Raw genomic sequence first — 288,358 nt, forward strand, 5'->3', positions numbered from 1 at the left:
CTTCTCAAGCTCTTCGTTCATCCACCTCCAACTCCCTCAGGGTCAGTCGCTTCTCCAAGCAACGAGTTGGTGGTAGATCTCTTTCTTCGGCTGGGGCCTCCCTCTGGAACAGCCTCCCTGAACCTTGAGGAGAACCATCTACGGTTCCGGAAGCACCTCAAGACCTTTCTCTGTGCTTCTGCTTTCTCTCCTCCTCTCGTCTGCTGAACTCCTGACTGAAACTGCACTGGTCGCCTGGTTACCCTCTGATCTCGGGCTCAGGTCCCCTCCCCCGCCAGCTGCACACCTGTACTGCCTCCTGGGCAAGTCCTGCATTTAGGGGCTGTTTCTGTATCCCTACAGTCCCCACCAGCTCTTGACACTTGATGTCTGCATGTACCCCTGCACTTGCCACTAGCTGGCCGCACTTTTACCTACTGTTTTTATTTATTCTATTTTTTTTAATCCTGTGATCCTATGTATTGCACTGCCCGCTCCCCCTACCGCCCTTTCCCCCCCTCCCCTGCACTTGCGCAATCTCACTTTCACCTGGCCTAGTAAGATCATTGTCTCTGTTCCCCCTCCTTGCCTCGTCCCGCTTTGAAACACTTGTGTATGGGCGCGTTATAAATGCCATATCATACCACTTCCCCCAGATAGCCGTCTCCTCACATGTGATCCTTACCCCTGATACCACCCACAGGGTTAGGATCAGGTAGTGGCTGCCTTTCCCTGGCAACTGAAACTGCACTGGTCACCTGACTACCCACTGTTCTGAGGCCCGGTCCCCTCCCCGCCTGTTGCATACCTGCACTGCCCGCTTGGCAACCCTGCCCTCTGGGGCTGTTTCTGTATCCCTACAGTTCCCTACCAGTACTTTACACCTGATGTCTGTACTTACCTTTGCACCTGCCAGCTGGCCGCTCTTCTTATTTATTGTTCTTATTTATTGTTTTTATTTATTTACTGTTATCCTATGTACTGCACTTCCCCTACCCCTTGCACTTTTCCCCTTCCCCCTCCCCTGCACTTGCACAATCTCAATGTCACCTGGCCTAGTAAGATCGCTGTCTCGGTCTTCCCTCTGTTCCCCTTCCCTTGCCTCGTTACGCCTTGAAACACTTAGGCTCGTCATAAATGCCATATCATATGGGAGGAGACTTTAGGCCGGGCCTGGTGATGACTCCACAGGATTCATCACACAGTGCTTAGAATGCCACACGAATTGCTTATAAGTTTTGACTTGTGTGACGGATATGGTCGAAATTCTAAAGATAACTAGGTAAGCCTGGGCTGATCTCCCCCAACCTGCCTGTTGCCAGCAGTGTTGGACCACAAACAGAAATTATGTTTTGGAATTAAGGACACCATTGTCCCTCTCCTTGTTTGTCGACTACAACCCAAAACAGTGCTCCAAAAAGTACCCTTTAATCAATAATTGCCTGCCAGCCTAGAGCTGCTGAAAAACAAGTATGGCTCTCACTAGGAACTCTTAAAATGACCACAAACGTCCCAAAGATGGCCGCTCTTCTTGTAGTTACGTGACGCGACGTGATGACATCATTGTGCAGGAGCGTAATGATGTCACACGCCGCCCCGCCCCATACTAACAGAGACCATACCACTGCTAGACCAGTGACTTGGGACATATCTTTCCTTCAATATGTTATCATTATGTACAAAGCAAACATGAGTATCTTCTTATATGGGAATACTATAATGCATATGTACAGCCAACATGGAAATGTATGGGCACAGGCAGCATTCAAATATTTGTCATACTGGTATATATTGTGAGAAAAACACCATGAAAATGCATTGGGAAATGCTCCTGTGCACTATTTGTGACTTGCATGTACTGGATCTGTTCATGACCTTGCCCTACAAACCGACTGTTTGGCGTTTTACCACATTTTTCACAGAAAGTCTGCCCTATAAGGCATCATTTTAACCCTCACACCCTACTTGGTTGCTTTCGGGTCCCTCGCTACGGTTTCCATGCATATTTCTGGCAAATATAGACACCCCTTCAATTGCTGCACAAGACTAAAACATGCCTAGAGTTATTTGTTTTTCCTGTGCAGGGACGGCATGAACTAGTAGTGCGGGCTGGGCTGCTCCCATTGGTGGAACCACCCTGTCGGATTTGCATAGGACTGCCCTTTCCTAAAATGGCATAGACGAGATTACAAAGCACAGAATAAAAGATGCTCAGAGCGATGTCAGCGGTTATGCTTGGTTCAAAGTTTTCTATATACTCCACGATTTAAGAGTCTAGGAAATATACACTGAAACATATTTCTTACGAACATAAAGCAAGTGTTTCAAGCGGGTATAGATTTTAATAATGCATTTGAACTCGACCTAAGGCTGGACTATGTTCACCTACTCCTGTTCACACCCTTCACACCAACGACATCAGTAGATCAGGCCACGTTTCAGATTTGTCACATACATGACCAGCAATGCACGACAACTAACAGCCCTACCATAGAGTGTATCCTGCCAGGAACAAAGGTCAGGGCCTAGCCCCATTTACCTTTTCATTTCCAAGCAAGCTGGGAACATGTAGATCAGTTGATATAGGAACTATTATATGGGGGCCTCATTCCAAGTATGGCGGTCCAGCAAGAAGGGTGCCGGTAGCAACGTACTAGCACCCTTACCAGACCGCTGTACTACGAGATTGCCAGTAGGGGCCATGACGGGACTTCAGGCCCCTTCTGGCATGTCCCTCAGTAAAGCACGTGCACCATTAGCAACAGTGCTAGTGCTCCAGTGTCCCCATTCCTATGGAGTCCTACAGGCCTCCATGGGAATGGGGATTTACTGTTCCGCCGCCACTTGTGATATCCTGGTGGCACTGGGATATCAGGCAGGGGAACCAGTGTTACAGGGCTGGCAGCAACCTGCCGGTAGCACCAGCAGAAGACCACCAACCTTGTAATGAGGCCCCCTATCAGTTGAGACATACCAGGAAGAGTGCAGTAGAGAAAGAACTTGAAGATCAGAAGAAAGTTCAGATGTTTTCCACCTACGCTCAACACGACGAAGAGATGAGCGTAGTAGTCAAAGTTCAGCAGAAAGCCAAGGTTGAGGTGGCTTACAAGATGGATTGAGGAGCGAGATGATCAAGAGTAATCAAGAGAGCAGTATTAAAAGGCAGACAACACAGAATCAACAGAATTAAGCGCCAGATCAGAGAGAGAATGGAACATTTGCAGAGAAATGATGAATGAAGTGGGAAGCGTCAAAATGAAGAATGTCACAATGTAGAAAAGTAGATGAGTGATCAGAGGACGAAGGAACAGAGGAAAGAAATTAAAAATGTATGAAAAAATTATCTGAAAAAGGAAAGGGAAAGGAGAAGAGAGTAGAGTGTGGGAAGCAAAAATAAGATTGAGTAAGGAGCCACAGAAGTGGGAGGGAAGAGAAGGATATTGTAGGAGATACAAATCCAGAAGTGGTAGATGGGTAGATGAGAGATAAAGCTGGAAATCCCCATGAAGGAAGAAAGGGCCATGCAGCGGGAGAGGAGAGTAGAAAAGGACATCAAGGTCATCACAGAAAGAAGTGAGCGGACCGGGATGACGATAGATAATTAGGAACGCTAAAGCAGTGAAATGACAATAATAAAATTCAAAGGAAGAGAGAATAAGTGAAGGGATAAAAGGGAGAGCAAGACAGAAGGATAGAGGATAGGGAAGAGCAGTGCCCCCGTTCCCAAAGGACTGGGGGCAGGGGGTGTTATGGAGCAGAGAAGGAAGTGGTAAGAGCTGCAGCAATAACAGTAACTGAGGGAGAGATCCAGGTTTCCGTAAGACAGGGAAACCGAAGATTGAGGTGGAAACAAGTATCGAAAATTAGATGAGATTTATTGCATAGTGAACGAGAATTCAAGAGACCGACAGAATAAGAAGTTTGGTTGAGAGAGCAAGAGATATTTATGAGGTTGTGTGGATTGTGAGCTCGGTTATGAAAAGAAGGAAGTTGAGTGACGTTCCGTGGTATGTGTAGGAATGTTAAAAGACATATGAAACAAGTAGAGAATAATAACTGAGGAAAAGAACATACAAAAAAAGGAGCATAAGTATAGCTGCAAGATGTTGGCACAAATCCGATTGGCCCTTTTGTGAATAAGGCTGCAGCTAGAAGGAACAGATTTAAACAGCATGACAGTGCCTGGAGAAGGGGGCGGGAAGGCCCACCAGGAACCAGCATGGCCAAAGAGGAATAAGAAAGAAAGAGTACGTGCTCTTAAATAACCTAGGACGACCAGGGTAGGATGCCATAGGGGTATGAAACAAATAGAGAGAAGCAGGGTCCCATGATAGATCACGTGACCCTTCTGCATAGCTTGGTGGGTGGGGCGATGAGGCAGCCGGGGCCCGCAGCAGTGATCCGGACGGGATTCCGTTCAGGTCCAGGAGGCTCAAGCCTGTGGTGGAGCAGAGGCAGCAGCCAGTCCGGGGAGTGAGAGTATTGAGTTAGGGGCAGTGTCTGGGGACTTCCTGATGACGGGTTAAATAAGAGATCACATGACAACACATGACAACATGGGTTGCACGACAACAGGGCCAGGGCCCACAGCGGTGATACGGCCTTGGGACCATTGTAACAAATACGGATAACCTCATAGATACCATGTAGCAAAAATCCTGTTGTGGAATCTTGAAATCTACGCAAAGGCTCATAATAGATGCTTAATGGTATGAAAAGTGTAGCGGAATTGAACACCATTTAACAATCCCAGTGCACTTCTAATGACCTTGGGGAATCCCCATGGGCGGATCCGAATGATTTTTCATATTTGCAGTTTCGCTCTGTCATGGGCACTTTGTTCAATGTCCTCACCAGCAAGGATGGATCATCATGCATGCTTTGATGCTTAAGCTATAATTTCATTTTATGAGCCTTTGCTTCCAAGATCTTCCCAGCCCCATTAGATAGGACACGATGCAGGAATTTCCCTGATGAAGGATGTACACATCATAAATTAATTGCAGTCACATTTATGCCTGTTGATAGGACATGAATATCGGATTACTCAATTATTAATTTTGCAACATAAGTATATGCACAAAGCATGCCTGAGGTTTTCAGGAGGGGTCACCCAGCATATGACAAGAGCTACCAGATTACTGTGATTTACCTACTCTCGGGGCCGAAGGAGGTTACTGGTGTGAACCAAACCATAATCAACAATTAACACTCGTGGCGTGGGGAGCAGCCAATCAAGCACTGATCTCAGCCCACGTTCCACAGAACCCGCATGCTGCCCCCCTACTCTGGCCCGCCATCTTCTACCCACCCTCCTTTCCTTTATATTTTTTTATATTCTCAACCACCCCTCCTCAGTCCAACTTACCTGATAGAGGCATCGCAGAGACCCGCTGGCACGGCGTCTCTCCGTCTCCCTTTGCCGGCCACAACAGAAATGGATCTCTGTGGCAGCCATCTTGGAACAGTCATTTCCGTGAGGCATCTCGTTCATTCATAGAAAAGACCCTGCTATCGGCAACCCGAGTTACTGCTTTGGTAAACCTGGGCACTAATGGCGTTAGTAACCCGTTTCACGGGCTACACCGGGGTTAAAGTCCCAGTGCCCTCGTTAAATGCCCTGGCTTCGCTCAGGCCTTTAAATCGGCTGCAGGGCCGTTACCCCCGGTGTAGCCCATGGAAAGGGTCATTAACACCATATTGGTTTAATTTAAAGCAAGATCTAGATAACAGGTAACAGTGGTGCCCACTCTCCATGTTAGTGCACTTCTAGTCTGCACAGAAGTCCTTTCACCTTCATGGTACTCAGATCTTGCGCTCTCAGACATCTACAGGGAAGTGATCAGGGTTTTTCCATGTGACACGCTATCTTGAGGGTTGCATTAGGGGCCTTGGTCTATTCATAAAACAATGGGAAACCTATACAAGAAATGTTGCTTAGAAAACTTACATTTATTTAACAGATGCACAATTTAATATTAGCACAATCAACATTTACATTTCCCCCCAAATAAATTTCCATTTTGGCACCATGATGGGAATTAGCAGCATTGGAAAAGTAGCAGATCAAGGAAGGGATTGCCTACTTCCATTGTTGGATTGTTTGCGGGGGGAGTACTGTATTGCCAGCCATGGCCCACCATGCTTATTCTTTCACCCCCCATGATGCTTTTAGTGAGAAAGTAGGCAGAGTGGTTGCTCATGGTCAACTTGAAGAGTTCATCGTTGTGTTGTAGGTGATGGATGGTGGCACGGCACTTAGAGCTCCCGAGCCGTTCGCCTCAGTAGGAGCCCATCGGGCAGGTGGGCTAATTCTCTAATACCACAGGGTCAGAGCATACACTAACTGATGCCAACAGGGAGGCAAAGTGCTGCATGAGATATGCCAATTACCGCCTCACGCTTTTGTCAGGTTCCCTGCATCTCATTTGGGCAATCCAAGGACCCGTCGGGGCTCATAATTCCAAAATGGGGTTTCAAACTGGTACACAGCAGAGTGTGGGAGTTCGCATAGGGTAGTGCCGAGGGAGGCGGAGGCGGCCCAGCCCCAATGCATAGGATGCACAAGCACACGGATGATTATAAGCAGGGAACAACATTAAGAGTAGATCGGACCAGTATGACGCTGTGTGATGACAACTGATTCATACATGCCAACAGTCTCCATTCCATTCAGGAGACACTAGTCCAGTTGTTTTTAACTTTGAATTCTGGGATTTTCGGCCTGGATTTGGCCATTATATTTTTTAACCTGAAAATAATGTGTTTTCAGATCCACAGAACTATTTCACATGCTGCATACATTTATGAATACATCAACAAGTGTTTTCAGATCCACAGAACTATTTCACATGCTGCATACATTTATGAATACATCAACAAGTGTTTTCAGATCCACAGAACTATTTCACATGCTGCATACATTTATGAATACATCAACAAGTGTTTTCAGATCCACAGAACTATTTCACATGCTGCATACATTTATGAATACATCAAGTCATCCATTATGTTTCGTCCTCATCCTTTAACCCTACAGTACAGATGTTTTCACTTACTAAAACTGATCATTTGAATAAAACGTATAACTCATTTCATTATCCTTTAAAACTTATCATTGCATTAACATTTAAAAGTACAGTACTCATTACTCCACTAAATAAGAAACATTTCGATAAAACCAATCATTTCATTTCATATTAATTCACCCAATTTAACACCCGCCATTGTCCATACATTATATAGTGCATTCATTGGTGACGCATTATTAGAATTAAGCAATCATTCCAGAATGCCCCCTCACTTAGAGTGTTGCTATTATGAACACATTAGGCAAGCAGTTTCAGATATAGGTGTTCCAGAGTCTCACAAGAGGTCAATATGTGCTGTGAAGTCAGACTTTAGACAAAGGCGATAAGTACGCAACTTCCGGGGTATAAGCAATTTAGGGCCCAAAGTGGTAAATGCAGGGAGGTGGTACCGCGTCGACAACAAATCAAATCTACGAAGCAAGCTAGAAGGACATTTCTGCAGGTTGGGCTGCAGAGTCAAATATTTATACCTCAAGGGGCAATGACCCGGATATCTTTTGAGGGATTCAATAGGCGCATAATTAGCGACCCAGTGCCAAGCGTTTATTCTTTTCTCAAACTCATTCTGCATTTGGTAAAAGTCAAATGACCAATCTAGGGTCCAATCAAGCGCTTTAAACAAATCGAGAGTTCACATTACCCAGGAATGTAGCCTGTTGCCCTTGAGCTTCTTCCGCATCAGAGGACTCGGTCCCCTCAACTACTGGCACTTGGGGGTCCTTCCATGGTTTGATGAGCCGTATGCCCCTTATCCTACGAACTAATGAGGAGAGTGAGTGTAGCCCAAACTCAAGGCGCACCAACTCAACCGGAAAAAGACCTGGGTAGGTTCTATATACATCTCCAAAATCTACCCTCGATTACTTTTAAGCATCCCAGGTCAGTCATAAAGAGTGTTTCCAACCCATATACTATGGCCGGCGAAACTTATAATCTTTGTTTATATAAAAGTGAGATACCCGCATAGCTATACCCCACCGGGTTATTGACACATTTTTATATTAGTGGAGTCTGGAGGATAGCCTTACGTTTCCTCTCTGCCATAAATTCCACATGCTTTCCATTATCTAATTCCAAATCAAGATATCTATAGCAGGAATGCAATTTGATCTTGCCCTCAGCGATCATCATGGGAGTTGTCTTACAGCCCTTCCCATACCACATAAGCTTTGTTTTTTCAGTGTTAAGGACCAAGCCATGTTGCCCAGCATATCTGCACAGCTCGCCGACTGTCCCACGTAAGTATGGTCAAGCAAAACAATGGCATCCGCATAGGACAGCCAGCGAACGTGTTCACCCATCAACATCGGTGTGCAAACATTCACTTTACTCAGACAGTCAGGCAGATCTGAAATGTATAAGCTAAACAATAGGAGGCTAGGACATAGCACCAACTTTAACGCAAAATTAGTGGGGTCCGGGTCGCTGCTGGTCACTCCAGCGTCCAACTGGCCACAAACGTGTGGATTCATGCAGCTGTTTAATCGCCTCCAGCAAACAGGCAGGGCTGCCAAAGCTAATCAGCTTTTGTCACATGATTAATCGTGTAAAATGCTGCCCATATGTCGACATATAGCACGTAAAGAGTGGGCATACCCTCAGCTATGAACTTTCCAATCATCGTGTCCAAGAAAAGCAAGTCGTGTGTCGTAGGTGATCCCTCCCCTAAATCCCATCTGGAAGGTTCCCAGCAGCTGCCTAGACTCAACCCAGTCCTGCAGAACCCTGAGGAGTAATGTGGCAAACAATTTGCCAGTAGAGTTCAACATGGACAGGAGACAATAGTTGGCCGGCAGGCTCCTGCTACCATTCTTAAAGACGGGAATTCAGATAGATCGTCACTGTGATTGTGGAATAAGACCAGAATAACACACCTTCCTGAATAAGATATCACAAGGATCTGGGCCCATAATTCCCGGTTCTGTTTTAAAACAACATTAGCTAACCCATTAGGGCCAGGCGATTTAGAAGGTTTTAACTTCTGTAGCAGAATTTCAACATCTACTTCGTCAAAAGTTAATTCAAAAGGTATATATGGGCGTTCTAACTGTTCATCAGGAACCGCTTTTTCTGCAAACAAAGTTTTTGTGATGTATATAATCCAGACTGAGGCAGAAATCGGGTTAATAATAAGTTGTTTCAAAGGACCTCAATAGGCACCCAGTGCTTCCCATATGAGTTTTGTCTTTCCTTTTAAGTATTTTAACACATTCCGCCACTGCATCTTATTCAGAGAGAATTTGTGCCTTCTTAACCAGTTGGTAAACCTGTTTTTGGCTGAGCTAATCTTCAAATGGCACTCCCAAATAGCCGCAGTTCCTTTCTTAATAAGTCTGATCTTAAGTCGCAATGCAGGTTTGGCTCGTACAATATCTTTATAGTACCTTTTTTATATTACTATTGTTAACCGGGAATGCAGACAGTTGGGTGACCATGGCAGATGATTCGTTCAACATAGAGATCCATTGTTCAGTGGCATCAGCAGGCATATTCTTAATATCCGCCAAATAATGATCCACTTTATTTTCCTTGTGACAACCCATCCTGTCTAGATTACATTCCCTCCCACTGATCTGATTACCTCCCCCATTAACTATTCTTCCAGCCCTAAATGTTACCTTATTGCTGAATGCAGGCATAGAGATCTGTAGTACCACCTTCGAATGATTGCTTTTTTCATTTGGCAGTATAATAAAACCTCTAAGGGGAATTAAATCACACAAGAAATATACATAGTTGATAGTGGCTTGACTGGGCCCATGGTGCCAAGTCAAAAACCCCGGGACATCTCCCATAGTACACCCGTACATCATCGCCATGTCACAATCCCTGAGGAAACTGTACCAGCGCTGCCGGGCCCTATTCATCATGGACTGTACCAAGATGCTGTTCGCCTGAATCCAATCAGTAGCTTCTAGCACCGCTGTATCTCTACAATATGCGTTCAAGTCCCCTGCCAATATTATAAAGTCTGACTCGGTCAACTACCAAGACATTATTACTCAGCGATAGTGGCAAAAATTCCACCAGTTAAGTTGCACCCCGGCGGGTCATAAACATTCAACAAAAGTAACCTTTTTTGCTGATCATGCAGGTCTGAACGGAGTACAACAGTAAGTAGCCTTTTTTCCAGAATAGGTAGGTTTATTACCTCTGATGATAAACCTTGTTATACCGCAGTTACCAACCCACCAAAGGGGTACCCATACAATCCACGTTGGCCCAATTTTTGATAAACTACATAACCCTCCACAACCAATTATGAGGACATCCACTTCGCCTGGAACACAGCCAACGATCTCAACAGGCCCAAGGAACCTGTCTGATCAAGTAAGTGGCTAGGGCCTCGAGTGTTCCATGTAATTAAACTAATGCAGTCCAGCTTTCCTTGGCATGGGGCAGAAATGTGGCCAACTTGTTTCAGCCATATTGATCTTCAAAGGGTTTACAAGGACTTGCAACTCTCGCAGATTTATTCAGGGCTCACATTTTGTTGATGACGCTTTTCGACTTTGCGTTGAGTTAATCACAGTGAGTGTCGTTATCCACTCTAAATCCCAGTTTAAGGAAATGTTTTGCATGCGCTGTTATTAAATCAGCGATGACCACTGAGATACAATGCACCCGAGTGGTGTTTCTGTAGGCACCTTCAATTATTTCTACAACATCCAAATCATCAGTGCTTAATACTCACAAAGGAGGGTTTCGCTGCAGAATATTGAGGAACACGGACATATTTATTAATGATCCTTCCTATTAGAGTATATACTAGCTATAGCTATAATTTTAGCGTCAGTATGAACCCCAGAATTTGCTTGCGATTCTGGACGTAGGTAAGTGATCTGTGTTCTTATTAGTCCTTCCGACCACTTTGAGATTTGGTTCCGGTGTAGAGCACCTTTCCTTGACAGTCTCTCTACTAGAGTCCAGTTCAGAAATTGATTCCTCGAAATCTAATTCAGACATCTTTCGGGTGACTTTTTTCTTTGCACACAATATTATAATTTGTGGGCCAAGGAACTTTATTCCCAGAGTGAAGGGTTTCTCAGTTTGTTTCTGGTGCAGTTTTAACTGCCGTCACTGCTTGCGGCTAAGAGCTGCCTCTGATTTCCCGGTGCAATCCAAGTCAGACGTCGAGGTCCTGGAGGCTTTTACCTGAGCAGCAACCTTCGTCTCTGGTCTATCTGCAACAGGATCAGAGACGGTTTGCTCTGTCCCAACACCGTAAGGCGTTCAGGTGAATTAGTACACCTTCCTATCGACCGCCGAGCTTCGATTCCCCTGCAGTGAAACACCAAGCTGGCAGTATTCAACCTAGACCCTAATATAAGAGAAACTGCTGTCGGCTGTACTTCCACTTGCTCTTCATTAGTGATTGGAGTAATCGGGTCCATAAGCAGGGGGTGCAGCTATCTCGGTCTGAAGTGAGTAGCACAAGTCAAGGAGAGAGTTATTACTGTGGATTGTATTGAGTCATGGCGATTAATGCCCTCTCCTAATACTTCCCCTCCTGAGACTGGTTTGCCTTTTTAGAGAGAAAAGACCTTGGCCGTGTGGCCAACGGTGCAGGCTGCACACCCTTATTCCACTAAACAGTGGTATAGTTCAAAAATAGTAGCAATGAGAGTATTCTTGAATTGATTCCTTTTTCAAAGAGTTTTAATTAATCACGCTTCATTAGCATGGTACGCCAATTTTCAAATCAAATTTTCGTGGTAGAATTAATCACATATGCGGCCAATGCATTTCGGGACAAAACCCTTCTTCAGGGCCTGTGATTACACCTTTTCATACAATATTTGGTCTCAACTATCATTGCATAGTCAACATTATACCACTAAATCGAACAAAAATATCATCAGTAACAAATCATTAATAAGACGTTAACATATCAACATATTAAATGCATATGTTGTCAAAATCATATGAGCCAAATAGAGCACAGTAGCAATCATAGATTACCCAATTTTCATTTAGGTGGTGTGAATTTCATGAATCATGTCGAGGTTGGAAAATGTCAAAATCAGAAAAAATAATAAAGAAAACAAAAACAATAAAAACACATAATCGTGATATTAACCAACTTGACTGTAACATCATCTTACTTTTAACAAGTATACTAAGCCAGTGCCACTAACCTTAAAAAAAAGTGAATGCTCGAAAATCTTGCTCTTCCACCCGCGGTTAAGCCCGTTGGAAGATTACCTGATCAGCAGTGGCCTCTGTAACAAGATCGTCCACGTGTGTGTAAGTAAATTCAAACTATATAATCATTCAAGTCCACTCCATGTCATAATGTGTAAATACAGACTTACAAATGCAGTAGCTCCGCTAAGTTCTGCTAGACCCTAACGGTCTGACTGTATGCCTTTCACTTTCGCCTGCGGTCTTGCCCGTGGGAGAATAACACATGCGCCTGCGGTCTCTGTAGAGAGATCGAACGTGTGTAAACAAACATAAATCACTCGTAAGGTGAATCCCTCCGTGTTTGCATATGATGTCCACTTACATGCAGGGGAAGAAGAATTAACAGTTCTCTGGTGAAGACGAACGCTGTCGCGCGCGTGCACAGCAGTGTCTGTGGGAAAGTGTTGTGGCAGCAACCAGTTGCCTAGGCAACTGTTGCTTTGTATACGGCGGCCATATTCGAATGGATCGACTGAATGGCTTTACTCAAGCTCGTTAGGCAGCCATTTTGGAATGCTTATATGCTTATGTAGAAGCTCATTACAATCTGTATAAAGGCACCTTGTAACGCTAATGTTTATGTGCATAATTACCACTTACTGTTGATTATACAGAAATTAAATAAAATGAGCTTAAACAAAAAATCAAAATAACAAGATTAAAAAAAAAATGTAATCAAGATAATTATAAAATAACATACGTAATCAGAAAACATTGCTAGAATGATTCATAGAAAACAGCTAAGATCTAGCTCCTCGTTCATTCCTTCTGGAGCAATAGACCCCATCCTTTCTATCCATTGTGCCCCTTTCTGGGCCTTCAATTTCTTCATGTTGCTGTTTTGGCCCTTGGTTGGTATAACTTCCAAAACTGCAAATTTAAGCTGGGCGACAGTGTGTCCACTATCATGAAAATGTCTTCCTACTGATGATGTTCTATACATGATTTATGCTCATTGTTGCGAACCCGTACCCTGCGTGCGGTTTCTTTCACATAATACTGGGCAGAAGGACACTTGACGGCATATATAACATTCTCTGACAAACATGTCGCATGACATTTCAACTTGATCTGCTCTCCTGTTCGAGGATGGGATATAAATGGTCCTTTTATTATATTGTTGCAATTCCCACAGCTCATGCACTGGTATGTGCCCGGATGCTTATCAGGTGTTCTCGGTTTGTCTCTTTGCTTGCCATGCGTGTCAACTAGCAAGTTCCTTAAGTTATTGCTTTTTTGATAAGCAAAAACAGGAGGGTTAGCAAATAGTTCTTTGGTTCTATTATCATTCTGTAACACACTCCATCTTTTCAGAATGCTATCCTTAATTTGTCCGCTCTGTGTAGAGAACTTCGTGAAAGGGTTTGCCCTTTTCCCTGCCTAAAAATACAAGCTTATTTTACCAGTTTCAAGTAGAGGTTTGGTCGTTTCCATATTTCTCAGATTGCCGTCAGTGCCATCAGAAAGCAACTCGCCAGTATCATTATGTGGAGCATCATTACAGGCTTTCCTTTTGTTTTTTTTGTTGCATAGGTTATAGGTAGTCATGTTCCCCTTGTGTTTATTTGCCATTATTAACTGATGAATGACACAGTATCAACAACCAGACCACAATGTTGCTCCACAAGACTACACTAATACGAGGTTAATCATTTTTTAGCTTGCAATCAAAGGAAATGTCCAAACAGGTATCCATTGATAACAGTAAAACAATTACAGAGAATACAATAACAGCGAATAGAAAACAGAGAAAAAAAACATCGACAATGTTTACAAATATATATGGCAGTGGGATAAGGGGCTAAAACGGTTGGGGAGGGGGTTGGGATGGGGATAAACGCATAGGAAATTGGAAGGTTTTGGGGATCCCCCCCAAATAGAATTTTTTTTTTTTAAATTAAAAAACAAATAAATAAAAAAGTTAAAAAATCGATTTCTTTCTGTGTTCTATTCACTGTTCTTGTCATTCATGGTTTTCTAATATGCAAAATCACATACATAGATCCGTCCAAACATCGTACCTTAGAGTAAAATCGCCTTCCTCAGCCCTCACTCCAACAAACCGCTGCAGTACTTTTGTGAGAGAACTTGCTGTGAGCGCACGCGCGCAGTAACGCGCAGTTGGAGATTAAGTAGTCACCACACCCGGGAGGGAGAAGCCGTCAGTCCAGGTGCAGCCAGGAATTAGGTGCAAATAAATATGCAGGAAGGCAGCATGGCCTGCCAAACCGTTGCAGTACTTGTGTGAGTACTTGCTGTGAGTGTGCTATTTTGCCATTATTAACCCTGGGCTACAAATTCTCAGAATGGCAGCAATCGACTACCGGCTTTCAAAATGGAATGGATAATGTTGGCAGGCATGATGATTGAAAAGCACCCCCTCTTTCGTCAGCATCTATCTAGAAGGGTGTGTGATTTGTTGTGACTTGTGGTGTGGCATAGGTGTAGCATTGAACGCAAGTGTTAGGCCTCCCCCTGTATCTCCAGCCGATTCTGGGTCCCCTTCCTCTTCAGATGACCAGCTAAAGGAATGTCAAGAGAGAATACACCAGGAGGGTGAAACCCAGATAGGGCCTCCTCGGAGCCCAGACGCAGGGGCCTCTGTCAAGAGTGCGCGCAGGAAAAGGACCGCCTTCAGCAAGGGCCAGAGCGAATTCCTGAAGGCCATGTTCTACTTGGACCCTTACCCGGACTTCCAAAAGAGGAGCCAGCTGGCGGAGATCGCAGACATCCATGAAGCTAGAGTCCAGGTGAGACTGGGTTTCTAAAATTGTTGACGGGTCTGAAAACTCCCCACTGCCCTTTCAACACCAATTTCACAGGGAGGGGGAATAGGGATGGGAAGTCCATGGAGAAATTGGAAAGCCTTGTGTCTTTGAAAGGCCGATACGGGTGGCACAGTGTCATTAAGATGCTATGCTTGGCAGACATCTCAGTGACCAGACCACAGCCTTGCTTGCCTTTCTTACAGTGCAGTCCACCTCTGAGATTCCACACATAAAGATGGCATCTGGCTTGTGTATTCATGGTCCAGCAATGAGGATACTTTCAGTTCCTCCGAGTCACGTTTGGTAGGTTAGTGCCCATCTTCCCTTTGCTACAGGTTTATGACCTGTTCAGAACTTCTACTTGCACAGAGCACTTTGCTCAGTGATTATAGTCTATGTTTAATTGCGTAAACCACACAGGCTAGTAAATTAATTTCTGCTAAGTGTCTCACCCACACTTCTTTTGCCCCCCTCAAGGTTTGGTTCCAAAACCGAAGGGCCAGATGTTTGCCCAGAGGCCTCCAGAGATGCCCGGCGGATGCATTCAGGTACCCTCCAGAGGGAAACCCAGCCGCCATTCACCCTGAAAGCAAGATGCCACACCTGTGGGGGGTCCGCAGCTCATGCCATGGAGGGAGCCGTCAGATGTGGGCGAAGGAGAGCGGGATAAAGCAGGAGAGCCTCCAGTGGGACATGCAGCCCATAGACTCATGCACAGTGCTCAGGCAACAGTGTCGCACCATAGCTGGGCACTGGCAAAACCATACTGTTTCACCAAAGGCTCTTTGGCCAATGTTCCCTGCCACCAATTCAGCAGTGGGCCCATGTACTCTATTTATACCAGATCCTATCGAAGACCACTCAAAATGGACAGAAGGGTCACCCACATCTCAAACTTTCCAGGCTTCAAAGAGAGGCCAGGAACAACCTCAGGACCTCCAATTCCTGATGTGCAGTGCAACCCATAAACCACCACACCACCAAAAGTAACATGACTACATCCACCAGCAAGCATTTGGGTTGTAGCTGAAACTTAGATTTAACTACACATACACCTTTTAAAGAATGGGTCCCGGCTGGTTCCACCAGTTACACAGCATACCTATCTAATGCTTCTCTGAATCTTTCATGCTGAACTTCTTGCAGGTGTGAGGCACATAGAAACAGTTTGCCAAAGAGGTTTAACGTGCCTATATGGAGTTAACATGTTTTTTAAAATGCATATTTCATATGTTTATTTAATTCTTTACTTTCTTGTGCTGCGTTCTATTTATTTTAATTAGATTTTTGTAAATAAGTAGTTTAAGATGTTCTTTTAATAATGCTCGTCACTTGGCTTTCTCTGGTAAACCAAAGTCCGGTCCGGTCCTAAGTATTGACACATCAGTCTGTCTTCTGTTTCTGCTCAGAGAGATGCAAATGACTATTATCCTGAAATAAATCGCAAAAAACACATTTAATCAGCTACGTCTGTGTCTTTCTTTTGTTTTTGTGGGAGGTTTCAATGTAACCTTCACAGTGCTATGTTTTAGAAAAATTCCACGTCTTGCCCTGGTTTCCTTTTTTGTTGTTGCAATGACGCCCAAAAACCTTTATCGCTAAACCCTTCTTGCATCCTATCCTGACATGCTATTTTATTTGTTTTCACATTTGCAATGTGCTACATGCCACGAGCGGTCACAGCTGCGGCTGGATGGCATAAAAATAACCATTCAGAGGAAGAAGAGTTTGTCTTGGAGAAGCCAGGTCTCCGAACTTTTTTGAACTTGAGGCGAGAAGGTTCATGAGGTAGCACTCCACCGTCTGGCAAAGAGGCGGGAGAAGGCTTTTACTCCCTACATCATTCATTTACATTTTTGGGAAGTAGAAGCATTGGGTGAGCAGATGCCCTGCATTGTCGATTATTTCGTAAGCGGCGCTTTTGATTGAGCAATAAAGTTACGTAGGAACATGGAAATGTTTTGTTCCACACAGCTACCGTATGGTATTGGACCTGGACTTATGTCGCATTTAATCATTAGCCTGGCAAGACTATAGAAACTGCAGTGTGTGGCGGGAGGAGGAACACCCACCTGCTATTCTGAGATCTCTCAGTCATGCTCTACCATCTCTCACCGTCTCGAGACACCAAACGTACCCCCTGGCCCTAAGTCCTCTCAGTGCCCCGCCATCCCTTGCATCAAGGTCTTGCGCATCTCGCCACCAAGCTACTGTTCCATATTGTAAGACGTTAGAGAACTGGGGCACTGCAACCACCACTTAAAATCACCACATGCTTCTAAATCCTTGCCATCTAGCCATCGGTGAACAAGCCATCATCATGGGTAGTGGAGCAGAGTAAAACCGATGTTCTCTAGAATAGCCAGCTGTCGGCAAAGCGTTCCAAAAGTCAGTAAATGGATGACATACACCACTAAAGACTAACCAGAATAAATGTGTAGGTTTTCATAAAGGTTGCTACCTGACGAAGTTTGGGCGAGGCATTATCAGAGGTCCTTCCATGCTGTGAGAATTACCAGGAAAGTGGGCATGGCTACACGTGCTGCGGGATGACAGCTCAATCCAGAGCTCCCGCTCCACTATCACTATTACTACCAAAGGGGCACTAAAAACATACTTTTTCTACAAAATAATTCTCACTCACCTGTTATGTTTGCTACTGGACGACGTTGTGAGTCTTTTTCGCGATCTAGTCTTCAACCTTTGCCACACATCCAGGAGGCCCGATGCAGCAGTATCAAGCTAGGAATGCCTTGCACTTCCCGTCAGCAACGTCAGGTCGCGTCGGAAGGTTGATGTGGCCCGTATTTTCATCGAGGTACAGCGTTCTTCTACAACACGGGAAGCCGAATACAAAACGCTGACTCCTTTCACCATTCTTTGAATTCGAGAACTCATTTACGCCAAATGGCTGTGGAGCTGTTTCTTCTGGTGCATTAACAACAGCTTATCTGCTACAAACCCGGGTGTGAAGGTACTTAGAACCTATTGTGTAGGCTGCTATTGGTTTCATTTTAAGGAAATATTTTCATAAAAATTGGCATTAATTGAAGAAGCAACCTTGAATATCTGTTCAGCATCTGCTTTAAAGCTGGTTATCGACAATATACAGGAGTTACTATCTCACAACCAGTTACTTGAACAAATAAGTAATTCATGAGAATTCCAACAGCATGCACATTTTAAAGAGGCGGTTATCTTGCTATCAAAGTTCCACCAATAGCGTCCTCAATAAGCTTTACGAATAATAAGAAGTAACTTTAACACTTAAATACAACTGGAGACAAAGGGACTTAGACAGTCCTGGTGCGATATTAAGACTCCTCTGTGGCCCTAACACATCTCCCAAGATGTCCTCACAAAAAAGTAAAACAAAAGGCTTGGCTAACATAGAACATCAGGCGCCACCTTAAAAATGCCAAAAGTGTCTCCCCTCCTCCTAATCAAACCACATTGGAATCAAACATAGCGACTATTCTAATGGAAATAAGAGCACTCAAGCCCTTTATGGAGACCACTAAAACCAAGCTCCAACAACTAGACGAAAGATGGACAAGCTTTGAGAACAGAATTGAAGAAGTAGAGAGAAGGGTTGGTGTGGCTGAAGACGTTGCCATGAACGTAGTTCACATGGAACAATCCATACCTAACCTTCAGAAACAAAATGAAGACTTGGAAAATAGAAATCGCAGAAATAATCGGCACGTCTTTGGCATTCCAGAAGGAGCAGAAGGGGATGATGTGGCTCTTTTTCTTAAGAAAACCCTTCCAAACATTTTTAATATACAGTCGCCCATTGCTCTTAATATTCAAAGGGCACAAAGAATTGGACCTAAAAGGGCTGAGTCATATAAGAAAATTGCACCAAGAACAATTGTTTTCCTGCTTCTTGAATACACTCAGCTCCAGCTGATTCTGCAGAAAGCTAAAGGAATGGAGCATTTGATATGGTTGGCCACAGGACTTTTATCCCACAAGATGTGTCCAAAATCACAGCTCAATGGAGGAAAGACCTACTCTCATACTGTCCTGTGCTCAAGCAATTAAATGCCAGATAAGGTTTGATCCACCCTTGTACTTTCAAAGTCACCATTAAGGTAAGACATCTTCATTCAAGGACCCAGCCGATTTAAAGAACTACATAAGACTGAAAAAGATGGAAGTGATGGATACAGGCAATGCCAGTCATACTTGATTCTCCTTCCTTCCTCACCGGTTTCTGCCTCATGATTCACTACAAAAGTAACTTCCTTGGAATAATCATCCCTCTCGAACTGTCAACCTAAGGACTTTCTGGGGCTGACTTTTTCCCTGGTTTTTGCTTGCTCTTTCGCCCTATATGGGATGCGCATACACCCTCTTACAGCACAGCATTGCGACTCTGATCTTTGAGCCTTTTCTTTTTGCTCTATTTCATTTTCTCATTTGTTGTCTTAAACACCATCAAGCTATAATATTCTACCTGATAACACCCTACTGTCAGGTGATGCAATGTTGGACTTTTTATTCTTTTTTTCCTTTTTGTTTTTTACACCCATTCTTTATATTTTATAACAACTTTTGACATTCTACTTATGTTCTAGAATTTGTAAATCTCTGGATAAGCGCAAACACTTTGACTATGGACAGATTTTAAATGTTTATCCTTTATTAACATTACTATTATTACTCTTCCCTAGATTATGACCTTGAGATGTAGGACATGGAATGCTAAATGTCTAAATAACCCAATTAAGAGACAAAGGGTACTTGCTCACATCAATAGATTCAAACCAACTATTGGCTCATTGCAGGAGACACATGTATCCTTACAGGAATCCCTGAAACTGAAGAGATTTTGGGTAGGCGAGGTGATAGACAGTCAGGCAGACGGTAAACATAATGGAGTGGCTATCCTAATCAGGAAAGGTACCAGATCCTACATAAAGACACAGATAAGCGTGGTGATGGGTTTTAGATAATTTATCAATTAACTTTCAAGTTTTTTCAATTCTAAATATTTATGGGCCCCCTAACCCTGATCCCAAGTTTTGGAGCGAAATGTAGCAGATGATCCTGCAAGCAGATCTCCCGAATTAGATAATCTGTGGAGACTTTAATAATGGTATTGACCCCTTCCTAGATAGAAAATCCCCATGTCAATTCATATGCAGTAAATCAGATACTGAATTTACAAAATGTTTAGCAGAAATTGGTGTTGTTGACTCTTGGTGGTTTGCTCATCCAACTGATCTAGACTTTACCTTTCACTCCTTTCCACATAACTCACTATCACGTATTGATTGTATTTGTGTTTCCAAATCCTTAGCATGTGCAATAATTGATTCCACTATTGAATGCTCACTTATATCAGATCACTCTCCTGTAATTACTTATATAGAATTGGGATGTGTTAACAATCACATAAGCAGATGGATATTCAACTACTCACTACTTCAGTATGGCAACTTCCAGAAATCCTTTCTCGAATTTCACCACTTCTTCATTCATATTAATAAAGATGAGGACACCTCTACCAGCACCAACAATTGGGAAGCCTATAAACTAGCCCTAAGGGGACATATCATTTCATACATAGCCGATATAAAGAGGCCAGGAAAGACTTAGACGCCTTATATAGCACACTGCGAGCTCTGGAGAGAAGGTACAATGCAGTAGCAAATTCTAACTCTCTGTTTCTCTATTAAGAAAACATACACCCAACAGGTATATGGTGTGCTTCTGAAATTCAAATCCAAAATATATCAGTCATCCAATAAAGCAGGCAAAGCTCCAGGCTCATATCTAAAAGTTAAAAAACAAAGAGCCAGGATATCTGCTATCAAAAAAGAGTTAGGCAAAACAGTAACCTCTGATGCAGATATCCTGGGTGTCGCTACAAAATCTTATGAAAATCTATACTCTTCTGATCATACGGACACTAACTTTAACTTCAATGACTTTTCCTATCGCTTGAAACATAACCATATTGTGTTAATATTAATTTAATTAACCTTAATGGTCCAATTCATATTAACAAAATCAACAGGGCTATTACATATCTTAAAAAAGGTAAGGCCCAAGGACATGATGGGTTTTCCATGGATTTCTTTGCACATTTTTCTTCTACCCTCTTTCCTAACCTTGAATCACTCTACAACTTCTTATGTAAAGTTTATAAATCACTAGCCTCCTTTACAGAGGCTCTGTTGATCCTATTTCCCAAACAAAATAATGAACTACCCAAGAATTATAGGCCAATCTCATTAACTAATTCAGACTCTAAGATCTTTGCAAAGATTTTAGCCAATAGAATAGAATCCTTTATGTATAAATTAATTATCCAGATCATGTAGGATTTGTCATAGGCAGAATTATTTCAGCGAATTCCAGACTTTTCATGAACCTCTTGTATGGCAATTGTACTTGATACAGAAAAAGCCTTTGACCGCATTGAATGGGACTTTTTATTTCAACCCCTAAATGGCATGGCATTGGGGATGGCTGTATTAAAATAGTTAAACTACAATTTGTATTAACAATCCATTTTCTCCAGTCAAGGATGCCCCCTATCACCTATTTTATTTGTACTTGCTCTTGAACCACTCTTGGAATTGATACGTACAAATAGAGATATTGTTGGGATTGCATGTAGGAGATCGGAATTCAAATTAGCTGCTTATGCGGATGACATACTGATCTTCCTTGACATCCGACCACAACACTTCCACACTTAGTAGACACGATTGATCTTTTCTCTCGATTTTCAGGTTATAGTTTGAACAAGGACAAATCAGAAATGCTTCCGCTTAACGTCTACTGTATTAAAGAAGATCTCACCCCCTTTGGCCTCAGCTAGAATCCTGTTTCTATTGATTACCTTGGTATCTCACTTGCCTCCTCTCTGCCTCAAATGGCTTAAATCAACCTACAAAAATTACAATCAAAACTAAATGAATTCGTAACTACATGGTCTCATTTATACCTGTCCTGGTATGGTAGATTAGAGGCCATTAAAATGATGTTTACACCTGTGATTCTGTATTATTTACAAATGCTTCACTTTCCTTTGTCATCCTCCTTTTTCAAGTCTATCGACAAGATACTTATAGATTTCCTATAGGGTTCTAAGAAAAATAAAAGAATTGCTGCTAGCAAATTGAGATATCCTTATGTAAACAGTGGTGTTAATTTCCCTAATTTCAAAAATTATCATAGAGCCTGTGTTCTCAAACAAGCCAAAAACTAGTTCTCCGATAATGACGACATTAAACCACCCACTTGGCAAACTATTGAAAGATTTCACCATTTGATATTAAAGATACAATATATCTTTTCATTGGATCCAAGTTGGGCTTTTCCAAAATGATAGGTCTTACTTTCCCATTTTTATAGGATTTTCTATTTCATCATATTAATAAACCAGCTGGTACCTTCTCCCCCGTTATCTGACGTAATAATCATATAACCATAAATAAGAGGCCTATCTTCTGTAAAGTATGGATTAACAAAGGAATTACATTCATTGATCAAATAATTGCAGAAGGCGATATCCTTTCTGCACAAGATTTTAAAAATAAATTCTCATTAACAGTATTGCCTCTTAGTCAATACCTTAATTTAATTAATGCATGCCTGGATGCCAGTAATAGGAGTGACTCCCAGCAATTACTTGTTGCTACTCCGAGAATTTGTATCATAGATTCCCCTGATGAAATCAAAGCATCCAATATCTACAAAGTCACAAGTTCTGTAAGAACTTCTAATAATTTATGATAATCTGAATTGCAATGGGAAGAAGACTGTGGAATACATTTTGGCGATAAATTGTGGTCAAAGATTTGGATCAAAACTAAATATATATATCTACTTCAGCGAATTTAACCCAAACCCTTTACTTCTTTATGCATAGAGTATTTATCTCTCCCAGGAAGTTATTCCTATCTAAATTGGAAGATAATGTTCGATGTTGGTCAGGACACCTAGCTTCTGGAACCTTTAGCCGTATATTTGTGGACTGTTTTGGAACCATGTTTGCGCTTCCCTTCAACAGATCTTTAAGATCTCTATTCCCTTGAACTTGACCAATATCCTACTGTGGAGTCTGGCCCTTAATGATGGCAAGATTAGGTCATCTCTGGTTATATGTGACTTGTTTATACTTCTGGCAATACGCTTAACTACCTCAAATTGGAAAGCCTTCACCAAAATCTCTTTAAAAGGTTAGTGGAACAATATATGTGATGCTCATAGATTGGAGAAATGTATGGCTAATTCACCCTCACTTTCTCTCAGACATGATAGAAGATGGCATCAAAAGCTCAACTTAGTTGACTGATATATTGTTAGTCCTGTTTATGACTGTATTGATATTTCCCTTTATACTGTGACTAATCTGATTGTTGTTGAGTAAAGTTTCATTTTTGGTTTTCTTTCTCCCCCTTTTTTACCTTCTCTATTACCCCCTTTCGCTTTATTAATCAGTTCTGAGTAACTCGCTTAAACTTATATGCAAATGAATTTCATACTGTTTATATCCTAGTTAGTATATTGCAAGATATCTTCAAAGTTAACGAATTTCATGCTGTATTTGTTCTTATTTATTACACTATAAAATGTATTTTAATGAGCTCAAAGCCTTGTTATATAACCGTTAGCTCATATAGACTCAGACTGTAACTGTGTACTCTGGTACTAAATAAAATAAAAATCCTTTAAATCCTTAAACTTACCAGGAAAGATACACTTACATTTAGGTGAAACAAAAGAACGCCAGGACTGCAACCACGTTTTCTGAGAAATCTTGCTGAAAGTGACGCATTTGTGACTCTACACATTTTTCTTTTTCCCAATGTTGGGTTTCTACTCTGGCTCGCTCATCCAAGGGTTTTCATTGGGATAAGTGGACTCAAAAGAATTCTCACAGTCTCCAAGTCTATCGCTGGGGATTTTCGTATGTTTCAGTGGGAATTTGGGGCTCCGCAGATACTAAATAAAGCATCAGAGCAGCAGAGCATAATGGCCTACTCAGCAATATGGCGCAATATATGTTCCTAAACAAAAGTAAACCCAGCTATTAGAGCTACATTCTGCAACACGTTTTCTAAACACACAGATTATTTAGTTTTCTCTTGTCTCTATACAAGAATCAGCGACAGAAAAGCGCTAGTTGGTGTTAGGAGCGGGCTGCACAGCACAGAATCTGCCCAGCACCGAGGCCTCTCGCATAGCAGCCAGACTCAGCTTGCCAGCTTCTGAGGTGGCTCCACCACCTTGGTTGAAATCTGCTCACAGGTCTCCTTTGGGCCGCATAGTTACCTCACGCTGGCATCCTCATCATTCACTGCATCCCAAGGAGGTATGTGCCCCTTGAATAGACTGCCCCCATAGTTCGGAGGTGCTGGTCTGCACCCATGCCTCTATTTTGTGTTCCCTAAATGCCCTGTCCTTAGTATTATTCTCTCCCCTCATTCATGTCTAAAGGAAGACACAATAAGCTTTCCAACACCACAGCGAACAGCTTCAAAATAACAAAAATGAAGCAAACATGACCACCCTCAGGAACCCAAATAGGCTCTCTCGGTCTTTGCCCTCTTTCATAGGAATATATAGCCAGCACAATCAACAATCAATGGTGAGGGGTCATGGAAGTTGTAGTCCAAAACATTTGGAGAGCCAATGGTTCCAGACCTCTGGTTTAGGGTATGTCAACTCACGTTCTTCATAAGCAACAGCTACCTTCGGTGTTGTCTCTTAGTATATTATTGAGGTCTTCTTATGCTGATTAAAGTCAATACGCGCAGGAAGGGATGTCTATTAAGATTTTAAGACAGGTAGTTTCACACTGGATCCAAGTTATAGGCACTGTGAGTAATGTCACACATGGTGTTCTATGTCACCATACACTCCGTAGGAGTTAGATGGAATTGTGGGTGATATCTCTTTGGATACCTAGTGCCTGCAAACCTTGCTGTGGGAAGGAAGGGTTTTATGCATACATTCGATGATTACTGAGGGGGGCATCCTTTAAAAATAGTGTTTATTACAGGTATATCATTTGGGATAGTAGGGAATAGTTGCTATGGGGAACATGTAACAATGCCGACAGCCGAGGTGCAACATTGGGGTGGGCTGCAAAGAGTGGTCATCGGGAGGGCAATTGGGGAGGAGGGTTTGGAAGTGAGGGTATATCGTGCAGGGTGTGAAGAAGATGTTCCTTTAAGAGGAAGGTGGCCTGTTTTATTGTGAACGGCGTGTCGGTAGGGATAAGACTTGTAGCTCAATCCCATCGACGTCAACGTCTGATGGTGTACCACATTTTCCTATTCAAATGGTTGCAAGTTATAGGTTCTGTGAGGGAGGTCTCTGATGGTGAAGGAGATGTCCTTTCACACTGTCTATAAGTTCTAGGCACGGCACTGTGGGTAATAGCTTTGATTGCATGAATGTGTTTTCCTCTCACACTGTTTGCAAGTTACTAGGCATATGCTTGATATCTCTAATGGTGTAAAAGGCGTCCTCTCACACTGGCTACAAGTTATAGGTTCTGTGAGTACTGGCTGTGATGGTGCACAAGATGTCCTTTCACACTGGCTGCAAGTTGGTGACTCTGCGGGCAACTTCTCAGATGGCACAGTGCACACAATGTCCTTGTACGCTGGTTGTGTGCTGCACACATTTCAGTGATTGGATGGAGAAGGGAAATAGATCTCTCTCTATTCACCAGATGCGCTTTTCCCATGAGTCGAGAGGTAGATTGTGAAATAGAGGGGTCTTCGTTAAGCAGTGCCTTTCCACCTCTATCAGGACCGTACCGCTCTACGACACGCACACCACCACCTCCTCCCAGTCCTCATCACTCAGTAACCGCAGGTTCACATTCTTATAATTGGCCAAGTCTGCCATACGGTATGTCTTAATGGCTTCATAGATCTTCCTGATCACTGGGGTTACGGGCTGGAACCCACCCTTCTCAGCCAGCCAACAAAAGTATTCCCACTGCAGGGTGTCCAACTTCAAGAAATATTTTGGTTTCTGGCCGGTGGCCAGGTGGCACCGATACTCTTTGTCCGCTTGCACTGCCATGGCTGACTGAGAGGGTAATCGGCACGTGCCTGCCAGCACCGCCAGGCAATAACGCACTTGGCAGTAAAAGAGGATAAATGGGCAAACTGTGGTGCAGAGACCAATGAAGAAGAGGCTGGGGGTGCCAGGGAGGATGAGGTGTTTGTAGAGAGGGGGAAGTGATGCCTCACCTGCCTGCAGCCCTATGTCCTGCCACAGGAACGGAAAGCGGTAGTTGTACCCTGTGCAGAAGATGAATGCATCGGCTGGTTGTGTGGAGCCATCTTGGAAGGTGATGCTTTTCGGGGAAAATCGCAGTACGCTGGGTGCTTGGAAGACGTTGGCTGGCAGTGGACCCATCAAGGAGGCACTGCGGTGGCTCAGGATCACTAGCTTGGCCACAGAGCAGATCTCTAGGGCGATGTCAATGCCCGAAGGGCCAGACCCCAGAACCACGACGGTTTTGTCAGCAAAAGGCTCTGGGTGGCGGTAAGCATGACTGTGAAGGAGCAGACCTGCGAAGAGAGACACATAGAACAAGTCAGAACATGGGGCATGAGAATGTGGGGTAGATCGCAAGAATTCTTACACTGAAGCCAACCCTCCAACCCCCCACTCACCAACAAGGGCAGCCTTACAGTGGCATGAAACAAATATCCCCTTATAAAGGGATGCAGGGGGGTGCCTAATGTTCCCACCATCTAGAGACATGCACGGACCATGGGCCTATCTGGGGGTCATTGCACAGTGGGGGTCCAGCTGTACTGCAGGGATGGCTGTTGCCACCCAACTACCACAAACAACTACACACAAATGATAAACATAGGTGTACACCAACCACAGGAAACGTTGTAGAACAATTAATCTGACTGGCCAGAAGATATCAAGGGGCGGGGGCCCTCAATAAACAAGATGAAGAGCATCTTTGCCCTTAGGCTGCAAGGCCTAAACAACGCAATGAGAATCATGCATAACAATTAGCCCGGAGCGCTAAAAATGTTGTGGTCTCAACAATAAAATAAAAGCATTGCAAATATGTGTTCTCAACAATTAAATAAAACCTGCCAGGACCAGGGTAATTAAGTGCAGTTGCTATCTCTAGAAAATATGTCGGACTATCAAAATAGATTTTCAGAATTTCGATCAGGGGCCCAGGATTAGCCCCTTTCCTTTGTGCTATCACGTTGGGTGGTTTAATATGGGAGGGGACTTTTCCAGCCTACAACAGTTCTGCCAAATACCCGGTATGAAGTGCACAGGGCCACACACAAAAAAGGTCCAGGGCGCACACGGACAAGAAACTGAGTACACACAGTCGTACATGTAAAGGGGGTGGGGCACGGCTCGAGAAAGGAGTGTATCTTTGTACAAAGTCCCCGCTCAGGCAACAATTGAAAATTGGGTTAAAAATTCTGGTTCTCTACAAAAAAAGAGAGTTGCAAAAAGACAGCTTACCAAATAAAAGGGACACAAAAATAGATTAGGGAAGGCTAAACCACTCCCAGGACGGGGCACTGGATTTTCCTTTATATGTGTACACATTGATCCGATTACCAGGTAACCAACCTCAGAAGAGCCAGGCATAGAACACTCTGACAACCTTACATAGGATCTGAGCTTTATATTTTGGTACACAGAAAGCAATTAAGAAAGGGATAAGCAAAAATAAAAGATGATGGACTGGCCCAGCGGTGTCTGCCATTTCGTGCAGTTTTGGCATGGCAGCTCAGATCCAGAGCGCTTTCTTCCCTGCACACGTGTGGTTATCTCCTCTCTGCTCGCATTTCAGCATGAAGCATAAGCGTTCAGATGTGTGGCTTTTGGTATCTGGCGGATGGTTCCTGTTGGACCCATGACAGAGCAATGGGAAAAGGTATTCGCTAGTGCACGCCATGCAAACCACTGGTTCTGGAGTCTATTTTCCCAAAGGTGTTCTTGCTGATGCCAGAGGACTGGTGTCAGAGACAGAGGGAGCAGCCTTGTTCTCCCCAACCATGAAGTATATCCCCCCAATTGTACTGGGCTCCTTCCACTGCATTAGAAACTATGTCCCTGAATCAAGGAAGAGTTGGAGAAGTTCTGCGTGATCGCCCTTATGCTGCCTTCAGGTGTTGCATCATATAGCAAGTAGCTCCCGCTGGCATCTAAAGTCCCCCAGTCTTCCTCCATGAACAACAAATGGATGCACTCTTAAACACAACTCTTCCCCTTCTAATTGCCCCATGCCTGGATTTCTGCCTCTCCCACCTCTATGCTCTTTGTTATTTCTTTATCCATTAGACCGATGCACAGCGTTGATGTTTGGTTCTGCCTTCCCTGAAGTCTCATGGGGAAAATCATGTGGTCAATCTCAGACTATCCCCAGATTATCTTCTGGCGGCCACTTTCCTAACCGGGAGGAAAGGACCCAGGGGAACCTTGGTCAGTTCCTTCCTTGGGGAAGGAAATCTTAGGCTTGACTACGGACGGATCTCATCAATCCTCCAAACCCCCCGAGGTCCATCCTTAGGACCACCGTTTTGGAAAGTTCCAGCAGTACTGCAGCATCAATGAGTATTGTTGTTCCCACAATACTCTGGATCAAGGCGCCCTTAACATAGGATTCTTGGTCCACATGCATAAAGGTAATCTGGATATGCTGTGGCAATACCGAGAAATAATGACCCTTTCATTTATTAGGCGTGTACAAGAACCCGCTTTTGGTTGGGTACATTCCTAGATGTACTAGGGAACAATTCCAGACTAATGGGCAAATCTTTTTACTAAAGTGTCAAGAGTGGGATAACTTAAAGGGAAGCTCTATCGGGGATGCCTGTACCTCAGGGAGATCCAATAGTTCAACACAAAAGTCTTTAATCTATTTTTATGAGTCATTGTCCCTCCCGGGAGTCATTTTTCTGATATGATGTGATAGGTTATTTATAACGCGCTTAATACCCAGAGATTTCAAAGCGCAGACCTGGGGATCGAACCTGTGTTGCTCCGTGTCGTCCTGCTTCCAAGGCGAGCACGTTGCCCCTGAACTATCCTGCAGAGAAAACCAAAAATTTCCTACAATGGCCAACAGAAAATTCCAAATCTGATCTTTATATGTCCTTTAGCCTCCAGGCTGACCCCAAACTCAAGAGCTCTTCTATTTTGGTCAACAAAAGTGTTCATAACCTATTCCTTCAAAGTCCACCCCTATTCTAAAAACAAAAGCATATCTTAAGGTTTGGCGAGAGTACCCTCCTGGGATTTTACTCGCAGTTCTGCCATGAATTATGAAGGCAGTCCCGGCCTGTGGTACTTTTTTTCGTGTGTTTATTGGCATTTGGTCAGTCAAACAACACAAATGAACTCCCCTCCCCCCCAACCGCCTGCTCTCAGCCTTCCTGGAATTCTCTCCTCCCCCCGCCCAGGAACTGTACCCCCAGCACTCAATTGGTAATCGCCTATCGATAGAGCAGAAGACCACAATGGAGCAATCAATGTCCAAAATCTTCAGATTGTGGGGGCACATGTGATAGCGATAATCACTGTGGAGATACATTAGTGACATGCACCAATCTACCCTAAACTTCGAGTAGTCTCCCAGAATGTTGTAGGTTACCGACTCCATCGCCAAAATGTTCCAGATCTTAGATTGCCAGTCATGGTCGGTGGGGCCTCCCTGCTAAAATCGCTGCCAACTCTAGGACCATACAAGCTTCGAATTACGCCCTGCTTTGCGGCACCGATTACCTATCCCAGCGTCCTAGTATGCAAGTTTCCATCCCCAGGGGCAGGTAAGTGTTCAGTATTTTATTAATTGAGTCATGGGCCTGTTCCCAGAAAGGTTGTAGCACCGGACACGAGCACCAGATGTGGGCCCAGTCCCCCCTCCTCTTACAGGCCCTCTAGCATACTGCCGATACATCCGGGTACAACGTCTGGAGTCTTACCGGGGTGTAATGCCACTGGAGAAGGACCTTATACCATACTTCCTTCATATGAATAGAGCTGGCTAATCTGGGCATGTTGCCCCATAGAGGTTCCCACTTCGCTAGGGCTATTGTCTGGCACAACCTTTCCTCCCATTTACCCATATAAGGCCAGATAAGGCCAGATATCTTTCCCCGGGCCTTCGGAGATAATTTTGTAAAGTGCCAAGATCGGGTGGCTATCCCCAGATTGGGTTGTGATGCATTTTTCGAAAATGGTCAGTTGTCTGCTGGTTGCTAACTTATTGACTGGGTGCAAGGCTCAATGGGGCAGCTGGTAATAGTGGAGTCTTTTCCCTTCTTTCAAGCCAATGCATTGTTTGCACTTTTCGAAGTACTTGATCTCCTGCTCATGCATCAATTCCCAGAGCCAGAGGCACCCTGCATCTCTCCACCAACTAAAGGCTGCCCCCTCGACCCCTTGGGTAAACTGTGGGTGGCCAAACAGGGGAGTGAACGGGCCGGATAGATGAAATCCCCATGTGTCACACCAAGGCATCCCAACCCTTCCCCAGCAGTGCAGTGATCAGAGACGCCTGAGGGGCACCAACAATTGGGCAAACCATGTGGACCCACTGTTTCCTGTCATCCCCACCCCCGAAAACAACTGCTTGATCACTCTCAGGTGGGCGGCTTGGAAGTATTGCTAGAAATGCGGGACCGCCAATCTTCCCCTGCTTCTCTGAGCCATTAATAGGTGCAGTGCCAACGTCTGCTTTTTGTTCTTCCAAAGGAATTCAGAGTGGAGTTTATTCAGCACACAAAACAAACTCAGAGGAAGGGAAAACGGAAAGGCCTGACAAAAATGTAGGAACCGTGTGAGGGTCACCATCCCAACTGAGGCCATCCGGCTCATCCAGGAGATGTGAAGGAGATTCCAATTTCCGAGATCCGTATTTAAGCAGCAGGGCAATCAGGGGTAGCTCACTCTGTATAGTGGCTCTAACAAGTTCATGATATCAACCCCCATATATTTCATTTCCTCATTTGCCCAGTGAAATGGAGAACACCCCCATGCCTCTTCCAGCATGTCCCGAGTCATGCATGTTAATTTTCAAACTGGACACCCTGCCAAATGTTTCGATCTGGCCGGGTCTGATAGGGCCAGCAGCATATCATCTGCGAAGGTCATGATCTTATTGTCCTCCCCCAAACTGGATACCATTCACGGACGATGCCTCCTTCAGTCGTTTCAGAGTCGTAGGCTTGTCCAGCTGCCAGCACTTGCTGTGGAAACTCTCCATCCACTGCGGGGTAGTCGTTGTGCGTGCCAGAGTCTCCTCCTTTGCTTTAGGCATGGATCCCAGAGGGGTTAATGCCCTCCTTCATCCACCGCCACACAGTCCTTGCATTTGTCTGTTGTCCCACTGTGGCCGGACTGACTCCTTTCCCTTCTACCTGCACCCCTGAAGGCTGGCAGGTGCCCAGCAAGCGGCTTTGGGCACAGCTCCCCATTGCTTGTGGTATTGCCCCACACTTTGTGTTATTAAGGCCCTGGTAGGGAGGTCCCAGCTCTCTCACTGCCAGCCTTGGGGTCCCTCTGCTGCCCCCTCAAATTCAGTCCACCACAGCCCCCTCTGTAGTGAGGCGCCGTCACTCTCAGGCCTACACCAATGTCCCAGTTGGTGATAAAATCCCCCCACAACTTATCTGCTTTGTCTGGAAATAATGGAGGTGGCTGCAATCCACCACCGACTGTCCTGAGTCCTGGGCTGCACCAGCGGCTGGGAGCCCTCTTCCTCTTTTAAGGAAGGTAACGCAGGCCTGCATACACCAGCAGCTGCTCGCCCGCGGGAGCTGCGACGTGTCAGCCGGAGCCTCAAGGTCTGGACCATTTGCACCTCCGTTGGTGCACCCTGTCAAATTCACAGGGGGTCACTCACATCCTGCCCCCCCACTCAGCCCTCTGCTGCTCCGGGACGGTCTTTCTCCACTCTATTATCCCCTCCTCATCGTGGGTCCACTATATGTCGGCATCCGCTGACAGGCGCGCAATACTGACAGGAGGGGCTTTTCCAGGCACTCCGGGCTCAGTGCCTCTCACAGTGCTCCTCAGCCACCACACCGCTGGGCGATGCGCTGCTGGTTGAGGGAGTGAGGGGGAGGGGTTGGATTCCGCCCCGGCGAACGTCATACCACGGGCCGAAGCTCTGCACAGCCGGCATCTGCACAAGGTCGCTGCTTCACTCAGCCGGCTGCCCGGGATGGGAGGGGGAGGCAGAGGGGTTACCTCAGCTGAGCCGCGGCCTGTCCCTGTCACCTTATTTGTGCACCTGCGACTGACCAACACCTGTGGGGCTGCGTTCAACAGGAGAGGGTGGGGGGGGGATCAATCCTGCTTTTTGAAAAGGTCATAGCTCTCAACTCACACGCTTTTGGCGGGTGTCACCCGCCTTGTAAACAGCTGACTCACCTGCCAAGCCTCCTGCACGCCCATTTGTTTCAATGAGCCTCTCACCCGCCAAAAATTAAATCGGGTGTTTTCACCCGCTTTGCGACACAAATGGTTGAGAGCTATGAAAGGTTCATTGAGAGGGTCAGGGCGCGCTGTGATCAGCACGTCCTCACCCTACTGATGGCCATCTTGAATCTGCTTTTGGTACTTTTAATAAATCAATCTTCTCTGGTCCCTCGACAACTATGGCTCTCAGATTTCACTCATGTTTCTCCCAGACTTTGGATTCTTTCAGGTTTCTCTCAGGTCTCTGTCAAGTCCTTCTCGGGTCTTTCCATCCCCTGAGTTTCTCTCAGGTCTATCTCAGGTCTCTCCATGACATGGGATTATCTTGGGTGTCTCTCAGATTTCTCTCGGGTCTTTCCACAATCTGGATTCTCCACAATCTTGGTATCTCTCACGTTTCCATCACGCTTCTGGATGACCTTGGTTGCTCCAAAACTACTCGTTGGTACAACCTTAGTTTCTCTCACATTTCCCTCAGGTCTCTCCATGAACTAGGTTACTCTCAGACTTTTCACAACACAGCACTCATGACGATAAAGGCTATCCTCCCCTATTCAGGGTCCTTTTCAGGCAGACTATATTCTCACCTTGCTGCCAGTGGTGGGTGCTTCTCTAGATGATTCAGGAAAGTGCCCCATTTTTAAGCCTTCCGTCGGTCTGAAGGTTTGGAAGTCCGATCTTTCCCTATGTCCCGAACAGCACACAGCACCAGATTCGTGGGATGAATCTCTGCCATTGCATTGCCTTGCAAGAGCAACGGCGGTGCAGCTAATAAAATGAGTGCCACCCATTCCCAGGTAATGGTCGCCATGTGTATTCAGGGAGTAGATTAAAGTACACCTGCTTCCTCAAGGTCTTCCTCTCCCAGAGACTGAATCCCTCTGCTTTTATAAACCTCAGCCAGCAAGTTTTCTAAACCGAAGCCGGATTGATTTCTCCATTGTAGGGTTTACTTGACATGCCGTGGTTGATTGACTTTCTATTATTGCTTTGGTTGAATGCAGGACTCATTACCTTCTTTAATGCTCCTCTTGGGTGATAGTCATTCTTGATTAATACTTCAATTTGGATATCGGTCTGCGCAGAGTACTTAAAGCCAGACCAGGCAATCGCTGGCATTTTGGATTGACTAGGGAGAGCAGAAGGACCGCCACAGTGCTTGGCTATCTTTCAACAGGTAAATCCTGTGGCTTCAGTGACCCACAAGCTTACTGGCTCTCACCGTGATGCTACAGCATTGAACGTAGTTTCACTTTGCTTAATTTTCCACAGTGCTTACTGGGAGGAATCTGATGGGTAAACAGAAAGTCAGCACAGACGGTGCTTGCTTTCAGATTTGAAAGAAGCCAATGCAGTGGCAGTTACTAACTGTACCGCCCCATGAAATAGTATTTCCATAGTGTGGCTCTATGTCTTACACATATGGGTACCCTGCCAATCATCATCATCATCATCGTCCTGGTCTGGATCCTCACTGCGCCACAAGTAGCCGGTATCCATGAGCTCCTTAGTGAGTAGATCCAGACAGGCACGTTCAATGTGACTCGCCATCAGTGGAAAGGGGAACCTGATAACAGAAATACCTACTAATATCAGATGGAACTCAGAGTCCACTGACTGGGAAGCTCCCACTTAACACCCTGCCCGCGTCTTAGTGGAGTGGTCCCGATTGGTGTAATCCAGAACAGACAGGTTCTTGGGTGGCTGCTAGTGTTCTTGAGAGAAGAGTTGTAAAGGTGTTTCAATGACCTTTTATGGTATGAAGGGAGAGTGCTGTTTAAATGCTCAAGAACCAAATTAGGTTGACCCATCCCTGGTTCTACTACCCAGTCATTTATTGATGGTACTTGATACAGTGAGGCCGCTTACAAGGGTTATTTTTTAAGATGTGTAATTGTATTTGCAGCAACATATAATCAGAAAACTGTATCATGCACAAGGATTCTCAGTTTGATATTCACATATGTAAGAATACTGCCATGACTCAATATCCGATATGCTGCCTGTAGTTGCGCAACTAGAAGAGTGGCGACACATTTCTCTCATCTGCCTTGGGCATGTTCCACTAATTCCAAAATCGTCTCAAAGTTCCTGAAGATGGCACTTGGGTCTTGGTCTACGATAGGATGACTGGGGGTTTGGTATACGTGAACTGGGTTAATGGCTATGATTTTGACTCCTGGAGTACCTCGTGATAATGCTTCTACAGTGGAGTAACTTTTCTGAAAATGTTGCGGGGGACATGACATCTGAAGAAAAGGTGCACCAGCCAAATGAACGTGGACGAAATGGTGTGCCATGAAAGTTGGGGACGGCAAGCACCCCTGTCCCCCATAAAATTGCACCCATGTGCTTCTCTGCATTCACTTGTTGAGACACACATTCTTTTTCCAGAGGCCTTCTCAAGACATATTGCCTTGCCTTTCACCGACTGAGGGTCCCGGGTGCAGTCAAATGAATCATTTCAACAATTTCCACTGGCTCTAGGACTAGAGAACATTATACTGATTGACTGTCGGGTAATGTAAAGGTGTTTCCCTGGTCCCATTTCCGAATTTGGTGAGTGACAGCTTTACCACTGGTAGGTTGCTTGACTATATCGGATGAAGTGTCATTCTCTGGAGACTAGTTTTCCTTTCAATAACATGGAATATTATGGGGTTTTCGGTCTTCATCGTTTAGATTCCTCTGTGCTAACTCTAACGAAGAGGTAATGAGGCAATCTATATGATGGTACTCAGGGGATGAATTTCGAGAAGGGGAAGGGAGAAGGTTAAAGGATGGGTCACTAGTAGAGGGATCCATATCAACCAGTGCGTTAAGTCCCTTAATGTGGCTTGGATGAATTTATGGGACAGGCTCACCTAGTGGCAAAATCCTAACCCTCTATTGGTAAGCATAGTTTAGCCCTGTTTGGTGAGTCGCCCGTTTTGGTATGGTTATGTGATTGTGAATCACACCTTATGCAATAGGTACTCTCCACCCCACTACTGACACCTTAAGTCATGAACCAGGAGGAACAGAACATAATCTTAGGCAGGATCATAAAAGGTTTACTTTTAGGCAGAGAAAGAAAAGTAGAAAAAAGCAAAACCAAAGTATGATGGGCCAAAACGGTCTCCGTCTTTCAGTCTCCCTAAAGGGTCTCACTGTATAGAAAGTGTATACCCCGCTAAGTTTCTTTCCTGAAGAGTAATGGAAGGGCGTCTATCCAAGCAATGGTTTGTTCCACACAGGTATGCACATTTCTAGTTCTCTGGTATGGTTGGAGGATGGCCTATAAGAAGGGTACGTAATTTAAATGAGATATCAAAGTAGAACAGTAGAAGGAAGATGGGTTGGATTCCAAGATGGCCGTCGAGCAGGGTGGACGTGCGTGAACTGTGCTCCGTCTCCCGGCTTGGGGCCGACACAGCTAAGATTGACAATTAATGCAGCCGTGGTCCCCGGAATAACAGTGTCACTGGTGGAAGTGATCATACGCGAGGAGAAGAAGAGGCGAGCGTACATGCTTGAACAGCCTCTCCCAGGCCTCGTACAATACTGAGACACGGGGCTCACCACATCCGGACACCGTACACAGACGAAGATTGAGGCCAAAGGCGGATCTAAGTGCCCATTGACAGGAGAGAAGCGGAACAGCCGGCGGACGCGAGGAGGAGATCCCCCCCCCACACCCAGAGGGGTGGGCGCCCACCTCGTTAGGCGCTGAGCAGAGAAGTGCCGGGTGACCCAGAGAGAGACGTCAGGACAAGCAGAGCCGAACAGCCTCTGCTAGTTGTGAGCAGCGCCGACTCGTAGAGAACTGAGAAGAGGGGAAGCAGGCGGGGCGAGGCCCAAACCAGCGCAGCGCCCCCCCCGTACAGACTCGGCAGTGCGGATCATCGAAACACTGGAGAACAGTGGAGGCCACAGAGGAGCCGGACCTGGAAGGGGCCTTCCCCAGCAGGCCACGGAGCCCCCTGAGAAGAAAAGGCACCCGGAGAGTACAGCCCTCCCCCCCCACCTCCGGACTACAAAGGCGCGGAGACAGCGGCATACAGACGGAGCACGCACAGGATAGGAGGTGAGGTGGAGCCCAGAGGGAGATCCCTGGGAGGAAAGGGCTACAGCCGCAACAAACAAGACACACAATCCACCTCCCCATAGACTTGGGATATTGACCGTGGGCCTTGAAAGGGCCAAAAAACCACCGCAAAACAAAACACAACACCAAAAATGACACCCCCTCTACCCAGCACACATCTCCTGAGACCCCCAACGAACCCACAGTCAAGATAGACAACAACGTGGGCAAACAGAGGAGGTATAAGGAACATATAGACTATAACCCCAGCTCGAAATACTGATAACACCCCCAGCAAAAGACAACACGTAGAACGCGACCGGGCACACGCGTGGAGTGAAGACAGCACACATGTCAAAGTCTAGGAGCAGGCAATCCCATGCAACAACACCAAAAGGGAAGCAGGACCAGAATCTGGCTCTACTCTGGGGGATGGACACATAAAGCCAATCGAAAGCGCCCGCTCACAAGGACAAAACAAGGCCCCCCAAGCGCAGGAAAAGCAGGAACGGATATGGCCTCTAAGGAAGACATGAGAGACTGGTTTAAAGAATTTCAGGAACAATTTATGGCCTCAATGCACACACAATTCGAGACCATGAAGAGCTAGCTGAAACAAACAGGACAGGAGCTGAAATTAGACCGGGGCAAATTAGAAGAGAGAACCGATATACTGGAGAGAACACTCCAGAACCTTGACGAAGAAACCCAGCAATACGCAGAAACACAAGAGCACTTGGCCAGACTCTCACACAATCTGGAGATACAATGCAAAGACTTAGAAAACAGGTCTTGGAGATCAAACATTTGAATTAAGAACATTGTGGAATCGGTCGGAGATAAAGACCTAAAAACCGCAGTGCAACAAGTGTTCAAAGACATAATCGATGAAGAAGAAGAGTCTGCGATTCTCATAGATAAGAGTCCATAGAGTGGGCCCGCGAAGGGATGGGGAGCGCGGGAACCGCCCAAGAGATGTACTAGTAGCAATGGCCTCATACACACAGAAGGAGCAAATCCTATGAAAGGCTAGGACGCTGGACCAGATAAAAATGAATGGAATGGAGCCAACGTTCAACTATACCAAGACTTGGCCCAATCAACTCTCCAAAGGTGCATAGAAATGGCCCCAATCATAAAAGAACTCACTACAAGACAAATCCGATACAAATGGACCTTCCCATTCAGACTCCTGTTTACGTGAGAGGGTACCCAACAGCGAATAACAAAGTGCGAAAAAGGCCAGAGAATCATGAATCTGCAGGAGGACACGGAAGGGAACGCGTGATCCAGAGACTCTACGAGAAGGTGAAGAACCCCGAAAGGCTGGCAAACTATAGAACCCAAAGGGCAGCGACCCAACAAAAACCAAGAACACAAGAAACCATCATCCCCTTCGAACCAAGGAGGAACCACTCAGAACCACCAAGGTAACCAACAAGAACAAGGCAGAAAAGGTCGGGACCGCTGGCAACCAACAAGGTCGGCCAGAACCGGGAAGAACAGAACCACAGCGAGTATCATAAGTGGGGTTTAGGAGCCCCCACGACCAGATTACCCGAGTGAGAGGGCATGGCGCGAGCGGCAACACGCCCGAGCGATCAGATGGCCCAGAGCCCTCCTCAGGGTTGTTATGGGGGCAGGGGAGAAGTTAAGGGAATTGTTAATGGGGAAGTTGGGACGGGGGGAGGGGTGTCACACCGGAATGCAGAAGGAGTACACCAAAAAGACTCCGGCGGGACATACAAGACTAGAGAATTCGCACAAAAATGGGCCTAAAAATCCTTACTTATAACATACGTGGGCAAAACTCCCCGTCAAAAGGAAAAAGGTGGAATACTATCTACACAAAGAGAGATTCGACATCCTGACACTGCAGGAGACACACATCAAAAAACTAGACAAAGGGAAAACCTGAATGAAATGATACACTCATATCCTCCAAGCAAATGACTCAGAAAAGAAGTGAGGGGTACTAATAGCATTCGCCAACACCCTAAACGTACAAACTTCAAGAAACACTATCGGACACACACGGCAGATACCTGTTTGCGAATGTACGAATCGAAGACCTCCCTTTGACAATTGCAACATTATACGCCCCCAATGTGGGCCAAGATGGATTCGTAAGGGATAGCATAGACAAATTGGAATCCTTTGCGAAGGCAGAGATCGTCCTAACAGGAGACTTCGACTTAGCATGGGACACATGCACAGATAGATCAAACCCAAGACACTCGGGGCAGGGCACACCCTCAAAAGCCCTCCAAAAAGCGATGACAAAATTGGCTCTAGAAGACACATAGAGGAAACTTAGAGGTTCGAATCCAGGGTACACCCACTTCTCGAATGTACACGGTACAAGTGCCAGGATCGATTTAATCTGGATGGCCTCAAGTTTACTGGGGAAGATCCGTGAGGCAGAGGTGAGCGACATCTCCCTATCGGACCATGCCCCCCTGTGAATCAGCCTCCCCACCATACGTAAACAAACACGCCTATGGAGATGGACACTTCCGGGGGAAATCACAGGACTCAGTCACGAGAGAGGCCATCAGAGAGCGAACCGATGAATACTTCAAAGAGAACAATACTCAGGACATATCCAAGTCGACCCTATGGGAGGCATACAAGGCGGTGATACGCGGACACATCATAGCGATCACAGCACAAAAAAACAAATGAATAAACAAGTGGGAGGCGGAACTAGAAGCAAAGAGCACAGAACTGAGACAAGAAATGGCGCACAATAACTCCTCAAAAGTGAAAAGAGCATATAGACACATCCAGGGCCAATCGGAGGCCCTCCGCACTAAGCAAGCCAAAAGACACCTCCTACACCTGAAGTAATGGTACTACATGAAGTCGAATAAAGCAGACAAATTATTAGCCAGACAACTACGGGGCAAATGACAAGCCCAATCAATAACAGACGAGCACGGCCAAAGATGCACTTTAACAACCGAGATGTGGAAGATCTTTCAACAATACTACCAAAAGCTATATGCCACAGAGAATCTAAGAGAAGAAGACCAGACAACATACCTGGAAAACGAGACACTGCAGACTGTGACGCAAGAGGAGAAAGAGACTAGACAAGCCCATCACAGAAGAAGTGGAGGTAGCGATAAGGGAACTACCAAAAAATAAAGCACCGGGTTCGGACGGGTTCACAGCACAATTTTATAAAACATACATAAGAGAACTGACCCCGTGCCTAACAGAATTAGTCAATACCTTCAAAGACCGCACGGACATCACCCCTTCCATGAATGAAGCAAAGATCCTAGTCTTCCACAAAAAAGGGAAAAATCCGGAAACCCCAAGCTCTTACCGCCCCATTGCATTAATAAACCTAGATGCAAAGTTATATACCAAAATCTTGGCCAAAAGACTGTCGAAGGTGCTTCCCAAATGAATCCACCAGGACAAGGCGGGCTTTATCCCCAACAGAATGAGCCATGACAACATCAGACGAATCACACAATTGATAGAAAAGACAGGACATACAAAACAGCAGCCATTCTTCTAGCGCTTGACGCAGAAAAAGCGTTCGACCGAGTGGAATGGTCTGTGCTATTTGGCATTCTAGAGAAAATGGGAATGGGAAAGGAATATATAAAAAAGATACGAGCCAACTACAACAATCCATCAGCTCGGATAGCGATAAATGGGGTACTCACAGACTCATTCAAAATTCAAAGAGGCACCAAACAGGGGTGCCCGCTCTCCCCACTGCTTTACGCTATCTTCCTGGAACAACTTCTGCAGAGGATCAGAGAAACCCCAGAAATACAAGGGATCGACATGGGAGGAATAACACACAAATCAATGGCATATGCGGATGACATGCTGCTGGCTCTGTCGAACCCAAAGGAATCCCTTCCGACTCTGATGAGGGAAATAGAGATCTATGGCTCCATATCTGGACTAAAAATGAACAGACATAAATCAGAAATCTTAACCTTAGCAGGCAACAAGGAAGAAATCCAAAACCTAGCAGCGGAGCTACAATTAAAAACAGCAGAGAAAGGGATCAAATACCTGGGAGTAAACCTCACAAACAAAATTACAAACCTCTATGCAGAAAACCTCCCGTAGCTACTAGAAAAGACCAAAGGAGATCTGGCAAAGTAGAATCCACTCTCAATTTCATGGTGGGGTCGAATGACCGTGATTAAGATGACAGTCCTACCTAGACTGTTGTACACTTTCCAGGCGCTCCCAATCTGAATTCCCCCCAATTCCCCCCTCACAAAGGCAACATCGAGGTATATATGGCAGAAAAAAACTCTGAGACTATCGAACCAGACACTTACAGCGCCAAGAGAATGAGGGGGGTGGCACTTCCACATTTCAGAAGATACTATGAAGCGGCCCAACTGTGGGTCCTCAAAGAATGGATCCCCGACAACTCCCAAAAGATATGGGAGGCGCAAGACAGAGCGGTGGCCAGGAACCAACTTCGCAAACTACTATGGACTAACCCAGAGCATAGGCACCAGAATGCACGCATTAGTGAAGTGATGAGTACTCCACTAGACATATAGAACAAATCAACCCGAAATGAAATTCTGACAATCGACCCAGCCCCCTTTATTCTGATACTAGGCAACCCGGAATTCCAACCAGGCATGGAGAAGGGAGCCTATCAGAAATGGGAGGATGCAGACTGCACAAAAGTCGGAGACATGTTCATTGGGCAACAAATTAGATCATTCACAGAATGCAGAGACCTACTGGGGCTGTCGCAAAAGGACAAATTCAAATACGACCAACTCTGCCATTGGCTTTCCTCCCCATGGATAAAACAAGCAGTAAGCAGAAACCCAACCCCATTTGAAAAATACATATTCACTAACACTGGAACCAATAAATGTGTATCGGCCACATACAGATTTATCAATACACCAACAGAAAATATCAAGTGGCAATATATGAAACGATGGGAGACCACGCTGGAGAAAGCGATAACAAAAGAACAATGGGACTACATATGGTACATTATCCCAAAATGGTCTAAAGCCATCCAGGTGAGGGAAGCATGGATAAAAATCATGATCCAATGGCATTACACCCCCGAAAGACTACATAAAATGTATCCTTCCACCCAAAACAAATGCTGGAGGGGTTGCACCTCTGCAGGGAACTGGAGACACTTTTGGTGGGATTGCCCAAAGCTATTACAATTCTGGTCAATCGTAAAAACCCACATGCAAGCCATGTTCAACGGGACCGAAAACCTGCAAGAAGAGGTATGGATGTGTGGACTGTGGAACCCTAGAGACAAGACAATGACGATTTCCCAAAAAAAGAACTTCATGGGACTCCTAACAGCGGCCTGGCTAGAAATTGCACAAAAATGGAAACAACAATTTCCACCGACCAACCTGGATTGGCTCAGAAGACTATGGTCCCATATCGCCATGGAAAGAATTACGTACAACATCCAGGGAGAAACCCAAAAATGTAGCACTGTCTGGGGAACCGCACTAGAACATGTACAGAGTGACTATATGCTACAATGGTGCCCCCACAAACTCTGTATCTTGGACCTGTTTAAATAAACTAAAACTCTAGAGAACTTGAAGTCGCAACAGAGACAATAACTGCAATCCGGTGGGAGGGGAGGGGTGGAAGGGAGGGGGAAGAGTTTAGGACTGAGGTTCAGTCCCTGTGTTTGACCTGTTCTTTATAAAATTGCAATAAAAACAATTTGAAGAAAACATAAAAGAAGGAAGATGGGTTAAATTCAAGTTTTATTGGGATCTAGTATAAAAATACTGGAGGTGCGAAGTCTAGTTTCAAAATAAACTCCTGGACATACAGTCATGAAAGAGTTCTGCAAGTCACTCAAAGTGACAGTTTTTACAGCGTTCCAGCACACTTCTTTCACAAGTACATTATCCTTATCGTGGTTTGGGGCCTTTATTTCACCTGTATGAGAGGACGAGATGGCCACCTCAACCATTGCTACATTGTGACTCCTCTTGCCCTAGAGGTTTTGCTGCAGATACTGGCAGGTATTTTTTCCCCTAAGACATTTTCTCCCCCATACCTGTGTCTGCAAATGTTAGCAGAGCTTGTTTATTTGAGCTGGTCACCTCGCAACTCCCAGCGGGGTCTAAAGATTTGGAAAGCCAATGTATTTGCCCTGGTGGCCTAGATACACCCACCAGGATCTGGACCACGGCCCTAGCTGGATTAACTCTCACTTCTTCAGGGATATAGCGGGTGGCCCCAGCCACTGTAAACTGTATGAACCTAGGTTCTCAGCCAGGCTTTCCACCTAGCCTGTTCTCGCAACCTGGTTCCTCCTAAGCTCTGGCTCCGTTGGTTTCGCCAACTCCACTTCTCAGTCCATGCCTCTGGTTGGCCCCTTCATCTTGACCAACCTAGGTTCTGCGCTCCTGGCTCTTCTACTTTTTTGTATTCTCTTCCCATGTGGCCCTTCCGGGATAGTCAATACTAGTTCTGCTCTCTTGCTTCTGTGCTCTCCTGCTTCCCTCTCTTTCTAGCACTGGTTCTCCTAGCACCACTTTCTCTCAGAACACTGCTCTATAACCCACCTCGTCAGGAGATTTGTGCTACTTTTGATATTAGTGTCAAAAGAGTGATTGGAAGAATTAAGGTTCTGATTCGTTAGGTCGGTTTCCCTATTAGCAATGTGTAGCGTGATTGGCTCTCGCATAATAGTTGCCCCTTGTCGCCCTACGAGTGGCCATTGTTAGTTGTTCCCTGCAGGTGTTGCTCATTCTTCACTAATCAGGATGGGGGTATTGCTTGTGCCACAAAGTTGCAAATACCCTGCCAGCCAGGTTGGAAATGGGCAGTTTTGACATGGTGACTCGCAGGCTTGAAGCTCCAGCTTCCTCCATTTTCGGGTCTCTCTCTTGGCATGAACCAGACTCATTCCCAGTCTAGGATTCTGCTGCCCGACATATAGTTTCTGAAACTGTGATTGGGCTCCAAGCGATGTGGAGAGTCACTTGTTAACGTGTACAGCTCTGATCCTGGGGTCGATATTCTCTCTTATTTTTCCCTGTTGTTTCCCTGGTGACAGAAGGCTTGGCCCATCCCTAACCATTAAGTATTTTTCCCCATGAATAGCCCTGCAGAGATTTCACTATGTGAGATAATGACTGTGTCCTCAAAGGACTCAAGTAAATTCCGGGTAGCGCTGAGGCCTTCTCTGTACACCATGGCAGATGTTACATACTGGAGCAGGTGGCATCCCGCGGCTCCCAGAGTTCCCCACCCTTCTTCCATGGGCAATGAACCAGTGACTTCAGCACCATGGAAATCATCCTATATAGTGTTGGATCCTTGCGTTCTGCGTCAACCTCGCGGTCCTGATAGACACCTGTGCAGTGCAGGAGACTCCACTCTTAAATGGCCTCCAGATTGGTACAAGGTCTGCCTTTGCATGCTCGAGGGGGTCCTGACACCACACAAATGTGGGGCCTTTCTGCAGTAAGTGTGGGCATTTGTGTTACGCCACTGGTCAATGTTTTGGCGGTCAGTGGGTTTGCGTTTTAGAGACATTTAATGTTCCTACCGATAGTAGTTATTATGTGGCCGTTGCCTGGATCTGCCCAGTATCTGGCAAGACATCAGTGCCTGAAGATGAAGAATTAGGTTATGAGTTTGGCTTCAGCCTAATGAACTGCTGAAGGCTCAGGAGTGCTCTCCCTAGAACGCTGGACACATCAGGAAGGGTGATGAGACAGCTCAACCTGCAGAGACTCTTACAGGCTGAACAACTGCGCTACTCACCTTGGAAGTTCTCAACTCCTGGAATAGGAGGGATGCAGGGGTCGAAATAGTGCCTGGAAGAGGGATAGGAAAGATATAAGAAAAGGCAACATTATATACAAACATTTCACCATGGGGCGATTGCGTAATAACATGCGATTACCCTTCGATAGAAGAACACATGCAGACTGTCATGCACAGGCAGTGGTGGGGCCCACATCATAAGTACTCACCAAAGAGTCCAATGTATTCCTGGCCTCTAATTAACAAGAGTTAAATGGAGAACGAGGACAATGGGGCCCAGCTGGATCCCCTTGAACCAGGTATCCTGGTCCTGTTGGGTCCCCAATGCAACATGAGAAAGGCTTTAGGGTCTTTCTCACAATTCAAACAGGTATGAGAAATCCAATGTGCAGAAAATGCTGCTGCGTGAGTAGACGACAGCGCTCCTCATTTCCATACATGCATGCTGGGGATAGGTGCAACAACTGACCAGTCATTCCTAACAATGAAGATTAGACCAGGGAACTTGCACAACAAGAAGATGCACACACACAAATAAAAGACGGTTAAGTTAAAGTACCCTTTTAATAGTCTAACCAATGTTGGCTACTTGCACTGATCCGGTTGAGGCTGCAGAGCCTTGATTTTAGGTATAATTATACATGTTAATCCATCGTCCCATAGGCAAGGCATGGTGCAAGAGCCGAGGACTGGACCAGCCTGGAGTGCACAACAGCCTTTTTGTCTAGAATAGTGGCTTATTTGGCCTACAAACAGAAAGGAAAAAAATGCAGACGATATATTGAAAATGATAGGCAAGTATTATTATTATTGACGTTATGGAGTAGCATCTTTCCCAATGGATGAAAACATTAAAAGATTTGTCAATTACAGTTTTGTTGACCCCTTTCAAAATCCAATACGGTTTCCACCATACCAAAAAATGAATGCATGAGAAAAATTGATACGGAATGAATTTCAGCTATTTGCACATTTGGGGTTATTCTTTAAAGCAAACTACATGTCACTGTTGGGTGGCTCAGCCCTCAGCCTGCAGAATGCCAAACTGTCAACCCATTGGTGAACACCAGAAATCGGGATAGGAGCAACACATGGAGATAAACTGAAAAGGGGAACCACAGGAAATGGAGGTGGGATCTTGAAGGACTGCACAATCACAACGCCATGAGACAAGCGTGAAGGGGCCAGCCAGTCACACACATTATTGGGCCAATTAAGCTGGTGGATGCAATAGTGAGGGCGTTAGGACAGCATTTCGGAGTGTTGACGTTTTTGCTGTGAAGGAGAAGGAGGTTGGAGGGAGAGATAGGAGGAGATTACAGAGTAGTGTAGCCCGGTGTGTGACCCTTGCTCAAAGCCAGATAGTGAGTATAGGCAAGACCTTGTTGGGAGGTAAAGACCACGAGAAGTGAGGAGACTTTCAGGACTTTCAGCCTGATGGATGCCAATACCCAGACCCTAAGGTGAACCCAGAATCTGTGAAGGTGAACACCCTGCGGCTGTTGCGGGCGCTCGTCTGCAAAGGAGAAACAAGAGGCTGCAGTGAGCTCCTGTCCAGAAGAGCAATCCGTGGCTGGTGTGGAGAATAACTCGAGTCTGAAAAGCCCCCAGGCAGCAGGGGAGAGAATGGTGCAGGTGATCAGGTTGGAGCAGCCCCCAAGGATACTCAAGTTCTGGCTGGTAGTTGTGTGCTGTGTCTATGTCTACGCAGCTCAGCAGGATGAACCCAGACCCAAGGACAACCAAACTGGCAACCTGAGACATCAAGGCAAAAAAAGTCACGTACTGGGGGGATTTAAATAACATGAGACTGAGTGAACTGAAGAAAGCCCAAGGGGTCTGGCAACCTTGGGCTCCTGCCATTTAGGATAGGGAACCAGACTTGGACCATAGGTCCGCACTTTAGTATAGACCTTAGAACTATGCACTTTTGTTAGACCACTATCCTGACACCTCCTCTTTTGTTGTATACATCTCCAATAGGTCCTGTGAAGGTGCAGAGGTAGGAGAAAGAAACAGGACTGGTATGTTTGTTGACATAACGTTTAATCCCAAAGAAAACAAGGGAAAACACCTGCCTAGCTCTATTACTAAGAGGTGTTCCCTGCCGCAAAGCAAATACTAAGGACTCTGTCAGAATGCCCGTAAAAAGTATATAGTCCACTATACAAATCCTATTTCCGTACCCTACCTTGTCAACTAAACTATAAAGAATGTGGGTCTTCTTGATCAAGAAGAGTGAATTAGAGATCCCATCAGGGTTCTAATTTGGGGAAAAACAAAGTTCCAACATGTACTAAAACAAAAGTTTCAAAGGAGTGCAAAACAACCAAAGTTCCACAGTAACAAAGTTGTCTAGTTCAAAAGGAAGGCTAAGTTCCAACTCAAAATGGTGACGCCCAGAGAATGGCTCCCTTCTCTTGGTCTCACTCAGGCTTCTCACTGGGGTTACAAACTCCAGGGGAAATATCTCTCTTCTCCTGGCTTTCTTTAGGCTCCTTACAATGTCAAGAGAGTGCCTTCCTTCTCTTGACTTCTCTCAAGCAGTTCTGAATACCAGAGAGGGTGTTTCCCCATCTTCTCGATTACTTTTCATAACGCGAGGGAGGACGCGTTCCTTCCCCTGGTCTCATCTTCTCCTGCCTTGTTTCACCTTGCTTTTAAACCTTTGGGATACGGGTCTCAAACCTGTAAGGTTCTGTCGTGACAGCGTGGCAAACCTGGTTCACTAGTGTGCCAAATACTTTTACGAGGAATTTGACCGATGATGGTAATATTCATTGCTTTCTTTCTTGGGGGGCTCGCGAAGAGTACTTTGCTTCCCTAGGCGTCCCTTCTTCCCCTGTCTAGCTTGGTCAGGGTACCCGCTTCACCCTTCTGCCCCTGCCAACCGTCACGTCTGGTGGGCAAAGATTACCCCTCCTTCTGACAAAGCCTTTGGTCCACAGCTTCCTCTTCTGCTTCACACTTCCTGAGTCTGTCTTCCCTGTTATACTGGCTCTGGCCAATAGGAAAACATTAGGCTGCCGAATGTGGTTCTTGCAGGTGATCCTCATTCCTCCACACTTCTCCTCGTCACAGTTCTGATCTTTTCACTCCCTTGTGAGTCATTGAGGATTTTCATCGTCACAGTGATGGTAAAGGGATCTTCACTTTGGTCTTGCCTATTCTTCCTCAGCCCAATACTTTTAGAAGGGACTGAGTTCTCATGAAAAGGGACTCCCCCTTGTGAAAAGGGGACGGTATCCACAGATTTGTCACATTCCTGTAGAGCTCCTCCAACCTATGCCCCGAATGTCAAACCCAGGAGTTGAGGTTAACGAATGAGGGTGAAATTGAGGTGCATTAAAAGGGCTGGGGCCAGAACTGCTCTAAAAGTCTGAAAATATGTTTCCTTTCCCACCTGTGCACAGTTTATGAAGCACTGTGAGTGGGCCATCCTTTTCCATTGTTCTGCGCTTTTGTTCCCCCATAGGAATTTGTCCAATCTGTCCAGCAGTTTAAATGAAGCTGTTCAACTCCAAATCTTATGTGTGCTGAGTAACAGTTTGTCTTTCACTGCGAACGCTGTTGCAATCAACCGTGTGCTTGCCTTTGAAATGGGCATACTTTGCTTTTGGATCTGCCCTAGCCCCACTGCCCAATAAAAGACACTGAACAGTCAGTCCACCTCTAATGTAAGAAATAGATCATTAAAAAGGTCAGGGCATGTTGAAAAGAACAAGTTACTCTCTTACCTGGTAACGTTCTTTCGATGGGATGGTCCGACGACGTATTCCATATCTATGACAGTAATCACCACAGCTGTGCTGCTTCGGAAAATCTTTCGGCGTCTGCGTCCTGCGTCGATACACCACCCTCGAGGACCTTCTCCGACGGCCGACGTCACTGGATTTTATAAGTAGGACGCACGACGCCCGTAGCCTCAGTTGTAGTTTTTTCCCAGAAGGTGTGCCACCTGTCTTCTGCCAGTCTGACACACAAAGCCTTGCGGAAACGTAAGCTGCAATCGCATAAGATATTCTGTAGCGGGTAAGGTAGGGAGGGAGCGATATGGAATACGTCGTCGGACCATCCCATCGAAAGAACGTTACCAGGTAAGAGAGTAACTTGTTCTTCGAGGGGATTGGGTCCTCCGACATATTCCATATCTATGACAGACTCCCAAAGCAGTACCAATGCAAGGAGTTGGGAAAATAATTTAGAATGCCCAAACAAATTGCGGAGTAAAGGACCGCCTTGCCAAAGGCCAGATCCTGCCCCCGGATGGAATCGAGGGAATAGTGACGTACAAAAGTATGGACCGAAGCCCAGGTGGCTGCATCACAGATGTTACGAATAGGAAGACCCCTCTGCAGGGCAGTAGAGGCAGCCATACCCCTGGTAGAATGGGCCCTTAAACCGAATGGTGGGTCCTTACCCGCCAAGCGGTAACACTCAGAGATAGCCAAAATAATCCAGCGAGACAAAGTCTGTTTCGTCACACCTTGTCCCAAACGCTTTCCAGCGTAACCAATGAAGAGCTGATCGTCCACTCTGACCCGGGAAATGCGTGAAATATAAAAGCTTAACACTCTCCTAGGATCAAGCCTATGGAGCCTCTCCTCTTGCTTACCAGGATGTGGAGGAGGATAAAATGCTGGAAGAACAACCTTCTGGCCTAAATGAAATTCCGACACCACCTTCGGAAGAAAAGAAGGACGAACTCTAAGGACAACCCTGTCCTTATGAAACACAGTGAAGGGTGGCTTAACTGAAAGTGCCTGTAACTCACTCACTCTGCGAGCGGAAGTGACCGCAACTAAAAATACAGTTTTAAGAGTCAACAGTCTCAAAGGGCATGAAGGCAAAGGCTCAAACGGAGCACCCATCAGAAGCTTGAGAACAAGGTTCAAATCTCAACCGGGCACATGGAAAAGTGACAGAGGGAAGACATTAGTGAGCCCTTTCACAAACTGAGAAATTAAAGGAATTTTAAAATAGGAACACTCTTCAGACGAGCGCTTAAATATGGATAGCGCCGCCAGGTAACCTTTAATGGTACCCACTTGAAGGCCCCTGTGGGCCAAAGAAAGCAAAAAAGACAGAACCATGGGAATTTCACATGCAAAAGGATCCACATTCTTAACCCTGCACCAGTCGTAGAACTTTCTCCAATGGCAACCGTACAGGGACTTTGTTGCGGGCCTTCTGGCTGAAAGCAACACCTCCATCACGTCTTCAGGGAGGTCCCAATCCTTATACCTCAACCTTTCAGAAACCAAGCATGAAGGTTGAGGGACCTGACCTCTGGATGGAGAACCTGACCCCCCTCCCGTGAGAGCAGATCGTCTCAGTAGGGAAGACTACGTGGAGGGCAGATGGACAAGTCGAGAAGGTCCGGGTACCACGTCCTCCGGGCCCACGCCGGAGTAATGAGGATCATCTGGGAACCGAACCTCCGTAACCTCTGCAGTACTTGCGGGATGACGGGGACTGGAGGAAACGCGTACAGCAGTGGGAATGACCACTCCACCACAAACGTGTCTCCTAAGGCTCCTTGTGGAGGAAATTCCCGCGAGCAGAACCTCTCGCACTTCCAGTTGACACTGGAGGCAAAGAGATCCACCTGAGGGGTTCCCCAAAAGGCGAAGATCTCCAGGAGAATCTCCTGAGCCAACTCCCACTCGTGAGAGATCGCGCTCTGCCTGCTCAGAGCGTCCACCGTCTCGTTTTCGTCTCCTGCCAGATGAACTGCCGAAATCAAACCTTCCTGCTGGATTGCCCAGAACCAGAGTTGCATCGCCTCCCTGCACAGAGGAAGTGACCCTGCCCCCCCCTTTTTGTTGAGGTAGTGCATGGCCACTGTGTTGTCCGTCAGGATCAGGACATTCTTTCCTCGCACAGTCGGCAGAAAAGCCTTCAGGGCTAGCCTGACGGCCCTCAGCTCCAACAGATTGATATGGAGTCTGGACTCCGACGGAGACCAACGACCGCTGACTGTCAACTCGTTGGCATGAGCTCCCCATCCCGTGAGGGATGCGTCCGTCATGATCGTCACCTCCAGCCAGGGCAGCCAAAATGGAGCCCCCCTCATCAGATTGCCTTCGTCGGCTCCCCACAGAAGGTCCTGGGCGACCGAAGACGGCACCTAAACAGGGCCCGACATCCTACCGGAGGACTGAGACCACTGGAGCTTGAGTGCCCATTGCAAAGATCTCATCCGCAACCCGGCCTCTGGCACCAGAAGAATGCAGGATGCCATGAGGCCGAGCAGTCTCAAGAACTCGAACGCGGGGAGAGTCTGGGCAAGTTGAAACTTGTGCACCATCTGCTGAATGTGATGAGCCCTCACCTGGGGAGGAAAACACTGCCCCAGGGACGTGTCGAGCACTGCTCCGATGTACTGGAGCCTCTGAGTTGGTGTCAAATGGGACTTCTTTAAGTTGAGGGAGAAGCCCAGCTTGTGGAGCGAGTGGCAGGTGACTGACAGATGATCCAGGACTTGCTCAGGAGAGCGCGCCCTGATCAACCAATCGTCCAGGTAGGGGTAGACATGAATCCCCCCTTTCCTAAGATGCGCTGCCACCACTACCATGAGCTTGGTGAAGACCCTCGGGGCGGAGGTCAATCCGAACGGCAGGACCCGAAACTGAAAGTGCGAGGCACCAACCACGAACCTCAGGTACTTCTTGTGCTTTGGATGGATCGGCACATGAAAATAAGCGTCCTTGAGGTCGAGAGACACCAACCAGTCCTGAAGTTGAAGGGCCTGGAGGACTTAAGAGAGAGTAACCATCTTGAACTTGTCCTTCCTGAGGAGTTTGTTCAAACCGCCCAAGTCCATGATGGGTCTCAATCCCCTGTCTTTCCTGTAAATCAAAAAATAAGGGGAATACCGTCCCTTGTTCCTCTCCGCTACAGGCACCAGTTCTATGGCGCCTTTCTCCAGCAGGGATTGAATTTCCTGTGCAAGGAGCGGATCCGGACTCTTCAAAGAGAGATTCCCCCGTGGAACGTCCTGAGGCCGCTGCCGGAAAGGAAGATAGTAGCCGTGGGTTATGATCTCCAGAACCCACACATCTGAAGTAATGGCGCGCCACTCTGCAAGATGCTGCGCCAGCCTTCCCCCAACCAGCGAACCATGGGACATGGCCTCATGACTGAGCTGAAGCGGCTGCGGCGTTGCCTGAGGGCAAAGAGGCAACAGCCCGAGCGGCCTTGGCACCTCGAGTACCTTGTTTTCCACCTGTGGCACTCCTACGGTGGCCCCTTTGACTGGCAGCTTCTCTCGCTTTACCAAAGGATGAGTAATAACGAAAGGAACCTCCCCTCCATTGCTGTCCCCTAGGACGGAAAGGCGGAGGTTGTCGAACTGCAGCGCACACCGACTTCGCTGCAGCTTTTAAGGTCTGCAACCTCTCAAAGCTCTCGTCAGCCTTGCCGCCAAAAAGATGTTCCCCGTCAAAGGGCATGTTGAGGAACCGGGCCTGCACATCAGGAGCAAACCCTGACTTCCGCAACCACGCAAACCTGCGTATCACGGTGTTCGCCGCCATGGACCGGCTGACGCAATCTGCCATGCCCAAACCCGACTGAACGGCCTCACACATGACATCCTTGCCATCCTGAACCATGGCAAGGAAACCATCCAGTTCGTCCCCTTCGGGAATATGTTCAGCTGCCAAGGAAACAAAGTTCCACAGAGTGTGCGTGAAACGAGACAAGGCTGGCTGGGCGGTATTTTCACGGCAAAGACTTGCCCACTGCTGGGAGACTCTCCGGAGCAGTCCAAGCCGCCGCCACCCTCCTCTGTAGAGCCATATGAAACGGCAGTACCGGGTCAGTTGGTGGACCAATGTCGAGGATATCCGTAAGCTCATCCTGAACAAACTCCCCCAGGGGAGCAGACCATCCTAAGTACTCGGTGACCCTTGACATAAGGCGCCGGTACGAAGAATCGGCGTGAGTGCCAGGCTCAGGCCTACAAAATTCCACCTCCAGAGCGGTGTCCAGCCCACTAGCATCATGCAGGGACTGCCGCAGGTCCTCAAACTGGCTATGGCCCAAAAGAATCTCGTCTGGCACCGTGTCAGGCACCATGCCATCATCAGAGCCCTCATCCACCTCTGAAATAAACTCCAGATGGCGGTAAGAAGGCACAGAACTTGAACCAAAGCCATGCTTGACCTTGGCCAGAGCCTTTCTAGGGGGTTCCACCGAGCCTCGGGGTACCCCCGTCGACACAGCCTCGAAAGGCGTCGAGGGCGTCGAGTGAATCGGCGTTGTGCGTCCTACTTAGAACATCCAGTGACGTCGGCAATCGGAGGAGGTCCTCGAGGGCATCGTATGGACGTCATCGACGCGGGACGCAGAAAGATTTTCCGAAGCAGCACAGCTGTGGTGATTACTGTCATAGATATGGAATACGTCGGAGGACCCAATCCCCTCGAAAGCGGATTTTAAGAGCAGTCTGGAGCAAGGACGGCATCAGTCTATGGGTCTCATTATGAGTTTGGAGGTAGCCAGGGTGCTATTAGCGCCATGGCTGCCTCCAAACCCGTGTCCGGATAGTCGGAATGGGGACTTACCGGGTCATTCCAACCTTGGAGGACCCGGTAAATCCCCATTCTGAAAACCATTCCCCATTCCCATTCGAGCCCCCATAGGGCTCAATAGCGAACCCGTTATTAGCTCCCTGGTCCCTTAGCGGCTCCCGCTAAGGGCGGCTGGTAAAACCAGCCGTCCATAGTGGGACCCGCTAAGGGACCTAGGAATGTAGCGGTAGGGAGTTAACGGCACCGGCATCCTTACCGGTGCCATTAACCCCCTACCGCCGTACTCGTAATGAGGCCGTATGTCTTAAAGCAGGAGGCCGGGTATCCCATACTGATTTAAGACGTAGGTGTGACTACCCAGCATCGGTTGTAGCACCCTCGGTACAATGAACTCAATTCTCACCAGGCTATGAAAAGTTGACTGTTGCAAAACACACGAGAGAGGAGACAAAGGAAAAAACCTGAAGGTTATAATGGCCAACTTGTACTTCACCCAGAAAATTAACTGTGGTGCGTACAGACACAGGGCCTCATCACGACTTCGGCGGTAATGTGGCGGATTATCCGCCGGATGTAAAAAGCGCTAACGCCAAGGCCCCCGGCGGATAATCCACCAGATCACGAGTTATCGTGCACGCGCCCTGGTCCATGGCGGTATCGGGAATAGCGCGAACCTTTAAATCCGGCGCACAATGCTCTACCGCCATATCGCGCTCATAGCGCGCAGGAAACGCGTCACCACCGGAACGGGAAATAAAGCAGCGGCCATCTTGGAAATCACAATCCGTCGGCTATCACAGCCCCTGGAAGCCATCCACGCCATCCAACCCCAAAACATGTCTCAGGAGCGCACTTGGGGCAAGACTGCCCTGGACAGGGTGCGAAAGCCCAAATTCAGTGACCAGGAGCTAACTGTACTGGTCGAGGAGGCCGAGATACACCATGAGGAGCTGCAGCAGCGCAAAACAAGTGGCCAGCGCAGAGCACAAATTTGGTGATCAATCGGCCAAAGGGTCAGTGTTGTGGGGCGCGTGCCCCGGGATGGGGAGGATTGCCGCAAGTGCCTGAACGACTTGCGCGTGCAAGTCCGTGGCATCCTGTCACAGCACCGGAGTGCAAGTAGGGCCACTGGAGGAGGCCCACCACCACCCCCACCCGAACTCACACCTTGGGAGGAGAAAATGACAGCGCTGATAGATGTTGGCACCATCAAGGGCATTGGTGGAGCGGAAGCAGGCACTTGCATCGACCCAACTGCAGGTGAGACCCACCCCTGAATGCATGCAGCTGAAAGTACCACACATGCAGACCCTGAGTGAATGAATGCGAAGAAATGTGTGTGAGGTACTGCATACACCCATAAGTGAGGCCTACATCCATTGAACCGTAGTGCTGCCTAGACGACCCTGCATGTGCAGTGCATGAATGACAGGGGCAGGGGATAGACATCCGTAGCCATAGGACAGCTACTTAGAGTTTGAGTGTGCATGAATTCACCCCCAAAACCCAGAGCACAGTGCACCCCAACCACGCATGCAATCTTGTCACTCCAACATTCCCATGCAGTGCACCTCCATACACACTCACAACAAGCACCACATGGCGACTGAACAGAATGCAAGTTGAATGCGTGATTGATACTGTCCTCAATCACACTTGTTGGCCTGAACTGCATCACACAAATATATGTAGCATTGAACTCAAACCACACCCTATGTACCCCACAGGCACACGTCAATCCCAACGGGACGAAGATGATGGGGAGGAGGCCACACCAACACAGCGCCCACGGCAGCGCGCCTTCACCAGCACTACCACCCCACAAAGAGGCCGTACGGAAGGGAGACGACCCAGGCCAACACCCACTTCACCCCAACGCAGCCCCACCAGACAGCAGCAGCAGCCACATGGCCGCAGGGAGGCCACCGCCAGCTCGCCCCAAGCCACCAGTCACAGCCCCGATGCTGAGGGACAGAGGTCTAGATCTGAGCCCGACGTGGGAGCAACACCTGCACGTGGCCATCATGCCGGAGGACAGCACTCTCCCGGAAGCAGTGAGGCTGAAGGGACGGTCACACGCCAGGGAAGCCCAAGCCCAGGAACACACCATGCACTATGTCGACATGTGCCTGTGCGTCGTGTCTGCACACCACAGCCGGACGTGGACACGCCATCATATGGCAGCCCAGAAGCCCAGTCCAAGCTGGCGCCATGTCGCCATGCAGCCCCCCGCCACCCGACAGCACACAAGTCGCAGGCCAACACAAGACACACCAGGGGTGCCCTTCGTTACTGGGGCAGCAGTGATGGGCCGACTCGACATTATTGAGGCAAAACAGGCCAGGGTGGAATCAATGGCCAAGGTGCAGAGCCGGCACATCAAGGCTGTCAGTGCATCTATACGGCATGGGTGCAAATACATAGCGCGGGACAATGCGCGCACACGCAGAGTCGTTGAACAATGTACCGCTGCCCTGACAGGCTTCGGGCAACGAGTGAGGGAGTTCATGGAGGCAGTCTCAGCACTTACTGAGCAAACAAGAGAGGGAAACAACCTCATGCGACAGCACTTGATACCCGCCCCTTCAGTCCCTTCGACATCGACCACACCCACGGAGGGATCCCTCAAGCCATCTCCTAAGCGCCGGTCCATGCGCCACCTAAGGGCACGCACACCAGAGGGGCCCGGAAAAGGAAAGCGCCCAAGACCATCCTAGTGGTGCATGGCATCGTTGTTGGTGGCCTGATAAGACACATGTGCCTATCTGCACAGTTGGGGGTAGTTCACTGGGGGGAGGGGGGATTGTGTGCTGGGTTTTCACTGGGGGGAGGGGGGATTGTGTGCTGGGTGTTCACTGGGGGGAGGGGGGATTGTGTGCTGGGTGTTCACTGGGGGAGGGGGGTTTGTTGGACGGAAAATAAATCACGTTAGAAAAATCACAATGCATGGACAGTAGTGATTGTTACTAAGGCAATTTAATGTTGAAGTGACATATTTCCAATTTACCCATTACCCATTTCTAAAAGAATCCATCTATCAATCCCTGTCTTGCCAACCTCCCCTCCCTCAGACCAATCCTTTGTGCACGTTCAACACCTTCTGGCACTTCAGCACCCTCACTACCATCCTCCGGTGGCTGCACATGAGCATCAGGGGGCAGTGGCACATTTCTGCGACAGCAGATGTTGTGCAGCATGGCACATGTCAGTACAATTTTGCCAACTTTTTCTGGTGCATACATCATTGCCCCTCCCGTGTGGTCCAGGCACCGGAAGCGTGCCTTCAGCAGTCCAAATGCCCTCTCCACGCAGATCCGTGTATGGGCATATCCACGGTTGTATGCCCGCTCCTCCGCCGTGTGTGGGTGACGCACAGGGGTCATGAGCCACGTGCACTGGGGATATCCAGAATCACATGCAGGGGAGAGAAAGCCGGTATGGGGACAAGGTAAGTCCAGTGGGTGTACAGTGCTCTGTCATCAGTGTGATTTTGCCATATTTGTCATTTGGCATATGACATTGTGGACTGTGCTGTCCTACAGGCACGATTGAATCAATGGGGTACTCTCCACTTGGGACGCCTATGTTTCTGTATGTAACAGTACTCATTCACTTGTCGCAGGTTAAGGGGGCCCTTCCATCTACTTCTGCATGACAGAAGTGGCCGCCTCATGTGTCATTGCAAATCCATTTGGCTACAGTTGCATTTGCTGGTCGTCACTATTCTATACTGTTCTCCATGCATTTCCCTGGCCATTTTGGGGACAGTGTTCGTGGGATGTACATTATCATTACTCAGCCTACTTATGTGTGGTTCATTTGTGGATGTGCCAGCTTATGGTTTGGAATTTCATTACTGTCGGATGGCCAGGGTGGGATTTCCGTACTGTCTCAGTGTTGGGAGCCATGGTGCTACTCACACAGGAGGCTTTATTGTGGTGGGGCTTCCATATGTCACTGTGCCGCATCATGTCTTACATCATGCATGGGTGTGTTCTGCTGTGTTGGACATGTCCAAGGTTTATCGTGCAAGGTGCTTGAATGTGAATGTTGCAGTAATGCTGCTGCCTATTGGGAATAATGGATTCTGTGACAGGCACCATCAGTTGTGGATTCACATGCTTTATGGTATACATTTGTACTCACCCAGTAGCCATGTGTTTTGGCCACGATGCCTTTCCATGTACGCCGGCAGGGTACTGTTGTGCAGGACCATGGAGTCGTGGGTGGATCCTTGGTAGCGGGCACAGCAGTGGCTGAAGTTGAGGTCAGGTCCACATGTCATCTGCACGTTGAGGGAATGGTAATGTTTACGGTTTCTGTAGGCAGCCTCATGTGCCTGGGGTGGTACAAGTGCCACATGTGTGCAGTCCAGGGCTGCTATTACATTCGGGACTTGGGCAATGGCATAGAATTAACCCTTCAGTTGGTGCACCTGTGCCTGTGTGGCTGGCAATGCAATGCCTGTGCCTGTGTGGCTGGCAATGCAATGTGTTCGTTCACATGATTCAACAGTGCATCAAGCACCTGTCCCAGCATGGCACTGAATGTGGACTGGGCCATTCTATGCATCATGGCAACAGTATGTTGGTAGCTGCCAGTCCCAAGAAATTGAAGCACAGACACGAGCTTCACTAGAGGAGGTACTGCCGTGCTAGTGGCTATGCGGCTGCCAATGTCACCCTGGATTGTGTCCAGCAAATGGGTGATGGTTGCCCTGTCCAGCCGATATTCTGTCACCAACTGACCATCAGTCAGGGCCCAGGGTGTTGGCGTGACCATGGGTATGGCTGTCCACCTTGCTGGTGCTGCTCTCCTCCTCCTTCTCCTCCTCATCCCCACTGCCCCCTGCACTCCCAGGGCCCTGGCCTGGTTGGCTGGCCTCTTTAGCTCCAGGCGCAGCAGGTAGAAGTCATCATCAAGGCTCCCGGCTCCAAATGGCAGCATGGTGTTGGGGAGGGTGTGTTGTGCATGGGTGGCTCCTTTGTAGGCCTCTGATTTGCATTGGTTCCACCTGGGCCCTTTTTGCTGTGGCCTGTGTTCTGTTACCTCCAGCTTTTTGCTGGAGGTATTTTCGGCGGATTATCCGCTGCTTTTCACGAGTCCGGCGTAGGCGCTAATAGCGCCTACGCCGGACTCGTGATTGCTGATGTTTTAGCGCGAATGGTTCCTGGCGCTGTTATGGCCGGCGCTTGTACAGCCGGTTGTACTTGCGCCGGCTGTACTTGCGCTGACGGTATTTCGACTCGTGATCCGACGGACCCTTATAATCGGCGCTAATAGCGTTACCGCCGATTTTTAAGCGTTACCGACAAAGTCGTGATGAGGCCCACAGAGGTAACATTACAGAAACCACATGTGATTATAGGACAGAATATGACTTTAGCGGCTGCCCAGAGACAGAATACTGATTCCTAGCCTGGCAACTTCTGCATGCATTTTAAAGCGTCGGCAAACTGGACACCATGATTGTGCGACTGGGTGATAGGGGGGCTTTGCATGTCATTTGATCAATGGGGGCTCACACTTTCTCTGGCTTTACCGCCGGAACCCTTCGGGGCCCACAGTTATTACTCCAGTTCAGCCTGGATTCAGGATATACCGAAGATCCTTTTTTCCTTAATTGATGATCACAGGATCATCAATACAGGGAGAGCATGGCTTCAAACCCAGTTTACTCCCCTCTGGAAAATGTATAGAGACAGGGGAAATGCCTGATGCTCCTGGTTTGGCCATCCAGGACAGTTACACATTGTTGTAAATATCTGCACTTGATTATTTCAGATGAGAGATTGAAGTCTGTCTTTCATCCGGCTCTATCCGGTGTGTAACAGACATGACATGAAATAACCGATGTATCAAGCTGCTGCGCATTATATCATAAGGCGATTTAAATTGCAGATTGTCAGGAAAATGTGTAATGGCCGCAGTTTATGTGTGAATATTCAGTATATAGCAAATCAGGTTTCCACAAAAGTTACTGAAATAGTGCATTTTGTTTAAGGGCAGTATATTCCCGAATGGTTCCCATGAATCCCCCTGATGCAGGAGCAGCGAGACCAGAGCCTGCATTGTGAAGCAGGCACAGCACACTTGGATGAAGGTTGTAGGTAAGTTTAATATAAGAAAACCTGCAGCACAGCCTCCATGAATCAACTCTCTCCAACAACTGACAACCCCGAGGTTCCACATTGCATCACGACCACCCAATGTTCCAATAGAGCGTGCAGCAACTACTACACATCTTCCCCCCAAAAATACTTGAAAGTATCAAAGGAAGAAAATATAATTAACAATGAAGAAACAAAGAAGTAACCGCAACATTTCAAACTCATAAAAGAGGTGGAACTGGAAACCATAAATGCAAACTGGGAAAAGTAAATAACACAAAAAATACATTCCCCCCCCCGAATAGCCCACATGCCCCGAACACCCCACATCTTCCCCACAAATTCCTTGAACATGACACATTTGAAATCATACAAACTAAAAGGTTACATAACATTAATTTCCCACTACCCTTAGTTCACTAAGTCACTAGAAGTTACCCGAAAAAATAAACATCTGGATACCCAAACAGAATCACCTAATATAATCCTTCATCCACACCGGTCCTCTTCTTCTCCTCAACGTACTGCAACTGACACAATTACTGCTAACCCGCAATGCAGCAGATCCCTCTACGCCACTGTTCACCCCAACTCCTACCCCACAATCATCTCCTAACACGATCTCCGACCCCACACGCTTTCCCCCAAGCACAACCACATCGTCCACACCATCCACTGCTACCACTCTATCCAGGTTCCAAATGGACCCATCATCCACCCTAACAGCATTGCCCAAACACTCAAGAACTTTCCTGGGATCAGAAAACTTCGACCTTCCTTTAAGCTGAGCGGGTGACTGCAGGCAACGCTTCCTGTCTGTGGTAAGACCCTCCTTGGGCCTGTTTTACATTTTTGGGGCTGCTTCTTGTGTCCCCTTGCCCCCTACGTGTTTCCTTGTTTGTCTCACTTCCCTCGCACCCACCCGCCTCCCAGCATGCCCACCACCCTGATTTGCTTCCCCCTCCTTCATTACTGACCTTCCCAGGGCAGCCCCTGCCCGGCAGCCCCTCCTCGGCTAAGGGCCCCTAGGCAAAGGGAGGCTCCCATTGAGGCTGCTCCTGGCTGTGTCTGCAGGTGTCCGCAGGGGAAGCCAGTGGCCAGCCATCCACCAGGGTTGACCCGCACGCTACCCTTCCTACCCCTGTCCACCTAGCAGACTCTCAAACTTAGGTGTGTTTTCTCCGGTCTTAAAATTGCATTGTGAAAGTATATGAAATTGCATTTGAATCCTAGGCTTTTTTCCTCCTCTATTAGGGCTCTCAAACTTAGGTGTGTTTTTCTCTGTTCTTAAAATTGCATTGTGAAAGTATTTAAAATTGCATTTGAATCCTAGGCCTTTTTTCCCCTGTACTTGGACTCTCCCTACCTACTCTACGGTGCTCTCTGTCTCTCCGATTTTCTCTAACTGCTTCTCAATCCACTGTCCTGCTCGCCTCACTAAATCTGGTAGGAAGAAGTTTAAAAAGGACATCCTGGTCTCCAACCCAGACCTCCCTATCGCTGACACCTATACCAGTGCCTCCTCCAGGCAAACTTTCACCGACATACTCTTTGTCGTTTCCTCACCAGACCTATGGACCCTACATCTGGTTTCTGTGCACTCTCCTTTCTCTTCCTCCTGGCCTCCTTCCACTCCTCTAAGGTCATCATTAATATTTCAGTGAATGGTACTGTCTTGGTCCAAGGCCCTCAGGCCAACCTTCTCCTCTTCGATAGACGCTTCCCACGTCTCATTAATTTCCTTTCTACTCCTGCTGTCCCCTCTCCCCCCTCCACGGGTTTCTCGCCTCCCCCTTGGCTACCTTGCCCTTTCCTCCTTCCCTTTCTGCCACCCCTCGGACTTCTTCCACACCTATGCAGGGCGTAACTCTGATTTGTACCCTCCCCGGAAGTCTTTCAAGGACGGCAACCTTTTCCATATTGCCACGCTTCGCTCTCGCTCAGCTGTCAAACACTCCTCTGACATCAGTCGCCTTCTGGAGGAACTGGACTTCGATGTCCTCGGTCTCACCGAGACATGGTTCACGGCTAGCTCTGTCACAAGCTTTGACACTCTCCTCCCCGACGGCTACAAGATCCTCTCGACGCCCAGGTCCAACTGAACCAGAGGGGGTGTAGCCCTGATCTCTCCTGAGTGGATTCCTGCCTCTGTCATTTCTACTCAGGCCTACTCCTCTTTCAAATGCCTCGTCTGCAGGCTCTCTCTCTCTCCTAGCCATTCCCTTACTGTGGCTACTATCTACCGGCAACCTGGTTAGATCCCCTCCTTCCTCTCTGAGCGGGTGGACCTCTCCTCTTCCCTCCTGGTCTTGACCACTCAACTCCTCCTTCTTGGAGACTTCAACATCCACCTGGATGCATCCTGTCCTTCCTCTGGACTCTTTCGCGACCTTCGCGACTCTCTCTCACTCTCTATTCTCTCCTCTGGCCCGACTCGCTCTGCAGGGCATACTCTGGATGTTCTGATCTCCTCAGACCTTCCCCTTTCTATCCCTCTCACCACTCCTCTCTCCTGGAGTGATCACGTTCTCCTTTCCTCCCAGCTCACCCTCTCTTCCGTACAGGTCACGCCAACACCATCACTGCCACCCACCTTCTCGGTCACCTGACCCATGAAGCGTGTGTCAGTTGAGGCTTTTGCTGCCACTTTCTCGCCCCCACTCTCCCCCTTTGGCTGACTCACACCCTGACACAGCCCTCTCCATGCTCCACTCTGCTATATCTGATACTCTCAATCTTCTTGCCCCTGTCATGAGGATCTGCCTGAAGCCCAAAGCCAAATGCAACTCCTGGTACGACTCAGACCTTGCCACCTTAAACGCAAGTGCAGGGTGGCTGAGAGGAAATGGCGTGCTTCATGTACATCCGCTGACAAACTGGCCTGCCGCCTGCTCCAAAGGCAATACCGGCTCTGTCCGCACCAAGAAGAGAGCTCACATCCAAGCCTGTGTCTCTGCGACATCTAACAACTCGGCTGAACTCTATAAAATCTGCAAGGAACTGGCCAATCCTGCCATGGTCTCTACCTCTCCTGTCCCTTCCCAGGCCCTCTGCACAGCACTGGTTTCTCATTTCATTTCAAAAACTCAGGACATTCTGTCCTCGCTCTACTCCTCTCCCCTTCCTCCCTCTACTCCCTGCGCTTTCTCCGACCCTTCCTCGGCCACCTCTCCACCCTCCTTCTCTACCTTTCCCCTGTTCTCCCCAGACGAGGTTTCTAGACAAGACTGATCTATGAAAGTCTCGTCAAAACATGTCATCCATGTTCCTCCAAAACTATCAAGGACCAGATTGACTCACTGGCTCCTACCCTGGCCGACTTCTGCAACCACTCCTTCACCACTGGAGTCTTCACTTCCCCCCTGAAGCACTCCCTTGTGCATCCTCTTCTTAAGAAACCCTCTGCCGACCCATCCTGCCTGGCCAACTATCGCCCAATCTCCATCACTCCTTTCCTGGGCAAACTCTACGAAAAAGCTGGCCATCTCCCAGCTCAATCTTCACACTGAATCTGTTGGTTGTCTCCATGATCATCAGACTGGCTTCAGAGCTGCCAGAAGCACGAAAACTGCTCTCCTGAACATCCGTGAAGACCTGCTCTCCAAACTCGATTCCAACACCCCCTGTGTCCACATCTTATTTGATCTCTCTTCTGCCTTTTACATGGTGAACCATGCCATCCTGCTCAATCGTCTCCGTAATAACCTGGGGATCACCGGTCAGGCCCTGGCGTGGCTGACTTATTTCCTCCCTGATCGACCCTCCCAGGTTCAACTTCAGTCCTTCCTATCCTCTATCTCCATCTCTAACTGTTGTGTTCCCCAGGGGTCTAACCTCTCTCCCTGGCTGTTCAACCAATACCTGGCACTTCTTCCCCACCGCATTGACGCTCTCTGCCCAAACTTCCAGTGCTATGCAGATGACACTCAGCTCATTTTCAGGCTACCCTCAGCCACCTCCTTTCCCTCTCTCATCTCTGACTGTCTGTCCAGGAGTGATGTGCCGCCAACGATCTCTGCCTTAATGCCAGAAAGACTGAGATTCTCCTCATCGGCACACCCACACCGTCATTTCCTGTCACTCTCTTGCCAGCCTCTCTTGGCCCTCTTCCTGCTCCCACCTGTGAGGCTAAAAACCTTGGGGTCATCTTCGACTCCACACTCTCCTTCTCTTCTCACATCTCTGATGTCTCTAAGAAGTCACACTACCAGCTGCACCCCCTCAGAGGTATTCTTCCTTTCCTCTCCTTCCCCCAGAAGCTCACTGTCTCCAGAGCTCTGGTTCTCTCTAGGCCGGACTATTGCAACAGCCACTTTCTAAATCTGCCTGCTTCTACTCTCCGTCCTCTGCAACTCATCCAGAACAGGACTGCGAGACTTGTCCTTGGCCTCAAGCCCAGGGATCCTATCTCTCCAGGACTGAAATCTCTGCACTGGCTCCCAGTACCTGCGAGGATTAAGTTCAAAACCCTCTGCATTGTCCACAAGGCCTGCTGGGGCTTAGGGCCTCAATACCTTCAACTCTCTCTTCATAAATATCTTCCTTCTTGAGCTCTTCGCTCATCCGCCTCCAACTCCCTCAGGGTCAGTCGCTTCTCCAAGCAACAATTTGGTGGTAGATCTCTTTCCTCAGCTGGGGCCTCCCTCTGGAACAGCCTCCCTGCCTCCCTGAAACTTGAGGAGAATCATCTCCGGTTCCGGAACCACCTCAAAACCTTTCTCTTTGCTTCTGCTTTTTCTGCTCCTCTCCCCTGCTGACTTCCTGGCTGAAACTGAAACTGCACTGGATACCTGGCCACCTTCTGATCTCAGGCCCAGATCCCCTACCCTGCCAGTCACTCACCTACACTGCCTTCCTGGCAACCCCCGCACTTGGGGACTGTTTTCTGTATCGCTACAGCCCCACTACCAGCACTCGACACCTGATGTCTGCACTTACCCTTGCACTTGCCACCTGCTGGCCTTACTTTTACTTAATGTTATTTATTCTATTATCCCATGTACTGCACTGTCCCTCACTCCCCCCGCACATTCCCCCTTTCCCCTTCCAATGCACTTACGCGATCTGAATGACACCTGGCCTAGTAGGATTGTTGTCGGTCTTCCCTCTGTTTCCCCCTCCCTTGCCTCGTCGCACCTTGAAACACTTGTGTATAGGCCTGTTATAAATGCCATATCATATCATCACTGTATGCACACCCTTCTTCACACACACCTATGACCCGACTGTCACCTCCACGCTTGCCTTAGTCCAGTGAACCAATTTGGCATTGTAGTAACTCTTGTTTCTCCTCTTTCCCCCACCCATCCTTTCCCTCAAACTGAAACTCTACCATTTCCTGGACACTCCCTGCCTCATCACCACCTTTAGTAATTTTGTTCACCCACGCAGGATTAAGACCTGTGTTGGCCTCTCTACCTTTCACAATCCGAAATGGTGACACCTGAGTGACCCCATTGGGAGATACTCTCACATTCCACAAAAACCTCAGAACTGTCTCTTTCACGTCCATCCCATTCCTCACTGCCTGTTTTTTCACTCCCACCACATCCTGTTGGATCTCTCAACCACGCCATTAGAGTGAGGCCTATACAAAGACATGAACTTTCATTTAAAACTCCTTTTCCTGACATACTCTTTTATCTCAGCGAAAGAGAAAGAGTTCCTATTTGGGAACTCGTGTCCCCTGCACACGGTCTATGTTCTGAACAAATCTGAAAAATTAGTTAAATAGGGTATGTATTGCCTAGACAAATCTGCCTGACTAACAACCCCATGTGCTAAACATATAATTTTACACAATGGTTTTTCAAATGGTCTGTAGACATATAGTTATAACATTAATGATTCAAATGACAAATTCACAATTTCACAAGAACATCAAATTTATTCTTGAAATGGCCCAACGCGTTTCGAGTATTCTCACTCTTCATCAGGAGCATGAAGTTTTCCAATATATTCTACAAAAGAAGTCTTAACTTACATTAGATTCATGTTATCTTATGCGTACAAGTTAATTTTGATTTTGATTCATACAATGTAATGGTTCCCGCAACTGTTGGCATTATTCAGTACATTCATATTCAGAGCAGTTTATCAAACCACAGGATTTTATTCAAAATATTTTTAAAGAGTGGCTCGGGATGTATTCCCTAAATGGGGATAGCTATTCTTCAGTTGTGCTGCTCTTCTTATAGTATGGTTTGATGTATACCTTAAAATGGTCACTTAAACTATAGTAATTAAGGAGATAGAACTAACCTTGTGCTGAATTTCTTCAAAACGTGGTTTTCAAAATCCTAATAAAGCGTGAAGAAATATTGTCTCTTCGGAAAATAATTCTTGTAGTCAGGATTTCGCTATGGTTTAGAGATCATACACATTTTCTGCACGCTAATGAGGACACAATTAGCGCATTTGGCGCTACAATGGCACTTGTAACACTATTTTTATTCACTTCTGACCCATCGTACCTTTAGTAAACTATTTTACATACTATTTTAGCAGACTTGCAACTTATACTTTTCTGGACACATCATCCCCCTTCACACAGCTTTCGCCAAACACATCTAACAATGACGTCATCCGCGCATGCGAATGATGACACCATTGGTATTATTCACCCTAATCTAACAATCATTATTATTTCTTTAATTATAATGAAGTGATTTTTCGCGCTCAAAACTAGGACTTCATCATAGTCTACTAGCCTCGAATATTCTTCTGACACTTCAGATAAGACTCTGAGCATCATCCAACAACATGTCTTCTTAATATTGGCACATGCGCGTAATCCGTCCCACTTAATCTGTATCTCATTTATCATGCTATTTTCAAAGTTTAGATATACATTACACATACTAGGGGCCTCATTACACAGTAGGCGGTAAGTGATTACCGGCAGCGGTAAGGGCACCGGTGCCGGTAATCCCTTACCGTCCTACTACGAGGTCCCTTAGCGGGTCCCTCCCCTAACGCCTGGTTTTACCAGGCGTTAGGGGAGGGACCCGCTAAGGGACTCCAGAGCTAATAACGGTACCGCAAATTGCAGAACCGTTATTAGCTCCTTCCCCATTCCCATTGAGCCCTATGGGGGCTCAAATGGGAATGGGGAATGGTTCCCGGAATGGGGACTTACCGGGTCTTCCAAGTTCGGAATGACCTGGTAAGTCCCTATTCCGGGAACACGGACCCGGAATGCGGTAAGGGGGTAGCCATGGCGCTAATAGCGCCATGACTACCGCCTTCCGTGTAATGAGGCCCTGGGTCTTTATACAAAACCCTGAATAGAAAAACTATCCAAATGAATACACCATACTCTTTTTCATTAGTCATCTTCGGTTTGTGACATCATTGGCGCATACGCGCTATGATGTAATTGTTTCCATAAGTATGTAAACAGGAACGAACCACTGAACCAGACCGCAGCAGTCCTCCACAGACTGCTTCGACTGGCAGTTGATTTGAATAAGTTCTGCAAAGAAGACCAACAATGTAAGTGATGCATTTTTCTACTCTTATTAGTACATTAACTAAACTGTATCCTTACACTACTTATCTGGTTTTTCAGATTCTCCGCTTTTGAAGCTAATCAACTACCCTTCTGCATAACCAATCGAGTCGAGGAAGATTTTTGATAATACCACTACTTTTGGAAGTAAGTCCTCCAAGTATATTCTCCTTAACTGCTAACAGCCGACACTACCAGAATAGTTTGATAATAGCACTTGTCTTTATTTCACAGTTATTAATTTCTTGGGTGCCTATCCAAGGTATCAACATATCTCCTATAGTCAAGGTTGGCTCAATGAAAACCCCATATTTGAAAAGTAAGTTTCCTCTAACTTCCTACCATTATCAGTCATCAATTTGACCAGTTCTTTAGTTCCCCCCTTTTTTTAATGATATTCACAGACCACTCCGATGAGAATTTCAGAACCAATATCTGACCACCAGAAGAAAATCTGGCTAGAGTTCTAGATATTTCAGCAATCCACGGATCCTCAAGAGGTTCCATAATCCAGGGATTCTGCGCAAAACAAGATATATTCCTTACTTTGGTAAGATCTATTATTCTGTTACCTTAGTTAACTCACAATGTAACCTACATAATATTGATCAGATACATTTGTATGATCTCTAGACAACAGCGAAATCCTGACCACAAGAATTATTAAGACAATTCTTCTTCAAGCTTTTTTTAGGATTTTGAAAACCACATTTTGAAAAAATTCAGCACAAGGTTAGTTCTATCTCTTTAATTACTATAATTTAAGGGAACACTTTATGGTATACATCAAACTATACTCTAAGAAGAGCAGCACAACTGAAAAATAGCTATCCCCATTTAGGGAATACATCCCAAGCCACTCTTTTAAAATATTTTGAATAAAATCCTGTGGTTTGATAAACTGCTCTGAATGTGAATGTACTGAATAATGAGACCTTCCAAAAGTAAACAGTTGCAGGGACCATTACATTGTATAAATCAAAATCAAAATTAACTTGTATGTATGATAGGACAACATGAATCTAATGTAAGTTAAAACTTCTTTTGTAGAATATATTGGAAAACTCCATGCCCCTGATGGAGAGTTAGAGTACTCAAAACGCGTTGGGCCATTTCAAGAATTAATTTGATGTTCTTGTGAATTTGTCATTTGAATCATTAATGTTATAACTATATGTCTACAGACCATTTGAAAAACCATTTGTGTAAAATTATGTTTACCACATGGGGTTGTTAGTCAGGCAGATTTGTCTATGCAATACATACCCTATTTAACTAATTTTTCTGATTTGTTCAGAACATATACAGTGTGCAGGGGACGCGAGTTCCCTAATAGGAACTCTTTCTCTTTCGCGTATTCTATACAACCTAGATGGCAAGGGTGTTTCTCTCTCCCCCGCACCTAGAATACCTTTTAAGATTCATGAACAACATCTAGCTTAGCAACTCTATATAATAAGAAAACCTACCCCAAAATAGGTGTGCCTAGTGTTTTCCACGTACACATACTCTGTTATCTCCGCACTTTTAAATTTGGTACCATTATCACTCCACATTTCCATAGGGAATCCTTCTCTCCTGAACACTTATTCCTAGAAACTTTATTATCTCACCACTTGAAACTACTGCTGGGTTGGGAGCCTGGAGTGAGTGGATGTGGCCTGGTAAGTTATGTTTATAGGCTGGTTGTGTCGAACTATCAGGCTAATGAGGCTTTAAGATTGGATTGGAATCGGAGAACTGGAGAAGATATTACAGAGGATGATTGGACGTGTATTTGTGAGAATGTGAAGCTGTGTTCTTTGAGTCTTGCAGACAGGTCGCATCAAATAAAGATTTTGAATAGGACATACTGGCCGCCTGAGAGAATGATGAAGAGGGGAATGAGTGACAGCTCGGAATGTTGGGCATGTTTACACGAAGGGGGCACCTTTGAGCATATGTTGTGGGAGTGCTCAAGGGTGAGAGGTCTGTGGTTTGAATTTGACCAGATCTGTGAAAGGATTCTTGAAGAGAAGGTTCATGTGGATTTGAAGACCATAGTGCTGGGTAGTGGGGATTTGTTGGACGACCTGACTACTTCTCAGAATAAATGGATCTTTCGTGGGTCAATGGAGGGGAAGAAGCTAATTTTGAGACATTGGAAAACGTCTACCCCTGTTACTGTTGAGGAATGGATTGCTGAGATGCATTCTTTAGCAGATATGGAGAGAGTGCTGTATCGGAGAGAAAAGAAAGATGCATTATTTAATAAGATCTGGGGCAAATTTCTGTTACTGTATTAGATTTGTTTTATTGCTTGTATTGTGACTCCTGGGGGGGAGGGTGGGTGTCTGATGTATATAGTTAATGTTGATTTGCTGTCATTATTGCATGATGTTTGTATTTTGTCTGTGTTTTTTGTTCATATGTTGTTATGATGTGATCCTTTTTTTTAAAAATAAATATTAAAACAAAATATATATATATATATATCTCACCACTAGAAATAGGTTTCAGCCACTTCACCTCCGGCCATCTTGAAAAATGATCTACCAAAACAATCAAAAACCTATGCTCCTTCCCAAACATTACATACGGACCCAGAATGTCAATGGCCAAACGCTACCGTGCCTCTTCAGGCAACTGCGGCGAGAAGAATTCCTGTTGGTGAGTCTTCATAGACTCATCACAGTTGCGACACATACCACATTCCCTAATCACCCTCTCCACCATCACATCAATTGCTAGCCACAAATACCTCTCCCTCAACTTCCTCTTGGTGCAAGCTGCACCAGAATACCCTTCATGCACTTTGTTGACAAGCTTCTCCCTAAAACACATAGGTACCACCAAAACCCCTCCGCTCAACAACACCTCATGTTCCATAGTCAACTGGTCCCTAATTTCCCAGTACACCTTCAAATCATCCGAAAATTCTTTTTGTATGGCGAACCCTGTTTCGTCCACAGCATTACCCTTCCCAACACAGGGTCCTCTGCCAAACCATCCTTCCACTCCTCTTTCGTAATCACCACATATTCATCCGCAAAAACCTCCTGAAGGAACGCCACCATAAATCCCTCTTCCTCCTGCACAACTTCCAAATTCTCTTTTTCATCCAAAGGCGCACTTGAAAGAAAATCAGCTACCCTGTTCATAACGCCAGGTACATACTCTAACTTTAACTTAAAATCATATTCCTGTACTCTCAAGCACAACCTGGCGATCCTAGCCGTGGCCCTCATCATTCCTTTCACTGAAAGCACCTCCACTAATGGCTTATGGTCCGTTCTCAACAAAAACCTCTTGCCCCACACATGGTTCCTGAAATGTTCAATTTCCCACACACATGCCAGCAACTCTTTCTCTATCACCGAATGTCTACTCTCACTTTCCGTAACAGCTCTAGATGTATGGCAATTTGTCCTTTCCTCTCTCCCAACACCTTGAGAAAGAACCGCTCTTAACCCCTTCACACTTGCTTCCATTGTAATAGTGCACTCAGCCTCAATTTTGAACCCTCCCAGATTCTCTGCATCACACATCTCATTTTTTATAACCTCCAAAGCCCTTTGACACTCCTCCTCCTCCCGAGGAAGGGTGTAGAATTTGTTTATTTATTTATTTATAAATGCAAATAAATAAATAAATAAACAAATTCTACACCCTTCCTCAAAAGTGTGTGTATGGGCTCTGATATGACTTCAAAATTCTTAACAAACTTGTAAAATTCAGCAAGACCAAAAAATTCCCTCACTGCATCCTTATTCTAAGTTACCGGGGCTTCTCTTATCGCTCTGACTGCATTCTCTTTAGGTTGATACCCCTTCCCACTCACTACATGTCCCAGATACTCCACTTCCTCCACCATAAACCGACACTTTACTCAACTCTATTGTCAACCCTCTATCTCTGAGTCTACTTAAAACTTCAAACAAATCTCTCATGTTCCAATGCAGTTCTCCCATATATCAAAATATCATCCTGGTACATTAATGTACCTTCAATCCCCTTAAGTACTCTGCTCATCACCCTCTGATATACTGCTGCAGCGGGCGCTAGTCCAAACAGCATTCTACAGAAACAGAACAAACCAAAAGGTGTGATAAATGTACTTAAACTCTGACACTCCTCCATCAACGGAATCTGGCGATACACTGCCGACAAGTCTGGACTAGTAAACACAGCAGCCTCTCCCACATTGCTCAACATCTCTGTGATCACTTGTCCACAAGAATGTTCTTGTTGGCGTCCCTAGTGTCCACACACACTCTGATCTTTCCATTTTTCTTCTGTGCTACTACAACAGGACTGACCCATTCTGCCACCTCCAGTATTTCAAGTTCCTTGTCCACCTCCTTAATTTGTGAGCAACAGCTTTTGCATCGGACTTCAAAACAATCTTATGAGCAAATCCATGCAACATCCCACTTTGCTGGTGAACACCTCTGGAAAACACTCCTCCTCGGTGGCGGTGTCATGTAGAAACAAAACAGGCTCATCACTCCAGGGGTCCAACCTAATACCCAAAGCTGCTTGGTCCCGGCAACCCAGGACATCCACACATTTTCCTTGCAACATATACATTGACCACAGCCAGCCTTCCTTTGTTCGCCACCACAGTTTAGAACATCCCCTTCATAGTGATCCTGGATCCTTCAAATCCTCCTGGATCCTTGATGTTGCATCTCTTAAGCACTCCACATAACCCTGCTTCCTGCAACTTCTCCCATCTGGTTTCCGATAGCATCGTGTAGGGTGAAAAGCTGTCCACCATTACCTTGACCTGGGAGCTGTCTATCCTGATCTTGTAACTCGGGCACCTCATTTGAGAATAATCCTCTTTATTCTCCTGCACAACCACTACTCGCTCCTCCTCATCCGAGCTTTTCTCTCCATCATCTTCCTGAACACAGTAAACATTTTTCTTCCTCTGTACGTCACCGCAAAATGCCCCATGAGACAACAATTTGTGCACTTTATTAATATCAGGACAAGTTTTTGAGCTGGCAAAATGTCCAAAACAGCAACATTTGAAACGCTTCCACCTATCGGCATCCAAAGGTGTTGGCCATCCCTTCTTCTCTACCTTAGCTTCACTTTCCCATTTGGGTTCTTCTTTTTTCGAATTACCCTTTTTATTTCTCTTGGTAACAACATTCACCTGGCACAGTACTTTTCCCAAATCACATTTCCCCACCTCTGACAAGTCACTCTTCTTCTCCTTTATGGCACGGGAACACAACAAGGTGTTCTCCACATTTTTTGCAATCGCAATAGCTTCTTCAAGAGTGAGATTTCCACATATCCATAGGTGTTCCTGGATAACAGTATTGTTCGTGAGGATAATGATTTGGTCCTTTATCAATTCATCAAAGCCCATCCTTGCCGTGTACTCACATTTACTTACCAACATCCTCAGCGCACTAAAATCCCCTCTACCGATTTGTGCTCCTGCTGCTTCTGAGTGTAAAAGTTAAAGCAATTTATCGCTATATTGGACTTGGGTGCAAAAAATGTGTCTAACTGCAGAAGGGCTTTTTGATATTCATCCATATTACTCCCTCCTTGGGCACCAGTCACAAGTGGTAAATCTTTTACTTCTTCTGCCCTTCCTGCCATAGAAAATGCAACAACAACATTTTCTTCTTGACCAGCGTCATCCCTTCATATTCAATGGCACCCAAGTAATTAATACAATATTCTTTCCACTCATTCCAGGGTATGCTCGGCATACCAGGACATGGTATGAAGGTTTCTGGAGGATGGACAGTCACCAGCATCTCCCCAAAACTGACTCATCCTTCTAAACAACTTCCTTAAATGTCCGTTGGCCCCACCCAGCAGCTGTCAGATAGACAAGGTGACCAACCAGGATCAAGAAACTTGAAGAAAATAAACCCAGATCTACTGGGACAAAGATGATCAATCCGGAGCAATGACGACCTCCGTTTGCTGTTTACTTCAGGTTACCACAGCAACCAACCAAAATGGCCTCCTCACGCTTCACAACACTCGTGGGTCCTATCGTCTAGCCAGTGAGCCCTCGAGCTCCTTGTTCCAGTCACGAATCACTCAGGGGTAAAGCCAACTGTCTTCCGATGTGTACGGCAGGTTGCTACGGCAACCAAAATGGCGGTCCCATGCTTTACGACGCTCATGGGTCCTTTCCTCTAACCCACGAGCACTCCGGCAGCTTGTTCCCCTCTTCCAAGTCCCTGCGAAGACACTGGGAACCAAAGGCCTAACCTCTCTCAGCTGCTGGACACCACTACTGTGCGTTGGCAGAAGTCCACCTTCAGGACACTCTTCACAGTGCCCGCTGCGGGGTTTACAGCACCTGCAAAGACTGGTGCTCATTCCGCAGGCCCTCACTGCATAGCAGGCCCACCAGAACCATCCACTATCCCGTGGCCAAATTAAAGCAGGCACAGCACACTTAGATGAAGGTTGAAGGAAAGTTTAATGGAAGAAACCCTACAGCACAGCCTCCATAAATCAACCCTCTCCACCAACTGACGACCCCAGCGTTCCACATTGCATCACGACCACCCAACGTTCCAAAAGAACGTGTAGCAGCTACTACACTTTGAAAGCAGGCTGGGGGTTATGGAAGCGGATGGCGGAATGTACAGTCATCCTAGACTAACACAGGCCTTTTTGCGCATTTAATAATATCAATATTTCATGTATGGCCTCCACCCAGACAGAGCCAGAATCCCACACTGGATGACTTGCAGCGCTCAACGAATCGTTACAATTTACACTGAAAGGAGGGCATAAAATAATTGCCGTTTTATTTTCTTAAAATAAAAGTATGGCTGCACAGAAAAAAAAGACAACAGTCATTGGGCCTCATTATAAGCTTGCCGGACTGGTAACAACAGTACCGGCAAGCTTACCGGTACCGTTGTTACCGGACCGGCAAACTACGATGTCTGCTTGCGGGTGCCGGTGCATCTGGCCTCCCCATTGAGTCCAATGGGACTCAAATGGGAATGGGGACTATTATTTTCTGGCTCCCAGGAATGGGCAATTACCGGGTCTGCCGGGGCCGTAATGCTCCAGTAATTACCCATTCCCGGGCACCGTGGGAAAAAAATGATTCCGGCGGCAGCCGTGCCGGTTTTACCGGCATGGCTACCGCCGGTCTCATAATGAGGCCCATTATCATGAAAGTTGTACTCCATCACTAAGTGCCCTTTATGCCCTGTAATGTAATGTAACTTCACAATAGACTGTTCCCTGAACAGGGTGGGGGGCAGACTTGCAGAAATTAGGAATGAAGACAGCAGGGCTAAGTGACAATTATGATATGATAGGTTATTTATAACGTGCTTAAGACCCAGAGGTTTCTAAGCGCGGACCAGGAGATCGAACCTGTGGTGCTCCGTGTCGTCTTGCTTTTAAGGCGAGCACGTTGCCCCTGAGCTATCCTCCCGAGACTAATGAGGTGGTGATGCTTGAATAGCATGGCTAGACTGTTATGACATCACAGTTGCTGAGGAAGAGGGAAAACCTTCTAAAAAACATTTTGTTTAAGGGTGGGTGGTTGAAGGCTGTTGCGAGGGCAACATGCTGGTCTTGGAAGCAAGACCACGCAGAGCAAGAGAGGTTTGAATCCCGGATCCCCGCTTAGAAACCGAACTCGGGTATGGTATTAGATGCGTTATAAAAAAATGTAATAAAAAAATGCCTTGAACGTGACCTACACTGTTGTGTAGGCCCTTCTATACATCACACCCAATACCACAAGGTGAGAGGTGGTGGTACGTACACCGATTCCAATTAGTTAACACATGCTTTGCAGCTATTTAGGACTTCTTAACTTTGGAGTACTACTGTTTCACCTTCATTGCTGTGTAATGTAAACTTATTAGCAGCCAATTCTTAAGATATTAGTTATTACCTCTCAAGTCTCTCAGTGGGGAACGCAACGAGGAGGCGACTTTATAGATAAGCAATCCATACCAGCTATATGGACCTCATTAAATATTTGGTGTTATCCCGCCAGTAAATCCGTTGGGATACCCCCAAATGGAATTACTGTTACTGGCACTCGGTCTACCCGAATTACCAGCAAATTCCAAGTGCCAGTAAGGGTAATTAATTCTATTTCCACTCCATGGGGGAATTGCCGGTATTACTGATACCGGTAATACCAGCTGTTTTTTGCCGGTGCGGTGCCTGGCTTATTTTAGATCTTGGCTGGAGGTATGTCAGGCCCCCCAGTATCAAACTTGTACTCTGCCGGTGTGGTAACATGCAAGTAAACAGAATTACTGGCATGTTTTTAATGCTCCGGCAGAGTTGCAATGAGGCCATGTCTTTTCATAAAATTTAATGACATTGTGGTAATTTAATTCGATGAAATTACATTGTGGCTTTTTTAACCCACCGACAACCGACCCTACGCTTCCCTCCTTCCCTTATAGCCCCTTCCCCTAAACATTCCCCTAAACATGCCTATTACAGTCCCACAACGAAATTTCATGAAAGTAAATGACTACGTTGTAATTTAATTCAATCAAAAGACAGCACACGCCATAAGTACAGTAAGGGAAGAGGCGGTAAACAGAATTCTCATGAAAGGCGTGCTCCACCTGTGTGAGAGGACCAGAAAAGCAATAAGAAAGGACCTAGGCGACGAGCCTGCGGTGAGGGTTACACACCCCAACAACCTATGGCTAAATAATAGTCAGTCAAAGTCCATTACACACGAATAATATAATAACATTCACCACACAATTCACATGGAAAGTTCACACAAGAAGTGGCCAATTTAATTAACAAATAGTGACAGATGCCAATGCATGTCGGACCGATCGGGTCCTTCATTAGGGGCTAATGGGCCTCATTCTGAGTCCGGGTGTAACCCTGCTTGTACTACCAGTGGGTTGCCGCCGGACTCTTCATAATTTACTGGCGCCTGACATCCCGGCGTCACCGGCTCATTCCGAGTACGGCCGCCGGGAAGTCAGGCGCCAGTCTATTTGTTAATCCCCATTCCCATTGAGTCCTATGGCAATCTATGGGAGTGGGGACACAGGAGCACCGGCACCATTGCTAACAGTGCCGGGGCTCCCGTCAAAAGCCTGCCTACCATGACCGCTGCAGCCGGCAGAGTCAGACCTGTCGGGCAGAGCAATGTAGAGGAGCAGCTGCATGCCTCTGCAGGAAACCCCGGCCCCTACCTCCTATATGTTGGAAGTCTGAGACTGTGGGCCTCATTACGACCCTGGCGGTACGGAGTGAACGGCGCCGTAAAAGGTTCCGGCGCCGTTCACTCCGTACCGCTGCATTAAAAGTTCCCCTTGTTGTGAAAGCCAGGCGTGCTTACCGGGTCCCGCGAGGGGAAGAGGGAGCAAACAGGCCATCTCGTAATGGCCCGTTGTTTGCTCCCTCTCCCATTCCCATTCAGCCCTATAGGGGCTGAATGGGAATGGGGAAGAACCGTGTCCGGGTCCTTGGAGGGAGGAATTACCGGGCCTTCCGAACTCGGAATGGCCCAGTAACTCCTCATTCCGAGGACCCGGACCCCGACGCGATTTCGGCCAATAGCGGCATGGTTACCACCAAACTCGTAATGAGGGCCTGTGCCATGTTTGACATCAGCAGTTGTGCCAATACCGCAGCAAATCTTTGAAAAAAGGTATCCACTGAGGAAACCCTATCGAATGTATCCCTGAAGAAACGACTATCTGAGGGAGAAACTACCTGAAGGCATATGACAAGGAGCAAAAGAGAGAAGCTTGTGATGTCACAAGAGACAAGCGGGATGCCCTGAGAATACTGGCTGAAGAGAATGGCTAGACCTTACAGAACCTGATGACGAAGTTAAGAAACGAGTAAACTTTCATGTGCGAGAAGAAGATTGCACGTGTGCGAAGTGCTACAGAGAATAAATTGTTCAATAATTGTACAGACGGTGAAACGCAAGTAGACTTAGTCATCATAGAAGCTGGCTAAATGTAGTGAATAGACTGCACGCGAAGCCGCCATTTTATAGAAGCTGGACATCAGTGTAATGAATTTTAGTAAGCCAGAACCCATGGAGAGGAAAGACTGAGAATTGTGTTGCAGCAAGAATAAGCTGAAATCTTGGAAATGCCTGGTGAGGCTGTCTGGCCTGGCATCAAAACAGAATCAGCCAAGGTCGGTTATCTATTCTTGAAAGCAATACACGTTAGAAGGATGAATCATCCCTTATTAAGGGGCAAAGAAAGAACACCAAGAGTGCCAAGTTTTATTCATTTAAGACATTTAAATGCTGCAGAATAGACAAAATCGTAGTCTCCCGTCACGTGAGCCAAGGATGGAAATAGAGTTGAGCTTGGAGTCCTAGAACAACAATAGTGAGAGCCTGTACTCCCATATATTCTCACAGACAACGATACTTTGCAAGGCCAAGTTCAAAGGCGATCTTCATGGCACAAGACATGGGCGATGAGATGTCGGACTAATAAGGGTGAGGAGGTAAAGTGAAGTCCATCTCCTGGCAGCTAGGTCTGAGTTTACGTGCTGCTAAGTGAACCGAATGTTCCAGACATGGCTCGAGCGTGCCAACCAATTGTAGAGGGACGTATAATGAAGGGCCTTATAGTTTGAGAACCAATCATAAACTGTGTACTTAACAGTGTTGAAGATGACATTTTTTAGAGGTAGGCATAAGTGGTCCACCTGACAGTAAGGCAGCCAATCATAACCCTCGTCCTTATGGAATGTATACTTAGATGTTCCCCTTGATCCAATTATAATCGCTTAGAGGTTTTTCTTATTTGCTACGTAGGATGACATCACCACTGACACATTTTTAGTATAAAGTCAATGTTTCATGAGAAAATTTACGAGAGCTGAGTGAATGTCCTTTATGCCCATTGTAACCTCCCTGTTTGAGATAATCCTTGATAAAACAGCAACCTTTGCCATCTTCCTGAGTTGGTTCGATTATTCTGTGAACCCATCCATTGCATGCACGTTACTAAATAACCATAAGTCCAGCGGCACCGGCAGGCAGACTTGTAGTTTGCCGGTCTGGAAACACCCATGTTTCTGGGCAGGCAAACTTATAATGAGGCCCAATGATATCAGGTAATAATGTCCCCATACATAATGTCCCCATACAAAATGTTGCCGGGAAAAGCCGTTGGCGACATCATACATGGTAACATTATGTATGGGGATGGGTTGTGGGGTGTCCCCTGCATGTTCAATGTAATAATGTCTCCGCAAAAAACACTGACTTTTTTTGTCAGGAGACATTTTTGCAGAGACATTATTACATGGTACCGGCCCAATGTGTCAAAACACGTAATAAATCTGATGCTCACGTACAACAACCGAATTTAAAGGAGACCTGTTACCTGCTGCAATTCCAATGTCATTCAAAAGCCGGAACAAGCGAATGGTTAAACCGAAGGCACATCAAACCTACAGTCTATAACCTTGAGTTTGCGCAGAAAACACAGAGAGTGCAGGATACAAAACGTTCTGTCTCTGTTGCCCGATGACCAATTGTCGAAATGTACTAATACATTATTGCGCTGCGCCCACTCACATGCATATATGGAGCAGAAAAGCACATGTTCACAGCAGCGCTTACCCATTGCACACCAGGATAGCATCAAACCTCTGCGTTATCCTTGCACCTTGATCGCCCAGGCAGCGCACAGTAACATCCCACGCAGTGGCACCATCTCCTGCTCCTGCGGGGGGTCTAGGCACAGGTTTCACGTGCTCTACCAGCTGGCGGAACTAGAAGAAAGATAGGCTAGTCAAGGACTGTTCAACGAAAAACAAGAGGCAATAGGTCTTTTCGGTTAAATGCCACACATCGCAGTGTCACCTAGCAGTCATCACTGGAAGTTCACCACCACTTCAGAGCCACTGAGCAATGCGTGAGGCAAAGCAGATAAAATGTGACACTCATGCCACAGCACACACATGTACTTATCCCTCCTTAGCACATACTCTGTGATTACAGGGAATGCTTTGTCAGCAAAAGAAATGACAGCGAAAACATATCGATTTTTTTTGGGGGGGGGCGTCTCCCCAAAACCTGTTTCTCTATGTGCTTAAACCAATTCCAACCCCATTCCCACCCATTTTACCCCATGACCCCAGGTCCCACATCTATTTTGAAAGACTTTTAATGTTTTGTTCTCTGTTTTTGTTTCTCTGTTATAGCATTCTCTGTAATTGTATTCTCTATTATCTCTGGGTGCCATACTTAAAGACCTCACAAACCATGACTGGGCTCGTACAGTGTCACCAGACAGCAATAAGCAAGAGCAGCTCAAGTCAAGGTCCAAGGCAGCTTCCCACAGAGGCAGTATATTTCTCCACCCAAGCAGGTCCACCTCTGCATGGTGTGAAGGTGCTGCAGGAACGCCTAATGCTTGAAGGCCAGAGTGACGTCTCCCTTCCAAATCCTACGGATGGCTCTTTAAGTGCACCCCACTCGCAGAGCATCCAGGGGCCTCCCTAACCAGATCAACCTTTCCCAGCCCAAAGCAGAGGGTGGATGTGCCATGATGCTGGGAGAAACCCACTTAATAGAATAAGGGCCAGAGTAGCAAGCTTACAAACTGGAAAATGATTCAAAGGATGAACATTTAAAGTTAGGGAGGACTAAAATGACAATCTTGTCAAGCGAAAGAAGATTAGGATAGCCAGAACTAAACATGAAAGATTGGATTCTGGGTTTGGACTCTAACACATCCTGTCCCTAAATCGAGCCACTGCCTCGAGTAAACCACCATCTCTCGCCTAGGAATCACGTGCTACCTTTTACTCACTCCTTCAGTCAATACCGCCCCTAAATCACTCACTCCCTTCAGTGAACTTGCCCCACCCACTCACAGATTTCTTCAGATCACGCCTTTCTTCCATGCCTTGAGTCTAGCTTCCTTAGTTCACTTACACCCTCGGGTCACCCACACCCTAAACTCAGTAATTCCCTCCTGGAGTCCCTCATCTAGGTCATTCATTCACATTTGATAGTACTGACTGTGAACTGCTGGCGCACTATCATTTTGCGTGACAGACAACGCATCTACTTGTGGCATACCATACAGCTCTCCCAACATTCACCTGGATGTGCTCCTTGATCCTGAAGTGGTCTGCATAGTCCTCCAGGTATGCCAGCACCCCACTGTGGTGCATGAAGGATGGCAGCGATGTGGGAAAGGGGTAGTCAGGGAAGGCCATGACTTCTTTGGGGAGGTTTGTCCTGCGGGAGGAAAGTTCTGTTTAAGAAGTATTCAAAAAATTGATATCTTTCACGATACAACCTCTAGAACAGTCAGCGTATACATTTTTTCTCAGGCTTCATCTAATGTATTTAGGAAATCTACCAGGCATGCCAGAATAAAAAATGTCTCACAACAACAAAACAAACGACACATAGCCTCGCCCAACAGAACATGGTGGCTACCAAATGAAAAAACACACATACGTTCAGTGGACAGTGTCAACCGAACTGAATCTGCCAACAGCACATCACAGCTCTCTTGCTCTTTTCTCCCGCTCGGTCCTACTAACTTACTCCCCTCGCCCCTTGCTTTGCAGATCCGCCAGAGCACCAAGAACAGGCAGGTGGCAACAGTGCACGGTATAAGAACCTTCAACATAACATCACCCCAAAGCTACAGTGCTCCCAGAATTATTGCCCGATATTATCCATGCCCAGACCCTGTCATTTCCACCGACCTTCACTCCGCTCTCAGGACCAATCTGCCCGGGTGCAAATTCAATTACAATCGCTAGGGTTGCCATGACATTGTGACACTGCATTCAGTTTGAAAGTCTACACCAGTGAGGTGAAGATAGGAGGTATCCAAGGCAGATGAGAGCTCTGTCCCCTTACTATCGCCAAGGAACAGTGGGAGTGAACTGCTGTGGATCAAGGCCTGCCTCGCTGCTGGCCTGTTGACTGGAGGTGAAGAATCCCCAGCAGGTGCCAGGTGCCAGCCAAGTTCCTGAAGTGTAGAATTGAAGTACTCGCCTCGACCCTGGAGACCCTGGAGACCCTGGATCATGCCTCCCCTGTGAACCAGAACTCAAGAAATAGCTCTGGGCCATGATACCCACATCAAACTGCTTGTGAACTACACCAACTCGGACATCGCCTGCCTGTCCCAATGTTCTTCGTGTCAGGTGCCATTGCGGCTTGTGAACAGCACTGTGCGTTGGACTCAGTGTTCAGTTCCCCAACACGATGCATTATCACCTCCCCAGAAACTGCCTTGAAATCTGGCTTGATGCTGTGTAGCTCCAAGAAGACATTTAAATGGACTATAGTGACTGTTAAGCACCTTTTCTGTACCTTTTCATAAAGAATTTAAAGTTTGAACATTGGCATGGTTGCCAGTCTATACCTGAACACCCCTGTTCTTCTACCCAGAGTTTACCGTTTCCGAAAAATCTGAATTCTCAGTGCTTTCATTTACAGGGGTGGGTTTTTCCGGGTCTTTTGTGGTCATTTGTAGAAGACCTTGATTGGACATTCTTTTGTTTTGGGAACTTTAAGCTGTTTGGGGGGCTACTGCTATCACCTCACACCTCCCCTGAAGAGTATAGGCTGCCATAGGCGGAAGTTATTACGAAAGGTGTACACAATGACGTCTTTATGGGAGGCCAAAAGGGACTCTTGCCCCGGGCCCACAACATGGAGGGGTCCCCACAAGGGTGTCTAATCTAAAGATGTTAGTGACCATTGTTTACAAAACTTAAATAGCACACATCAAGATATTGTATGGTGTGTTGCTGTGGCTCTGAACCTATTGCCTGTCTTTTGCAACAAATACTTTCTGCTTTGATCAATTCATCCTGTAATGCTTTCTGTGTTCACTGTCCCACACATAGTTTGTGTGTTCACTACAACTCCTGTAGCAATCTCACCTTTCTATGGGGATAATATTGATCATGTGCAATAGCCAAAGTTGAAATGCATACTGATAAATGTGAGTGCTGCGTCGGTTCAGAAGATAGCTCAGTGTGTTAAGCACTAATTGCAGAGATTTGTGTTCATATGCAAGATTATAATACTGAATTCCAGCAATGTCAACTCAGCCTTTCCTATGTTTGAAGTTAATAAGTCTGCAGGTATGTGTACTTTGTTTTGTAGTGCAACAGGTGCTATTTTCAGCAGTGTACCTGTAACTGTGGTTGCTAAAATAAAAAATAAAAAAAGAATATAGCATCAGTATGGTGAAGGTCTAGAAATTGGTTTCTGCAGATGGAGGCTTCTAAAACCTAGGCAGGTACCTCAAATAAAGACCATGGGCCTCATTACAAGTCCGGCAGCAACCCTGCCGGTAAAACCGGCAGGTTGCCACCGGACTTGCAAACATTTCTGGTGCCTTACTTCACTGAAACACCGGGGCATTACAGCCCTGGCGGTCCGTGAAGTCAGGCACCGGAAAATGTAAATCCCCATTCCCATTTGAGCGTGCAACAGTGCTGGTGCTTCCATGAAAGTCTGCGGGCGGGTGCCGTTCCGCCCGCCAGGTCTGATCCTGGCGGGCGGGACAGCACCCGCCTGCAGACTCGTAGTGTGCCGGTCCGGTAACAACAGTGCCAGTAAGCCTACCGGCACCGTTGTTACCGGACCGACACACTTATAATGAGGCCCAATGAAGTGTTAGTCAGAGAAGTGATTAGGTGTGCAAATTCAAGACTGTGGAACCAAAGCATTCATGCTTCTATCCTGGCTTCTCCAGCAGACGATACAGTGATCCTGAACGAATCAACTTATTTCACTGACATTACTGTACTGTCTTCCTTGAAAAGGTTGCCTTTTCGCATGTTGTGGGTGGGTATTGTTTAGCCCATTCATTACCTGATTTTACTTTTTATGTAGGTCCTTTCAGCTGAAAAAGTCCTAGACAGAAGAGAGCGGATCAGATATTGCAAGCTTCTGGCAAGCATATTTTAAGGTCTGCTCATTTGGCACAAAAAAACTGTTTGCTTTTTTGTACAACTGAAAGGTTTTTGTGTATGTTTATAAATAACAATTTCACAAGCCTGTGGTTTGGGCCAATTTAAAGCATTAAAATACAAAAGAGAAACCCAGATGTAATCTTTTAGGATCACATCAAATAGTATATTGGCACCTATATACTTCCCTTGATGATCCACAGAATGAAGCTCGAATAATTCCCATTTTGTATAATGAGCTTCCATAACATTTTGCTTTTAAAATGGTCATCTTAGATTGTGTGGTTGGTCTACTTTCTAAGTCAGATCTCTAAAATGGGATTATTTTAGTTCATGGTTCGTACTAGAAAAGCAATTGGTAAAGTGCAGAAATTGCAGAGTGGGTGCAAATCCCAGCTTCACCTTTTAGCCACTGTGTAATCCTGGGCATCTCATTTAATCTTGCACTGCCTAATTTGTCACAATTGTCAGTCCCTAAACCATTCACAATTGTCACCCTTCCGAGTGCTTTTGTTCTCAGGGTATGAGCTTCACAACAGCTTCACACATGGTTTAACTGGCTATAGTGTTGCTTCCTCTGTACTAATAGTGAGCATTAATATATTGCACACCACAGCCAGTTGTTTCTTTGCTCTGTAATGGCAACCATACTTGAAAACCATGTCCCTCTTCTAATGTCAATGTGTCTGGATGTGTGTATCTTCCTCGTATCTTCTAATCTTCATCTACTATCTATTCTATGGTAGGTGTATCTTTCTCCTTGCTTCTAATTGATCTTCTGTATCCATGCTTGAGCATTTTTGCATTCAGTGAGGGAGCTAATCTGAGTCTGTCTATTCTGGATTATGTGTGCCTTTACATATGATCTGTGTCCTGAATCATGTATACTATGACTGGTGGACCTTCCTTGTTACTGCTAATGATGAAAAATGGCCTGTACCTATGCTAGAATGCAAGTAGCCTTGTCGTGGACTGCTAATGTTGGCCTTGAAATACTACTTCTTTATCATTCTTATTACAGCAAGAATGAAGAGAGAAAGTGGACTGAAAGGGAATACCGTTGGCTATTTTAATAGCTGCGAGGTAACATGCCAAGCTATGTGTTGTGATCGCGATGACGGGGGCACGACCAGATATTCTGGATACCTTCATTCATTTGGCTTGATGGAGGGGGGCCCCCAAAGGTGTCCGTGCCCCGGGCTACCAAAGTGCTTAACATAGCCCTGGGTGTACAGGAAGAAAGCAAAGTGTGCAATCCGAGTGTGGCAATCTGGGTATAAAAACGAAATCCAGCTGATTTCCGAAGCATGCATGACGGTGCTGGACAAAATAAATGAAACCCGGAATAAGGCTGCTGATCATGCATGGAGCTTGACAATCTGGCAGACATTCTGAAGCGGAAGCTCTTCAATGGCACATGCACTTGGACAGGCAATGACACAGCCAATCAGTGGCTGTAGGAATGCCAAGGGCACGAAACCAGCTTGTTCTGACCAGGTTCTACAAAAACACTCTGTATTTACAAAGCCAGACCTACTGGCTCTGCCACTGCTTGTTTAACTTGTCTTTAGTGCTGCTTCCCGATTGAGGTGCTACTATTATCTCTTCACATTTACTGAAACTGTTTATGCAGGACTAGGTGTCAAAACGCACACAAAGTCTACAACTCGTCCACAGACGCGGGTGAAATTGACACCATTTTAAGTCATACACATTTGGTGTAAAAAGAAAATGGAGACTTGAATGCAAGGGGTTTCATGGAGGCTTATTGCATCGTCTGTATCCGAGAATCGCTCTATCTTGGAAAGGGTCTTCTTTGCTCGCATTCACCTGGATCCTTTAGGTCATTCTGTGGCGTTCAAAGGAGGACCTCCCCGGTCAAGTAATGGGGACAGGCCACTGATGACTTGCCACCATCAAATCACTGGGCCTGTTCTTAAGCAGAAGTTAGACGGTGGGAGATCACATTGGCTTCTGTGAGAAGCTGAAGACAGTCCCTTTCAGCAAGCCATTAACCACTTATACAAGGACCCCTTCACTCATACTACGATCTCTGCAAACCTTTAGCCAGTGCACATCGGGGTGCTGTTCAACAAAATAACCAATTGCTAAAAACAAAACGTGTGCAAAGAAAACAACCACATACTTTAAAACATTCTATTTACAGCATATGTGTTATGTTGGAAGGAGAGGCTGGAGTCACCAGGTAAGTTCCACACACATCTTCTTTATTACCTGCACAGTTCACAGGTAGTGAAAGCGAACCCCATTTTACAGGGGCGCCTCTTAAATACAGGGGACCCATAATCACCATAAACCAGAGTAAATGCACCCCTCTAGGGAATCAAAAGTCATGAGGCTGTCTTGCAGATGATGACAAGACTTTAATCTTTACAGATCATGAGGATTTGGGAAATGGCAGAGGACTCTGCCATTTGAGGCCAGCATTCTGTCGTTGTTGCTGGCTCCCTCCAAGGTCCTCTGGATACTTTGCTGTACCTGGGGCTTAAATACCCTTCACTTGGTCACTGGATACCAGCAGAGCTTCTCCAAACTTGTTCTTCTTGCCATACAAGGGATGTTGCGGAGGCTCCAGTGTTGCATGGTCATGTTCCATTTGGGACAATCTACATAACAGTATGCTGAATATGCAAGAACATTTTGTCGCTCTTGTTTAGCAGCATTTACTATGTTATAAACAGTCATATAAACACATTTTCCGCCATTCTCTCAGCACTTAACTCAATAAACTTATATTTGATCTGGTCCAGCAATTCCTACAAAAAACCTGTCATCCCATAGTATTCTGTGGTGCCTTGTATCTTTTTTTAGTCCCCATTTGCCTGTGATTGACAGGACCAGTTGATCATCCACTTCATTCTCTCTTCCACTCTTACACTCAGTGATGTAACACCGCATACGAGCTCTGCGATCTATTCTTAGCGCAAGCACATTCCTCTTTGGCAGAGAGCCTGCTTTTTACCGTGTGTTTTGAACAAAGCTATTTTACAATGTACAACAGTTTTACAAATGAATTCAACTAATACATGGGATTTAAAATATAAGCTGCAAATAACTATCTTTATTTAGTGCTCGGAATTGACATATACAATACGGCAGAAGAAAAACATGCACGCAACACAGTTAAAGCAGTAGAAGGAATTAAGAACAGCATGGGATTCTGGTCCAGGTTACCCCTGGCTATGGTGGGAGGGCTGCTCTGCTAAAAATGGTAGTTTTGCCCAGACTGTTGGATTTCTTTGTTAACATCCCGCATGGGATCCCGAGGCGCTTTTTCGCTAGCCTCAATAGCCTGTGTAGGGGCTTCATCTGGGGCAGCTCCAGGAACAGGGTGGCCCTCTGGAAACTACAGAACTCGTGTGATAGGGAAGGTATCAACCTGCCAAATTTTGACCTATACTATCTGGCAGGGCAACTGCAGTATGTAGCGAGATGGCTGTCTGACGAGGAGACGGCGGAATCCAGGCTGTTGTGCAGGGAACCGCCCCCCTTCTTCCTCAAAGAAGTGGTGTGGCTGTCCAAGTCGAGGGTCCGGTGGATGGCGGGGCTGCTGGTACTGGGATGGGAGATATGGCACAGAGCGTGGCAGATTGCGGGACACCCCGTTCCGCACTCTATGCAGGTGCCGCTTGTAACATTACGTGGAGAGGATCCCCAGCTGATACAAGGGGTCCGCAAGTACTGGGAACCAGTGGGCTTGGCCACCCTGGGAGACATATGGCTGGAAGGGGAGGCATTAGAGTTCCCGAACCTGATCGTAGACACTGGGGTGCATAAAGGGCAGTACATAACTTACACCGGAATTGTCAAGAGAGTACGAGCGAAGTGGCCAACAGAGGTGCTCACGGGACAACCGGATGCCACCATGGAGGCTATATATGATATTTCAGAGGGTGGGCATGAGATTTCCCGCATATACGAGCTGTTGGGGTCCAGGGTGGGGAAGGACTTGACCCAACTGAGACAACTTTGGGAGGATGAGGTGGGAGAGCCCATGTCGGAAGGGCTCTGGAAAAGAGCCCAAAGATATCATGAAAAAGTGTCCCGGAACGCAAGGCTCCAGCAGATCCAACTATATGTCACACATAGAGCATATCTCACCCCCAGTAAGATCGCTAGGTTTGGTGGCCATATGACTCAGAAATGCCCTTGGCGTGGGGTGGAGGAGGCTGGGCTCCTCCACATGTTTTGGGCCTGCCCTGAGGTGGGGCGGTTCTGGCAAGGAGTTAAGATACGCTTAGCAGGAACCGGTATTACACTGGAGGTGGAGTCGGCCTGGGCATGCATGCTGGGGGGATTCTCTAGGCCACGTAACTTAAGGCACATAAGCAAAATGAAAGATCTAGCCTATATCCTGGCCAAACGAAGGATAGCAATGTGCTGGAAGGCAGCCCAGAGGCCGAGGATAGAGTTGTGGTGGGCTGACCTCTTAAAATGGGCAGAGGCAGAAACGGCTGTTTGGTGGGATGCGGTTTGTAGGGGAGGGGAGGAGGAGGTAGGACCCCTAATTGAATGGAGGCAGCTGGTGGCTACCATGAGAGGCCCCCACCAATCTGATCGGAGCGTCGATGAAACGGATAAAGAGAAGACAATAAACCCACCTGATGAATCACAGGATGATGCCATGGACATATTGGCTCAAGTTAGGGGGGAGGGAGGGAATGGGACTGGACAGTGCTAATGGTAACACTTTGATGCTGAATGGGATGGTGGAAGTCCCAAGTATTGTAATGTTTAATGTTTGGTGCTGTATAAAATAAAAATTGTTTTAAAAAAATAAATAAATAAATAACTATATTTAGTGACTGGCCACGCATAAAAGGAGCTTTCCCATCGCTATAGTGCTTAGAAGTCTTGACTAATTGTAAAGCGCTTGAGGGGTGCAGGGAGGGCTAGCCAAAGCCGCTCGCTCCTCCCCAACATTCCCCCCTTCTGTTACTTCAACAGTAACAAACTCACTCCCGACCCACATATCTACAACCCCAGAAATATTAGTTTAATTTTCACTCTCTATTGTATGGCAAGGTGTTTTAGATCCCCGAATTGAAACCATCATCTTTGCACTATTAGGGACTATAGGCACACATCATCGGAGACCCCATTGGCATGTGCAGATGAGAACCAAGAACATGATCACAGGAACCAGTATTTTTACTGCTTCCCCCAGCCGTGACAGGGTCCAATCAAAGGCAATCGATAGCCAATCTGTGTTCTGAACTCCACCTTCTTCCTTCATTTGAACACCTAGATTGTGCACCGCCTTGATGACGTGAGATAGTGACCCATTCTCAGCATCCTCCGGGCGTAGAAAGGTTCAGCAGCTGCTTTTACCCCAGGAGCCAAAAAAGAAAGTCTCTGCTGAGCTAAAAATCCAATGCTTGTCGGGTATTCCGCTGAGCAGTGCGGAACAGTCTTTTGACAGTTTGAGCTTTTCTTTCTTCCCAGCCATTGAAATCGTCCTTTTTCTGGCAGCATACCAAATTCTTTTTCTTTTTTGTTGTGACCTGCAAGCTTTTTTCTGTTTTTTTTTTTTAGGTGCTACAGTGGCTGTTGGCACCTCGACAGGCATTTCTTCTCCCTTCACATGTCCTTCCAGGATTACTAGTAGCACTGAGTGCATGGTGGCCAGTGAAAACCTGCCCCTCCAAGATGGTAGGAGTTGCAAGTAGGCTTGTCGGCCGCAAACCCAGTAGTAATCCATCACTGCTAGCCAGGGGCATCCTTATCACCTGGAAAAGTGTTGCATTCCGGACACATACCCTGATACTTTCATGGCCATTGGCTCCGAGGCAGGGTGACACCTTTATTGATATCTTTTTTTTGGGGTGGAGGGTATTTTGGAGGAATAGGATTTTCACGGATTTCCTGAAATTATAAGGGACTGTAAATACTTCCACCACTCATTTTGTTGACACTGTAAGGATGAAAGCCGGGTCTGTAGCTCAGTGGACTATTGCATCTACACTACAGGGACCTGTGTTTGACCTCATGGTCACAGGTTCAAATCCCACCAGGTCCACTCAGCTCTTCATCCTTTGGATAAGAAGAGTACCATTAAGTTGGGTAACAATAAACATCTGTTATTAGGGGCATCCTTCAGGGGTGAACGTGCGCTTCACATACACGCCTGTTGTGTTAGGTCATGAAAGTCAAAGAGGACAGAATGTGAACATATTCATGAAGGATCTGCACAGATCTACCTACATGTGTGCCGGACGCCATGGGATGGACCCAATTTATTCACAGAAGTGAATATTTTCTCTGTCCCCATGTAATGTAAAGTGCTCTTTAATTAATATCCCATGCATGGCCTTGTTGCACATGGACCTGGAAGAAGAGATGAGGGCACAGAGCTTTTGTGGGATACAGATGAAAAACCTGAGGTTTTAGTAGTCGCAGACCAGACGTATCATGCCGGTCTGCGACGAGAACGCTTGGGTATGTGTTTTGATCCAGAGGGGAGAGTCCAAGATCAAGTGACAGAACGGGCCACGAGACCAGGTTAGTCGCTGCTGTGGGGCGGGTGGAGGATAGGGCTGAAGGGCTGAGGCCCTGCTTGGTCAAGGTTCGTGTAGTACAACAAGGCAAAGTTCTGCTGTGTGAGACGGGGACAGTTTGTAGAGTGTAAGAGATGTAGAGTTGAGTCAGTTGGGATCCGAGATTAGTGAAGACTCTTGTCATTGGGGTCGAATACTAGACTGGACAGCGGAGTTCCATTCTGCTGTTGGCCTGGGGTGGGGGGCGACAGTTGTGTCCCGTTTGTGTCCAACAGGATGTAGAGCTCTTCTTGTTCCATGTTCGGTGTTAGGACAAGAGTAAGGGACTGACCCGATTTCTCGAGATTCTTTATTGAGGCTTTGAGCGTAGGTGTTTGGTAGCACGAAAGTGTCCGGTCTCTTTCTTCCTGATTTGCAAGGCTGGGGAGGGTCAACATTTGCTCCAGAAGTGATGAAGACTTAACCTGCCTCCACTCCCATGGTTCTACCACCCCGTTCTCTCTCTGTATTATCCCCTCTTTCTGTATGGCTGTTGCTTGTCAGCTGTATTTTGCACTACATACATCCAGGAGGTCTCCTGCCGCACAGCTGTAATCTGCAGGCAAAATACCTGCAGAGTCTAAACATTGAAATCATGTGGGGACTCACCACCCACTGTTCTCATCCAACTGCTTCGCCCTCACTCATGTTTATGAATAAAACGCTGTAACGGAACTCTCAAAACATGTCTGGGCAGTATAAGCACAGGATATGATATGATAGGTTATTTATAACGCACTTAATACCCAAAGGTTTCTTAGCCCGGACCGAGGGATCGAACCTGTGTTGCTCCATGTCGTCTTGCTTCCAAGGCGAGCACGTTGCTGCTGAGCTATCCTCCAGAGACATGTAATTTTGCAAAACTGTAAATACAGCTCCACAAGAAATAGAGGCGCTTGATTATTCCATATCTGGTATGGTACAATTTGAGACCCAGACCAAAGAGTTGTATTAATTTCAAGAGTAAGACACGCCCTAGAAGACCATGGGTCATAAAGTCACAATTGTGCAGCTATTTTGTGACACAAGCGTGATTTCGTTTTTATGTATAACACTTGCATTTCCGCCGAACAGTCCAACACATTTGTTGTGTGCATAGTAACAGCTATGAAAGACAGGTTGCCAGAAAGGCAGGTTGAGCCTGGGACATTGGTCCATTGAGTGCTGGGGCTTGACTCTATGGATACACCCAGTCTACGCCACTGGCGCCATATGTTGCATGCAATGCATGGTAGACAAAGATAAATCTAATACCATGAGAGTAGTAAATACTCATATCAGGGGCCCAACCAGCCACCAGACGTAGGATTCCTTCCCATGAGGCACGCCATAGAATCATGGGGGCCGCTTGCTACAGTGGCCATGCAAAAAGTGGAACAAACACACATGAGAGAAGAAACCCACAGGATTACATATGTCAGCAGGGAGCACTGCCGAGAAGTTATAGCCCAACCGTGAGGTGCACAGTTCAACTGTAGTACATAAAGCTTACGGCGCGCGACAGAGGTGCATTGTGGAGCCAAGAGAAAGGAGTAGGCCCATTATGGCCTCAGATGCCTATGGACACGTAGCCGCTGAGGCAAATCATGGAACCAGAGAGATAGAGATAGGCATATAAATGACATATCATAGAGATAGAGAGAGGCCCCAGCAGAGTCGTCAGTATCTGGACCCGATATGCAGGCTGGGCAAGCGAGAAGCTTTTACAGTCCAGCTCAAATTTGGCAGTGTGTCAAGCGGCTATGGATGGGAACGCGAAGAACCCTGAGGCAGCATAGGCAGTATAGGGTCTGGGGAGCTTGAGAGGACAACGACAGCTGACAAGGGAAATGGGTGTTATATCTCTTATTAGTGAGCTGGACACTATTTCCATTTTAAGGGTTAGCGGTACAGGATTAGGCGAAAGTGAAACAAGCACTATGCTCCTGGTTGATTAACAAATAGCGAGCTGGGTGCTATAGCCCTGCTATTGTAAGTTATTGTAAATTGAGCAAAGCAAAGAAGCGGGTGTGCTCCATATCCCTGCGGCTGTGATATTGAGAAACAAGAAGCTGCGCACATCGCGCGATACTGTGCTATGCACAGCAAACCTGAAAGAGACCAATATCCCCAAAAGATAGCAAATCCTGCCCTCTCATAGCTTAATGCATCCTGGAACCTTTTGCAGAGTGTTCCCAGAAGGGAACAGGCGTCTTCTGGGTTCGAAATTGAGATCAGATGAGCAGGTGCTAAAACCAGCTCCTTGGTGTCGGCCATCGGCCTGTAGGAAGGAGCTACCGCAGGGGAACCAGGAGACACCAGAGATGCTCCTTTAACTTTTTGTCCATTTTGTATGAAGCATTGTGTTGATGTTTTACATTAGTACTTGTTATTTTGCTTCCATTCGCATTAGATAGATGTAGTCTCTGATCTCGTATGACAAACGGAGATGCCTCATTTTGTTGATAGAGAAGCATTTTATTTTTCTTTGCCGAAGGACTTCCAAGAGCAGCGTTCGCACTGGCAGCATGATCAGTGATCAGAGGCACCAAGCGACCGATAGATGGCACACCATTTTGACGGTATGCCTCACTTATGTATCGCGCAGAGGATTTCTCAGGGGGTCCTTGTTCCCTTTCGCACACATCTGAGATTCGATCTTCCAACAGTTCGGAATCAGTCATTTCAAATAAAGAGGAATGCTGAGAAGAATCAATTTTTGCTTCGAAAAGAATTTACATTTGCCTTATTTCGGCGCCGTATTTCATGAGTTTCAGAATCTACAAATAAGAGATGCAAGTCACAGTGGGTTTTCCTGCTTTCAACATTTAAACTCGCCACCGCAAGTGAGGACAAAGGTACCTGCTGGGGGGTGCTCCGGGTCACCGGGCAGCCCCATACACTCAGGTCGGGATCACCTGACAGGTCCCACTGTGCGGCGATCACGCCGCTGATAATGCCGTGGGGGTCACCACACGGCGCTCCAGGTCACTGGAGCCCCCACAGAGCTGGGGTCACCCAGCACACGACGGCCCCGGCTCTGTGGGCACCCAGGCCGGGGTTGTCTCCAACTGCCATGTTCACATGGCCCTCAATAGGTGGAGTTCGGCGTTGCCCCGCAGGGGCGCCGGCCTCGTTGGGGGCCCAGTCCCTGGGCCTACACCACGCGGTGTTGTGCCAGGCAGGCACACGGAGTCAGCTTCAGTCTTGACTGACGAGCGGGAAGCAGCTCGTCCCTTTTATTAACGTGGTCACATGGGGAACCATGTGACCACAACACACACTGGAATATACCATGTTCCCCTACAGGGGTGACATGCAACAGTACCGAAGACGCCATTTCAAATGAGGTCACAGAGGACAACAAGCCACTCACTTTCGCCAGTTCAGTAAATGCAATTACCTCTATTTGGAGATCACCAGACAAGGTCATGTTTCCCCTCCGACGTTGTAATAATGATTTATGAGTCAGGGGGCCGGGAGCAGATTCCATCAGAGTCGAGATACCGCACGCCTGCACGTCCTGTTCGCGGACTGAAGCAGACTGGACTCATCTCTGGACTCTGTCGCTTTCTCAATCGTCCTAAACCCGTGGTGCGATGCTCGCCCCGTGCCAAACCTTGTGGCAGCTTGTAACTGCATGAAAATCCTGTGGATTGCATATAGCCACTGGGCCTACCGCAAGGCAATGCACCTGCACCGAAACTAGAGAACCAATCCCCCAAACTGTAATACCAGCATTTCCCTGCACGTGGCAAAAGTATCCTTCCGACATGCTACAGCGCGCACGCGTGAGACATGCCCCCAACACCTATGTATCTGGTTTGTGAGTAAAGTCGTGAAAGCATACCCATCCATTTTAAACGCACTGACACGAAGCATTCCTTCTTATTCCTATAAAATACCGAATGCCTCCTCTCCCAGTGCGGGGTGGTCATCCCCAAAATACATTGTGCGGCGATGTTGACGGTTCACCGTCAGCGTGTCCCGTGAGCCCCCCACCTTCACATGACACAGACACGGAGCCAGGCTGTTGCTTGTGTGGGCTCCCCAGTGGCCAGTGTTGCCAACTCCTCAGTCCAGAAAGTAGCTAGAGGCTGTCCTAAAAGTAGCTAAATGACATCACTGCCTAATTAGCATAATCTCGCAGCATTCTCGTGCCTCTTGCGGCCGGGCGGGGGCATCAGTGACATGACGTGACTTGTTGTGCTGGAGCCTGGCTACAAGGACGGGTGCATTGATTGGGGGTACTGCTATTGTTTTGTTGACATATACCCTTTTCTATTGGTTTGGAAACTTGCAAGTCTCCAAACCAATAGAAAAAAGTGTACGTCTTCAAACCAATGAAAGTAGCTAGATTTGTCGCTAGTCGCTTTCCATGAAGAAAGTCGCTAGGGGACTGCCGTTTGTCGCTAAATATAGCGACAAAGTCGCTAAGTTGGCAACACTGCCAGTGGCTCTGCCTGCCGCCGGGAAAGCCACGTTTATTTCCAGATGCACGCGACGGAGTGAACGTCACTCCGTCGCGTGCAAGCCCTTAAAGGGGCAACGCCACAGATGATATGAGCAGATACAAAATAGTATTGTAATGAAGCGACCCCTGCCGCATGTCGACCCCCAAGCAAGAAAAAGGTTCCCCAAAATTGAATGTGCTGCGACCCTGCCACGTAGCATGTTGTGCATGCGAAGGGGACGAAGGTGCAGCGCCCAGACAACACTTCCCATCGGTGCAAATAAGAGCATGGGCACCTAAAACGTTCATTAAAAAAAAACCTGAACCCCCCACCTCCCGCGCACTGCACCGTTGTTCGACCCATCCGAAATCACATATGTATGCGGGCATGGGGCAGTATTCCATGGCAGCAAAAGGTTAAGCCCACTATGGCATATCCAATCCCACCCTGTTTATCCTCCTTAAATACACCCACTCCATATGTAATTTATAAAAATAGTGTATGTCTAGCACACCAAAGATATAAAGCGCATTTATTTATACAATCGAGCATGTCCTGGAACCACACCTCCTGTGCGCTGCCTAATGCTAACCCCTTATCTCATGATGTGTGTAAAATGCACTCTGTACAAATAACTGAGCTATGTGGCGCCGCGCCAGTCATTGGATTCCTCAATGCCCTTTGCGACTAGCAATCTGCCCCCTTGTCCCCCTCCAACCTTCAGCCCGGTTGGTGGAACAATAAACAGTAGGGGTAGGAGCCGAATATGGCATGTGTCATATGCCAGTGACACATGCCACTCCATGTCACCACAAGTGACACGTGCCACTGGCAGGTGTCACATGCCATGCCCCAAAAAAGGTTTCACGTGTCATGGTAAGTCTGTCTCTTCGTTTTTCAAATTATAATCCTCCTTTTAAAATATAAAAATACGAAGCGCCAATTATAATCCTTCTTTAAAAATTAAAGGCTCCATTTAGGATTCCAACTCATAACCTCATGCTTTCGGGCCTAGCTCCATTAAACACTACGCCACTACGTCTCACATCATGGAATGGTCAACTTTTATCTCTAATGTGAACTGTCGCATGCTTCAATGATGCTCTTTTTTTAAATTAAGTTATATCTTAAAATAAACTGCATGTGCGATTCTGAAAGTTTGTAGGATAGAAACAATTTACTGAAAGTATTTGCATCTTGTGCTTTTTTTGCATAATACTAAATTTAAAAAACAGTTCAATCCAAAACCTATTACTGTGTAATGCTTTAAATGTCAGATATGTAGTGTGTACATGTTTTCCAAAACAGTATGGACGCAATATTAAAGTGTGTGTTTGTACATTAATTCATGCGTTTCACACTTGACTGTATGAACTGTGATAAATACAGTACAACCATATCCTACTGATAATATTTATAACTTATATATCAGAGTATATGCAAGATCATGAAAACATCATTTACAAATGTTTCTAAATCTTCCGATTTAGGGGCCAATTCATAGAATCCAGCGCAGAAGCAGAACAAGTGCCGCGCGACGAGAAGGAACGTGTGCCACGCGTGAACCAGCAATGGCGCAAACCAGCAATTGCGCGGCACGCGTATTCATGGATTTTCCGAGGCATCAGTAGCCGTGGCACAATGAACACCAAGCAGCGCCAGTAACGCCCCCAACACACCCCCTTGCGCATGCAAAAGCCAGTGAAATGGCCAATACGGCACAAGGCCCGCGCCATCTGTGACCCAGCACACAGCCCCCTCCCCATCGTGATTGCGTGAAAAATCAGAGCGTAACCCGCTCGCACCAGCCAGATCGCATGAAAAGGCCTGTGCGTAATCTGTCCGCGCCCCAGCCAAATCGCGTACCCCTCTCACACCAGCCAAATCGCATGGGAAGGCCCGCGCGTACCCCATCCGCACCCCATTGAACTCACATACCCCGCCCGCACCAGCCAAATCGCATGGGAAGGGCTGTGCGTACCCTGTCCGCACCCCAGCAAAATCATGTACCCCACTCGCATTAGCAAAATCGAGTTGGAAGACCCATGCGTACCGTGTCCGCGCCCCAGCGAAATCGCATACTCCGCTCGCACCAGCCAAATCACGTGGGAAGGCCCGCATGCACCCTGTGATACACACACAACTCCCCTGGAAGCAGACACCTCTTCACGGGACAGCCAGACCCCAACAGTGGACCATACCCCGCAGGCAGCCCACACCACATGGACCCCCCATCACCCGTGACCACACCCTGCAGGCAGCCCACACCACATGGGATCTCCACCATCACCCGTGAACATACCCTGCAGGCAGCCCACACCACATGGCCACCCCATCACCTGTGACCACACCCCGCAGGCAGCCCACACCATATGGGACCCCCACCATCACCCGTGACCATACCCTGCAGGCAGCCCACACCACATGGGACCCCCGCCATCACCTGTGAACATACCCCGCAGGCAGTCCACACCACCTGGGACCCCCAGCATCACCTGTGAACATACCCCGCAGGCAGCCCACATCACATGGGGCCCCCACCATCACCTGTGAACATACCCCGCAGGCAGCCCACACCACATGGGGTTCCCACCATCACCTTTGAACATACCCCGCAGGCAGCCCACATCACATGGGGCCCCCACCATCACCTGTGAACATACCCCGCAGGCAGCCCACACCACATGGGGCCCCCACCATCACCTGTGAACATACCCCGCAGGCAGCCCACACCAAATGGGACACCACCATCACCCGTCAACATACACCGCAGGCAGCCCACACCACATGGGACCCCCACCATCACCCGTGAACATACCCCACAGGCAGCCCACACCACATGATCACCCGTGACCATACCCCGCAGGCAGGCCCCGCCTCATGTCCCCACTCCCCACCAGTGACGGCAACCTGCAGGCAGGCCCCGCCTCATGTCCCCACCCCCCACCAGAGACAGCAACCTCTGCAGGCAGGCCCCGCCACATGTCCCCACCTGTGATGGCAACCTGCAGGCAGGCCCGCCTCATGTCCCCACCCCCCCCCCAGAGACAACAACCAGCAGGCAGGCCCAGCCACATGTCCCCACCTGTAACAGCAACCTGCAGGCAGGCCCGGCCTCATGTCCCCACCCCCCACCAGTGACGGCAACCTGAAGGCAGGCCCCACCACATGTCCCCGGCCCCCACCCCAAAACAGATTGGACCAACATACAATCACGCAGCACATGCCAACTAAAATGCCACAACACGCTGCATCCCCCTGGTGCACCTCAACACCCATCAATTGGTCATGCTCCCTATGTCATGTGAATCCTAACAACACACATGCATGCATGTGCACACACATGAACAACATTGGTGAACAGCAGAGACACACAAATGAGTCATGGAGGAGTGAAACATGCACTAAACCGTTGATACCAGATACCACTTCGATTTCAATGTCAAAAAATGATATTAAAAAACATGTATATAAGTCACACACAGTAAAAACAACAAATTAAACATGCATGAACCAAATCAAAAACCAAAAGAAAGTGAAAACCAAAATCAATGTGATGTAAAAAATGAAAGTGTCAAAAATGTGGTCTTTGTCCATTAATGTATGTGCAAATGAAATCACATTTCATGTGAAAACCATTCCTTCATGGTTAAAAAAATTGTTCAAATTAAAATCCAAATATTTACAAAGATCCAGGGTCCATGGTCCCAAAACATGCAGAAAAATCCTAAAAATACAATACAAAAATAACTATATACAAGATGCGGAGCAAAGTCCAGGAACTCCAAATAAAAAGGAAAAACAAATGAAACCTACTCCTAAAGAACTGTATAAAAAGGCAGCGGGCTAGTCCATCTCCTCACCATGCTCTCTCATAGTCTCCGCCAGGGCATCATCGAACACTGTGTCCACTTCCAGTAGGCGTGCCTCAGCTTCCCCCACGAGGGCTTGCAGGGACTCCTCCATTCTCCTCTCGAACTCCCTGCTAGTCTCCTCGAGGACCTCTGCCCGCCTCTCTGCCTGACGCAGTGAATTCTCCACCCTGGCCATGATGAGGTGCGCCTCCTGTGCCCGCTGCCGCTCTGACCCGATTTGCTGGCCCAAACACTCCAACACGGAAGACATCCTTGTCATAAGGTCCACGTTTGCCTCCTGCCCGATGGCCCATACCTGCCCCTCTGATTATGAATGCCCCGAGTCCTGTTGCATCTTACCCTGAGCCTGCTGCTGCCAAAATGCCTGGTGCCTGCGTCACAAGGACAGCCTCCGGGAGGATGACACCACCCGGGGCCGTTGTGCACGTGCCCTGCGTCTTGGTGCCTGCACTTCCTCCATTGCCATAACTCCTGTCGCTGCGGTGACAACCTCTGCTGATACTCCTTCGACTCCCGACTGTGGCAGGGATGTGATCTCCACCAGACGGGCTGCCGGGGTTGGGACAGGAATACAGGAGGCCCCGGTGGTATCTGGGGCAGAAGACAGCAGGGAGGACGGCTGACGCTCAGAGGAGGAAATGGAGGAGGGGGGGTTGCAGCAGTGGCCAGCACACATACCAGATTCGTGATCAGGAACTGAGCTAGCCAGTTAATGAGGCAACAGACCTCATCTTGATGATGTGCTAGCCCCCGATTGGAAGCCTGCACATCATCATGAATGCTGGCTGTACGCCTCGCAATACCGGCTAGCAACGGTTCCACCCTGTCACAAATTGCTTCATTCGCAGGTAGTGGAAGATCCATTTGCGTGGATACACCCGCCACATGCGGATTGGTCCGGCCTGAGGCATGCCCGCAGGTGCATATTGGTGCAGTCGCAGTTCCAGGGACAAGATCAGTCACAGGCCCCTCCACGGTGACCTGATCCTGGACTGCACAAGTCACACCTACCTCATCACCCCTGCCGGGCCCCATGTTCTGGGCTGATGTGGCCTCCTCCTCCACCACCACCAACCTGGATGACTCCCCACTGTCTTCCGCATCGGACTGCACCTGTGTGGGCTCACCTGTCCCTCCCACTGCTGAGGTGCCCACAACCAACCTCACCCTCTTGGGCCTCCCCTTAGCAGCTGCGGCCGTTGTCGTGGACACAGCACCAGTCTCCTCACTACCGGAAGATAACGGTACCTGGGAGGAGGACTGGGCCCTGCGTCTGTGCCTGGTGGAGGCATCCCTGCTGCGGTGATCCACAGCGCCTTCTCCGCCTTCTTCCTCCATCATTGCTGTGGATAGGGAAACATAGAACACAAACATCAGACTACTGAACATATGTGGGTATGTGTGTTTGTCACAATGCAAATGTACATCAGTGGCACTGTCAAAGATCACAACCATCACCACCCTCCAATACACACAGGGAAGTGCCATCCACACACATTCACAAACATGTCTGTCATTCACAACAGACATTCACATCCATGGACAAAGCAGTGACACAAAATCATAATTCTGTATTCAGATCACACACATCATGGGACATACATATCTCATTCACACACATCACCTGACAATCATGAGGCAGGCCATGGAGCTATCACGTCACAGTGCACTCGAGGGCAAATTGGCAGCGGGAGGCAATCACAAATCAAGAACTCAAGTAACATACGTGCGGAGTGTTGGGCAGTCACACACACTCACTACTCAGACACATGCACATGTACACCATGCATGTTCATGATGGTGACATAAGCACCCATGTGTCACACCTCTCGCATGCCCCAGACCAGACACAGGTATGCAAACATGTGCGCGTCGTTACATGCCGGTGCTCTTCACGCATTGCAACACAGACACCATCGATGTGGGACACGCTTGAATGGACTCACATGCAGCACTGTCAGGGACATGCACACAGACATCTGTACAGGAGGCATGCCAGACATAATGCCAAGGTGCACACTCCAGCGACACATCAACATGCACATGCACTATGGTGGACAAGAACACATGAACACTTACCAGTCGACTCCAGACGGAGCACCAACTCCAAGACCTGGGGGTACAGCGCTGGATAGAAGCGCTCCAGACCCTCATCACATCGGTGGTCAATTGGCCCTGGCACCTCGCTCGATCATCAACTGCCTTGAAGATGCATCGGGTCTTGTTGTGGGTCCTGGACTTGAAGTCTTCCCAGAGCTTGGTGGTCCTGGGGCTGGGCTGTGGAGCGGTGGTATGGCAGTCAGGAGACTTCAGGATCAGCAGAGGTGGTCACAACAACAGGATCACTGGCAATGCCTGATGAGCAGGCACCAAACTGCAGGGCATGTGGGCAGCATGCACACAGAGTGGGCTGGCAGCAGCAGATGGCTCGTAGGAGGCAGCTCGGGAACTTGGAGGCAGGTAAATGGCCTTGTAGGCAGGAGCGTGGGTTTCCTGTGTTCTTTTGCGTGGCCGGCTGGAAACAGAGTGACTCTGCACGTGTGGAAACAGCGCGTTAGCATGTAATCAGAGGAAAGGCCCTAAGCGCGTAAGTTACGAGACCCTCGCTGGACGTTGGGCGTTGCTGTTCAGTATCGGGTTAAAAGGTCTGCATAGGACAACAGTGCACTGTATGTGCTTTTCGTGGGGACGGACGCGTGAACTTCATATATTTGTGGGTTCACACACAAATAGTTCACTATTATGGCAGTGCGTACTTCTTGTTTTGGGAGGGGAGTTGCCTACGCGTGTGTGCTTTTTTCATTCTACAAGACAGACAGTGAGTCGTGCGTGCATTTCTCCCACTGTGGTTGCCCCTTTGTGTCGCGTACCCCATTTTCGAGTTCATAGTAGCCTATGTGTTCCTCGCGTATGCATTTTTTGTGTTGCTGGGTGGAACAGTGTATTGCAGGATGTTTTTTACTCACACGTGGGCTACCGAGCGGTCGCTTACACGTTGATTTTTGTTTTTGGAGTTCCTGGGCGTTGCGCGACCCGTTATTTTTTCACCAGGGGTCACATAGAGCCTTTCTGGAGCACAGTGGTACGTTTTCCATCACGTACCCTGCCCCCTCACTCCAACTGCCCAGGACAATTGTTGACTGCACCTCCCATTGCGCTAGTCCATCAGTGCCATGACTGGGAGGGCAACAAGTGGGAAGGGAGGCAAAGGTGGCCGACTTGCCAGAGGTGGCCAAGGTGGGCGACGTGGCCAGGGTGGCCAAGGTGGCCAAGGTGGGCGACGTGGCCAGGTTGGGCAAGGTGGTCCACATGGGCAAGGTGTCCAGGACCATGCAGGGAGAACTATGCCCCCACCCAACCCGGGGCAGGGAGATGCAGCAGCTGCTGACATACCCAGCACCCATGGTCCCGGACAAGCAGTGCCATCTGCTGTCCAGAGCAGCCAGGGCGTGGAAACTGCAGTGGCAGTTGTGGCTACCACTACCCAGGCTCAGGGTCAGCCAGCCCGGACTGTAGTGGTCCCGGCACAGGGACAGGGTGACTCAATGGCCGATTTCCATGTCCCGAAGGCCAAGACACGTTCGGTGCAAGTTCCAGGCACCGGCACCCGGGGATCTGGAGCAGCGGTGTCATCTGCTGGTCACACCGGCCAGGGTCTGGAAGATGCAGGGGCAGCTGTAGCAACCGCTACCCTGGCTCAGGGTCAGCCAGCCAGGACTGGATTGGTCCCAGCCCAGTGTGACTCAGGGGCCAAGTCCCTTGTCACTAAGGCCAAGTCACGTGTGGCGCAGAAGCTGACCTTCTGTAGATACATTGGTGGCTGATTCCATAGGCCAGTCCACCTGTACTCCAGCCCCTACTGACCAGAGCGGTACAAGCCACTCAGTGTGTGCACCACCTCACAAGAAGCAGAAGCATGCCCCAGTGAGAAAGAGGAGTTTCTGTGATGAGGAACTGGACATGCTCGTGGACTACATGTTGGAACACGGCTGTGACATGCTGGTGCAGGCAGGGAGCACACATACACCTGCTCAGCGTATGACCCACTGGCAGTGCCTCGCGCACCGTATCAGCGCCTTGGGCTATGAGAGGCGCACAGCTGGTGATGTTGTGAAGCGTTGGAATGATCTCCGACCCCGAGCAAAAGACAAGCTTGCTGAAAAGTTCGCCTCTACTCTGGTGACTGGCAGTGGGTCACCACGAGAGGACGATGAACTCACTGGACATGAGGAGATCACTAGTGATTTCATTGCAGTGGAGCAGATCCAAGGCGTCGGAGACCTGCCAATGTATGAGGGAATGTCCGGTGAGTGGTGATGCGTGTGTGTACAGGCCATGTGTATGTTGCTTTGTTAATGTGCTATGATTGTCTGCCAGTTCAGGCTACATTGGGCCTCATTACGACCCAGGCGGTAATCTGCCGACATTACTGCCATGGCGTAATGAGCTTTTACGCCGTGGGCCGATGGCGTAAAGAGCGCCACATTACGACCCATCGCGCATGAGCATTACGCCATGGCGGTAATGTAATTAACGCCATGGCGGGAAAGGCCCCTACCGACATCGTAGGGCGAGCAAGGTGCACTTCCGCCACCGTAAGTAGCGGCCACCGTAATTAGCGGCCACCGTAATTAGCGGTGGCCGCAATTAGCGGTCACCGTAAAAAGCAGAACCGAAAATAGCGTCATTGCGCCGGAACGGGAAACAGCACGTCGGCCATCTTTAAAAACACAATCCATTGCTATCCTTCCGAACAACACCAGATCCAACCCTGACACCTGTCCCAACCAATCACCCACCCATCCAACCACCCAAAAATGCCTAAAGTTGTTAAGAAAACATGTGACCGCCAGCGCCAGGAAAGATTTAGCCGAGAGGAACTCTGCATGCTTGCGGAGAACCTGCAAGACAAAGCAGCTGTCGTTTTCTCGCCGGAAATGACCAGGCCAGCGATAGCGAAAAAGAAGGCCATCTGGGCCCTGGTGGCCGAGCGCGTCAGCGCGGTGGGGACCGTACCCCGCTCCCCACAGCAGTGCAGGAAGCGCTGGATTGACCTTCGCATACGGGTCAGAGCCGTCATCTCTGCGAACCGCAACCTTGCCCTGGGTACCGGTGGAGGTTCAGAATCCCCACTAAAACTCCAACCGTGGGAGGAGATTTGTGCAACCACGATTGGCATGGAAGGCATTGAAGGCGTCGGAGGAATGGAAAGGGGAGTTCCGACATCAGGCGATGAAGGTAGGTGCCTCAAACAAGACATGCCATAGTCACTGCAGTCCATTCATGTGTAGCACAAGGTTGCCCTAGAGTGTAAATGCAACACATTAGCTCCACACTGCCCACATACCTGCATCCACATTCCACACAAAAAGGAGACAACCTGCATGGCCCTGCCTGAAATCTACCTCATCTACTGACCAGAATCATGTCAATCATTGTCATTCCAAACTCCGCAGACCGATCAATAACGCCCTCCCTCCTTTGCTCCACCACAGGCACAGATTCACACCCCGAGGACCAGGACACCCCTGCAACGAAGAGAGCCAAGAAGGCCAATAATACCATCCCCGCACCCTCAACCTCAGCTGCAGTGAGGCAGACCCCACAACAAGCAGAATCCACTGCATGCAAACCGGACGGCCCACCGGCAAGCACCCCTGTAGGCAGCAGGCCAGCAGCAGCAGCTCCACCTGTACCAACATTGCCTGCCACAGAAGGCACCGGGTCTGCGGCCAGCAGCAACATGGGTGAAACAGCTGCAATTGCTGCATGTTCAGACTCTGACATTGAGGAGCACGAAGTCAGAAGCCCCACTGACCTTCTACAATCCACCTGTTTGTCAAACGCCAGCCCCCATGAGGATCACACACAGGGGCACACAGAGGAAGAGGAGTGGCCTTCTACCCCATGCCCAGTCCTCAGTCCACAGGAGAGGAGCAGCCCCTCCATCACACCACCAGCACTGGGCATGGCCCAGCAGGGGCAGCAGTCCTTCGAGGACATCATAGAACGGCAGCAACAACTGTCCACGATGCTGACTGAGCATGCCGCGGAATGTGTGGGGGCTAGGGCAACCATTGAACAGGCCACGGAGACCCTAAGGGCCGAAGTAGCGCAGAGCACTGCCACCCTGAGGGATGCCATGCAGGCCATGTCTAGGGACATTTGTGGTGAACTTGCCGGGTTGCGTCGTGCGCTCACTGAGCTCACCCACACCCTACAGGACGTGCATGCATGGGGGCAGGCAGGGACATCCTCCGCTGCCAGTTCTGCACAGAGCACCCCCGTCCGACGTTCCGGACGTAACCTGCGCTCCACAGCCAGGGGTGCCCCGGGGGCCGGGAGAGGGGGCTTGTAACAGCCTGTGGCCACTGTCACAGGCATCTGTTGACACTTACATGGGGTGTGTTGGGGTGTGCAGGGGGAGGGGGGAGGTGGGAGGGGGTGTGTTGGGTACGCACGGGGGGGGAGGGGGTGTGTTGGGGTGTGCAGGGGGAAGGGGGGAGGTGGGAGGGGGTGAGTTGGGGTGTGCAGTGGGGAGGGGGGAGGTGGGAGGGGGTATGTTGGGGTGTGCAGGGGGGAGGGGGGAGGGGGTGTGTCACGACGTTTTATGATTGAAATACACTTTTTGCTTTTAAGAAATGAAATGTGTGGACATTTTCATTGCATATGTCTGCTTTATTGGTGTACAGTCCACAGTGTGCATGTCCCAGAGACACACAGTGCCCCAAGTGCAGTCTCCATGTGATACACACCAGCCGTGTGTGCTAGAAGCAGTGGTCGATGATAGTTTGGCGCATTGCACGCCCCGCCTGTGCATCGCCTCCTCCATGGGGTGCCGCCCCATCTGCACCCTCCTCATCCTCATCGTCAGGTGGTTGCAGTTCTGCGTCAGGGGGCAGGGGCACATTCCGTCTGACGCACATATTGTGTAGCATGACACATGCCATGACGATCTTTGCCACCTTCTCATGGCGGTACAGGAGTGCCCCACCAGACCTGCTGAGGCATCGTAACCGTGCCTTCAATAGGCCGAATGTCTGCTCTATGACCACACGGGTACGTGTATGTGCACGGTTGAAGTCCTCCTCGTGCTGCTTCTGCGGGTTCCGGAATGGTGTAAGGAGCCACCTCTTCAGGGGATAGCCTGCATCACCTGTATGTAGGCGAGAATGTATGTGTCAGTCATGACGTCTGATCAAGAACATGATGTGCCACCATGGCTTGCATCCAACTGTTACTTTGGCTCACTTCTACATGCACTAATTAATTCACACAATGCAACCAGTATATGCTCATGGCTCCCATGGCCTGTTTTGCATGCCATCACCCAATGTATGCAGAGGGGTTGAGTGCATTGTGAGTGCCCATCCACTGTGTCCGTTCATGCCGTTTGGTTAGTTGGCCTGGCACATGTCCTGTGATGGCAATACGCACATCATTGCAACATTGCTGTGGGCCTCATCATGACCCCAGTGAGCAATGCTGATGTAGACAGGGACTTTTTGGGGTCCTGCTGTCTGTGTAATGGTGTGTTGATGTTTCTGTCCGTCATGTGCCTCCTTCGTGGTCAGTTATGGAGGACAGGCCTATCGGTTGATGGTGTTTGGTGACGTGCATGTAGGTGCTTTTCATTGTTGACAATGTGGTCTGATTTGGTAGAATGCACTTGCAGATGGTTGTGTCATGGTTGGGACACAACCTCATTCACATGGTAGGGCTGCATACATTAGGTATTGGCTTTACTGGTGTTGGGTGGAGTATGGGTTGCTTTAGGGTATCCTCTGTCTCCGTTCTCTCTGCTACTCACAGCCAGGTGGAGTATGCATCATCCCCCCCCTTTCAGCCAGGTGGAGTATGCATCATTCCCCCCCCCTTTCAGCCAGGTGGAGTATGCATCATTCCCCCCCCTTTCAGCCAGGTGGAGTATGCATCATTCCCCCCCCCCTTTCAGCCAGGTGGAGTATGCATCATTCACCCCCCCCTTTCAGCCAGGTGGAGTATGCATCATTCCCCCCCCCTACGTCATTCACCTACTCACTTCACATTTCCATGGTCATGACATTGGACTCACCGAGTAGCCAGGATCTTGGGCCTGCATGTCGCTCCATGTAGCGTGGTATTGTGGAGTTCCTCAGGACCATAGAATCATGGGTTGATCCGGGGAATCGGGCACAACAATGTGTGATGATCTTGTTGGAGTCACAGACCATTTGCACGTTGATTGAGTGGAACTGTTTCCGGTTGCGGAACGGTACCTCCATGGCACGTGGAACCACCAATTCCACATGGGTGCAGTCGATGGCACCAATGCAACCAGGTATGCCGGCTAGTGCATGGAAACCCACTTTGGTGTTTGCAAACTCCTGGGCTGTACGTGGTAATGAGATGTGGTCGTCTGTGTGCTTGAGGAGGGCATCAAGCACTTGGATGAGTGTTCGTGAGAATAATGGTTGTGAAATGCCATGCAAGTGCCCCACTGTGTGCTGGTAGGTGCCTGTGGCCAGGAAGTGGAGTACAGACACTACCTTCAGTTGGGGTGGGATGGCGGTTGGAGTTTCTATCATGCTGACAATGTAGTTGTGTGTCATGTCTACGATGGCGGTGATGGTGTCCCGGTCCAAATGGTACAGGGTGTGGATCTGCTCAGCAGTGAGGTTGAATGGATTGGCTCTGATGCGTGGGATTGGGGGCTGCCTGCGTGGTGGCACTGGCTGTGCTGGTGGGGCTTGCTGGGCCTGCCTTGCCCTCCTTCTCCTCCTGCGTCTCCTCTGTGCTGCCTGTTGTTGTTGTTGCTGTTGTAGCACTTGCATTGCTCTCAGGTCCTCCAGCTCCAACATTGCTAGTCGTATTGGTATCATTGTGCAGTGTGACTGGGTGTGGGAAGGGATGGGGTGTGCTCTTTTTGTACTTCCTGAGTCTGTATTGCCTTCACCTGTGCTGTTTCTGTGCACCTGTGGCAGCTGCATTCACTTTACATGGCCCTTTACGGTTGGTTCGCGATGGCGTAATTAGCACCATGGCGGTAAGGTACTTAACGGGCTGGGTGATGGCGTTAGGTGCATGTCTGCTTGGGTCGGCATTCGCGTACCTTTCCGCCATGGCGCTAAGTACGGTGTCGGAGGTCGCGTGCGCGCGCCCTTGGCGCAGTTAGCGGCAGCGTTAACTACGATGCCGCTAATGGCATCGTAGTTAACGGTCACGGGTCATGATCGGACCTGGCGGAAAACGAAGGCGGTAACCATTTACCGCTATCGTTTTTCACTTAGCGCCAGGGTCGTAATGAGGCCATTGTCATGACTGCCATGTGTGACCCATGTGATGTTGGACTGATACGTGCTTGTTGTCATGCAGACTGCATACAAACCATGTGCTGCACACAAAGGCAATCCTCATCACCACACCTGCTCCCTCCTTCCATGACACTCTCTGTCCAGCCTCTCTTGGCCCTATTCTTGCTGAAACCTGTGGTTGCGGATAGCTTGTAATGATCTTCCACTCAATAGTCGCCTTCTATCGTCACATGACTGACGTCTCTGTGAGGTCACCCTGCAAGTTACTCCTCCTCAGAGGCATTCTTCCTTTCATCTCCATCCCCCAGCAGCTCACTGTCTCCAGAGGACTGGTAATTCCTATGGTGGACTACTGCAACGGGCTTTACCAGGATTTCTGTGATTCTACACTCTTCCCTCTGCAACTCTGCCAGTCCTGGATTGTGTGAAAAGTCCATTTAGGCTTGGTGCAAGGTATCTCTCTAGGACTGTGATGATGGCACAGGCTCACAGTGGCTATGAGTGTTCATTCCTGAACCCTGTGCATTCTTAGCAAGTCCCTATGGGTCCTGGGCCAGCAATTCCTTCAACTCCACCTCGAGTATTTACTTCATTATCATAGTGTTTGATCATCCCTTTCTTACTCCCTCAGGGTCAGTTGCTCCTCATGGAAATTAGTTTGTGGTTCACGTCTGTGTTGAGCTGGAGCCTCCCTCTGGTACAGCCTCCCTGCCTCTATGTAACTGGAGGTGTAGCTTCTCCGGGTCTGCAAGCACTTCTGATGCTTCCTCATGTGTTGTGCTTTCTGTCCTCCTCTCCCCTGCTGTAGTCCCAGATGACTGGGAGAATGCACTTGCCCCTGCCCACACTGTCTGCTATGACACGGTCCTCTAAGCAACCATTTTAACCCATGCACTGCCTCCCAGCCACCTCCCGCCCTTAGGGGTGGGGTTTACTGTAGCCCTACAACCCACTACCAACACTTTACACATGATGACGGCACTTACCCTTAGACTGCCATCAGGCCACGGCATTGACATTACTGGATCAGTGTTTTTATTCATAGTTGAAGCCGTACCCATGTACTGCACTGCACGCACACACTTCTAAACCCTGTTATCCCCTTCAACATGCCTATTCACTTGCGTTATGTCAGTGTGACCTAGCATTATTGAATCTGTATGCCTGCCCTCACTCTATTACAACACCCTAGCGTTGGTGCACCCTGTGACACATGTGTGTGTTTTCTAATAGTGAATTCCATGAAATGTCATCTGACATGCATTGTACATGGCTCATGGTCAGTAGTACACAACTTCCATCTGAGGCTGGTTGACAATTCTGGCATGGCTATGCTACGTGCCATCTGTGTGTTGGCATCAGTCATGTTTGTGGAAGGACTATGCCAGTCACATGCTTATGTGTGATGCCGTATATGTGTTATTTTGACCTTTGACACGCATCCATGTCTGCTTTCAGGCTCCCCTTCCCTTTAATTGACACTGCAAGCGTGCCTAACTTTGTGTCATGTGTGACATGGCAGGTTCATGTGTTGGCTAACATCATTGTAACACCTATGTGTGTGGCCTATTCTATTAACATTTGTATTCATGTTTTTTTTTTTTTTTATTTGTGCAGGTGATGAGGCACTGGATGCAGTGGAGGAGGACGTGGTGTGGTAGCCCATGAGAATCCATTGGTGCTACAGACCATCCTGGCCAGGGGTGTCTCTGAGTACACCTCTGAGGAAGCCTAAGCCCCTGGTGCTGAAATGGACATGAACCCTAATCTCTGTCGCAGGTGAGTGATTCTACTGTGGATGCTGTTCAGAGGTCGTTTGGCGCACACCACGACTGAATTGCAGCCAGACAGTCAGGTATTAGTGAGGAAGAGGAAGAGGCCGAGGGTAGCCTGAAGGAGAGCTGTGTGTCATCCGTGTAACACTGAACGTTGGAGGTGAAGGTGGCTATCATACGGGGCAGGAGGGCCATGTAGCCATTGAAAATCCAGGGAGGTAGGTCAGATCCCTGGGGGAAAACGCAAGTAGAGGGAGTGATAGGGGAGAGGAAAGACCCCAGTTCCACCTGCAATGGGCTGTCGGAGTGAAAGGAGTTTAGCCATTCCAGGGCCTGATCAATGATGACCAGGGTATCACAGAGACGTGCAATGAGTGTGTTGTGGTTCACCGTATCGAAGGCAGAGGAGAGATCAAGTAGAATGAGGACAGAGGGAGAGTTAGAACCAAGATTTGAGAGCATATCTTCACGGGTGTTCAGCAGAGCAGTTTCCATGCCTCTGGATGGTCTAAAACCAGACTGGTGGTCGTGGAAGGAGCCAACAGATTCAGTGCGAGGGTAAGCTGGGAAATAGCAAACTTCTCCAGGAGTTTGCCAAGGAAAGGAGTGATAGAGAACGGGCGATAGTTTTCCAGGAGAGGGTGCACAAGGGAGTGCTTAAGAGCAGTGGTGGGGAAAACTCCAGTGCGAAGGAGAGGTTGCAGAGGTCAGCCAAGGCTGGAGCGTGAGAGTCAATGTTGTCCTTGATGATTTTGGAGGGACAGGGGTCCACTTGTTTGGAGGAGGCTTTCATAGACCAGACTTGTCTAGTAACCTCCTCAGGTGTGACAGCTAGACAGAAGGGAGAAGAAGGGGAGGGGTGGAGGTGGCCAAGGGTGGTACAAGAGATGTTGCTACATGAGATGTTGCTACTTGAGGTGGTGAGGAAGAGTGGGAGGATAGGATATCCACTGTTTTTGAGGTGAGTGTGCAGCCAGGGCCGAGCAAATTGCCTGGGTGGGTGCAATGGTGGAGGAGGCTGCGGTAGGGTTGGCTAATTCCTTGCAGACTTTGAAAAGTGTGTCCGTGTTATTGGATACCGCACAGATGCAGGATTGTATAAAGACTCTTTTCTACGAGCAAATGTAGAGTCTATACTGCCTTTGGAGGAGGCGGCAGGCCAGTTTGTCAGAGGGTGCGCCAGAGGAATCCCATTTCCATTTGGCTGCCCTGCTCTTGTGTTTAACGGAAGCTGATTTGGAGTCATACCAAGAGTTGCACTTTTTGGTAGGCTTCAGTCGTACCCTCATGACAGAGGCAAGAATATAAAGAGTATTGGAAACCGAGAGGTTAAAGTTTGAGAGGGCTGTGGCAGGGTGGGAGTCAGTCGCAGGAGTGGAAGGAGCATAATAGGTGTAGGCAAAGGCAGCTACCGAGACTCTTTTCATGGGTCGGATGACCCTGTAGATGGGAGGTAGTGCTGGGCTTACCTATGCAAGGGGAGAAGAGAGCTTCAAGTGAGAAGAGAGGAGAAAATGATCAGTCCAGGAGAGAGAAGTAGTGAGAGGGCTAGATAGCGGAATGTAAGTTGAGAAGAGAGCATCCAAGGTGTGGCCAGCGCTGTGCGTTGGGCCAGACGGTAAGATGGAAAGGGAGAGTCGCAAAGGTTGCATAAAGGTCTTAAGGAATCAGGTGAGTCGAGATGGATGTTGGGATCACCCAGTAGGAGGAGATGAGAAGAGGAGGAAAGGAGAGAGGAGGCCAGGTCAGACCATTACGAAAGGAAGAGGGAGGGCTGGCCAGGTGGCCGATAGAAGGTGGACAGGAGCAGTGAAGAGCTTGGAGAGAGGAACAGCCTGCAGATCAGGCACTCAAAGGATGAGTAGGCCTGAGTGGGAATGACAGGCACAGGGATACACTCAGGGAAGATCAATGCTACTCCCCACCTGGTCTGTTTGGTCTAGGAAGAGAGAGTATTGTGTAGCCGTCTGGGAGAAGTGTGTCAAAGCTTGTGACAGAGCAATCCTTGAACCAGGTTTCAGTGATGGCAAGAACATGACAATCCAGGAGTTCAAGGAGGCTGCAGATGTCCGAGCAGTGTTTGACAGCTGAGCGAGTGCTTACCATGGCAATGTGGAGCAGCTTGCAATCAGTGAAAGACTTACGGGGGGAGCAGGGGACAGTGGGCCCCCCTAAGTGACAATAGTACCTGAGGGACAGAGGTAGAAGGGGGCAGAGGAGCCAAGGCTGGTAAGGGAGCCGGGACCATAATGGGTGAGGAGGGAGCCCCAGATGCAGTGTTAGTGGGTGACTGGTTCACCCAAGAGGAGACGGCAGACCAGTTGTCAATGTGTGGGGGGTGGCAAGAAAGCCATGGCAAGGGTAGAAGGGTAGTTAGGAGGTGGCAATGGAGCCAAGGTGGGCACAGCGGGCATGGGAGCCAGGGCAGCTGAAGGAGCTGGTGCAGAAGGCGGAGGGAGGTTGATAAAGCGGGGGAGGAGCCTATCAAAGAGTAGAAGATTGGGTTGAGGACCCTGCACCATGATAGTACCATTGCAGTAGACATTAATGAAGACCCTGGAGGTGGAGAGGGCAAGAAAGACCTCCCAGCGGGTGCCACCATTGATGGGCGAAGAAGAGAAAGGAGAGAGAAGAGCAATCAAATGGAGAGTACATAGGACGGGTGAGGGAACGACAGAGTATGTCTGTGAGAGTCTCTATGGCAGAGGCAATGACGTAGGTGCCTGCAATTGGAAGGCCTGGGTTAGAGCTCAGTATGTCCTTCTTTAGGTTCTTCCGGACAGACTTAGTAAGGGGTGAAGGATAAGAGATAGAGAAGCAGTTTGAGAATATAGGAGAGATAGATAGCGCCATAGCAAACTGCAGAGAGTGAGGTACACTTAACCAGGCTGAGGCCACAGAGGCGCAGCGAGAGCAGAAGGTAGAGGGGGGGAGACAGGGAACAAGACTGGGAGAAAAACAATGGTAACTGGGGGAGGTAATATGCACAGAAAAACAGTGAACACGCAGATGAAGGGGGGGTAGCGGGTGTAGGGCTAAGGGGAATAACAGCACAGAGGGACAATGGGACTGAGGAAGGGTGAGGGAACCGGTAGCAGACTAGACAGAGTACAGATGGGTGGACTTGTTGACACATTCTCATAAAAAGCAGGTTATGCACACAGCTAAAAACAAATGTAAACAGGAGCAGGACAATCAAGATGGGCACACAGCTAAAAACGAATTTGAACAGCAGCAGGACAATCAAGATGTGCACACAGCTGAAAATTAATTTAAACACCAGCAGGACAATCACAATGTGCACACAGCTGAAAACGAATTTAAATAGCAGCAGGATGAGTCATCGATCTGACCATGCTAACCAGAGCTTTCGCCTCAACTTCCACTGCCTCCGATGTCGACGCCCGAAGACCTGCATAACCCAGCAGGTAGTCCATGGGGTTGCCAGCCACGGCATCGAAATGGACAGTGACCATGTAATCTGACAGTTGCAATCAAGTGCTCTAATGGGAGTGGTGTGCGAAGAAATGACCCTTTGAAAATTGGCAGTAGGAGTTTTGGGTCCATCACGATCATGATAGGATGATGAAAAATGTAAAGGTGGACATGACAACACCATAAAAGACCAAGGAACACCTCACACTCTATTTGTAAATGTCGCATTTCTGTTCATATCAATGCTTTGGGAGCCCCCAATCTCTGCACCCCCTATTCCAGGGTAAAGGGCCATCCTTCTTTCCTTATGTAGCTCCTGAAATGCCTGGCCTGTTTAATATACCAGGGGACCCCAGGTTCCATCTAGCTCATGTGTCTCTGGAAATATTGTTTTTAACTAAACCCTGTCATGCTTTTCTTCTATTCTTTGACCCACTGCTGAGATCCCACAAAGTAACATGTAAAATGTGACTCGGAAGCAATGGGCCTCACAAAATGAACAACTTATCAAAATTCAACACATCACACACATCTATGACTCCAAGAAATCAACAGCCTACAGAAGGACAAACATATGATCCATAGATTTTAAGAGAAAGCTATATTTCACATGGGCCTGCAGTATAAGGATATTGTTACTCTCTTGCCAACATGGACTAGGGGAAAAGCCATATAATTGCTGCCATTTCTTCCATAAAGCTGTGGCCCTGAGGGCAGTTGTCTATTTCATGCATGCCTTTGAAGGACAAGAGAGGTCGTGTAGAGTGTGAGACATATGAGCCACAGCGACATTCAGAGGGACCAGTCTGTTGGGAAGTGTCTGGATTTTCCTCGGGCTGAGGTTTAAGGAAAGTAGACATGAAGGTGAAGTAGTCCCTCCGTGAAGCCTATCCCTTGACCTTGACCGGGGGTCCACAGCACCGACCTGGTAGTGATGAACTTGCACGTGAAATCAATGAGAGAATTGCAAGGTCCTCTCCTTTCCTGATGTAACATTAAAAAACGAAAGGTCTGGCTTAGAAACCCTAAACTGTGCTTCATATGAGACTGCAGGATGTGGTTTCTAATCAAATTTAGAAGCAAAGCAAGAATATGTCCTGTCAGACACTACAGTCATGTTTGTGTGCCAGAATATCCATGTCAGACCATCAAATGGGCTGTGTAGCCTCTCGCACACCACCTCTGCCCAAATTACACACATGATCATCTTATCTATCCCCTTTATCCCTCTTTAGCCAACGTTGCCACTGAGATCAGCTGGAAATTCAGCAGTCGAGGTGTACAGGACACAGCTTAGCCCCAATCAGACCAGCATGTGCTGTTGAGTGCTGTGTTCAGCAGTGTGTTACTTACTTCAACCCAGTGTTGCCACAAACAAAGGGACTGTCTGAGGCACAGCTGAAGATCTTTGCAGAAGTAGAAAGAAAATCCTGCTCAAATACGAGAGTGCAGGTGTCTGTCTCCTTTTGCTAGAGACTCCCACGATTTTAGGGAGACTCAGCAGCTCTGTTGACAGAGAAATGTAGGGGGCACTCCATGACACGATATGGAATACATTGCCAGAAAAAAGGGACTAGCCAGAAATGCTGTCTGATGGTAAACTCCATTGAGGCAGTTAGTACTGTGGTAGAGTCCAGTTTGTCCATACTTTCTTTCAGGAAAGTCATGATTCTATTAAAGACACAGAGGCTCGTATTATGCATACTATTCTTTATTAAAACTCAAACAGCAATCTTAAAAAAGAAAAAAAACATTAAACAAAAATCAAAGAAAAAAAACATTTTCGGTGTCAATGTAGTCTTTTGCATTTTGAAACTCTATTGCCCTCAGGCATGACACTTGTCCTAGTCCATGAATCACAACGTTATGGTCCTATCACCTCACAATTCCTCATCCCCAATTCCTCGTTCTTTCACTGTCTCGCTGTAGCTTCCTAATGAATGACACCATCTCAAACAGGATATAGGGAAGAACAAAACCTATAATGAGCCGCCTCCAACTCCAGCAGGGATCCGCCGTGTGTTGTCTGCCTGTTTAGTGTCCGCAACTGCTGTCAAGTTCCCTTGGAGGTTCAGCAGATTCCTTCTTAGATAAGTGAATGTAAAATTACTGACGAATGCAACTTGTTATGACATATGATTGATAGAAAATTGATCAGTTAGTTAAAAGAACTTTTAAACAGAAGAGGTGATTGAGCAAACATAAGACTGTCAAGTAAAGTTTAGTCTTTAATGGAAAGTCAATGCTGTGATGTTTCAAAGGGTTGTTCATTTTCTACAGGGGCAGAGACAGTGCCCCAGCTTTGAGTCTGTGATAAACCGCAGGAACTCCCTTCTCTGCTGTGGCCTGGTCTCGGATTTCTCCCAATTGATGAGAAACCCCAGCTTCTCTAGGAGACCCGTAATTAGGACCATTTGCTCTAGCAGCCGCATCGGATTCTGCGCTATGAGCCAAATATCCTCGATGTATAAAATCAGTCTCACTCCTGAGTAGCTTTGTGAAGCACCACAGTGCTGAAGTTAGTCTCAAAAGGGAGGCACATAAACTCCCACCTTTGCCATCACCAGAGGAATTCTAAAAATTGCTGGTGCATCTCAGGACTGGGTACTGCTAGATAGGCATCCCTCAAATCTATGCAGGTTAGCCAGTGCCCTTTCTGCAAAATGTCCCTGAAGAGATGGATTTCCTCCATCTTGCAGTGTCGGTACACGAGAAAGTTGTTAAATTGTCTGAGATTATCACCGGCCTGACCTTTTGCTTCTGTTTCACCACTAAGACATTGCTTAGGAAGCGTTGCACCACCTGCTACGCTGGCCTAATCGCCCTTTTCTTTAGAAACTCTCCTACTTCCTTGATCATGAGACTTTGTTCCTCCTCTGTGTTAGGGAGAATTCTCAAAATGTGCTAATTTCCCTTACCTTTTGAGACACCCAGCAACTTTGCTGGATTTCTAGGATTTGATTTTTCTACCTGGGAAGAGTGTGAGCCTTTATTCCCCTTTATTTTACTTTTGTGTTCTTTGGTTATGGTGTTTTAAAACAACTCCATAGGCATCATCCTTTTCTTTGTGTCACACAGCACCTTCAGTGTAGTAGCACAGAGGTGTATTTCAGACTCCCCAAGGTTTAAACACTTTCTCTGGGACTGACTACTGTCTCCCAGAGCATGTAAAGTTAAAATGGACTTTTCTAGTCTCTTTATATTTACTGATCCAGCACACACTATCTTCCTATAGAGTGCTGGAGGGGTTGTCTAGCATCCCCAGAGTCAAAACATTCATGTAACAGTCAAATGTTATCCTTTCCTACTTTAAATGGCTGGTAGCAGTGGTTTAGATCAAACTACCATGATTTTACCCGACCGCGAACAATGGTAGCAAAAAATCGGGTCAGCCATGTTTTTCAAGATAGCGCCCAAGACCTGTAAAAACAGACTCCGGTTGACTTTTTTCGCCGTTTCTTTTAGGAAAGATCATTCTTGTGTTTAACTCTGCACGCCAAACCAGGTTTGGTCCCTTTGTTAATTGGCCTTTGGCGGGTTTCAGTGCTGAAGCCCTCCTCTGGTGCCTGAGTGCCTGGGGTGGACAGGATGTGAGGGAGGTGCCCGAAACTCCCTGTGCTTAGTCTCCTAGGAGACCTGAATGCACTCTGGCGTGATTGGTTGGCTGGCTGTCCGGCAAGGACACCCACCCTGCTGTGTGAGTGACAGCCAGGCTGGAATGAATGGGGGAAAACTGTTTAAAAGCAGGTCTCTGGGACTTGGAAAGCAGAGTCGACCGCTGGAACGAAAGAACCGAAGACGAGCTGAAGGAAGAGGACTGCTGCAACTCCTGGATGACCGGTGAAGCCCTGCTGCAGGTCCGAATTGCCTGAAACTCTATGGACAGAGAAGCCCTTCAAGGTTAACTTCTTCCCTTGAGTTTGGTGGGACCAACTAACTCACAAACTGCCTGGAAACCGTCCCTTCCTGGTCGAATTTTCTACAGAGTGCTGTGGAAAACCGGATAGCCAGTGGGAAGTATACCAGTTTGTGGTCTTTAAGGCACTCAAACCTTAAACTGACGTTTATTCAAGCTTGTGGCCTCTTCCCTGGGCAGTGCAGGAACCTCCCGACGTCCTCCTTTTTGTCCCCACGACTGAAGCACAGGAACAGCGAGGTCTGCTCGAACTGCCAGGAACAACTGCCTCCACTACAGCTCTTCTTCACTTTAAAGGTACTGTGCAAACGCGGTCCAGAAATCTTTTCGATCACAGAGAACGATTGTGAGACTTTCCCCTCTTTGAAGGCTGATCCTTCCCTAAACATTTGTCTAACGTTTCGCCTAGCCAAATTCTTCTAAAAACTGTGGCAACGACTTAACCGTTATCTACAAGAACTGTGCTATCCTATACAAAGACTCAGAACCATTGACTTTGGCCCAGGCCTATCGAATTGAATTGCTGGTTGTAGTTAACTGAACACCTTTACCCTACCTATGAATGTATTTGGGCTGCATTTCTTATAGCCTTGTCTTTTTACCCCTTTTTAAAGCAACTGAAGTGCCATTTTGCTCCCACTTCAGGGGAGCTCAAATTGTTCAGTAACTTATTAGTTGTGTATTAGTGTATGATATTAAGCTGCTTTTGCTAGTGTAATGTTTTCTAATTGACTGTGTAAATAAATGTATATTCTTTTACCAAGAAACATTGAGTAAGTGTTTGTTTGAACCACTATATGTGTTGGTCCCTTTGTGTAACTTGTTCTACTGCTCACTTAAACTCTTGAGATAAGTCTGGCTGCTCAGCCAATGCTACCACATAACTGTGTAGTAAAGGCTTGTACCAAAGGTGAAATTGTACTGACACTTGTAGTCCTAATTGAATGTACTGTTCCCAAAGGGTACTGCATGTGACTCTGCCTAACACTCTGAAATTGCGAAAGGTTTCTGCAGTTTCGTTTGTCTGTGCTCTTTAAAAATTACAGACAAAATCTCTGCACAATCTCTACGACCCAAGAGTCCACAGAAAGCTCCTCCCAAGCGCTTAGGTGCATCGCTAGCCTACCACCTATCGCGGGAATGCTTTGCTTGCTGCTGCGCTGTGTGCATACGACTGTACTCTCACCTGCTGCTGCAGTGCCAGCCCTGACACCTGCCTCTTCCACGGGAGGGGAAGGAAGGATTCAGCCTTCTATCTTCCTGCTGTCACCAGTTGTTTCCCCTATAGGGCCTCTTGCCTCCTCAGCGGCTGAAGGAGACGCCTCTGCTTCTGCCGCCCTGGCGGATACACAGGGCATAAACACTCTTTTTAACAATGTCTGACCTTTGTCCAGAGCAGCAAAGGTGCTAACAAATCTGAACATGTCTTTGACAAAAGCTTCTCCAAACAAAAGCCCTTTAGCTGCTGCAGCGGCCTCAGAGGATGCCAACTTCCTGAGTTTCAGGTCGATCTTTACAAAAATCGATCGTCTGCACTCCGCAGCTATCGTGCAGTTGGTATTACTTATTAAACAAACTGCTCTTTGTGCCCAATTAGCCAGAATATGCACATCCATAGGCAGGGCCTCTTTGGTCTCTTCCACCATTTTAATGATCTTGGCCAATGGACCTATGGAATCGGGGAGTGTGTCCTGGCATGCTATCCATGAGCGGTCAATGCCCTTTTCAGGTCCTTGGTGTCCTTCACCATGAATGAGTCCACCTCCAGTGTCTGCTACTTTATCCGGCAGAGAAGGTCTGGGATATTGTGCCTTCAATTAGACTCTCACCTCTTTATTTAGAGGCGTGCGCAGTCGCTTGCTCATGTACCTTTTAGCCTTAAGTGGGGGCTTCCCCTCCAAGGATCTCGGGTGGAGTAGCAGGTCTGGATGAAAGGGGTCGACCAGGGAACTATCTCTGCATTTCTAAACGCTCTTTTTGTACCTTTTGCACAGTTCTCCTTCCTGAGGAGTGGCTATGCTCACAGAAAGGTGAGAACTCTCAGTGCTGCTCATGGGCGTAATTTTAGGGGGGGACAGGGGTGTTTGTCCCCCCCAACTTTCATGGCACACCATTTTGTCCCCATTCATTTGGCTGGGGCACCTTTTCTTCAGATGTCATGTCCCCCCCAACTTTTTCAGCAAAGTTACTCCACTGGTGCTGCTGGAATCCCATTCAGTGCCTTCTTGGTCTTCCTGTGGGCTAAGGGGTATGCATAGCTCTCAACCATTTGTTTTGCAAAAGCGGGTGAAATCACCCGATTTTGTTTTTGGCGGGTGAGACGCCCATTGGAATGAACTGGCGTGCAGGAGGCTTGGCGGGTGAGTCAGCCCTTTACAACGTCGGTGACACCCGCCAAAAGCGTGTGAGTTGAGAGCTCTGGGTATGTCACCTTGTCCCTTCCATCACGCCTTTCCCTTAGCATGCCACTATTTTGTGTGTCCTTTGCATGATTCGGACAGTGGTTTGCCACTAGCCTTATGTTCCTCCTGCCATTGTCTCTTGCAGGCTCTGAGCCTCACAGTTGTCAGCCCTTGCGAAAAGGCGACCCAGCCCTGGAGAAAGTCCAGTTTATGGGATAACGGCCCTAGACCTGCCCATGCTGCTTTCTCCATCAGCTGTCCCAGAGAGAGGTCCTGCAGAATGTTTGAAGGCCCTTCTCTGCTTTACTTGCTGTCAGAGGATTCTACTTCTACCCAGACCATATTGTGTAATGCACAGGAAACAGACAGCTAGCAGCCGCAAGGTGACACACAGAATTCTATTATTAAATTTGATTCATAACATCTCACAATGGTTGTGAGGCTATTTCTTCACTTGTTTAATGTCTTTGAAGTCATTTAAACTGCACATTTTACATCAGCTAGTCCCGAGATTGGTGACATGCTGTGGCATGCTGGACTTCCAAGTGCTTTAAACCATTCAATTGCTGAAAGGTATGAAACATAAGACCAGTTACTAAGAGATGAGATGCCTGAAGTAATTTTGAAGCAATGAAAAAACGGATTTGAAGCAGATATAAAGCAATATGTAGGTGGCATGCCACGTTAGAATTGACACTGAAAAGGGACTTTCAGGCCCTGGTCATAAGAACTAATACCAGGGTTTTCCTATCTAAAGCATTGGTGCAACGGTAGTATTTCAGGCTACAGTGCATAAGGTTGAAAGTTCTAGGAAGCAGTCGGATTTCAATTTTCTTTATTTTTTGTATTTGATTTATTAACATCTCACAATGATTGTGTGGCTTTTTATTCACTTGTTTAATATCTTTAAAGTCATTTAAACAGTAGATTTGCCATCAGCTAGTACCGAGAGCGGTGACATGCTGTGGCATGATAAGTGCTTAAACTATGTATTTACTGAAAGTTTTTCAATATAAAACAATGCCACAATGATTGAGAGGTTATTTTTCACTTGTTGAATGTGTTTGAAATCCTTAAAACTGCACATTTTACATCAGCCAGTCCAGAGATTGGTGGCATGCCGTGGCACGCTGTGGCATGTGCCAGATGTCACATTCGGCTCCTACCCGCCTTCTCACAATAAACCTCCATACATTTTGCAGTACATACGACAACGTACGGTCATCGCATGAATACACCTATTCAAAAAGACCTAGCACCCCACTGGCACAAGACCTCGTAACACCGCGCACCACAACAGCAAAACGACCGTAGTGCCACTGGAGGAATTGAAAGTGAGGTTGGTGTAAGTAGCAATGGTCAAGACAATACTGCCTCAGGTAAAGCCTGCCATTTGTAATGCACTTGTGGCACAGTATCCCTCATTCACTTCCCCAAGCTGGATTTTGAAAATGTATTCCTCTAGATTGGATTGGGACACTTTTCAAATGAACCGATGCGCGCGAAACCCGCAACTTGCTGTTGAGGGTGACTGGCGCCCCCCGCGCGCATCGCCGCAAGCCCCGGCACCAAGGACTGAGACGCACACGTCCGTCTTGGTTCTGGCTTCCCGGTCGCTCTGATGCGGCCGGGAAACGCCCCGTTTATTTGTACTGCACGCGACGGCGTGCAACGTCACGCCGCTGCGTGCGCGCCCGTCATCGGGCGGAGCCACACTCCTCCTTTTTCGGGGAGAACCAACAATTACCATTCAACTATGCACTGCAAACCAAACAACACTACAACTAGAACAAGTCACAAACCCCTATGCCATGAATACCCCTTTATTGGCATCCACCCGGGTCCCCTTAGCTAGCATTTCTCACCCTCCGGATCATCAGCCAATTGTCCCAGCACGTAATCGGTGAGGCGAGCAGGTTTCCCTCGCCCAGCCCTCTGGGGGTACCTCCGGCTCGCCTCCGGCACGGGTGATCTGTCCACCGACGGGCCCCGAGCTGGGGACTCCGGCATGCAGGGTGGGTCTCCCTTGTCCTCCAGGACTCCTCCCAGGTCCAGATCAGGAGGTGGATCAGTTCTAGGATCTCTGAGCTTTTTGAAGAAGCTTACATTGCGAATTACTTCCGACCGTCCATCTGACGCAGTCACCATGGAGCCCCGGACCACCACGACGTCCAGTGGCTCAGGCGCATACGGCAGGGAGAGCTTCCCATGCGGATGTCGATTACGAATGAGAACCTCATCGCCCGGCTCCAGCTGTTGTAGGCGAAGCCCCCTCCACACTTTCTCTTGCTCAAATCTCACTCGCCGGTCCATTTCGACCCGTTGGTCGTCGATCACCGCAGGCTCTCGTTGTCCGACCTCTGGCAACAATCCTCGCGGACACCTTCTGAACATCGCCTACGCCGAGGCCACCCCCGTGGACGCATGGGGCGTGGTGCGGTATACCCTCAAGAATTGGTACAGGGCTCTCTGTAGGGACTGCCCCTGTCCTTGGGCAATCCTAAATGTCTTATTGAGGGTCCTCAGCCGACGTTCCGCCTCCCCATTCGCTCGAGGCCAGAGAGGCATGATCTTCCGGTGCACCACCCCGCAGCTCACCATCAGTTTGGCAAACCGTTCACCCTGGAATGGCGCACCGTTGTCCGAGCACAGCGTGTGTGGAAACCCGTGAGCCGCAAACAACTTTTCCACAGCCACCACCACGTGCTCAAACGCCACGGACTCCACGAACTCCACCTCGGGGTACCTGGTGTACTCGTCCACCAGGACCAGGAAGTGGGTGCCCATGGTGGTGGACCCAAAGTCGGCATGAACCACCTCCCACGGATGGGTCCCCCTTGGCATCGCCTCGATGACCGGCTCCCGCTGTAAGGGCGATGCTGCCTGGCACCAGACACAAGCTGCCACAAAGTCATCCACCTTGCGTTGCAGCTCGGGGAACCACACCTTCATCCGGAGGCGGGCCTTGGTCTTGGCGGCCCCTTGATGGCCCCGTTGTGCCAGTGCGATCACCTCACCCACCTTTGACTGGGGAACTACAATCCGATCACCCCGAAGTAGCAGGCCCGATGCAGAGAAAGACAGTTCTTCGCAGACCTTCCATAGTTGTTCGAAACCTGTCCGGGCCTCCTGAGTGCGCCCCGCCAGGGCCTCGAGCGCTGACTTCCAGGAGCCTTGCTGCATGGACTACCTCAGCACCTTGAAGCACTCATCCTGTGCCGCCGCAGCCTCTAACTCCTGGAGAGGCATGGCATTCGGCGTGGCTGCCTCCACCACGACTTGGTCATGCTCCTCAGCTTCTTTGCTCACAGGTGTCACGGTCTCCTTCTCCAGGCGCTCCGGGGTGTCTGGATAGGTAGTCAGCTGCGTTATTTGCCCCTGGCCGGTAAACCAGGGTCACCCCATACTCCAAAAGAGCCAGCATCCACCTCTCAATGCGTGCCGGCGGCTTGGATGTCGACCCTGCTAGGATGGGCAGCAGTGGTTTATGGTCAGTAACCACCGTCACCGGGCGTCCGAGTACATAGAGCCGGAAGTGGCGGCATCCCCACAGCACCGCCAGCGCCTCGCGCTCAATCTGCGAGTAACGTTGTTCGGCGTCTGACAGCGCTTTGCTGGCATACGCGACTGGCCGGACGACGCCGTCAAGGTCAACCTGTGTCAACACAGCACCCAGGCCAAATGGGCTGGCGTCGACGATGATCTCCGATGGTAGTGCAGGATCAAAGAACGACACTGTGTCCTCGGCCGTGAGGGCACTTCTAATATCATCAAAAGCCGCCTGCTCCAGTGGACCCCAATTCCAGAGGGTGTCTTTTCTTGTTAGGGCCCGGAGAGGCTCAGACCTGGATTCCAGGTTCTTGATAAACCGCCCACAGTACGTGACCATGCCCAAAAAGCTTCGCACTTCCGACACAGATTCCGGTGGTTGTGCCTTCTGTATGTCCAGTACCTTCTTAGGGTCAGGAGACACCCCCCCTCCTTGAATACGAACCCGAAGAACTCCAGGGAGGTGCGCAGAAACTCGCACTTCTCCTTGTGGAGACTGCAGCCTCTCAAATGTTTTTGCCAAACGCCTCAGGTGGTCCACCTCCATCCTTGCGAACACCAGAATGTTGTCGCTTATGTTTAGGACGCCCTCGCGGTCAGCTAGGGCACCCCGAATGATGTTCTGAAATACTTCCGCCGCCGAGGACACCCCAAAGCTCAGCCTCTTGTAGCGATATAGTCCCCGGTGTGTGATGAAGGTGGTAATGTACCTTGACTCAGGGTGGAGGACGACCTGGTGATAGCCGGCCCGGAGGTCGAGTTTCGAGAAGAAGCGAGCACCCTGCACCTCCGCAATGATGTCATCCAGCATCGGTGTGAGGTGTCTCTCCCTCTTGATGGCTTTGTTGGGGATCCTCATGTCCACGCAGATCCGGACTGCGCCCGGTTGTTTGAGTTTCCTTGCCACCACTATGGGGGACACCCAGGGAGTCGGGCCCTCCACCTTTTCTATGATGTCTAGGTCGACGAAGCTGTCCAGTTCTTTGTCGACCTGCTCACGGAGGTGGAAAGGTACCCTCCGATGTTTGAGGGCCACCGGCTGTACCGAATCAACAATGTGCAGCCGCACCGGCTCCCCGGCCATCTGCCCGATCCCCTTGAACAGGGCACAATGCTTCTCCAGCAAGTCATTAATGTCTTTCAGGTAGACGGAGTACGCGAAGCTGACGATGCCGAGAGCCTCCGCCGCTGCACAACTCAACAAAGTGTTCTTACTCACTGGGGTCACGTAGAAACGTGCTGTGATGTGAGAGCCATCGTGTTCCACTTTTGCTACAAAGGCCCCGTCCAGAGGGATGGGTTCCACACCACCGAAAGCAAAGATGCGAGCCCTTGGTGTGACTAGCCTGGGCGGCTGATCCATGGCGTTGTAATGTTCTCGGGCCCTGATGTTTACCGACGCCCCTGTGTCCACGAGGACAGGGACTGGAGACTGGTTCACTTCAACCACGCACCTTAGTTGACGTCGGTTCCTACTTTTTAGAAGCTCCACACTTGAGACAAAGAATATGTTCTCTTCGTCTTCTTCCTCCGCTTCTTCCACCTGGGCCTCCTCCTCGCTCTGGTCCACTTGAGCGACGGTGGACGGCCGACCTTGGCGAGTGGAAACAGTTCGGCCCTGACCCCTTGGCACCAATACGGGCAAAGTCGCCCTACACACCCTTGAGAAGTGGTCTGGCAACCCGCACCGTCCACAGGTCTTTCCAGCTGCAGGGCATTCCGCTGGGTGGGGCAGGTCGTATCCGCATTTTTGGCAAATTTCGCCTACCCTCCCGGCTCTGTCTCGGTTGCCGCCACCAGATCTCCGGGCACCCCTCCCCCCTCGCCACATCGCGCAGATCTCTTCAGTTTTGATAGGGCGCGACCCGGCCTCCATTCTTGCGGCTCTCGCCTCTGACACCTCGTGGCACCTTCCTAGCTCAAGGATGCGCTGGAGCGTTATCCCAGGCTCCCTCAGCACTTGGCGCCTGAGCTTGCCTGACGAGCACGCCTGGCTAAGCATGGTCCTAATCATGTCCTCTGCATCGCCCCAGGCACAGGCGAGCGACAGACGCCTCAGGCACCCATAGAATGTGTCCAAAGTCTTGTCATCTTTTTTTTTGGCAGAGAGCATCACAAATCACTCATAGTCTGCGTTGGCAAGGGGCAGAAAGTATGCTTGGAGGGCGGCCTTTGCATGATCATAGGTTCCATTCCCTTGTGGCAGAGATTCAAAAGTCTCCTGGACAGAGGGCCCTGCCGAGTATAACATCGTGGCCAGCCTGGTGTCGTCATCGACCACTTGTGCAGCCCTGAAATACATGTCCAGGCGGTCCACCCACCTTCTCCATCTGTGCCCCAAGCTGGATGGCGGGCCCGACACATCGAATTCGGGGATGGGCTGCAGGGCAGCCTGTGAACGTACCTGGGCCATGGCAGGCGCCGCTTGTTGGACACCAGGTGCAGCAGCTGGTTGAACTGGGGGTTGGAGAGCCAGAACCGCTGCCTGACCGTCTGCTGGAGCTGCCGGTTGCTGCATTGGAGGTTGTCGACCCTGCGGGGCCACTGGTGCACGAGGATGAATCTGCGCCGCCACACGTGTGCTCCGTCCTGATCCTCGGTGTCACTCATGAGTTTGAGCGCACAGGCACCCCCAGAATGTTGATCAGGGGCCGCAACTCAAACACCCAGTCCAAATTGTCCCTCAGCATGGACCACCTCTGGATGCAGTGACTCCCAACACCTCTGTGATGATGAAGAGGATGAAGGCTGGTGGAGTCACCAGGATGATGATGAAGGGGATGAAAAAGGCAATTTGTGGCAAAGGACAAATAGATTCAGCAGGCCCAGCCAAAATAGGCCTTCTCCTAGCTTCCACTCGACGTAGAAAACCCAAAATTGAGTCGATGCACTATTTGGGCATAACTCCGTGTAGATGTAGCTGTCAGCTACTAGAATATCCAAAAATTAGGCCTGGGGTCGCTTCAGGGCCCAAACCGGAGCCTCCTGAAGTCCCACAGCCCGTTGCACAAAATGGCTGCCAGCCGCGTGGGCAACGCACTACCCGCGGCGTGAAACGAAGTCTGTCTTCCGACCTCGTTTCGGTGAAAAATTGTTCCGATGATCACCGCCGGGCCCGAGCATCGTTTCCCCCACTCGTCGCCACTGTTGAGGGTGACTGGCGCCCCCCGCGCGCATCGCCGCAAGCCCCGGCACCAAGGACTGAGACGCACACGTCCGTCTTGGTTCGGGCTTCCCGGTCGCTCTGATGCGGCCGGGAAACGCCCCGTTTATTTGTACTGCACGCGACGGCATGCAAAGTCACGCCGCCGTGTGCGCGCCCGTCATCGGGCGGCGCCACACTCGCCTTAGCCAAACTGCTTGTTTCTCAACTAGAACATTAACATTGCCTTCCCTCGTTCTGCTTCCCCACTTTCTGCGTCCTATGGTGAGCAGAAAGCAGTCAGCTCGAAAACAAAAACACTTTATATCTTTGAGAAACACAGAATCAGGCCCCGTGGCCACTACGCCATTGTATCTGGCCGTGCGTGGACTGACCCTCGCCCATTCCAGGCTTGGCCTCTTTACTGTGCGCCTAATGGCGACACCCTCTTTTTTACATGCTCTTATCATCCCCTTTTGTAACCCTGCTAATCCCTAGTGCGCCCCACGAATAATAGTGCGCGCAGGTTCAATATCCCCTTCAATTAATTTTTCAGGTGAAAGAAACGTGCAGCATGAGGGGCCGCTTCTCCCACCATTATTTATCACATCATTCTGCTGCAAAACAGAGAAGTCCTAATGCAGCGGGCAGCACGGAGAACAACAATATGAACCAGCACCACAGCAACTGAGCCGAGTTTGCTTCGTTTGCGCCCCCAACTTTACATAAATACGTTAAGCTTTCGCAGCCTGCCGCCCCCTCGCAACTATCAGTAACACAGCGGCACTCCTTTAAATTCACTGCCCATAAAAAACATGGAGCCTGTGCCAGCAAAATACTCCCATTTCAAACCCTCACCTTGAGCCCTCAGACTGATGCAAGATGATACTTAATGTCAAAAGGGTTGTGAGGTAGTGGTGTTCAATGTGTTAAAGTTTAATTTGTTATTCTCATAGATTTTCCTTGATGAGATGAGATTTCTGAATGCTGTTGTGTGTGCGTCTGTGTGTGTGTGTTTGTGTGTTTCACAGTGGTTTTGCCGAGTGTGTGTATTTGGGTGTTTGCCAGTGGTGTGTGTGTCACAATGTTGAAAGTGTGTGTGTTCATGATTGTGTTGGAGTGCATGGTTACACATGTGTTTGTGCATGCATTATGTGTATCGGTCTGCATATCTTGTGGTTTTGGTAAACCATATCCACGAATATGTTCGGAGTCAGAATTACCTGCATTGTGGTTTGGTGTGTGTTTGCGTTAACAATAGGTCTACAATGCAAGTGCTTTTGTATCGTTGTATGTGCATAGTTTTGGGCCATTCCGGTTGTGTGTCTGGTGTGTTTGATTGTGGAAGACAAGTTCTGTGCTGAAATATTTGATAAACTTCCAACAACGAAATCAAAATGTACAGAAGAACGTGTTCTCCTTTTCCTATGCACCGTGTCAAGTAGCATATATAATTACACATATGTTCATGTACATCTGGCTATTTCTATGTATTTCTTAAATGTATCTTATGCACCACTGGATATTGAAGACATATAAAATGTGCCATGCATATATTGGGCATAACCTTAAAGTTATAAACGGTTAAATTGGTGGCATATGGAGTTTTTAGAGAACGCGCAAGAAATGTATAGTTTATTAATACTCGGTGAGGGGGGTGTGACGGTCTCGCAGCCAATGAGGCGGCTCAGAACACAGGACTTACCAGACGGCAATCTCGCCGCTCTGAGCCGCCGCAGAGCTGGTGGCCACCATCTCCCCTCGCCAAGGAACGAGGTAAGTACTTCTAACCCCCCCATACCCCCTGCCCACATTTCCTTCCTTCCCGCCCCCCCCACACCTGCTTTTCGGGAGCGGACACGCTGGAAACACCTCTTTCTCCAGCGCGCCCGCTCCTGATCTGCGACAGGCCATCATGGAAAGGTAGAAGGGACTACAAGTAATCCATGCTCTCCTTTCCATGGCGACCATTTTTTTTTTAGTTTCCTTTAGGATATTAATAGCAATACGCCCCCCGCAGGGGAGGAATTGCCACTTCAGGTAATGCCCAGGGCCTTCGTTAAGACCCCATGGCCTGTAACTATGGGACCCGGGACATTTCCTGAAGTGGTAATACCCCCTCCTGCCCCCGCTCAGGGCTTATTGCTTAAGTAATTGCCTATATGCTTCCAGATAGTGTAATGAGAGGGTGGGAGATATTTGGCAGATTAAATACAAATATAAAATACTAATCTTTTTTGGGGTGTTGGCAGCGCCCAGTAGTGGAGGTGATCAGGGGCTGACTAGAAGGAATTGTATTCTTAAGAGAGGCGAGGTTTCATACCTTGGTTAACAATTGCCACTAAATATACTATATTTTTGTAATATATATAGCACACCTATCTATATAACAGATATATATATATATATAATAATAATGATGGTGAGGCTTCCCTTAGTGAAGTATTTGCTTTTAAATTTCTAGTTTGTAATAAGTTTTAATCTTACCTCTTGAAAGAATAGCAAGGACGTGTAGACTTTGCACAGCTGCTAGTACTGATACCCTCGACAAGACTTCTCAATTCAATAATGGCATTGGGAAAGGTTATCCTAAAGCGAGGATGGGCAAGGCGTGACTTTGGTACAAGTTATGGAGGTTATTCAAGTTGGAATGTGCTTGTATGTAAATTCGGTGTCGCGTTAAAGCGAGCAATATTGCTTAGAGCTCATGGGTGGAAGGCAACATACCTTCCAGGTCAATGGCAACTCCAAGCAGGGAATGGTTTAGTTTATGTATGTTCAGCAGACTGAGTGAACGCGTGCCACCCTTTTAATGTCTCAGTGTCCATGGGTATCCTACATAAGGACTGTGGGAATTGGACGACACAATGAGACTGTGGCGGACCGACAAAACATGTCGGTCCTAGATGCTAGGGTTCGAAATTGAGGGGAGCTGAGAGCTATTTAGCTCCTGCTTCTAGAATAGTAGAGCCTGGTTAGCTTAAAGCCAACAGCTCTAGGAGCTACTTTTGGCTCCTAGGGCCAACTGGTGCCTTCCAAACATGTACATATGACATTAACTTTGAGTATTTCAGAATGTTAATAAAGTAGAATTGTACCACATCTAATATACATTAGTTGTCGGAATGTTCTTTAACATGCAATGCTACTAAAAAACAAACAGCCATACCGCAAGCAAATGAATCCGTATATGTGCTGAATACAATCCTCTGGAAAATGCGGCAAACATGTATCAGACTCCAGTAAATAGCTTGGAATCTGGGCGAGCATCCCAAATGGTGCTTTCTGAAACAACATTACACTCTAATAGAAATAATTATGACTAGGCCGCCCGTGAAGCTCGACTAACAGAGCGCTTAAAATCTGATTTTGAAGCTATTAAGGAACGACTGAATGAGAGCTTTGCTAACCCCACAACACCGCTGGTTGAGATGTCAACCTCTAATAAGACAAGTGCGAGTCAGTCTTGTCTTGTACCCAGCCCAAATCACGGGCAATTGACTCTTTTACTAATCGAGTGACCACTACAAGTAATAATCTAAAAAACAAAGGGCCTGTGATTGATATTTCGACAGCTAGCTTGAAAAAACAGACTCCCTCGGTGAGTGCAAACTGTGTTGAACATCAGGAAGCCCAAAGGCTAACTTTCTGCTCACCGGGCCTAATTAAACAAATAACTTGGAACCTGTGATTCAGGCCGACTCATAAATAAGAAGTGGTCTGAAAAGTAATCTCTCGATAGCTGCTAGTACACAGATACATAATAATGTACTAGCCGCTACCTCTGTCGCACTCATACCTTTTACCAAATTATATGAGTCACTGAATGAATCAATAAAAGAACAAAGCGCTCTCCTTGGCAACATGTTCTCCAAAATTCAGAATATGGAATTCACCAACTCGTATCTCCAGCGACGTTTAGAAAAGGAGGCTGAAATATCTGCAAGCTGGCAAACTCGACTGAGTGACATAACAAGAAATGAGCTAGCAGATAAATCGGATTTAATTGAGGCTGTTTTGGAGTGTACCAAATGGATGTGTCATAACAATTCGCAGCCCCAACTTACACCTGCTCTTATAGGAAGAAAAAACTGTCATACTTCAGGCTGAAAGTGACTTTCAGTCGAATGTATCTGCATTAAAAAAAGTGTCAGCTTTGAACGACCAAGCGCAGGATGTTGCATGCCTGATTAAAAAGCCTATATTAATAACTGACAATCCAGCTAGCGCTAGACGCCCAGAAGTTTCTGCGCAAAACACATTGGGTGATGAACTACAAACTCCAATAATTGATATGATCTCGAGTCAGGATGGGAAGTTACCAATTGAGTCTGACAAAAACATAGAGCTCCCAAAGGCGTTGACTGAGTCTGATCAAGATCTCAGTGCACGAGTGGACATTGTGATTCCAGCGACCCTCTCTGGAGAACCAACCACAGTGGGAGCTGAGCAGATGCCAAAAGTGACCGTATCAACGAAAAAGCCTACTTCATTTGGAATCTTTACTGGATCAGCCAAAGCTTTAGCAGAAAAAGTCAAAGAAAATACAAAAAATCAGTCTAAAGTTTTACAGAAGAAAAGAATATTAAAAGCAGTCAATGGATCAAAAGGGCGTTCAAATACCTCAAAGAAATTCATAAGAAATCTGACGACCCCTCCAATAACGGGTCTTTTTACGCGCAACTCCAACTCTGATAGTGATAAAAGGACAGAAAAAATGAATGAAGGTGTGGGTCCTTCTAACCCAAATAAACGACCACGTGTGGAAGATGTAGTTGAAAATGACCTTTTGTCACCAGCTTCAGTAGATTTGGCTGATTTATCAACCTATTCTATTGAGGCGAGTGAATCCTTGGATCCCTCAAATGTATCTGGAAGTTCGGATTCTCATTCTTCTGCGATTGTGTAACTACTAATGTGGTTGTGTAATCACAATCAGCAGTTAAGGCGAGTCAAACCTATAACACATTCAGAATGGCATTCAGCTATTCTTGGAGAGTAAAACCACAGTTAGTTACTTTTAGATTACAATAAGTAATTCAAGAGTAGTAGACCCTATTGGTTATAACATACAGTGTTATTCAACTTCAGAGTCACTTAGTTATACCAACTCTGGTTACAAGTATCTCTTGCAACCCATATAACTTTCTTCTATCAGGAATGGAAATAATTACCAGACCAATGTCACTTTTAAGAATACGGTTCAAAGGGAGTAACTTACCTTGTATATTACCTAGAGGCCTAAAGCTTCTCAATGATACGTATGAATACAGTAAACTATTTTAGAAGTGCCCTAGAGCAGTTCTGGGAAAGCACAACCCAGTAATACAGTTTTAGAAGAGAAGCAGCTATTCAAGGCCAGTTTAACCTAGTGGTATTTAAACTATTGCACTATTTCTAGGCATAGGAATAGACAGTTTGACCAATGATACTTTTCAGAAGTATGTTCTACAAATCTAAGGTAAGTAGGAACTTCCTGACCTATTTTAGAAGTGCTCTGCAGCAGTTCACGAAAGGCATCATTTAAGTATACACTCTTAAGAATGGCAAGCTATTCAAGGTACGAAAGGAACCTATTATACTTTTAAGAAGGGCATTCAGCAATTCAAATACAAGTATCAACTCCAACACCGTTTTGGAAATGCACAGGGCAGATCAGGGAAAGCAAACCCCAACGGTACACTTTAAGAACTCACAGTTATTCAAGGTAGATAAACCCTTTAGGTAAGCTTTAACACTCATTCAGTTAAAAATAATAAAACAGTACCTACACTATTATCCCTCACAATATTGGTCCACAAGCCCGGAAAAGACCCAAAGCAAGCAACAGCCTATAGGCCAATAACTCTTATGAACCTAGACGGAAAGTTATACTCGAAAGTCCTAGCAGCTAGACTGGGAGGAGTGCTCCCGGACTTGATAGATAGGGACCAAGCAGGATTCATCCCCGGAAGAAGCACGTTTGACAACATCAGGCGAACAATAGACCTAATAGAGAGCGCTAACCGGAAGAAAGAAGATCTAATGGTAATATCCCTGGACGCACACAAAGCGTTCAACCTGGTACAATGGACATATATTAAGCACACCCTTGAGCATATGGGATTTGGGCCCAAATTCACAACCTGGACAATGGCAAACTACCAAACACCAACAACTCAATTGAGAATAAATGGCCACAGGTCTGGCAGAATACAGATCAACCGGGGGACCCGACAAGGATGCCCGCTCTCCCCCTTAGTGTTCGCACTATCCATGGAGGCCTTTGCCGGCAGAATCAGACAGACCCCAAACATACATGGCATCAGTGTGGGTGGTAGGGAATACAAGGTGGCACTATACGCCGACGATGTCCTTCTAACAATCACTAGCCCAACCATCTCCATTGACGCCATGCGAGAAGAGATTAACGCATTTGGAAAGGCTTCAGGATTTAAGGTGAACTACGACAAGTCGGCTGCATTAGCAATCAACATCAAAAGAGCCAAAAAGAAGAACTCTCTCCCAAATTTCCCATCGCATGGGCCAAGGATAAGATCCAATACCTAGGGGTGCACATCCCCAAACACCACGCCCAGATATACAAGCGCAACTTCCCACAGCTACTCAAAGAACTAAAAAAAGACCTAATACACTGGACTAAGGAGGAAATATCATGATTGGGGAGAGTAACCGCCACAAAAATGAACTTAGTCCCCCGACTAATCTACCACTGCACAGCGCTGCCAACCCATGTCCCAGGAAAAGAGCTCAAAGAACTACAGCATGCAATACTGAAATTCATATGGGGGGGGAAGAGAGCCCGAATAGCTAGCCGCATAATGACCAAGGGCCACAACATAGGAGGGCTAGGCGTACCAGAGGTCTCCAGATATAAACAAGCCGCCCAACTAGCCCCAGCGGTCGCAGGCCACAGACCTCCCATACTGGGCTCAGATAGAAGAAGCATGGTGCAAAATCCCTCTGCGCGACCTCCCACACATACGAATCTCAAGAACGCAAGCAAACGCTCGACCTCTGAACACGACATACAACACAATAGCAAACTGGAAAGTTGCATCGCGCAAATGGGGGCCCACAGACATCACAGGCCCTCTATCTCCAATCTGGGGCAACCCAGACTTCTCCCCAGGCCTACACTCCCTGAGCTTCACTGCATGGAAATCCGGAGGCCTACGAATAATATCAGACTTCCTGGCAGGAGGCAACCCTCTAACATTCGAGGAGTGTAAAACCAAATTCAAGGTCCCAAATTCAAGGACCCTGAAAGATTCAGATACACTCAGATAAGGCATTGGCTATCACAAAGGACTATCAAGGAGAAAGGCTCCAGAGAACTAACACCGCTAGAACGCACACTCACAGCATCACCACCTAAAGGGAGTATATCCTCGCTGTACCGGCTGCTGGACAAATACGACCTCGCAAGCAAAGAAAAATACATGACCGACTGGGAAAAAGATCTGGGGCGTTCCATGGACGAGAACACCTGGAACAAGATATGGACGAGGAATCTGAAAAGCTCCCAATGCACCACCAACAGAGAATGCAACTACAAAATCTGCTATAAATACTACATCACTCCTGCCCGGCTGCACAAAATGGACCCAAACATTTCGTCCGACTGTTGGCGGGGATGCAAATCCGAAGGAACTCTGTTCCACATGTTATGGTCATGCCCACAAGCGGAAGCTTATTGGAGAGAAATCTTGAACCACATAAAAGCAATCACAGGCCTTACCATGCCCTGGGACCCAGGGATAGTACTACTGGGGGACACAGGCGATGGTGAACTCCCCCTCACTGGACACCTCCTAACAGCTGCAAAAATAGCACTTGCCCGCCTTTGGAAGAACCCAACAGGCCCATCAATCCCGCTGTGGTGGGCAAAATGCTGGGACACAGCAGTCGCCGAAAAGATCACCGCCCTACGATCAGGGAACCCGAGCAACTTCCAGAACACTTGGGCCCCATTTATGGACTTTGCGGAACAATTCCCAACTCTATCCCGCAGACCCCCTCTCACCCGTTGGTTGGGTTAAAAAAAAAAGATGGACAACTAACCAAACCATGAACTCAGCTTGCGAGAAGATGTAGCAAACTCTTAGGAAATGTTTGATGTACCGCTGTAATGTTAAAATGCAAATAAAAAGTTATATTAAAAAAAAAAGAAGAGTGGAATACTATTCTTAGTATGTAAAGCAACTCATATACTTTCTAAAGGAGCAACCAGCAACTTAAAGTTAAGAAATAATATTTAGACACTTTGTACCTATTCTATAGCAGAGATACAGTTGCACCACTAACTCATTTACAAGTAAACACTTTACCTGTGTCATATTTTCAAGACAGAAGACTTATCTTTTATAGTTCTTCCCTATTGTAATGCATGAGTGATCTCAGCGGCAGGAGAGGTACACCAGTGGTCTAGGATCCAGCTGTAGGCAGGTCAGGATAGGGTTCCGGTACAAGAAGGCCAGAGTTCCAGAGGATATCTTCTTCAACAAGTAAGTGTTAGCTTCAGAGTTTGTTTAAAGTGTTCAGGGACTTCATAGAAGGCTCCCTATATGCGTTGCAGCATTAGGCCTGGGCAAACTCCCAACCACACGAATCACACACTCAGTTTCGCAGGATTCACACAAGGCGTAAGGTTTATTACCCAAACCAACACAGTACCTTAGGAGAAAAGAACAGCGCCTGCGTCGATGCCTTCAGGATACAGCTCCACATGCCCCGGTCCCTGAATGATTGGTCTAGAGACTGAAGAAATGGACACTGGATGGGAACTTGAAGCAGCAGTTGGCAGAGGAGTCACAGTTTCTCACGGCTCTGTGGATTTGGCACCCTTTTACAGGATCCAGTCCTTTTTGGCGGTTTGCAGACCAGGAAGTTCACAGTATGTCGAGGGATGGTTTGTTTTGCAGGTCTTCTTGTGACTAGTGGGTCTCACCAGCCGGAACCCGCAAGAGAGATTCAAGGAAGGGTTACATCAGGCTCCTGTTACAGAGTAGGCTCTCCAGTCACTGGAAATCTTGACAGCCGTCTTTTCTTCATCTTCACCTTCGCATCTGGTTCCAGTGGTCGACTTGTCAGCAGTTTCCAGGATCGGAGTATTTATCAGGAACTACAGCACAACTTCTGCAAACTGTCCCTACAATTTACAGAAGGGGGTGATCTGGAGGCTAATCAGGACAGCCAGTCCCCCAGTGGGAACGTGTACCTTTCAGGCAAGGTGAAAGACAAATGGCTGAAGAGTTTTGGACTCCTCCCTCGCTCCCTGCCTTCTCAGACACTCTGGAGCCTCTGCGGAGAATACAAAGGATTCCCGCTGAAGACAAAGCTTCAACCAGGGTCTTTCCCACCTAGGACAGCAGAAGAAGACCCAAGTAACAACACACAAACAAGAAATGGCAATAAAAGAAGGTGGCCCTCCTGTGCATTATGTGGCTGATTTGACAGCCTGCCAGTTATAATGACTAAACATCATAAAAGTAGTTTCACTGCCACCAGTCGTTCAAGTAAACTTGCAAATGTAACGATGTTACCAGGCAAGTAAATAAGGGGATACATTGTTTCCCCCAGCCCTCTACATAAGGTGGGGTGAGCTTGCTCACTATATAAAATGGAAATCTCATTTTACCCCTTGGGAACAGTAGTTCACCCAAGGGCATTAAAGAGAAATTAAAAGGAAGCCACTGCAGTTAAAATGTTGTGTGCTGCCATAGTACTTTACAGTCAGTCCAAAGTTATAGGAAACTATGGCCCTCATTACAACCCCGGCGCTAAACCATGGGGCTATTAGCACCATGGTTGGTGCCGGTATTGTAACGAGTCCGCCATGGTGGAATGGGGAAATACCGCCCCATTCCAAGGTTGGTGGGGCGGGGTGTCTAGTCAAAGGATCGAAAAAAAAGGGTCGACAGGACAAAAGATCGACACCAAAGGGTCGACAGGACAAAGGATCGAATTTTTTTTTTAATTATATTTTTTTTGTAGGTTTTCGTTTTGGAAAAAAAAGTGGTTTTTAGCAAAAAAAAGGGGATTCGGGGGGTGGGGGGAGGGGAGGACCCCCCCAAAAAAACCAACAAATATGTGAAGTGAGAAAAAAAAAAAATTTGATCCTATGTCCTGTCGACCCTTTCAATGTCGATCCTTTGACTGGCAACCGCGGGGCGGTATTTCCCCATTTCACCGTGGCCCTTCCCCATTACCATTTTCGCCCCATAGGGCTCAATGGGACTGGGGAAGGCGCTAAGTACGGTACCGCAAATTGTGGTACCGTAATTAGCACCGAGGTCCCTTTGCGGCACCCTACTTTAACGGCTGGTAAACCCAGCCGTTAAGGTCGGGTCTCGCAAAGGGACCTCGTAATCAGGCGTTAAGGGTTTAACGGCGCCTACACCTTTTACGGCGCCGTTAAACCCTTAACGGCGGGGTTGTAATGACCCCCTATGACTCCAATCACACTCTAGGGAGAGACATAAAAAGATCATGCATAAAAAAAAAGAGTATAAAGGCTAGGTGAGATGGGGAAAAAAGATTGCCACTCACCTAGGAGCAAGGGAAAAATGATCACAAAATCCAGCAAAAACCCCTGGGTTCACACAGATCAGGAAGATTTATACCTGGAATTAAAATCTTACTTAACACATGCACGAAGTCAAAAGTTACAAAATAACATGTTTCACAAGTTCCTATGTAATCGGTCATGTACCAATAGATGTGGTATGTTCCAGAGCCTGGGGCCAATCCTCATCAATCATGTGGAAATTGAGGAGCTATTCTTGCCAGACATGGGGCAACCCGTGTTCCTGCTCCTAGTGCCTAACCTTTCCTTGTTTTATTCTGAACCAATAACTTTGTTCATTGCACCTCAGGAATAATGCCAGCTACTCAAACACACGTGGTCTCCCATCTTGCTTCCTATTCATTATGACTCCCTGTGGTAGAGTAGGTGCTCCTTACCTCATGTTTCGGTACATGCTGGAGTGAATGGCTAGGCCATCCTTGTTGGTGCCAGTCTCCTCGCTGTAAACCCAAGTGCCGCCAACCCGCTCAGATGACTCATAAACGACTGGGGTGGTGAAGATATCGGGTTGGGCCAGGATATGGCGGGCGGCACAGAGTCCGGCGGCTCCCGCACCAATCACCGCCAGCCTCAGCTTGTCACTGCCCATGCTCAGGTGTGTCTGCAAGAGAAGAACGAAATGAGGCAGGTGTCAGTCCACTTGCTGGCTGGAAACCACTGGAAAAAAGTAAACTTTCATATAGCCAATAGGTCAGTCTTTTGTACAGTAAAAATGTGCCCTGTGCTGGCAGCTGAGGTATGATATGCCAAAGTGGGTGGTACTGCTGTATGCTTGTATGCTCTGGAGAATAACTCAGCGTCAGCCTGCTCGCCTACAAAGCAAGACGACATGAAGCAACACAGGTTCGATTCCCCAGGTCCACGCATAAAAATATCTGGTTATTAAGCGTGTTATAAATAACCTATAATATCATATATGTTCAAGTCGTGTGTTTTGTTCCCCAATGCAGGCTGGCTGAAAAGTTCTAACCGAAGAGGATTGGGCACCTTCTCTTGGGTTTTATGGAGCAGGTTTCTCCTCCCATTCCCCTCTTAAGAATTTCAGATGTGAAATGCCAGATCATACCTCCTCCAACCCAACTCCCAACCCATCCATACTAGACTCGGCCCTATTTTTTTCAATGTTTATATTATTTAGGAATGTTGCCCCTTTTCCTTTATTTTTAATTTTCGGCTCATGGACATGAACTTGTATTACAAACATATCCCACTTTAATCGTCAGATGATGGCCAGGTCCTCCATTCACTGTAAAGCATGGGCCTCATTGGCCACTTTAAGCCATCCCCCAGCTATTCACACAGCGGAAGTATAGGCTCTGCCATCAGTTGTCCAGGCACAGCCATAGCCAAGGGTAGGCAGCCACTACTAGAGTCGAGTGTTGGTCTCTAGCACGAGGGTAGCCTGCACTTTGCAAGTTTGCATCTCAGGCAGACTTTCATCCCTGCATTGATAGTAAATCAAGTATTTGGATATATTTATTTAATAACAGTAGGCCATGTCGAAACGAAATGACTTACAAAGCGCAGAATAAAAGTGAGAAGATGCAGTCCTCGGGTACGGTGCCTTTACATTAGAGCATAGATGGATTAAGTGAAGTATACCATTCACACCGGTCATTACTACACTAAGATGCAGGATGAGTCTGTGCCAGCAGAATAGGCACTATATAATTATTCATTCATTTTTGTTGCTTGTAAAGCGTGCCAAGCCCAAAGGCATCTTACCTAGGATAAATCACAATTGTTACACATGTTGCATATTACATAGGAAATATCATAGTTGTTACACATGTCAAGACATACAGTGATATGCATATTTCCAATCCATGTCTTTACATTACTTTACATTTATTGGGATTTATTGCTTTCCACGTCTTGATAATGTGCCAATAGGAGAGCAAATACCACCGTACCACTAAATACTCCAGTTGCCTGCCATTATTACACTCGTGCGCACGGCATTAACCACCTATGTGGTCTCTGGGCACTGAGCAGTGGAACAGCGCACGCTTGAGGATTCCGGTCTGCAAGGCTTTGCGGAAGGCCACATGGTCTTGCGTGGAGCGACTGCCCTGAAGAAGGCAGTTCCAGAGACGGTAGGAGAGCGCGGTGTGCCGCAACACGATGTGCTGAGGGAGCGCTGAGGGAGCGAAGAGGCACGGCTGGAGAGTAGGGTTGAAGTGTGGAAGACTAGAAAAGGTGGGCCCAAGTGGTAGACGGCGCAGGCAGCCATGCATAAAGATTTGCATTCGGCATGTTTTATGACAGGGAGCACAATAAAGCCACTAAGATAGCTCAGTGGGTTGAGCGCTCACTGCAGAGACGTGTGTATGATCTGCTGGTCGCAAGTTTAAATCCCATCAAGGTTAAGTCTGTCTTTCATCGTTTCGAGATTGATAAATGAGCACCAACTTCCGTTGAGTATTAATTACTCGTAAGTAAAATGTGTTATGCACATTGCTTTGGAAAAAGCACTATATAAAAATACAATTATTAAGCAATTATTAAAAGGGAGAAAAGAGGCAGAGTGATGTGATCATGTTTCCTAATGCCTAGGACCAGGTGCCTAGGTGGGCAGCCACATTCTTGATGGGTTGAGGTCAGGAAGGATGGGAGGCGGAGGTAAGCACTGTTTGCCCAATTGATTGTGGAGGACATGAGTGTATTGATGATGACAATCCTATAAAGGAAGGAGGAGAAGAGAATTCTCTTGAGGGTCTGAAGGAGGAAGTCCACAGTGTTGATATGGGGCAAAACAAATAGGTCAGTGTCTGAAGAGATTGAAGGGGAAGAAGAAAGTCCTAAAGAAGAGGCTCAGCGAGCAGAGCAGAGATTGTGTAGTAATAAGGATTTCTGAATTGGGTGCTATTCCTGTAACAACAGAAGACGAGGAGGAATTGAATGAGAAACTCAGTGAATGAATGAGGCCAGAATATGAACATGAAGTGAAAGCAGAGGAGAGGGAGAGAGAGGAAACTTGGGTCGCTCTGCTAAGGTGTTGGTGGGACCTGGATTTGAAAGGTGGGAGAGCAACATAGTTGCAGGTGCCCCAAACAATGCATGACCTTTGAGTAGAAGAGCTGCACCAGCACATCCATTCCCATTAGGGACGCGCCTCCATTTGACACCCCTTAAAAACGATGGCACTAACACGCCAAGTGCACTCATCCAACAGGAAGGAGAAGGAATAGATTGCTCACCTTTTGGACTCATTGATGTATTATTAGCAGAGAATGTACGTGAGGCCGACCAGGAGTTCAAGCCTCAGCCCTTTTTAAGTGGAAAAAAATAGCAGACAGGCTGTGGAGGAAAGCTGATCCCGTTTTGCTGACTGATGCCCACCTGTACTTCGATGGGGAGAATTGAACCAGTCCTTAAGAGGGTACCCACCTGTCTGATAAAGCCAAAAGAAACTCACATGTGAGTATGATCTGAAAGGGATGTAATCGTGAGGGGAGAGATCCTAATAAGGAAAGAAGATTAAATCCTAGCCTTGTTCCTTGTCAGTACTGAGGGAATAAATATATATATTGATTCTGCCTCTCAAACTGTCAGGGAACATTTCAGAAGTGTATGTGCTTCTGGAAAAACATAGACTATGTCCATGGTGTGTAGATGGTGAGATCCCCTGACTACTTCTCTGTGCATTACGCAAGCACAGAAGGGAATTGGTCATCTCACTGTGTGCATAGCTAGAAATATAAAGCAATTAAAGTCACTTCCTGGATACAGCATCGAGCGGAAATACTGTTGTTAAAGCTAAGTTGTTCCAGACCAAAGGGAGAGGGTGATAATTTGCTACCCATTCTCTCGCAGTTTAACGTTTCCCATTGAAAGTGAGAAAGGTACGCTTTTACATGGTAATTAAATAGAAACACCACGGAAAGGAATCTAGCCTACATACATGTTGAACATACTTTCCTTTCTATAAGCCCCACTCATACATGAAGGTCTAGTAGTCTGTTGCAACTGAGGCTAAAATGCTGCTCAAATTCTGACAAGCCTTTTGAATAAGGGGGGTGCTGTCCATCTTGAATAAAGGGGAAGTAGCGAGAATTGGACAGAGATATTCTAAACTAATTTGTTGTGCACAAATGAAACATTCCTCCTGGACTCTCATGCACTCAATCCATGGTGCCCGAGTGCTTAGGACAAATTAAATGCATAGATACCTATGATGAAGTGTGTTTTAATAAAGTCTCTATTTCCATATCTGTGGCTTTGAAAACTGAAATGACTGGTGTATTGATTATTTCATATCATTGGTCTGTTATAAAGAAACAATTTATTTATCTTACATCTGATTCAATTATTTCTATTTGGTTAATAATAGACCTTCTGTGCAACCCTGGGCCTGATTCATGGAAGGGCTTTATAATGGCGCAATCCCATAGGAAAACGTTCCAGGCCCAGGTGTTTTTCTTGTCCGGAAAGGGGAGGGGAGTTGTAAGGAATTAATGTTATTAAATTGGGGGTCCCAGGTTCATAAAAAGAACTTGATTAAATAAAGGAAAATAGTGCACGCCTGGTTTGGGTGGGTGGAACGTTACCCTGGATTAGATGTCTCCCGATTAAAAATCCTATAAAACTGGAGGTCCCACCCGGATAGGACTTTTGGAATAGCTAGTGTCATTGCAACAAAGATGTGTTTGACATAAACTGTGCAGAGCCCACGAATGTGCGTGGAAGCTTTGTGTTGCAGTGAATTATTTGGTATTGATACCGCAGATTACTATTATTAGAGGTTTGAATTGGAGTTGTAAACGATTGATTGACAGTGGTAAAGTAGGAGTAAGACAACTGTGCATCTTTGAGGTAGTAAGAACTTGGGAGGTAGATTGCTATATTTTAAACAAAGAGAAGTCTGACATAGCAGTATCTGTGGTCAAGGATCATTCTCTTTCAAAGTTATATTTGAAAGGGGATTGGTCAGCCACAGATATTGATCTTTGGAAGACAGAGATGTTAGACAGAACCAACTCAGTGGGCGGGGCTTGACTTCCACTGTCCAAGAAGAACATTTTAAACTGATCCCTCCCTCTGCGGACTTGTATTTTCACATTCAATTGGTGGAGGGCAGGTTAGCGAACAAGGAGGCTCAGATTAAATAGTGCCAAGAAGTGAGAGCTGCTGAGCGCCAAGCAATAGTGTGTTGACCAAGTGCAAGACACTGTGCGGCAGCAAGAATCACTATAAGAAAGGCTGGTTTCCATATTGCAACAGCACAATGTCATGGATCAAATGCAAGCCAAAATTAAGACATCACGTGATAGTCTGTAGAACCAAGCAACATAGTTTTTGAGTCTCCAGGACACTTCCAATCAGTGCCAGGAAGCCCGAAATCAGCTAAAACGGAAATATAATGACCAATCTGCATATAATAATGCTTTGTAAGACAACATTGTGACACTAAAACTACACCTGGCAGAATTAACACAAGAAAATAACAAACTAATTCTCAAGACAGTTGAGCCCCAAAATTAATTTGACCAAATTAACAACAGTTTAAGCGTCACAAAACAGCAGGGAGATGAGCTTGCACAAGAGCGTGATGCTCTAATACATGAGAAACAGCAACATTTGCAGAAACTATATCAGGTGCAGGAAAATGAGGGCCTAAACCATGTCTCTTTCCAAGAATTAACCGATGTGAAAGAGGAAAATGTGCATCTGCAGGATACATTGGAACAAGTAGAGACTGACCAGAAACAGGCGGGTCAACTAGAAGAGCACGTTCAAGGGGGAATGCTGCACTGACAAGAAAACAAGGGAAAAAAGAAGAAATCAGGAAAGGTCTGGTGTTTTTCAAAATTGTCAGTGGGAGAATGAATGCGTAAAGCCGGAATTGCAAATTAAATGTCTTGTTGACTTCCCAGAACAAAATAGTGGAAGCTAGTCAGGCCAGCAAATGTGATTTAAGAGAGCAGTTAGTCCAGTGTAAGCAGAAACGTATTCTTAAAATAGAAAACAAATCAACAATGATATCAGGAAGTAAGGGATTATAAAATGGTCCTACAATTACCCAGCAAACAACCACCCGAGGCAAGTAATGAGAGCATTCCTTATCCGATATAGATGACTTCTCGCCTTTGCCAGCGAGAAGGGGCGAGGGTGCCCCATTCAGCATGTCCGGAGGGGACTGGAGTGGAAATGAAGATACATCTGGGCTTGAGGAAAAATATAATGAAGACTTGAGATAGGGAACTTCTGAAAATGATTCTGCAGAGAAACCATTTAGCCTACTTAGCTGACATGGAAAGACAAAAGCTTCAGCCAAGGAAGGGCATTTTAAAAGTATCTTCTCATCAGGGAGACTGGGATAAATCGCCTAGGCCTCATTACGGGTCGGGCGGTACAGAAATAGCAGTGGGGGTAAACCCGCCGCCACTGTTATTTCCGGACCGCCCGATCGCGAGTCCTGCAGGCAGGAGGTGGCGTTCCCGCCAGGTCTGACCTGGCGGGTTTAACACCGCCCGCCTGCAGGCGGACATGGAAACATCAGCACCATCACAAGATGGTGCCGGTGTTTCTACTTCCCCATTCCCATTGAGTCCTACGGGACTCAATGGGAATGGGGACTTACCGAATTCCGCCTCCGGAATTCCCAGGACACCCGGGTCGTAATGCCCTGGTAATTCCGGGAGTCATGGAGGCGGAATGGTAATACGAGGCCAGCGGTAACCGAGCCGGAAAAACCGGCTGGTTGCCGCTGGACTCATAATGAGGCCCAGTGTCTATATGCAGCCCTCAGAGGAAGAAGCCCAATATTATCCAACCTCCGAAAAGGTATCCTGGGAAAATAGCCCTGAGAAATCACAGAGAAAAGAACAAAGGGACGAGCCTGTGTCCTGTGCATCTGAAAGGCATTCCCAAAATCAGAACAGGAGGGAGGGCCCAGATGACAATAGGTAATGTGGTTGCAGGTGTAGCTCTGACTTAGAGTAAAAGTGGACTCTGGTTCATAGATGCAAGAATGGCAGATCGCAACAGATCTTCATCAAATACCCTATAAAACAAATAAAAGTAATCAAATGTTTTATGACCCTTATCATAAAAACGCCAAATATCCTGTGTGGGAACATCCTGAGCTTTATGAGCAAATGATGTCCTCATTTGGAATAAGGAATGATTTTAACATGGAATATCTCAAATGGAAATGTTCTCCTGAGTTTTCCAGCTTCTTTTCAGTGCTGCAAGACCAACATCACCATAATTACCTATAAGGCAGCAATTTAAAAACATTAGTCTACCTATTGAAATCCACAAAATGCTCGCAAAGCTGCATACTGTATGGTGTGTGGCGAGGACCAATCTCAGAGAGAGTTTGCCCAAGATTTAAAGTGTGCATTTGCACAGATTTCTCATGGGTAAATACTAACAATAGGGAGTTTATAAGCACATTTTCCATGCACTCCTGAAATACATAATCACCTGGCTGGTGCAGGTCTTTGACAATTTGCAACCTCTCGAATGGGTAATCTCACAGGCTACTAGGATTTATGAGGTCCCAAAACCTGCAGGAAATAAACCCCAAAACTCCCAAATTCAACGCCTACCACCGCAAAAGGGGCAGAGGTGAAGAGTGCCCCTCCTTTGGATCTGGAGTCAAGAGGTTCAAAGAATGCTCCTCCTACCACCAAACAGAATGACAGACAGAGGAGGCCCTCTGTCTAGTGCCAATCAAGCGACACTCACCAGTGTTCCAAACCTCCGACCCTTTTGCCACTCGTACCTACATAAGTCCACGGTACCTGGGCTCTAGGCCCATTGTGGGCAATAGGTACACTCCCCCACAACAGGGGGGGAGGGGATACAAAGCAAGGGGATGTTCCTTCAGGAAATCCTACTCAGAATTTATCACGGGAAAGAATTCCAACACCGTAATTTCCAAAATAGTTTTCCTCCTCCCAGATTCCATGACAATAGAGCACAGAATCAGGAGGAGTGGAGACCCATAAATGAAGGTCACAGTAATTTTCAACCATACCCAAGTTACGAAATTTGGAGGGATATTTACCCTTCCAGGGAGCACCAAAGCTATGATCAAAGACCTCACCTACGGTTCTGATGGAGGAGAGATATCTCAGCTGGAATAATTGACTGAGAATATTGGACAAATGTGGAGGACCCAACAGAACTACCAGTGTTCCCAAAAATGCCTGAACATCTGGGTCAGGTACCCCAGGGGGACAATGACAAGAAGCAAACGTTCTAAGTAATAGTATTCTAGTGGAAGAAGAAAAAGGGGATTGGGATGAAAAGTTATGCCGAGCCGTAGAAGAAGCTTCCTTTCCGGTCCATACAAAGGCCCTTGAATTAAATAAAGAAATGGAAAGAAAATAGTAGTGACAACTCTTGACTGGGAACTAGAACCAAAAGAACTGTGAAAAAGAGTGAAATGTGAAGAAAAGAAACAGAGCAGTACACCGTAAACCAGTAAAAGAAATTTCAGAGATGGAGTGACACCTCGTAAAGAAAAGTGGGCAAAAATAGAATACCCTGAATCCGCGAATGTAGAAAAAGAGATTGAGAAGCACAAAGAAACCCTTAGATACAAAAGCCAATGTGATAAAGTCCAAAAACAGTACTCTCCAGCCGAAAAGATTCTGAGGACTGTCCTCTGAAAAGAGAAAACAACAAAGTGTCTGCGGTAAGGGGGGAATACAGCTACTCCCTACCTTAATTCCAAATGCGTGTTTATTCCGACAGGTTCCCAAGCCAACTCCCATGACCTCAAGGAAGGAAATACAGATATGAGGGCAACCCAAGGTCTTAACCGAGAAATAAACAACATCAAGAACATTTGTGCAAAGCTGTCAAATAACTCACAGTTTCTTTGAGAAAAAGGTTGGTTCTATGCCCCTTTCCAGATATAAGGTCAGTGTAATTTATAAGCTCTGGTAGGCAAAATTTATTTTTTTTATTTTTTTTTTATTTATTTCTATATCTCTTATATCTAAGTGCTTTCAAAAAATGTACGAGATGGTGCAATTTAAGAAAAGGTGGCAACATTGCAATACAGCACAGAAAAGAAAGAAAAAGAACAAAGAAAACCAAGCAGGAAGAAAATGAAATGATGATCCAGAATAACCCAAATATGAAAGTCCAACAAATCTGTGAATTGCAGGACAGCATGAGGTCATCCCACCCCAAACCAAAAGCAGCATGTAAAAAGTCACAAAAGAGAACATGCAGAACAGATCACAATCTGCTTCCAAGATATCTTACAAAAGGCATGGAACGAGATGGAATATCCGTACTGTCCCAAAGGCCACAAATAATCACCCCAACTCCATCCATCCTCCATAAATCCGAGAAGTCCAGCACCATGCTGCAGCATTCCAGCAACACGTTAATATCTCCAGCGATCCCAGTCACACATGGGCCAGAGCCTGGAGCAACGAGGCGGCAACCCAGCCTTTGTTACAAAGACCCTGATGAAACTCCCCAGCCACAGAGATCCTAACTTGGAACCCCGGCCAATGAGGGAATATGGTGCAAGCACGAGACAAACTGCCATGCAACCCCCACACAGAGGGCAGCGAGGGGTGCCACACAGTGCCGGTGCTGGAGAAGGAACAGCAAGGAAGCAGTGGAGCAGGTGGCAGGAAACAGCGGATAGCCGAAGCCAAGCGGCATGTCCATGCAGAATGGCAGCAGCGTCCGCACCAGCCGCCCGAATGATGATGGTAAATTGCGTTAGATGAAGGTGGGGAATAGCAGCCCAAATAGGCCCAGAATGTATTACCCATAACCCCAGACAAAGTGAACATTGTGTTATTTCCCAACCAAATATCACACTTTGTCGGGGATTGTGGCTAATAAAAACTGGGGCAATTTGCGCAACGCAGACCTCTGTGGATTCCCACGGGTGTCCTCTTTTGGGAAATGCCTGGGGTTCCCTATTTCCCTTGCTGGTTTTGACACCCTAGGCCCAAATCTGTAGGTTGCCCACATGAACAAAATGGGCAGTGGCGAAAGGCTTGGGGTTACCAGTGGGTTACCCTTTTCCTTTTGCGCCCCCGGTAGGTGCACCCACACATGTGAGGTACCATTTTCATCAGGACACCTGTGGGAACGTGCAGGACGGTAGGCCATGTGCTGTTGGGGGCGTGTTTTGATGGGTGAGCCGAGCGAAATGTGCGGAAAATGCGTTTTTACCCCACATTTCGGACTTTGCAGGGGTGTCTGGGTAATAAATTCTGCGGCGATTTGGGCAAATCATACCTCTGCGGATTCCCACGGGTGTCCTCTTTTCAGAAATGCATGGGGTTCCCCGTTTTCCTTGGTGGCTTGGCCACCCGAGGCCCATATCTGTATGTTGTGCACATCGGCAGAGCGTCTGAAATTCCGGTCTGAAAACAGACTTGGGGTTACTTGTGTTTTAGGCTTTCCCCTTGGTGGCCAGGTAGTTGCACCCACACATGTGAGGTACCGTTTTCATCGGGACACCTGTGGGAACGCGGGACGGTAGGCCATGTGTTGTTGGGGGCGTGTTTCGATGGGTGAGACGAGCGAAATGTGCAGAAAATGCGGTTTTTTCCCCACATTTCGGACTTTGCGGGGGTGTCTGGATGATAAATACTTGGGCCATTTGGGCAAATCATACCTCTGCGGATTCCCACGGGTGTCCTATTTTCGGAAATGGATGGGGTTCCCTGTTTTCTGGCTTGGACACCCGAGGCCCAGATCTGTATGTTGTGCCGGTCGGCAGAGCGTCTGAAATTCCGGTCTGAAAACAGACTTGGGGTTACTTGTGTTTTAGGCTTTCCCCTTGGTGGCCAGGTAGTTGCACCCACACATGTGAGGTACCGTTTTCATCGGGACACCTGTGGGAACGTGGGACGGTAGGCCATGTGTTGTGTTTGTGTGGTTTTCATAACATTTTGACCCATTTGCTGGTGCCCTTTGTCACACAACCCTTTCACTTCCCAAATGTGACCTACATTTAGTCGCTGCTTTAGGCACCATACACTTTTGTAACCTGCACAAGTCACCTACCCTTGAAAAGGTCTGCCTGTGTTCTTTCAAAAAATGTATGCTTGCCGTTCCTCACCACATTGGTTTTCCCGATTTACACATGCTAAGTGCGTCTGTTCAGGCCATGAGCGTAAAACTCCTGTGTACCATGGCTCAGTGTTTGGCCTGTGCTATTGCTTGTTTTGGAAAACACTACAAAAAATGTGTGCTCTCCTAACTGCAAGAGTTTGGGGAATGTAGCAGAGCATTGCTTTTTTCAAAATTCATAGAAGCCATTGCCGTACCAAGCCAACCATGTCCAACACATACCTTTTTTTCGGTCATTTTCCGGCTTTTCCCCCATTCTATGGCAGTTTCCCCTACCTAGTTGTTGCCTGACCTACGCAAATCACCCCTTCCTAAACTTGGAATTTTGTCTACTTTTCAGAAATATATGCCTTTCCATCCTCCAAATCGGCTTTCCTACCCTTTTCTTCCATTCCGTCCATGCATGTCCAATTGGCAAAAATGGCCAAAATCGCCTAACTCTCACAACGGTTCATAACCACATCAAAATAATTTTTTTCCGTTTCCACTCATCCTGTTCTTGAAAGCCAGGAAATTGGGGAATTCAGCACAGCAAACCATTCGTTCATAGCTCTTAAAAGGAAGAAAACACAGGCTACTTTGCACATCAGTTTATTGGCACTTTTTGAAAATAAAACACATTTTCCCCCTTTTTAGTTATTTTCTCTCACCCCCCTACAGCAACCTAGGATTCCTGGGTGGCGTTACGACCGCCTATATGTGGGATAAAAAGGAGCCAAATTTGGCCGAGATATCTCACGTAACAAAAAAGTTACAAGCCATTGAATGGCCACATACCGAAATCACCAAAAAAGTCCCTGGCACTGGGGAGAAATACCCATGGCACTTAAAGGGTTAAAGTCAGGATGATATGAGGCGTAGCTTTCCCGATATCTGGTTTGGGATTTCCCTCAACTGATGTAACTAAGGAAAGTCTAGGTCCATTAGTCCAAAACAAAAGTCTGTCCATATCAAAACCTATGCTTGCCCTCACATCTAACAAAACATTGTGTAGGGATTTTTCTGGTTTAACAAAATAGTGTTCAAATTAAAAAGGCAAAATGAAGTTCTGCTGGGGCTTTTCTCTTGCTCCCAAAGTTTCAAGTCTTTGAAACCAAACTCAACAGTCTTATAATGCACCACTTTGTCAAATTGTTCAACAGCAGCCTTTCTGCATAATCTCCTCATTAACTTTCAAAACCGGGTTGCGGCCCTCTGGTCGTGCCACAGTTGATAGACCACATGGTCCACCCATTACAGGTCATGCAACCAGCCTGCAGCTTTTACTTCTCAGTTTCTTCACCAATATCCTCTCTTGGTTCAGCCTTTCTCTGCTTGGATTTATTTTGCATTTCTGTTAATTTGCTCAAACTTTTTGCTCCCCCTTTTCTGTGCTTCTGTATCTTTCCCCCGATACTCACTAAGGGTAGCTGTTTATTTGCCATTTCTTTTTTCAAGTTCATTTAGACCTTCCTTATATTGCTCACACTTCACTTGTTTCCCCTTTTCTGTGCCTCAATGTCTAGCCTTGATACTTGCAAGGGTTGCCGTCTGCTCAGAGGCCTTCAGAAATATAGCTTCAATGACACACTACAACTCTGTTACAATCTTTCATTACGCTTTACTGTAGCATTCTACTCATTGTTCATGTTAACTTCCCATTTTCCTAGCATTAAGGTGTTCGCCTTCCCGCAGAGACTCGAAAGCACGTGACCAATCTGCTACACTGTATCTGGCTTCTCATTCACTCACGCACCGCGTTTCTTCAAAGCGCTGAAACTCACTGCTCACATTGGCTATCTTTGCTGCATCCTCGCTTATGCGACTTCTGACCCTAGGCACTCCTGAGTCCTTTCTCCACCAAGGGGAACAAGCACTCTGAATCTGCTTATCAAGAACCGCCTCTCCACCCGGCGTCCTTTGCTCTCAGCGTTTAGCTCCCCGGAGAATTGGCTCTCCCACCTGCGTTCGCAGACAACTTCCTGCTGCTTCACTCCGGCGTCTTGGCGGTTCGGTTTCCTAAGCTTTACAACAGCTCGGCTTCCTTCTTGCTACATGCTCAACATCCTCTCCTTTCTGTTTGGGGCCACACCTTTTATACAGCTGCCAGTCACAAATGGGTGGCAGGTGCAAGGTATTAGAGTCAATTTCCTGACTTTGCCTGAACCTATTAATGGGACATATGCATTCTGAGTGATAGTATCCCTCCATAGCCCTCTTACTCGTCTCAGTACTATAGTGGTGTTTTCCATAGTAATGCCCCAGTACTCTTTCTTGCTTCTTCCTCTTCCCAGTACTTGATGGAAGTTCAAAGGGTAGGATAGGAAAAGAATTGCAATATCTTATAAAGGCAGAGTGAGAGTAGGGTAGGTCAGTGTTAAAAAAGGGGGCATACCTTGTCTCACCATCAGGCACTCCCCTATCTAATCCCAAAGGGCCCTCCACCCATGTGATCCTCCCTCGCTTCTCCACCACAGGGTCATGATCCAAATGCGATGGCCCTTCCCTGGCCATATGAATAGAAGATCCCTGGGTAGTAGGTAGGAGAGTACCTTCAGGTTTCACAGTGCTCAGCTGCAACTGAATTCTCCAATACAGAGCTCCTTTACAGAAAAAAGGAATGACGTTAGCATAGTCTGATTTGCAAGTAGACTTCATTGGACCAGTAACACGTTCTTCCAGAGGATACAAATACATGTGGACGGTGACATCCATCTTCACAAAGTGGAGTTAGTGCATTCCTGACCCAAATTGTAAGGTAGAGACAGCTGCCACTTTGATGATCAACCACGTCTTCTCTAGTTTTGTTCTTCCTCAAACAATTGAGTCCGACAGAGGTAGTCATTTTACCAGTGAAGTTTGGACTAAGATGTGGGAAATTCTAGGAGCAAAAAGTGAACTCCACATCAATTTACGCTCAGCATCAAGCAGGTTTTTGGAGAAATAAACAAAAAAATTCTAAGTATTTTGAAGAAGTTTATGGTTGATTCTGGACCAAGTCGGGACATCCGATTGCCGCTTTTCCTGATGGCCATTCGATATACCCCTTCTTCTGCCACCAAGATGTCTCCATTTGAATAGATAACTGTATGAAAAATAGCGTTGCCTACCTCAACATCTGCTTTACCAAACTCAGGAGTTGGTAAGTGCCTCAACTACTCATGAATACATTGAGGAAGCACCAGCAGCATGCTTTTGAATATGCCCAACGCAATCTGGAGAGGTCTGCTGAAGGAATGATGTCTTACTATAACCTCAAGACAACACAACTGGAGTACAAGGTAGGTGACATGGTTTATCTGTCCAATTTTCAAGGAAACCAAGCCAAGGAGAAGATGTTTTTACTTTCTTGATGAGGTGATTTTGAGATCATAGAAAAGATCTTGCCTGTTGCCTATAAAATGTGAATCCCAAAAGGAGATATGGTTGGGGAAAAATGGGCCATATAAAATCAATTGAAAAGCTGTCACCTACCCCAGCTTTAAAAATGATTGAGGAGCCATTTGAAGCCATAGCCTGAGAGAATAGTGAAGAATGCAACCTGAAGAACAAGAAAGGCATGAAACAGAAAATTAACAGGTAAGTAATCAAATTACAGTGCTGGAAAATGACGAAATGAAAAGCTAGCATGTACACATTTTGTGATAGGATTTATTGTTTTAGTAAAAATGGGTTTCTCTAAGCTAGGGATGCCATTTCACCAACATGCCAGGGGTAGCAGAAATTACATCACACGACCCTTGACCTCTGATGACATCACAGGAAGTGATGTCATTTGACCCTGCCCCAAGTGACATCACTGGAAATGATGGCACACAACCTTAAGATGTGTCTAACACCCATGTTTCCAGGTGCTCTTATTTCTGGTAAATATAAGAACTGAGGCACAGAGGGAGGCGTTATTTGTCCCTGATCACACATTTGTGTAATGTAATTCTCCAAAAACACAGGTTTCGAATCCCAGTCTTGCGCTTATAAACTGGTCTTCAGTATTAAGCGCATTATAAAAGAACAACTATAATTATAATTACTTGTAACAAGGTAACCAAAATCTCTAACGCAGGTTACAGATACTGTATGAAACATCTATAGATCACTGGACACAGAAGTACTCATTATCTGTGTCATTGATGTGTTAAACAAGCCAGAAAAGCACTGACCTGGGGAGGTGTGTACTGTCTATTTACCCAGAAGTAAAATGCTGCACGAGCAAGGCCTGAAAATTAAATCATTGACCAGGATTTAGTATGAAGAATATTCCCCAGTTATAAATGTTTCTATGCATCAGCCATCATTATGATATTAGAAACCTACTGTGCAGGTGTAAGCTGAGGCAATCTGTCTCCGTGTGCATTTATCTGTAACATATGTGACAAGCAACCACATGTTGTCCCCCACAATCCAGAGCCGAACATAATACATTCATATCTAGCCTTTAATACATGATTTATTCAATCTTTTTAAATGGGGTGAGGTGTGGGGAAGGGGGGGCTGCACTTCCCTCAACGGTGGGGCTCAATGCATCAATGATTTTCAGAGCTCTATGTGCGAGGTGTGTTATTCAATGAACCCCTCTGCGCCCAGGACCGGCCCATGAATGAAGCTTCCACAAAGGAAGCCCTTTCCATGAAGGAGTTTGAGTGGGGGAGTGGGTATGGCACTCAATGGCTCTTTCACTTCTGAGACACCGTGTCCAGCACTAATTTTCATAAACAGTATTGCACCAGAGCAGGGTCCTGGTCGAGTTTGCAGGCCCGCTCAACCATTCATATCGCACTTGAATGCATTCAAGGTGAGTGGAGCCCAATTAGTGACGTTGCACAAAATGTGGGGCCCCCCTGCAATCCATGCCAAGGGCACCCCCCTCTGCAAGCTCCTTAAAAAAGCACACTGCACGCAACACCCGTGCCGGCTAGGATCATGATGATTATGCATGTCCATGAGGATTCTGCCGCTGCATGCACTACTACAAGTGAAAAAAGTAAATAGGTTTTTTTAATCAAAGCTTAATGTTTCATGTAGCATAGAAAGAAGGGGGCATTGACTGGTCCCTAAATATACCAGCCACTAGTGGTGGCTGGTGAGTTGTTTTATTGGAGGAATTAAATATTTGCCACAAGTATGAGATTGCGACCGGGCATAATGGATGGTACCAAACTAACAAAAATGGGTTCTTCCCCCTCCCATGAGAAAATGTTTTGAATAATGGGTTAAAATGGTGGATTACACAGCAGACTTCCTGTGAAAATGTGGGCAAAAAGGCCAGATAGTTTGAAATTCGTTTTGTAAGGTAACTCATGAAAAAAGAACAATAGATGCAAGTCACCAAAAGTGCACAAATGCATTTCCCAATGCCTTGTCATGCCGTCCCTTCAATATATGCCAGTATAAAAAACATTTCCATCCTGGCCCCACCAACATATGCTGGTATTCCCATATAAGAACATAGACCCGTTAGCTTTTAGTTTTTTTATTGCATCATTTCTGGCACTAGGCACAAAGTTGGCTCTGCCAATATATACCAGTACTCCTATATAAGAAAATACTACTGTTTGGCCATTAAAAGTGACATGTCACAATAAGAAACATGTCCAAATTGAATCTAATGTAAGCCAGTGTAGACCCATAAGCGGACATCTAAGTATACATTGCATAGGGACTAGGATTGTGATTTGCTGCCCACTATCAGGTGGACAATTTATGCCTACCTCTAAAAACATGTCATCTTCAACACTAGTAAGTACACAGTTTACCATTGGTCTTAAAACTATAAGGCCCTTCATTATACAGCCCTCTATAATTGGTTGGCATGCTCGTGCCATTCTGGAACATTCGGTTCACTTAGCAGCACGTAGGCCCAGACCCAGGAGGTGGACTTGACTTTACCTCCCCACACAATTAGCCCAACATCTCTCATCATCCATGCCTTCTCCCATGAAGATTATCTTTGAACTTGGGCTTGCAAAGTATTCTGGTGTCTGGGAATATATGGGAGTACAGGCTTTCACTATCGTTGTTCTAGGACTCCACGCTCAACTCTACTTCCATCCTTGGCTCACGTGACATGAGACCAGGATTTGGTCCATTTTGCAGCATTTAAATGCCCTAAATGAATAAAACTTGGCACACTTGGTGTTCTTCCTTTGCACCTTAGCAAGGGATGAGTCCTGGCTTACTAAATTCATGACACAGATATCCAGCTTCTATATAATATCGGCTTTGCCTGCCGTCTATTCAGGTTTATAGTGAAAAGATCGAAAAACAAATCTTGAAAAAAAAGGTAGAAAAAAATCTCTCGAAAAAAAGAAATGTCCATTTATTTTTCAATACGTTTTATTTTAGAAATGGGGAGTTCCCCCAAACCCCCTTTTTTCATTTTTTTTTTATTTTACCCCTTTTTTTTACTTACCTGACCCCAAAAATACATATAAATAAATAAATAATAAATTCGACCAACTTCCCGGAAATTGTCATCTGGTCATACATGCTGCAAGATGAATGAGGCACCTGGCATCGTGTTCTGGGACTTCTCTGGAGATAAAGGTTTGCACTGTATTCATGGCATAGGGGATGAGAATGCAGACATAGCAACTCTCCTTAGATTTTTCCCCCCCTTACTTTTCTCATGTGCTGGTACCACATGTTATTACCCAAATGTGCTGCCTCATCTAGACAGGTTTTTATCCCCACATTATCTTCCTCTGCATCTCTCCTGTGCCTTTTATAGGCCTTGTACCATTCTGTCACGCGCCGGCTCCATTGGCGCGTTTGGTCTGCCTGGCGGCTGTTCCGCCGTTAGGTTGTTCCACTACACTCTCGTCCCTTGGGGAGCATAGGTCTAGTCTTTCTGTTTGTTTCCTTTCTTCCGCTTTATAGCCCCGCCCCTTCCTTCCCCGCGTTGCTTTGCAACCTTTTGCTTTCGCTTACCTCTGGGTTAACGCTAGTGTACTCGCTGTTTCTTGCTACTTTTTTATAGTACTCACGCCTCTTTTTAGGTGCTTTTTCCTTTCGTACCTCTCTCCGCTTCCTTACGGTTCCTCTCTCCACCTTCTATGGTACGTACTTCGTTCCGTTCCGGTTCGTTTCTGTCTCCTTCCACCTGCGCCGGTCCCCGTCCCGGCTTCTCTCCAACCTTGGTTTAGCCCCTGTCTTTACCCTTCCTTCCGGGTACCTCAGCCCGTCTGATCCTCTCCCGTCAGCTGTTCTTCTTTCAGGCTTTTCCATCTACCTTCCGGAGCCTGCCCCCTCTGTTTATTTTTCCGCTTTGGAGCTGCGGCCAGCAGTCATATCTCTGGATATGATCCTGATATCACTCTCCACTTACCCCTTCATTACTGGGACCTACCTGTTGCCTGGACATTTGGTACTGCCCTTTGGACTTCACATCTTCCCACACAGGGTTGCGGTATCAGCAGTCTTCTCTCTACGGAGTTCCCAGTGTCACATGGATAATACGAGAGGTTTTTTCCACCTTCTGGCTTTTTCCTCTCTTGGGCACCATCGGGAGGAGGCCCCTTTTGCTTGCCATTTTCAGAAAAGCAGCACAGTGGCTACAACCCGAGGGAGGCCCTATCTCTACAAGAAAAAACTAAAGGACATAAAGAAAAGAGGAAAAATGCCAGATACTTCAACTGAAGATACAGGTGAGGAGGAGGGGGGATATGGTACTTAGCGACAACCCTGATACCAGTGTTAAACTCTCCCAACTTGACACATTCATGAAGTATATCAAATGAAGTTCCCATAGTAGGAAGAACCCTAACGACCTCTGCCTCAATGTAAGTACTAACATGAGAGAGACTATGAAAGATCAGAAACAGAAAGGCAAAGAGAATAATCATACAGGCTTGTATTATGCACAAAAACATAGGCATCCATTTTCTGCGCCATCCTGGCACTTGTTGCATTTTTTCTCTAGAACCATGCCAGCTTCTACATTTCCCATCTTTAATACAATCATCACATTTCTTTATACTTGCAACTGTAAAATCTGCACAATTATTACAATACGAAATATCAACGTTTCTTCTGACAAGAGCAGGATAAGCTTGTAGTATTAACACAAAGACAGCAAGCACAAGTCGATGGACATCACTGTTGAAAAGTACCATATGGTTAGCTGCTTAGAACCGGTATTTACCACAAAATAAAACTGGGTACTGATCTGTTTTCCAATTTCTGATGAAGAACTGGCATTTAGGCATAATTCTGATGCTTCAATGTATTAATAATCTCGGCAAGTCTTTGCACTCTTACTAAAATATCTATAAGGAGTGTCCACTGAATTTCAGTTCAATACAAAATCTGTATCATCATCGGGTTGCTTCATCGTCCTTCTTCTTCATCATCGATCAAATCTGTACATACTGAAATATTTCTTCTTGCCTTGCTTCTGGATCAGCTTTCTCACCTTTATAAGGCTTTTACATCACTCAGGGCAAGCCAAGCTCGTCTTCCTTGGACCTTTACAGCTGAAGGGGTTATATTCTCAACGCAAAAGGGACCATTGAACCGTGGCTCATGCCACTTTCTAGTAAAGTTTTTAATGAGAACTAGGTCTCCAACATATAACTTAGGTGCCAATAGTTGTTGACTTGGGTTGGTTGTTGAATTATCTTAGCACTTGACTTGATCTGAAATGAGAGAGATGCTAGAGGTCATACATGTCAAATAGTCATACAATTCATCACCTAAGCTATGGTCATCAGTTCCACTCCTAGATGGAAGTGTAAGGGGCGTTCTCATACGCCGCCCTGTCACTAGCTCATGAAGGGTGAGGCGATTGCCTGATCTTTGCCGATTCTGAAGGGCATATAAAGCTAGGGGTCGGCAATATAGCCATCCCTTCTTTAAAGTCAATTTAATCTTGGCATTCCTTTCTTTAAGGAGGCCGTTGAGTCCCTCACATATACCGTTCCCTTGCGGGTCATAGGTAGAAGAAAACTTGTGCTTCATATTCAATAGAAGGCCTATTTGTTCAAATAGCTCATTAACACAATGTGGCCCATTATCGGATCTCAGCACTTCACACACATCCCATCTTGGGAAGATGACTTTGCGCACAAAAAAACTTCACTGCGCAAGTAGCATCAAGGTCGGTACACAGACCTACCTCGATCCAATGAGAGAAGGGACACACCACCACTAATAAATACCTAGATCCATTACACACTTGCAGTATATCGACATAGTCGATATGCAAATGCTGAAACGGACCATTCAGTTGAGGTATACCCCTCTAATTGTTCTCAGTGTATGGCCAGCAGTAAACTTTTGACACACAATGCAGTTTACCATAAATAGTGCAATGTGTTCCAACAAATTCGGAAAGAACCAGTCTTCCGCAATTGTAGCAGCAAGACTCTCCCTAGTTACATGTGCAAGGTAATGTGCGGGGTAATGCAGCTGATCAAACGCAACCTTTTATAATGCTACTGTCATCACCGGCTTTCCAGTGCTGTCTTGTCGTCAAAATGCTTCTGTAGGGGATAAAGAACATCCCCTTTGTTTCCACAATTCCTGCTCTTCCTGTGGTGCACTCCATTGAATCTCCATTAGTAGGGTTATCGACAATTTATTAAACCATTCTTGCACTAACATGGTTGTAACAACTTTTTCATAAATCCTCTCAGTATCAAAACTCAAAATATCTGGGGAATATGCAACCCTTTTGGCTTCTTCTCTGCGGCGTAATTCCTGCAAGAGATCAAATCTGTTCACTTAGTAGCGCTGTGTATTTAACAACCGCTATTGCCACTGGGAGTTGTAGTGCCTTAATAAGCCTGTCCAATACTTGTAGACTTCTCAATTGCGAACGTGGCAGCTGCCAAAGATTGTTCACAAGGAAAGTGTCTTCTCATAACTGGGGCTAAAATGCCACTGTAATACACTAAAGGCTTGTACCCCAATGTAGTTCTCTGCATAAGCACTGCTGTTACGACTGTCCCATTTGTGTGCGAAAACAAATAAAATTCCTCAGCATAATTGGGAATTCCTAAAACAGGGGTTGTTTTTTCAGCTCCTCAAACCCTTCCTCCATTTCTTCAGTCCATTCTATTTTTACTTTATCCACTTGGGCTTTCTTTAAAGCTTGCAAAAGGGGTCTTGTGTATGTACTGAAATCAAACACCCAAGCTCTAACATAGTTGCATGACCCCAAAAATAATAAATGAAAAGTGTGTGAATCCCAGCCCAGAGTTGGCTCCCATCATTAGTCTATCCATGGCAGGCACGATCATCCCAGTCTGTCTCCTTGTCGGTAACAACCTTAATCTGCTCACATGTGGCGGCGATTCTCCTTTTTCACTATACGATCATCCTCAGGGACACTCTGGATATGCTATGGGATCTGGCGTCCTATCCTTAGGTTGTTCCAATCAGACCATCTCACTTCTTTATCCATTTTCAGGATTCATTCAGGGGCGCGCACATTCCCTCCTTCTACCCTGAGACTAGATTCTCTTTCCTCGTCTGATATGTCTTGTCCCAACCAGTGTGACTATTATCTTCACCACCTATGTCTAGGATCAGTCTGCTTAAGGATAACGTTCTACGTCCGTGACTGAATGAAATTTCTTCTTCACCTCATGATTGAAATGCTAGGGATTGATCACTCTTCCCTCGAATTCCATGCTTGCTACCTTCCTTTAAGTCTACTTGATAGACCTTGATCGATCTTTTCTCCAACGCACACTGCATCAAAGCTTTCTTCTTCCGATACTACTCTAGATGCCATTTGCATTGGTTCCTTTATCGGAAGGAATTCTTCTATTCTATCCCATCATATTTTGGGGTTTGGCCCTGCTGGTTCCTTACGAATGAGACTCGTATCAAGACCCTGCTGTCTTCTTTTTTATTATATTTCTTCATCTAGTGCTCTTTGCTTTCTCGCATTCCTTCTAATTCTGTAATCCTCTTGCCTGCGTTCTTCTCTCCTTACTCCTTCCCTGCTTTCCTCTTCTTCCCTTCGTCTCTGTAATCTTTTGTCCCTTAGTCTTTGTGCTTCCTCCTCCTCTCTCTTCCTTTCTCTTCTATCCCTATCTTCTATTGCTCTCCGCCTATTGTCATACTTTTTGCCATACTTTCTTTGTTCTTCTGTCTGTTCTTCTTTTTTCTCTTGCTCCTCCTGATATATCTGTTCTCATTGCTCCCTGTTCTTCCTTTCCTGCTCGTCTTCTATCAATCTTTTCTCTCATGCTTTATCCTTTCTTTCTTGTTCGTCCTTATCTTCTCTTTGCCTAACTTCCTTGATGCTTTTGCCCCCATCTATGTTAAGTAATATCTGTCCACCCATCCATTTGTTCTGCACAAGCGCCATCTCATCAGTTTTATCCTTCTCTCCTTTCCATCTCTTAATTTCCCTGTCTATTTCTGTCGACAGGTTCAACCACTCACTCCTTCCTTCTTTGTCTTTTATGATCTTATAGATCTCTTCTTTTCTCTTATTCTCCTCTGGACTATCATCGGTATTATAAGCAGGAGGTTTGTATATTGAATTACTATACCCTATCGTCGCTTTCAACTCCTTTAAACGATATAACACTATTTTTTTCGTGCTAGTACCTTTTACTTCGGGTGAGGTAAGGAAAGCTGAGGGCTCAACACCTACCTCCTTACACTGACTAAGCATCCACTCCTCAGGTGGCGGATCTTCCCTTTCTTCTTGGTACATTTTCCAGAGCTCTAGAATCGCTAATCTTTTCTCTAATTTCTACCCCGTGTACACAGCGTGCAGGTATGTGGTCATGTGTTGCAATATCGCTTTACACCATGACCTCCCCTCGTGGCCACAGCATGAACATTTTAACTGCCGTGCCATTCACCCATTCCGCACTATACTGTTTGAAATTGGGCATGTGGTTTGGTAATGTTTTGCATAAGTGTTTAAATGGATACCCATGATGACAAGTCTCAATTGACTGTCAATACTTACCAGACTGTTAAATAAACATTATACTTTGCTTAAATAACCACTTTTTCAACACCTTTAAAACAACAAATATGAGCATGCACCATCAATCGCCGCTCAATCCTCTAATTTCTTAATTAGCTATCTCTACCTTTTGAATGGTACCAATCACTTCACTATGCTCAATCACTATTCCTCCTCAACTTTTTCAATTTCTTCACTTCTAACTCTCTTCAATAATTTTACTCAACAAAAACCATACAGAATAGTCAACATTACACATTAATAAACTAAACACTGAGATCACATGTTTCTCTCGCGCCTTTACTTTACACCCTATACAGGGTTTTAGACGTCACCTTACGTAAACCTGTTTACGCAGTTTCTGCTCTACCATGTTGGGATTTGAAACGTCTTCTTCTGAAACTCCCTTGAGCCAGGACTCTAGGCACTACCTTTTCTTCACTCAATATTTCCTGTTACTTAAAAATTATCACAATCCCATCCCCTTCTTTTGCCATTCCCCTTAGTTTACTCACCATTCGTTCATTAATCATCTCAAGGCCTTCGTTATCGACTCCTCCTCCAATCCGACCACTTCGCCTTCCGTCCACAGAGCACCCAGGGAAACCGGGCAGGGATTTTGTCAAAGGGGGGCCTGCTTACCGTCTTGGTTCTTCTTGCAAGTTTATTTCAATCGGCCGCTCTCCACAGGAAACCCTGCGATCTTCTGGCTAATGGCGTCGGATGCCCGATCTAGTTTGGATCTTTTCCAACCATCCGCACCGCTACCACGTGAGCATATGGCCCTTTGGGTATCGTTCATGCAATGTATGGGGATGCAGAATAACTCAGACACCAAATAATTGAAGCAATTCAGGAAAATGGCAAAGGTACTGTTTTATTAACAATGATCTAAAACAAGGAGTCACAGCGGGCATCAACAGACGTTCACTCAAGCTCTCAGTGCATTTCTCATCAAAACAGCCTTATATGCAAAAAATACATCAGACATGACATCATACTATGTAGCAAATAAGAAAAACCTATGAGGGATTGTGATATGTTCAAGGGGAACATTTAAGTATACATTGCATAGGGACTAGGATTGGGATTTGCTTTTGCCGCCCACTATCAGGTGGACAATTTATGCCTACCTCGAAAAACATGTATCACAAGATCAGAATATCTTCCAGATAGACTATAATCCTGATCCCTCTGTCCCTGAGAGCTTGCGCCACCGAGCTCATGACTTTAGTAAATGCCCAGGGTGCTGAGGCTAGTCCCAAGGGGAGGCAAGCGAACTACCAACTCTGTCCCCTCCATAAGAATCAGGAACCGTCTGTGGACTTGAGCCACTGGAATGGTCAGATAGGCGTCTTAAATCGAGCCTTGTCAGCCAATCTGCATTGTGCAGAATGTCCCTGAGGAGGTGAATACCCTCCATTTTGAAGTGTCTGTAGGCTAGCCAGCTGTTGAGCTCTTTCTAAGTTGATGACTGGTCTTGCTTCCCTTTCCTGTGCACCAGGAACATATTGCTGTAAAACCCTGTCCGACCGGGCACTCCTCTATCACTCCCTTCTCTAGGAGACTGTGCAGCTCTGCGTCAAGGAGTTTCTCCTCCCCCCTTGACATTGGGAGCTGTGCTGCTGTCACGGTAAGCCCATGAACTCACCCTGAAGCCCGCTACCATTTGCAATACCCAAGCATCGCCTGATAGCACTCGCCACTTGGCCATACACAGCAACGTCTGCTCCCCAACCCTGGGTTATCGCTTGCTTTGCGCACTTACTGTCGGCAGCACTTTGCTGTCTGTAGCCTCTGCATCCCCTGCAACCATGCAGGCCCCTGCCTCTGGAGGGGAAAAAGGCGCTGTGTTGCCTACTCTCCCAGTATTGGGTCTGGGTCCTTGGGGCCTCCTTGTTGAATTGAAGCGACTGGCTGACTGGTCACTGTGTCGGCCAGTCACTGCAAAAACCTGACCCGGGTAGGTTTTTCAGATGGATGATTGTGCCTATTGCAGGGCCGTATACGTCCCCACGAATCGGGAAGTTTACTTAGTGAAAGTCTTTCCAAAGAGCATACCTTGTGCGGACTCACCTTCCTCATAGTTGGCGAGATCCCCCAGTTTGCGAGATCCCCCAGTTTGCGGTCTATCTTCAGCAAGAGGCTTCACCCTTTCTCTGAGGAAACAGTGCAACTGGCGTTACCTAGTAAGTATACTGCCCTCTGTGCCCAGCTGGCCAGGGAGACTACGTCTACGGGTTCGCCAGTGTCTTTGGCCCTTTCCGCCAAGTCCATTATTTTTGCTAGGCGTCCTGCCATGTCCAAGACCTTGTCCTGGCAACTTTTCCAGGCACGGCCAACCCCCCTGCTGACATGTTTTGTAGCTATGGGAACGAAGGTGACCAATTTACAATTGAGCTCTGATGTCTCCATAATTTTTCCTGGTAGTTCTGGCCTACGGCATTCCGCCCTCATCCTGAACCGCACCTCTTTCTCCAATGGCTTCCGTATACGTTGCGCGATATATTGTGCCACCCTTGGTGAGGGCAACCACTCAGTTGATTGTGGATGCCTAATGCTGTCACGGTTGAACAGGTTTGTCACGTCGTCCCCTTCCTCCAGCCAGACTTTGGCCAGCGGAGTCTTCTTAGGTTCATAGGCAGTCTTGCCGCTAACAATTGTGCTGCTATCGTCCACCCAATCTTCATCAGCTTGGTTATCATGTCCATCTTCGGAGGTGCCCTGGCCAGCTTTGCCTGCCCCTATATTTCTTTCACCCCTGGAGTAGGGGTAAAGAGGCTCGGCACTGCAGTCTTTCCCAGGAAAGCATTTTTCAGCTTTGCAAAGGGCTCGGCTACCTCCTCGGCCGTCTGATGGGCCCCAACCACTTTGCTGGGTGGGTAGACGAGTGGGGGCTCTTCCAGAACTTATCCTCCCCCCTTAGCCACAACCTTCTTCCTGGGTTGTTTATCCGAGTTGCCCTCACCTGGCCTGAGCTCTCTCTTAGGAGCCATGCGTTTTTCAGCTAGGAGGGATTCCAGAGCCTGTAAGCATTCTTGAATAGGCTGCTCCCATTGTGACACAGTCATGACTAATGAATTACAAAGAACCTTCTTGAAACTTAATGACAGGACCCTGTCAATTTCTTGTTCCTCCTCACTGTACTCTGGGGTGGTGCTCACAGGCTCCATCACATTTGAAAACCCACTTTTTGTGTAAGAAAGTGGCCTGTCGGCTGGTTGATGATTATTGTGCCTTCAACTGCCTGAACAAGCAGGCTGATTCTCTGGGTGAGAGCTGCACCTAGCGAATTTTCCCCCATGCACAGCAGCTTTTTAATATTTTACATGCACCGCAAGTCTCGTAGACCGGGACTTCCATTTTGTGCAGTCCATGTGAGACGCGTCTAATACACCTGCACGCAAAAGCTGCGTGCCGGTGTATGAAAAATCTCATGGCCCTTTTTCCGCTAAAGACACTGAAGAGTCGGAAAGGACCTTGCACGCCCTCCGGTCACCCAGAGCGAGCAGGATTAATAGCGGTCCTGGTGCGCTCCCCAGAGGCCTCTGCTGCCGCGCAAACGCAGAAGCAGTTTTGTGGCCACTGCCGCAGGAATTTCTATGAAATTCCCATTTTCTCTAGGAAGCAAGCCACTCGCCGTCCGTAATGGCAACCGTACCAACACCCAATAATGAAGCAGCGCGGGAGCTGCTGCTCGCCGTCAGTTACCAAATCTTTAATTTGCACCAAAATGCACGCACTATGAACCCTGAACAGCATCAAATGCATGTCCAATACAGGCCCCCAGACTATGTGAAAAAAACATGCATTGTGCATAAATTCCCCATAAACATTCTAGCAGACCCAACTGTTATAGAGCAATAATAGGAAGACTGATCTGCTTGGAAGAGCAGCAAAAAAAAGAGGAGGAGGCACAGACAGGACATGGCATGGGGAGTCTGCTGGATCTTGATTGGTTCAGGAAGATGGACACAAAACTACAAGACACTGTGGACTTCTGGGGATTTGTAGTCCTGTGTAGAGGAAGTTTTTGTTAAAGTTGATGATTTACTGTTAAAAAAATAAAATAATATAGACTGAATATTTAAAAAAAAGCTGCTTTGAAGAGTGGTATTAAACAGTTTAAGCATAATGGTTGCCTCCGGTCTTGACATAGAATTATAAATTCGTTTTTTTTGGTGTGGCTGGAATAAGTATTTTAACGAACACCATAAAAATATTCTAATAAATATATAATGACCACTTTATATTTGTCTGCTTGCTATCAAACAAAAAATGACTTACTTGTATGATTTGCATGTCACACTTACCAGTTGAAAAGTATAGTTTCATGATACATTTTAAAGGAAAGAAACACCATCATGTGCTCCTCTCACAAATGCAGAATTGTTTTATTAAGGTTTGAAATGGCAGGGAGACGGACAGGCAGCTGCACATACAAACGAAATAGATTCATAGCATCAGAAACAGTTATGCTAACAAAAGAAAACAAAAAACAGATAGGAATCCAATACAGACTCTAACAGGCCACATAGAAAGAATAGTAAATGTATACAAAAGACTGAAAAAATATCCCCACAGCCTGTCCTCTAGCACTCCCCGCCGCATCCCCAATAAAAAAATCAAGCATTTGGTTTTGTGTAGCATGGGAAAGACTTCGGGCTTACTGCACAAAAATACCCAGACTCGCTTTAAAGTGGAAAAGGTCTCTTTAATGTGACAGGCCACAGCTCACAAAGACACGCTACCTTGGCTCCCTGGCCTTACAGACTAAATAACTATTTTAACAATTGCCAAACAATTAAATAAATAAACAATTTCCAGTCCCCCACAATTAAATAATTAAAGCTTCTATCCCTTGCTCGCTTCCGTCTCCTTAAAATCCTCTCAACCTTCATTCCTGCTTTATCCCGAGGCCAAGCCCCTCCTTCTTCAATACCTGTTCCCCCTCTTTGTACCCCTGGGGTAGCCCGTTCGTGCAAACAGCACCACCCCCTTCCTTTATCGCGCTAGTACCGCATTTTGCTTCCCCCACCCCTCCTGCAAAGGGCCATGTCCCCGGCACCAGAAAAACCCTGCCCGGAGTTGTTCTTTCTGCCCCACCTAACCTAACCTTTCCTCTATGTCCAATTTTTATTGTCCTCTTATCTCATTAAATCACTGCTGTAACTGCATCCCAGTTCAGTCCCAGCCATCCTTTATCTCCCCTAATTCCCTGCCCATTAACAATCTGATGGCCATAATTCCTCATATGCGGCAACTCACCACTCCTCCATACCCCATCCAAAAAAGAAAATTGTTATGAGTTTCTCTTCACCACTGCCAAACCCTCCCCACCCCCTGCTCTAGCCCTCGTTCCTAATCGGACCCAATTTCCAGAAATCTCTACTTTTACTTTCCTCACCAGCACCACCCTTTTTCTCTCCTTCTCGGCTAGGCCCCTCCCGCTACCTTCCGGTGCCGCCCGGCAACCTCCTGAAAGTATTATTTCCCAACCTCTGCCCTCTCCCCCCCAGGCCACCAAAGCCCTCCTCCCAGGGCTCTAGATAAGGCGAGTACCAGGCCTTTCTACGCATGAAAATCTTGTAAATACGCCAGCTTTATTATTTTCCTGGGTACATTTACACACAGGTTTAGAGCAGAGGGCAGTGCAAAGGTCAGGTTACTTGACAGAAACCAGAAGGCTTCTTGTGATTTTTATCTACATGGATGTAATTGCAAGCCACCTCTGAAACAGAATGTATTTCTCTGAAACCTTTCAAAAAAATAAACTGCACACTGATAAAAGGAATGGTTTCTTTCCATTCAGCTTCAGAAGCACTGTGCATGTTTTCCTAGAATGTTAAGATTGTATAATTAATAAGATGGAAAACTAAGTTGCAATTGAGAATTCTTTTTTTTTTAACAAGTTATGCTTTTTTCCAGTGAAAGTAAACCAGTATTGCACAATTGTATTTTTCAGAGTTCCGTTGCTGTGTGCATAATCATGCAGAGACAGATCATTTTTACACTCCTAATTTAATTTACAGTCCAATTATAAAAACAGTGTGTAAAATGATGGCTATGCACAGTCTAGTTTACATCCATTCAACCTTGCAGTCAATGGGGTACATTACTGTAAATGGTCAGTGGCAGCATAGTCTTTGCTCAAGAGTTAGTAATTGTCATTACACTGATCACAGGTGTTCTAGCTTCTCAAATCTTCAAGACTACAAATAAAACATCCAAAACTTGACTCTCAAGAAAGAGCAAGCACTGTTCAAAAACAAACAAATGAAAGTTACATGGATAATTGAAATATAAACTCAGCAAAACATGTCCCTGTGATAATCCAGATAGGTATTTAACTTTATGTAGCGCTTCATAAATGGTTCATCATACATCTAGGTACTGTGATCATTATACCTCAGTCGATACTCAGTTAACCAACCTCTGAAGGATGGTAGCCAATAAGATAGTTCAACCTGTTGAGCACTCGTTGCTGCAATATCTGTGTGATCTATGGGTTGCGGCTTCGAATCCCGGGAAGTCCAACTCAGCCTTTCATCCTTTCGAGGTTGATAAAGGAGTACCGACTTTGGTTTGGTGGCAATTGTGATAAATATGTTCTATGTACAGCGCTTTGTCAAAGAGCTATATAAATAACCATTTGACCACTAGATTAGATATAGAATTTAGCATGGAGTCCTTGCCTCTCTGCACTGTTGTATCATAACATTGGCATACCATTAGGTAGTAATAGCTCCAGGAAATTAGGACTTTCATTAAACATCAAAAGACAATTCTGCTATCGAATCTCAAAACACAATACAAATTCCTGTAAGCTTTACTATATAATTAGCTAGGTTTTTGTGATTTCAACATTTAAATATATACAGGAGAGATCAAATGGCCAGAAATAATGAAAGGCGTATTCTGTCACTCACAATGCAGAAAGCTGCTGCATAGTAATGATATCCATACAGTTTTTTCACACGTCGGCTGTATGTTGCATACATTTTACTCTCTTGCGAAGGAGAAAAATCATTTTTACTGTCTTAAAATCACATTTACAAAAATAGAGAGTAAAATACTCCCACCTCAAATCAAATCTGGCGCAATGCCTCCTCCTAACCCTCCAACACTTGTGCTGCCCCCTCTGCCGACCCATCCCCTACTGAAGACCACCCATCTTCTCCCCCTAGACAACCCATCCTCACCGGGCACCACTCTTTACTCCCCCTACAGAATCACCCAACAGCCCTTTCCCTCCTGGTCCCCTTTTCATTTGTGTACCTTAACCCACTTAATACAAATTAAATGCACCATCCTCAACTTGGACCTGCTTCCTCTGTCATCCTGTTCTCCCCTCTGTTCTCGCTTGACCAACCCCACTGCACCAGGGGCCAAACTGCGCCCCCGTCCATGCAGTCCAATCCGCATAGCCTGCCCCTCCAGCACCTTAAGTCCATTTCACCATGTTTCCCACACTGCACCAGGGGCCCTTGTGCACCCCCGTCCATGCAGTCAGCTCTCATCGCTACCCCACCAGAGGCCAAACGAGCACCCCTGTCCATGCAGTCCAATCCCCATAACCTGCCCCTTCGTGTAGCCTCTCGGCCCAACTATCCGTTTGAGTGCCTCTCTTCTTCTGCTCATACCTCGAGCACCAACTCTGATATAACCACTTTTTGCCCCCACACAATACTTCAAAATAATCCAAGCCACTTGCAGTTCCCTTGTCCGCACCTGCCTACCTCCTCCTGTGGTCTGTGTACGGAGTTCCCGCCATAGCATACACCATGTCCTCCACCTATATGTGAACCCAGCCCACTACCGTCAAAATTGCGATACCGACTTCACCTCTGTCAATCTCTCAGTGTTATTTCCGTTCCGCTATCACCCTCTGAAGCCACCACCACAAGCCTGCTCACCTTGACGTGCTGCAAGCTTGAGGACCCGGCCACTGCATCAAGCTCCCTCCCTAGAAAAGTCAACACCCCCACTGGCTCTTCAGTTATATCCTGCCATCCATGGCCCTCTCCATTCCTGCCTTAATGTCTGACAAGACCTCCACGACGGCCGATATTCCTGTTCTCTGCCCGCCCCATTGAAAATTGTCCAGCTAATGCCCCCTCTTACGCAACTGAAACTGTAAGAAAACCCACTGGAACAACAGCTAAAGTGCACCCATGCCCATGAAAATGTCCAGCCATTAGGCAACACTTTGTCCACATAATTTTGACGTTTGAACTGCATCCACCACCGCACCCTTGGTCCTTGCCAAGTCACTTAAAGCCCTCGCAAAACCATTCCCCAAAATGTTGGGCCCCTCCCTGTCCGGGCAAACTGAGCCACTCCTCCAAACCGCAACTCTAACTGGAGTATGTCCGCCCCCGCCCCAACTCTTTGCCCCGTTCCTAGCCCTCTCCCTCTGTCCCCTGCTTGAAAACATTGTGTAATTGGATGCCGACCCATGAATCCACTGCACTCGTGCCTGAACTTGCACACCGTCCTCGTGCACCCTTTTTTATTCAAAGCCCAACATTCGGCTGAGGGCTGACCCCTGCCTCCTCCCTTCACCCGCTGCGAGGCAGGGTGACCATGAAAAGGCCGGTAAGGCACGGGTAACCCGATCGCTGTATGCAGCGTTGCTGCTGGCCGCGTGGGCGCCATCCGGTGCAGCCAGAGATCCATGTCAATCTCTCCCCACACTGCCTGGCTATCCTCCGCCATCCTCGCCCTAAACTCCTCATCATCATATCTTACACATGCAAAGCCCCCGAAACTCGTAAATGCCTTCCTTATTACGTCCATGTATTTCAATAAGGCTACACATCTCTCAGGAACCTTCTCAAAGTAAACACTCGCATATATGATGTACGCTGACGTCCAGTTATCAATTGTAACTGGCACCTTGGGTCTTGTGGCCAACTCCCTCTCTTCCTCCTTGAAGCCTTCCTTCAACCTTACCTCCATGTGCAGGAGTTCAAAAACATCCACAAATTCCCCTGCGCACATCATTTATTTTGTTGACCCCATCAGATGTGCCCCCAATGGTTTTGTAATGCCCATGAATTCTCTCTCATCCACAAACGATCCAGACATCCTAGTCGAAGTATACAACAATACTATGTCCAAAGCTTTAGACCACATTGCACCACTTAAGCTAGGCAAAAGTAAACCTTGGGTTCACCTGAATGCGTGGTTCACCCCACATTTAAAAGCCCTCAGACAGGAAAAGAGAAAATTGGAAGCCATATGGCAACACACCCCTTCAGACGAAAATAAAACTACCTTAACAAAATTTGCTGATAACTATAAAGAAAGAAATAATACATACAAAGAAAGATATATATAATGACAGGATCTCCAAAGCTAAATCCAACACAAAGAAGTTATTTACCATCCTACGAGAAATGGAGGCACCTATCCGATCAGCCGACAATATAGTCAAACACAAAATCTGTGCACCAGCATACAGAATGCACTAGCTAACAAATAGTACTCCTCAAAGACAAGATAGCTAATAAGAAATCTTCATTAACTAAACAGGACAATCACATTCCAACCCTTAAGAACCTGATTAATAGACCAGATCAATTCAAATTTGCGAAAGTTTCCACCTTAGAAGTAGAGAAAATTATCTCCTCACTGAAACCTTCAAGATGTCAGGGCAACAATTGCCCAGCACAATTAATCAAAGATGCAGCCAGAGACCTGGCTCCATTTATTTCCAAACTTATTAATGCATCCTTCTCAACCAACACCGTCCCAAGTAATTTGAAAGCGTCCTGGGTATTACCTTTACTCAAAAAGCAAACATTAAACCCTTCCATTCAAACTAACTATAGACCCATTACGACCGTACCTTTTCTTCTGAAGATACTTGACAAAGTTGCGTATCTCCAGATACAGCAATACCTTAAAACTAACGATCTCTTAGGGGCCCGCCCATCAGGCTTCAGACCATTACAGAGTACTGATACGGCCCTAGTTGACCTAAAGACCCAAATTGAAGAGCTTCAGGATAAAGGGAAAACCGTCATGCTACTCCTTCTTGACCCATCAGCCGCCTTTGACTTGGTGGATCATGAATTTCTATGTAATCGACTTGCCTTGGCGGTTCACTTCTCCAAGGACGCAATAGCATAGGTCCAATCGTTACTCAATAATAAAACCATGCAAGTCCTCTCCCCCCTCAGACTCAGCAGATCCGATTCCCATAACATTCAGCATGCCACAAGGTTCATGCATCTCGCCTACCATGTACAGCATCTTCATAAAGCCGTTGTTTGACAAATTGGATAATCTGGGGGTCTCCTACACCAATTATGCAGATGACACCCAGATCCTTATACCCCTTTTGGGCAATTACCTCAATGACACGGCTCTTGTGAACAAAATCTATCTCTTCATTCAGGCATGGATGGCCACCCATGGCCTATGCCTAAAGGACAACAAGACTGAACTACTGATCATGGGAACCCTGGCTAACCTTAAAAAAATTAACAGCGATTACTCCTCGTTCGATATTGACGGCAACACCATCAAGGTCGTGAAAGAGGTAAAAACCTTAACATTGACCAAACAAGTTAACTCCCTGGCTTCGACTTCAGCTTACACATGCAAGCTAATTAGGGCCTGCAGACCGTATTTATCCGCACCTAGCTGCATCACCTTAGCAAATGCCCCTATACTCTCAAGATTAGACTACTGTAATGTGCTTTATCTGGGCGCTAATAACTATATCTTGAACAAGATTCAGACACTTCGGAACAATGCCTTAAGAACAGCCCTAAACGTCCCAAACAGAGATCATATATCTTAACATAGAAGACAAAACCACTGGCTGACAATTAAGGATAGAATCCCACTTAAAACCACATCTTTGACCTCCAAATGCCTGAACAACGCTGCCCCAATCTATCTCACTAACCGTATTGTCAGGAAAACTTCTAATCGCCCCTCCAGGACCACTGGCGGCAGAAGCTTCCCAGTTATGGCAGTTCAAACGTGGAACTCACTCCCTCTTACACTCCATACTAATCAAACGTACCCTAGCTTTATACGCGACATGCAGAAATGTTTGAGAACTAACGATAAACATCCTGGGACCGAATCTCAAGAACATCGCGTGACCTAATTCATGTCTCAGCACAAATTGGTGAACAACAAAGTCTTGTGGACTCATACTTTGTACCGAGCACCTATTCTGCTCTCCTTCTGTTGACCAACTGTAACTTATACATTTTGTAATTATTGTATATTACTGATCTCTGTGTAACTATATACCATGTACCTTGTAAATCCTGTATATCATATATTGAAACTTTGTTAACGACATATCCTGTAACCTAATAACGTTGTCATGTATTTGTTGCGCCCAGTTACCCCCGGGTTTGGTAGGCCATACAAATAAATGAAATAAACAAACAAACAAGGCATTCTTTTGTCTTTCCCAGTACCTTCCGCAGTCTTTTCTTTCGGAACCTCTGCTACCTTATTCGTTTGCACTTCCACCGAGGATGCACATTTTTCCTTCTCCCTTGCCACAGCCCCCGTGGCCCGATACTCCCATCTGCCTCCTTGAGCTCCAGCTCTCTCCCTACCTGTCCCCCACCTTGTGCCCAGTCTGTGCGATGCGGACGATCATTCCCGTTCCTGCTCACCTCTTTCTGCCCCGCCGTCACCTAGCCGTAGCATCCTGGCCTCCACTCCGACACTCCTCATCGGGGACATAACTTATCAGCAGACTCGCCAAGCCCATTCCCCCTCCGCCCTCTTGCACGTCTACCCCCCAAAACTGACCTTCCCCTGCAAACCTTAAACCCCTTCTCACCCTTTCCCTTTCACATAAACCACTATGCTCTTCCCCCTCCCATTGTCCAACATTCTCTTCCTCCCATTCATCATCCCCAATGCAATACCATTGTAGTTGCGAGCTCCCGCTCGGGCAGCTCCTCTTCGAGTGAGCCTGGGGTGTCAGCCCCACCACTCCTTTGATGTCTTCTTGGTGGGGCGTGCCGACCCCCGCCTGCTCTTCTCTTCTCGGGCGAGGGGTTCTCTCCTCCACCCTCTGCTCCTCCGTGCTAGGGGCCGTGCTGCGCCCTCTAGTCTGTTCCCTGCGTTCTCCAAAAGGAGCAGTTCTCTAGCCCTCTCCTACTGCCTCCTCAGGAACCACGGGGGCCATACCCCGCCCTCTGCCTAAAATTCTCCTATGTGGGGAGGTCGTTCCGCACCTTCCCCTTTCTACACTAACCGACGGGGACCCCTCCCTGCACTCTTTTGCAGGTTATTTTCCCCCTCTGCCCCTCTGCGCTGCCACACCTCTCTGGTCCTAGACGCCCCTGCCTTCGCCCCTAGCTTCGTGCCCACCTCTGGCCCCACTCCAATAGAGTCCTCCACCAGGTCTTTGTCTCCCAGACCACTATCCGAACCCTCGCCTGCCGCCCCAATACTCTGCACGCGCTTCTAGGAACCTCCCTCCTGCCCCTTCTGTCCCCTTTTTCCCATATTCCTTCCCTACCTGCTGAAGAGCTACAAGCCACCACTGCAGCGAGGGCCCCATCCGCCGCTGCTCTGTGCTGGGGCCTACCCTCCCCAGCCCCCTTTCCCCCCATAACTCCAACTACTGCCTCATTCAGCTGGGCTTCGGTTGCCCTGCAAATAATGTCCAGGGCCTCCCTCAATGCCTGCCCACCCACCAGGCCCTTACTCCCAGCTCTCCTTCTTGCCATCCTCGGCATCTGAAATTTTTTAATTATATGCTATTGCCCCTTGCCCCTTCCTCACACCTGAGCCTTGCTGTTAACTCTCTGAGTGGCCTGCCTGCAAATATCTGTTTGAAGCAATACCAGGCTTCCTACTGTACCCTACTCAATTCCCCAGAAGTTCCTGCCACACAGACAGCAGGCACTGGCCTCTAACAAACAAAATGAATGCTCTTAGGCAAAGGAGAGGCAAGGGATTTGACCTCTCCCTCTGTTTAAATAACCCCTGAGTTGGGAATAAAATTGCAATGCAGAGATTCCTAAGCATTTCTGTAGACTCCTTTGTTCAGAAAGACTATGACAATGGGCCTAATTCTATGTGGGACAGTCTGGAAATAGGGGTCACACCATAACAGCACCCTTTCCGGACCACCAACTCCAGAGTTTTCACTGAAGCACTGGCACAGTTAACAACAGTGCTGGTGCTTTCGTGAACCAATTCCCGAATCCGCCGCCTGATATCCCAGGCGCCGGGAATTGTAATGTCTCAGTGGTACCGGGATATCATGCAGCGAATTCGGTGTAACGAGGACAGCAGCAAGCCGCCAGTAGCACCGGCGGGTTACCGCCGTCTTCGTAATGAGGGCCAATAACGGTTGCTGCCAAACTCGTAACACCATTCCGCCGATCAGGTGGTGGAAAGTGCAAATCCCAAATCCCGTGGAGTCTGGCACCGTTCGTAACGGTGCCAGGGCTTCTGTGAAATCCATGCCTGCCGAGGCCGGTGCCCCCGGAAGGTCTTACTGGAAAGGGTGACGGTACGTTTCTACCGGAACCCTTATTTCCGGACCACCAGACTTAGAATGAGGCCAGATCGGCGTTAGCGGTAATTCCAAAAATCCACCAGGATTACAGTCCGTCAAATCCCTCGGGATATAAAGTCCTCTGCCTATTTTTATCTGTAGCTGAAAGGTGGAGGTATAACCCTTTCTAATACATTTCATATTGTAAAGAAATGAAGCAAATGAGCTTCCCTCCAATACAGGGAAAGATATTTGACCATAGCAAGGGCGGTGAAAACATAGGCCACCATACTCCTGTAGTGCAGAAAAGAGTCATTATTGAACGTTGTGTGTGTAAATAAATGTACAGCAGTGGTATGAACAACTACTGTACATTATCCATTTCTGCCTTTACACTGAAGGTGTAAAAAGGTAGAAAATAATGGTTACTAAAATATTCTTCAAAGTTACCACTGTCTGAGGTGGTAATGTGGTAATACCATGAGCGGTATTCCAGAAATAGCACCTCTGCCAGTGGTAGCCTCTGAATTAGGTGGATTTTCCGAAATACGATAGGTGGAGTATCTGCAAATAATCTCCCCAATTCATAATGAAGCCATCATTTTTTTATGTAATCTTTTTAAGACTGATGAAAACAAATTGCATTAATTTCAGGGAACGTTTGGTTAAATGGCAGCATGAGGGATATTGATAAATATTCAGTTGTATTTGCTCAAGTTTAAGGAGGCAGGATTTTTTGCAATTCTTTTCAGTGAGGTTTTGTGCAAGTCTTTCTATACATTGGAACTGGAGTTACATCAGATTGCATAGAACCATGGTGTAGGTTACCGAATTCAGTGAGACAACCAGCGACTGTCTGCCAGTGGTAGCAGTCTACCAGTACCCTGTTCTCTACACCCTCCCTCGGCGCCCCTGAATACTTGCTCCAGTAGCTGTTTCCATGCACCCCGCCCTTCCCCAAAACCAGCCTCAATGCACATTCTGTAGCCCAGTACTGGTCTGCCACTGCTAGCGTCGGTCAAATCCCTTCTCCCGCTTATCCTCAATGTGTGACACCCACATTTGCTAATTAAAGCAGGAGGGCAACATATGGTACAAAGAAACACATGTTCTAAAGGCCCAGTGAATAGATTTTCACTGAATGGTTCTAGCAAAACCTATTTTGTGATTAGCACCAAGATGTTGCTCACCAAAAGGCCGCCTCGCTTTTGTTGCTGTCAGATCAATGTATTGATTTGAAACCCAGCCCTGGTGCCTTTGATACATAAAAAACAGCACTCTGGGAAAAACATAACAATAGAGCATAATCGAGTGTCAATGTGAAGTAAGGGCATCACGTTAAAGCTTCGGCCGTCGCTGTCCAATTTTGTTGAATTGTGAAATCCATGGCTCAGCAGAGAGGCCAAAGAGAGAATGGGCATAAAGATCAGACACCCCCCTGGAGGTCCGAACAACCCCAGGTTCCTGCGGATACATTCATGCTTCGTTTATCTCACGCATTATCGTTCACGAGCACCAGATCCAAGAAAACACTTGTTAAGACAGGAGGAGATGATTTAGTTTGCGGTCTCTGCTAAGTGAAAAAACTTACTTCCATTCAGCGGTCAATTGTCAATGATCTACTATTTGCCCTGCTCATCCATCGATCCAGTTCATTTACGATGTGAACATCTTAATTCGCAGTTTCAAAGCCTGACACTACGGCTGTGTGATCTTCTGTTTCGCGAGCCGAGGACTTTGGAAGTGTTATTTACTAAGTGTGGGCTGGACCAGCTTTAGTACACAGAAGAGCTGAAGAGACGAATACAATGTTCTCTGGTAGGAATAGGTAGCCATCTTGGATGAGGAAAATTAAAGTGAGTAACCATCTTTGATGAGGAAATATATGTAAAGTGCAGCCGAGCTATATCTTAAGGAAAGTACAGAAGTGAGCAATCTTTTATCAGACCCAAGTCATGGAGTAGTTCAGCAATGAGTGTGTTAGGCAAGAATTGATGTAGTAACCCTGTGGGAGACTACACAACACTTGTCCTCTTGGTATTAGGTAACCCACCTTTTACTATAGGCATGTACTACACAAGTTGATAGTGTGACTGGGCAGCCAGGCTTATCTCAAGGGGGGTAAATGTGAGCTGTAGAGTTGCAGCAATAAAATCCACAAATACAAGTAGCCAAGCAACGCTTCCACTCAAGGTTTTTGTTAGAAATAATTATTTATTTAGTTAACAGTAGGTTTTAAATAAGCATTGTTTAAAAAGGGCAATATAGTTTCAACACAAAGCTAGTAGATACTCTTTGGAGATGCTTCTTACACACTTCCTACACCCTCAGGTGACTTCACTAACTAGGACAGTAATGGCATGTATATATCACTAGTACACTTTGTAGATTCTGAAGTTTGTATAAAGGTTAAGGGAAGGAAAAGGGTTAAACAGGTTCTCAGAGCATGTGAGCACTTCAATCTTCCAATGAATTCTAGATAAAAACCTTTCCCAGCAATAATAGTTAACTCATAAATTATCACCTATGAGGGACAGTAAGTATCACAGTCAAATAGACTAGAAAAGTCTGCAGGGAGCCAGGACTGCCAAAGTCAATTGCTGCACAGTCTATGGTGCTGAGGTACTTCTTAGATAGCAACGTCTTGCACAAAGTTAGAGAGTTTGTCGAAGAATAATCACTGTAGGGTCACAAGCTGGTACACTTCTGAAGGGCAGAGCTGAAATCAACTTTAGCAAAGTAGCTACTGCAAGTCACAACTGAGAAGAGCAAAGCTAGAGACACTGAGGTAAGTACCCCAAGTAAGAACAGTACCTTTGGTGAGAAGAAGAGTGGTCCAGCTGGCTTCTGTCGGGTTGCAGTGATGCAGATCCTGTGTTCCTGGGCCTCAGTCGTGGAGACAAGAGGGAGCACGTCTGGAGGACTCCTGCGGCAGCAATTCAGAGGTCGGTGGCAGCTATGGGCTCTTTTCAGATCAGCAGCACTTTGCGGTTTCAGTGCTTGGTAAACAGCACCACCGCAGATCTTGGATACCGGTTGGGCTTACTTCACTCCTTGAGTGCTACACTCTGGTGAGGGGACTCGAGCTCTGGTCGTCCTGCTTCTGGAGGGTCCTGGGGAGACTCCTGGAGCTTCTGGCTGGATCACAGACGTTGCACTCGACCACAGATTTCTCGACCTCTGACACTTGGTTCCTGCAGCAGCAAAGAAGTACAGCCAGTCAGGGAAGATGGTCTAGTGGAGTTCGTCTCAGGGTTAGTTAGTCCCACTAACCCAAGGGAAGAAGCCGTCCCTTCCGGATTTCTCTTGTCAATCTGAAAACGGAGTTTCAGCACAGCAGCAGGGCTTCACCGGGCAATTCAAAGATCCTGGAGAATGCAGCAAACTTCGTTTGCGGGTTCTTCATCGGGTTGTTCTTCCCTGTGGTCGACTCTGTCTTCAGTCCCAAAACTCTCGCCTTTTAAGCAGGTTTCTCACATTTATGCACAGCCTAGCTGTCACTCAAACAGCAAGGTGGCTGTCCTGGATGGACATCCAGCCAGCCAATCAGGTCTGGGTGCATTCACGCATTCCTAAAGACAAAGAACAGGGGAGTTCGGGAACCTCCCTCACTTCCTGCCCTTCCAGACACACTAGAGCCAGAGGCGGGATTCAGTACTGAAGCCCGCCAAAGGCAAAATGAAAAAAGGGCTTAATCCTATCTTGGCACACAGAGTAAAACCCAAGAAAGACCTCACAACTGGAAAATGGCAAAAAAAGAAGACCGGGGCTTTTTTGACAAAATGGTCACCCACGGGTGCTATACTGCATCTGAGGATTCAGCCTGTGGTAGAAAAGCACAATGGTAGGAAAAATAAACCACTGCCACCAGCCATTTAAAGTAGTGAGGGTGACGTAAAAAATGTTATATGAGTAGGTAGGAAAAGGGGCTACTAGGTAACCCCCCCCCCCAGCACTCCACATAAGATGGTGTGTGCTGGACCTACAAAGAAAAAAGGTAAGTAAAGACAATTTTACTTTACAATTCTTGGGAACAGTAGTTCGCACAAGAAAAGGTATTTAAACCTTATGAGAAAACTAAAGGATTTCTCTGTGACACTGCACTGAAGGTGCTGTGTCACCATACAAAAAGTAGATGCCTATGGAGTTTATCAGACTCCAAAAACAAAGGAAACACATACTCCAAATCAGGTCAAAACACGTGAGAGAGTGAGAAAAAGGGTTCACTCACTCCAGGGTTTAAATTAAAAAGTCCTACAGTCAAGCAAAAGAGCTGGGGGTCTCTAAGGTTGAAGTAAATTAGTACATAAATGAGAATTCTCTCTAACAGCGTGTTTTTAGTTTTGACGATTATGGGGCGCAAAAGCACCACCTCTAAGCCAAAACGATTGCTTTGGAGTACCTCTAGGAGCAGATGATATATGAGGATGGACACAAAGTTTCTAGGTGTTGTTTGATATTTGCCCGTCCGCTTTCTCGGCATTCTCTGTACTAGCTTTTTCTAAAAGTTACATCAAACTTTGAATTTGAAGTGCCTGCAAGTGTTATTTCAAAGCAGTTTAATATGATTTATGGCTTAATTGGAGCGTTAACTCAGCTACTGGTCTAATAGAAAAATGTCTTAACCAAATGTGCCTTCAGCCACTTGAGCAGTTCTGTTAAAAGCACACACTGGCAAAGCCAACAGGTTTGTGAGCTCTTGGGAGGATAGCTCAGGGGCAACGTACTTGTTGTGGAAGCAAGATGACACGAAGCACCACAGGTTCAATCCCAGGGCCTGCACTTAGAAAACCTCTGGGTATTAAGAGCATTATAAATAACCTATCATATCATAAAGGTAAAAAAAGCATTTGCCAAGCACTGCTCTTATATGCCAGGTACTCGCCATAGCTCTCAACTCTCACGCTTTTGGCGGGTGTCACCCGCCTTGTAAACAGCTGACTCACCCGCCAAGCCTCCAACACGCCCATTCATTTCAATGGGCGTCTCACCCGCCAAAACTAAAATCGGGTGTTTTCACCCGCCTTCGCGACCCAAATGGTTGAGAGCTATGACTCGCATCAGTTTGCAGCTGCAACTAATAATGGCCAGCTGGTACCATTATGGCAGAGCCTGACAAATGCCTAGCCCATGCCTACCCAGAAGCCAAAATTGTTGTCGTTTGTTTAATGTGAATGTCTCATTTTGCTCTTTGTGTTACAAATTGTTATATCATGTGAACGCACCCCGTGAAGTTGCACGTGACGATGTGCGGGGTTAATGAAGAGGCCTGGCTTTATGCGCTTTCATTAGAGCGAAGCGGGGACCTGCAAGACTAACACCTGTGTGCAAGTCATTATTATCGCCCTGCAGCTTCTGGATTCCCACTGTGTGCTGTGACTCAGGCCGCCGTAAGAACATACCATGTTCTATGAAGGACTGTAAGAAGCTCCATGTCTTTCTTTCAGTTACCCCTCCTCGCGTAGTCATTCAGAGGCACTCGCCTCAGCTTTTGGAAACCTCAGGCTACATCTGAACCAACACTCGGCCTGGTTGCCCACCTGCACCCCAGTTCCACACAGGGCCACCCCAAAAGGAGGGTGGGGTGCGGCTCTCGCCATAAATGGAGTCAGCACTGAAGTCAGTCAAGCTCGAAGACGTATGTTCTGTTGAAAAGCATCCCTCCAAGAGCCAAGGAACAATGATTGCCTGGCGACAAAAAAGCCCCGGAACTCCTCCACCGCAGCCCCCTTCCCGCAATGTGGGTATGACCTTCCCCATGAAAAAGACTGCCCAGCCAAAGGGTACACCTACACCAGGTGTGGAAACCAAAACCACTTTACCAGAGTGTGCAGAGCGTCTGCCCCGTTCAATGTGGCAAGGGGAAGAGAGCAGTCAAGAGGTGCTCCAGCGGATCGTACAATCCAAAATGCCAACACCACATCTATAAGAACGGAGCTACCAGGAGATGCCCAGGGGGATGAAGACGAGGACATCTTCTTCATCTCAGCTGAGCTCACGGTCGGTGGTAGAGGAAAGTGCCAACCCACATGCTTGGAGACTATCCTAGACACCCTTGTATCTGTACTTCTTGATACTGGTGAGTCCGTCAGTGTCATGGCCAACGAACAATACCGAAAGATGCCAGGACCTCAACCACTCCAAATGACCAAGGTGCGCATATTCACCTTTGGGAGCAAGACCCTGCTACCCCTTGAAGGTGCCTTTGTAGACACCATCCAGCATGGTAACGCCTCGATACGTGCCAGCTTCTACTGCCAAAGTAGGCACCAAGACCCTCCTATGCTGCTCCGCAGCTGAGGCCCTTAGACTCATTCAGTTTGCATATGAAGTGTTCCTAGAAGATGTGCTGAAGAGGTTCCAAGGAGTTTCACAGGCATAGGACAAATGGCAGGAGTACCAATCCGCCTCCACATTGATGACACCATCCAGCAAGTGGCATTGAAAGACCGTTGGGTGCCATTCCCTCTTCGTGACAAGGTGGAGAAGGAGATACAAAACCTCATCAACCTCGACATCATCGAGCGAGTGGCGAAGGGCCCACCCCCTCGGTGTCCCCAAAATGGACAAAATGCCCACCAGCTTACATAAAATTATTCAAAGGTTATGTAAACATTCTTTAGGTTCTTATCAAAATGCCTGCTAGCATTATATAAAAATAATATAAAGTTTGAATAAAATTATTCAAAGCCTTATCAAATATACAACAACCTCGTATACAATCTATATAAAATGATGACGTCATTCCCTAAAGGCCCCAACCCACTCCTGCATCATCAATGCATTACCACCGCCTAACGCTCGCCGGCTAACTCCTCACAACTCACTATGCCCTAGCCCAAGCAACAGAGCACACACACTCTCCCTTATTAAAATCATTTAAATAAAAAGTTTAGACTCACTTTACACAAAACATATCAAAACACACAAACACACTTCATCGCCGTTCATATAAATCTGATATAAATTTTATATCCATTTGATATCATTTTGAGATCCTATCAAAAGGGGGCAGAACTAAAGACACAAAGGGGGCGTTCCCACCTGTCAAAATGTACTTGATGTGGAGAGGGGGGCCCATATACTACTCATAATTCTTCAATACCTCTACGTATAAATAGTTCAATAGAAATTCTGCTGCAATTCCCCTATTACTGAGGCAACCCACTCTAAGCTCAGGAACTTTTGCAATGTCTGGAGAAGAAAGCAAGTGATAGGAGAGATAGCAGCATACGTGCCAGGCAGCCCTCTGTGCACTGGAGGTAAGTAAGAGAAAAGTACTAAAATGAGCAAAATAAATATTTTATCTTGTATGTAGTCTACTGCTAAGGTACAATCAGTCTTTGACGACCCAAACAACCAGTACACAGGTGATGCCCAGCAGCAGAGGCGCAACAAAACCTACATTTCGGGGGCGTGAGCTAAGTGGTGATGGGAGAGGCCACTTCAGAAAATAGGCGGGGCAAACTTGGAGGATCTGCCTCCACTGTTCAACCCCCTAAACCCCATGGTCTGGTGTGGGGACCAACTATCAAATAGTAAATTTTAAACTGCAATATGGAGAGAGGTGATGGAAGTCTTTCTTGAAAGCAGTAGCTTTAGAGTTTTACTGCGTTTGTTCAAGTACGTTTTTCTGCACAAACACAGTAAAACTTTAACACAACCAGTTTCGGGAAATGCTTCCCTCACCTCTTTGCCTTACAAAATGCAATTGCACACATCCTGGGGTCATCCGAGGCTAATATTCAGGCAGGGGCTAACCCTGCAAATGTGGGGAGAGGCGCTAACTTCAGAGACAGTGGGGGAGTGGCAAACTTACTTGTGTAGGGGCATCTAACTTATTTTGTAATGAGTCTATTCTAGGGAAGCTTCAATGTTACAAGCAGTTAGCTCTCTCTTTTAAGTCTGAAAACACCCACTTAAGGACTGCTGTGAGATTGAGCTGTCTCCTGTCCTCCCTACCCTTGCAATCAATCTCCTGGCATGCAAGTACTAACCCCACATCACGATTTCAATTGCCTAAAAATGTATGCATATGAATGCAGGAGCTAACAATGAAATGCTGTAGGTAACTAAGGTTCCCACAAAGCACCTGTAAGCGATATTCAATCAACACCACAGCTAAGTCAATGCCTAGTCTGGGATGCTGCGGAAAACCCTTATTGATGTATTTTTATATCCAGTTCAGTACTCTGGATGACAACCCTTGTATAACACCCCCCTCTTAGAATCCCCCTGTCCCCACTGAGCCAAGAAGTAGGTTTGTTTTGCAAATTAAAAGGTTTATTTGGACAATTCAACAATATATATCTATCACACGTTTATAATATATTAATATCTGATAGTACACTGAGACATATGATGTGGATCCACAATGGGTAATGTTACAGTGGTACACTTGATTACTTAGGAGTAGTATAGAGGATGAGGTAGCTGAGAATGCTTTATGGTTTCAAGGAAATGCAATGAGGAATAAAATGCAGTACAGAAATACTTGATATGATTTTAGCAAAAGATAAGATAATCACTTTTTCTCTGGCAATTCACCCCCCTCCCCTATGCAATGTAAGAAATGGAAGGAGATGGAAAGAGGAGCACACAGTTCTCAGGAATGCAATCAAATACAACACGAAATTCAGTTCCCCCCCCCCCAGCAAGCTTAGAGGAAATAGGTAGGAGTTTGAAACACAGGCCCAAAATGCTTTTAAATGTGATGGCAATGGATGGGACAATGTGCCAACTGATTTTAATTCCCTCTAGAGATTCAGGGTGAGTGGGAGATGCGTGTTGGTATTAGTTCAGGCTCACTTTAGCAATGCTCTATGAGTTATTACCAAGTTGCAAACGGATTTTAACAAAAGAAATTTTGACAAGTGGAGAAATTGAGCCAAAATCGCAAATCGCGGTAAATTTCACGAGCGCGTGAATCGTGATTGCGGTAATATAAGGAGTAGGAAGTCGGTTCTAGGTTCGTTGGAAAGCCTAGATTTCGTCCCTAGCCGAAACGGTTCCAGAGATGCAGACGATTAAATAAAGGTAGTTTTTTGGTTTTTAAAGTAAACTCAAAATGACAGGTGACAGCTTGCAGCTGCAGAATTGACAGGTGACAGTTGTGCAGCTTTAAAAATGACAGATGACACGATTTCTAGGAGGCAGTTCTACTTAGGTTAAAATAGTTTAGATTAGATTATTTTAACTAAGAGATTGGTCCTGCACAGTTCTGCTAGGTACTCACAATATAAATTTGAACTAGGCCTCGTCACGGATCTGGTCAACACGTCCGGCTGCGGTTCTGGCTGCTCGGTGGGTCAATCATGCACCGGTTCTGCTCACAGCGATCTGGGTCAGCTCTTCTCTGCTGATCTAGCCTCTCTGGATTCTGGATGTAACACTGCTTTCTGGGTACTGCCACAGGTTCTTGCAAAAATTCTCAGCAAAACTTCAAACAGCTCACCCGGCTGTTGAATAGTTTGGTTAGTTTTGAGGCCTGCTGAAGAGGATTCAGCTGGTGGATCCAGGCCTCTCTGCTACAAATTCTGGAGTTAATTTCTGCTACAGGTTCTGGAGATTGATGGATTTGAAGTCTGGATCTCTGGATGTGAAGTCGTCGGTCAGCATGCTCCGCAGCAAATGGAATTGAATGTCCCTACCTGTCCCAGCAGTCTCTTTTTATGTGTTTTGAAAATGGGTGTGTGCCTGTGCCTAGCTAAGCCTGCCCCTCTCTACTTGTCACTGGCCCAATTCTCCCCTCTCCCATGATTGGGGGAAGGAAATGGATTGTCATCATGATGAGGTCTGCTTATGGGTCAGAGGGTCCTCCCCTGGTCAGTTTGCCCACAAATCTATATTTGATTCAAATACATCTTTCCCAGATACACAATTTGTTGAAATTACATGTACACATTATATATTCCTTATGGTCCATGCTTGTCCGCCTCTGATCTTCCTGGGGGCTTGCATTAAAAAATGACAACATTTTGCGCTTTTTAACTGGTTTTGCAATATCGGACATTTACCCAAAATTACACACATGTGCGCAAGGAGTATGGACATTAATTGATGAAGTGTCAGATTCTTAACATGCAGACATTTGAAGTAAGACCCTATTTTCCGCTAGCAACCCCCCAGAATACACCACAGGGTCCTAACACTTCTTAAAACGTGCACAGAAAAATCAGAAAAATAATGATATTATTTATATAATTCTGACAAGTCCGCACTATGAGTTATGTATCTTTTTAAAATTATGCTCTGGTCAAAAAGGGGTGTGGCTTCCCACATCACAGGGTGGAATAACTGGTTTATCCACTTCCCCCAAGCTCAGCTGCTAGCAGAGGCACTGCCCCTCCCAGTTTTCCCAAGAGGAAGCTATTTTACGACGCCCCCAATATAACATTTGCCTGAGTCAAGGAAGTTGCATTGTTCTGTCCCTTCCAGTTCCCAGGTGATCCACCCCTAATCTAATCAGAGAGGTGTCAAATCCTTTTGGCAAGGGGCAGCAGGATGCAGCTAGGCCTGGGAGGAGTGGCTGAGCAGGTTTCTCCTGTCGGGGGTAGTTGTCAGGCAGAATCCAGTTTCATTAAGCCAGGTTTCAGCTAAATGTCACTTTTTGTTCCCAGTTTAAATCAACTTACAATTTTTACATATACATTAAATAATTACTTCCTTCAAGTGATTTCAGAATATAGTTTTACATTGTATCCACCTCTTAGCAAGTCTTTCCTTGGTCTGGTTTTGTCTCATTTGTTCAGTTTTACACAAAGGTCTGGTGGTTTTAAAACGCCGGCTTTCTGATAGTGGTGAGTACTGGTAATGCAACCATTTTTGGGATTAAGAAAATTAATTCCCCACAGTTCTGAGTTGCTTTTTGGCAATCAGCGTTGCCATTCCCAATGGTTTCAGGCTACTGTGTGTGTAGCCCAATGGTGGTTTTAGGCAGTGCCCTCCTGTGCTCACAACATAGGCAAAAATGGGTGGCAGCCTATTCTTCATGTTTTCCCTGTGCACTCTCTGGGGAGTTCTGGCCATCATGATGTTTTCCATGCCAGTACTACACAGTTTTAGGGTAGGGCTCGGATGCATGGGTAAAAACATCCCACACACCCAAGGGATCAGACCTCGGGTTCTCCCCATTTCATAACATATCCCCAAACCCATTGAAGAAGATCATCACTTAAGACTCGGGTGCTTCTGATCTGCACCCGCCTGTTAGCACTGTCACTCCTGATGCAGGTCACAAAGCCTTTAAATTCCATTCAAAGCTTACATTAGATTGCAAAACCACACCTTCTTTGAATAAAAACAGTTTGCAAGTGAGGAGGCAAGTTCAAGTATAGTCAGCGCTGCATCCTGTGCCAAGAAAGTATTTTTTTCATGTTAAAAGTGTTGTATTGAGAACAGTGGTGGAAGTGAAAAAAGGAACTAGTGGTACTCTGCATCCGAAAAAGAGGGAGTGGGATGGTGGGAGATGGGGGAGGGTAGGACTGTGCCGGATGGGGTTTTACCTTTGGTTTGCCATCTACAATATCTCTTGTTGCTTGTGGCTGGACTAGACATTGCGTGGAATAATAAACAAGTAGTGGCAAAGCTGTCAGTTTGGGCTTTTTTGCAAGTATGGGATAAGCAATTATATAATGGCATTACTTTGTGATAAGATGGCACTGGCCTTAGTGGGCTCTAAAGATATTGCACGAGTAGCTTTCTTGGACCGAAAGGGCTCTGATGTTAGCTTTATGACCTTTGACTCCCCGTTGGCTAAGGAACTTGTCTTGACACAACAAGTTACATTGAGGAACATTGGCTTTGAAATTGAATCAAGAACTTCTATGAAGGAGGAATGCCCTGATCAGCAGAAATAACAGATACTGATGGAAGTAGTCGGGCGAAGTTGTCTGAATAATGGGAAGAGCGTAGTTGGCTCTAGGGATGGGGTGGGACCGGACAAAGAAATTGATTGGGCCGCAATAATTTCAACCTTGTGGTAAAAACTGGTCCCATAAAGAGACTCGAGCCGTCCCTAGGGGGACAACTGCAATTACACTTTCCCTGAAGTCGTGGAATACTAGAGGACATAAGCATGTATTTAGCAACCCTAATTGACTTGCTATCTTAAGAGAGGCAAACATTATATGTCTACAGGAGATGGGGCTTACAGCATCTCATACATTGGATGGCTATAGGATCTATGATCAATATGCCAAAATTAACACAATGGGAGACCTTCTGGTGGTCTAATTATAGCAGTATGAAATAAGCTAGGCTTGGGTGGTTTAACTATAGAAGGCTTCCCGGCTGGGTCCTTGGGTCTAGATCTAAGCTCTAGGGATGGTACAATTAAGCTACCTGTGGTAAACATTTATTGGAATAGTGCTTTATCTCCTGCTGCAGTGTTTGTTGCTAAAGTGTGCACTATGATAACAAATGGATGTTGAATCATGAAAAAGGTTGGGTTTGCACCGTAGGTGACTTAAACGCAGATTGTGGTTTTGAAAATGCACTGTGGGAAACATGTGAAGAGGATATGAACCAAAGAGGGCTGTCAGCTAAAAGAAAGACTGGTCAAATCTGGTATGTGGGTTTGGGCAGCATGGGGCTTTTGCCCTTGGTAGGGTCCTCTAACAAAATATCTGAGGCGTCTGTCTGGCATACGTGGCGGTGAGGAAAGAGCTCAACGATGCTTGAATATATTTTTCTTGATGGTTACCTGAGGAATAAATGTACGTCTTTTACGGTCACACTGAATGATTGGAGTAATCATTCTATACTAGCTGCGTCCTTTGATATTGACATGATGTCCAGGAATACAGCTCTCAGACTAAGCTGGCGACTACTATGTCAGGAAGTGCGGTAAGATGGACTGAAAAAATATTACAGCATTAAATCTTAATGTCAGGGCTTTATTGACTAAAATCTCCATAGATTGGAAAATGACCAACTTCAATATCTATGAAATTCAGAACTTGGTGAGGTCTGCAATATTTGAAGTTGGTCTAACATCAAAGAGTAACAGCAACCGACTCATTGCTTTAATCATGAGGTAGCCCTGGCAAAAACCGCTATGGGGAGAGAGGTCTGAAGTATTAGAAGAGCTAATCTTGATGAGACCTTGCAAATTAAGAACATCAGGCTGGTCAAACAAAGATTTCGAAACTTCTGTAAATTCTTGAATAATAAACTCCTACAACAAGATGCCGAAGCTATGCTTGGGTCCTTAATTAAGGCTCGAGTTAGCTCGTTCTGGACACTGGTTAATAGTCAGGACCCTAACTATTTGATCTCACAATTAAATCCAGTTTCAGAGCAAGAATGGCTGTTATTTTTCCAAAATAGATTTGGACAGGTAATAAACATGGGGGAGGATTAGGCTGAAGCCCATAGGACTAATCTTGAATTAGCTACCTGGGAACCCCCACTTGATATAGATATGGTAGTGGAACTAATTAAAAAAACTAAAAGATCCCATGAAGCTGGCCCTAATTGGCTTACAAATAATACTTTTAAATCAAACCCCAATCTCTGGGCTAATCTATTGCTCCATGAGTTCAGGGATATTCTTAAAACAGGGAATAACTCACTAATATGGAGCACCATACATGTAATCCCAATTTATAAGTGTGCGAGTAGGTCAGTTCCGAAAAAATATAGGCCTATTTCCCTGAGAGATGCCGATTGTAAAATCTTTTCGGTTTCTAATTACACATCTAGTAGAATGGGAAAATCAGTACCATCCACTTAGCTTATTTCAGGCAGGATTCCGTAGAGCCCACTCGACAAATATCAATGGACTTACCCTTAGATGCCTCCAGGAAGATGCATCGAGGAAGGATAGAGCCAGACATTTATGGCTTCAGTAGACCTTTCGGCAGCATTCAATTGTGTCAATCGGAACAAACTATGGAGTAAATTGGCCAGTTGGGGCTTGCCGGTGGGTCTTCTGAATCTTATTGAAGGAGTCTATAAGAGTAGCAGTATCCAGGTGCGACTTAGTCAGCAAGGGGATTTGACAGAAAGACTCCTATGCCATCGAGACATCAAACAGGGATGTGTCCCGGTTGTATAAATCTAAAGCTTTAGAATCTCAGATCTGTAAAATAGACTGGAAATTCGGGAGATTCTCATTAAAACTAGCATTGTTGTTCTACGAGGGGAAAATAGTACCAAAATTAATATATGGACTAGAGCTGTGCCCGACCATAGTAGGAAATACTCTGAATAAAATAGAGGGTTGGATTTGGAGAGGGATCGTCGGCATTCCTAAGGTTGTACCTTTAGCAGCCATTAGATTTGAATTGGGCTATATTTCACTTTGGGCACGAGTCCAATGGAGAATGTCCACTCTCTATGCAAAGATTATGGCTCCCCTGACAAACTCGTTATACGAACTGATAGGTAATAACATTGAGTGTAATATATTTCTCCAATCATTTAAAAATAATTGTAAAACTATCTTGCAAAATATTTACTCGAATCTGGAAACATTACTTGCTAACCCAAATTTAACTAAGAAATGCCTATTAGAGGTGGATTGGAACAACAGAGTCATTCCATGCCTATAGCTCAATGAGTCATCTGGCCCATGAATGAAAAAAAGCAGAAACCCTCTCCAAAATCCTACCGCAATTTCCAAATCGGCATTATCAGGAGATTTTGCTCAGGTTCCGATGGAACATTTTACCAACAAAGCAAATTATGCTAAGAAGGAAACAAATACTCCCGGAAGATACTTATTGCAGATTCTGTAATGTTAGCAATGAGACTCTCAAGCATATAATCCTCGAGTGCGAGAAATTGAAAGATCTAAGGAATGCTTATTTTGGTACTCTTGAGCAACACTACGTTCATTACTTCACTGATACTATATGGAAACGCTGCCTATCTATTCAGAATGTACAGGAAGGATTGGCCCTTTATGGCTTCTTGAAGAGTATTAAACTTGAGTAGGATATGCCAATGATATCTGATTATATAGGCTATCCTATTGGGCCTGTGGTCTAATGTTTGGAAGTACTATTGTTATACCCAATGCTAATGAATGGCTCTTTATAGATCCCTTTTATGATTGATTTAGAAGAGTCCCATTTCTGATGAACTGATTGAGGATTGTATAAGATTATATTTACTTCTTGCTTATTTTCCTTTCCTCACCATTGGGTATAACAAACTCTTCTTTTTCTCCTTTTAAAAGAACCTTGTTAAGTTAAGTTTCAGAATTTTAAGAATTGCTATTTATTTGTTAATTGAATTTTTTCTTTTTCTCTTTTGAAGTTTTATAATGAATTGATCTATTTTTCTGTTGTATTCTTGACTCAAATTGTAAAGGTTTAATGAAACCAAATGCATTAAAAAAATTAAACAAAATTTAAAAAGATAAGGTGGCAAAGGCTGAATAATTGAGTGGCATATGATGGCATTAACTGGCAAATGTCTTTCTAATACCTCAACCCAAAACTGTTGGCTTTGTGATGGCTTGTTTTAAAAAAGAATTCAGTTCATGGAACAGATCTAAATCAAGTGGCTGAAGGCACACTTGGTTGAGGCTTTTCTATTACACCAGAAGCCATTTACAACTGTAATTATGCCATTAACTCTCAGCAGACTGCTTAGTACTAACCTTGTAAGGCTAATGGTTTATGTTAATGCATGATAAAGCTACCTGAATGAGATCCCATGAGGATATGTTTTGGGCGAAGGGCAGTTAGTGGGTGGGATTGGCCATAGGAATTAGGATGGCCATGCGCAGTCAGTTGGCAGGTAAATAGCAAAAGACCCTGAAACTGTGAGTCAAAAGTCATCTCCCTCTAAATTGTACTCCAGTTCAATATATTCGGCTTACAGCCAAAATGAAAATTAGAATGAAGTAAAACTAAGGTAAAAGTGAACCTCTCTGGTCAGTTGCCCCTCCGGTCCTTGGCTGCTCTGTTGAGCTCTCCTCTGGTCCTTGGTTCCCTAGCAAGTTGGATCTTTAGTCCATCCCTCCTTTGGTCTTTGGCTCTCTGGTGAGTTGGTGGCAAAAATAAGAAGCAATCCCTTAAATGTTCTGTCAATCACACAAACAAGCACCTTAGCCACCTGAAAGGCCCACAGCCCCTGCTCCACACAGCTGACAAACTATCTAAAACATTTGCCGTACAGAGCCATATCTTTTAAGATCTGCGCACATCAATGCTGTAACATAGCAATCTTGGCCTGATCCCTCTGCTACTGCATTAGCCACTACCCTATTTCTTTCAGATCCTGAAGCTCCTAGAAAGCGTGTAAATGGCAAATGGTGTGCAATGAAAGACTCAATATCATAGCATTGCAGGACATCAGGCAGTGTTGGGCAGTACTCTGGGCGGACCAAGCAACTTCAGTGGCTGGGAGCAACAGTGGAGAAAATGTAATGTTGGTTCAACCACAATTAGTCCGCTATACTAGAATCTCTGGTGCACTGACTGGCTGGTGATACTACGTCTACCTGTCAAATCAAGTGATACGAGACGGGGAGGACCAGTCCAGCAATAATGCAAATCTATGTGACAGTATTGGCAGTGGTGTCGCCAGGAATCAAATATAGAAGGGGCACAGAGAGGGCTAAAGACAAAAGTAGGGGGAGCACAGATAAAAGTAAGGGGAGAACATGGTCACTGCTCGTCTTAGGTAGGAGGGGACATGGGGGGGGCACAGGGTTTCCCAGGCGGGCCCTGGCCCCCCCAGAAATCCCCCTAGCGACGCCACTGAGTATTGGAGCCAATGGCAGAGGAGAACCAGGGTCCACCAATGTTTCCCTACACTTATTAAAACTGTCCAATTGTAAGGGTGTAAACGTAATCCCTTATAAGCACTCCAATTTTTGCAGTTGAAGTCAGGGATTACATTATTTGCCCAGGATCACATACTTAACGCTAAACAGCGAAGCAGGGATTTTAACCAACTCTGCAATTTAGCCACGCCCACCTTCTTCCAAGCTTTACTTGGAACAAATATTTAAGTTTGGGGTGTCAAGGCCCACAATAATACTGTCCTATAGAGTTTACTTGCAAAATACACAAACTGCATAGTAAAGCATCATGCCAACATGTAAATCCTTGTAGCAGCATGTCGAGCCAAAATAATATCAGTGCATCTTTGTTTTCCACATCCTGAAGGGAAAACTATAAAATGCAAAAAAGCAAACTATTTACTCACTTTATTTTCAGCGCTGTAAGACACACAATACAAGAGGTTGAGTAATAAACTCACTTAGGTTTGGATATTTGTCAGAAACCTCCAGCGTATTGTTATGTATGGTTTTAAGAGCATTCAACTAAGGACATCAAAGCAAACTTTACTTATTAGCATATCAATCTATTAGACATTATGGGTATGAAAAAATATTTCAAAGGGTGCTTTATTGTGTTGCTCACTTTAACGGTCACTGATTTTCAAGGTGACTGGTGATTTTTCAGTTGTAAATCCACCAACATGGCTATGCTGCTGATGACAAAAGAAACGTGCTGTTGAGTTCATTACGGCACTGGCTACAGAGCCAGGAATAGTCTGTGTGTCTCAGGAGGGCTGTGCCTAAGGGGCACAGGCAGTGTGTGATCATCCAAACCAAGTATATTGTAGATTTGCCTAGGAAGAAACAAAATGCACGCAAGACTATGTTCCTGATCCTTCAAGCTGTTAAAGGCTCAGCACAGAAGCCCCGCCCCTTAGCTTACATGGGGGAGACTGGAGCCCGATTAGCTCAATGACGCTGCACGCCTGTCCAGCTGTACCTTAAAGTAAACTGCCCCCACAGCATTGCTTGCTTCCAGAAATGAAAACATAGATGAAAAACATATTCCTAAAACTCAATCTGACCAAAACAGAATTTGTCCTCCTCGGCCCCGCTTCCAAATGGGAAACCATCGAAGAATGAGTAAATGAGATGCACATGAACAGACACACCCCTCAACTTACCCCGTAGTTAGATTCCCTATGTTTCATCCTGGACAGCAACATCTCCTGCAAGCAGCACATCAACAAGAAAGCGCAAACCGCATGATACCAGATATTATTATTATGGTATTTATTGAGCGCTGACGTAGCTCCGAGAAGCTTCTGAGCGCTTTACAGTGGTATACAACAATACAGATACATAACTGAGCGCTTTACAGAGGTATACAACAATACAGATACATAACTGAGCACTTTACAGAGGTATACAATATTGAGTAACATGCTATGGGATGATAATATCAACTGTATTTCAGTGCTTAGATACCTGTGGGTTTGTGGCGCTATATAAAACCAAATTATTATTATGTTATTATTACAGATGTGTGTTAGGTAGATGGGTTTAGCAACAGTTAGACAAGTGATTAGTTAAATTTAAGAGAATATATCAAAATTGTATTCAAACATGATTAAAAACTATGGTGTAATATAAAGTGCTTACATGTTAAAAAACGTTATAAAACAATAGTCTTGTGACAGATTGTCCTTAACAGTATGAATCTGAGTAACCAATACAGTCAGTCAGTTGAAAAATCACAATCTCAAATTTGTTCTGATAAAGGGCTAGTTACACAAATACTCAAAGATTGTACTCAACATGTTTCTGTTCTCTGGTTAGGTGTGGAACATTCTTCAGGAGGAATGGAAATTGGTCACAATAACTATGTACAAGATTGAACTTTGTCTTCTCTTTGTGAAGGCTATTTCAACTTGAAAATGGAGGAACTGTTGATAACACATAAAAAATACGATAAGCAGTAAATGCTATAATCTCTAATTACAGTATTAAGCTGTCTGGCTAGATTCAGGCGCAGAGATTTACCTGATCCAGTAGGTGGATGCAGTCCTATGGGGGGAGGGGTTCCTAGTAAATGAGGACGCCGCCCCGAGGTTTAATCTTTGTTCCGATCCAGACTAGATCTGTAAATATACATATTGAGTTTGTAGAGACCGCTCATTCCGTAGAAGAACCTGTACTCTTTGCTCTCTATCTTGTTTGAGTTAATTAAATTGTGCTTACCTGAAAACTATCAGGTCACTCTTGATGTAGATGATTGATCGCTCAAGATGTGGGTAAAAAAGTGTTGTGCGTCTAATACTAGCTTTGCTTCGTTCTCATGTTAATCGTCCATTGTTGACCTTTAGATGCCTAGCAGGTAGGAAAATATAGGTACAGTGCAGTTAGATGGGGATTCCGCTGTGGACTGGTCAACTTATGTACTCCTAGGGCATCAATATATCTGGTCTGTGTCTCTATGGTATTTTGCATAAGTTTTAAGCTTTCACCAGTAGATAGTGGTCATATAGCTCGTTTTGGCGGCTTACTTGTAGAGATTCAGGTTGTCAGGTGCTCAATTGAGGCTACCTCAAGTTTTCAATAAAGGTAAAGTAGAAGAGGGTGAATCTCTTCTTTGGCCGCAAACGGTCTTAGTAGTAGATAGGTATCTTTAACCATTCCAATGATTTCTAGTGTGGAAAATAAATAGTACTTTTAAGTGCTCTATGGTTATGTTTAGATCGGCCAGTCTTAGTAATGCAATGGTATACTGCTTTCTAGAGTTAGTGCATTAAGGTCGCTAGCTTGTGAACAGGCTAATAGGTCCAGTTTACCGATGCTTACCTCATAATGTTGTATCGCAGCATCCATGATTGGTGCACTATCTGTGATCTGCTATGCGAGTTTTGTACTCGCGGGACCGTTCCCATCACTGACCTTATTGTATATCTATTTTTGTTCTCTCCTTTCATATACATGGTTCGGATTCGACGTTTCGATGAACATCAATGAACAATTGCCTACATATCCTTTCACATTTTTTTTTATCACTGCCATGACATGTTACTATATTTTGGAATGCAAACTATATTGGCAAATCTTGTTGGGAAATGTTGTGATGTCTATTTAACATGCCACCCATATGTTTGCTCTATATGTTTTTGGGATCTGGCTGATGTCCAACTTTTGTTAATCTCAATATATGATTGTCAAAAAATGTACAACATATGTTTACAACCTTGCAGCCTTAGAAGAAGAGCTTCTGCTCGAAACACGTGTCGGCTGTCTTTGAATTGCATTAAACTATGCTCAATAGAGCATCCTAATTTTTGGCTGTGTGCGCAATCTCTGGGAGCAAACCAACCCTCATTATATTCCATTTATGTGCACACTTTTGGCAGGGCGTTCAGACACTGCTCCCAATTGCTTCCCGACAACCATTCTTTTGCCAATGCGCCAAAACCTCAATTGTCCTTTTCTGCCACACTCTCTTCTCCTGACAGAATACACCATCCTCCGTCAAGAGACACCAACTGCTAAAGGTGGGGGAGTAGCCCTCATAATCAAGAAAACACTGGCAGTAAGACAAACCAACTAAATGACAGGTGGGAATGCGGATTCACTATCTGTTAAACCCGCACTTTCTCCTATCATCACCATTGCCATCCATATCGTCTACCGTCCGCCAGGCCCACTTTTAGACTTCAACGACAATCTACTCCATCTACTTGGGGAAAACTTGAAAAGCTCCAGCTAATCCATTCTTATGGGGGAGTCAACATGGGCTTCAATGATAACAAAGACAAACAAGCCAAGGAACGAACTAAAGAACTCCTTGATCTGGGCTTCCATCAGAAAATCATTAACCCTACCCATTGTAAAGGTTGCATACTAGACTGGGTACCAGATCACAACTGTGAAGTTGACATCAGTTCCAACACCCCTACCCCATGGACTGATCATAACCTTATTCATTTCACCATCCCCTCTACCAGTTCCTTACCTAAACCAGTCACGCAGGCACCACCAGCACTGGCTCACGCAACCTAACAAAAGATAGGATCTGTTCAGTTATTGGAGTCCTAGCCCTAAAACCTCCATTCTCCCATGACATGTCAGTGCTAGTTGAGCTTTACAACACCACAATCAGAACAGTGGTAGATACTATTGCCCCGCTACAGAGCAAGAAAGCCAGAGGAAAGAAACACTCAAACTCCTGGTTCTCCTTTGAGCTGAAAGACGTATGCACCCTCAAGCGTAGAGCATTCAGCAAATGGCAAGCAGACCCACAGGAATCCACCTGAACTGCCCATACAACTATTGCTGCGCAATACAAAAAAGCTGTCATGCTAGCTAAGTCATCAGCTTATAACATGAGGATCTCCAATGCGCAATCAGAATCTAAAGAACTGTTTACGATCTTCAGAGAACTGGCCAATCCAGTTACCAACAACCAGGAAATCCTTAAAGATGAGTCCTGGTGCAACAAGGTCCAAGCAGCCATGATCAATACAATTGAGCTTCTGCAGTAAAAGATCAATGCCCACTTCAAGGCCCTGCCTAAAACCAACTCTCCTGACTCACTCACTTCCAAGATAGACATTCAAGACAAAACACTCTTCTCCTTCAAAGAAGATACAGAGAATGAAATACTAGCCATCATTCGTCAAATCAAACCCTCTAACTGCAGGGGAGATGTCTGTCTGTCTAATCTTATTAAAGACTGCACGGAAAATCTAGCCTCCTTCCTGAATGCATTTATCAATGTGTCATTCAACACCAACAGTGTTCTCTTGTCCCTAAAAGAGGCATGGGGCCGGCCATTACTAAAAAATCCCTCATTAGACCTGGAAATCCCAAATAACTTTAAACACATCACCACTGTTCCTTTCCCATTTAAACATTTTGGATAAAGTTGCCTACATACAAATACAGCAGTTTCTAAAGGTGAATAAAATTCTAGGAAACAGACAATCAGGCTTTTGCCCAGGTCATGGCACTGAGTCTGCCTTACTTGACTTAAAAATCCAATTAGGTGACATCATGGACAAAGGCAAGCCAGCTCTTCTACTCCTACTAGATTTGCCAGCAGAGTTTGATCTTGTCAACCATGACACCCTTTGTAGATAACTCAAGGAGGCAGCCTACTTCTCCCTCAAAGCCACAGCATGGATCTCCTTTTTCCTGAAAGGTAGACTTACGAGAGTGTTCGTGGACCGGCATGCGCTTCACCGACCACCATCCAGTGTGGTGTCCCTCAGTGTTCTTGTAATGCTCCCACACTCTACAACCTATTTACACTACCTCTCTTCAATGACTTGGATGATTGTGGCATAGCTTAAACAAACTATGCGACCATACTCAAGTCCTACTCCCCCTCATTGGATCATATGAGCAAGACGCCACCACACTGTCCAACATTTATGCAGCCATTCAGGCTTGGATGGCGGCAAATGGACTTTGTCTCAACTGAGACAAAACAGAGATTCTTTTGGTGGGTACCAAAGATACCCTCAACAAACTCCACTCAAATACAGGACATTAAACATTGATAACATCACCATCACCGTAGCACCCTAAGTAAAAACATTAGGGGTCCACATTTATGCCTCGTTATCCATGACATGTCAAGTTAGCGCAATCACCTCTTCTGCAGCTCGCACCACTAAAGTTATCAATGCAGTCAAAACGTACCTCCCAACTAAAAATTGTCTCACAATAGCTAGGGGCTAAATTGGACTATTGCAATGTTCTGTTCATGGGTACATCGGGCAAAAACATCAACCGACTCCAAGGCACACAAAATAACGCCTTGAGAGCTGCCTTAAGCATACCTAAAAGGGAGCCTATCACACAGGCTAGAAGGGATGCGCCCTGGCTACCAGTTAAAGAGCGCATTCTCTTTAAAACCATGGCCATCACACGTAAGTGCCTCTCGCCTACAGCCCCCCCTAACTTTCAGAAAAAAACTATACGACCCACCTCTTCCAGACCAATAAGAAAGCACCATGCTAACCAAATACACGTCTCCTTCTTCAAAAGAGCCAATGCTGGAGGCTGGAATGCCTTGCCTACCTCACTCCGAAATGAAACCTAATTCCTGGCATTTCGAATATCACTCAAGACTAAACTCTTTAACTAAATGACGTGGGTCCCCCGCTAACATCCTGTAACCTCCATTTTATGGTTGGCTGCGTTCCCCTTGTAACCTTGGAACTAGCAAGCCAAATTCTATGTTATCACTTTACGTGTGTTCACTGTTACTGTTGCTGTTTGCCTGTTTCTATGTTTATATCTGCCCCTTGTTGTTTCCATTGTAACTAAGCAAGTGATCACCTTATGTATGTTTCACTGTTACTATTGCTGTCTGGCTGTTTCTATCTGCTGTTAAAACGGTTTTCTGGACTCTGTCCTAGAGGGGCAGAGGTTCAGAAAGCCAGCCTAGTTTCTTGGAACAGGGTAACCTCTGGACAAGCCAGACAAATCAGGGTAGCGATCGCAGCGGTCAAGACTAGGTCTCAAGAGGGGTGAGAGTGACTGAAAGCCCGCAATGAGCACACAAAGCAAGGACACTTACAAATTACTCCAAGCAGGTGTTGTATTAAAAATATATACACATTTATTACAAGGCCTTTGTAACATTGACCGTAGCGAGAAATCACAATAAAACTCCAGTAAACCAACACATACCAAACCAACACAATATATATACAAATACAAGCGAGTCTAACGAGTTATACGCACAAAATGTGTAGACCACCTAGATGGGGAGGAAAACAGGCAGTGCAAATAATAATTAGACCCAGTCCGCCTTCAGAGGCACCTAAATAAAAGCAAGTCCAAGCCCTACAAAGAGTGGAGCCTTGTGCTCAAAAGTACCTGCACACGCGGGTGCCAACGGGCAAAAACGGGAGTCTCTTCGAGGGAATCAGGCAGTTTAGTTCGGTGAACAAATGAAGATGATCAGAGCTCCGCGACTCAAGCGCAGCCTCCACTGTGGGCAGAAGCAGAGCGCGAGTACGGAAAGGCGTGCTGTTAGACACAGCGGGGAAAAGCTATGGGCTTCTGTAGGAGGGCGACCAGTTCCTAGCGATGCTACTCACCGGTCCCTGATGCAAGCAGACCCAGGCTTCTCTGCGTCACTTTCAGTGCTGGCAGGTACAAATAGGAGCAGGAGACGTCTCGTCGTCGTGTAGATTCCGCAGCAGCAGAAGTTGAGTTGAGGGCATCCGAAACGCAGTGAACCCGCACAGTTTGTTACCACAGCAGGGCAACGGAGCGGCCGTGTGTATTTCAGCCCAATGTACACTACTCACTTCAGACCTGGGAATGCCAAGTGTACGAATCGTGTGAGAGTGACAAGGACTCGTAATACAACACAACCTGACAGCGGTTACAGAGCAAGGCTCCTGGGTAGGCTGGTCAGTCTGCTGGATGGCCCAGAGACACTTCCGAAGGCTTACGTGCAGGAGATGGTGAAGATGCCCAGAATAGTTGTTCCCACTATTCCAAGGGTCGACGTACCAGTACAGGCCTTCTCGTTCGATCAGAGGTAGAAAGGGTTTCACAAAACGACAGCAGTGCAGAGGAGCAGTCCTTCAGCGGGTCACCAGCGATTCCTCGGTTCAGCCTCGTGGTTGCAGGATACTTGGCTCCTGTATTCCTTTGTTCGTGAGAACTCAGGAGGTCGACATGGTAGTGACGTTTCCAGCCCCCTCTTATCCACGGTTCCCTTCGCGCCAAAATGGAGGGGACCCAATGGGAGATCCGCTCATAAAACACTCACACCATCTGTGGACCTTATCACGGACCACGGTGATCCCAGGCATTCACACCACCCTAGACTCTCTGGCGCCCAGGATGTGTATTGGGACCAGACATCCCAGCCCCCATCCTGGAGGCACACACCAGGCCTGTAGAAGCCTGCGAAAGCATCTGTGTTTCGCGGGGAAGTACATGCCCAAATAAGGAAGGCCCTGGGTCGGCTCGACCTGGGGGAGGTGAAGGGGGCAAGATGGTCAGCGGACAGGACAACGAGCCTCGTGGTCTGGCCATTTTGGGAGCCAGTCCACCATTTTGGGCTAAGTGCGAGAAACGCGCTTAAAACACCAAAAGGAGCTCAAAAATACAAGAAACGATCGCTGCCACCAATCCCATCCGTGATTCACTTGCACTGTTCATTTACAATCCAAAGAGAGTATCTAGGGCCTGTAGAAGACTAGAGACCCAAGAGAGCAGTAACTTAGCTTACAGTGCCCTCTTGTGCCATGTTGCGCGAAAGCTGCAACATGATAAAGAAACTACGGAAAACAACGTTTCCCGGTACTGACTGTCTTAAGGGCATGTCAGTTTCCCCGTAAGAATGGAGCGAAAGCCCAGAGGAGTGCGGCAGAAGGCTGCACTTCTCTGGCAAAGTCTAGATCATGGTGAAAACAACAGCAAAAAGTTAAGGGGTTGCCACATGGAAGGAAAATTACCCACAATTAAGAAATCTTTGCTAACACTCGCCCCTCACAGACTATGGACAGGGGGAACTAATCCACCCCTGGATAAGTCTCATGTCCAGGTCGGTTAAACATTCTGGAGAACCCATCGGCATTGCTATTTAGGACACCTGGTCGATGCTAAATAGTGAAGTCGAAGCCTTGTAGACTTATGGACCACCTAAGCAACTTTGGATTCTCTCCCTTCATGTTCATTAGCTACTTTAAGGGCTTATGGCCAGTTGGCACAGTGAAGTGGGTCCCATAGAGGTAGGGCCTCAGCTTCCGTAGGGCCCACACAACAGAGAAACATTCTTTCTCCACTGTGGACCATCTGAGCTTTCTGTCCTTAAACTGGCGACTAATAAAACCAAGAGGGTGTTCCTTACCCTTCTCATCTACTTGCGATAGAACAGCTCCTATCCCAGTGTCAGAGGCATCCGTCTGCACAATAAAAGGTCTTTGATAATCAGGGGCCCTGAGGACAGGGGCCTGGCACAAGGAGTCTTTTAAGCCATTGAAGGCCTTCTCACACTCGTCGATCCAAGTTACCTTCTTGGGTTTCTTCGGAGTGGTGAGGGCAGTCAGAGGGGCAGCTATGGTGCCATAGTCTGCCACGAAGTTGCGGTAATACCCCGTGAGTCCTAAGTAGGCTCTCACTTGGGTCTGTGTAGTGGGGGTAGGCCAGTCTTGTACTGCTTGTACTTTACTGGGAAGAAGCTGTATCCTCCCTCCACCTACTTCATGTCCAAGGTAAACCACTGAGCCTTGTCCAATCTGGCATTTACTAGCCTTTATGGTCAAGTGTGCTTTCTGAAGAGCCTGGAGCACAATCCCGAGGTGTTTCACATGGTCTTCCCAGGTGGCACTGAAAACTGCTATATCATCCAGATATGCAAGACAGAATTCGTCCAACACATTCAACACATGATTCACAAGCCTCTGGAAAGTGGCAGGTGCATTTTTCAACCGGAACGGCATTACCCTGAATTGGTAAAGGGCATCTGGAGTAGAAACCGCTGTCTTCTCCTTGGCATGTTCTGCTAAAGCTATTTGCCAATAGCCAGCAGTGAGGTCAAACGTGCTGAGGCACTTGGAGGCACCCAAAGTATCCACCAGCTCATCTGTTCGAGGCAAGGGGTGTGCATCTGTCTTGGTGACAGCATTCAGAGCCCTGTAATCCACGCAGAACCTCAATTCAGAAGTGCCTGCCTTTGGAACCAAAACCACAGGGCTGGACCAAGGACTACTAGAGGGTTCAATCACCCCAAGGTCTAACATCTTGTTGACCTCGGTCTTAATGTAAGACCGTACTTTGTCTGACATCCTGTATCCCCTACTTTTGGTAGGTACACTGTCTCCTGTGTCTATGTTATGTTTGCACCAAGGTGTCAAACCAGGCGACTGTGAAAACAGGGGGGAAAACTGCCTAAGCAAACTTTTCACCTCAGCCTGCTGATTAGACACCCTCAAAGGTGCAATCTGAAGGACTGCTTTGGAACAGGTCGGGGAGAGGTTCGGGGAGAGGTTCAGACTCCTCTTCCTCAACATCTGAAGCCAGTAGCAGTGCTGCGATTTCGACTCTTGGGACGAAAGCCTTTTGCCTATTTACGTGGAACACTTTTGGAGCCTGTTCAGGCCTTCCAAGGTCCACTAAATAGTTAACCTCACCCAGGGGCTCCACCACTGTGTAAGGGCCTGACCATTTGTCCTGTAAAGCTTGAGGCCTTATGGGATTCATGATCAGGACTTGCTGACCAGGTGTAAAGTTGATGAGGGAAGCTTTCTGGTCATACCAATGTTTCACCAGCGCTTGTCCTGCCTTCAATTTATCACTAGCCAAGTCCATCAGAAGTACCATCTGTTTTCTGAGTCCCAGCACATAATCTACAACGTTGGTAGTAACAGGGGGAGTGTGTATCTCCCACCCCTCTTTGACTTTGGCTAAGGGTCCCCGTACAGGATGACCGAACAGAAGTTCGAAGGGGCTGAAGCCAACACCCTCCTGTGGTACCTCTCGGTAGGCAAACGGTAAGCATGGTAAAAGAAGATCCCATTTTCTTCTCCTTCTTCTTTCTTCTTTGAGGTTCTTCCAGAGCCCCAATCATGCTCTTTAACGTTATGTTGAAACGTTCCACCAGACCATTGGTCTGGGGGTGGTATGCAGAAGAGAACTTGTAGGTGACCCCATATTCTTTCCACATAGCCTGCATATACTTTGACATAAAGTTGCTGCCTCTGTCAGACACAATCTCTTTAGGGAAGCCAACCCTAGTAAAGATGCCAAGTAACGCTTTTGCAACTGACTTGGCAGTTACAGTTTTCAATGGGATAGCCTCAGGATATCTGGTAGCATAGTCGACTAGCACCAAGATAAACCTATTGCCTGGAGATGTCTGTGGGTCAAGGGGACCAACGATGTCGATCCCTACCCTTTCGAATGGTATTCCCACAACTGGGAGTGGTACCAATGGAGCTTGGATTGTTGAGCCACTCTTACCAGATAACTGGCAGGAGGCACAACTCCTGCAGTGACTTTCTACTTGCACCCCCATCTTGGGCCAGTAGAAGTGCATGGATAACGTTTGCTTGGTCCTCTTAATACCAAGGTGACCAGCAAGGGGCACTTCATGCGCCAACTGCAGGAGGAAGGGTCTTACAGCAAGGGGAACCACCAACCTGCTATGGTCTCCTTCTGTAGACTCTGTGGGCTCACTATACAGGAGTCCACCTTCCCAATAAATCTGATGCGTCCCAGGAAGTTCACCCTCAAGCTGGGAGCAGGCCTGTCTCCTTAGGCCTTCCAGAGATGGGCACTCACGTTGGCCTTTACTGAATTCTTCCCTGTCAGGACCACCTTCTACTAATAAGTATTTTAGTTCCGGATGGTCATTGGGGTCAAATACTTCAGGCATCGCCACCTCCTCGCCAGGCCCGGGCGATTGACCAACTTCCTCCACCGCAGTGGTAGGCGAGTTCGGGGGAAGGTTCTCTTTCCCTCATCTTGACTTGCTTACTCCTTTCGCCTTGGGTTTCCCCTTCGGCTGGGGCGGCGTATTGGTCTTGGCCAATGCTGCCCGTGTTTGAGACCGTGTGCAGAGTCTGTCAGCAGTGTCTGCTACGAGCCCTAAAGCTCTGAGATCATTGCTTAACAAGACCTTTCCTGGGACGTTTCTCTGAATGCTCACTGGAATCCTGACTGCTGTACCATTTAAAGTTAGATTTACAGGTATTACTGGGAACATGCAAGGTGGGCCGTCTGCCAACTTAGTGGGCATCAGAGTAGCTCTGGCAACTTCCTCTGAGTCTACCAAGGTAGAATCCACGACAGTGCGACTGCACCCACTATCCCTAAGAGCTGGAGTATCCACTCCATTGATCAGCACACTGTCTTTAAAGTAGTGCTTGGTATTATCTGGAGTCCTAGCATAAGCCACTGCGACTTTAGGCTCCCAGGAACCCAGGGAAACTAAAACTACCTCAGCTTCTATCCCGCTGGGGAAGGAGTCTGAGGAGAAGGATGCTCCTGTAATCTCTTCTTTCTCGTAGGAGGAGAAGGCCAGATTAGCGGAATGGACCCCCAAAGGTTTAACCTTACACCGGGGATCCCCCTTCACGTGGACAGCTACTCCACAAGCAAAACAAGATCCATTGGGTCTGTTTACATTGGGAGGCTTATTGTAACCAGAGTTCTGTTTCGGAGGCTGACCTCCACTACCCTGTGAGTTCTCTTGTGTCTTACCCTTATTTTTCTTTTTGTGGCCCTTTTGAGAAGAAGATTTATCAGATTCTCCACCCTCCTTACCGTGGACTTTTTCCCTTCCTCCTGCTTACCAGGATGAGTTTTGTCCTTATGGGACACTCGATGTGACACCCATAAATCGGTGGCAATGGCCAGCTTCTTAGGATCTATCTCCTTCGAATCAGCAAAATCCTGCTTAAGCGCCCGGGAAGAAGATGCAAAAATATGTTCCAGCATGACAAGACTTAACATGCCTTCAAAGGTAGAAACCTTATAACCTTCGACCCAGCCAGTCAAGTTTTTTAAGGATTTGGTTACATAAGATACCCAAGTACCACCTTCTTTTTTCTTATACTCTCGTAATCGTTTTAAATATTGGGCAGGAGTCTTTCCAAACTTTAAAATGAGAGTTTGCTTTAACATTGCGAAATCCGCTCGCTCAGCCTTCGACATTTCCATAATGGCACTACAGCCAGAATGGGGCAGTCTGCTGAGTAACCAGGCAATCTTATCAGCATTGTCAACTTGTTGAACTTCACATGCATACTCAAACGTATTCAGCCAGTCCATAATGTCATTCTTTTCCTCATACACACTGAGCAGATCTTTTGGAAACCGTGGATGAGGGGAGGCCCCAGACCCATGTCCAGGACCCTTGGATCCATTTGCAACCTAAAGCTTGGCCAGTTCCAACTGGTGATCCCTGTCTTTCTGTTTTTCGGCCTGTTCGATTCTTAGTTTGGTTATGTTGAACTCAAGCTCCTTCTGCCTAAACCGCAGCTCTTGCTTCTTGAAGTCAAGCATGGCCTCCCCATCAACACTGGCAGAGGAAACATTAGACATCTCATCCTCCCTTTCCTCGTGGTCGCGGTGGATCAGTGCAGCGGCAGAACCGTTGATTCTACCAGTGAGAGCAGCCCCACCTCCTTCCGCACTGTCCTCAGAAGTTATAGCGTCACGCTGCGCTTCTTGCCACGCCACGATTCTTTGGATCATATCCAAGTTGGTGCCTTGAGAGGATACACCTCTCTCCGCACACATCTTTTTCAATGTTTCGGATTTAGAAGTTAAAGGTATTTGTTTCCATACTGTTAGATAGGACTATGGCCTTTTTAAAGTTATACTACGACAATTCACTACGTGTCCTGGTAGGAATAACTTGAAATGCCTTTGCTCGTGCGCAACACTGGATACCTTCAGTCGTATCCCACCGCTGTACACCAATTTGTTAAGACGGATTTCTGGACTCTGTCCTGGAGAGGCAGAGGTTCAGAAGGCCAGCCTAGTTTCTTGGAACAGGGTAACCTCTGGACAAGCCAGACCAATCAGGGAAGCGATCGTGGCGGTCAAGACTAGGTCTCAAGAGGGGTGACTGAAAGCCTGCAATGAGCACACAAAGCAAGGACACTTACAAATTACTCCAAGCAGGTGTTATATTAAAAATATATACACATTTATTACAAGGCCTTTGTAACATTGACCGTAGCGAGAAATCACAATAATACTCCAGTAAACCAAGACATACCAAACCAATACAATATATATACAAATACAAGCGAGTCTAACGAGTTAGACGCACAAAATGTGTAGACCACCTAGATGGGGAGGAAAACAAGCAGTGCGAATAATAATTAGACCCAGTCCGCCTTCAGAGGCACCTAAATAAAAGGAAGTCCAAGCCCTACGAAGAGTGGAGCCTTGTGCTCAAAAGTACCTGCACACGCGGGTGCCAACGGGCAAAAAGGGGAGTCTCTTCGAGGGAATCAGGCAGTTTAGATCGGTGAACAAATGAAGATGAACAGAGCTCTGTGACTCAAGCGCAGCCTCCACTGTGGGCAGAAGCAGAGTGCGAGTACGGAAAGGCGTGCTGTTAGACACAGCGGGGAAAAGCTACGGGCTCCTGCAGGAGGGCGACCAGTTCCTAGCGATGCTACTCATCGGTCCCCGATGCAAGCAGACCCAGGCTTTTCCGCGTCAGTTTCAGTGCTGGCAGGTTCAGATAGGAGCAGGGGATGTCTCGTCGTCGTGTAGATTCCGCAGCAGCAGAAGTTGAGTTGAGGGCGTCCCAAACGCAGTGAACCCGCACAGTTTGTTACCACAGCAGGGCAACGGAGCGGCCGTGTTGATTTCAGCCCAATGTACACTACTCACTTCAGACCTGGGAATGCCAAGTGTACGAATCGTGTGAGAGTGACAAGGACTCGTAATACAACACAACCTGACGGCGGTTACAGAGCAAGGCTCCTGGGTAGGCTGGTCAGTCTGTTGGATGGCCCAGAGACACTTTCGAAGGCTTACGTGCAGGAGATGGTGAAGATGCCGAGAATAGTTGTTCCCACTATTCCAAGGGTTGAAGTACCAGTACAGGCCTTCTCGTTCGATCAGAGGTAGAAAGGGTTTCACAAAGCGACAGCACTGCAGAGGAGCAGTCCTTCAGCGGGTCACCAGCGATTCCTCGGTTCAGCCTCGTGGTTGCAGGATACTTGGCTCCTGTATTCCTTTGTTCATGAGAACTCAGGAGATCGACATGGTAGTGACGTTTCCAGCCCCCTCTTATCCACGGTTCCCTTCGCGCCAAAATGGAGGGGACCCAATGGGAGATCCGCTCATAAAACACTCACACCATCTGTGGACCTTATCACGGACCACGGTGATCCCAGGCATTCACACCACCCTAGACTCTTTGGCGCCCAGGATGTGTATTGGGACCAGACATCCCAGCCCCCATCCTGGAGGCACACACCAGGCCTGTAGAAGCCTGCAAAAGCATCTGTATTTCGCGGGAAAGTACATGCCCAAATAAGGAAGGCCCTGGGTCGGCTCGACCTGGGGGAGGTGAAGGGGGCAAGATGGTCAGCGGACAGGGCAACGAGCCTCGTGGTCTGGCCATTTTGGGAGCCAGGCCACCATTTTGGGCTAAGCGCGAGAAACGCGCTTCAAACACCAAAAGGAGCTCAAAAATACAAGAAACGATCGCTGCCACCAATCCCGTCCGTGATTCACTTGCACTGTTCATTTACAATCCAAAGAGAGTATCTAGGGCCTGTAGAAGACTAGAGACCCAAGAGAGCAGTAACTTAGCTTACAGTGCCCTCTTGTGCCATGTTGCGCGAAAGCTGCAACATGATAAAGAAACTACGGAAAACAACGTTTCCCGGTACTGACTGTCTTAAGGGCATGTCAGTTTCCCCGTAAGAATGGAGCGAAAGCCCAGAGGAGTGCGGCAGAAGGCTGCACTTCTCTGGCAAAGTCTAGATCATAGTGAAAACAACAGCAAAAAGTTAAGGGGTTGCCACATGGAAGGAAAATTACCCACAATTAAGAAATCTTTCCTAACATCTGCCCATTGTTGTTTCCACTGTAACTAAGTGAGCACTAAATTGTAACAGCGCCACGATGCCCAAGGGCCGCCTTGTGCTCTTTATACATATAAAAATAAATATATTGATGTTATTTTTGTAGTTGTACCTGATTGATACATTTTCTGTTTTATCTTGGTGAAAGGTTTGATTTTCAAGCCACATCACCTAATAATAAATAAGGCATAGTTTAACATTTGCAGGGGCAGGCCCTCTTAATGCCAACTGTTGGTTGCACCTATGATTTAAGTTCATGTATCAGCAGCTCAGGCAACCTTGTTTCTGTATATTTTTCCACCTGCTTTGAACATTTTGGGTAAGAGGTCGGAGTCTCAGCCAGTGGCCTAAAAAGAAAATGTAAGGGGGCGGGAATGCAGAATGGGGCCCCGAGTTTCTTGCTGATGGGGCCCCAAGCTTCTCGCCCCTCTGGGACATACTGGCCTTAGCCTGGTCTACAGGGCTCCTGAATAGGGAGGCTCCACTTGGACCTCAGGTGAGAGGTAAGTGCTTGTTATCTCTGGCTTGGAGATAACACAGTGCTGGAAATGGGGAAAATGTATTGGTGGAACTGTCACCTCTTTGGAAGGGCGGGGCTGTGGGAATGAGGGGCGTGGCGAAGGGGCGTGGCCCCCTGCCAGGTTGCACAACACTGTATCCCTTCTTAGAACCCAATCCTAGCGGTTTGCATAAAAGCAAAGAGCATTATGGGAACATCATAATGTCCACAATTTTAAATGTTAAACATGTCTTATAGTGAATAGTAAGAAGCCCTTTAAAGTGAATAATGGGCTCTTCTGTTTTGATTGGTCACAATAGTTACCCTAACAAAGAGATGTTTGTAAATTGCAGGACATGTATACAAATGTATGGAGCAGCAGCACTGTATGGGTGGAGTTGGCAGTGTCTGGCTGGAGCACTGAGTTTTCTGAAAGCTCATGCGTACAATATAAAAACGAGCAGACTGCTTTCAGAGCATCAGGCAGTCTCCATGCATAGCCTGAAAGCGGTCTGCATGTCGAGGCTTTAGGACGACTTGGGTAACGCACGTGCTAGTCTCTGTGGGAGTCGGCACATGCAGGGCCGTTTTGCTTGGTCAGCATGAACTTACTCGAACAAAGGTCTGCTCAGCTCGGCTGCCGGGGGAAAGAGGGAGCGGAACTGATGCTGGGGTTAGTCTAGGGTCAGTGCTGGGCCCATTGAGCGTGACGTGGCTTTGGGTCACAGGCCACTGCTACGGACTTTGCTCGTGTTACCCAACAATCCAACTCCTGCAACATCGCATCTGAGAGGTGTACGTAGGTTTCCGTATCTAGCAGAGCCATTTCCGATATGATTAAAATGCCAACAGCATTTTTTTTACACTTTAAATAGGTTTCATTTTATCCAATAGCTTGACGCAGTATAATTTGAAAATCAACGACATGCTTTTTTGCCCACCTGTTTGCAGATCTCTCCTGGGTCTGCTGACCGCATCACAGCTGGTATTGACTCAGGAAAGGAGTTTGTAGATGTCTATACAGAGCACACAGCTATCCACAGGCGAGGGGAAAAACTATGGAGGCCGACTTCCTCTGCAGGCTTGTTTTTAAATGGCACTAGGAGTCCTTAACACTTAACGCTGACACTCTCAATGGGGGCCCGTCATAAGCTGTGTGCCACACACCCCCTCTTGCCCCTAATAAATACCCACTACCCTCATCCCTTGGAGCCCCCCCCACACCCACCTGCAGCCCAAATAAGAGGCATAACCAGTTGACTGAGTGGAAGTAGAATTGCCACAGCAAACTTTATTAACATACATAAAGTCAGGAGTTAACTTACAGGTGTTCCGTTTCGCCACTACCCTCAGGATTCTGCGCTGAGGAGTTGCATCCTAAGCCCCCCCCCCCACCCCTGCAGGTCCTTGCGGACCCATCGAGGGCCCCGTCCCTCCTTAACCGCCCTCTCTACCCCTGGCCATATTTTAATTTTTAATTTTTAATTTTTTCTTTTCATTTTTCTTTCCCATTTTTGTTTATTGCACATTCTTTATTCCTATTTCGTTTTCACTTGTTTCTCTTTTCCCTTTCCTTGGATCCATCCACTTATCCTTTGCCCCCCATCATACGTCCCTTCTTTCCCCTAAATTCCCTCTTCTTCCCCCCTTCCTCTTTCCCCTTGGTGTCTCTCTTTACCTTACCAATTTAGCTCCCCCTACTTACTTTCCTAACCAGTCATGAATCCCCCCCTTTCGTCGAAATCCAGGGCTTCCCTAACTCCAACCGCCTTAGCTGTCCCACCCCCCTCAGGCCCTGCTCCTTCCCCTTTTCACCCTCATGTTCTCCCAAGCACCCAATAGCTACCTTCCCCCCTGAGCCCAAAGTCATTCCTTCCCCATCCTACTTCCTTAAAAGGTCCTCCCTTGCTCTCCCACCCTGCTCCTCTTAGGCCATTTACACCACATACCAAGGAGCCCCCTCACAGGCATTACCCTGTGTTCTCCCAAAGCTGTCCCTTGAAAAGGCCCCAGTTCTCTTCCTACCCCCCCCTAGCCGATACATCATCCCGGTTCCCCTCCACCTATTCTCCCCCGCCCTGTCTTTTCCATCCTACTTGCCAGAGTCCCGTTTACTCTAAATCCTTTAATTCCTTCCCCACCTCCCCTTGTTGGATTCGTTGTTAGTCCCCTTTTCCATCGATGCACTTCCCACTTTCCCCCACCCACATTTGGAGTTGGAAGGTCTTTCAAGCACCCTAGCCCTCCCCTTTATACATGGGCCTCCCCCTGAGTCTAATACTCCTGGGCACCGTTTATTCTAAGCTGATGGCTGTGCAGTTCCCTTGTGGTATCCGACACTACTTTCTAAAGGGAACACCATGTAACATCCGCTGGGCATGTCCGAAAGAGAAACATAAGAATAAATATCACAAAATTGAATGGGCGGGTGGGAGGTAAAAAAAACACAGGAGCAGGAAACAAGAGGCCAGGCCCGCATGCAGGTGCCCTTTTATAGGGCTCCCAGGCTACTGCTTGCATCCAGTCGCCCACTGATGTCGCCCCTCCTATGGGTGGTGACATGCGTGGCCGTGGGCCCGCCCCCCCAACCCCGTTCCCCGCTGTGCCCGATGAGGGCGTCGGCACTAAGGGGGGCCCCCGCCAATACCCATTCTTTGAATGGCCCGGGATCCCTGCGGATGCAGTAAAAGTATCACGATTTGCAACAGAAGGTTGTAATCATCTTAAAGTAGTTGGGAAAACCATGTAATTCATGTATAAGGTTTCTAAGGGAGCATGGGTGTGCAATGCTTTGTTGCACAGACATCATAAAAGAGCTCTGTGACTCAAGCGCAGCCTCCACTGTGGGCAGAAGCAGAGTGCGAGTACGGAAAGGCGTGCTGTTAGACACAGCGGGAAAAGCTACGGGCTCCTGCAGGAGGGCGACCAGTTCCTAGCGATGCTACTCATCGGTCCCTGATGCAAGCAGACCCAGGCTTTTCCGCGTCAGTTTCAGTGCTGGCAGGTTCAGATAGGAGCAGGGGATGTCTCGTCGTCGTGTAGATTCCGCAGCAGCAGAAGTTGAGTTGAGGGCGTCCCAAACGCAGTGAACCCGCACAGTTTGTTACCACAGCAGGGCAACAGAGCGGCCATGTTGATTTCAGCCCAATGTACACTACTCACTTCAGACCTGGGAATGCCAAGTGCACGAATCGTGTGAGAGTGAAAAGGACTCGTAATACAACACAACCTGACGGCGGTTACAGAGCAAGGCTCCTGGGTAGGCTGGTCAGTCTGTTGGATGGCCCAGAGACACTTTCGAAGGCTTACGTGCAGGAGATGGTGAAGATGCCGAGAATAGTTGTTCCCACTATTCCAAGGGTCGAAGTACCAGTACAGGCCTTCTCGTTCGATCAGAGGTAGAAAGGGTTTCACAAAGCGACAGCAATGCAGAGGAGCAGTCCTTCAGCGGGTCACCAGCGATTCCTCGGTTCAGCCTCGTGGTTGCAGGATACTTGGCTCCTGTATTCCTTTGTTCGTGAGAACTCAGGAGATCGACATGGTAGTGACGTTTCCAGCCCCCTCTTATCCACGGTTCCCTTCGCGCCAAAATGGAGGGGACCCAATGGGAGATCCGCTCATAAAACACTCACACCATCTGTGGACCTTATCACGGACCACGGTGATCCCAGGCATTCACACCACCCTAGACTCTCTGGCGCCCAGGATGTGTATTGGGACCAGACATCCCAGCCCCCATCCTGGAGGCACACACCAGGCCTGTAGAAGCCTGCAAAAGCATCTGTGTTTCGCGGGAAAGTACATGCCCAAATAAGGAAGGCCCTGGGTCGGCTCGACCTGGGGGAGGTGAAGGGGGCAAGATGGTCAGCGGACAGGACAACGAGCCTCGTGGTCTGGCCATTTTGGGAGCCAGGCCACCATTTTGGGCTAAGCGCGAGAAACGCGCTTAAAACACCAAAAGGAGCTCAAAAATACAAGAAACGATCGCTGCCACCAATCCCATCCGTGATTCACTTGCACTGTTCATTTACAATCCAAAGAGAGTATCTAGGGCCTGTAGAAGACTAGAGACCCAAGAGAGCAGTAACTTAGCTTACAGTGCCCTCTTGTGCCATGTTGCGCGAAAGCTGCAACATGATAAAGAAACTACGGAAAACAACGTTTCCCGGTACTGACTGTCTTAAGGGCATGTCAGTTTCCCCGTAAGAATGGAGCGAAAGCCCAGAGGAGTGCGGCAGAAGGCTGCACTTCTCTGGCAAAGTCTAGATCATGGTGAAAACAACAGCAAAAAGTTAAGGGGTTGCCACATGGAAGGAAAATTACCCACAATTAAGAAATCTTTCCTAACATCTGCCCATTGTTGTTTCCACTGTAACTAAGTGAGCACTAGATTGTAACAGCGCCACGATGCCCAAGGGCCGCCTTGTTTGTTTGTTTATTTATTTATATAGCGCTCTTGACCCGGGGGTATATATGCGCTTTGAACATCAGGTTACAGGTAAAAGACAATAGTACAGTATTGATAGGGCATAGATAATAGTATTCAAACAATATACATAAAATTGGACATTCGGAGTGCATACATATGTGGTAGGACAGTTATTTGTTGGTTAACCAGGAAATGACCTTGGTTCTGAAAGGTTGGAAAGTAGGTGTGGATTTAATATCCAGTGGGATGGAATTCCATAGTTGTGATGCCAAGGTTGGGAAGCTGGATCCTCCGGCTCTTTTGAGGGAGTATTTGGGAACTGTTAGTTGTAATGAGTTGGACGATCTGGTGGTTCTAGTGTTCTGTCTTAGTGTAAATTTGTTCGAGAGGTAGGGTGGGGCAAGATGATTGAGGGCTTTGTAAGTAAGGCATATGGTTTTCAAATCAATTTTCTGTTGGATGGACAACCATTTGCAGGCAGTTCTGGTGGCGGAGATGTGTTCCCTTCTAGGAATATTGAGGGCGGCACGGAGTGCGTTATTTTGTAAAACTTGCAATTTATTGATTACTGTTTTGTTGGCACCTACATAGAGGCTATTACAGTAATCCAGTTTAGATTGAATGAGTGCTCTGGCTAGGATGAGACAGTTGCTAGGGGAGATCAGTGGTCTGCAGGCCCTGATAAGTTTACCGGTGTAGGCAGTGGCTGAGGCGGTCATGTTGATTTGTTTAGCTAGGTTGATGTTCGTGTCTAGGTAGAAGCCGAGGGTTTTTACGCTCTTGGCAATGGGTATGGTGTTACCGTCAATAGTGAAGCTAGTGTAGCCGGGACAGAGTTTACTGATAGTGTTCGGTGAGCCGACAAGAAGCAATTCAGTCTTGTCATCATTCAGGCATAGGCCATGTGTGGCCATCCATGCCTGAATGATGGAAAAGACTTCATTGATCCATTTGGCGTCCTTGTTGTAGTTGCCTGATAAGGTGAGGAGTATCTGGGTGTCATCTGCGTAGTTAGTATAGGTGACACCCAGATTGTCCAGCTTGTCGAATAAGGGCTTGGTGAAAATATTGTAAAGGGTAGGTGAGACACAGGATCCTTGTGGGACACCGCAGGTGATAGGGATGGGGTCAGCCGCTGCTAGGGGGGAGAAGACCCGCATGGTTCTGTTGTCCAGGAAAGATTGGATCCATGTGACTGCAGAGTGGGAGAAGTGTGCTGCCAGAGATAAATGGTTGCACAGGATTTTATGGTCGACCAGGTCAAAGGCAGCGGAGAGGTCAAGGAGTAGAAGGATGGCAGCCTTGTTTTTGTCTTTGAGTTCGTCTATCTGGCATTTGAGATCAACAAGGGCCGTTTCTGTCCCGTGTTGTGGTCTGAAGCCAGATTGGCGAGTTCCTAGTAGGTGATTGGCCTCAAGGTAGTCCTGGATTTGTAAATAAGCCACTCTATCCAAGATTTTTAGTAGGAATGGGACGGTGGTAATGGGTCTGTAATTCGTGGGGATGTCAGGGTTGAGAGTAGTTTTTTTTAGTAGCGGTAGGACCCAGGACTGTTTCAGATTGCTGGGGACCATGTTGTTGGCGAAGGACAGGTTTATTAATTTGGTGATAAATGGGGAGAGATCCCTAGCTGCATCTTTTATGATCTGTGCGGGGCAGCTGTCCCCCTTGCAATTCGATGGTTTGAGGGATGCTATAATTTTCTGAACCTCCAATATGGATACCTTTTTGAAGGTGAAGCCTGAATTAGTGGCAGTAGGTGGAGGGGGCGTGGGGAAGGAGGTGGGATCGAGAGTGAGTTGTTGTCGTTTGTTGTTGATTTTAGTTTGGAGCCCTGAGATTTTGTTAGCTAGGGCATTCTGGATCCCTGTGCACCAGGGTTTATCCTTAGTGCAAGAGTCAGTGGGGGTAATGGGGTTTTCTAATTCCTTTAGTATGTTAAAGAGCTCCTTAGTACTGGAGCTTGCCTGGGAGATCCTAGTATTGAGAGATTCTTTCTTGGCCCGTATAATCTCATTTTTGTAGAGGGTGGAGATGTTGGTGAGATTGGTTCTGTTATTTATAGAAGGCACTGATTTCCAGAGTGCTTCAAGTTTGTTTTTTTGTTGACGCAGGGTTTTGAGCAGTTTCAGTGGGGCAATGATGTCAATGGCTTTGGCCATGGACTCATTGTAGGCGTTGACCAGTTGGTTCAAGTCCATTGTGGCGGGTAGTGCGTTTAAAGTAGGGATCACCAGAGGTATTAGGGCTTCCGCTGTGATATTGCTCTTTTTCCTAGTAGGGCAGGCAGGTGCCATGATAGGCCTTTTATGTGCTGAGTTGCTGGTAAGAATGTCAAACGGGAGGAGGTGGTGGTCAGTCCAGATAAGTTGTGTGGGATCTTTCGTAGTAATGTTGCAGTTAAGGGTAGTTATCCAGTCAAGGATTCTGCCTTTCGAGTGGGTAGGTTTGGAGCAAAGTTGTTGGAGGCCATGCTCCTCTAATGCCATGGCCAGGGCAGTGGCTGGGGTGTCTAGGGGGTCGTTAAACCCAAGGTTAAAGTCTCCGAGTATAATCAATTGTGCTGATGGTTTGGAACTTTCAGCAACTAGTGAAGTGATGTCTTCCTCAAATGAGCCAGGAGGGCCCGGGGGTCGGTAAATTAAGTGCAGCGTAATAGTACTTTTAGGGGAGGTTTGAAATTTGACTGTAATGTGTTCACAGGATTTGAGTGGGGGAGCAGAGGATAGTCTGATGTCAAGCGTGGTCTTAAAGATGATAGCTACGCCGCCACCTCGAGCGTTCGGTCTATCTGCTCTAAGGATGGTGTAGTTATCAGGTATGGCTAGGGTAAGAGATGGACCTGCAGCATCGTGCAGCCATGTTTCGGTTACCGCAAGGAAGTCCAGGTTGTTTGTCAGCGACTTCTGAGGCATGGGCGACTAATGATCTGACATTTAGGAGAGCTCCTTTAAGACTGGGATGGATAGTGTTGATGGGTGTTACAGTGTGAGGGTTGATCTTATTGAGTGATTTGGTAGGGCCTTTGCTAGGTCTGTAGTGGGTTCTAGCGCCAAGTCTCGAATTCCGATCGGAGGGGATGAGGGTAGTGTTACGGGAGTTGGTTGGGTTAGCTAATGTAGAGGAGTTGTAGTCAATGGTAGGGCAAGATGCTCTCGTGTTGATGGGGTTCTGCTTATAGACAGCTAGGTGTGTGTTAGCTGCGACATGCGGAACGTGTGCATGTCTATGGGTGGGAAGGGCGGACTTGGTATCCGGGGGGAAGGCTGGTGTGGTGGGCAGGAATGGTGTAGGGCAGGTGATCGGGTGGTGTCTTGGGCAGGCGGGTCTGACTAAACCATTATTATAGGCTAGGTAACTGTTGCCAGTGCAGGGTATGTTACTTTGCATGACACAGAAAGGGAACATGATCGCAGTCAGGCAGAGTAGCATGCTGGGGCTAAGGTAATGTACAGGGGAGTGGCGTGAAGGGGGCATGGGCGTTATAGGTAGGGCACAACACAATGCGAATGAGGTCTAGGCGACCATAGGGCACAACACAATGCAAGTGGGGTCTAGGCGACCATAGGGCACAACACAATGCAAGTGGGGTCTAGGCGACCATAGGGCACAACACAATGCGAATGAGGTCTAGGCGACCATAGGGCACAACACAATGCAGGTGGGGTCTAGGCGACCATAGGGCACAACACAATGCAAGTGGGGTCTAGGCGACCATGGGGCACAACACAATGCAAGTGGGGTCTAGGCGACCATAGGGCACAACACAATGCAAGTATGGTCTAGGCGACCATAGGGCACAACACAATGCAAGTGGGGTCTGGGCGACCATAGGGCACAACACAATGCAAGTATGGTCTAAGCGACCATAGGGCACAACACAATGCAAGTGGGGTCTGGGCGACCATAGGGCACAACACAATGCAAGTGGGGTCTGGGCGACCATAGGGCACAACACAATGCAAGTGGGGTCTGGGCGACCATAGGGCACAACACAATGCAAGTGGGGTCTGGGCGACCATAGGGCACAACACAATGCAAGTGGGGTCTGGGCGACCATAGGGCACAACACAATGCAAGTGGGGTCTGGGCGACCATAGGGCACAACACAATGCAGGTGGGGTCTGGGCGACCATAGGGCACAACACAATGCAAGTGGGGTCTAGGCGACCATAGGGCACAACACAGTTGCGGTTGTACGTTAGCGACCATAGGGCACGGCCAAATAGCAGTCATGAGGCATGGAGCACTAAGGGCTAAGGATGCCTGTACTATTAAAGAGGTGGCAGCAGTAATGCATAGAGGCGGTGGCGTTGGAAGCATGAGCATATGTAGCAAACAGTTAAAGAAACCGAGTTCGAATGTTTATGGGTGCGGAGTAGCAGAGGGCATACCAGAAAGCACAATAGTATAGACTGAGGGTATTCCCACTACTCACAAAAGATTAATGGACCGTGGCCCCTGGCTCCTGATGCTCCAAACAGGCTCTCAACAGGCCTTAGAGTGGCCTTGGAGCTGGCCGCCGGCGTGATCCGCCTGCCGGCGGTTACCGCTGATGTAAATGAGGCTCAGCCTCGGTTTCAGCCCGCGCTGCGCCCGGCATGGGCGAGTCAGGCGCCGTGTGGGGACAGGGTCAGGCAGGCCCTGTCCTGTTCCCCGCTTGTCGCGTGGTTCCTCTGCTGGGCTGGGGGTGCTGGGGGGGCTCCTGCCCTCGCCCCACTTTATACATATAAAAATAAATATATTGATGTTATTTTTGTAGTTGTACCTGATTGATACATTTTCTGTTTTATCTTGGTGAAAGGTTTGATTTTCAAGCCACATCACCTAATAATAAATAAGGCATAGTTTAACATTTGCAGGGGCAGGCCCTCTTAATGCCAACTGTTGGTTGCACCTATGATTTAAGTTCATGTATCAGCAGCTCAGGCAACCTTGTTTCTGTATATTTTTCCACCTGCTTTGAACATTTTGGGTAAGAGGTCGGAGTCTCAGCCAGTGGCCTAAAAAGAAAATGTAAGGGGGCGGGAATGCAGAATGGGGCCCCGAGTTTCTTGCTGATGGGGCCCCAAGCTTCTCGCCCCTCTGGGACATACTGGCCTTAGCCTGGTCTACAGGGCTCCTGAATAGGGAGGCTCCACTTGGACCTCAGGTGAGAGGTAAGTGCTTGTTATCTCTGGCTTGGAGATAACACAGTGCTGGAAATGGGGAAAATGTATTGGTGGAACTGTCACCTCTTTGGAAGGGCGGGGCTGTGGGAATGAGGGGCGTGGCGAAGGGGCGTGGCCCCCTGCCAGGTTGCCCAACACTGTATCCCTTCTTAGAACCCAATCCTAGTGGTTTGCATAAAAGCAAAGAGCATTATGGGAACATCATAATGTCCACAATTTTAAATGTTAAACATGTCTTATAGTGAATAGTAAGAAGCCCTTTAAAGTGAATAATGGGCTCTTCTGTTTTGATTGGTCACAATAGTTACCCTAACAAAGAGATGTTTGTAAATTGCAGGACATGTATACAAATGTATGGAGCAGCAGCACTGTATGGGTGGAGTTGGCAGTTTCTGGCTGGAGCACTGAGTTTTCTGAAAGCTCATGCGTACAATATAAAAACGAGCAGACTGCTTTCAGAGCATCAGGCAGTCTCCATGCATAGCCTGAAAGCGGTCTGCATGTCGAGGCTGTAGGACGACTTGGGTAACGCACGTGCTAGTCTCTGTGGGAGTCGGCACATGCAGGGCCGTTTTGCTTGGTCAGCATGAACTTACTCGAACAAAGGTCTGCTCAGCTCGGCTGCCGGGGGAAAGAGGGAGCGGAACTGATGCTGGGGTTAGTCTAGGGTCAGTGCTGGGCCCATTGAGCGTGACGTGGCTTTGGGTCACAGGCCACTGCTACGGACTTTGCTCGTGTTACCCAACAATCCAACTCCTGCAACATCGCATCTGAGAGGTGTACGTAGGTTTCCGTATCTAGCAGAGCCATTTCCGATATGATTAAAATGCCAACAGCATTTTTTTTACACTTTAAATAGGTTTCATTTTATCCAATAGCTTGACGCAGTATAATTTGAAAATCAACGACATGCTTTTTTGCCCACCTGTTTGCAGATCTCTCCTGGGTCTGCTGACCGCATCACAGCTGGTATTGACTCAGGAAAGGAGGAAAGGAGTTTGTAGATGTCTATACAGAGCACACAGCTATCCACAGGCGAGGGGAAAAACTATGGAGGCCGACTTCCTCTGCAGGCTTGTTTTTAAATGGGCACTTCCTCTGCAGGCTTGTTTTTAAATGGGCACTATGAGTCCTTAAAACTTAACGCTGACACTCTCAATGGGGGCCCGTCATAAGCTGTGTGCCACACACCCCCTCTTGCCCCTAATAAATACCCACTACCCTCATCCCTTGGAGCCCCCCCCACACCCACCTGCAGCCCAAATAAGAGGCATAACCAGTTGACTGAGTGGAAGTAGAATTGCCACAGCAAACTTTATTAACATACATAAAGTCAGGAGTTAACTTACAGGTGTTCCGTTTCGGCACTACCCTCAGGATTCTGCGCTGAGGAGTTGCATCCTAAGCCCCCCCCCCACCCCTGCAGGTCCTTGCGGACCCATCGAGGGCCCCGTCCCTCCTTAACCGCCCTCTCTACCCCTGGCCATATTTTAATTTTTAATTTTTAATTTTTTCTTTTCATTTTTCTGTCCCATTTTTGTTTATTGTGCATTCTTTATTCCTATTTCGTTTTCACTTGTTTCTCTTTTCCCTTTCCTTGGATCCATCCACTTATCCTTTGCCCCCCATCATACGTCCCTTCTTTCCCCTAAATTCCCTCTTCTTCCCCCCTTCCTCTTTCCCCTTGGTGTCTCTCTTTACCTTACCAATTTAGCTCCCCCTACTTACTTTCCTAACCTGTCATGAATCCCCCCCTTTCGTCGAAATCCAGGGCTTCCCTAACTCCAACCGCCTTAGCTGTCCCACCCCCCTCAGGCCCTGCTCCTGCTCCTTCCCCTTTTCACCCTCATGTTCTCCCAAGCACCCCAATAGCTACCTTCCCCCCTGAGCCCAAAGTCATTCCTTCCCCATCCTACTTCCTTAAAAGGTCCTCCCCTGCTCTCCCACCCTGCTCCTCTTAGGCCATTTCCACCACATGCCAAGGACCCCCCTCCCAGGCATTACCCTGTGTTCTCCCAAAGCTGTCCCTTGAAAAGGCCCCAGTTCTCTTCCTACCCCCCCTAGCCGATACATCATCCCGGTTCCCCTCCACCTATTCTCCCCCGCCCTGTCTTTTCCATCCTACTTGCCAGAGTCCCGTTTACTCTAAATCCTTTAATTCCTTCCCCACCTCCCCTTGTTGGATTCGTTGTTAGTCCCCTTTTCCATCGATGCACTTCCCACTTTCCCCCACCCACATTTGGAGTTGGAAGGTCTTTCAAGCACCCTAGCCCTCCCCTTTATACATGGGCCTCCCCCTGAGTCTAATACTCCTGGGCACTGTTTATTCTAAGCTGATGGCTGTGCAGTTCCCTTGTGGTATCCGACACTACTTTCTAAAGGGAACACCATGTAACATCCGCTGGGCATGTCCGAAAGAGAAACATAAGAATAAATATCACAAAATTGAATGGGCGGGTGGGAGGTAAAAAAAACACAGAAGCAGGAAACAAGAGGCCAGGCCCGCATGCAGGTGCCCTTTTATAGGGCTCCCAGGCTACTGCTTGCATCCAGTCGCCCACTGATGTCGCCCCTCCTATGGGTGGTGACATGCGTGGCCGTGGGCCCGCCCCCCCAACCCCGTTCCCCGCTGTGCCCGATGAGGGCGTCGGCACTAAGGGGGGCCCCCGCCAATACCCATTCTTTGAATGGCCCGGGATCCCTGCGGATGCAGTAAAAGTATCACGATTTGCAACAGAAGGTTGTAATCATCTTAAAGTAGTTGGGAAAACCATGTAATTCATGTATAAGGTTTCTAAGGGAGCATGGGTGTGCAATGCTTTGTTGCACAGACATCATAAAAGCGCAGAGATTGCCCTGCCAGAATTCTACCCTTCATATACATACAGGAGCTCTACATTGTGGCATGGTCCACTTTAAGGCGTGAATGACGTGACACGTCACCACGCCTGTTGAATAAAGACGGCATGTATCATCACGCAAGGCAGTTGCTAGTCACAGCGCCGACCCTGTGAAACCATCTCTACTGTGACAAGAACACAGATGAAGAAGCATTTCAAACGGCGACTACACTCTCAACCAGAGAAATTGGAGTAATGAGGCACAGCCTTGGTATCCAACATCCCCCACTGACAGATCAAAACTGTCAGCAAGATAAAGTTCTCTCAACGCAAGGCAGTGCACGAGCGGGGGACCATTAAAAGCAGTCACGGTGTCTGTGTCCGTTAATGCAGCGGAGGAATGGCCCTCACCCGTATCTTTCCTCACGGGGCATAACAATGACGACGAGGGGGCTATTCTGCTTAGTGTGCATGTCGGCACTCTAGGCTGTGGACCAGCGAGGACATCCTTCAGACCAGCGATTGCATGTGCAGGCGGCTTGCGTGTGTCGTGCTTCCTTTAATCATGCCGGCCCCATTGCTGCTGCTGTGTATCCCGCCAGATTAAGGGAAGTGTGGAGGACTGCATTGTCATTCCCTGTTGGGGTCCCATTTCTGCAGCATACAGTACCATTTTCCTGGGAGTTTCCCTAGGTGAAAGGAAAAAAAAAGAAGGAAATGAACTAAGAATAAACACCATTAACTTCAGACTATCGATCTACATGTCTGAGGCTGACACCCTGGGTGTGGTATGAGCAGGGCTGCGGCCCTCTCATAAGAGTGCTTGTGCACCCTGGGTGGACAGTGTTTTTCTCTACCCACTTAACTGGGCATCGTGCCCAGTTAAGTGGGTAGAGAAAAACACTGTGGCCTGAGAGGGTTGCGGCTCTCCTTAGAGTGCTCATGCATCCCAGGTTTTTTTGGGGCTCCTGTGGCATTTGCTACAGTGTCGTGGGGATGCTGTGGACGGGCTGTCCTAAAGATCTCCACAAGTTGTTCCATGGTGCCCGGACCACTGTTTTTGAAGGGTGATCCATAAGAGTGCACTTCCGCTGTCCAGGTGACTGTCGTCATATCAGGAGATGAGGCATGTGAACCCGCTGCAGGTAGAATTCCTCGCCAACAAAGATCTTTGGCTCCCCTGGCAGAGTTTGGCATTGAGGGTTCCCCCTCGAACTTGGACACAGTCGAAAATACTTCACCCTGCTGGTGAACACTGATTATGAGAGATTTGTTATTTACGCCAACTGGCATTCACTTGTGTCTGGGCAAATGAAGAGGTGAAACAACAGCTCATACAGGGGTGCCTGTTGGTAAAAACGAGGTGATACATCCTATGGTAGCCCGGCATCACCCTGATGCGCATCTTGGAACTCGTCCGGTCGCACAAACTGGCGGACGTGTTAGCCTCCAAAAGGGATGCAGCTCTCAAGTTAGTGAAACTAGAAGAGGTGTGTGCAGTGGGCAAACAGCATGCAGGCAAACCCGGCAAGAAGATGGGCTGGTAGAAGAAAGAAACATGGCCTGGACAGAGTTCTGTGTGCCCACAATGAGGATACGATTTGCCACACGGAGGGGATTATCCAGCAAAAGGACACACATGTGGAAGAATGGGCATCCCCAATAATGTTGCACGTTTCTACAAAGCTTTGGCCCCTGCCACTTACTCGAGAGGGAATCAACACCCCAGAAAGCCGTTCCACACCCACCCATCCTATCAAGAGGATGAGAAAGATATGTTCTTCATTTCAAGTGTACTCAACGTTGGAGGGAAAAATAAGCGCCAGCCTCGTAAAGATTATTGTCACGAGTACTCCGGTGCCCATTGACACTGGATCATCGGGTAATGTTATGGCGGCTACACACTGCAGCCACTTCTGCCACTTCTTGAAACTCACATTCGAATATATGCATCCGGGAGAAAGTCACCCCTGTTTTTGACATCAGTACAACATGAGGGGATGACAATCAAAGCACGTTTTTTCGTATCCAAAGTTAGCGAACAGTCATTGTTAGGTTGCACAGGGACACTAAAACCTGTCAATTTCGTCTTTGGTGTATACATCGAGGATGGCCAGTTGTTGTTGAAAAGATTCCAAAATGTCTTCACTGGAATATGAAAGATGAGGGGGGAGCCAATACGACTCCACATCAACGATACGTTACAACTGGTGGCACTCAAACACAGACGTTTGCCTTTCCACCTGAGAGACAAGGTGGAGAAAGAACTACAATAACCAGTCCAACTGGACATCATTGAACCTGTGGAGGGGGCCCACCCCGTAGGTCTCCCCTATTGTCATTGCTCGTAAACGGAAACAGCCACAATCCATCCGTATCTGTGTGGATATGAGCCTCCCTAACAAGGCAATAAAAAGGGAGCGCCATATGACACCCACCATACATGATATTGTGGCTGACCTTCAGGGTGCAACTTTTTTTTCAAATTAGACCCGAGGGCAGGCAACCACCAACTTTCTCTGCTTCAAGATTATCAAAACATCACAATTTTTACAGCCCATAAAATACTTTACAGGTATAAAAGACTACTAAGCTTTGGGATATCCTCAGCCACATATGTGTTCCCAAATGCAATGAAAGGGGCACTAGCTGGCATTCATGGAGCGCTCAACATCAACATCGACATCCTAGCATTTGCCGTTTGAACTACTAGAATGCTTGAGAGAGTCCTGGAAAGGATTCAGTCACTTGGCTTGACACTCCATGAAGATAAATGTGTGTTCCTGAAATGGAGGATTTAGTTTTTTGGCTTCGTTTTTCAGGAGGGTGGCATATCTGCTGATTCAGCGAAGGTAAAGGACTTCCATGAGGCCAGGTCACCTGACCGTGTGTCTGAAATCCATAGCTTTCTGGGCATGGTCAGATATTATAGCTGATTTATTAAGGACCTCAGTACCATCTCTGAGCCCCTCAGGAATCTGACAACGAAGGACTGTGTATGGCAGTGGACACCTCTGGAGCAAAGCGCATTTGAGGAGATCAAGGCAGCATTGACAGCTGATTCCATTGCCATTTTTCGATCCCAGCTTAAGCACTGAAATAATAGTGGATGCCAGCCCTTTTGACCTGGGGGCCATACTCCCTCAATAGAATCAAAAAGGGGAGGTCCGGCCGGTTACGTACGCCAGCAGAGCGTTATCAGTAACTGAACAGTGCTACTCGATAATTGAGCGCAAAGCAATAGGCCGTACTCTGGGGTTACCGGCACTATCACTTATATATAATAACTAACCAAAAACCCCTTGTTCCCATCATGGCAGTGAAAACCCCTACGCGGATAGAGAAGTGGATTCTGGCGCTCCAAGAATATAATGTGACACTGGCCTATCGACCAGGGAATGACAATGGTGACGACTGCCTCTTGAGACACCCGGAAGTTGGTGCTACAGCACCGACAAGTGATGAAGAAAAGACAGAGGATTTTGGCAGGTTAGTCACTGAAGGGGTCGCTCCCAACTCAATGGCTGTGGAGGAGCTAAGGGTGGAGTCAGAGAAGGACGAATGTTTCAACATTTTGTGTGATGTAGTGACTCAGGGAGAATGGAGAAGAGTGCTGGCGAATCTCGGAAAACAAACACATGATGCAAAGACAGCTCTGGCACATGAAAAGTGAACTCACATTCATGGAAGGAGGTTTCCTATTGCATGCATCGAGGATGGTGGTCCCCGCCTCTCTAGTGTCAAAGGTAATTGAGCTGGTACACCAACGTACTGCAGAAACAAAGTCTTGTTTACTCTTGAAAGTGTGGTTGCCGCCTCTGGAGGAGAAAGTGGAATATTTCGTGAAAGGATGTGTATGTAGCCAAGCGGCCGCCCCAAAACACAGAGAACCTCACATCGAATGCATTGACAGAAGTGAAATTGCATGGGAGAGCATACACATGGACTTTGGTCCACCAACCAGGACTTCCATTTCGTGGTGATGGTGGACCGGTGGTCTCGGTATCTGGAGGTGGAGTTTGTTGCATCAACTTCACTCCATGATGTGATACCAGTCATGGATAAGATCCTGCTTGGGCGGGCTGGTTTAGAGTCAGCGAGCTGTAATAAATCAGTTCAGTGCCTCTGAAACACTAAAACACTAGTCAGCCGCATGGACAATCTACAACAGTCACTTTCACACTCACAGAAATCCCCCCCCCCCTTCACCAGCCCCTTAAGTAGACACACATAGATTGAGGACAATGAACATTGGACATTTTTAAGTGCAGATAGATGGTACGGCCAGCTCTTCTCAGGATGTGACCATGATGGGTGAAGTGCTAGGGTGGAGGCAGAGGAAGTGATGGACAGAGGCAGGTTTGAGGTAAGGGAATGAGGGAACATTTGTAGCTAGCAGGCAGATGAGAGATAGGTTAAAAGGGTAACTCAGAGACGAGGAGGTAGGCTTTTAGTTTGGTTTTGAACAAATCCATGTGGACTGTTACTCGGATGTCTGGGGGAAGAGAAATGCATGCAAGTGGAGCAAGAGGAGGGAAGGAGCGGAGCGAGCGGATGCACAGGGAGGGCGAGGAGCCACAGGGGTAGTCGAGGAGGCTTGTATAGTTGGATAGAGGAGAATAGATTCAGTAGTGCCTTACCGTGGATAGATTTGTGAACCAGGAGAAGAAATGTTGCTGTCTGGAGCTGTTTTGCATTATCAGCCACCCAGCTAGTTACATTGAGGTAGGTGTGAAGGGAGGGAGTTCAAAGCGATTCCTGGTAACAAAGTTAATGATCTTGTTGAGAGGACAGAAAGCATAGTTTTGGCAACCAAGGAGGATGCTGGCACAGTAGTCCAGTTCAGAGAAGACAAGAGTGGTTAAAACATGCTTGGCAGTGTTGAAAGGAAGGAGGTGCCTGATTTTCCTAATATTTAGGCAGTTGAGGTGAGCTGCTGTTCCAGTTTCTGAGATGAAAGTAGAGAAGGTGTGAGAAGGGTCATAGATGACACCCCGATTTTCTAGCTGAAGAAGAGCAGGGGAGAGTGTCAGGTGGGAACTGGATAGAAAGAGGAAGAGATGAGAGAGAGCTTTTGGCAGGGAAGAAGAGCACCTCTTTTTTGGTAGAGGTTTACATCCGAGAGTGTGAAGCCATCCAATATTTAATGGCAGAGAAACAGTTTGAAATTTTGATAGAAAGGTCTGAGGAGAGCTACAGAAAAAAGAAGATGATTTGGGTGTCATCCGCGAAGAGATGGTACGAGAACCCACAGGAGGAGATTAGTGCCCCAAGAGCAGAGGTGTAGAGTGTAAAGAAGAGTGGACCCAAGACAGAACCATGTGGAACACCAACAGTTAGAGGAGTGAGTTGAGAGGTGTTGTTGCTCCAGGAGACAGAAATGGGCGAGGTGCAAGGTAGGATTCAATCCAGGCAAGGGCTTGATCACAAATCCCAAGATGAAAGAGACTATTAAGGAGATTGCATTGATCGACAGTGTCAAAGGCAGCAGTTAGGTCAAGGAGAATTAGGATAGAGGATATGTTGGCGTGTTTAGCAGAGTTGATGAAGTTGGACACATTCATGAGAGCAGTTTCCATGGAGTGACAGGATCGGAATCCTGCTTGTAGGAGGTCTCAAAGGTTGTCTATGTCTAAGAAACACAACTCTTTCAAGCACTTTAGAATAGTAAAGAAGGAGAGTCACAGGGCAAAATAAGGGATAACCGTGGCTGTTTTGAAAGCAGAGGAAAAGCAAGCAGAGTGGAAGGACAGGTTGAGTTCAGCTAGATTAGAGGCCCCTAAAGGTGCAATAGGCTTGACTGCCTGAGGAGCAAGAGGGTCTGGTGGGGCACAAGACGGGTTAGCCTTCATCAGTAGAGATAGCACTTTGTCAGTATTACTGTGACTAAAGTGGGAGATAGAGGCAGAGGGTGATGGTAGAGTAGGAGGAGTGTAAAATGTAAGAGGAGGGAGTGTGAGAAAGGTCAGGAGAGAGTCTCTAACTTTGGAAATGTTTGCAGCAAAGTATTCAGCTAGGTCCTTAGCTGTGAGAGTGGAGTTGATAGTCATGAACCTAGGAGGAGTGAGGAGTGAGTTTAGGGGGCCCAGTAGTCGGCGAGGGTGGTTGGAGTGAGAGTCAATGAGGGTTAGGTAGAATTCCCTTTTTGCTCCATCAAGAGAGGACTTGAGAGAGTTCAGCGCAAAGAGGTAGAGTTGCAGGTACTCATGAGAGTGGTCACACCTCAATTTGCGCAGCAGCCGACGCATATCTGTGCGGAGACAGCGTATGAATGGGGTGACCCATGGCTGAGGATGCTGAGACTTAGAGGTGAAAGTGAGCAGTAGGAAGTGAGAAGAGAATTAGTCATATAGTATGGATTAGAAGCTTGAGAAGGCATCGGGTGTGAAGGAGGGAAGTGAGAACTGTAGGTCAGAGAGAAAACGAGGAATGGCAGAAGGTCTAAATTTCCTTTTGGTAATAGGTGAAGCAAGTGGTGAGGAAAGGTCAGAGGGTGTGAAAGGAGATGGTGGTGGAAACAATTGAGTGATCAGATATGGGTGGTGTGACAGTGGTATTAGTGGCTGAGCGAGAGGTGGGGATGAATAATAGATCCAAAGAGATACCCCCTGTGTGGGGAGGTAGGTTATGGATAGAGTGGATTCTGTGGTCACTAAGAAAAGACTGAAGTTCAGATTTCTGAGAAGTGGTTGGAGAGGCAAGGTTAAAGTCACCCAAGAAAATGAGGTAATGTTTAGTGGAAAGAGTTGCCCAAGAACATCAAGGAATGGTCCAGTGGGACCAGGAGGGTGATAGATGAAGATGATGTAAGGCAGAGCAAGAGTATAGATGGTGAATTCAAAAGAGGTAGGAGAGGATATGGCATTAGAGATTTCTGAGGCATAGAGGCAGGAAGAGAGTAGGTGTCCGATGCATCCATCTCTGCTAGTCAGTCGAAGAGAGTGAATGAAGCATAGTCTGTAGTCAGGTAGGGCCACCAGAGTGGCAGTGTCAGATGTAGAATTCCAGGTCTCAGTGATAGCAAGAAGGTCTAGGGGAGCAGAGCTGAAGTGAAAGTAGCCAGTGATAAAGGAAGTTGTGTTGCATACAGACTGAGCATTCTAGAGCTCAATGTTGGTGAGGTAAGGAAGAGTATATTTATTTATTTTTATTTATTGTATATTTATATGGTGCCTATACAGCCAAGGTGTATCCAGGCGCCACAAGGCGGGGTGGAGGAACAGGAGAAAAAACAAAAATAAAGGTCCTACTAGGCCTTGTGACAAACAGATATTGCAGAATAGGAAGTGCTAAAGGGTGGTGAGGGGCTCGGGGAGGAAGGATGGAGAGGGAAAGGGGGAAGTGCCTGGGGACGCAGGGGCTAGGCAAGTGCTAAGAGACCGAGGAGGGCAAGTGCCAGGGAAACAGGGAAGGCGGCAGACTAGTGCAAGTAGGGTGGATCAAACTCTGTGGGCTAGTTGGGGAAGGGTTCCCAAGGGCAAATGCTGGTTACAAGGGATGTGGGGGGACTGGTCGAGGAGTGCCTGGCCCCAGTTAGACTAATAAGGGACCAGGAACAAGCTGCAAGGCAAAGGCCATCAGCAAGGGAGCGAGAGGGGGCAAGAAAAGGAGAAAAGGAAGGTCTTGAGGAGCTTCCGGAACTTATGGAGATCCGGCTCAAGTCTGATAGGGGCTGGGAGGCCATTCCAGAGGGAGGATCATGCCGGAGAAAGAGATCTACCCCTTTCTGTTTGGAGAAACGTCTGACCTGAGGAGAGTTGGAACTAGAGGAACGAAGGGCTCTAGCAGGGAGCTATTTAGGCAAAGAAAGTTGGATGTAGCGGGGTCCCAGGCCCCAGAAAGCCTTGTGGATGATGCAGAGGGTCTTAAATTTGATCCTCGCAGTAACCGGTAGCCAGTGGAGAGACATTAGGGCTGGAGAGATGAGGTCCCTGGACTTGAGGCCAAGGATATGTCTCGCAGTGCTATTCTGGATTAGGTCAAGAGAGCAAAGGGAGGAAAGAGGCTAGTTGAGGAAGAGGCTGTTCCAATAGGCCAGCCTAGAGAGAGCCAGAGCTCAAGAGACGTTGAGTTTCTGCTGGAAGGTGAGAAAAGGGAGAATGCCTCTGAGAAGGTGAAGTGGATAGTGGGCCTTCTTGGCAAGATCAGCGATATGAGGAGACAGAGGAGTCGCAGATGACACCCATATTTCTTGCCTCACACGAGGGCGAGGGGAGAGGGCCAAAGGAGGGCAGACAGAGAGTAGAAGGAAAGGGTGGGGCAGGGAACCCAATGAGAAGGATCTCAGTCTTACTGGCATTTAAGAAGAGATCATTAGCAGCACACCATGGCTGAATAGCAGTCATACAGTCGGGAATGAGAGAGGAGGGTGAGGAGGAGGAGCATGGGAGCTTAAAGAGAGCTGTGTGTCATCAGCATAACACTGGAAATTAGGAGAGAAGGTGTAGATCAAGTGAGCAAGAGGGGCAAGGTAGAGGTTGAAAAATCAAGACGAGAGGATAGAGCTTTGAGGGATGCCACAAGAAAGAGTGAAATGGAGTAGGGAAAGGGGCCCAGTTGTACCTGGGAAGGTTGATCAGAAAGGAAATAGGTCAACCAGTCCAGTGCCCAGTCCATGATGCAAAGAGTGTCACAGAGACGATTTATGAGGATGGTATGATTGACAGTGTTAAAGCCAGAGGACAGGCTGAGGAGGATGAGAGCAGAGCTAGAGGTCCAATCGAGGTTTGAGAGCAGGTCTTCACAGGTGTTCAGAAGAGCAGTTTTGTCACGTCTCCTGCGACACATCCACATTCATGTCCACGTTCAACCAGAACACCATACAATCCCCATCCATCTGGTTCTACACATATTCCCTGCAGAGTCCACTGCGATCCTCGCACTCACCCACATAGGGCATGACAACAATGTACTGGTTTGGGTAGATTTCTGGCTGGAAGATCCTTGCGCCCCTTTTTTGCATTGGCAGTTGCCATGGCGTTTATCGTATGGACGACGCTTCCGTGTGAGCACACCAGGTGCCGCCGCGTCCCACGTGACCAAACACTCAGTGCTGGTACCATCGACAACACGAGTCACGTGACACGGCTCTTACGTTCCCTGTGATCCACGTCATGTCATGTGACTACCTGATGCAGATAAATGGAACGGGGTAACACGGAAGCAAAGCTTCTCAGCTGCTTGTTTCTCAATTACTGTCGGCGCCTGATTATCATTTGGATCTTATTGTTACTATGACCTCGGAACGTTATCACAGACTTCTTTTGCTTTTTCCCTTGGAACAAGAATTACTCTGGATTTGGTACGACCTCGGAACGCTATTTCGGATTGCTTTGCCTTTTGGTGTTCAACTTCTCTTGCTGCTACGAACTCAGAGAACAACAATATTGACTTTAGCTTCACTGGTTTTCGACCTCAGAACTGTTTCTCTGGACTGCCTTAGGATCGCCCTGTGCACTGGATTCTTGGCTCAGGTGTGGTGATTCCATCAGAGTGCTGCCAAATCCCTGCCAGTCTCCTGTTGCCATTTGACCCCATCTTGTTCCCTTTACCTGTCAAGGCATTATTGTCACCACACATAGGTAAACCCATTTTTTGATATCACTGTTCATTACATCACTGTTCATTACTGCTGTATCCATAACAATCCATTGTATTGCAGTGGTCAAGGGGTCCTTCTGGTGTTCCTGGTTCCTGGCTGACGGCACTCTACACCTGTGGCCTCAAAGATTGCAAGGGTAGTGGATTTATTCCTGCCCGTGCGGTACTTGGGGACGGAGGTATCATTAATGTACACGACCATCAAGCCCAGAACAAGTTTCCGTGCCTCTGGCGGCTCTAAAGCCAGACTGATGGTTGTGGAGACTGCCAACAGATTCAGTGTGATGGATTAGTTGGGAGATGACCAACTTCTCCAAGAGTTTGCCCAGGAAAGGAGTGGTGGAAATAGGGTGGAAGTTAGCCGGTCAGGAAGGGTCTGCAAATGGCTTGTTTAGGAGGGGGTGCACAAGGGAGTGTTTGCGGGGTGGAGGGAAGGAGCCAGTGGCAAAGGAGTGTTTGCAGAACTCAGCCAAGGAAGGAACAAGGGAGGTAAAGTTGTCCTTGATAGTTCTGGAGGAGCAGGGGAGCACCTGTTTGGAGGGGACTTTCATAGAGCAGACTGTCTTGGTGACCTCCATAAGTGCTTTCGGTGAGTAGCAGAGAGTAGGGGGAGAAGGGATGGGGCCCAAGGAAGGCCTGAGAGTAGGAGGTGGAGGTAGAAAGGGAGTGGGGGAGAGTGAGGACAGGATAATCTGGGTTTTGGATATGAAATGGGAGGCCAAGGCCATGCAGAGGGCATGGGAAGGAAGAGGAGAGGTGGAGACTGCAGAAGGACTGGCACGTTCCGCCGTGTTGTTGGTTGCCCCAGAAATGAAAGCTTAAATATGGGCCCTCTTCTTGGAGTGGATGGAGGATCTGTATTGTCTTTGGAGCAGGCAATAGGCTAATTTGTCAGAGGATGTGCTAGAAGCCAGCCACTTCCGTTCAGCGACTTTGCACTTGCTTTTCAGCGAGGCACGGTCAGAATCATACCAGCTGTTCCACTTGGAAGCTGGCTTCATACGGATCCTCATGGCAGGGACAAGGGTGTCAAGGGTGTTAGAGATGGAGAGGTGAAGGTTAGCAAGGAATGAGTCAGTGGGTGTGTCCGTAGCAGCAAAGGCAGATACTGACACTTGCTTCGAATGATAGAGAAAGAGACTGGCAGTGTAGGAGGAGTCTTAGTAGGGGAGCCCATGAGCTCTAGGTGGGAGAAGAGGAGAAAATGGTCCGATCAAGAGAGAAGTGTAGTGAGAGAGTTAGAGAAAGGGAAATGAATGTCTGCTGAGATGAGCGCATCCATTGTGTGCCCGGCTGAGTGGGTCGGACCGGAAGGAAGAATGTTCAGGGAAAGAGAATCACAGATGTTGCAAAGGTGTAGGGTGGCCGTGGTGTCAGGAGAGTCAAGATGAATATTGAAGTCTCCAAGGAGGTGAGGTTTAGAGGTAGAGTTCAGGAGAGAGGAGGTAAGTTTGACCCACTCTGAAAGGAAGAGGGAAGTTGGTTCAGGGGGCTTGTAAATAGTGGCGAGAGTGAGTGAGAGGGTAGGAGAGATACAAAGCTTGCAGACAAGGCATTCACAGGAGGAATTGGATTGAGTGGGTATGATGGAAGCAGGGACCCATTGACAGATAAGGGCCACTGCACCATCAGACCAGTTAGACCTGAGCATTGAGAGGATCTTGTAGCCCTCGGGAAGGAGAGTGTCAAAAGCAGTGGCAGAGCTGGCATTGAACCACGTCTCCGTGTGGGCGAGGACGTCGAGGTCAAAATATTCAAGGAGTTGACGGATGTCAGAGGCATATTTTACAGCAGAGCGAGAATTAAGGGTAGCTAAATAAAGTTGGTTGCCGCCTTGGGGGTGTACAGGGATGGGGTACACCGGTTGGTAGGGGCAAAGAGGCCAGAGGGGTGGCAGGTGGAGGAGTAGCAGGAGACGGTATTAAGTTAATGAGAAAAATGTAGTCTGAGAGAAAAAGAGGCGAGGTGGATAGGTGTTAGAAGAGCTATGGTTAGCTTGCCAGGTTTGTATTTTGGAAGGAGGTGGAAGAAAGATGGAGTAGTGGGAGTTTTGAGTTGTGAGTTTTATAATAGAGATAAGAAAGGAGGAAGTTGTAGCATGATTGGGGAAAGCCTAAAGAGAGGAGTAGCAGCAGGAGGAGCAGGAGTGAATGCATCATAGGTGGGTAGCACATTTTGGAGCGACAATACAATAATTAGCAAGCCAGGGGTACTCACAGGTGCAGGTGTATGCAGTTGTTTTAGTGGAGTTTTGGAGTTAGATTAGAATGTTGTTTGTGTGCTGTATACAATGCATTTTTGTGGTAATCTTGTGGCAAACGGGCTAAGAGGCAACACAGAATGAAATAAAGCAGGATATAGTGGCAACCCTTAGCTCTGTCTTCCCTTTGCTCTGGACACCAGGGCGAATGGACACACAAAAAGACAGTACCTTTTTTCACTCTTTCTGCAAATGATCTTGCTTGCTACTTTGCTTCTAAAATTACAACCATTTGCAGTACCCCTGCTACTTACCTTCTATCCCCTCCTCTCACTCACTTTATTGTTCTACCACTCCTCTCCCGCTATTATGTCTTCCATTGCACCCACCCACCCTGATGGGATTCTTGCCTTACTCCTCATGGCTCCTCATGGCTAACCCTTGCTGTGCCGCCACTGGCCCACTGTCCATGCACATAGTGAAGCACATAGCTCACAGTGCTGCTCTATATCTTACTTGCCTCTTCAATTCCTCTCTTGATAATGCTACCTTTCCCTCATCCTATATGTCAGCTACTGTCATCCCTCTCCTTAAGAAACCTGGTCTCGATCCTAACTGTCCTGCCAACTTTCATCCAGTCTCTCTTCTACCACACTATTCCAAAATCCCAGAGCAAGTAGTAGTCAATCGACTCGCTGAGTTCCTTGATACAACCTTCGGGACCCTCTTCAATTTGGCTTCCAACCTCTGCATTCTTCCGCACGTCATGCAAAACTTTAATCTATTTTTATTCCTCTTGACCTCTCTGCTGCCTTTGTTTCTGTCGACCATTCTGACCATCTCTCTACATTATCTCTCTTTGGAATCAGAGATAATACCCTTGCTTGGACTGCTTGATACCTTGCCCGTAGTTACTTCCAGGTGTTCTGGAACAGCCTTACCTCCTCAATCACCCCCTACTTTTGGATTTCCCCAAGGGTCTGTCCTTGGACCACTTCTCTTAACTCTCTATACTTCAACTCTTGGTGCCCTCATCTACTGTTGCAGCTTCTCTACCAACTCTTCGCAGATGACACTCAATTCTTCTTCCCCTTTCCCTCCTTATCCAATGAGCTGTTGTCAAACATTTCAAACTGTCTCCCCACCATTAAATATTGAATGCCGTCTCACTCGCTCATGCTCAAACACACCAAGACTGAGGTACTCTACTTCCCAACAAAACAGACTATCTCTCCCTCCCCCCCTCGTCTTCTCTTCTCTCCTGACTACCTTCCTTACTCGGCTTCTGCTTGTAACCTTGGTGTCATCTTCAACCCATCTCACAACTTCTCGCTCGTCATCTCCAAATCTGCCACTGCTACCAGACTGAACTTCTTCAATATTAGAAAAATCCATCATCTTCTTCCTTTCAATACTGCTAACAGCTAATCTCTCCCTTAGTCTTTTCTAGATCTGACTACTGAGCCAAACTTCTCTATGGCCTTCCCAAATTATGCTTTTTCATCTCTGGATAAAGTCCTGAACGTCATCGTCTGCACGCTTTTCAACCTTTCTCGCTTTACCTCTACCTCCTCTGCCTGTCGCTAGACTGGCTGACTATGAAACAAAAAGCCAGGTATAAACGTCTTCTCTTCATCTTTAAAACTATCCATGGACTTGCCCCACCCTGCTTATCTGCTCATCTCACTCGCTACTCTCCATCTCAGTCATTATAATCATCCACGCCTTGCCTCCTTGCCAATACTCGAGCCCCCTGCGCTCCCACTCATTTCAACTCTCCCCCTCTCCTCCCGCCCCTGCTCTGGAATGCTCTTCCTCTCTCAATCTCTCTGTGTACGGCTCCAACTCTACCACTATTTAACTCCAACCACAAAGTCTATGTTACTCCGTCACCTTGCTTCCTCTCTATGCCTACGCTCACATACAACCCTACAGCACTTTTTCATCACTCCTCCATACTTAATTCAGCACTTCCTCCACCATCCCGTTCCTATGCTATTCTCTGCTTTCTTCGTCCCTGGTTTATTTTTCCACCTTTCCCGGCAACATCTGGTGTTCAAGTTGTAGGGCCTCATTACATGGTAGGTGGTAAACCATGGCGCTATTAGCGCCATGGTTCATGCCGGTAATTTACTGGTACCGCCTTGGAGGAAAGGGGAATTACAGCCCTATTCCAAGGTTGGGAAGGCGGTAATTCCTCCTTCCTCCATTGCCATTCCCCATTCCCATTTTTGCCCCATAGGGCATAATGGAAATGGGTAAGGTGCTAATTACGGTACCGCAAATTGCGGTACTGTAATTAGCACCCCGGTCCCTTTGCGGGTTCGTTTTTTAACGCCTGCTAAAAGCAGGCGTTAATGTACCAACCCGCAAAGGGACCTCGTAGTAAGGCGGTAAGGGTTTACCGGTACCGGTAAAATACCGGTACCGGTAAACCCTTACCGCCTACCGTGTAATGAGGCCCATAGTCTCTCACCCCATTGTCAAGGAAACTTTTCCTCCACTCTGTTATTCATGTTACATTTTGTAAGCGTTTTTGTGCCAAAAATTAATTGCTTTCCTGTGGTTTCTACAAATAAATACAAATTTAAAAATGTACCTTCTACTCTGAAGCTCACTCTTCTGACTTTGGAATCTCTTGCTCCTTTTGTTTAATATTTACATAAGCCTACAACTTAACCTCACTAATGGACTCGTTGGGCGGTGCGGTAAAAAGCATCTGTAATGCAGCAGCAAAACCATTACTGTGGCATTACCACACCGCCCATCTGCGAGTTTGGGGGAGAGGTGGAGGATTCACCTCCAACTAAGAGCTGGAGGTAAATCCACCACCTTTCCGCCCTAAAATGGCAAATCAGCAGACTTACCGCCTGCGACAATTCTGACGAATTCCCCATGGAGTTCTATAGACTCCAATTAATGGGGGCTAACACGGCCTACATCCACTTGTGATCCGGCGGTAATTCCAAGTGGCGGTAACAGTAATTCCGTTTGGTGGTATCTCAGCAAATTTACCACCGAGATACCATACCACCAAACTCGTAACAAGACCCTTTTAAGTCTTTTGGTGTAAGCACATTTAATTATGCAGACAGTACACAATTTATCTTTGATGTGAGTCCAGACATTTTGAGACTGATGCACTGGCAGGTCCCCTTCGCCCTGCAGGGTGAGTATAAAACCTTGGCGTCCTTCTGGATGTCAATTTCTCTTTAACCCCAGTTCATGCTGTGGAATCGTCTTTGTTGGGCACAATCTCATTCATATTTTGCTGTCTATTTTAGATTAATCCAACAGCATATATTTGGGTCTTTGCAAGAATTTAATAAGGCGATTACATCTTCAGAATTCTGCTTCCTACCTGCTGGTAGGGCCCATTACAGAGCGATAGAGGAAACCGGAAGAAAAAAGAGATTGTAGCACAAATACTGCAGCTGTGAAGAGTACCAGAGCCTCGTTAAAGTGGAGCAGAGGACTGAGTGTTGGTGCCCGAAACACACTAAAAGGAGAGGCAAGAGGGCATGTCCCACATATGCACCTAGGCACATTTCATCAATTTCACTGCTGCACAGCAAGGTTCTTCCTTGCCTCCCTTTCTTCAGTCATTCTGGGCCTACACACTGCTGCTGTGTGATTGGGGAATGTGAGGCAACCCCAGAAAGAAGAGTGCAGTGTCCACAGATGAACCAGATCCCAGCGAATTCAGCTCCAATCAGATACAACTCTTAGACCGCCCTCCCCCGTCAGTGCCCATAAGAAGCAGTAACAAGAACAGGTACAGGTGCAAGTACTCCCGTAGGTACTCAAGGACATTTTCCTCTCGGGCAATGGCTACGGCAGGAAAATTTCAACCCTAGGCTTTTGCAATGCCCGAAGTCTACAGCACTTTTGAGGACTATCTCCCTCCACCCAGCAGTACTAGGAGTGGTCACGCAAGTTCTAGGGTGTTCAACCACCTATACCATAGCAGTCCTCCATGAATATACTACACGTTATCCTTGGTTTGGTATGCAGCGTGTTATCCTGTTTGTAAATGAACATTGGCACTGCCCGTGTACTGGTAAAGGAGAAGGATTTTGGGCTGTGCCCACCCAAGATTCTGTGCATTCCCTGGGCATTCTGGGGATTAGCAGCATAGTGCCGGACTCATTCAGATGCAGGGCAGGGCCTCCTTGTCCAGTGTGGCCGGCAAGGACCCTGTATGAGCTGCTCAGAGCCCTGGCCAGGTCCCTTTCATATCAGAAATATATGTAGATGAATATAATAAAAAGGAAGGCGCGGATAAAGGGACGTCATTTCACACTTGTGAACACCATAAGTTCCAGCCACTCCAGAAACAAAGAGGCACATAGCACTGGCCACAGCCCAGGAGCTTCAATTAAATAAATAAAAAAAAAAACATCTTTTTTATAAGAAAAATATTTTTTAGGCATAGCAAGGGATACCAGAGGGGTAGCAAGGGATACCACAGGGGTCGCAGTTGCGACCCCCTGGTGACCCTCAAATGACGTCGAAGCAGTTTATTTTCTACATACTTTTTATTTATTTTTTATTTCTGTATTTATGGATCTAATTTATTTCAATACTTTGCCACACAATAATTTTAAATACAGTAAAAATTCCAACATAATACAGGGGAAACATTAAAATACCTGCACAGAGGAAGACAAAAATTTTTTTCAATACTAGATGCACAGTACATAATGTATAAAATATATCAGAAAGTATGCAAGAAAAAAAGAGTGAGATAGCTAAATAAAATCCCTTGTTCATCAGCAAATTAAAAACCTTCAAAAGCCCATTGAACTTCTATAGTCGGCCCTCCACTGACGGTGAAGTGCTATCCTTCTCTGGAATATCCACTTTCTTGACCCCATGAGGCTAATTTGAAGATAATCTCCAGTAGTTTTGTTAATGCGTATACCAATCTAAATTCTTCTCCCTGGCATAGAATGGCCCACCATTCGTCAGCATTTCTTGCCCAAAAGACACACACCAATCTACCCAGATAAGTTGTTCTTAAATCTTTCAAGAACGGGCAAAAGAGGATCAGGTGCATAAGCGTTTGCTTGACCTGTTGCATAGTCTGCATACTTCCGTCCCACTCTTCACCTGACCACGAAAATTCAGAACCCTTTCTGGTGTGAAACAGGTCCAACCTGAATCTCATAAAGAGAGTTCAGTGAAACGGCTAGGAAATGTCACCAGATACTTAGGCAATGTTAATCATAAAACAGTCCATCGGTGCCCCTCTGCGAGAACGAACACGGCTAAATGTCCTATTCTTTGGGAAGGTACCCACTCGAGAGTCCGCAGCCACACTTTAGGTCACTGTACCTTTCACAGAATTATGCATTTGCATAACAGTCTTGTCCCGCCCACATGGGCAATCCAGTACCGAAATGCTTTGGCAATTCTCTTCTGAACAAGAGTACCAACAGCATCCCCAGGCACCTGTTTCAGGCAATTCCTACATTCCCACGAATGGGGACTAAACAGCCGGGCACTAGACAAGCTGCTCCGCAGGTGGGGGAAGCCCAAGATAGACTCACATTCAAAAACATAAAATGCGATCAGTTTGCTTCAAGATACCCAAAGACATACTCCCTGGGAGACACATTCTCAGTGGATAAAGGATATCAACAAAGCACTAATCCCTGTTAGGTCCTTCCCGCCGAAAGTGGGTGACACTCCAATTTCCTGGCTCCTATTCGCCGATGATTTGATGCTGATTGATCTTACCCCCATCGGCCTGTAACGCAAATTAGCTGCCCTACAGATTTATGCTGATCAAAACCTCCTTAAAATTAACATGCAAAAATCTAACACATTGACCATTGCCAACATTTTTAAAAAACAGCAAGCTCCAATACAAGTGGTCACTAGAAGGATTGTTCCGTCTGAACGTTAATGAATATAAATATCTGGGCCAAAATGTAAACAACAACCTAAGAGATCTACCATACAAAAATGGAATTAGATACAAGATGCAAACTCTAACATCACTAGCAAAGTTAATTCAGAATAAATATGGCAAATTTTCATGCAAACCAATAATTATGTTTCACAGACAGAAAGTGGTTCCGAACATCACCTATGGAGCCCACACAAAATCAGTCACAAATCAACCTAACTGGAGCATCTTAGAGGGCATATATTGGAAAGCGCTACTGGCTCTACCAAAAGGTTTCCCGATACAGATTGTAAGATTTTAATTGGGAATACTAGCTCTCCAATCAATGGTCGAATGGCAATCATTAATGCTTTATAGAAAAGGCTTACTAGCTCACTTGGAGGAGTCATCGCAGCTCTCAATTCTTGCCAAAGCCCTTATATCCAAGCAAAATTCATCACTAGTTAAATGGAAACAGTATTGTGAGAACTTGATGAAAAAAAAGGCAATATTGATTTACCAATACTACTTGATAGACCATAAGCTGCTAAGAGAAAATTCAAAGAAACAGAATGGATAGGTGTGTGGGAGTCATGTTTAACCTATAAAGCCTTCCAAGCTGGTATGTTCATTATGTAATGTTAGGACCAAATCCCTACCTATCTATTAAAATTACCAGATCTCAATTACAGAGCCCACTTAATGAGGTTCCGCTTTAATCTTTGCCCAACTAATGAAGTCCTAACTTCTCACAACATTTTGCCACCAACTGAAGTAAAGTGCAGATTTTGCTTGGCTCATTCTAGCAAGGAATCATTAGAGCATTTATTAACTAACTACCAAGCTCTGAAAAAGCAAAGAAAGGAAAGCGTTTTTAAACATGCAGGCTATTTTAAAACATTATCAAGTAAAGACATGTGGCCCATGATCTTTAACTCAAACTCTATGTCCTTAAATTTTGCAACTATTCAATTCTTACTAGCCCTAAAGCTTGACTCTAGTTATCTACCAACATGATAAAGGTTGAACAGAATCCCTTCTTCCTTCTCTTTTTCTTTCTCTTTCTCTTTTGGTCCTTTGTTTTCTCTTTCCTCTTTCTGCCGTCAATACATGATAAACGGCAATTTGTTCTAGGTCTCACTCAAATAATGAATGACATAATTATTCTTTTTCTTTCTTTTTTTTTGGACAACTTGAACCATCATGAAATGAAATAGAAATCTTTTGACTACTTGTTTGAAATAAGAGCATGAGTTTCTGGGCTGAAAACCCACATGATTTTAAAATAATGCAAATCCATACTTCAATCATGATCTAAGAAAAACTTATGTAAGGATGTATGTCAACCAAAGACGCACGTAAAAAAAAAAAACAATAAAAGAACCTCGAAAGCAATGACACTGCATAGCTTTTCTAAGAGGTAGGCAGACACAGCTCCCGGATCAGAATGGTTGCACGAGGTGGGCAGAGGGTCTGGTATGCACTTTCACCAACCCCCGGCATTCATAGGGTGGACAACCAGGCACAGTGAAGGTTGGGACTTGGGGCCGGGTCAGGGTCACGATGGGTGAATGGGCACGTTGGCAGCACTGGCACCTGTGCAATGTGCATTAGTACGCCACCAAGCACCACAAGTGCCCCCTTGACCGATCCGATCGTCAACTCCATGGTATGAATGCTGCAGTGCAGTGCAGTGCAGGGTGACGACCATGACGCAGGAGTCAGGACAGGTGAGGAGGACCCCCTGGACCGAGGTGCCGTGCCGACTACACTGTCAACCAAGTAAGTAGAAGTACCAGTGCGCAAACCCATGTTAAAGGTGCTTACTTACTTGCAGAACACACATGCTGAAAAGCTGCATTGAAGGGCTATGTGGCGACTCAAGAATGGGTTCCACATCAAGCCCCAAGCAGACTATGCAAATCAACAAAGCCAGAGTCAGTGCCTGCGAGATATCTCAGCAAGATTGGGGGTGGGGGAATGGGGTGTGGTTGCTGAAGTTGGCAGTGTGTCGGTGACGAGCAACGCCGCCGCCAGCGAGACGAGGCCCAGTGCCAGGCTCAGCGCCGTCACCCGGCCCCGGGGCTCCATGGCTGGGGGCGCAGGGCATCAGGGGCTGAGAGCGGAACTACTGTGGGGGGCAGTGGCCAGCAGGGAGCCTACGGCCCCCCCTGCAGACTGCAGTCCTCACTCAGTGTGTGTGGCTCTACCGCTTACTTCCCAGGAGCGGGCGCTACAGGTCCGACTAAACCACAGTACTTCCATATGTGGCTCAAAGGCTCTGTCAACCTGTGGTAACATAATATTGCCTGAGCTTTACAAAATGTCATGTCATGTAATGAGGGTCCGTCTGAAGTCTCCCAAAAAGTGCAACTCTTGGTACGACTCCGATCTGGCAGGCCTAAAACGCAAGTGTAGGGCAGCTGAGCGGAAATGGAATTTGTCGGACGAACCCTCTGACAAACTGGCCTGCCGCCTCCTTCAAAGGTGATATCGACTCTGTATCCGCACCAAGAAAAGAGCCTTTATTCAAGCCTGCATCTCTGTGGTATCAAGCAACACCGCCAACCTTTTCAGTCTGTAAGGAAATGACCAATTCCGAAGCAGCCTTTTCTTCTGTCACACCCACCCAACCTTTGCTCGGCCCTGGCTGCACACTTCATCACAAAAACCGAAGACATCCTTTCCTCCCTCCCTTCCACACCACACCATACACCTACACTGGAGCCTCTTTTGCTCCCCCCCACCACTTCCCCTCTCTTCCCTCTCACCCGTCTCACTTGCTGAGGTTACCAGACAAGTCCGGTCCATGAAGGCCTCATCCAAACAGGTCGCCCCTGCCCCTCCAAAACCATTAAGGACGACATTGACTCCCTCGCCCGAGCCTTGGCTGATCTCTGCAATCTCTCCTTTTCCACTGGAGTTTTCCCAATGGCTTTTAAGCACTCCCTTGTGCACCCTCTGCTCAAGAAACCCTCTGTCGACCCCTCAATTCTGGCAAACTACCGCCCGATCTCTATCACTCCTTTCCTGGGCAAACCCCTGGAGAAGTTGGCTATCTCTCAGCTGACCCTCCACACTGAATCTTTTGGGTGCTTCCACGACCATCAGTCTGTTTTAGAGTATCCAGAGCACGGAAACTGCTCTTCTGAACACCTGTGAAGAACTGCTCTCAAACTTGATACCAACACTCCCTCTGTCCTCATTTTTCTTGACCTCTCCTCTGCCTTTGACACAGTTAACCACAACATCCTGATTGCACGGCTCTGTGACACCCTGGGAATCACAGTTCAGGTTCTGGTGTGCTTAACCTCCTTTCTCTCCGACGCCCATCCCAGGTGGAACTCGGAGCCTTTCTCTCAACTATCGCTCTCTCAACCTGTGGCATACCCCAGGGATCCAACTTATCCCATGGTTCTTCAACGTCGATATGGCTGCCTTGGCACGTGTGATTGCCACTTTCACCTCTAACTTCCAGTGCTACGCGTGTGACACACAACTATCTTTCAGGCTACCCTCAGTCGCCTCCTCCTCCTCACTCCTATCCGACTGTCTGTCCGCTACTAAGTCACCCCTGCTCCCGCCTTCCTACTTTCACTCTGGCCGGCCTCCCTTGGCCCTGAGCCTGCACTTACCTGCAAGGCTAAAAACCTTGGAGTGATCTTCAACTCCACTCTGTCCATCTTCTCTCACATTTCTGACGTCGCTAAAAAGTCTAACTATCAGCTAGACCTCCTCAGAGGTACTCTACATTTTCTCACTTTCCCCCAGCTGCTCTCTGTCTCCAGAGCCCTGGTTCTCTCTAGGTTGGACTACTGCAACAGCCTCTTCCTCAACCTCCCTGCTTCTGCCCTGCACCCTCTGCAACTCATCCAGAACAGAAGCGCAAGACTTACTCTTGGCCACAAGACCAGCGACTGCATCTCTCTGGCACTGAAATCCCTTCACTGGCTCTCTGTGGCTGCAAGGATCAAGTTGAAGACCCTCTGCATTGTCCACAAGGCTTTCTGGAGCCTTGAACCTACCTATCTGCAACGTTGCCTACCTAAATATTGTTCCTCCCGAGTCCGCAACTCATCTACCTCCAACCTTCTACGAATGAGCCGGTTCTCCAAGCAGAGATTTGGATGGAGATACTTATCCTCAGCAGGGGCCTCCCTCTGGAATAGCCCCCCTGCCACCCTCCGTCTTGAGCGTGATCTCCTTAATTTCCGGAAACTCCTTAAGACCTTCCTTTTCTCCTCTTCCTTCTCTCTCCCTCTCTCCCTCCTTTTCTCTACAGCTTGCTGACTGGCCGCCTGGTGTACCTCAAAGTCTCACAGGTCCCTGGCACCCCACCAGTCCTCTCTTGCACTTGCCTCAGCGCCCTGCACTCACCCCACCCTCAATGCACTTGAGAAAGGACCCAAGAGAGTGGTTCTCTCTGCACTTACCCTAGTATCCACCTACTGGGTGTACTTGCCCCCCCCTGGAACTGTCTGTGCACTTCCACGATCCGAATGCACCATGTTTGAAGATTGTCTGTCTGTTCTCCCCTGTCTACCTCCCTAAATTACACTTGGTAAAACTGCAGAATCGTCGGGAGGCCTATTTGCTGTGTCTCAACTGTTAATTGTGTTATTTGCACTTACTTTGCCTGTGAAGACTATTATCGTCTCAGAATTTCAAGGGCTCTGAACGACTGAGGTTTTGTCCCCATGTTTCCACCCTCCTTGAGCGCTTTGAAGAACTTGCCTTGTGTTAATCAAGCCTTACCATACAACTTTGTACTTGTAGTGGCTGCAAATGTTTTTTCAAAGCAGTCTTCTGAGAGTTATTCACTTAATTTGAGCTGTACGTGCTACTGATATAATAAGAATGTCTTACCAGAGCTGCCCACAGCCACTCAATTTATAAGCACTATGGTGTCCTTCACTGAAGTCCTGTTAAAACAAGCCTCGGCAAAGCCAACAGTTTTGACTTGTATATAGGTACTAGGCATTTGCCAGGCACTGCAGTTATATGCCCAGGTAGACGCACCATTTGCACCTGCTACCATCAATGGCCAGTTTATACCACTACAGCAGTGCCTGGCAAATGCCTTTCCCATGTCTCCAAAAAGGCCCAAACCATTGGCATTGCCAATGCTTGTTTCTTTTGTTTTCGTGGTATGGTGCCAAATCTGTCAGGGCACCTGGAGCTGCTGTTTTGAGCTGCCCCAGACTCGTTTGTTGATTTCTTTTTATGCATGCTGGCCTAGAAGTCACCCCCTCCTGCAGGGCAATACACATTTCGTGAACACAAGGCTGTGGGGGGGCGGGGGTTGGTGGAAGACGGTTGATTGAGAACGGTTAGAATCTGGAGTGGGGGCGGCAATCTGACAGTTTGCCTAGGGTGGCAAAATTCCTTGCACCGGCCCTGCCTAAAGGCAGGGAGACACTACACATTGGTTTACCCCTAAACCTGGTCCAAGCTGTTGTGAAATAGAGTGCCTGATATGGAAGCCCCCTTCAAAGTTTAGGCAAAGGGTATAGGGCCCACCCCTAGACTGGAAACGCCAAATGTTTCATATACATATTTTGACAACAAAAGTTGAAAGACCTTGTCAGACCAGTTTCTGGAAATGACTGCAGCTTCACTTCCACATATCTCCGGACCACCCATGCCGCAGTCATTGGGGTGCTATTTGCCAATGATATCCCAGTCAAGATGAGGCAGAGAGCAAGTGGAAACATTGCTTTTCGTTAGCCATCAAGCAGCCATGCCAATCTTTTTGTCGTAGACCCCAATGGCTAAATACAGTGGCAATGTTGTGGATACTTGTGCATTTCCACACTGCTGCACATCTGTCCATGCCCTATGTGGGGCTCATCTGTGCCCTGTGTTTCTCTAAGGCACTCCAAACCTGTAATAGGCAAGCACCTTCGTCAGCTATAGACCCACCATATCTAGTAGAACATTTGAAAGGCACCCACACAATCCAGACAACAGCCAGGAAGCACCAAAGGGTGATCTGGTTCTCTGTGTTGTGTTACCTAAGCATCACCACTCACTTATTCAAACACTTGGCAGTCTTTTAAGTATGCAAAAAACAAGGGGGGTCCTGGGAGTCTCTCTGCCAGATATTAGTCCGGGTTGTGAGATTCTTACCCAGATTCTGTAGCTCACTATCTTTCACAGAGGAGAAACATCCCAATCATATCAGTGTTTGTCCTGCAGAGGGGCAGTCCAGCACCGAAATGCTAGGCAATTCTCCTCTGAACAAGAGTACCAACAGCATACCCAGACACGTGTTTCGGTCAGGTTGAACCTCATCAACAGGGTGGAGTTGTGTCTCTCTAAGAAGGATATTTCTCCTTTGTGAAAGATAGTGAGCTAAAGAATCTGGGTAAGACTCTCACAACCAGGACTAATGTCTGGCAGAGAGACTCCCAGGACCCCCCTTGTGTTTTGCATATTTTAAGTAACTTTGCATCTCACCCTAAGTTACTAGGGGAATCCCGACGTGGATCCCTTGCTCACTATTCTTAGAGAGACACAGCTCCACCCTATTTATGAGGTCGAACCAGACCGAAACACGTGTCTGGGGTTGCCGTTGGTACTCTTGTTTATATGAAAATTGCCTTGCATTTCGGTGATGGACTGCCCCTGAGCAGGACAAAGACTGAAATATTTTGGATATTTCTCCTGTGTGAAAGATAGTGAGCTAAAGAATCTGGGTAAGGCTCTTACAACCAGGCCTAATGTCTGGCAAAGGGACTCCTAGGACCTACATTGTTATTTGCTGAGTCTTTTAAGTATCACAATACCTATTACAAACCAGTTTTCTTGAAAGAAGTGTCACAGGTCAATTTTGCATATATGTACATTTTCACTGGTTTGCACAATGCACGGAGACTGCAAGGCAAAACAGGTAAACCATAGTGCATGGCACATAACACCAAATAAGGGCACATTACTCACAGTAGTGTCAACTGTACTCCTGATCCATAATCCCCTTTCCTATTTAGTTTTCAGATTCCGTCTCTGGGAAGGGACTGGTGCACGCTACACTGTGGCGTGAATTTCACAACAATACCATGGCACATGCAGAGGATTCACATGTGCTTACCGGTCCCTCCTGTATGCTCCAGCAGCACCAACCCACATTCCATTATTATATATTTAAAAAAGCAGGAGGACTCTCATTACTGGGGATGAATGGTGGGACCTATAAAGAAATGCGTTTACAGTCTGTTGCCTGTAATCTACTGATCGTTGCCACAGAACACCACAAATGGAAGTTGGAGGACTGCCGCAGTAGCACTGGGCAAGGCCGCACACCGCGCGGAAGAGAGAAGAGGCTGGTTGAGAGATTTGAGAAGGTAAGTGCATGTTTGTGCTATTGTGTGTACAGGTGTTTTGTGACAGGTGAGAAGTGTGGTGGGTGAGCGACTTAAGTGGTGAGGTGTGCAGTGTATGTGGCGGGGAGTGAGAGGGGAAAGTGGGTGAAGGTAAAATGAAATCCCTCCAATGTAGGGTTGGTCAGGGGATTTGAGGGGTAGCGGGGGGAGTAAAACGCCCCGAAATTGCAATGTTTCCGCAAGTGGAAGGCCACACCAAATCGGCCTAATCAACGGTTTAGACATAGAACCAAGAAATGGGGACTAGGCATAGTACATTATCTAAAGTGAGTACCTACACCCTGACCCATCACTCACTCACTTTTGACCGGCGTGGTAGCAGTGGGTAAAAAAGAGCACAGTAGCCAAACATATTTTTCAAGACACACTGGCTCAACTATGAATCCGAGTCCTAAACGCACGTGGCATTGCTCAGTGTTCTGCTTTGCAAATACCTTCCAAGGGAACATGGCCTTGAAAACCTACCCAGGATGCTCTAGTCCTTAAACAGTGCGAGAGCATATCTTTTGGCATTGGGAAGCCAGGAATGAGTAACATTCAACAATACATGATACTTTCCCTCGTGCTATGTTGGTTTTAGAAACATTTTTCCCTGCATTTTGATAGACCAGGGTTAGAAACAGCCTTCTGGTAGAACACGTCTCTTGTATAAGCTGTGTAAGAAAGGCATGGTTATCAGAAGTACGACAGACACAAGAAGTACAATCCAAGAGTGTTTATTAAACAGTATATGGGTGAGAAAAGCGCCTAATCTAAACCTAAATCTAAGATGAGAGCAAGCTACGACCATCAAAGTAAAGGAAAAGCTGTCCTAGTGGTGCTGTGTAAAATAAAAATGACCTATACTAATAAACCTATTGCCACATCCTTACTCTATATAACAAAAAGGTGTGGGACAATGATATGTATAACAAAGGAGTGTAGTGCAAACTGAAATGTCCAAAAGGGTTTTGGTAGTTCAAGACTGCTGAACTAGTGCACTCCATTACCCATGTTACATCACGGGACAAGGCGGAACAGTGGCATGACTGTGAGCACCCCTTGAGTCTATAGGCATCAGGAAGCAGTCTCTTCAGAAAAGGCAGGATCCCTCGAATCAATGTCTTTGGCTTGGCCTCACAATACGTTTCCCAAGCTCTCACCATGCAGGATTCTCCTCTTCCCTACTTTCTTGTGATACCCCTTTGTTGGGTTCACCTTCGCTTTTATACCACTTTTTCAAAATGGGGGTTTCACTTTCCCTTGCTTTCACTTGGCATCCCTCCATCAGGTTCACTGTAGCCTTTAAATCACAATTCAGTTAACTTTACCAGTTCTACGAGCTTATAACACTCAGGAGTTCTTAATGTCTTTTAAAACAAATATTGGATTCACTTTCACCGATTCACTCAGGTCCCCCTTCTCCGGGCTCAGACCTTCCTCTGTAGGCAGTTCTGGCTTCCCTCGATTGGGCGCGAGCCTTCACACCGCTAGCATCACACTTGTTACTTTGCAATCTTTCACTTAAAAGTACTTGCCAGTTCAATACAGAGACTTCCGATAGGCGATCGCGTCTCTCTGGGTCAGTCTGTTATATTGTAGCAAGTGCATTTACCTTCAACAACCAGACTTCTCTTTCTCATGGTTGCCGTCCTACCCGCACTCCACAATACTGGATGCAGTTCAAAGGTTTGTACCGGCCTCCTCTCCCGAAGCCTTCTGGTATCTGCAGTTCTTAGTTAGCATCACAGGGCTAATAACTCCTTAGTTTAGCTCTATACTTCGTTTCACCTTTTTGTCTAAGACGTTTGACTGTACAAGGGGGGCTTGTACCCTTGACTTTACCGTCGTATTCCCACTTTGACTATTCTCCTCGTTTCTCAGTTTCTTATGCTTTCATTCGCTGCTTCTCTCACACGCATTCTCTCTGCTTCTCTCTGCATTCTTCATTCTTGATATAATGTGCTTTTGCTCGCGGTTTCTCAACAACCCAACAAGCACTTCAATAGTTAATGTCCTTTTCATTTATCAACACAAACCGGTCTCCCATTTCACTCACCAGCAGCGGCTGATAGTTTATCAAGACCTGTGTACTCGAGGCTTTTGTCACAGCGCGGCTAGCTTCCTTTCAGGTCCTCACACAGCACATGAAGGAGGTACCGCTGTGACCTTCTGCAGTAGCAGGGAGTTACCCCTTTGGGAATCTTCGGCAACCTTCGCCTCGCAGCTGGTAGGACCAAAGCCTTTCATTCGCCTCCTGGTCTCGTCTGCTAGACTTCCATGGTCGCGTCGTCTTCCTGGGATTTCCTGCCCTTCTGTTCTGCTTGTCTTGATTGCTTGGGTTACCCTTCTCACCTTGCTTTCATGCTCCACTGTTTATCCCAGTGGGGAAAGGTAACAGGGTTCAGGTACGAGTTACTAAGTTTAAGTGTCTGACTCTGTCCGACCCTGATGTTGGGATATATCAAACAGACTGGCTGTCTATGAGTCTGTCTTTCCCTGAAGTGCTTTGTCTGTGCAGCAGAGTGGTTCCATGTGTTAAAATCGCAGCAAAAATGGGCGTTTACACAAAAAATTGTGGCAAAAAGGCTGTGGTTTTGCTGCCGCAATCCATGTAAAGGATGCAGGGGACACCCCTGCAACTCCCAGACCCATTATACCATTTAAGGGGAGCAAGGGACACCCCCACAACCCCTGCTCCCCTTAAATGTTATAATGGGGTACACCTTTATTGGGTCAAACCACAGCTTTTTTGCCACGATTTATTGTAAAGGCAAAATTTTTGCCACAATTTTATTACTGCCTACCAGCTGAGTGTGTGTAGGAAAGGGGGGGGGGTAAAGTTCCTAGGTAGTGCATGGAATGAGTGTGTTCTACAGGAGAATGAGGACAGGGATACCGCGTCTCTCCTGCGGGTGCCCCACTCCTACTCCCCAGGGACCCCTCATCCAGGTGATCCTCACAAACTGCTCCACCCCTGGGGTCTGAATCCAATAGCGGTGACCGTGCCCCTGCCACCTGGATGACAGATCCCAAGGGACTGGTCGGTGAGACACCCTTTGGTTTATCACAGCTGTTAGGGATATATTTGCAGCCACCATCGATACAGGGAATTCTTTCCCTCCCCAATCAAAAGGGCCACATTCATATTCCTTTGATGTGATTCAATCTAGCCCTGTCTATGACTCATAACTCCGCCTGTACCACATAAGTCAAGAGGCAGGCCTGTGTACAGAATAAATATATATATATATATATATTTATAAAGGAATAGGAGAATTAAGATTTATACAAAAATCCCACATCACACCACCTTACTCTGTGACCCAAATGCTTTTCTTTCCTGGCAATTAAAGTTTCACAAAATAAAATCACCAGTGAGTTTTGATGATTCAAATCACAGACTCATTAACCCCACAACCTCTACCATCAACACCCTTTTCATGGGGTTCACTTTTACTAGCATTTAGCGCCTTGAAACCTGACAAGATCATAAACTCAACATTCAATTTTATATGAAGTTTAATTTTAATACTAGACAACACTTGGCAAAAACAATATCACACATGCAGCGCTTTGTATTTTAAATTTCCTCCCTGCGCTCTTCAAAATGCTGGCAGTTTTAGAACACAACAAGCTTTTCCGAAAACAAAACACTTTGGATTTCTATTTGCAACCCTTTTTCTTTAACCACCATGCAAGGCAAGATTTCTCTTCTAGGAGCCACTTTCTCACCCCAATAGAAGGTGTGCATTTAAATCAGCGACTCCACTCTGTTTAAGTTTGGGAAAACAGAGTCCTGTCCCAGAATATAAACCCAGTCATTCAGTTGATCAGTTGGAACCCCTCCGCTTAAAGGCAGGGTTCAATGGAACGGGAAACAGAAGGGAATTTTGTGTTTAATACACCCCTCCCTTTAGGGAATTTTGGGGTTAGCAAATATAAAGAAGAATACCCAATTACTTTACAGACTATGGGCCTCATTATAAGTTTGCCGTACCGTAGTTACCGGACCGGCAAACTACGAGTTCTGCTCGCAGATGCTTTTCCACCCGCCAGGTCGGACCTGGCAAGCAGACCGGCACCCGCGAGCAGAGCATGTCAGAAGCACCGGTACCATTCACGAATGGTGGCGGTGCATCCAACCTCCCCATTCTCATTGAGCCCTATGGGGCTTGAATGGGGAGCATTTCATTCTGGTGCTCGCAAATGGCCCCTATATTTCTATTCACACTGGAAGCGATTTTTTTCATTTTGAATTTCAACAAAATCACCCTGTGTAATGTGGCTATGTGGGAATTCCTGAAATGATTATTTAATACAAATGCTAAGGATCTACTTTGTGTATCCACCCAATCAAAAATGGGAAATGTATTCAATCAATCAGATGTTGATGGACAGGTTTACTTACATAGATATCCCTGGGTTTGCGCTCAGGAAAAGGACATCAGGCTCAGGACAGGTACAGGACAAGGGCCTTCAGAATCCCCCATCAGTCATGGATATTCTGCAGTTTCAATCCCTCTATTTTGCCTCTCGTTAGTTAAAGATCTAAGCCTCTGTCTCCTCTATTGGTAAAAAATGATAACAGTTATCAACCTGACATTTTCTATGCAGACATCTAATTTAATAAATTATCCCCTCACCGACATTCTGTCACGCTCACCTGATTCCCACGGGGGCGCTGGCCTGGTTTCGAGTGCTGATGCCTCTTCAATGGTGAAGCGCAGGGCTCTGAAGATGGATAGGACGGGCCCCTCTACTCTGGCTAATCTGGCTCGCAGAAATATCCTCCTGTACGTGAAAAGGGAGTATTACAATCTGGCGGAATAATGCTCGAGCCTCCCACTTCCTTCCAACCCTCCTCGATACCCTTCCACGATCCCCCGTGAAGTCTCACCTTAGGGTCTGAAAGGACGAGCTCTCTATCCTGCTTCTGACGCAGGGGCGCGTTGAACCCAGTTACTTCACTGGATTGAGGTTGGATGGGAGTTCAGGTAAGCTTGATTATACTGGTAAGGCGCTGTAAAAGTTTGGTTGCAAGTTCAAAAGTTCAAGCTTTAAATAATAATGTTCATTGTCTTTTTCAGGTGATGAAAGAAGATTCCTTTGGAGACTTCTTGCAACAAAGCCCTAATGTTGATGTCTTTTCCCCGTAGGGGCCGGGGTTCAGAATGCCGGAGATATGGCGCCGACCCGAAGTGAAAAGTGCAGTTCCAGTAAAGATCTGGTAAGTCCTAGATGAGCGCTCAGGTAATGTTTTTGCATTCGCTCATCTAATGTCTTTGTCTTTTTTCCCCATATGGGCCGGGGTCCGGAAAATGCCTGGAAGCAGCAAGACCCGAAATGAAATGGGAATGACCCAACAGGTAAGTCTTAGAAGGAAACTGAGCTTTTCCTATTCCCTCCCTTCTCTCACCTTGTGTTCTTGTCTTTTTCACTCTAGGCTCTGGGAAGTGGCTGCGAATCCGGATGATCGCTGCTGAAGATGGAGGCGCCCAAGAAAGGTGAGCCTTTCTGCTGCAGCGATCGGAGCGAAATGCTTTTAAAAATGATGTCTTCCTTTTCAGGATCGTCGGTGAGATGTCTCCGTGATGCAGGTTTAGCAGGTAAGGCCTTCTTCCTCTCCAATTCTCTTCTTATCACCCTTTGCAGGTGTCCCAGGATGCTGACAGGCGTGGCTGAAGTCCAGAAGCAGGAGCTGACACGGTGAGCGTCCAGCTGCTAGGTGCAGAACAACGCAAAGCACGTGTGTGTAACGCTCACCTGATTCTCGCAGAGGCGCCGGTCTTGACTGGGCGACTACCGTATCTTCAAAGGTGATGTGTAGCACCCGGTTGGCTCTTTGGGCTGGACCTCTGTGCACTGTATGCCTGACGTGTAGAGTAAGATGTCTGCAGATAGAAAATATGGGGTTAATGAACTGGGGTTATTGGGGTGTCCCTATCTCTTTCCTCTTCTCCTCTCCTGTAGACCCCCAAAGGTTAACGCTCTCACCTTAGGTAAGTGAATGCCGAGCTCTCCATCTGCCTCGGGGCAGGGTGCTGTAGCCAGTTTCTTCACTGGATAGGTAGCGCAGGCCTCTTGACTTCAGAGGACTGCTGTCCGTCGTTTACTGCACGAACGGTAAGTTTCGAGTCATTCAAATGTCTTTTTAAAGTCTTTAGTAATGATGTCTCTTGTTTTGCAGGGTTCCGGCGATGGCGGATGACAGGCTGAAGTGAGTTGAAGATGGAGCCCGTGTGATGAATAGAAGCGCCTGGAAGCACGTGAGTAAGCGCTTGTTGCCTGCTTCACGATGCGCTCTAACTGTCTTTTTATTTTGCAGGTACGAGTTCGGAGCGGCTGCAGGGTGCCGGAATACCCACTGGATTAGATGTGGAAAGGAGTAATGGCACGTGAGTATTAAAGTTCCCCAATGTCTTTAAACGCACCTTGTTTTGTCTTTCAGATGCGGATGCAGCGCCGAAGGCCTCCGGAGCGTGCGAAGAGTTGGTAAGCTTTTGTCTTTCAGATGCCGGAATGCAGTATGAAGACCTGCGGAGCGCACGAAGAGTAGGTAAGCCTTTGCCTTTCAGATGCCGGAATGCAGTGTGAAGACCTCCGGAGCGCACGAAGAGTAGGTAAGCCTTTGCCTTTCAGATGCCGGAATGCTAACCTGTTCTTTCTTGTCTTTATAGGTGTTGCTGAAGACTGGATTCAGGATGGTAAGCCTTTTTCCTTAGGCCCAGGACTGGATGCAGAAGACACGATGAGCGTCCTGCTGCAGAGGGTGCAGAATAACGCAAAGCAAGATTCATCCACCGGGTGTGGTTTAAATAGCCTCCTGTAGTGCTTAGGTGTCTCCTTCCACAGCCACGCCTAAGTAAGAAAAGAGTTCCTGGTAAGAAAAGAGTTCCTGCCTTCCAGAAGAGTTCCAGTGTTCTAAATCTAGGGAGTGGCTCCAGCCCCACCCAACAGGAAAAGTAGTTCCAAACAGAAGAGGATCAGAGGCTCAACTGGCAGGCAAGTAAGCAGCATGGTCTGCTGCAGGTAAGTCCACCCAAGCATTATGAGCCCGGCGCTTCCAGTGCTGGGACTGGGCATATTTATGAGCCTGGTGCCACTGGCGCCAGGACTGGGTCCAAAAGGTCCCAATTGGGACTGGTTGGCACTCGGAACCTGGGTTATGGATCTGCTTCCAAGGGAGTTGGGAAAACCCTGACCTTTTGGAAGCAGAGATCATGACAGTACCCCCCCTCAAGGCCCCTCCCAAACCGGGCTTCTCCGGGGGTTTTGGCTTGTCAGGAAATGTTCGGTGAAATCTTTTGATTAGGCGAGGAGCGTGGACATATTCAGCAGGTTCCCAGGATCTCTCTTGGGGGCCGTAGCCTTTCCAGTCAATTAGGTAGAATAGTTTAGATTTGGAGATCTTGGAGTCCAGAATGCTTTTGACTTCAAACTCGAGTTCTCCATCCACTAGGATAGGTTTTGGAGATTTGGTTAGTCGGGTTTGAGGTTGCACGGGTTTTAATAGAGAGACGTGGAAGACCGGATGTATCTTCATGTGCGGGGGCAAGTCCAACTTGACCGCTACTGGGTTTACTATGGTAGTGATGGAATAGGGACCAAGGTATCTTGGGTTGAATGTGCGTGGCCCTTTTAGAGATAGATATTTGGTGGATAACCAGACTTGATCCCCTACTTGATAGTGAGGGGCTTCCTTCCGATGTTGATCTGCTCCTTTCTTGTATTGTTCTTTAGCCCTTTGAAGGTGAGAAACAGCTTCCTTAAAGGCTTGGGTGATTGTAGAATGCAGGTAGTCTACTGCTGGTGTTTCAAGATCTTGGAGGGGATCAAACTCCGAGGTTCGAGGGTGACTGCCGTACAAAAGAAAAAACGGGGTTTTCCCAGTTCCCGAATGGACAGAGTTATTGTAGGCATACTCGGCTATCCAAAGGATATCTTTCCAAGTTTTTTCAGTTTGTTGCAGCATGCAGCGTAAATACTGTTCCAGAGTTTGATTGGTCCTCTCGGTTTGTCCGTCGGTCTGAGGGTGGTGACTGGTCGATAGTCTAACATCAATTTGAGCCGACCGACAGCAACTTTGCCAAAAATGAGAAACAAATTGACTACCTCGATCCGAAATTAGAACCGAAGGAAAACCGTGCAGTCGGACGATGTTTTCGAGAAATTCTCGGGCCAGAGTTGCTGCTGTTGGCAAGCCTTTGAGTGGAATGAAATGCGCCATCTTGGAGAATAAGTCCACGATTACTAGAATCGTATTGTATCCGGAGCATGGAGGTAGATCGGTGATGAAGTCCATAGAAAGTGTATGCCAAGGGCGAGGTGGGATGTCAATAGGGCATAAGAGGCCTGCTGGTCTTTCCTTTTGACTCTTGTTTTGGGCGCATACTCCACAGGACATTATAAAGTCTCTGATATCTTTTTTCCAAGACGGCCACCAGAAGTAGCGCTTGATCTTTTCTGAGGTCTTGGCTATACCGGGATGACCTTCCATTAAAGAGTCGTGATAACAAGAGATTACTTTTTTCTGTAAATCTGTGCTGGGTAGGTATAATCGTTCTTGGAAATACAATAAGTTGTCCTTTACTGCAAAGTCCTTTCCCTGCAGATGCCAATTCTGTATATCTGCTGGAGTTACAAGTTGCCTGGCTTTATCCTTAACTTCCTCTATGGATTCTGTGGCGATTACACCCAGAATTCTTTGTTCGGGAATGATTGGTACAGGTTTAGGGTTGATCAAGTGTTCTTCCACTCCCATCCGAGAAAGGGCATCGGCTTTACCGTTCTTTGTACCAGGTCGATAGGTAATTATGAAGTCAAACTCGGCAAAGAATAATGCCCAACGGAGTTGTCTAGAGGATTGGGCTTTTGCGGTTTTCAAATATTGCAGGTTTCGGTGATCCGTAATCACAGTAACGGTGTGTCGGGCCCCCAGCAGATAATGCCGCCAAGCCTTAAAGGCAGACTTGATAGCCAGAAGTTCCTTGTCAGTAATCGTGTAATTGACTTCAGGAGGCGAGAATTTGCGGGACCAAATGCCACGGGATGCAACTGATTGGTTACCGGGTCCTTTTGTGATAGAACTGCCCCCATGGCAAGGCTTGAAGCATCAGTTTCCACGATGTAGGGGAGTTCGGGGCGAGGGTGTTTTAAGATTGGTGCAGAGATAAATTTAGTCTTCAAATCCTGGAAAGCTTGTTCCGCCTCGGTAGACCATTCAAAACGTTTGTTTTTCTTTAACAAGGCAGTGATGGGCTGGACTATTCGAGAGAACTCGGGGATAAACCTGCGGTAAAAGTTAGCGAAGCCTAACATGCTTTGCACACCTTTTACGGAGGATGGTGATGGCCATTTGAGAACTGCATCGACCTTCTTTGAATCCATACGCACTCCGCCAGGTGATAATATGAATCCCAAGAATTCAACTTCAGTCACGTTGAAAACACATTTTTCCAACTTAGCGAAAAGTTTGTGTTGACGCAATCTTTCGAGGACCATTTTCACGTGTTTCCGATGTTCAGATTCCGATGAAGAATAAACGAGGATGTCGTCAATGTAAACAACAACACATACATCTATGAGCTCTCTGAGGACATCGTTCATAAAATATTGAAAGGCGGCCGGGGCATTGCAAAGTCCGAAGGGCATGACCTGATATTCAAATAGCCCATACTTGGTACGGAAGGCCGTCTTCCATTCATCGCCCTCTTTTACTCGTACCAAGTGGTAAGCTCCTCTAAGATCCAGCTTTGTATATATGCATGCTTTTCTGACTTGGTCCAGGAGTTCAGGGATCAAAGGTAACGGATATCTATTCTTAACGGTGATCTGGTTCAGGGAGCGATAATCGATACAAGTTCTAAGGTCTCTTTCCTTTTTTGGAACGAAGAACAAAGCTGAAGAAGCAGGGGACTTGGAAGGACGAATAAACCCATTTGCCAGGTATTGATCCAGGTATTGTCGAAGGTGAAGGTTCTCAGGCTCGGTGAGGGCATAAATTCTACTACAAGGAGGAGTAGATCCAGGTATCAGGTCTATCTGGCAGTCATAAGACCTATGAGGAGGTAGAGAGTTAGCCTGATCCTTCCGGAAAACATCTTGGTATTCTAGGTATTCGGGAGGTAACTGGGGAGTCTCTGAAGAAATTACGGCCAGTGCAACACCAGGTGGAGGGTGACAAGTAGAGACACATTCTGGAAACTGGACCGTTCTTGCTCGCCAATCGATCAGAGGATTGTGTTTCTCTAACCAAGGTATTCCTAGAATAATCTGAAACTGAGGGGCCTTGATCACATCGAACACGATCTTCTCATGGTGTCCATCTTGACTTACTAGCGTCACTTCTTGAGTGGTATGCGTTACTGGCCCGGAGGCTATCTCCGTACCATCCACCGTAGTAATGATGTCCTTTACAGCCTTGGGACAAAGAGTTAGATTCATCCTCAAAACCATTTCATGATCCACATAATTGCCGATGGCACCGCTGTCGACGTAAGCTTCAATTGCATGTAATCGATCCGGATTATCAGGGCTAATGAGGACCATAGGTATCACGAAATGCGAGGTCACGGAACTGGTTTTTACGCTCGGCAAGAGGACCTCTATTCTTGTCGGGCGAGGTCGTTTCCCTGCTCAGAGTTTGTAACTTTGGTAACTGCAGCTCCTACTGCCTTCTTGGCAGGTTTCACCGGACAGTCTCGAAGAAAGTGCCCTGAGTTTCCGCAATATAGGCATAATTGCAACTGTTTCCTCCTTTCCCGCTCCCGTTGTGTTAGAGGACCTTTCAGACCCCCTATTTGCATGGGTTCCCCAGAGTCTACTCCTTTGGAAGGAGTTGGCGGTTTGGAAAATACTCGAGCATCAAACTTGGAACGATCGGCCTTCCTGTTCTGCAGCCTGTGATCTATTTGAACGACCAAGTCTATGTAATCCGAACAGTCTTGTGGGGGATTCACTACTTGGGCTAAAACATCTTTGAGCTCTCCACGTAGACCTCTATAAAACAGCGTAATCCTTTTGTCCTCAGGCCATTGAGTTTCCACTATTAGTCTATTGAAAGATGCAATATAAGCCAAAAGGTCTTGATTACCCTGTCGCAACGAAAGAAGCTCATTGTCCAAGGCCTGCCCCTGTGAATGTCTTGAGAACAGTTTTTCCATACTAAGCTGAAAGGCTTGAAAATCATGGAGAACCGGATCATCTTGATGAACTAGAGGGATCGACCAGTCTGCCGCATTGCCACTAAGGTACGAAAGTACAAAAGCTACTTTACCTTGATCAGTTGGAAAGGCTGCTGGCCGGCATAAGAAGTGCAACCGGCACTGATTGATAAATACTGCAAACCTCTTTGGGTCACCAGAAAATCGCTCGGGCGGAGCCAGAGGTACATTCCCAGGTAGGTTGATCTGCACTGGATTCATAGAGGATGTTGAAGGAAGGTTTGCCCCCGATGCGGGTAACGGGGTCTGTCCGGCTTGTGACTGTAGCACTTGTCTAGCAAGATTGTCTGTTCTCTCCTTGGAAATAATTAGTTCCCTTCTTAGAGCATTCGTTTCCTGACGAGTTGCATGCACTTCTGCCCTTAGTTCCCCAAGTAACCGGGCTAGGGGGTCAGTATCCGAGGTTTCCATAGCGCCTGGGCAAGAGTTTTGCGGTAGGCTTTGCGTTCTGTAACGCTCACCTGATTCTCGCAGAGGCGCCGGTCTTGACTGGGCGACTACCGTATCTTCAAAGGTGATGTGTAGCACCCGGTTGGCTCTTTGGGCTGGACCTCTGTGCACTGTATGCCTGACGTGTAGAGTAAGATGTCTGCAGATAGAAAATATGGGGTTAATGAACTGGGGTTATTGGGGTGTCCCTATCTCTTTCCTCTTCTCCTCTCCTGTAGACCCCCAAAGGTTAACGCTCTCACCTTAGGTAAGTGAATGCCGAGCTCTCCATCTGCCTTGGGGCAGGGTGCTGTAGCCAGTTTCTTCACTGGATAGGTAGCGCAGGCCTCTTGACTTCAGAGGACTGCTGTCCGTCGTTTACTGCACGAACGGTAAGTTTCGAGTCATTCAAATGTCTTTTTAAAGTCTTTAGTAATGATGTCTCTTGTTTTGCAGGGTTCCGGCGATGGCGGATGACGGGCTGAAGTGAGTTGAAGATGGAGCCCGTGTGATGAATAGAAGCGCCTGGAAGCACGTGAGTAAGCGCTTGTTGCCTGCTTCACGATGCGCTCTAACTGTCTTTTTATTTTGCAGGTACGAGTTCGGAGCGGCTGCAGGGTGCCGGAATACCCACTGGATTAGATGTGGAAAGGAGTAATGGCACGTGAGTATTAAAGTTCCACAATGTCTTTAAACGCACCTTGTTTTGTCTTTCAGATGCGGATGCAGCGCCGAAGGCCTCCGGAGCGTGCGAAGAGTTGGTAAGCTTTTGTCTTTCAGTTGTCTCATTCCACAGCCACGCCTAAGTAAGAAAAGAGTTCCTGGTAAGAAAAGAGTTCCTGCCTTCCAGAAGAGTTCCAGTGTTCTAAATCTAGGGAGTGGCTCCAGCCCCACCCAACAGGAAAAGTAGTTCCAAACAGAAGAGGATCAGAGGCTCAACTGGCAGGCAAGTAAGCAGCATGGTCTGCTGCAGGTAAGTCCACCCAAGCATTATGAGCCCGGCGCTTCCAGCGCTGGGACTGGGCATATTTATGAGCCTGGTGCCACTGGCGCCAGGACTGGGTCCAAAAGGTCCCAATTGGGACTGGTTGGCACTCGGAACCTGGGTTATGGATCTGCTTCCAAGGGAGTTGGGAAAACCCTGACCTTTTGGAAGCAGAGATCATGACAGTGTGGCTGTTCGAGTGGGGTTTAAATAGCTTTGGAAGAAGTTCCAGGTATGTATCCTTCCACCGATCAGGTATGTAACCTTCCCCGACCACACCCGGGTGGAAAGTAGTCCCACAGGTAAAGTAGTCCCATTCAGGCCTCAAGAGGGCCTGGATGTAGCAGCATGGTCTGCATCAGGTAAGTGCACATAAAAACACTTGAACACATGTCCAGCTTTATGAGCCTGGCGCCTAAGGCTCCAGGACTGGGGTCCAACATGAGCCTGGCGCCTAAGGTGCCAGGACTGCGTTCAAAGGGCCCCAGCTTGGGCCCGCTGGAACTTCCCTGGGGGGAATGATGCCTGCCTCTGGGGTTGCTGGGTCGGACCTGGCTCCTTGGAGGTAGGCATCATGACAGTACCCCCCCTCAAGGCCCCTCCCAAGGTAGTTCCCTCCGGGGGTTTTGGCTTGTTCGGAAATCTCCGGTGGAACCTTTGTATTAATCGAGGTGCGTGAACATGGTTACTAGGCTCCCACGATCTCTCCTGAGGTCCATATCCCTTCCAGTCAACAAGATAGAAGAGTTTCGACTTTAACACCTTGGAGTCTAAAATGTCTTTAATTTCGAATTCTAATTCCCCTTCAATTTGAACTGGGTCTGGAGGCTTGGACAGTCGGGTTCCTGGTTGTACTGGCTTCAAAGGTGACGCATGAAAAACTGGATGAATACGCATGTTGGACGGTAAATCCAGTTTAAAGGCCACTGGGTTGATTATAGCTTTGATGGGATAAGGTCCTATGAATCTGGGATTGAAGGTTCGCGGGCCATTGAGGGGTAAATGTTTAGTTGCTAGCCATACCTGGTCTCCTACTTGGTAAGGAGGAGTTTTACTTCGGTGCAAATCAGCGTTTTCTTTATACTTTTTCTTGGCTTGCTGTAAATGAGTTGCAGCTTCTTTGAAGGCTCGGGTTATTGTGGAATGCAGATGATTTACTGCGGGCATTTCCATGGTCAGAGGTGGATCTAGGTCAGAGGTCCGAGGATGGTGACCATACAAAGTATAAAAAGGAGTTTGTCCGGTTCCAGAATGCACTGAATTGTTGTATGCATATTCTGCGATCCAAAGGATGTCTTTCCAATTCAACTCGGATTGGTGTAACATGCACCGAAGATATTGCTCGAGAGTCTGATTGGTTCTCTCGGTTTGTCCGTCGGTCTGGGGGTGGTGGCTGGTGGATAACCGCACATCTATTTGTGCTAGTTGACAACACTTCTCCAAAAATGGGAGATAAATTGACTTCCACGATCCGAGACTAATATGGAAGGGAAACCATGTATGCGAACTATATCCTCCAGAAATTCCTTGGCCAAGGTGGAAGCTGAAGGCAACCCTTTTAAAGGGATAATGTGGGCCATTTTGGAGAATAGATCCACAATTACAAGGATAGTGTTGTAACCACCACAAGGAGGCAGGTCAGTTATAAAGTCCATTGACAAGGTGTGCCATGGTGCCGGTGGAATATCCAAGGGTTGAAGTAGGCCGGCTGGCCTTTTCTTTTGACCCTTGTTTTGGGCGCAAATTCCGCAAGACAACACAAAAGACTTTATGTCTTTTCTCCAAGAAGGCCACCAGAAGTGGCGTTTGATTTTTTCCTCCGTTTTAGCGATACCAGGGTGTCCTTCCATTAATGATTCATGATGATGGGCAATAACAAGTTCCTGCAATTCTTTACTTGGCAGAAACAACCTCTCCTGGAAGTAGGGTAAATCATCCTTAACGGTGTAATGAGGACCCTTTTGACTCCATTCCAGTAAGGCTGAAGAGTCTAGAAGTTGTTTTACTTGCGTTTGGATATCCTCAATAGTTTGCAATGAAGTTAAGCCTAAGATTCTTTGTTCAGGTATGATTGGCACAGGTTCTAAACTCGAATTGGGTTCTTCCATGCCAATCCGGGATAAGGCGTCTGCTTTACCATTCTTGCAGCCAGGGCGATAGGTAATTACAAAATCAAATTCCGCAAAGAATAGAGCCCATCGGAGTTGTCGTGAAGATTGAGCTCTGGCCGTCTTTAAATACTGCAACTTTCTGTGGTCCGTAATTACGGTGATGGTGTGTCTTGCCCCGAGAAGGTAGTGACGCCAAGCCTCGAAAGCAGATTTAATAGCCAGTAACTCTTTGTCGGTAATTGCGTAGTTGATTTCAGGAGGAGAGAATTTTCTGGACCAAAAGGTCACAGGGTGTAGTTGGTTAGTTTCTGGGTCTCTTTGCGACAGGACAGCTCCCATGGCCAAACTGGATGCGTCGGTTTCCACAATGTAAGGGAGATCTGGGTGTGGGTGCCTCAATACAGGTGCAGAGGTGAATTTGGTTTTCAGGTCCTGAAAGGCTTGTTCGGCCTCAAGAGTCCATTCGAAGCGTTTATTTTTCTTTAGGAGAGCTGTGATGGGTTGGACTGTTCGGGAAAATTCCGGGATGAATCTTCGATAGAAATTGGCAAAGCCAAGCATGCTCTGAACTCCCTTCACCGAGCTAGGAGATGGCCATTTGAGGATGGCGTCCACCTTTCGCGAGTCCATTCGGACTCCTTGAGGTGTCAGGATGAATCTGAGAAACTCAACTTCTGTGGTATGAAAAACGCATTTTTCGAGCTTGGCAAATAGTTTGTGCTGGCGCAATTTCTCAAGAACTGCCCTAACATGTTTTCTGTGATCGGCTTCTGAAGAAGAGTACACCAGGATGTCGTCAATATAAACAATGACACAGACATCAATAAGTTCCTGAAAAACATCATTCATAAAGTACTGAAAGGCGGCAGGTGCATTGCACAAACCGAAGGGCATCACCTGATATTCGAAGAGCCCAAATTTGGTGCGGAATGCAGCCTTCCATTCGTCGCCTTCTTTTATACGCACCAAGTGATAAGCTCTTCGGAGATCTAACTTGGTGTACACACTAGCGTCTTTCACCTGGTCGATAAGCTCAGGGATCAGGGGCGGAGGATAACGATTCTTAATCGTTATTTGGTTTAGGGCGCGATAGTCTATACATGTTCTAAGGTCGCCCTCTTTTTTCGGCACGAAGAACAAAGCTGAAGAGACAGGAGACTTGGACGGGCGAATAAAACCATTGGCTAGGTACTGATCTAAATACTGACGCAAATGCAGGTTCTCAGGTTCCGTAAGAGCATAAATCCTACTACAAGGTAGTTGAGCATTGGGTACCAGATCGATTTGGCAATCATAAGATCGATGGGGAGGTAACGTGTTAGCCTGTTCTTTCTGAAAAACGTCTTGGAATTCTTGGTATTCTGACGGTAGCTGTACAGAGGTGGAAGTTGCTGAGGCTAAACCCATAGCTGGATTTCTTGGATAACAAGTTGGTTCACAATCAGGAAAACTTATCTTCTTTGCTCGCCAGTCTATTCTTGGATTCTGTGTTTCTAACCAAGGAATTCCAAGAATTACTTGAAATTGTGGGGCCTTGATCACATCAAACACGATTGCTTCCCGATGTCCATCCTGACCCACCAGTGTCAATTCAACAGTGGAATGCGTTACAGGCCCTGAGGCTATTTCAGTTCCATCTACTGTAGTAATGACATCTTGGGTTACTTTCGGGCGGAGAGGGAGCTTAATCCTGGAAGCCAATTCACGGTCTACGTAATTTCCAATAGCTCCACTGTCGATGTATGCTTTTATAGCATGCAACTGCTGAGGCTGTTTTGGGTCCACGAGCACCATTGGCATGACAAAATGCGAGGTCAAAGAGTTTGTTTTCAAGCTCAGCAAGCGGACCCCTACGCTTGTCGGGCTAGGTCGTTTCCCGAATCAGGTGTCAATAAATCGTTATCAGTGGCTCCAACCACCTTCTTAGGTGGTTTAACCGGACAATTTCGAAGAAAGTGACCGGAAGCCCCGCAATACAGACAAAGTTGCATTTGCCGCCTTCTCTCTCGTTCCTTCTGCGTTAATGGTCCTTTAACACCGCCGATTTGCATAGGTTCGGATACATCGGCTTTCTTGGAGTTAGCGTGGGTTTTGATCGGTACTCGAGTTTCGTACTTGAACCGATCTGCTTTTCTATTTTGAAGTCTGTGATCAAGTTGAACCACAAACTCTATGTAGTCTGCGCAGACCTGGGGTGGATTTACTATCTGAGCTAGAACATCTTTAAGCTCTCCGCGCAGGCCTCGATGAAACAATGTGATCCTTTTATTTTCTGGCCATCCAGTTTCCACAACCAGTCTATTAAAGGTGGCAATGTAGGACAGGAGATCCTGATTACCTTGTCGTAAGGATAGCAGTTCGTTATCAAGGGCCTGTCCTTGAGAGTGTCGAGCAAACAAGCTTTCCATGCTGGCCTGGAAGCTCTGAAAATCCTGGAGAATGGGATCATCCTGATTTACCAAAGGAATAGACCAATCGGCAGCACTGCCACTGAGGTAAGATAGTATAAAGGCTACCTTGGTCTGGTCGTTAGGGAAGGCCCCGGGTCTGCATAGAAAGTGTAAACGACATTGGTTCATAAAGACGGCATATTTCTTGGGATCCCCCGCAAAACGTTCAGGCGGGGCCAAAGGCATGTGTCCAGGTAGATTGATTTGTACCGGGTTATTCAAACCCATTGATGTGGAAGTACCACCGGAATTCGGCAAAGGAATGTGCCCTGCCTGGGCCTGCAATAACCTTTTGGCCAGGTCATTTGTTCTTTCCTTGGATAGGATCAGTTCTCTTTTGAGAGCGTTAGTCTCCTGGCGGGCTGAGTGCACCTCTGCCCGTAATTCCCCCAAAAACTGGGCCAGCTGGTCAGTCTCGGAAGTCTCCATAGCGCCCGGGTAGGAAATTGTGGGTAGGCTTCGCGTTCTGTCACGCTCACCTGATTCCCACGGGGGCACTGGCCTGGTTACGAGTGATGATGCCTCTTCAATGGTGAAGCGCAGGGCTCTGAAGATGGATAGGACGGGCCCCTCTACTCTGGCTAATCTGGCTCGCAGGAATATCCTCCTGTACGTGAAAAGGGAGTATTACAATCTGGCGGAATAATGCTCGAGCCTCCCACTTCCTTCCAACCCTCCTCGATACCCTTCCACGATCCCCCGTGAAGTCTCACCTTAGGGTCTGAAAGGACGAGCTCTCCATCCTGCTTCTGACGCAGGGGTGCGTTGAACCCAGTTACTTCACTGGATTGAGGTTGGATGGGAATTCAGCTTGATTATACTGGTAAGGCGCTGTAAAAGTTTGGTTGCAAGTTCAAAAGTTAAAGCTTTAAATAATAATGTTCATTGTCTTTTTCAGGTGATGAAAGAAGATTCCTTTGGAGATTTCTTGCAACAAAGCGCTAATGTTGATGTCTTTTCCCCATAGGGGCCGGGGTTCGTAATGCCGGAGATATGGCGCCGACCCGAAGTGAAAAGTGCAGTTCCAGTAAAGATCTGGTAAGTCCTAGATGAGGGCTCAGGTAATGTTTTTGCATTCGCTCATCTAATGTCTTTGTCTTTTTTCCCCATAGGGGCCGGGGTCCGGAAAATGCCTGGAAGCAGCAAGACCCGAAATGAAATGGGAATGACCCAACAGGTAAGTCTTAGAAGGAAACTGAGCTTTTCCTATTCCCTTCCTTCTCTCACCTTGTGTTCTTGTCTTTTTCTCTCTAGGCTCTGGGAAGTGGCTGCGAATCCGGATGATCGCTGCTGAAGATGGAGGCGCCCAAGAAAGGTGAGTGAAATGCAGCGCTGCAGCGATCGGAGCGAAATGCTTTTAAAAATGATGTCTTCCTTTTCAGGATCGTCGGTGAGATGTCTCCGTGATGCAGGTTTAGCAGGTAAGGCCTTCTTCCTCTCCAATTCTCTTCTTATCACCCTTTGCAGGTGTCCCAGGATGCTGACAGGCGTGGCTGAAGTCCAGAAGCAGGAGCTGACACAGTGAGCGTCCAGCTGCTAGGTGCAGAACAACGCGAAGCACGTGTGGCTGTTCGGGTGGGGTTAAAATAGCTTTGGAAGAAGTTCCAGGTATGTATCCTTCCACCGATCAGGTATGTATCCTTCCCCGACCACACCCGGGTGGAAAGTAGTCCCACAGGTAAAGTAGTCCCATTCAGGCCTCAAGAGGGCCTGGATGTAGCAGCATGGTCTGCATCAGGTAAGTGCACATAAAAACACTTGAACACATGTTCAGCTTTATGAGCCTGGTGCCTAAGGCGCCAGGACTGGGGTCCAACATGAGCCTGGCGCCTAAGGCGCCAGAACTGCGTCCAAAGGGCCCCAGCTTGGGCCCGCTGGAACATCCCTGGGGGGAATGATGCCTGCCTCTGGGGTTGCTGGGTCGGACCTGGCTCCTTGGAGGTAGGCATCATGACACTTTCTACTTCAGGACATTTTCTTTGGAGCTAAAAACACATTTTAGGTTGTATTTTGAGTTTCCAAGGTTGAATTTTAATGAACATTAAATCAACGGATCAGCCTTGTGCTAAGCTTTACCATGAAATGTGATCAATATGTGTGTGACTTATTGTACCTGAGAAAAATCAGCAAAATGAATGATATACATATTTTGACACTACTTGTACATTTGGTTCCGTTTCACCACTGAACATTAACTCTGGGCATCTGCTTCCATTGTTGATTTTGGCCTTGTGGAAAACCATTAATCACTCTTGCGAAGTCAGAGGTCCGCAAGCGCGCCCTTATCTTCCAGGCCCTATAGTAGACAACATGTTCCCCCCACCTACCAGCTGCCGTTGTTCCATGGCTCCTACTCTCGACCTCTCAAGGCTTGCTGCACCCATCTGCCGTGAGACCGCAGCCTACCTTGCATAACCCGGCCTACCAGAATCCAGCAACCTTGCCCCAGATAATGCTGGCACCTTGATCTTACAGCTCCATACCACCGCAGCAGAAGCGGTATTATACCAATCAACCATGCAGTCTGACCACCACCCCCTACACGAGTATGATGCATAATCTATACCTGAGACACAGATCAGGTAGACTACAGAGACCATCCCACCCTCGCCCAATAATGTTAAGAAACACTACGTTAAGAGCTCGCACCCAGCACATCACAGTAAACACCTCTGTCACATGCTATATGCCAACCCAAACTCTAACTGCCGCACCACACTCTGCTGGAAACCTCACCCAAATGTGCTGCTGTCAATGAACACAAGTCCCAGTCTCCCACAATTGTGGGTGCCTGCACTCCTCTGACTCTTCCTAGTGTGGTACCCACTGTCTCTGCATACACAATTGATCCACACCTTTCCAATGATTCCCAGTTGGAGGGAATACCCATTGATGTACTTAACTTGTCTTACTCTGTATCTGATATGGATCCGCTGAATGTTTGTTTTGCAAGAAATGTTCACAGCCTCAGATATGCAGCCCCTTGCCCAGTATCACAGGTGAACTGCTCTGTACTTCTGAAAATTACTTGCCTGTATTATGTCATGCCTGCACCATGGCATAATACAAAAGGTACCTTGCTCCTCCCTTGATGCCCTTCACATCATATCGCTGCCAGACTGCGCTGATTTGTTTAGTAATAGTTGTATGCCAAATGAATTAGGTTCCCCCTGTGATGATTTACATGCTGTAATATTGCCAGATTTCCTTGATTTGACTAGCAATAATAGTGTGCCAAATGCAACAGGTTCCCCGCATGACGCTTTACATGCTGTAATATTGTCAGATTACCTTGATTTTAAGAGTAATTGCTGTGTGCCTAATGCACCTTGTTCCCCCTATGATGTGGTCTGAACTGCACTGTTGCCAGGTAACCACCCAGCTCCACCAAACAGGGCTCACCCCACTACACCCAACTCCACTAGACCCAACAATCACCCCACTATCCCAATGGTAAAAGTCCCTCAGCTGAACCTTTCTCGAATTAACGCTCGCTTCATACCGGCGCATGCACTAGACATCAATGACCTCCTCACCACTCACCGCTCACAATCTAGATGCCTTGGCCATCAACTCTTTTGTTTTGCTATTGTCACCCCGAGTGGGAAGGGTATGCCCAGACGTGGGTCCCTTGCCTGCTGGGCCTAGAGACCAAAGCTACTCCTCACTGATGACGCCCAACAAGGCTGAAACATGTCTGGGGATGCTTGTGGTCTCGTGCAAAAGGGATGTGACCCAGCAGTTCGGGCTGGACTACCCCTTTGGGGGTGGGACCAAGCCTGAATTTCATATGGTTTTTCCCCTTTTGTAATGGCTTGGCAGGCGAAGAACGATGGTCTGGAGGGTTGCCCAGAGCAATGCCAGAGGTCAAGATTTATTCTAAACCTTCCAGCCATCAACTCTTTTGTTTTGCTATTGGCCATTTTTGAAACATGGCTACATGAAGCATCGGGGCTGGCCCTCTTCCTAGCTATCCCTCCTGGCTATACCATCTTCCGGAAAGACCGAATCAACTCTGGAGGAGGAGGGTTGCACTAGCTGCCAAAGAGTCCATCTCCATCAGGCCGGTCGACATATCCCTCGAAGGTAACAGAGATATTCTCTCCCTTAGGCTGTCCTCCTCTCCCACTAATACCATCAGACTCCACCTCATCTACCACCCTCCTGGCTCAACTCTGAACTTCAAAGAGATTCTCCTCCACGTTCTTGGAGACAATATCAAATCTTCTTCCAAAATCATCCTTTTGGGTGACCTAAACTTAGGCCACAATTATCTGGAGGACCTTTAGGCCTGTTCATTCTCCAACTCACTGAAAGCACTAGGCTTTAGGCACTGCATTAACACTCCCACCCATGCCAAGGGCTGCACCCTGAACTGGATTGCAGACCTTAAATGCTCGATATCTATCAGATGTAACACCCTGTTCTTCTGGTCTGACCACCATATTATTGACTTCATCATCCCTCACCCTAAGAAACCTAAACCTAGTATGTTACCCTTACCACCCTCATTGGCACGTAGCACCTGCAATCTCACGAAAGAACGCATTTTGCCCTTTCTAGACACACCTAACCTAAAGCCTCCATACTAGAATGATCCCACTATCCTGGGAGACCTATTGTCTCAACGTTAACTGCAGCAGTAAATACCATTGCCCCTTGCAGAGCCAAACTTGCCAGACATTCAAACTCCTGGTTTACCCATGACTTCCTTGAACTCCGTAGTAAAATACAGCTTGCAGATCGACTAGAAAAAAAAAAAGAAGATCCAACATCTTGCGGTTGGAATACACTAAGGCATCTAAAGAATACAAACAAGCCATCATCTCCGCAAAATCTACTGCCTTTAATGCCATAATCGCTAATGCTAAGTCAGACACTAGAAATATTTTCTCTCTCCTTAGGGAACTCGAAACCTCTGCCACCCCCCCCCCTCCTTCCCTATCCAAGGATAAAGCCTGGTGCACGAATATTCAAACGGCCATGCTTAATAAAATTGATATGCTTAACAAGAAATATCCTTACTAATCAAGCAAGCTAGCACTCACCTCTTGGTCGTCGCAGCCATTCAAGCCTGCTTGCACTTATCTCCGGGCGTCGCAGCTGTGGCCCCCATCTCAACTTTCCTGAGCCCTGCGACCCCACAGTTATGCTTTAAAGAAATCACTAGAAGCTAGAAGTTTTAGCCATCTTAAAAAGTCTAAAATCCTCCAGGTGCAAAGGGGATGTTTGTCCTGCCTCCATCATTAAAGACTGTGCTGAAGTCCTAGTACCATTCATCACTGCCTTCATCAATGCCTCCTTTTCCTCAGCCTTAGTACCCTCAAGCCTTAAGGAAGCCTTGATAAATGCGCTACTGAACAAAAAGACCCTGCAATGCCCATTCACTATAGGCCTATCATGATGGTACCTTTCTTGTTGATAATCCTACACCGAGGCGCATACCTACAAGTGCAGCACTATTTATCCTGGGAATGCGCCAGTCCGGTTTCAACCCAGTCCATGGCACGGAATCAGCGCTACTCAACCTAAAAAACTAGAAGAACGAGATCAGGGATGAAGGGAAGCCTGCCCTCCTCCTTGTTCTGTCAGCTGCGTTTGACCTGGTCGACAATAAAATCTTCTGTCACCACCTGTGAGAAACCCCGGGGATTACTTGCCCAGGTGGCCAGGGCCAGCCATCAACTTTGGAACCAGTCCCTGGGGTGGACCAATGCGGGAGGATCATCTGGGCGAGGGGTCCTCGGGAGTGGGGGTGGAACACCCAATGGTGAGACACAGTATTCCCCCCTTTTCAACGCCCCTACCCCATCCTATTTTTTAGGATACTCCGACTCCCCCCCTTTTTTACACAAACACTGTGACGAGGAAGAGAGTGACTGAGAGGATGAAGAGCTCTGAGATACCACACTCTAAAACACAGAGGACAGACTCTCCCATTTTGACAACAGGCTGTCCTGTTAATGAGGACAGGCAAGAGCAGGCAGGCCTAACCCTGGCCACACACCTGAAGCACATTAACCTCTCGCAGGTGTTTTAAAGGAGATTGCAGGGGAGGAGAAGGCAGTTGCACTTGGGAAGAGAGGAGGGAGGCTGCAGGGCTGAGTCCGGCAGAGGATCCCTACCCAAATCCCAAGCACTCAAGAAGCAAAGCTTAACACGAGAAGAAGCAGCTCTGAAGGGACTGACAATGACCAGGTAGCGAAGCACAGAAAGCAGCTGCAAACGAAAGCAAAAGAAAGCCAGGCGGGAGAACCGTGCTCACGAGAGTCTGGAGGGGTTCATGACTTGGAGACAAGGAGCTGTAGAAAGGATTCCTTTTTGTGTCAGGACATGGGCCATTCTCCTATTGGGTAAACAAGAGTGTTGGAAAGGAGCAGAGAGGCTGATGCTGAAGGCCTTGCCCGCAAACCAGCTGCAAGAAGTGGAAATCCGGAACGCTACCGGTGAGTGATTAAATGAAACAAGAGTCCGGTTGGCGAAAGGTACCAAAGATAAAGAGGCAAGAGCAAGGCCTTATGGGACTTGCAGTCCAAGTGGGAAAAGAGAGATACAGAGTTACTGAGTGGTAAGATTAGTAAGATTAGTAAGATCAGAGTTACTGAGTAAGATTGCCCAGTCGAAAGTCTCCGCAAAGTGTCATGATCTCAGAAAATACAGCAAAGTGAGTGAAATAAACGTGAAGATATGTGAAATGAACTTTGTGAAGCTAAATTAAATAAGTGATCCAGACAGCAGGAAACCAAAAGAATACAAGATTGATTAGAACTTTTTATGCTCGAAACTACAGGTACCAAGAGGCATTGGGAGAGGATGAAAAGTAGTAAGGGAATGAAAGTCGAAGTGGTCCTGCAGAGGTATTTGACAAAGCCTCGCACATTCGAAAGTCTTCGATAGGAAACAAAGTGTAAAGAAACATTTGTGGATGATAAAAGCTTGGGGAAGGGAACCCCTAAGCATTGGGGTTGAGAGGTTCAAGCCCGAGGGACACAGACCTACCAAGAATTGCAATGTGAACCTTAATATTGGGAACTTTGTTGAACTGTGAAACTAGAAGAAATCAACTGTAGAACAAGGAATATTAATTTGGAAAGCTAAGTAAGCCTTGATACACATTGAGAACTGTATCCTTACAATCAGAGTCAAAGGGTGTCAGCCAGCCAGAGTGTGCCACCTTACCCTGTGCTATGTAAACATGGGGAAGAGAAGTTGTTCCGTTCTATATAAATGTGGGAAAGAGAAGTTGCTCAGCTATTTTATTTAACACTATTTTTCCTTTTTACATACATATCCCTTCTCACAGTTATTCTATAAGTGTAAGGGCAGGCATTAGGTTTTTTAGTATAGGCCATCTTTATTTCAACTAAAAGAGAGATTAGGACTGTTTTCTTTATTTTGATGGTAAAGACTACTCCCATGTTAGTGTTAGGGCAAGTTAGGAGTTTTCCAACCCCACAAATATTAAGATTCTTCCTGGGTATTTGCTCTTTGTTAGTATTAATCACTACTAAAAATGATACTTTTTTGCAGACTCAGTGGCAGGATATTAAGGTAATCTGTTGGCTGCGGCCAGTTCAGATATGTTTTCTTCTCTAGCAGTTACCAAAAATAACTTCTACAGAATTACACAGGTTGGCCCCTGGGTTGCTCTTTTCCCTAGTAGCATGCACAAAAGTATTTCACACTCACCTATCTGACCTTCGAGGATGCAAGCAACACCTATGTCTGAAAATACTGATCATATACTTCACTCACAAGTCTTGAGAATGCCCCTAATGGTGAAGGATGTTCATGAAAGTTTGTTCTGGCAGACTCCCGCCAGTCTCTGGGTGACTGGCGGCAGTAGGTTGCTGTGCAATGGTTCAAAGTCTACTATTGACAAGTAAATCCCTTTGCGTATTGTCCAAGTGTAAAAGCATGAAAAGGCACAGCCTCTGACTGTCTTCTGGTGGGACAATTTGTGTTACCAGTCTGTGGCCAGACTGGATGTCTGCGCTTTGAGGTTTAGGCCTCTTCGAGTTGCTCTAGTTTATTTTGAGTGATGTGTAATAGTGCAGGTTGTTGTGCTAGACGTCTGCTTACATTCACAGTAATTTGGTAATATGGGCCTATACACACTGATATTAACACTACATATGGTGATCCATTCTTGTATGAAATGTAAATCATATTACAGTGCTATCCTAACCATATTTTTCTTAATGTACTGAGGAACAATGCTATGTGATGCCACTTCCTGTTTTGTGAAATGATGAAAGGTTGTGTGCGATCACTTCCTGTGATGTCACTTGGGGGTGGGGTCAGAGGTAAAGGGTCATGTGATGTCCGTTCCGCTACCCCTAGCATTTTGGTGAAATGACGTCCCTGCTCCACTGGGCAGTTGAGAGTTCACTGTTGGCACAAGTTTGAGACCTGGTTACAGCTTTGACTTGGATTTCACCCAGCAGGGATTACAGATCTATGAAATCCCCCTGCAGAACTCTGGTTTTAGCCAGCTGGTCAGTCAGGTCATTCCCAGTCTTATCCAGCCCCTCTATTTTGGAATGACCTCTTTTTCCAATATATGGTCATCCCATTAGAGGTCACCAGATCGTCAATGGACTGGATCAGTTTCCCATGTTTTAAGGGTTTTTATTAGTACAAAGCATGCCTCGATTCTTCCAGTTTATCAGGTGTTCCACACACCCTTCCTGACATAATCAGAGTGAGTAATTATAACCAGAGTTTCGAGTTGGTGGTGTACTGCAGTGAGGATGGCTTGATGTACGGCCATCAACTCTGCCACCTGACTACTCCGTGGTCCTATTTGGTAACCAGCAGAGGGCTCCAGGTATTATTCCCCAAGGCATTCCCAATGCCAGCCACTAGCTCTTTTTCCCCGTTATTACCAACATGATAGGAGAACCCATTCAAATAAACTCTGGGTATCACCTGGCAAGTAACTTCTTCATAGACCTTGTGTGGGGAATTTAGGTACGCCTCCATATTGTCTTTGGTCCTGAGACTTTCGTCCTTGAGACAGTAATCTTGAGCACAATCATGCAAGTCAGTCCATCTTTGCGCTAGAGGACTCTTCCTGTTGCGGCCATAAATTAATTCCACAGGTAAGCCTTGCATGGACAGAATCCAGGAAGTAATTCTGGAGTTACTTACATTCCCCCTCCTGGATCCTGTCACTTTGTAAGTATTGCAAGGGTTGGTGAGGAGTCTTTGCAACAATGTCCTCCCCCTGGATAATCGGATAGTATATGTAAACTCATATGGGGAACGTTCCGCGTTCATCAGAAAACACTTCGGAACCCATGCAAATTGGGGGGGTACGGAGCACATTAACCAAGGCCGAAAGAGACAAAAGGAGACAACAGCAATTATGCCTGCGGAAAATCAGGTCACTTCCTCAGAGAATGTCCCGTAAAACCCCCTAGGAGAACAGTTGGAGCTACAGAGAAAGAAGGAGGAGAACAAGAGTCGGAAAACTTCCAGGCACGGCAAGCGTAGAGGTCCGTTTGTCGAGCGAAGGAAAAGAGCACAGACCTCACACCTTACCCTGCCCGTGATTTTGATCAGTCACCAACAACCTTCTCGGATTCATGCTGTGGAGGCATACATAGACAACGGAGCCTTTGGTAACTACATAGACCAGGGCCTGGCAACAAGGATGGGGCTTACCCTCTGTCAGAAAACGGCAACTGCGAAGGTCACCACTGTCGATGGCACAGAGATAGCTTCTTGTCCTGTAACTCAACGCACTGCAGAATTGATGCTTCTGTGCCAAGACGGACATAGGGAAGCCATTGCCTTCGACCTTATCAAGGCCTCTTAGTTCCGGGTGATTCTAGGGATGCCCTGGTTGGTGGCTCACAATCCTAACATCAACTGAAAAGCCCGAAAATTAGCCTTCTCCAGTGAGTGTGCTCATGCGTGCTACCAAGTGGAAATGCGATTGTCTGACCCAGAGACACCTGCCCAAGATAAAGAGGCGTTGGTACTAGGTGTAACAAGTACACTACCAAGCGAATACCACGATTTCCAAGACGTTTTCCAAAAAGAACAGGCTAATACCTTACCCCCTCACAGGCCATATGACTGTCAGATCGACCTCGTACCTAGTGCACAAATCCTGCGTAGTTGAATTTATGCACTCACTGAACCTAAAAATCGCCACTTGTCCGGACCAATCATATCTGGACCAATACCTGGCAAACAGTTTTATCCGCCCGTCCAAATCCCCGGCAGCCTCACCCCTATTCTTCGTACCCAAGAAGGAGGGGGACTTGAGAACGTGTATCGACTACCACGCACTATACCAGGTGACAGTTAAAAATCGTTATCCTCTACCCCTTATCCTAGAACTGCTGTACCAAGTCAAGGATGCCCAAATTTACACCAAATTGGACCTCAGGGGGGCATACCATCTCGTGCGTGTAAAGAAAGGAGACAAATGGAAGACCGCCTTTCGTACTAAGTATGGGCTGTATGAATATCGGGGTGATGCTCTTTGGGCTTTGCAACGCTACTGCCGCATTCCAGTGCTTCATGAATGATGTACTATGGGAATTGATCGACGTATGTACCCTAGTTTACATCAGCGACATCTTGTTGTACTCCTCTTCTAAACAGGACCATGTCCGTCCTTGCAAAACTCCGACAGCACCAGCTATACGCCAAACTTGAAAAATGCTCCTTCCATGTCACCGAAGTAGAGTTCCTTGGTTTTGTCCTCACCCCCAGAGGCGTCCGGATGGATATGCACAAAGTAGACACCATCCCTAGCTGGCCATCACCGTCTTCAGTCAAAGGTGTCTAAAGTATGCTCGGCTTTGCGAACATTTAGCGCCGATTCATCCCGGGTTTCTCAAAGATTGTGCACCCAATCACTTCTTTATTACGAAAACACAACAAACTGTTCCAATGGACAGAAGAGGTGGAAAAGGCCTTCCAGGAACTCAAGAAAAGATTTACCTCAGCCCCGGTGCTACGACACCCCCGCCCAGATCTCCCATATGTAGTGGAAACAGACGCCTCCAGCGTGGCAATGGGGGCTGTTCTTTCCCAAAGAGATCCCGAAAAGGCCAGTTACCACCCGTGGCCTTTTGGTCGTGAAAATTTACTACACCTGAACTTAACTATGCAATAACAGACAAGGAACTCCTAGCGATCAAGCATCCTTTAAGGCTTGGAGGCATTACCTCCTAGGCGCCAGACATACCATCACAGTAATCACTGACCATCGCAACCTACAATACCTCAAGACGGCAAAAGCTCAATCATCCCGTCAACTCCGATGGGCTATATTCTTCGCAGAATATGATTACATAATCACATACCGACTTGGCGTCCAGAACGGAAAAGCCGACGCGCTATCCCGCATGGGTATTGATGAGAACGCATATTCAACCCCAGACCCGGTGGTCATTATTCCAGGTGACAAACTACTAGGACTTAAAACAACATTATCTCTGGATGAACTCCAAAAGGAAATTCGGCTCCTAATGAACACCGAGGCTCTACAAGACTCGACCACTCAAGGTGAACATTACACAACAAAAAACCAACTCCTGTATTTCAGAGGGCGTTTATATCTACCGAGTAAGGCACTACAAGAACAAGTAATTTCTGGTTATCAAAGACCCCCTCATAGAAGGACATCCAGGAATTGCCAAGACCCTACCCAAGGTGAAAAGAAATTATTGGTGGCCAATCTGGCGAAAGGACATTACGCAGTTTATCCTGGCATTTGTGCACAGAATAAATCCCAGAAACAAAGAACTGCGGGCCTTCTTCAACCCCTGGAAATTTCACCTGCACCTTGGCACACACTCTCCCTCGATTTCATCACAGATCTGCCTCCCTGTCAAGGGTTCAACACTATCCTAGTGGTTGTTGAACTATTCCCTAAAATGGCCCATTTCATTCCGCTTAAGGGTCTACCAAACGCATCCAGTCTGGCAACAAAGGTGTTTTTAGAGCAAATCGTACGATTACATGGTTTTCCCTCCGTGTGGATTTCTGACCGAGGAAGTCAGTTTGTGTCTAACTTCTGGAGGAAAAGTTGTGCAATTGCCCAAATTGATATTCGTCTGTCCACTAGTCACCATCTCCAAACTGATGGCCAAATGGAGCGGACGAATCAGACACTAGAGCAATACCTACTATGCATGTTAGATCAAGTGGAAGAAAGCTGGAAGGATGTGCTGTGGATAGCCGAATATGCCTACAACAACTCGCTACACACCAGTACCAGACAGAGTCCATTCTATACCGTATATAGTAGGCCCCCACGTACTTCCGAATTAGATACCACCATGGCCTTGGAAAGGCCCGCGGTGAAGACTTTGCATAGGACCATCACTCAAGCCTTCAAAAAAGCAGCAGAACACTTGATCCAAGCCAAAGAAAGACAGAAAAGATTCTCTGATCAACAGCAAAGAAAAGCCCCAGACTACCAAGTCGGAGATGAAGTCTGGTTGGCGTCTCGGCACGTGCCCATAAGAGGAACTCAAACATTTCGTCCCAGATATCTAGGGCCCTATACCATCAAGGCTATTATAAATCCTGTGGCTGTAAAACTAGCTTTACCACCAAATATGCAGATCCATCACGTATTCCACGTGTCACTCTCAAAACCTGTTCAGCCTGGAACTTGGATCAAAACACCACCAAATCCGGTACTGGTTAACGGAGAACCCGAATCTGAAGTCAAGGACATCCTAGATTCTAAGCTCACCAGGTACAAGTTATATTGCTTAGTGGATTGGAAGGGATACGGCCCTCAGGACAGGACATGGGAGCCTAGCAAGCACGTCCATGCGCCATGCCTGGTAAGACGATTTCATCGGAACCATCCGACCAAACCAGGGCCAGATGGAGGAAATACCTTGAGAGGGGCCTTAGGGGGGAGTGCTTTCACGACCCATGCCCCTGACCCCCTCAGGTATAACAGCCCCCTGGCAGAAGTGGGGCTAAAGCCCTTCACACTGGCCCCAAGGGCTTTAAAACGCCATCAGAAACATACATGGAGTCAGTCCTGGCGCCTTTGGCGCCAGGCTCATTATCAGGATTAAACAATACCAGTTTTGAACCTTAATCCAACATGGAGGCCTATTACACAGCTCAGTTCTTTAGAACCAAGCCATGCAGTCTATTGTTTTGGGTGTGGCTGGGCCTGGAACTACTTGGCCTGGAACTACTTTACCTGGGCTATTTAAACCGCACCCAAACAGCAGAACACGCTTCGCGTTATTCTGCACTCCTGCAGCGTAACGCCACTGTGTCCAGCTCCTGCTCATCTGCTTCTCCGGCGGCCCGATCCTGAAGCCCTAGATCAGGATTCCATTAATAACCTGGAAGAACAAGAACAGCATTAGCTAGCAAGAACACTTACCTGTGAAGTAACTGGTCTTGAATCCATCCTGCGCTTCGCTTACCTCACCCATCTCCGGAGTTCGCTGCAACCTGCAAAGATAAAGAAACAAGGACAGCATTAACAGCAATTCTTACCTAGGCAAGCAGCGAGTCCTGGCAGCACCCTGAGCTTCTCTTACCTTGCCCATCTCCGGGATTCACTGCAACCTGCAAGGGAGAAGGAACAAGGGCAGCATTAACAAAGCACTTACCTGGGCAAGCAGCGCTTCGATCGCTCATCACTCCGGAACATCACTGCAACCTATACAAAGAAGGGAAGAGAACACAGGTTAGCAATTAACACCAATAAACAGCGCAGCGCTCCGCGCATCAATAACTCACTGTGGTCGTTGTTAGGGAACAGCGTAGAGGAGCAAGACGCCGAGAAGACAGAGAAAACGGAGGAAAGAAAGAGACAGAATAAAGATGGAAAAGACATTATAACTCACCTGGAAGACAGCAAGCAGAGTCAGAGTCACAGCCGGTCTGGACCCGACATAAGGGCACACGGACCAGTGAAGCAACTAGATCCACGGAACGCCCGCACCAACCACACACCCCTGCACAGAGACGCAGGACGGAGAGTTCAATGCACAAAAACCTAAGGTGAGCAATAACCCCAAGGGAGGGGATTTGGACCAGAGGAAGGTGGGAGTCCACCCATCACAGAACCAGTATCTTAACCCTCCAGTCTCCTGTTATAGGCGCTACCCAACATCTTGCACATAACCAAGCAGAGAGGGGTCCAGGATAGCGCTTAGACCTCCATCCAGTATCGTGTGGTGCCCCCGTGGATACCAGGTGAACGTATCAATAGGTACAGGTCTGAGAAGTCAAAGCCCCCCTTATACCGTCGGAGTGTCAGGGTAACCCACTTCACTCGCAGTATTTTATTCTCCCAGATGAATCGAAATATTACCCCCTTGAGTTCCCCAAAGAAGGCTTCCAGGAGTCTCAACGGAAGGGCAGTAAACAGAGAGAGTAACCTGGGGAGGATGTTCATTTTCACTGCCAACATCTTCCCATACCACGCTAAGGCAGGAGCCTCCATCTTTGGAGGTCCTCTTTAATCTTAAGTAATATCGGGTCAAAGTTCGCTTTCGTGAGGCCAGTGAAATCCCTTGTCAATATTACCCCCAAGTACTTGGTTCGGGCTTTTTCGACCCTCATCCCGAGGATCGGCTACGGCTTCCTGAAACTGGGCATCCTGGACACACGGGCATAATCGTGGATCTATCTACATTGATTTTCAGGCCCGAGAGGCGCCCATAGCTCTGTATTTGTTCCAGAAACTTCGGGAGCAAGGGGCTGACCTCAGTGAGATAAGCCAAGATATCATCTGCCAAAATGGATAGTTTGTACTCTACCTCACCACACCTAATGCCCCTGATCGGCTCTGATCATGATCGCCAGCGGCTCCATCATGAGGGTGTATAGCAGCGACGATAGTGGGCATCCATGTCTCGTCCCACGCTTCAGGCAGAATGCATCAGCCATGATTCCATTCACCCTGACTCGCGCTGTCGGCTGTGTGTACATCGCTACCACCCATTTCAAAAATCCCTGCCCAAGGCCCATTTTTTTAGTACCGATTTCATAAAGGTCTATTCCATCCTGTCGAACGCTTTCTTAGAGTCCACTGAGACAAGGCACGCATCATTCCCCTGGGTCTGGGCCTGGTGCAGCAGATTAATTATTATCAGCGCCCTGTCTACCCTTTCTAAAACCCACTTGATCACCATGAATCATGGACGGCATAAGACTCTCCAGCCTAGCACCAAGAATTTTAGTCAGGGTCTTCACGTCACCATTTAGTATGAATATCGGTGGGTATGAGGCAAACCTTTCTGGGTCTCTTCCCTCTTTGTGTATCGTTACAATTACTGCTTCCAGTAGGGAGCACAGCAAGGAATCCCCCGCCAATACTGCGTTAAATACCTGCACCATATATTGGGCCAGCTTGGATCTAAACTGCGTATAAAATTGTAGCGAGACGCCATTGCTCCCTGGGGCTATGCCCGACTTCAGCCCCTTGATAAACTGAATGACCTCCTCCTCCAAGTTGGGCTCTCTCAGCCGGCCGTTTCCCCTTGTTCTATCCCCAGTAAAGCCAAGATGCCAAAAACGTAGCTATTTGCCCCTTGTCACCTTCAATTTCTGATGTATAGAGCCTGGCAAATTCCATTCCCACCCCCTCAGGGTCGTACACTGCCACCCCATCCTCTCCCCTTATAGTCCGAATCAGCTTTTTGTTCCTCTCCTCTCCTCCCTTAGTCTCCATGCAAATATTTTATCCGCCCTCTACCCTCGCTCATGGTATTCTTGCTTTAGGAACAGTCATTTCTTTTCCGTACCTGAACTAGGATCGCCTTGACCTTGGCCCTATGGACCGGGATGTCATTTCACCAAAATACCATTGGTAGCGGAAGTGACATCACACGACCCTTGACCCATGATGACATCACAGCAAGTGATGTCATTTGACCCCACCCGGAAGTGATCGTGGGAAGTGATGGGAAGTGATGGAACATGACCTTTCACCCGTTGACAAAACAGGAAGTGGCATCACATAGCATTGTGCACTTTGAAAAATATGGTTACAATATCACTATAACGTGATGTACATTTTATACAAGAATGGATCGCCATATGTATCGTTAAGATCAGTCTGTATAGGCCCATATTACCAAATTACTGTGAATGCAAGCAGACGTCCATGACCAAATGATAATGGTGTGTTATTATATAGCACTTACGCTTAAGCGCTTTATATAGAAAAAATATACACCCAATATCACCCAACCTGGTACTCATTTATCGACCTCAGAAGAATGAAAGGCTGAGTTGAGGCATTTAAGAACAGACTAAATCAGTGACTCACCCTCTGAAGAGTGCCTGAAATAAACCTTTAATGAGTCTAGCAATAATTGTATAGAATTCCAGAAAGACACATTATTTGCTATTCCTATTCTTTCTTATTTAGGGTCAGTGCTGAAAGTGTTAGACTTGTGGCATTCCTGTTCTTATTTTTCTTCTTTTTTTTCAGGGGCCTGAACAAGAAAGGCAGCCACTACTGAACTAACAAAGCCACATGGTGCTGGCCACAGCCCAGGAGCTTGCATTACCAAACAAAAAAAATAGATTTTTTATTTTTTAGTGGTCACACGGGAGACCACAGAGGTCGCAAGGGAGACCTCAGAGGTTGCATTTGTGACCTATGGTGACCCCTAATTGACGTGCCAGCCAGGGACGTCATTTCATCAAAATGCCAGGGGTAGCGGAAGTGATATCACACAACCTTGACCTCTGCTGACATCACAGGAAGTGATGTTATTTGACCCCGTCCCTAATTGACATCATGGGAAGTGATTACACACGACCTTCAAATGCACCCGTGTTTCCACCCAGAACATTCAAACACACACTATTACATCTTCATACACCTTCTCTTACATCCGATCTCACTGCATTCTCCACAGGACACACACCCACCCAGAACATTCAAACAAACACACTATCACATTTCTTCTCATTCACCCTCCACTCACTGACCAATAGCACACACATAAATCTGACGTACACTTCACAGAGGCAAAATACACATCACATTTAAAAAATTAAAAAAAAGCTTTCTTACCTGTTTTTCCAGCTTCGGTCCGTCACTCCAGGCCACCCTCAGCAACTTTGTGCTGCTCCCAAACAGGAACCAGGAAGCTGGGAGAGCTGCGTATACGAGCTGCGAGAAGGGGTTGGAGATGAACGTGGCATGTGCCACATGTCATGATCAGCTCACCCTACTGAGCGCTTCCTTCTCGTGCTTCAAGCCCCAGCCCAGCCTTCACCCTGACTGGGCTGCCCCCACCAGACCTGATGTGACGATCCCCAAATGTCGTCCCTGGGCCTTATGCAGGAAGATGTTGAACTAATTTCTGGAGTTTATATATCCAAAGGATGTTCGAGTCCAGATATATTGTTGCCCCCAAAGGTAAAAGCAAGCTTGTATTGGTCTTCCCTCCTCATGGGTACTGTCCAGTAACTGTTAGTCAAGTCAATGGCTGTGTACACTTTTGACCCTTGTATCTGTGCCAGACATTGACTGATGTAGGGAAGTGGCCATCTAGACATGTGGACCTGTTTGTTCAAGTCCCTCAGATCTGCACATAGTCTACATTGCCCATTTGGTTTTAGTATCCTCCCCAGTACCAGGTTTTTAAAGGTACTGTGGATTGGACAAATCATCCCACATGATTCCAATCTCTGTGATGGACTCCATGGACATGAGAGGTAACCAGTATTATTTAACAAACACTGGAGCCCTCATGGTGGTTGAATGGATGGATGTATATCCACAGTCATATGCATCTACTGAAAAGATATCCTGGAAGTCCAGAAATACTGGTTTCAGTTCTTGTCTTGGTTCCTCAGTCTCATAGGCATTGGCTAGATTGATCCATTCCACGACCATCTGCCTGAAACCTGGAAAGACCTCAGACTTGGCAATATCAGCGATATCTTCCAGTTGGGTGATAGAGCTCTTTTTATGGTGTTAGCATCGACAGGAAGTTTCATGGATTTGAGGTTGTTTTTATTAACTCTAAATACCACCTCATTCTTCCTGATGTCATAGGTTACCTCCTCCACCCCATTATGGCATGAAGAGTACACCAAGAAATTTCCTCCATGACAGGTACAAATCTTTTCTGGAGGAATACTGTCACTGATATCAAAACAGTGATGAGGAATGGGCCCAATGATCTCATTACCTAAAGCAACAGAATTGTGTTGGGCATCAACTGCCATTCCAAAAGAGGTGTCCGTGCCCAAAGTGATACTTTGAGGGTCAACGGTTATCGACCAATATTCGAATGGTGTCATGTTCTAGGTCCACTAAAGGGGTTGGATACAAATATAAACCTTGTTGTTGGAGGTGAGAATATAAATTTGCGTAGGCATCCTTATATTGGAGGTTCTGTCCTTGCTTAATTTTGATGGGAATGGTGAATTGTCACAGCTGTCACGGGATGTGACCTCTTCTCCCACAGGTACTTGAAACACATAAGGCAGCAATTGAGCTGACCGAAATGCAACAATTGTGTTCTATCATTTTGTTTTCAATGGAAATCTTTAGTATACACCTGCCTTGCACGAAATGTTTAGAATGTGGTGTTTTCAGACCCACTTTCCAATTATCACTCAATTTAAATGTGGGAATGGTCTGATCTTTTTGGAGTTTTCTGAATAATCCCTTGCTGATGAAGATGTTTCCATTATTCAGGCACACTCTGGTGAGTACTGGTTGCTCCCCCTCATTTATCTGAATGGGCAAAGACAAGTGATCGCCCTTTTTCTGAATGTCGATCAGACTTTGGGCTCGTTTTTCACCTTCTCCTTCCAAGGAAATTCAGTGTTTCTTCTAATTGTTTACCTGTAAAAATGCCATGGTGCTCCTTTTCAGTGTGGAATGCACTTGCAACTGGGAGGAAGGTTGTTTTTCAAGAATTGAGAAGGGTTCCCATCACCAGTTTGTTCTCCTACAGTGATGATGGTGATGTGTGGGACTTGATTATTCTGGAACAAAATTCAACTTGCTCGGAATGTTGTTCGATTAAATGGTAGGTGCCATTCAAACTCCTATAATTTGTACTTTTTCTTTTAGTTTTATATGCCAGTTAGTCTGGGTCCAGAGGACCTGGTTCAAGCAGTCAGTCAGAGGTGTTAACATCTGAATAAAATTGTTTGCCAGTCAACATGGAGTATCCTCTGGAGTCACGACTATCACTGGGTGTTTTAATCAATGTCACCCAAATTTTATTTCTAGATCTGCAGTCCCTTCGATGGAAATATCATTCCCATCGAAGTTGTCGGAGAAGAGGTATGAGGGGAATCTGGTGACCCTCCACCTTCCTATATGCAGTTGGTTGAAAGCCTTTTTAGACAGAAGAGTGGCTTGGGATACAGTATCCACCAGAGCCGATAATTCACACTGACCCTGTATCTTGGCCAGGGAATAAAATTAGTCTTTTTTTTCTTCAAAAGTGTGAGTTATTTGCCAGCTCTGCGGTCATTCTCTTGATATTGAATGCTGTCACTGTTTGATCTGAGGTGATTTTACGTGTCAGAGATCAGGAATCCATAGGAAGAAATGTACATCTGGCAATCTGCAAGACTCCAGGGATTCTTCTCTTTCAAAGGGGATTATTTTGTTTTGTTCCTCCACAAAGTGAGTTCTTCTTTGACCTTTTCTACTTACCCTCTACTCGTTGGGTTCTAACTTCCTGAGGTAGAAGAGTCACTATCAGGCTGTGTGGTTTCCAGGGGTTCTGTTCTGGTATGAAAGGGAGCTTCCTCAAGGGCTTGGCATCTCCCTATCACCAGGGCCCAATCCTCAGGAACCTGTTGACTGTTGAGACTTTCCTTCAGTTATCCCCCAGCCCCTACCGGGGAATCAGACCTGGGTGTTGGGGGGGTTCTGGGAAGCAGTGTTAGGTTGAGGGGGCGACTGAGCCCTCAGCATGCATCCCATGTCATCAGTCAATTGTTGGACCTGTCGCTCCAGGTGAGTAATTTTCTCTAATTTGTAGGATGGTCTCTGTCATAACTCTGCTGCTCCCTAAAAGGGTAACGATCCCCTCTCATGGAGTAGCTTTTTTATTGGAAATGCCCCCTAAAATGTTCAGTCCTGACTCTCCCTTTTCCTTGGTTCAGGAATCTATTGTCCTGGAACTGGGAGATGGAGGGAGATTGTTTTGGAAGTTCTGATTTTTAAGGTACTTGTGGAAACAATTTAAGTTGGGAGGTGGAGTGGTACTTCTCTCCTGCAAGAAGTTTGGAGGGTAGTTTCCTGGGGAAGTACTTACCTGGTGTGGCTCCCTCCTTGTACTGGGGGAGTAGACACATACCCCAGGGTCGGTTTTGTTGACTTATATCGAGGGTTTACATAGGTAGCAGGGTCATTTCTTGGGTACCGTTTATGACTGCCAATTGATTGGGCCTGGGAGGAGGGCTTCCTCTGCCTCTCATTCTGCTTATAAGCTGAAGAGTATTCTTATGAACCCCACACCGCCCACATCTCCAAGTCCAAAGGAGGGGTCGTTTTACCTACGCCGTCCTTCACAGCGGCAGATGTGGTAGATGGTTTTGTGATAATTTTTACTGTCAGTGGGGTATATCCTGGTGGCTTTCTCTATTACCCAATCCAGTGTCCTGCGCTCATGGAAATCACACACTTTATTGGGCAATTAAATGCTTGGGATGAGCGTGTAAATAAGTGGTCACAAATTCCCTACTATTCGTATTCACCCACCTGAAAGTCTGCGCAAATGCACATTTGAATTCCTGTACAAACTCCCTTGGTGTCTGATCTTCCCCACATTGCAAGTTATATGCAGTCTTGCTGGTCTGTTGTGGTTCCTATCGCTGGAGAAATGTTTCAAAATGGCCGGTTTATGGGTGGACCATTTCTAATAATCCTGGAACTCCAGTCCTGCAAGGAAACTGGAGTACTTGGGAGAAAATGTCCATTTTGCAAACTCATGCAATTGACATCATTTTTTTTAATCTCAAATGATGCTCATAAAAATCTAAGTGCTACTACACGGAATACTAGCATTCTTATTGTATGGGGTCAGGAAGCTCTTTATGACTTTAATCTGTCCATTTGGGTCTTTAACAGAACCCTTTTTCTCTTTTGCTGTCTTTGTGTACTTCTGAACCCGAGTCCATTCACCTTCTCAATCAGAGCTGCTATTTGTACTCCATTTCCCTGTCTCCTAAGCGCTCCCTATCTCCTTGAGATACCTCCCAGAATCACGGGGTCTGGACTCCTCGCCTATGCCGCCGTGAACTCTCAGTTTTCCATTCCCTCTCCTCACTTTAGGCACAGGATAGAACACAGTCTCTTCTCCTGACTGTTTCCAGTGGGTACTATCCCTCATTCCAGGTTGTCTGGGGAAATCCGCCCATTCACCTGAATATGTTGAGGTTTTTACAATGCCCTTCTTAGGCTGAAGGTTTGGATTTTCTCTTTCAGCACAACGGGCTAGATGTTCTATTTGCAATCGCATTTCTGAACCTCTAACTCACTGTTCTTCTCACCATATGAGTTTTCAGGGTCAGAAGTACTCACAGGACTGTTTTGTTTTCCCATGACATACTGGTTCGGCCACTTTCCCCTCTGTTTGGGAGGGGTGAATATTAATCAAGGTCAGATAAGGACTCTCCTTCCTGATCAGGTCAGCTAGGAATAGGCGAGTCCAGCTGTCTCATGTTTCCCTGTTCTCTATCAGCGGTATGCATGAGGTCAGTTCCAGTGTGTCCCTGGGAGTTTATAGGTAACTGGCATGAGGTCCTTGATGGGAGTGGCATCACTTCCTAGTTATAATGTTATGTTTTGTTATTTGGCATTTATATAGCGCTCTATATATCATTGGTATGACTTCAAAGCGCTGGTACGTTGAACGCCCTCGGGGACCATAGTCCAGGTCAGTTGAGAGAGTAGGGTGTCGAAGGGTGCTTGGGTGCACCAGTTAAGTGTGCAGCTGATGTAATTGCCTGATGGTAGCTACATCCTAGCATTAGGTGTGGTGGTACTGATGTTGGTTAAATGTGTGCAGTTTGGCGGGTGGACACCAAGACTGGGTTCTGGCTGCGTTAGGCCTGTGAGACGCTTATGTGTGCAGCTAGGCCGGTTTGTCGTGGGGTATAGCTGCGTTTTATTAGAATGATGAGGTGTTCGTGGGTTAATGTTTTTAAGTGAGAAGCTAGGCCAAATTGATCGAGGGGTGTAGCTGCACTCTAATTGAGTGATGGTGTAGAGAGTAAGCATAGTGCTATGGGAGGAGAGTGTCTGTGTGGCGTTATGATCTAAGGAGATCGATATTCTGCATTTCAGGCCTGCGGTTGCTTAATAGCGATTTAACAATGATGACATTGTTGGGGATCTCATTGAGCCTTAGTGATCCATTTCCTAGGGTTCAATCGCTTCAGAAGGTCATGGATGGTATTACAGAAAGAGCCAAGTTTTTAGACCTTTGCTGAACATCATATAGTCTTGGGTGTGTCGAATATGAGGGGAAAGCAAGTTCTACAGAGATTGGGCCAAGGTTGAGAAGGTGGATCCTCTGATCCTGACAGAGTGTTAGGTTGGAATCTCTAGAAGGAGGGCAGTGCTTGATCTTAGGGTGCAGGATGGGAGGTATGGTTTTATTTTGCTTGTAGGTATAATGGGCCGGTCTTGTGCACTGCACGGTGAGTGATGTACCGGGTCTTGAAGGTGGCCCTTCGTCCGATTGGGAGCCAGTGAAGGGTTCGGAGAGCTGGTGAGTTGTGGTCTCTTTGACCCAGGGTAAGGAGCAGTTTTGCAGTAGTGTTTTGGGCTCTTTGGAGTTTGTTGAGTTGGTATGCCGGGGCTCCTAGGTAAAGGGAGTTGGCATTGTCCATTCTCGACATCACAATAGACATAACTGCAGCAAGTCTGTTCGGGTAAGAGAGGTAGGGATAAATGTGTCTGAGAAGTTTGAGGTGGTAGTATCACAGCAATTTGACACGTTGTTGATCTGACAGGAGAGGGTCAGGCCTGAGTCCATAGTGTAGCCTAGGTTTTTTACTGTATCGGAAGGGTATGGGGAGGGCCGAGGGATGGGGGCCATGGGAACGGATGTGGTGGCATGGCAGTATTCCCGCACACCATGATTTCAGTTTTAGCAGGGTTGGAAAGAAGATGGTTTATTGTCATCCATCGATCAATATCGCAGAGGCAGGCGTCAAGGTCGGGAAGGGGGTTGGTGCCTGACTTGGGAATTATTATAATAATTTGGGTATCATCAGCATAGTTGTAACAGGAGATGTTGTGCATGCAGATGATTCCTGGTAGAGTGGTCAAATAGAGGTTGAACAGGAGAGCAGACAGGCATGCACTTTGGGGTACTCCAGTGTTCACTGAGCGAGCAGTTGAGAAATAAGGGGAGAGGAGGATTATTTGTTTCCTGTTGCTTAGGAAGGAAGCGATCCATTTGAGAGCAGTGCCACGGATTCCTAGGGAGTGAAGGCGGTCAAGGTGGAATGAGTGGTTAACCGTTTCAAAGGTAGCAGAGATATTGAGGAGAATCAATATTGCGCAGCCGTCAGAGTCTGCAGTGACATTGAGATCATCCCAGATCCATATCACAGTCTGAAGCCTGAAAGTGCGGGGCCGAGGAGGCAGTTGGATTCTACAAAGGAGTTGAGCTGAGAGTATGCAGTCCGGTCAATGAGTTTCGCCAGAAGTCTGGTGTTGGAGATCGGTCTGTAATTCTTGGGGTCAAGGGATGCCTTTTTTTAGAAGATTCTTGACGTGCGCTATTTTGAAGGCATCAGAAAAGATGCCAGAGGTCAGGGATTCATTTAGAATGGCTCTTGCATGTTCTCCTGCGCAGGTAGACAAGAATATTTCTTTCAGGACAGAGGCTGGGCAGGGGTCCTATCCCATACCCTGATTGGTCAGGGTGCCTCAATGCCTGTTTATATTTGGCTATTTCACCTCTCACAAGTGCTTCTCCCTGTCTGGATTTCCCGCTTATATTCAGAGTTAAATTTTTAACTCTGACACAGAGCCTGGCTGCCGTCAAAGACAGTGCTCTGAGCCACCAATCAATCCTTTATTTTCTGTACTTCATCTTGAAATATTTCATATTCTCTCTGAGAGTCTTGTATTATGCTTGAATATTCAAAGCGCTTTTCTTTCAAGCCGACAGGTTTTCTTCCATGAGCGTCTCTACTATACACTGCCTGTAATAGGTAAGCTTCTGCTTGCCTCAAACACTCCCTAAAATCTATATTTTCTTCCCTGATGGTCAGCTCCTGGGCATCAAGCTGACCCTTTTCAACATCCATTTTCAATTTGAGTGCCTTTTTCTCTTTAATCAACTGTAATTTATGTTGCTTCAGAATATTAAAATCCTGATGCATTTTAACTAACTTGTGTTGTGATTCAATCTCTTTTATGATTATGAACTGTTTTATAGGCCACAATCTCCTCCAACAGTACACTATTTGATCATTCACCTTGTGTTGTAGTTTAAGTTTTTCCACATGTGTGTCCTTGAGTGTAGATAACTGCAGTTCTCATGCAACACCCTCTTGTTGATGTGTTTATAATTCATTTTATAGTTGCTCAGTGAGGTTTTCAAATTTCAACTCTAAAATATGTCTTTGCAGTACCTTATCTTCCAATTGCTGAGTCTGTTTCCGGTCTCCAGTCTGATCTAGGATACTGGCCTCTTATTTATTTTATAAAGCGTACTAGACCCATTGGCATTAAGTTGCTGTATACAAAGGTTACATAAATTGGTTGTGAGGATACGTCTGTAGTTGGTCGGCAACTGCCATTTCTTTTAAAAATTGCAAGAGGCCCATGAGCAAAGAGCAAAGTCTTGAGGTGTTTCCTAAAGGTCTAGTAGGATTGTTCCGCTCTTAGCATAGGGGGCAGCGTATGCCAGTATTTGCAGGCAATGACTGGGAAACTTGAATCACCTGCTCCCTTAAGTCAGCCTGTAGGTATTAGTGGAAAGGGTGGGTCTAGAAAACTGCATTTTGCTGATTTTGTGTGACAGGTAGGCTGGGGCATCATTGGTGAATCATTTTTGTATAACGACTGTTTTAAAAATGTTGCGCTCTCTAACAGGGAGACAGTGAGCCTGTTTTCTGCAGGGGATTTATGCTCATGGTGAGAAACTGCAGGGTATTCACACTCCTACTTCCCTTGGATCCTCTGTGCAGGTGGCAAGGGAAGGGCCATTGCTTTTGGATCCGGACCCGGGGGGGGGGGGTGGAGAAGCGAGGGAGGATCATCTGGTGGGAGGGCCATTGGGGATTAGGAGCGGGATACCCTTAGGCGAGACATGGTATACACCTTTCCCTAGTAACAACCAACCTAACCCTCACCCAAACTTTATAGGTTATTGTAAGTCAGCTCCCCCTCTTGAGACACCTGACAGTACTGAGACAAGGAAGAGGCAACAGCGAGTAATGAACACCACAAACTCTCACCACTCTAATACTGAGTCAAGGAAGAAGCAACTGAGAGTAATGAACACCACACACTTTCACCACTTTGGTAATGGGAAGAAGAAGATGCCTGCAAGCTATGAAGGTCAGGCATATACCTCTAATCAGGGTCAGGCAGGGCTAAATAAGAGAGCGCACCTGCAACCTGTAAGTGGGTTGGAGGCATATAAAAGGAAGAGGGGAAAAAAAACAGAAAGCAACAGGGATACCTAAATCCGAAGCGAGCCCGGAGAGGGAATCGAGACGCTGAAGGGGGCAACCTGCGTGAAGCCGAGAGACTGAGACCTGTGAATGCTGGAAGTCTGAGAGGGTTTGGCGAAGGAGAAACATCATCTCCATGGACCTGGTGCCTGAGGGAGAAGGGCAGCAAGAGAAGGAGCTGTCCGTTTTATGAATTCAGTAAGTGCTTGTTCTCCCACGGTGCAGAAGTGTCATTGGGGTAGGAGAGAAACCCCTGATTGCCAGAAGCCTGATCATTGGTGAGCGGGATCTGAAGAAGCCTACATGGGAGCATGGTGAGTGTACTGGAAGTCAATCCCCAGTATAACTCTGACTGCAAGCTTTCCCCTAAGGCTATTCCATTGTTGAACTATGAAATCCTGAAATACAAAGTAGCAGAATGAGTTACAAGAGATACGTTGTTGAAAGTCTCAGCATCTTCAAAGCAACTTTCAATTATTTGTAAAATACCAACTAACAGAGTGGTCGCGTATTTGCTGTGTTATAAGAAATGTGTTGTTGAAAGTGTCAGAATCCTTAATGAACTTTCAATTGTACCTGAGAATGATGCTACAGTGATTTTGCTCCTCAGTGTTAGGAAGACACCTATAGAAGGGGCTGCAGAACAATTAAAACAATGATTTTGCTATGAAATAAAGAACGTTTTGATTATGAATGCTTAACAAAGTTTCTTGATCACAGAGTTGACCCCAAAGAGACTATGGGCCTCATTACACGGACGGCGGTAAGGGTTAACGGTCACCGTTAATGGCAACGGTGACCGTTAACCCTTACCGCCGTACTACGAGGTCCCTTTGCGGGTTGGAGGATTTAACGCCTGCTTCTTGCAGGCGTTAAAATCCAACCCGCTAAGGGACCTCGGAGCTAATTACGGCACCGCAAAATTGCGGTGCCGTAATTAGCGCCTTCCCCAGTCCCATAGAGCCCTATGGGGCAGAAATGGGAATGGGGAAGGGCAATGGCGGAAAGGGGATTTACCGCCCCTCCAACCTTGGAATGGGGCGTTAAATCCCCTTTCCGCCAAGGCGGTGCCGGTATTTTACCGGCATGAGCCATGGCGCTAATAGCGCCATGGCTCACCGCCTACCGTGTAATGAGGCCCTGTATCTAAATTTACAGAATCTTGTTAAAAGTATGAGGAAATGAACCGCAGTGCATTTCTTTTTGTTTAAGTTGCTTGTGATCTTGGGAAAGGACACCTAAATATCTTTTTGCTGAAAAGACTTATGGAACATGCAATCAAAAGCCAATCAGTTTGAATGTGAATCCAGCTCTTTCAGAGAAGCAAGGCCTTGTGGGACCTGTAGTTAAAAGCAGCAAGTTATGCTTTTCAAACTACATAAAAGTGTCACAGAGATGATTTTGAGTACTGCATTTAATGAAAGGAAGTCAAGTACATGTGAATTGATCAAGGAGAGAAATACCTTTGTATTGTGAACGACATCAGAAGGGAACTTGCTTTGATATATGAACTATCTTTGAAACAAGGGGACGGGAAACCCCAATGAGAAGAACCGCTTCTGTTTTTGTGAACTGTTTGGAACTCTTTTATGTGATGAACTGCTTGGAGAAGGAAATTGAACTTTGGAATGGAGTTTGTACACTATTTTGTTAAGATCAACAACCTTGCACATTTTTGTTTAGTTTATTGTGAGGACCAGCATAGGTTTGGGCACAAACAGACATTTGTTTTTGTACTGTTAGACACAGACTGGCCTTAGTTTACGTTAGGTAGGGAAATCCCAACTTAGCATAGGGCTAATTAGGCATTATACAAGTTGCAAAAACTTGAATCCTTTGTTGTCTGTGTCTCATTCCATGATGTTAGCCTTACAGATGTTGTCAGAAGTGGGACGCGGCTCCACTGATACAAGTTGGGGAAACCCAAAACTTGAAAAGCTAAGCACCAGAGCATCAGCCCCCCCCCCCACCCCCCTAACTATGAAGGTCCCCACAGATCCCCACAGATTTGATATTAATACCACCTCCGAATACCTACATTAGATTAGTACCCAAATCAGCAATAGCATGGAGATTTGGAATTGAAATATTGGCAGGAGTGATATTTCCAGACTTTAGAGGTGATGTTAAGGTATTACTACAAAACCACCAAAAGGATCCATTTCAAATCCACCAAGGGGATATGATTTCTCAAGGGGTGCTTAAGAAAGCAATGTTCCATAGGCTTGTGGAAAAATCTGGGAAGGAAAGTACAGACATGGGGACTCGAGGATTTTGGGAGGTTGATGAGCCATCGGGTGGCCCTGCCAACTCTGAATACAGAAAACCTATAGAGGAAGAACCCAAGGCACTTCCCGACTTAGCCTTTGCCCAAAGAAACCACCTCTTGTTAGCAGAAGCATTTTACAAGTGGTAACAGAGATAGAGGGCCATGAGAAAGGAGGACCTTCTTTCTTTCTGAAACATGGACGTCTTCATATGGCAGAAACCACGCTGAAGAGGCTGAAGAGGTAAGAACCCAGTTGGTGGTCCCTTAAAGACACAAGTGGGTTGTCCTAGAAGTTACCCATAATAATCTAACGGGTGGTCATCGAGAACAGTTCAAGACTCATGCACACATGACAAAGAAATTCTACTGGCTTAGAATTCACGCTGACATTAAAACCTTTGTCCAAGCATGCAACGTCTGCCAGAAAACAAGCACACATATACCACCCCTTAAAACTGTTGCCAATAATTGAGGTCCCATTTTCCTGCATTGGTATGGATATTTTGGGACCCTTGGAAATTTCCAAACTAGGGAACAGGTACATTCTAGTTATTGTGGATTATGCCACACGTTATCCCGAGGCCTTCCCCTTATGAGCCAACACAACAAATCCTGTAACACCTGATCCCTTTCTTCTCACAAGTGGGGTTCCGGAAGGAGATATTGAAGGACCAAGGTTCTAGTTTCATGAGTAAGCTTATGGAGGAAGTCAAAGAACTATTACTTATTACCACCCTTAGAACATCAGTGTACCATACCCAGACAGATAGTTTGGTGGAAAGATTCAATAAGACCCTCAAAACTATACTCCGAAAGTTAGTTGAACAAGATGGTAAAAATTGGGACCAAATGATACACTGGGCCTTGTTTGCAGTCCGGAAAACGCCTTTCGCTTCAACAGGATTTTCCCTGCTTGAACTCCTTTATGGGCAAGAACCACGGGATGTCCTAATTATGTTAAGAGAAACCTGGGAAGAGAGAGATGAGAGTGCAGGAGTGTTCCTGGTGTGGAGCTAACATCGCTTTGTTGGTGTGCACAGTGTTTCTTCACTGTTTATTCCTGCAAGGAGGAGCA

General features: G+C 46.9%; 1 protein-coding gene across 1 annotated transcript; it reads right to left on the reverse strand.

The window, feature by feature from the left end:
- Positions 1–5,912: 5,912 nt before the first annotated feature.
- LOC138568344 (uncharacterized) lies at positions 5,913–173,613 on the reverse strand. The gene is made up of 6 exons (XM_069646437.1): positions 173,447–173,613; positions 135,757–135,980; positions 79,568–79,706; positions 78,078–78,229; positions 44,334–44,386; positions 5,913–26,583 (listed from the first exon to the last, which is right to left on the reverse strand). The coding sequence occupies exons 1-6, from the start codon at positions 173,450–173,452 to the stop codon at positions 25,823–25,825; spliced, it is 1,335 nt and encodes a 444-aa protein (XP_069502538.1). The 5' UTR covers positions 173,453–173,613; the 3' UTR covers positions 5,913–25,822.
- Between the last annotated feature and the right edge of the window lie 114,745 nt (positions 173,614–288,358).

The sequence above is a fragment of the Ambystoma mexicanum genome, chromosome 1p (genome assembly GCF_040938575.1).
Source record: "Ambystoma mexicanum isolate Mex_15411 chromosome 1p, UKY_AmexF1_1, whole genome shotgun sequence".
Lineage (NCBI taxonomy): Eukaryota > Metazoa > Chordata > Amphibia > Caudata > Ambystomatidae > Ambystoma > Ambystoma mexicanum.

What these genes read in the sequence shown, in the direction of transcription:
- LOC138568344 (XM_069646437.1), bottom strand. An exon ending in GGATCAAGGAGCACATCCAG is followed by an intron (nt 78,230 to 79,567) that starts GTGAATGTTGGG and finishes TCTTTCTTCTAG; the next exon opens with TTCCGCCAGCTGGTAGAGCA. An exon ending in GCTATCCTGGTGTGCAATGG is followed by an intron (nt 44,387 to 78,077) that starts GTAAGCGCTGCT and finishes TCCCTCTTCCAG; the next exon opens with GCACTATTTCGACCCCTGCA.